Source organism: Cryptomeria japonica, chromosome 3 (assembly GCF_030272615.1).
Source record: "Cryptomeria japonica chromosome 3, Sugi_1.0, whole genome shotgun sequence".
In the NCBI taxonomy this organism is placed as follows: Eukaryota; Viridiplantae; Streptophyta; class Pinopsida; order Cupressales; family Cupressaceae; genus Cryptomeria; species Cryptomeria japonica.
In genome coordinates this window covers 894,262,694-894,551,051 of record NC_081407.1, presented here as the reverse complement: position 1 = coordinate 894,551,051, position 288,358 = coordinate 894,262,694, and the positions used below count along the sequence as shown (strand labels likewise).

The window sequence follows — 288,358 nt, the reverse complement described above, 5'->3', positions numbered from 1 at the left end:
TTGAATTTGTGGGGGTGGCGGTAAGGAGTGGTAATGATAGGTTTTACTCCTTCTAATTCAATGGAGTGTTCAAATCCCCTTTTTGGTGGTAAGCCCGGGGGAATGTCTTCGAAGACTTTTTGTGTCTCCTAAGGATGGGTTGTATATCAACATGAACGATTTGACCTTCGGTCAGAGATTTATCCAATACCATACATTGGGCTACCCACTCTCCTTGATCATGCCTAAGTATTTTCTCCATTTTATTACATGATACTATCTTTGGAGAGCCATCGGGAATTCCTTTTAATGTTATCTCTCTCCCTTCATGTTGGAAGCATATCTCCCGATTTGGGCTATCCATGGTGAACCGTCCCAATGAGTTTATTCATGGCATCCCCAAAACGATGTCATTCTCTAGGTTCACCACAAAGAAGTCCCTCTTAATTGAATGTCCCCCCAAGGTGACTTCCTATTGAGGTATAATTTTAGTGCATCTGTCTATGACTCTGTTTCCCATGATCACTTAAAACCCTCAAAACTCTTGAGTCTTTAACATTCTCTTTGCTGCTAAGTGTTTGCTAATGAAATCATGGGAGGCTCTTGTCTCTACCAAAGCGACTATTTTTTGTCCTTTGATAATCCCTTTGAGTTTGAAGCATCTATTCTCACTTCCCTGAGTGATGACTACCAAGGTGCTTGGTTCATTGTTTTCAAACCTGACCCTTTAATAGGGTCTTTCCTCATCCCATATTTCTTCTATGTTATTCAACTGTTCTCTTTTACATTCATGGTCTTTCCCCCATGGGGCCTTGCATTTGAAACATAACCCTTTCTCCATGAGTTCCTCTCTCTCCTTACATTGGTGATTCAAACTCTAAGGTTTCTTGCAAAAGTGGCAGGGCCTCTCCCAGCGGTCCCTCTGGGGTCCCTCATTCCTATGCGGTGTTTTGGTTGAGGTGTTCTTGGGAGCACTAAATTTGACCATCCTAGTTTTCTTAATGGCCTCTACTAAATTCTATGGTTCCAAGGGTTTTACAAATTTTTTAATAGAGTCTTTCAAGCCTTCTAAAAACATGTAAGTAAGCCTTCTCTGGGACAGGTCGGGGACCATTACTGATAGGTTTTGGAATTGGTCTATATAGTCTTCAATGGTTCCTGATTGCTTAAGGTGTGTTAACTCTTGGAAGTACCATTCAGAGTCTTTTTGGTCAAACCGACTGATGAGATTTTGGGTAAACTCATTATAGGTGGAGATATTTTTGTGTCCTAGGGTAATGAGACCGTTATCCACCAATTATGGGTTGCTCCGGTTAAATGGAGTATGGAAAATTTTATAGCACCTCCTTCGGTCATGGGGCTGTATGAAAGGTATGTATCTAGTTTTTGGACCCAAGCTTGGGCAATATCCTTCCCTGACCCATCAAAGCATGGTAGGGACATTTTGTTGACTTTCGCTTTGAGGTCTTTACCCATAGGCTTTCTCCTTCTACCTTCATTAGTCTTGGACTCACAGAAGTCCTTGGAGGAAACCACCCTCTGAACTTCTGGCTCTAACCTAGCATAAATTTGGGTGATTTCTTCCACCCCAAGTGTGGCTGGTTCCTCTTCATCCCCCACATGTTCCTCTCTAGGAAGAAATTTGGGAATTGTTTGTCTAGAATTTTGAGGAGATTGTTCATTATCGGTGTGATTAGAGTGTGTCTCTCTTCTAGGGTTTGGAATATATCTATTGTTGTTGTTTGTACTTTGGAGGATTAATTGGCTCATTCTTTCAAATTTCTCATTGGTTTGCTCCATGAAAATCTGAAGCTATTTGGCTAATTGATCAGCCATTGCTTTTGTGCCTTTCTTTCTCTGATATGTGATCATAAACTAAGAATCCTTCCCACATGTTGGCAGGATTATGCTCTAATACCAGTGTAATGTCCCTACTAGGTAGAGATCACTATCCTCCAAAACAGATTGTTAGAATACAACAATATATATATATATATATATATATATATATATATATATATATATATATATATATATATATATATATATATATATATATATATATCTGTGTGTGTGTGTGTGTGTGTGTGTGACTAATCTAATTTGCAATTAAACTTCAATTACTTAATTACACTAATCTTAATTCTTATTTAATAAAAAGGATACGAGTGCAGTACTGGGACATGTCCCTAGGCAGATGTGAAGCTCACCTTCTTGGAACCCATCTTGGTTCCAAGCCATACTAGGAAATCAAAGGTTAATTCGATTCCTGTCTTGGATGCAATTTCTTACACCCAAGCCATACCAGGAAACTGAAGGTTAATTCGATCCCTGTCTTGGATGCAATTTCTTACACCCAAGCCATACCAGGAAATCAAAGGTTAATTCGATTCCTGTCTTGGATGTAATTTTTACACCCAAGCCATACCAAGGTAGACCATCATATATGATCAATTCCTTGCCTTGGATGATGCATCTCATCATCCAAGTCTACCAGAGAGGACCGACCAGATCCGTCTCTTCTTGGATAAACTCTGTCAACCAAGCCATAACATATATGCATATAGATATTCAGTATATACTGCCTACCAGGGATTATCATAATCCGTGAATTAGACTACGGGGATTTCCCCCCAATAGCCTCCATCAGATAATCACATTATTGCCATTCATTAATATACCACATTTCATAACAATTCATATTATTGATATCATTTGAATTATAATTCATATTATCATTATTACTTAAATTATAATCTTGTGACATACAACATTATGCTAAGATTCTGTAACATACAACATTGTAATAACGATGATATAATTTTGTAACATACATATTATAATATTCATGACATAATTCTGTAACTACACATTATAATAATAATAATGACATAACCATTAAAAAATACAAGTATATTTATATGTGTGTGTGTGGCAGACACATCCACACACATATACGTACCTATGGCGCCTCTGCTCTTTTCTCCCTATACTCTTCCCTCTACCCACGCAACTCTACTTCTTAACTCTTTGTGTCCTCCTCTGGTCCCGCAGTTTACCTTGGTTATGTACCTGTGGAGGGGAATGGTCGTGTCCCTCCATGGGGACCCTTCCATGGGAATGGGTGTGACAAGTCGCAGCCCAGGCTACGACTACCATCAAGTTCCAACCTAGGCTACGGCCTCCCATCCACCACTTCCCGCGTGGGGGGGGGGGTCCATGTTATGTTTGAATCCCTCCCATAGATAATTACACTCCCTTTCATGTGTTATTCGAATATAATTATTTTAATTCATTTTCCCATTTAATATATTTAAATATATTAATCATTTTATACTAATTTAGTCTTTGTATTAACTTAATTTAATATATTAATATTATTTAATAATTTATTTCCTCTATTAGTATATTAACAATATTTAATATATTACATCATTTAATAATTGACTTTATCATTATTTGTATTTATAAGACTTACATCATGTGGTGTGGTAGGGTTATCACACAATTTACTTGCTCCAGAATGATATAGTTCTTGGTTCAATTGAAAATTTGCTCCTAGAAGAACTGTTTGAACAACTGAATGAGCAATTAGCTCTTAAAGCCTCCAAAAAAGGAAAATCAAATCGTGAGGATGAAGTGCAAAGAGCCATGAGAAAAAGATGTGTTGTTACATAGAAGAAGTTAATTGAGTGCATAAAATATATGAGGAAGTGCATGGGTGTAGTTGCAAGTGTTTACAAGTATTGTATAAGGTGGCCTGCTGCCATAGCAAATCACAAGGCAAAGATTGCCTCCCTTGAATCTACGATGAAAAAATTTAGTTGAGTCTTTCAATATTTTCAAATACAAGGATAGTGCATTAATAATTATCCTCAGTGCAAAGATAAAGACATGACTTTTGTAGGAAGTTATGGATTTTTAAAGAGATTATTGAAACTATAATGGATCATTATAATCGTCAGTTGGAAGATACAAATAAGGCAGAGTTGAACTCGTTTGTCCTATATAACTTGATTAGTGCCACTGACCTTCTCATGCCGTGCAATTGTCAATGCACAATATTGACATCTGCTATCAACTCTCAAAACTCTTTTCTCCCAAAAGTTAAAGAAAAGTGCAAGAAGATTTTTCCGCAAAGAGGTAATTGAGACTTTAATTTTTGTGCATTACTAAAGAAGTGTATAGGTGTCATTTTTATGTCCTTTGTCCTTGATGGAAAATGGGGAGAGAATGTATAAATATGAAGAGAAGAAAAAATATGTAGAAATGTGAAGTTTTAAGAAATTTTTGCAGACAAGAGAAAAATAGTAGAATAGTTAATGTCTTGTATGGTAGTTTATTTTTTAATACATGTTGCCATCAATGACAAAGGGGGATATTGTTGGAGTTTTTTCATTGATGAAGGAGAATTTTGTGTTGGTTATCAGTTGTCATTGATGTCAACATGATTCTATTGACTTGTTCTGTTGCTACTCTGGTATTTTTATGATTTTGTCCATCGTGTTTTGCTTTGTATTGCTCCACGATTGTAGATATAGATTTGTGGTTTGGTTAGTACATTCATGTATATCAAAAGTACCTGTATTCCATATTACACATGTTTTAGATCTCCGAAAGCTGAGATATTTGGTTCAACAATTCAGTTTGTCAATTGCTTTGTTCCTCTGGAATAGAATAGTGTGTTTTGACATCCACATTTCTTTAATTGATTGTTTCTGACCTCTTGGTTTTGGGAAATGATTAATCTTTGTGGATAGCATGTGTATGATAGTTGACATTGATTTTTGTTATATCCTTTGGCCAGCCTGTGTAAGTGAAACATATGAAGCATAGTGTAATAGCGTGTAAGGCATATTTCATTGTAAGGCATGTATGGCTGGCTTGAGATATAAATTGGTCTATATATGAGATGTATTCCTTTGATGATGTATGGAAAAATTAATGTAAGAGAGATGTAGAAGGAAATTTAGATATAGAGACAAAAGTGTGACATAGTGATTAGATGTGATTGAAGTGGATAGCTGAAGAGTAAATGAAGTGTGAGAAGTTTGTCTACTAAGCTTAATTGGAACTGTAATTCATGCATTATTAAGATGCAATCTTAGCAGTTCATTTTTGTTTGTTCTCTTTTGGGCAATAAGTCTTTTATTATTGGCAATGAGCCTCAAGCAGCGAGCCTTGCAATAAGCACTTGTAATATTCTATAACTAGTTGTATTATATTGAGAGCTAACCCTCTTGGTAGATTTTCCCTAATGGGTTTCCACACAAAAATCTGGTGTTCTCTTGTGTATGTGGATATGGATGATATCTTTGTTTTGTTGTTCACTTAATCAATAATTCTTATCTAATTGAAGTAAATGTGCAAAGTTTAATAATAATATCATTTTAAAGATATCTAGGGAATACTAATTCACCCTCTCTCGATATTCCAGTTGTTCAACAAAAAAATGGTGTTGGTTTGATAGGGGTTGGCCTAGGTCAAACCTTGGGTTTATAATTAACCCTATAACATTTCATGAATTGATAGAAAAGAGAGCTTACCCTTGCAAGGCAAAGGCTAAAACCTTAAGGAAAATTTTGAATTCATAATATTATATTGTAAGCTTAATGTTGTTGATGATACAATGTTATTTGGATAGGACCCTTGAATGTTAATGCAATAACATGACATGGAAAGATAAAATTAATCATGACAATCCACTTGCATGAAGATTGTTATAACTTTTTGCATTATAATACTCGGATCTGGAGAAATTTTCTCATAGTACTTGCTCTAGGAATTTATTGCAATGTAGATGGATGAAAATGAATTAAGAAATATGCTCTAGTACTTTCTCTAGGGTCCCAATTTGGGGGACAATGGCACCTAGCACCCTATTCCACCTAGAAAGAGGTGGGATAAAGGCAAGTCCAGTGTACATAGAATCTTAAAAGAGAATCAAATCACTATATCATCATATGACATCAATTTTGTAGTACAATACTTAGAAATATGCTTGGAAAAGAGATGGGAGGAGACACACCAAGGTAAGGGCCAAAAAGGGAGTGTGGAACTGTAAGGGGTTACAACTTATGACACTATATTCAACTTGTACTTTAGCGAGGGTATGAACTTGGTCTCATACTCATGATAAAGTTGATGACAGAGAGAGAGACACTCGAGCAACTAGGAGCAAGATTACCAAGAGAAAGGATGTCACTAAGTTTGAGAGAACAAGTCCCCAAGCTTAGGATCTTAAATCACACAATCACATACAAAGATGACATACAAACAAATCAAAACAAAGAAAATCAAAACAAAAGAGCCAAAAAGACACACAAAAGGTGTTTGTACTAAAAATAAAGCCTCCAAGTCAAATAGTTGAAGAGATAGGCGATAATCAAAATGTCTCAACCATTAATATCATTCTCAAAATGTCATTACAAGAGCACAAGAGGTCCCATAAAAGGATAAATAGCACACATAAATTTATGAGACAATAAACCATGATCCAAAAAATAGCAAGGTATGTTATGTTATGGGTTCATAGTAAAAGAGAGAGAGAGAGGCATTGATTCTACTGGCTAGAAAGTTGTGTTATGTTAGGCGATCCATGGAAAATAGGGTGAGAAGCACAAATTTCATTGGATAACAAGATGCATTATATTAATTGATTCGTGTGAAAGAAAAGGAAAGTGAAATCAGGCTAGCAAGGTGTGTTATTCTAGTTGACTCGCCCTAAGAAGGATTACAAAACCAAACCTCTTGTTTGCTCAATAATTTAAAAACTCGACTACAAAATAGTTGTTGTTGCGTGCACTGACACAAAAATTACCAAACAAAACCCTATGTTTGCAAGACAATCTAAAAAATCAATTTAAAAATGGGTGTTACAGTGTGCACCTACACAAGTATTACCAAACAAAACCCTATGTTTGCAAGACAATACGGAAACTCATCTGCAAAATGGGTGTTGTAATGTGCACCAACATAAGGAACAAGGAGGCACCACATATACCCCCCTGTTAAGATGTCAACATACGTCCATGTTGATATCTTAAGGAAGATATACATCCGTAGTAACAAGGATAAACACTTTCATCACCAAGGAGATATCCTTAACATGTATTCCAAGCTAGAAAGAGGATACAACTCTTCTAACCAAGGAAGAGATAGTTGTAAAAGAGATATCTTGCAACAAGTGTAGAGGGATCCTTTTCAAGTATTTATGACTATCAAAGGGGGAGGAAGAGATATTTGCCCAAATATATTTATCTCCATCAGAAGATCTTTAACAAAGATAACATCTTCGACTCCAAGGAAGGGAACGAAGGATACATGCCTCCCCTATTGCTAGGAAAGAGTAATCTTCATGAACGATTGCACACTTTAATTGTAGAGATCATTTATAAAAACAAACACTTTCAAGAAAGGTAGAGGTCCTAATTGAGGATACACACCTCCAAGCAAGGCCAAATTCCTCATGAAGGAGAAACAATTCTATACAAGAAAGGATACATGTGATGGTGAAAATTTAGGGTTTCACCCAGTGATGTAGTAAAACCACTAATTTTTGCTTAGGGACCACTACATTAAAGAGGGGTGAATATAATAAATATAGCCTCAATCCAATAAAGATAGGGTTGTGAATTCTAATTAGATTCACTAGTTGAATTTGAATACCCTCTTTTTAAGTTGAATTGGGAAAATGTTGAAATTATGGTAATTGTGTCAAAATTGAAGCAATTATGCATAAACAGTGAGCTACAGTAGTCAAATAGAGCCACGAACATGGATTTGAGTAATATGTGAGTGTTCAGATATGTTCCCAAAAGGTCATCCTAAATTGTCAAGACCAGAATGCTCGTCGCTCTAGTCCTCTGAAATTTTCACCGTCCAAAGAAAAACCTGTCCATCTATGCGAATAATGTCGATCCTGAAAATTGCAACACTATACTTATTCATACACACAATAGAGAAGGGAAAATGGTTGGGAATAGGATTTTTCCTCATGTCAAACCTCATTTTTGGAATTAACCATGAAATATAATTGAAATATAAATGAATTGTTGTAATGGAAATGATTTCCTATTGAGGGAAATGTTGAAAATGTTTGAAACACTAATGATATACCTTTTTATGAAGTTTTGTTTGTCTTCACAAGGAATTAGGGTTTCATGTATTCTTCATAAAACATAGAACATGAATGTCATCTCCAATGCTTGAATCTCGACTTTACTCTTCTGCTCCAATGCTTGAAAGAAGACTGATTGGTTAGTCACTTGAATTTGAATGAATTCTTGAGGACTTGAATTTTTAAATTGATGTCAAAATGAGAGGCGTAGACCTCTTTTTATACATGCTTGGTCAAAAAACAAATTAATTTTCCGACATGAATTGACACAAGATCTAGGTTCTTGCCCATTTTATGTTACCATTGAGTGGCCCCAAAATGGGCCTTGATTATGAGGACCAGAGTGAGGGCACTCTGGTCCCTGACGACTAAGGCGTGAGTGCTCTGGTTTTTACCAATCACGGACTCAAAATTTTGGGGGAGAAAGTGTAGATGTTGAAAATATTGAGTTTGATGCATGGTGTGAGCAGAATTAGGGCTCTAATCAGGTCTCAGAGGATGAACGCCAAGGTGAGGGCCCAAATGAGGGCAAAATTTGTAAGGGAGTATAATTTAGGATGCTACAATATCCTTATAAAATATGCAACTCATCAAAATGAAAGTGAATCATTAGAGAGGAGGAAAAAGATTGTGAAACTATTATTGACCCCCAACGTGTACACAAGGATAACTAGGTTATTATGTTGCTAGCCAAGTATGATTGCACATGAAATTGAACCACCATGAATAAAAAAGAGCCCCCTAAAAGGTAAGCTACTAAATATCCCATGGTGAGGAGTAACATAGTAAGGTCATGGAGTGCTAAGGCACTATTTGCATATCCAAGTTTAGAAAAAGAATAAGATCAGTTGTAATAAGAATATGACCCTTGTAAACACCTAAAAATGTCTCATTGATCTCATACTAATCGTTCATCCAATTAATTGAATAATTCTTTAATTATTTAGTTAAGCTAATTATTCTTCTGAACTAACTCAATCATCACCTTCAACATTAATAATCATTCAGATTCTATCCTTTGATTAATTAATAATTTAACCCTCTATCAATTATTAATTATTAAATTAATTATGATTTATTCCTTAGTTAAATAATCTTTATTATTTAATTAATCCTATATCTAGTGATTAAATAATTTTATTTAAATTATTAATTAACTTATTCCTCCATTTCTCCAAATTCGAATTTCAACTAATTCCATCTAATTTCTATTTCCCCCAAATTCACATTTCACCAAATTTGAATTTCAATGAATTTCATTAAATCTCATGCGCATTTCATCATTTGAAAATCCCAATTCAAATTCAAATCAAAATGAAAATAAATTTCAATTCAATCTCCTACATCATATGTTGAAAACCCTAATTAGTTCATCAAATCAATTAACTAATCAGTTAACTCTCCAATCTCCCCTTTTCACTCCAAATCACCTTTTCTGACTAATCAATCAATTTAGTCTTCTTTCCAATCTATTTTAGTCATATCCTAATCAATTGAGTAATCTAGTCAATCAATTGAGTTATCTCTTCAATCAATCCACTTAACAAATCAATAAAAATGTGTTAATCGATCAATCAAATCAATTCAATTATCAATCAACACTTTAGTTCAATATCCCACCCAATGTGTCCCAAAAATCTATAAATTCAACCTCATTTCACATCAATTTTCCTAGAATCAGAGAATCGCTATCTTCAAAATAATTGTCTATCTTATGCAGGAAATTCCAGTGCAACACCTGAGAGCCACCTGCATACACAATTTGAAGAAGAGCAATGGAAGCATTGTTGAATCAATTAAGGGAGTTTAACTAGAATTTTGCTATTCAATTGATTTAAGCACTATTTCATTGTCATTTACGAGTATTTCTAATTAGATTAGAGTTGTGATTTACTCTTATAATCTGATTGATTTTATGATTGAATTTACCCCTCGAAACAATGGTGAACTTGACGTGAATCTAACCTTTTGATGTATTTTTCATGATTTTTATATTTTGTACGGACTCAGAAACAAGTGCTATGCATTTGTCTTCACGGTAATTCACATTTGTTCACATAATGATTCGCATTTGTGTTGACAGTAATTCACATTTGTATAAGATGATTTATATTTGCATGAATGATTCAAAATATCATTTTTAATTGTTGTTTTTGTTTTTGACTCATTTGCACTACTAACCCATAAATCTTTTTCAATTCTAGGAAAAATTCTTTTTTTATACATAAGATGTGTCCAATCCTATGGCAGGAAGAGTGACCTTCAAAATTTGAGGTTCCAGAGAGAGAAAAGAACACAAAATACATTGAAGATCTCATCGACGATTGATAAGAGCACATAAGAGATTCCAAGATCTCGAAGAATTGGCTGCCCTATCCCGATACTATCATATTATGCAGAAATGCCTAGAAAGATTTGACGTATTTAATGACATTGAGATCATGGCCAACATGATAATGGATTGAACTCATGTCATTTGAATTTTTTTTTATTTTTTGTCTTTTCTTTATGTGTTTAATTAATTTGTATTTGTTCAAACGGGAGTTCGCATTTGTACAAATAGAAATTCGCACTTGTTTGCACAAAAATTCGCAATTGTGCAGATGCTAGTTCGCATTTGTCAGAAGTCAACAAAGGATTAATGTTCTGCCTTTTCTCGATTCTCTATCATTATAATGTTTTGTTCCAACAGACAATGAAGTCAATTTTGTAACCGAAAGAGAAGAATTAGGCTTGCAAGTCCACAATATGCTAACATTTTCATGAGTTTTTGCAGGGATAGTTGGACCTAGTTTATCTAACACTTACTTTGGTGCTCTTTAAAAAGAACAAAAATAAACCTTTTTCTTTATCTCATCATGTCTTTGTTGGCTAAAATGAACATCATTCTTTTTTGGAGCAACATCTCCAAATAGTTTAGAAAATTTTGCAATGAAGGGATAAAAAGAACTCTCGTTTTCCATGTTTCCAAGGTGATAGGTATATGCTCTCCCCTTAACTAGGTGACCAAAAAGCCAGACCCACTTTTAATGCTTTCTGTCAATTTTTGGAATAGGATAAAACCCTTAGTAGGCCTGCCTCCCAAGTAACCCATAAGGCCAAGTGAGAGGGAATGACCTAAGTGGCGATGGCTAACACCAAGTAATCCAAGCCAATATAAATAAATGTGTTTTCAATGAAAATTGTAAGCAAAGAGTGTTACATGTTGTCATAATGATGTCATGCCTATATGGTACGAGAAAAATTGTAGAGCATAACCTCTACAAACTAGGAGACCTCCTTAATGGAGCGGAAAATGCTATTGATTATGACCACTTGAATGGATCCCTGACTAATATCTTTAGAAAATTAGAGGCCAATCTGAGTCAGTAACCAACCACTTATAGTATCACAATTCAAGGGTGGGGAAGAATCTACCCCCAAGGCACTCACCATATATCTCCTAGGAAAATGAGCCAATTGAGGAGCAATTCTCTTTGGTTCAACTTCCGAAAAAAGGAAAAAAAATGGGCACACCCTAGCATGTGACATGATTGTTTGAGCTGACAAAGTATCAAGATGTGGGTTGTGGTGTTATTTGTGACCTTTTTGACCCTAGAAGAGCCTGATTGTTGTGTGTTCGCATGACCAAAATTTATCATAAACAAATAGGGTTTGAAAAAGATCCCAACATCCACGAGGGTTTGAAAAGATCCTTTAAATAGTGCTCTCTTTGATTATATCATATTGTTTTCTTGCTTGTTCTTGTGTCTTATTCAACACTTTCAAAAGATTCAACATCCACAACATTGCCAAAACAAAGTAATAAACAATCAGGTCTTGTCACAAATATTTCAACCACCAACACAGTTTGAAACTGCAAGGAAAAACATTACAACATCTAGTATCAACAACCAATCAAGCAAACATCATAGAATGGCATTATGCATTTCATAGAGAAGGTGAAGAATTCATCCCTTCCATTCCTATTCCATCATCATCCATAAAAATTTTGGCTTAAGAAATTAGGACATTGCAACAACAAATGATAGACATGACTAGTCCTAACAACCATAGGGATTGGTTAGAAAAAATAATACCTACAACTACAACACAAACACTTAATAGATCATTACAAGCATGGTTGGAAAATTAAAAGCAAATGAAAGATAAACCATGACAAAGTGACCTATTGCCTCCTAAGAGATGCGAGTGTGGATTTTCTCTCAGATCTGGATAAGCAATCCCAGTGACTTGACTACACCTGGACAGAGGATTTGAAATGATGATGATATGCAAGCTAGATGAGATTTATTATGCTATATTGATCCAAGAGGATAATTAAGCTGATGATATGCATGATTAAGCTATGATGATGATGCAATTAAGCTAGAAAAGAGATTGATTAAGCTACATGGTTCAACAATTATGCTAGAAAATGATCAAATTAAACTAGATCTAAGATGCAATTGCCTATAATAATAATGCTCAAGTGATATGCTAGAATGGATATGCCTATAGTAACAATGCCTAAATTGATATGAGATGGGATCCTTTGTGCTCCAAAATAGGGGATATTTATAGGATTTCCAAGGCCGAGGGTGAGGTGGCAAGAATCAACGATCAAGATTGAGTCTGAAATTATCAAGGGTGAAATTGGAGGAGGTTGGAGAAGAGGTTGGAGGGAGGGACACTTGTCATCTCTGTGGTGAAAAGTGTCAAGGATCCTTTCTCATAAGAGGGCAAGAGTCCAAGAGAGGAGACATGTGACCAAAGTGCCATGTGTCTCAAGGGGAGAATATCCACACCATAGGAGGGTAGGATGGTGTTAGTTAAACCCAAGGTTAGGTGAAATGGGTTAGGTTAGAGGGATGGTTAGGTTAAGCGGTCAGAAATTAGGAGACATGTGGGTAATTTAAATTTAAAAATTCAAATAATAGGAAAAGTCTAATTAACTTTCAACAACTCATAAATTGATTTTATTTTAATTAATTAGGGGATTAGAAGAAATGAATTAAATGGAGGGAGGGATTAATTACTTTGAATTAATTAATCAAAAGGGGACTATTAAAATGAACCTATTAAATAAATCCTAAGATTTATTAATAAGTAGATGAATGGGAGAATTTAATCAAATTGCTAATGAATTTAATTAAGTTAGGAAGGGGGATTAATTAAATAATTGCTTATTCAATTAATTATCTTCAAACCATTTTTAGGTGTATACATTTTGCCCCTCTTTGAAGTGAGGTGTAATGATGCGTTGATTCAAAGAATAATCTCATTTTGATGATGATATTGGTTTGATAAGATGCCCCAAACATTGATTGATAAATTGTGATATGATGATGCCCCCTCGGGAGATCAATTGAGATAATTGACCTTTGGAGTGTTTGGAGCGTTACGAAATTGATTTCCCGATTAGAATTGAGTTGATTTCTGCAACGTTGATTGATGAAAGTGTGAGTTCTATGATCATGGTGATGTTGTTCTCGATGTGTTGATTCATAAAGTTTGATTGATTAGATTGATAAGATCGAGATTTAGTCTGGTTTCAGGAATGACACCTCTTGTATAAGACAAAGATGATCAAAGTGTCTGGTTTCAGGAATGATATATCATGTTTAAGACATGACATAACAGATTATATGAGAGTGATTGATAGAATTGATAAGGTTGATTAGATAAAGAACTGACATTTTGTTGATATCAGGTTGCAGGAAGATTCAGATATGCTGATGTTGGTTCTGTTGAGGGGGTAACATAAAATTTACGCTAGGTCAACAATATCTGGAGAGAGACGAGTCATCAGTCTGATTGTGTATACACTTATGATGATACTTTTATGATTCCTATAATAGATTTAACCTTGGAGAAGATGAGCTTGTGGGATCCCATGCAAGAATGAAATTCAAGCTAAATGCAAATTCCAATGCAAATGAAATGCAAGGCTATGACCGGACCAGTCACTGGGTTATTGCATTTTGTCATCATTGAGCTTTTTAAAATGTGGGAAGTGAGTGCAAGCATCGATGGTATAATTGAACCAAGATGACCTGAGCACTTCTTTCCTGGGTTTTTGATATTGCAAATTAGCACAGGCATCGAGGTATAATTGAGCCAAGATGACCTGAGTGTTGCTTGCATAAAACAAGCAGTATTAACCATTTCTATATGCAAGTCTGAAATGTATTCGATGATACTCCAATGATCATGTCCTGAGACAAATTTGCACGTATTAATGATTAATTTACAGAAAACAGACAAGAAAAATATCATGTTCCTTCCTTGTTCCTCTAGTCAGAGACATCACAGAGTCACTCAGAAATCATGATAGAGAAAATCAAGATAGAAAAGTTGAACCAAAGTGTTCAAAGAATTATCCAAAAGATATCATCCATTGAAAAGTGTGTGATGTGCTTGGATTGACATGTGATAGTTTGATGGTTGGCAATTTTATCTCGTGTTCAATGTTGGATGTGTCTCAGTTTTTTCTTGACAAGAGTCGCCTAACTATTGTTCTTCCTGTTTGATTAAGCCCAAAATGATTGAAAATTTTGCCCCCAACTAGGTGCAGGATTTTGCCCCAAGCCTAGAAACAAAGTCATTATGATATACCCAATGATCCAAACCATGGTGAGAAATCAGCTGCAATGTCTGCGTATGTACAAAGGCTTATTATGGATAAGAACAACACTGATGGAAAAAAAGAATGCAAGCGGAAGGATGCATGAACTAATAGATGGAAGAGCTAGCAGACAGATAACGCCTGTTGGCCAGGTTTTCACCATCTGTTTTTATTGCACTTTTTCTCATATTTGATTTTTTTTGTTTATTTTTCATTGTTTTTGTATTATCTGATTTTTCACTATTTTTGGATTTTCTGCTTTTTAATTGTTTTTGGATTTTCTTATTTTTCACTGTTTTTTGGATTTTCTGCTTTTTCAAACATAAAACTTCTTCAGATGCATGCTATTGATGGGTTCCTCAAGCTGATCCCTATCCTATGTTGATAGCTGATATGCTCTTGACCCAAATAGTATTATGACCACAAATGGACCTAACCAGTTTGGTTCAAACTTCCCTTTCTTTTCTCGATCGGACTGGTTGCATGGATTTTCTTTTAGGACTAGTTCTCCAACTTGAAATGCTCTCGGTTTGACCTTGTGATTGTAACTGCGACACATTCTTTGTTGATATACCTTTAAATGATCAAAGGCATTTTGTCTCCGTTCATGAATCAATTCTAACTCTTGCAATCTAGATACTCGTTGTTCTTCATCTGGGATAAGGCCTTTTAATGATACTCATAGAGAAGGTATCTCTACTTCTATTGCCAGTATTGCTTTTTATCCATAGACAAGAGAGAAAGGTGTGGCACCTGTTGGTGTGCAGGTACTAGTATAGTAGGCCCATAGAGCAGTGTTCAATTGAATATGCAAATCTCTGCCAACATCATTCACTATGTTTTTGAGGATTTTTAAAATAGTTTTGTTTGATGCTTCTGCTTGCCCTTTCCCTTGTGGATAGTAGGGTGTGGAAAATTTGTGTTGGATCTTGAATTTTTCACATAGCTCTTGGACATCTTGATTCTTGAATGGTCTCCCATTATCAATGATAATGGTCATGGGTATTCCATAGCAACAGATGATGCAGTTCAAGATAAATGCAGCAATTTGTTTTCCTGTGATGTTGATGAGAGGTACTGCCTCAATCCATTTTGTGAAATATTCTATAGCTACAAGGATGAATTTGTGACCATTGGATGAAGAAGGATTTATCTTTCCTAGTAGATCAAGACCCTATTTGCAGAAAGGCTAAGATGTTTCCACAGCATGAAGTTCTTGTGTTGGTGCATGAATCAAATTCCCATGGATCTGACATTGTTTGCATGTTTTTAGCTATCTGAAAAGAATCTCATTCCATATTTTGCCAATAATAGCCCAAGCGTATGCGTTTTTTTGAAAGGGTAAGACCACTTGAATGAATGCCATAAATTTCATTATGGACTTCATTTAAGGCCTTCTTAGATTCTTCTTGCTCGAGACATCTTAAAAGAGTATCGTCGATACCTCGTTTAAAAAGGGTATCTGCGACAAGAGTATAATGGGAGGATTGGCGAATAAAGTTTCTCTTTTGGTTCTTTGATAAGTCAGGAGGGAGGATATTATCTTTCAAGTATGTATAATTTTGGCCATAGCGAGAGGAATCATGCCCAACAAGGTGACATATAGTTTTGGAATCAAGACAATTATGTGCAAGGTAAAACAACTCTTCCACCAAGAATTCATAATGCTCTTGATTTTCCTGTCTGAAGTAGAGAAGCAAGTGTTGCCATGGCATCTACTGCTTTGTTGTCATTCCTTGGAATCTACTGAAAAGTTATTTCTACAAAGTATTTCTTGACATCGTCAACCATCTTCTTATAAGGCATTAGCTTTTCATCCTTTGTTTGATAATCATCACTGATTTGATTGATGATGAGCTGAGAGTCTCCAAAGACTTGAAGTTGTGTAATGTTCCATTCTATAGCCATTTTGATACCTGTAACCAAAGCTTCATATTTTGTTGTATTGTTGGTACATGGAAAACTTAATTTGTACACTTTTGGAATTGTATGACCTTGTGGTGTGATGAATAGAATGCCTGCTCCTGATCCATGTTTTATATATGAACCATCAAAATATGATTGCCATGTTTTTGTGGTGACCGTTAGGATATCAGCATTGGGAAACTCAATTTGTAAAGGATGATCATCGTGAAGTGGTGCCTCTGCTAGTTGGTCTGCAATGAATTGCCCCATTATAGCTTTTCTATCAACATACTCAATATCAAACTCACTTAGAATCATGATCCATTTTTCTAATCTTCCTGTTAATGTTGCCTTACTGAGCAAATACTTCAATGGATCGATTTTAGCAATCAACTTGATGGAGTGAGATAGTAGATAGTGTCTTAATTTTTTAGAAGCAAAAACTACCGCCAAGCATGCTTTTTCTGTTGGTGAATAGTTGATCTCGTATCCTACTAATGTTCTGTTGATGTAGTAGATGGCTCGTTCTTTTCCTTCATTGTCCTATTGTGCAAACAAAACTCCTAATGATACTTCGGTGGTTGATACATAGAGTAAAAATGGCTTTCCTAGAATTAGTGACATTAGGACAGGTGGTTGCATGAGATAGGCCTTGATCTTATTGAATGCATCCTCACATTGATGGTCCCACTTGAAAGTAACATTTTTATGCAATAGATGAGTAAATGGTTGGTATTTATCTGCTAGCTGAGCAAAAAATCTTCTGATTGACTGTAGTTTGCCTTGAAGTGATCTTAGTTGACTGATATTCTGGGGAGATTCCATTTCCATGATTGCTTTGACCTTAGCTGGATCTACTTTGATACCTCCAGCTAAAACAATGTACCCCAATAGCTTGCCCGAAGTAACACCAATGGCACATTTCTTGGGATTGAGTTGTAGCTTATACTGTTCTAACCTATCAAAGATTTTTTCTAGTATTCCTATATGGTCTTCTTTGTTGTATGATTTGGCCAATATGTCATCCACATAATCTTCCATGAATGTATGCATCATGTCATGGAATATCATTGTCATAGCTCTCTGATATGTAGCACCTACGTTTTTTAGTCCAAAGGGCATGACGTTCTAGCAAAAAAGTACCCCACGAAATTGTGAAAGTTGTCTTTTCTTGATCTTCAGGTGCTATTTTAATCTGACTGTATCCAAAGAAACCATCCATTAGAGAAAACATTGAGTGTCAAGCAGTTAAATCTACAATGATGTCAATGTTAGGCAAAGGAAAGTCATCCTTTGGACATGCATTATTAAGATCTCTTAAGTTTGTGCATACCCTGATACTTTTGTCTGGTTTGGAAATAGGAACAATGTTTGATACCCATTGAGGATATGCTATAGGTCTGATGAATTCGACATCCAATAATTTCTTTAGTTCTGCTTTGACTGGAAGAGCAATATGAGGATGCATCTTCCTTAATTTTTGTTTAACTGGTTTGGCTCTTGGATTGACTTTTAAGTGATACATAATAAGCTCTGAATCTAACCCTAGCATGTTTGCATATGACTAAGTGAAATTGATTTGTCGTCGTTTGAAGAATTCCATATATTGTTGCATTTCTTGTTCGGACAAAGAAGTCGCTAGATGTAGAATCTTTGGTTGTTTTGTTGTGCCAATGTTAACCGCCTCTATTGGTTCGATCAAAATGGATGACCTTTCTTGATAGTGCACAGGTAAAGTGTCAAATCTCCCATCTTTCGGTGCCTTGAGGAGGTTTTCACCATTAGATGCGTCCTTTTTTTTTACTTGTTCCTAATCTAATGTTGCCAAGAAATGGTTTTCAGCATTAGACCTGATATTGTTTTCTTTATTTTCCTTTTTGCAACTGGGAGATTTGGCACCCACCTGACTAGCAGATGCGTTATCAAAATTCTTGGTGAAAGTTGTTGCAGGTTCGATTGCATTAAGATATATAGATATGGCATGGTCATTACGAAAGGTATCAATGGCAGTAAGTCTTTCATTTTCCCAATCAATAAGTTCATGATGGATTAGAGGTAAGGGTTCATCAGGTTGAGATGTTTCAAGGGTATCAAGGGTCATGATAGATGTGTCAAAGTTTTCGATATGTATGTCAATGTCTATAATGGTACTCTCATCTAAATGACCTTGCACAAGGAGCTCCTGATCGTCCTCAATTAAGTCCAAGTCAGCCGAATGTAATTCTAATTCAAGTGGGCTAGTTCCTAACGTTTGCCCCGCATACATCTGAACTACATCGACTCCTACATCTTCTTCAAAGCAATTTTCTTCAGTTGATTCTTCAGAGTGATAGGAATCCCATTCCCATTCATTAGAATCTATCTCACTTGCAGCTTGCAATCTACAGATTTGTTCATATAATGTTTGATTTGTTTCTTCTGCTTTTCTTTCTATATCTTTTCTTCTTTCATATTCAGCTTCTTCTGGACTAAGATTGAGTTTTGTCAACCTTGCTACGAGTTTTGCTTGTTTTTATTGAGAGATAATGCTGCTTGGGAGGTACCATTAGTTTTTTTTTCCTATTGATTTGAATCTTGCTTCTTTTGTCATTTCATGTTTGCTTGTGCTTGTTGCTTGGCAGATTCTTCTTCCCTTTCAATTGCAAATTGTTCTTGTCTATTTTCATATTCCTCTTATTTTTGGCTAGACGATGTGTCTTCTGGTAGAGTAACTTGTCCATACCCTAAGCCTGCTTTGTCTATAACCTGCTGAGTATGAGGTTGGATAGGTTATGAGATACCTTCTTTTCTTTTTCCTATAGGACTTGTTCCAATGTATACCATTTTTTTAAGAATGTTAAATCCTTTTCCATACTTTTCAGTGGGTATTCTGACATTGTTGATCTTTTGTTAGACTTCTTCATCCTTGTATAGCCATTGTACCACATATTTGTCTTATGTTTCCTCTGATAATGTCCCAGCATTAACAAATGCTCCATCAAATATTGGAAGATATTTCACGACTGGTTGTTGTTTAGAGTTTGATGGTTTTCCATAGGACTTAGGAGAAAGTGGTAGTTGTGATATTGAATATTGTTCATTCCCTCGATCTCTTAGCTGCATTTGTTTTTCCATACTTGACAAAATTGAGGCAAATGATTTTTCTTTGGATTGTGTGTTCGAAGACGATGCCTCCCTATTATGAGGAACAATGACCTCTTGAGCTAGTTTTAGATTACTACACTACTGAAATGGGTTTGAATCTGTTGAGATCATGATTTCCTACCCATTGTAGGGAAATTTTAGGTACTGATGACACGTTGATGGAACAACTTGTATGTCATGTATCTAGGGTCTTCCTGGGAGTATGTTGTATGATAAGTCCAAGTGTAGAACTTGGTATGATGTGTCTTTCTGCAAAGGTCCCACTTTGATGGGTAATATCACAATTCCTTTAGAAGGACGCTCTTCTTCATCATAAGCTTTGATGGTGATATTTTTTCGGGGATCAACTACGTCTTCTGAATAACCTAGAGCACGAACAGGACTCAATGAGCAAATGTTTAAGCCAGCTCCACCATCTATTGGGACATGTTTAACTCGTGTCTTATGAATGAGGACTTCGATATGCAAGGGAGCATTATGGGGATGTTGCAAGGACATGTCGTCTTCTTCGGTGAATGATTAATAGTGAGGGGTTGTGAGATGTCCCACCATGGTTTGGAATTGATCTATATCAAGATCCTTAGACACTGTTGTATCTACTAATGCTCGTTCAAGAATTTCTTTGTGTGCGGGTGAAGGCTTTAAAAGTTCTAAGATGGATATTTGCGCGGGTTCTTTTTGTAACTGATCCACTAGACTGTATTGTTTTGCAGTGGATGACATGTTAGTTGTAGGACCCAACAAAATAAATTTAGCTTTGCTTCTTGTGATAGCATGAGCAGGTTCTTGATGTTTCTTTTCTTTAACTACAATCACATTTACCACATTATCATATATATATGAGCGTAGTTTACCTTTACTTTACACTTATCATTATGTGTTGTTGATGATTCACCCTTCTCATACTTTTGGAAGAAAAGTTTTAAAAGTTGTATGAGATTAGTTTGTCGTGTGTCCATCCACAGTTATTACTCCATTATCAATCAAATCTTGGATGACATGTTTCAATTGCTAACAATTATCTGTGTTATGTCTTTTGTTTCAATGGAAATCGCAATAATGGTTATCGTTCCTCCAAGAGGGTTTCACTTGAGGTTCGTAGTTCCTTCCTTCTGGCAAAGTAATCAATTTTTTTGTGAGAAGTGTATTTAGTGTTGACCCAAGTGGTTCACCAATGTTTGTAAATTTCCTTCGAAAGAAATTGTTGAAAGTTGATTTTTGGTGATTGTTGTTTTGTTGAGTTGTTGCTGAGTGAGTGGATAAATTGAAAACTAGTTGTTTTGGTTTTACATTGTTGTTATCCACTATTCCATCATTGACGATATTTTGATTTCTATACCAAAATTTAGGCTTATCATTGTTATTGTTGCTAATATTGTTGTTAAGAAGATTAACTCCTTCTTTGTATAGCTTCAACTCACCCTTCTTTAGCATATCTTCTTCCATTCTAATACCATTATCAATCATCTTTTCAAAATTTTGATGGCATTACATTTTGAGATGATAGCTCATTTGTCTATTTAGGTTGTCGATGAATATGTTTATTTTCTCGTATTCCGACACCGTTCGAGGATATTGTGAAGCTAACCGTCTCCATCTCTATAGAAACATCATGAAAGGTTCTCCACTCTTTTGTTTAGTATTACATAAATCGAGCATTGTTACCTCATGTTGAATGTTGTAAGAGTATTGTGAAACAAACTTATCCACCAATTATGTGAATGATCTAATTCTAGGTGGAAGTTTGGAGAACCATTCCATAGCTAGTCCACTTAAGCTCTTTGGAAATAATCTCATTAGGTATGTATCCTCATGTGCAAACTCCATACTCATCATGCAAAATTCTCGTATATGATCCTGGGGATCAGTGCTTCCATTATAGTTATCGTATCGAGGAGTTTCACAACCCGTAGGAAATGGCATCATGTTTAGATTTTTGTCGAATGGGTAAGGACAAATTTCTTGAAGCGAATATCTTCTAACAATTCCTCTCTGCATATCTTGAATTTGTGTTTGTATTTCTTGTGTAAGAGTTGTGATAGGATTATCAACATGATTTGTCCTTGTATAACCATGAGTGTGTGTTCTAGTATGATCTTGATCTCTTCTTGTATCATCTCGACTCTTTCCTGTGTCCTCATAGATTTGACATGGTCAAGAATTTCTACGTCATCCTTTTTGGGAATGGAAGTTTCCTTACTAGTTCTTGTGTTATCAGGAATTGATGTGTCATCAATTTTGAAACCAAAAATATCCTCATGTCGTTCGTTATCATGGGAAGAGTCACTTCTCTTTTGTGCTAATTTGCTCACATCAAAATCTTGGGGGAGTGTAGCACAAGATTTAGCTAACAAGTGTAGCACCAGATTTAGCTAACATTAGGAAGTATTTCTCTTTTTCTCCCTCCAATATTTTAACCATAAATTTATCGAATTTAGGATCTTTTTTGATTTCTCTGAGATGTTGTTCTATTATTTCCCCTTCTTCTTGTATTTCATTTTCATGTTCCATGTTTCTATAATCTTCAGTTATTTCAAATGTTTCAATTTTCATTTTTGCGATCTTACGTCTCTGCGCTCTAGTTAAAATAGGCATACACATGTGTTGGATATTGTGCAAGGATTCTATTGTCTAAAAGTTATTTCGACAAGTGATCAATTGTCAATATAAATATGATAGAATGATATGGCATGAAGAGATCATTCAAGTGTTTAAAAGTTTACAAGTTTTTTGATCTTCGGTTTTGGAGTGCAATGATGATGATTTTGATAAAACCAAGTCCAATAGGAACAATATATCCTACGATGTGGGGCAAGGTTATCCTGACCAAACATTGTAGTTTCATGATAGAGGATGATAGATCCTGATGAAAAACTATGTTTTGAGTGATCAGTTTATCAAAGAGGGTGATAATGCACTTTGATATGTTTAGATCTTGAACTTATTGAAGGCGAATACTTGAAAATCTTGAGGTGTCTATTTCTAGAATTCGATTTGACAGATGATAACTTGACCAAGAGAACCAAGAAGACAATCTAAGCACAAAATGACAAATATTAGGTGTTTATGCTCACTGTAAATTGACCAAGCAAACATGACAGGTTTGAAAAAGACATGCAAGAAGACAACTCTGGATTGACAGAGACAGGAATTTGTACGACAGTTTAGACAGCCCCAGACGACAATTTAGGCAGGCCCATACGACAAACTAGAAATATCGCACGACAAAGGCATAAACTCGTACGAGCTTTCTCATAAAACCAAACGACAAAAGATAACACAAAATCCTCTGTTAAACTGACTTGTACGACAATTCTCACTGGACCAGATGATAAACTATATTTCCCATACGACAAACTAGAAAGATCGTACGACTTAGTACAAAACATAGACAAAAAATTTGTTTGGACAGAATTTTGATCAATGAAGTTTGATGTTTTGCTTTTGTTTTCCAATTTTAGATGTCCGATTTTCTATTTTAGAGATGAAGGCACAACAAACAAATGATATGATAAGTGACCTCAAGCACAACATGCTAAATCCTAAGGAAGTTGGCTGAGAGAGAAAACCTTTGCTTGCAAACTTAGGTACACACCCAATAGCTAATCAGAATACGACCGCAAAGTCTCACACAATGAATTCTCAATGTCGTATTAGCCGACTCCAAATGCTAATGGGGGCACGATATGGCAAGTGTCTTGGGAGAGTTACTATCTCTATTGCACAAAGATTATCCCCCTTTTGGAGGTGAATCAGGTAGCTTCTACCTTAGGGTTCGTAGTAAGGGTTTTCGTTTGAAATTACCCTTTGCGGTCGCACAAGCGCGATTGAGGCCTATAGCCCAACAAGGTACCAAAACAAGAAGTAGTCATATAAGCATGATTGAGACCGCAAGGCCCTACTAAATGTACGATATGATAGATCTAAAAAGAGAAAACTCCAATAATCCCATCCTTCGAGACTTTAATCTCGAGAGGCCTATTTTTTAGAGTGAGTCAGAAAGCTTGGATCTAGCTGTACTCACTTGGGTCATTCTCACAGGGTGATTACTTTTTCCCACTGTGATAGGCCCGCTAAAGGTAATCAAATCTCAAACATAGAAGCACTTCAAGGGTCAATATTTCTGATTGTCCAAATGGACAAGAGCATACTCTCTTACCTTTTAGACAACTTCTCAAACATAGAAAACAAGTTCATTTACCATTAGCAAAATAAGTGTGCCTAGTAAACTTAAAGAAGACACAAAGTTTGGTTGAGTTCTCCTTAGGCAACCTACAAAATAGATACGTTAGTAGTCATGTTGTTTTGATGAAATGAAACTTTGTCAAGCGTAATCTTCGATAATCATCCTGCAAAAACCAGTTAGGCTGCTAGAAAATTTCACAAATAGACCAGGTTTAGCATTAGTAATAGCCAAATTGAAGCATGAAAACCCTAAAATGTAATTTGTTTTCAAAACACAGAAGCAGAAATTTGTACGAGTATTCTCACATACCTATACAAGTATACAAAGAAACTCATATGATACTGCAAAGGTACTCGTATGAGATTCTAAGTCAGAGCCGGCCAGAAACCTCCAAGATTGAAATTTTGATGATGCTAAAAGGCCAAAAATAAAATTTTCGGCCCCACGGTGGGCACTAAAAATGTCGTGGTTATGAAGTAGGATACCTGCAGCTACAACACAAACACTCAATAGATCATTACAAGAATGGTTAGCAAATTAAAAGTAAATGAAAGATAAACGATGAGAAAGCAACCTATCGCCTCCTAAGAGATGCGAGTGTGGATTTGCTCTCAGATCTGGATAAGCAATCCCAGTGACTTGACTACACCTAAACGGAGGATTTGAAATGATGATGATATGCAAGCTAGATGAGATTTATTATGCTAGATTGATCCAAGAGGCTAATTAAGCTAATGATATGCATGATTAAGCTATGATGATGATGATGATGCAATTAAGCTAGACAAGAGATTGATTAAGCTACATGATTCAACAATTATGCTAGAAAATGATCAAATTAAACTAGATCTAAGATGCAATTGCCTATAATAACAATGCTCAAATGATATGCTAGAATGGATATGCCTATAGTAAGAATACCTAAATTGATATGAGATGGGATCCTTTGTGCTCCAAAATGGGGGATATTTATAGGATTTCCAAGGCTAGGGGTAAGGTGACAAGAATCAACGATCAAGATTGAGTCTGAAGATATCAAGGGTCAAATTGGAGGAGGTTGGAGGGAGGGACACTTGTCATCTTTGTGTTGACAAGTGTCAAGGAACCTTGCTCATAAGAGGGCAAGTATCCAAGAGAGGAGACATGTGGCCAAAGTGCCATGTGTCTCAAGAGGAGAATATCCACACCATAGGAGGTTACGATAAGGAGGTTAGGATGGGATTATTTAAACCCAAGGTTAGGTGAAATGGGTTAGGTTAGAGAGATGGTTAGGTTAAGCGGTTAGAAGTTAGGAGACATGTGGGTAATTTGAATTTAAAAATTCAAATAATAGGAAAAAGCTAATTAACTTTTAACGACTCATAAATTGATTTGTTTTAATTAATTATGGGATTAGAAGAAATTAATTAAATGGGGGGAGGGATTAATTAATCAAAAGGGGACTATTGAAATGAACCTATTAAATAAATCCTTAGATTTATTAATAAGTAGATGAATGGGAGAATTTAATCAAATTGCTAATGAATTCAATTAAGTTAGGAAGGGGGATTAATTAAATAATTGCTTATTCAATTAATTGTCTTTAGACCATTTTTAGGTGTATACAGGAGATGTTGAACATGTATATGAAATACACCCAGTTGAGTCCTTATATCCTATTGGAAAAGAAAGGTTTATCTGAATCTTCAAACAAATACCAATGAACTACATACACAAAAATCCTCGACCCTATGAACACCATACACCTACAAAGATATTACATCTAAGGGATGGGTTCATTTAAATTTTCAATACTGTATTTGCATATTTCTTTACTGCATTGCATCTCATATCTCCATTTCAGAGTGCATCATAGTTGCTTGCTATCACCATTGCACAACATAGAGCTGCATATCATTATTACTTTCTCATATAGTTGCATCAATAAAATATGGCGATTGTTTAAGACATTCACCTGTGTGCATTGACAAGAGCAAAGGTGGTCTCATTTCCTAGATAATGGTACATAAAGTTTTTAGGAAGCCTTAGGTCATTCATCTTCAATGTCACCTTGTGATTGAGCTTTATCCATGGTTGTGTAGAGGTTTCACTATTGAGCCTTGTTACCCATAATCTATCTATTGCTATATCTCACACATTTATCAATAGCTCTAAGCCATTACAGATACCTAGTTGGTTATGTGGCTAGTGAAAAATCCAAAATTCTACTTCAACGTCGTTGTAATCGTCATACCCAAGTAGGTTTCATTACTTATAAGTCAAGGTGAGAAAATAAAAGAAAAAATGATATACCAAAATCAATATCAAAATATCATGGCAAAAAGAGCAAAGATATATGTTGAACACAATGTATCATTGAGAGGGGGGTGAATCAGTGGTTCCTAAATATTTTCCTTTTAAATCAAGCTTTGAGTACCAGTTAACAACCCAAACACTAAACAATAAAACCAGTAACATAAGAGTGGATATCAGAATAACCAAACATACAAATGCATAACCCACAACACCAGATGTATGAGGAAAATCTAATATGGGAAAAACCTCAGTGAGAAATGTTGTTGGAGTCTACTGCTCCAATCCAGCCTCACAATGAAACAATAGATTACAATGATTTAGGGCACCAACCCTTGCACCAAGCACCAACTCGGTGTAATGTGATGAAATACAATTTTAATACAGTGATAGCATCTAGTTGCAAATGAGTTCTGCAACATCTGATCAATTGATTTCTGTCGATTAACAACCTCCTCTTCTTCACTGGTTTTCACACTATCGGTTATCAGATTACTCTCTCTAATCACTCACCGGTTACTCTCAGCATTTCTTCACTCTCTCTCAGCCTCACACTTCATAATTTCACTCTTGGATGCCTTCCCAACCAATCACTCCTTACCAGTTCGCTTGACTGTTAGATTTGCAACAGTTTGTTGGTTACTCTCTCTCTATCGGTTAGACCCTCTCACCGGTTCAGCCTGCTAACACACACTATAACTCTCTGAGAAATAAATCTAAGTAAGATAGTCTTTCTTCTTGCTCAGGATATCTTCTCTCACACACCTTGCATCTAGCATCCCCCAATTTCAGTCTTGAGCTGACATATTTATCTTTTTGGGTTCCCGCCAAAGGATGCATTCAAACTGTGTCGTGTTAGGTTTTTCCTTCACCAATTCGATCTATATTAGATCTGATCTAATCTATTTTCTAGAATGGTGATTTGCATCACACCAAACATCACTTCCATCTCCTTGCTTTTCGATGTGTATTTTCTATTTTAGGATGTCTATGACATGCTTTTTTGTGTTTCTCTGTCAATCGCCATTAATGGCTCTACTGTTTCCCTTGGAAAGCGGGTACAAAGATCAGATCTTCTTGCAAGGTCATTTCAATCATCTTTCCACCTTTTCCTCCTTGAGTCGCAACATTCTGCCATCCTCCCATGATTTGCGGGTTCTTCATTAAAGTCGACCTGCTTGCTAACTGTTACGTCGATGAATAATTCATTGACCTCTGCGTGATCGCCACCTGGTTTCCACCTGTAATCCTTGTCGACATCTGCCTATGCTCATTTTTCTATGTCGATTTGACATCCTTCACCTACCAAGATTGACTACCGGTTCAACTCACCTTACCGGTATAACCTGACTTCACCGGTGGTCCTTCATACTTGCTAACCTCTTCTCTATCGGCGGATCAACTTGGCCTTCCATCAAACATGCTATTCCTACTACTTAGTCCATTTACCAGCAACATTAAACTTCTATGTGTGTACCAGTTCACATCCTTCAATTCTTCTTTTGCTTGCTTGCTTTGCCTTGTTGGTGGTCCTTCTTTACCAGTCATGTGTACCGGTAACATACCTTTTTGTCTGCTCACACACATGTGGATTGACATCATCATGTCTTACTTCTCCCATACCGATCACCACTACTTACTCACCGATGACAATGTCATACCAATTGACATCAATGACAACCTAATGCAAACAATATATAACTAAACTATCACGCATACAAGTGCGACAAAAAAAGATTGACTATGAGAACATGTGAGTAACTTCATCAGGGCTATGGACGCTTGCTTGCAATGGAGAAATATTTGAGAGATTATAGTGTATAACCTCGTCAGGGCTATAGATGTCTGACTGGCAACGAGGCTCTATCTAGGATGCTTTTGAAGTCAGAATAAATCATGTAGCTAGCCACATAGGATTCTAAGGGTCTCCAATGGTTATAAGAGTCGGAATAAATTCAATTGCACACATATGGGAAAAAGAAGATCAAAGTCTTGAGAATCAGTGGGTAAGTTTTTCGCATCTCCATTTATAAATCTTAGTCACATAATGTGTTAAGTTGGATGTTCCAAGGTATTCTAAGAACATATTGAACTCCTATCTTTGAAACGTTTTGTACCTTCAATTCAATTAGAGCATCTCAGAATGAAAGATACATACAATCAACCTTGTTCGAATTGGAACTTAATCTTCATCTTGCATACTGCATTAGCATAACTCATGTCAAAATTCATTGTCTCCATATACATCACCTAGATCATCATGTCAAAATAGGTCTGCATACTGGGGGCATAGCTATTAAAATCCAACAAAATACAAAAAACATTGAAAAACTCAACAAAATCAAACAAAAACATTCAAATACTATCCTGAAAAAACCTTAACATTAAAAAGCACCAAAACATCAAAAAATAAAAAAATCAACCGAAACCATTCGAAAATGATCCACAAGATCCAAAAACATCAAAAAATCAATCAATCAAGCAACTTGCAATAAAATGTCTCGCAAGAGCAAACACCCTAGTAGATATCAAAAAAACACTTTGCACAAAGTTCGTAAAGGATAAAACTATGCAACCAAGCTTATCAAACTGTCTTATCAATCATATCAATATCCATATCAACGTGATCATTATATTGTCTTAAAAAGAAGAGGATACACTCAAAATCAGATAGATCAGTCTTAAACGGGGTCTGTAACTTTTTGAAACCAGACATTATCAACCATCACATCAATTAATCACACGAAGACACAGATCAGTATGGCTACTAGATTTTGTCCTGGTCGATCTTTATCTTTTTATCAATTGGTGATCAATCATGTTACTATGCTACTCAAGGATATCCAAAAGTGACTAGAGGAGTCGTGATGGGAATGATCTTTTTTTATCTTTGTTTGATGTTAGTGGTGTGAACCAATGAAGTTCTGGGGTAATAATTCCAATGGGTGTGTGTAATTGGTACATTCATTCAACAAGCATCTCATGAAGGATAACTATGCTTGTGACTACCGCACATACCTCGGCCCCTGTTGTTATTCCCAAAATGGAGGGTTCACTCCTTGTCTACTACGCGTTTGTTCTTTGCAATGAGATATCTTTACATCTTGGTTCCTTATACCTTGATGTACAAAGCATTATTGTTACATAATAAGGCTCAGTGATGAATATATATTGCACTAAAAAATAAAGGCACAAAAGTTCATGATTCCATCATCATTCTCATCATGTTGATTGTCTCTTCAAATCATTCTCTCATCAAGTATTTTTTTTCTTTTTGGACCAACCTTTTCAATTCTTTCCAGTCATTCTTTCATCTAACATGGTCTCTCTCATCACTTAATTCCAATATTTTCGTCTATAATTCCATCTCAAATCATTTCCTCACATCAACTATTTTGTCAATCAATCAATTCTATTTCCTAAGATTCTTCACTTCTTACTAATTTCTTCATCATTTATCCAACTTTCATCCATCAAATGTCTTATATAGGATGTATCCATCCTGAAACTAGACATGATCATCTATCTTTGTCTTATACAGGATGTATCCTTCTTGAAATCAGATGTTTTGATCATCTTTGTCTTATACAGGATGTGTCCTTCCTGATACCAAACTTGATATGTATCATATCAATCAAATCAATCCAATCAATCCCATCAATTCCTATCAATCTAATCGATCATTCAATCAATCTACAAATCATTCTAACTATTTCTTCTATCCAATCAAATCCATTCACATTGTCATCAGTTAATCATTCTTCATCTTTCATCTTATACTCCTCTTCTTTGAAGAGATCATTCATGCTTTCAATGCACAAACAATCTCTCGAGGGGGCATTATACCCTAAACATCACTGGGGTGTAAATTTTTCATTTTCTTTGAAACAACGTCGTTTCGACATTGTCTTAAAGAGGGACAAATGTAGACACCTAAAAATGTCTCATTGATCGCATACTAAGCATTCATCTAATTAATTGAATAATTCTTTAATTATTTAATTAAGCTAATTAGTCTTGTAAAGTAACTCAATCATCACCTTCAATATTAATAATCATTCAAATTCTATCCTTTAATTAATTAATCATTTAACCCTCTTTCAAATATTAATTAAATATTAATTATTTGATTAATTATGATTTATTCCTTGGTTAAATAATCTTTATTATTTAATTAATCCTATTTTTAATGATTAAATAATTTCATTTAAATTATTAATTAACTTATTCCTCCAATTCTCCAAATTCAAATTTCAACTAATTCCATATAATTTCAATTTCCCTCAAATTCACATTTCACCAAATCTGAATTTCAATGAATTTCAATAAATCTCATGTGCATTTCATCATTCAAAAATCCAAATTCAAATTCAAATCAAAATGAAAATGAATTTTAATTCAATCTCCTATAGCACATGTTGAAAATCCTAATTGGTTCATCAAATCAGTTAACTCAGTTAACTCTCGATCTCCCATTTTCACTCCAAATCACCTTTTCTGACTAATCAATCAATTTCGTCTTCTTTCCAATCTATTTCAGTCATCTCCTAATCAGTTGAGTCATCTAGTCAATCAAACGAATTATCTATTCAATCAATCCACTTAACAGATCAATCAAAAGGTGTTAACTGATCAATCAAATCAATTCAACTATCAATCAGCACTTTAGTTCAATATTCCACCCAATCTGTCCCAAAAATCTATAAATCCAACCTCATTTCACATCAATTTTCCTAGAATGAGAGAATCACTATCTTCAAAATAATTATCTATCTTATGCAGGAAATCTCAGTGCAACACTTGAGAGCCACCTACATACACAATTCGGAGAAGAGCAATGGAAGCTTTGTTGAATCAATTGAGGGAGTTTAATCAGAATTTTGTTATTCAATTGATTTAAGCATTGTTTCATTGTCATTTAGTAGTATTTCTAATTAGATTAGAGTTGTGATTCGCTCTTATAATCTGATTGATTTTATGATTGAATTTACCCCTACAAACAACCCTGTCATTTAAATCTTGAACAAATTATTTTAAATTCCCTATAGTAGGCAATACAATGAGTGTAAATATGATGAAAGAGACATAATTTATTACCATCATTTTTCTTAAAATTATTTGTGTGTCTTTTGAAAGGAAAAGTAATGTTTTTATCATGTTTAAGTCTCCAAAAGATTCTCTTTGCTAGATTCAAATGAGTGTCCAAATGAATAGCCTTTGGTTCCAATGGGTAGGAGGATTGGGCTTTGGTAAAATCACAAGTAAGGAAGGAGGATTAAGGATGAAATCATGCACCTTCCTTAGTGTAAATTATGATGAAGGTTTCATAGGGAATTGATTCCTTTTTCCATCTTTCCAAGATCTCGTCCACTATATCATTGTTTAGGAATCATGACATAGCCACCCTCATAATTTGTTTGTAAATTTAAAGGAGAAGATGTTGTAGATATGGTGTCAAAACACTGTGTTTCCATTGATGTCAACCCTCAATGAATTGTGATGTCATTGGTGCTTGCACTTATATTTTGATGGCAATGATGATACTGAATTTCATGGTTGGATGTCATGTCTTGTGCGACAATAATGAGGGTCAGTTGTGTGGGTAATTGTCATGTCATATTAAGATGAGGATAAGAATCATTAGAATATATATTTTATCTTAGGGAACAATTCGTATTATCCACCTCACAAATTTTCATATCCATCTTCTTTATTACTTATTCAATATTCATGGTATAGTCCTCGAATATTCTCCTATTCAACTCTTTCCATATATGCCACATTATTAAGGAAGGAGCTATAATCCATAAATTTTCCCAAAGTGCATTCTTATTCTATTTCGACCAACTTGTGAGGAAATTTTTTAAACCATTTTTTCATGCCCCTTGCAAATCTAATTTTCCTTGTAGCCAATCCCAACATTTGTCTACAAAAGAGCAATTCAATAAAAGATGGTCAACGATTTTTGTATCGCTCCAGCAAAGGGGCAATGGCTAGGCCCACATGTGCCAATTGTCTTAAACCTCTCCTTGGTTGGTATTCTCTTATACAAGTCATCCACAAGGATGCCTTGGCTTTAGGGTCTACAACTCGATTCCAACAAAGAATGTGTGGCCATATAGAAAAATGGGTTCGTGTCCTTTGGATTTCACACCCCATTGTCACTAATATTCCCTAAACTTTTATCTACACTAAATAATTTTGTCCTCCCTAGGCATAATGAATAATCTCCTTTGGCTAAGAGCCTCCATCAATTTTAATTTTATTTTTTATGACATCATGAGGGAATGGAAGTCCATCCATTAATAATCACCCCTCGTCTCTTTTTTGACCTTGCGGACATAGTCTTCCATCTTCCACCCATATCAATTCCTCATCACATAAATATTCTCCTCCATCTTTTCAATCTCACTTAATGGCTTGTGACAATTCCACGAGTCTATCCAAAAATCCACCGTCAACCAATTCTTAACTTTCCAAGTTAGATGTTTTGTTTTGAGATTCCTACACTCCCATAGGAATTTTCAAATGACCAAACCATCAACACCATTAGAAATTCTGAGCACTCTACTAACCTCATCAAAATATAAGTACTTCCTTTGAAATATTCTACACCTTAGTCTTTTTGGATTCGGGTACATCTTCCACATTAGCTTTTCTCCTAAAGTTGAATTTTGCATCTTCATTTGTCTCAAGTTTGCACCCCCATTTTCTTTTGTTAGGTAGGTCATCTCTTAATGGATGAGAGGAACCTTCCTTTCTCCCTTGTCCCCTCCTAGAAGAACTTCTTAATAAATATTTCAATCTTTGTTCTAGACTTGCTTGTAATCTTGAAGCAAGTTATGATGAAGGTTGGCATTGCAAACAACACCACTTTAATCATTGTTAAGTGTCCTGCTAGTGGGAGCCACTTACTTCTCTGTGTCATAGCATTCCCCTTGTAATTTATGATGGCATCCTCCTAATGTGTATTTTTGTATGCCCCCATAAATGGTGGTGCTTAGAGGTACTTCATGGGGAGAAAAGCCTTCATAAAACCTAAAATGCCACCAATCAATCACTACAATCTCTTCTTGGCATGAAAATAATATATCTCACACTTGTCCTTATTCATTGTCTATCTTGAAACCTTAGGGTATCAATCCAAAGCATGTTTGATACACTCAACTACTTTGACTAAGTCTTCACCAAACAAAATTATGTTGTCTGCAAATCGAGTGTGTGTTATTGGCTCTAAGTCTGCAACCACAGTAATTTCTTTCCAATTATACTGATACCTCTAATTCCTAAATTATCTTCCCATTTCCTTGGTCGTAATCACAAAGAGAAAAGGGGATAGAGAGTCCCCTTTTCACAATCCATGCTTTATTTTAATGACACCACGTAGAGACCCATTAACTACAATCGATATATGAACCTTAGATCTATGTAATTGAATATCATTTCCTTCCACTTTGTGCAAAATCCAAATCATTCCAGTACCACTATTAGGAATCCCAAATCAACTCTAACATATGCTTTATCGATGTTCAATTTGATTAGAATCCCTCTAATTTGTTCCTTTTTCATTGTATGAATAATTTCATTGTCCGGAATTTCTCTCCCTAGAGGAAACATGTTTTGCTCCTCTAAAATAACCAATCCAAGAATAAGCCTCATTCAATTTACCATTGCTTTTGATATGATTTTGTATATCATGTTACAAAATGATATTGGCTTGAAATCTACAAAAGACGTACATTCCTATTTTTTGGTATTAACACAACCACGATGTTTTTTTTTTTGCTTGGTAAGTGCTTTTGATTGGAGCTTTGAACCAGTGGGGTCATAAAGGGGGACCCTATCCCTGAGTACATCATATCGAGGCATTAACACCTCCACGTTCACCAACTTCCTCCATGTCCACCAACTTCCTGCACGTCCACCAACACACCCACTAACCTCCCGCATGTCCACCAAGGTGGGCCCAAACTGACATTGACACCATTTGGGACAAGCATGGATTTGAGCCTTGGTTGCACCATTAACAGTGCACCCACATGACCACTACACCGCAAGGTGATCCCTTAATGATCACAATGTTATTAACATCCTTGACAAAAAGTAAATTAATATAAAACTCCTCAACTATCTCCCACACCTCCTTACCAATTAAATGATAGCACTTTTGGTTAAAGGAGGTTGGGAACCCATTTAGGCTAGGTGACTTGTTCAGATGGAGTTTCCACATGAATTCCTCCTCCATGAAGAGCACAATGAGCATATGATTGTTAGCCTCTCTCATAGGGTTTGGTATATAAGAAAGGAACTCCAAATAACTATTAAGATGAATGTCATAGTGTAAAGCAAAAAGTTTAGAGAAAAATCATATCGCCTCAATTTCTATACCAGCTTTATCTAGTACAAGTAAGTCATACTATTTTTGACCTCTTTTATTATGCTTCTTGTTCTTCTTGCATTAGTTGTTCAATGAAAAAAATCGTGGTCTGATCATTGATTTTTTACCAAGATTCTCTAACTTTATCATGCTAGTAAATTACTTCTCTTGCCAACATTTCTGAGAGCTCTTCTATTATATGCTTTTCTTTGATGAAATCATCCTAAAATATACCATGTCGTATCACTTTGTTGTTCAATTCTTCTAATTCCTTCTCTATCTTGTCTTTCTAATGAAATATATTTTGAGCTTCTTGTTCTAGAGTTTTTTAGCTTCATCTTAATATGTTTCATTTTTTATACAAATTTGAAGCTAATTAGTCCCTCATTATATGAGTAGTTGGTCCACCAATCTTCAATATACCTATTCATACTTTCATTCATCCACCACATGTTTCCAAATTTGAAGTAACTCCTAGGTGGTGCTCCATCCATCTCGACTTCTATTTCAACTACAAAAGGAGTCTCATTGACTACATAAAAATCCAGACTACAATCCAAAAGGAAGAATGAATTGCAATTATAACATCTACTATGCTTGAATACAGTTTTGGTTAAGCTCAATATCGGAGGACTTAATCCTCTTACATAAACCCAACTCGATCACCAATGATCGACCAAATCCTCTGCATAAATTATTATTACATTATTCACTCGCAGACATCATTTCCTTATTCTTTATATGATCTACAATGAGATCTTACATCATATATATACAAACCCTCGATCATAAACAATAAGGTCGGACACGAGACAATAAAGCAATTACATAATTATAAAATATGTCGGCCCAAGACCAAAAAATTAATATCCAACCCATAAGACATCCCATAAACACATCGAGAAGTCCAAACAACACGTTACATTAAGCCGGTCCAAAACCTAGATAGACCCAGACCCAATTTAGGTCCACACACTCTAAAGCAATGATCCCAATCAGCCAAGTCTCAAACACGATCACCAACAACATCTTGAATCTCTACTAGAAGCCACACCAACACCACTTATGCATATCATCAAAATATATTCATCAAAGCTTTGTCGGTGAAACCCTCACCGGATCAACAAACCAAGATTACCAACATATAAGATAGCATCCGAACACCAAATCAAAACCAACTGACTGAACATGAATATGAGTAGCATGAATAGAATATCTAATCCAATTCCAAAAATCCAAGGCATACTGGAGTATACTAGATCATCATGATCTAATCCAACCAAAAACAAAACAACCTACCGAGACTAGAAGGATACCGGTAAACAGACAAAATAGGTAGTGTTTACATAAATGACAAAATATCAATGCAACATGTAATCAATTCCTCCAAATGGCCAACAATCCCTCCCTTTGGCATTGATGGCAACACTATATGTGAAAAACATCTAAGTGCTAAGAAATACCAAACAAATATCCTACACAAGAATATAGCAATGAAATTGTGATCCATACTCTCCCTGTAGATGATATCTTAGTTAATTTCTGCAAATTTCTCCCCCTAATGTATATATCTCCTTAATTTTTTCACGTGAATATCTCTCCCCCTTTAACATCAATGCCATAAATCAGACAAAAATATCAAAGCAAAATCATAAACCACTGAATCACAAAACTAACTACTCCCCCTGAGTAGTAGCATCACCACATTAATCCAAAATATATAATATCTCTGATAATGCATACCGGACTAATGCCAAATAGCATCAATCAATTTTTTGTCGGAGGGGCAAAAACCCCTAATCTGTCTTTGAGGTACTCAAATAATTCTTTAGGCAAACGTTTAGTGAAGATGTCTGCAATCTGCTCTTTAGTGTTCACATAAACCAATCTAACTTCACTTTCTTCCACCTTCTCCTTCAAAAAGTTATACTTGATAGATATGTGCTTTGTCTTGGAGTGAAATATCAGATTCTTTGATATGTGAATAGCAGCAGAGTTATCACAGTGAATAACTATCGGTCCATTGCAATGCACTTTTATGTCCTTCAACATTTGCTTCATCCATAGAACTTGTGTACAGTTAGTAGCAACAACAACATACTCAACTTTAGCAGTAGATAAAAAAGTACATGGTTGTTTCTTGTTGATCCATGAAATAAGTTTATTTCCAAGAAAGAAAGTTCCACCGGAAGTACTTTTCCGATCATCAACATCACCTGCCCAATCTGCATCCGTATATGCACATAATGTAAAGTCATCATCTTTAGGGTACCACAAACCATATTCAGATGTTCCTTGTAAGTATCTAAAAATCCTTTACACCGCACTCTCATGATTTTCTCTAGGATCACTTTGATATCTTGATGCAATGCAAACAACATTCATTATATCCAGTCTAGTCTGAGTCAAATATAGCAAACCTCCAATCATAGACTTGTATCTCGTAGGATTTACTAGTGCAGATTCATCTTTCCTTGTCAATTTCTCACTAGTAACCATAAGAGTACTAACCGGTTTAGAATCTTCCATACCAAATTTCTTCAACATCTCCCAAGCATACTTAGTTTGACAGATGAAAATACCTTTGTCAGTTTGATTAATTTGCAAACCTAAGAAAAATTTCATTTCCCCAATCATAGACATCTCACATTCATTCTCCATATTGTTAGAAAATTTCATGCACAACTTATCTTCACCTCCAAAAATAATGTCATAAACAAAGACCTCAATAATCAGTATATCATCATCAGTGACTTTATAATATAGATTACTGTCAACATTACCTTTAGTGAAACCAAGCTTCAAAAGATATATGTCCAACCTTCCATACCAAGCTCTAGGTGCCTATTTCAATCCATATAAGACTTTCTTTAACCTGCAGACCATGTTTTTATCATTTGAAAGTGAAAAACCATAAGGTTTCTCAATATAAACTTCCTCATCAAGATCCCCATTCAGAAAAGCACAATTAACATCCATATGATAAAGCTTATAGTTTTTATGCGCCGCATAGGCAAGAAATAATCTTACAACTTCAATCCTAGCTACAGGTGCAAAAGTTTCACCATAATCAATTCCTTCCTTCTGAGAATAATCTTTACAAACCAATCTAGCTTTATTCCTTACAACTTGTCCATCTTCATTTAATTTATTCCTAAAAACCCATTTAGTTCCAATAACATTCTTATTTTTAGGCCAGGGAACTAAAATCCATGTGTTATTCTTTTCTATCTGATCTAATTCTTCTTCCATAGCTTTCATCCAACATTAATCTTTACATTCTTCAATTACTGATACCAGTTCAACTCGAGAAATTAAACATACCTCATTAGCTGTCAATCTTCTTCTTGTCATCACTCCATTGTTTTTATCCCCAATGATCTGATCTTCTGAATGATTCAACCTTACATACCTAGGAGTCTTCTGATTCTCTGTTCCTCTTTCATGTTCTTCAGTTACTGTTGAATTTTTTGATACTGTCGAAGTAACTGGTGTATGCGGGAAAAGCGGGCCGATAAAACTCAATATGTGAAAAACGGAGCTCTATGGAGCCTTGCTCACACACCCACGGGACTTCTTGGTGCAAGCTATGGAGTCATGAAGTATGACTCAGCTTCCCAATGATGGTTCCATGGTTCTCTATCTTGCACGGTCCCTCAAACCAATGTTTTTGCTCTCAGATCACTGAGCAAAATGGTTTAGGGATGACAAATGCAAGAACGAGGGATGCTTTTGTTGATTTTAAGATGAGATACATCCTAAGCTATGCATGATGCTACAAATGCAATAAACTAGCTATAAGATGACAAGGTTAGTAAACTAGACTATCCTAGCATACTATATTAGTTCATGATTTAAGCTAAATGATAAGGAACATACTCTAAATTAGCATATTTAGATTAATTCCTGTTTAAAAGAGAAGCTAAATGATTGAGCATAAAATGAGATATGAAAGCTTGAATGGATATAAGTATAAGTGTGATGCTAAAGACTTGGATCTCTAAAAATGGAGGAATGAGAGCTCTATTTATAGCAAAAATAGGGCAATGGATGGTCAGGATTGAAAGAGTTAATCAAGGGCCAATTTTGAAAGTTGGGAATCCATGTTTGCAATTGGCACTAATGAAATGGTGACAATTGTCAACATAAGGTTGGTGGAGAGGAGATGTAAGAAGCATTAAATGCTTGAGAAGACCTCATGGTTACCCTAGGGGTTAAGGGTTAAGGTTAAGTTAGGGTTATCCATTGGATAAAGCTTTTACCCAAAGGATAAACTCTTGTGCAAAGGTTTAAGGATAACCATGGTCAAAGCAATAAATGCTTGATGAGACCCTTGGGTTACATGGAGGTTGAGTTTATGGAAATTCTTTAACCATGTAAGAGGGTTGAGTTAACCATTAATGGTTATGAAGACTTTGGGGATAAATTTGTAAGAGTCCTTCCAAATTTGGGGGCATTCAACAAGTTAGATAAAGGCTTTAATGCAATTTGAAGATTTTGCTCCAATTTTGAGAAGTGACCTCCTCAAATTTAGGGAAAAGGGATAATGGATGGGTTTGGGTTAATTAATTAAGTTTAAAAGAATCTAGAAGAGGTTAGAAAGAGGGTTAGGATGCAAGTGGGTGGTGTAGGATTTTGCAAGTGGGTGAGGGAAAATAGGTTTTAATTGAATTTAATTCAATTTGGTTGTAATTAAATAAATTAGATTTATTTAATTTAGGATAACTATTTTAATTAAATTTGAATTTAATTAAAAAGTGGACAGGGGCTTTAATTGAATAAAATGAATTTATCCTATTAAATGGTATAGTGAATTTAATTGAGTAATTTACTTAATTAAATAGAGGAATGCAGACTATTTAATTAAATTAGATTTAATAAAATAGAGAAATGAACATAAAATATTCATTTAGGAATATGGTCATTTTTATATGTCTACAACTGGTTCAACATTTTGTTTCGATAAAGGTGTTACCGGTTCAGTTATGATCATTTCCACTGCCGGTTCTTGCTCATAAATTCTAATTTGACTTCTACTTTTCTCATCCACCTTGACATTAGCACTCTCCACAGTTCTCTGTAATCTCTTGTTATAACATCCATATGCTTTGCTTTCTTTATAATAACCAAGAAATATTCCTTCATCACATCTAGGATCAAATTTGCCAATGAAATCATCTCTCCTGATATAACATTTACTACCAAAGATTCTGAAGTACTTAACTGTAGGTGTATTGCCAAACCATAACTCGTAAGGTGTCTTATTGGTTTCTCCTTTGATATGAACTCTGTTGAATGTATAAACTATTGTGCTCACTGATTCTCTCCAGTAGATATGAGGTAGATTAGCTTCCATCATCATGGTTCTAGTAGCATCCAAGATAGTTCTATTCTTTCTTTCCACAACTTCATTCTGCTGAGGTGTCCGGGGAGCAAAAAATTGTCTCCTTATTCCATGCTTCTCACAAAAGTTATTAAACTCATCGGATGTAAATTCTCCATTATGATCTGACCTTAAGCACTTAATCTTCAATCCTATCTCAGATTCAACTTTAGCTTTAAAGATTTTAAAGTTTTCAAAAGCCTCTGATTTCTCCCTTAGAAAAGTAACCCACGTCATTCTAGAATAATCAGCAATGGTTAGCATAAAATATCTATCACCTTGAAATTTTTTAATTATAGCATGGCCACACAAATTAGCATGAATAAGATCAAGAACATCATTGGATTTGTCTTGTATACTCTTAAAAGAGGTTCTGACCTACTTTCCCATTTGACATTCCTTACATACCGGATTATAGGGCTTCACAATATTAGGTATATCTCTAACTACCTTAGTTGAACTGATCTTTACCATGTAATCAAAATTCACATGACATAGCCTTTTATGCCATAGCCAACTCTCATCAATTTGTGCAATCAAACATGTCTTCTCATCAGAATTTAAATGAAATATATTACCTTTTGTTTGAGTATCGGTTGCAATCTCCAAACCAGATCTATTAATGATTTTGCATTTTCCATCCTTGAATTGTAATTGAAATCTCTTATCCACCAATTGTCCCACACTCAAAAGATTATGTCTTAAACCTTCAACATAATAAAAATTATCAGTATTGTGCTTACCATCCAATGATATAGTTCCTTTCCTTTGATTATACATGCTTTGTCATCTCCAAATCTAACCAGACCGCCATCAAATTCTTGCAAAGATGGAAACTTCCTTTTATCTCCAGTCATAAGATGTGAACACCACTGTCAATTACCCATTCGTCCTTATCTTGAATTTTAGTAGCCATGGCCTTCTCTTTAGGTGCATTCTCTTCCAGTGACGGAATATCTTCCTTGATAGCCAAGAACACCCATTCCTTTCCATTGCCAAAACCACTAGCATAGTCTTGTGTCGGTTCATCATCGAAATCAATCACACCTTCCTCATACGCAAAGTAACATGATTTTTCTCTATTTTTCATGTACTTATACTTGTTCTAATATCCAGGGCTAGGCTTAAAAGATCTTCTAGCTCTTTCTTCAAATCTTGAATTCCTTTCAGGACATCTAGATGCAAAATGACCTATCTTATTACATGCAAACCATTTAAAAGGTTATTTTCCTTCATACTTACTTCCTACCGGTCCTTTAGGTACTCTTATAGCAAATAAGGCTTCAAGTTGCTCAAATTCTTCATCTTCTCTCTTCGTATCATTCAATTCCTTTGCATACAAAGCTTTCCAATCTTGCTTGTCGATTGATGATGTAAATTCATGAAAAACAAGTTCAGACTTCACAGCTCCAGAAGGTCCAAATTCTTCAAGCTCAAAAGCAGATAATTTCCCAACCAAGGTATCTTCATTGACATAAGTATTAGCCATTATTCTCAATTCATTAATTATAGTAGCCTTCATCTTATAAGCTGGTGGTAAAGCTCTCAGAACTTTATAAACTATTTCATCTTCACTCGAAATTCCACCACAACATTGAATTTCTATGACAATTTCATTTACTCTTTCCATGAATACAATGATCCTTTCATCTTCTTCCATATTCAAATTTTCATATCTCACCCGGTAACCATCAATTTTAGCAATCTTAACAATAGGGCCGACTTCATTAAGACTCTCCAACTTGGCCCACATAGCTTTTGCTGATGATTTGTCGGTCAATCTCATTATTTGTTGATCAGAAAGTGCACACAAGAGGACTTCTCTAGCTCTACAATCATTCTCAAGCTCCTTATCCAAGTTTGCCAAAGGAGGATTATCAGATGCTGGATTAAAAGGAGTAACTCCATTCTCTGTGATTTCCCAAATTTCCTTACCAAGACATCTCAAATGATTCTCCATTTGAATCTTCCATACTCTGTAATTTGTTCCATCAAGCCTAGGAATTTCTCTCTGAAAGATAGCAATAGATGAACTAGATGAACTTGAACTGTTAGTAGCCATAGGATCTTCCTCAAGCGGTTAAGCTTTTGCAGAGAGGACCGACGCTCTGATACCAATTGTTAGACAATTCAAATAACCAGAAGACAACTAAGAGGGGGCGGGGGGGGTGAATCAGTTGTCACCAAATTACCAGAACCTTAAGCAATTAAAACTTTGATACCAGAACAAATAAGATCAATGCCGGAAAGCATAAACCAATTACTGAAATAGCATATATACCAATTAAGCATAAACAACAATTAGAGAATAAATACCATCCACATGACACCAAGATTTGTATGTGAAAAACTGGTAAAGGGAAAAACCACGGTAGGAAGCCTACCCACAGTCAGATAATAATCCTGCAGTAAGTATGTGATTACAAATTGAGGGGCCTGCACTTGCAAAAAGGCCAACAGCCTAGAGCACACTACTCATTACAAAAGGAGTCTCATTGACTACATACAAATACATACTACAATTCGGAAGGAAGAATGAATTGTAATGATAACATCTCCTATGCTTGAATACAGTTTCGTTTAAGCTCAATACCAGAGAACTTAATCCTCTTACATAAACCCAACTGGATCACCAATGATCGACCAAATCCTCTACATGAATGATTATTACATTATTCGCTTGCATACATCTTTTCCTTATTATTTATATGATCTACAATGAGATCTTACATCATATATATACAAACACTCGACCTAAACAATAAGGTCGGCCACGAGACAATAAAGCAATTACATAATTACAAAACATGTCGGCCTGAGATCGAATAAATAATATCCAACCCATAAGACATCCCAAAAACACATCGAGAAGTTCAAACAACACGTTACATTAAGCATGTCCAAAACCTAGATAGACCCGGACCCAATTTAGGTCCACACACGCTAAAGCAATGATCCCAATCAGCCAAGTCTCAAACACGATCACCATCAATATCCCGAATCTCTACTAGAAGCCACACCAACACCACTTATGCATATCATCAAAAGATCTTCATGAAAGCTCTGTCGGTGAAACCCTCACCGGATCAACAAACCAAGCTTTCCAGAATATACGATAGCATTTGATCAGCAAATCAAAACCAACCGACTGAACATGAATCTGAGTTGCATGAATAGAAAATCTAAGCCAATTCCAAAAAGCCAAAGCATACCAGAGTATACTGGATCATCATGATCTAATCCAACCAGAAACCAAACAACCTACCGAGACTAGAAGGATACCGGTAAACAACCAAAATAGCTAGTGTTGACATCAATGACAAAACATCAATGCAACACATTATCAATTCCTCCAAATGGCCAACATATCCTTTCTAGCCCATTGTTTTTTTGGGTTGAGACTGATTAATTTTCTTCCTAGTGCCATTTGCTACTACATCTCATGCAAAAATCCTTATTTTCCTCAATTTGTATTGATTGCAATAAACATTTCCCTTTGATTTTATTTTAATTTTTTGGGGAATCGGGTGTACCAATATCAATTTGATTCTAAAAAAGAACAATGATGCACCACATCCAATGTCTAGCCCAAGCACCATTCCAAGTTGTGATCCAATCAATCTCAAACACTCGCTAGATCAATATTCCTGTGAAAAATAATAAAAGTGAATCCAATAAAAACAATCACAAGGCGTTTATCTCTAGGATTAAAATTTATTTCCCATTTATATATAAAGATGAGAGAATCATCAAACCACTATGGTGCATTAGCCAATATTTCATCCCTTCCCTATTCAGTAGCAAAATCTACCATGAATTTTTTTTTGGGAGAAAATAGACCTTTGGTTTGTTATGCTAGTTTTTGTTTGCCCATTCCAAGATTTCTTTATTATTGGATCTTGATCCGATTATGGTTCTAATGATTCTAGTCTTTTGAAAAGGCCTTCATCAAAGTATGGGATATCACAAAAACCATCCACTTCACATGCAAATGAATCAGACATTAGAATTGTGGTGCAATCTGCTTTGTTCTCCAGTTTTGTGCTTTCGTTGTTTAATTTTCCCATTTTGCACCTAGGTTCTGCTCCATTTTTCTTATAAACAAAGCCATACATATAAACATGCACATACATACATACATACATGTATATGTCTATTTGTGGATGTGTGTGTGTGTGTGTGTGTGTGCACATACACATATATGTGTGTATGCATATGTACACACATGTATGTATGTATGTATGCATATGCACATACATATTTTTAGGGTTTAGGCAGATCGAGAGTAAACACAAATTCATAGTTATATGCAGATTCGTATACACAAAGATGAAGAAAAAATACTCAACACAAATAACACAAAGACTTAACACGATTCACCCAAGATGGGCTACATCCACAAAACAAAGACGTCCAATCTTTTCTTATTATTTAGTAAAAATAGTACATCATTACAATGCCTTTTCCATTCCAGTCTCTTATAATATGCAATTTTTAGGGCAACCTACAAATTTGGTTAGCAAAATTAACCCTAACCCTTAAAGAATATTATCATAATCTTTTCCTCGTACTCATATTCTTGTACTCGTATTCTCGTACACGTACAATATTTTTTTGGGGGGGGGGAGGGCTACGCTCTCCATTATGGTAGCCCTTCGATCCTTCTCCACCCAACAAGTGTACAATACTTGCATGATCAGTCACCACATACCAACAATCTCCCACTTGGTGACCGATTAGGCTCCACACTAGGTAGGATTGTCACTTGTGTGAATATTTTCAAGTCATAACTGGCCATCGTCCAAAATAGATCGTATGAAGTGGTACCCGAGTTGAATGTGTTTTTTCCTCGAATGAGAAGAGAAATTCTTTACAAGATGAATGGCACTTTGGCTATTAGTGTAAAATGGGCTATCCTCCTATGTCTTGCCCAATTCCTCCAAAAAACATTGTAACCAAATTATCTCCTTGCTATCTTCAATAACAACCACATACTTAGCTTCAGTGGTTGAAAGTGCAACAACCTTTTGTAATCTAGAAATCCAACTCACTATAGTTCCCACTATAGTAAAGACATGCCCTGTAGTACTCCTTGTACCAATATCACCTGTCATATTAGAGTAAACAAATCCTCGTAGAGCAGAGTTTGATCCTCTGAAATATAATGCCTTGGTAGTAGTACCTCTCAAATACCTGAGAATCCATTTGACAACATTCCAATGTTTCATTCCCGGATTGCCCATATACCTGCTCAAAACTCCCATTGCATGTGCAATATCTGGCCGTGTGCATAGCATCACATACATTAGACTACCAACAACTGATGAATATAAAATGTTAGACATTTTATTTACCTCTTCCTATGTCTTTGGACACATCTCCTTAGTCAATTTAAAATGACTAGTCAAAGGTGTACCAACTGCTTTTGCATTTTGCATGTTAAATATTTTCAACACCTTCTTTATATACTCACTTTGGGACAAAGTTAATGTTCTATTTTTCCTGTCCCATGAAATCCTCATACCAATGATTTGCTTAGCTGCACCCAAATCCTTCATAGCAAATGACTTTGCTAAAATAAATTTAAGTTCATTTATATGCTGCATGTTAAACCCAACAACAAACATGTCATCAACATAAAGTAATAAGATAATATAACTATCATTATCCAATCTCTTAAAACAAACACAATGATCAAAATGACATCTGTGGTAACCTTGTTCAGCCACGAAACTATCAAATTTCAAATACCATTGTCGGGGTGCTTGCTTTAGGCCATACAAACTCTTCTTCAACCTGCACACTAATTCTTCCTTACCTTTGACCTCATATCCCTGTGGTTGCTGCATGTATATTTCCTCCTCCAAATCCCTATGGAGAAAGACTTTTTTAACATCTAGCTATTCAAGATGCAGGTCTTTTGTAATCACAAGACTTAGAACAGTTCTAATTGAAGTTATTTTTACAATTGGAGAAAATATTTCATCAAAATCTATACCCTTTTTCTATGCAAATCCTTTTATCGCTAGTCTAGCATTATATCTTTTCTCTCCTTCATCCTCCTATTTTAGCCTATAAACCCATTTATTTGGCAAGGCTCTTTTTTCTGCAGGTAATGGGACTAACTCCCAAGTCTAATTCAAGGAATCCATTTCCTCTTTCATACCTAGCTCCCACTGTTGTTTGGCATCCACCTACATTGCTTCTTCATATCCTTTTGGTTCACCAGAAAAAGTTAATAAAATAGAAAACAAAGAAGGAGAAAATCTTTCAGGAGGTCTACTTAACCTCATAGAACGTCTAACACTTCCAAGAGTCTGTGGGATATTTTGTTGTTGCTGAGAATCAGGTACCAATGGCATTTTATTTGCAGGAATCTCATCCAGCACCACATATTTTTTTTTGACCTATTCCTGCTTCTTTTACTGCAATTATTCTTTATACATGACCTTCTCATTGAATATAACATCTCTACTTCTAAGCATTATCTAATTTTTAAAATTTCATAACTGATAACCAAAGGCATCCATTCCATATCCAATGAAGGTACATTTTTGAGATTTAGCATCAAGCTTGGTTTTGTTTTCTTTATCAACATGGACAAAAGTTTCACAACCAAAAGTTTTCATAGAAGAATAATTTACCTTTTTACCAGTCTATTCCTCCTCTGGAATGCCACCATCCAAAGGATTTGAAGGTCCTCTATTTATCAAATAAACAACAGTATGTATAACATCTACCTAGAAATGTAGGGGTATTCCATCATGCAAACTCATTCTCCTTGCATGCTCCATGATGATCCTATTCATTCTCTCAGACACACCATTTTCTTGTAGGGTTCCTAGAACCATCTTCTACTTTTGGATTCCATTGTAAGAATAGTAATCTTCAAATGCTTTGCTGCAATACTCACCTCCATTATTAGATTTGAGACACTTGAAATTTTTTCCTATCTCATTGTCAACCAAAGCTTTCTATTTCTTAAGAGTTTAAAACATATGATTTATGTTTAAGGAAATACACCCATGTTTTCCTGGTTGCCTCATCTATAAAAATAACACAATAACAAGAGCCACCGAGAGATGATACCCGAGTTGGTCTCCATACATCTGAATGCACGAGCTCTAACTTCTCACTCTTCTTCTCTTTCCCAACCTTGAGAAATCTCACTCTTTTCTATTTACGATGAACACAATTTTCACAGAACTCTAAATCAATCTGCTTTAGTCCTGGCAACAAATTTTTAGAGTGAAGTATTTTCATCCCTTTCTCACTCATGTGCCCAAGTTTATGGCACCACAATTTTGTATATGTTCTTGTAATATCTATTGTAATTGTCCCCGTAGCAACTTTTTTTGTAGCAGCTAAGGTAGAATAAGTATTACTAGTACACAAATACAATGTGCCTACCTTTGCACCTTTAGCTACTACTAATGCACCTTTAGTGATCTTCTAGAAATTGTCTGTAAAGGTAACTATGCAACCTTCACTACCCAGTTGTCCTACAAAAATTAAATTTCTTCTTAAATTAGGGACATGCCTTACCTCCTTTAGCAACCAGTCATTTCCATTCTCCAACTTGATTTTTAGTTTTCCTTTTCCAACAATCTAACAAGGCTCATCATTGCCCAAGTATACCTGTCCAAAATAACCTTGAACATAATCTAGAAAATATTTTCTATGGGGTGTGGCATCAAATGAAGCCCCTAAATCTATTAACCAATAATCATTAACACTATTTAAACATGGAATTAAGGCATCTTGTAAAGTATTACTTGCAACATTGGGTTCCTTACTGTCATCTTCGTTTATGTCTGCATATTTTTTGTTTGTTTTCTAAGACCAACAATGTTTCTTTAAATGTCCTAGCTTTTTGCAGTACCAACAATCCTTTCTTCCTCTGGATTGAGATCGTCCTTTCTTTGACTTCTCTCGTGACTTCTCACGATTTCCTGGGCTTTTTCCTCTTTCCTTTGATCTTCCCCTATTCTCTACATTGAAAATAGTACCCAATGATGTTGAAGTCTCGCCTATGCTTTTCCACCGCATTTCCTTTCTTAGGATAACACCAACAACATAATTAAATTTCAAAGTGTTTGTACCAGAGATAGAGTTACTTACAACCATGACCAAGCTATTCCAACTTTTTGGCAAAGAACATATAATTAAGAGAGCCCTAACCTCTTCATCAAAGTTAACTTTTACAAAAGTCAATTGGTTGGTAACTGTATTAAATTCATTTAAATGATCTGCTACAGATCCTCCTTCAATCATTTTCATATTAAATAAATCCTTCATAAGAAATACCTTATTTGAAGTCAAGGGTTTCTCATACAATTTAGCTAGTGCTTGCATCAGTGCTTCAATCATTGTTGCTTTTGATATATTGAATGCCACAGATAGTGCAAGGCACAATTGAATGGTCCCCAGTGCCTTTCTGTCTAGAATATCCCAATATTCATCTGACATTGTGGTTGGTTTCTTTATCTTTCCTTCCAATGGCCGCCATAGATCCTTTTGGTACAGTTAATCCTCCATCTGCATTTTCCATAATTGATAATTCTGGTTGTTGAACTTCTTGACCTTGAATTTGGTTTCTTCCGTTGCTCCCACTCAAATATGAAAGTCCTTGCTAATTTATAGAAATACACGGCTCTGATACCAATTGTTAGGGTTTAGGCAGATCCTGAGCAAACACAAATTAACAATTATATGTAGATTTGTATACATAAAGATGAAGAAAAAATACGATTTAACATGGTTCACCCAAGATGGGCTACATCCACAGAACAGAGTCGTCCAATATTTTTTTATTATCTAGTAAAAACAATACAACTCCATTACAATACCTTTTTCATTCCAACCGCTTATAACATGCAATTTTTAGGGCAACCTACAAATTTGGTTAACAAAATTAACCCTAAACCTAAAAGAAAATTCTTGTAATATTTCCTTGTGCTTGTATTCTCGTACACTTACAATAAAATTTTGGGGGGGACCCCATTACGGTGGCCCTTTAGGCCGACTCCTCCGCCCAACAAGTGTATAGTACTTGCATGATCAGTCGCCACATACCAACATATATATGTGTGTGTCAAGGGGATTTGGGTATTTTAATATTGTAAATCTAAACTTGATTCAACCACAAAACCCTATACCTAAATAAATCCAACATAACGCCAATGAAGAAACAAAGAACATGTAAAAAAACAAACTAAATCAGATTATACCATTCACACATTCCATGGGCTTTTCTTCATTGTCCTCCTATCTCCATTGATTTTGCTTAATATGATTGCTCTCAAATTTGTGGCTTGTACAAGAGCTCAATGGTGAATGAATGGTGGTTGTAGTAGACAACTCAACATAGTTTAGGTATACTTGCACTTGGATCTTTTGAAATGAGATAGGAAGGAGCCTCTTTTATAAAGAACACCCTAAAAATGGAGGGCTAGGATTAAGAGGTGGAAGGATAAATGGTCGGCTAGGATTGAAGAGTAGGTAGAAAAAATAATAAAATATTGGAGTAGTGGTTAGAGGTGAAATAAGAGATGAATGACACTTGACATTAAAAGAAAAGGCTAATGAATTAATTATTTAATTAATAAAAGGGAGGGGTCAAATTAAAAAATAAAAAAATAATTTAATTTGAGAAAAAAGGAAGGCTTAAAAGAGGATCGATGAAATAATTAATTAAATAAAGATCTATTTAATTAATAGAAGGTTTAGGATAAAATAATTAAATAAATAAAAATATTTATTAAATGAAGCTAGGACAATTTTAGGCGTCCACAATATATAGTTGGTCAATCAAAATACAAGTTATAAATATACACGTGTGTGTATAAATACACATACACACACATATATCATATTAATACATGTCTTATACAAGCACATATTCGTATGTATTCATTAGTGTCTTGAACACACACACACACACACACACACACACACACAATATTGTAGCGTCCTAAAATTGCGACACTTGCAATTTCGACTGCATTTGGGTCTTCACGATGGCAATGCAACACGGAACCTGAATGGAGACCCCGAAACTTGTTCATAACATCAAAAATTGCATTTTTCAGCACCCTGGCCTGATCCTCCTTGCACCCTGCTGTCCCTGGAGGTGGGACTATGACGCCCAGCGCCCTGGTCCTTCTGGACTAGGGCGCCCAGCGTCCTGGTCCCCCAGGACCATGGCGCCCAGTGCCCTGGTCCCCCAGGACCATGGCGCTGGGCGCCCTGGTCCCTGGCCCTATTTTTGGGCCCGATCTCTTTTGGGTCTCGGGTCTTTATGTTTGCAAATTGGAAAATAACATTTCCTGGTCGGCCTAAGGTCGGGAAAATCAGTCTTTTAACCCTAATTGACAAGTATATAAACTACATTTCCTCTCCCATTTTGGAGGAGGAAAAAAAAAGGCGGAAACGATATTCAAACATTCAAGCATTCAAGCATTCCTTCAAGCAATTGATCCTTCTAAGTCTCCATTCAAGGCTAAGTGTTGCATTCAAGACAAGGATTCAACCATTGAAGAGGAGATCACAACATACAACATACAACATACAACATACAACAACATCTATACCTTCGCATATAAGGATACAAACATCCTTACAACAAGGTATTAGTACTTGTTTTACATTACATTTACAACATTTCTCATTTCTTGGTTAATTCCAAAACCGGGGTTTGACCTAAAGGCAAACCCCTCATCCCTAACCCCCCAATCGTCCTCTCTTTTCTGTGTGTAGGTTGCAGGTACGCGACTGTAATTGAAGATTTGGAATCCTTGTGCAGAGACGAACAGATCCCCCTTCGTTTCGCGGATTTTTCGGAGGACCGTGTGCACGCCGGGCGCCATCGTCCCATCAACTTTCGCTCAAATTTGCAGAACAGCACCGTCTCGACATTTTACTGCTAATTCCAGGTCCACAGCTTCATCCCATATCCCTATCTCTGTTTATAAGCGAATCTTTCCTACTTTACATGCATTCCTAGTTCAATCTTTCTATCTACATATTCTTTACAAAAGAGGGTATCCTTGATGTCTTAACCCTTGAAACTCATATAGAATCCAATCTTGCATTGCGTGGGATTGGATCTTGTGGGTTTCGACCCCCCTTTTGAGTGTAAAGTCTCCCCTAAGTGAAAACCATCAACCCTAGTGACTCCCCCTTCTCTCTCTTTGGAGTTGGGGAGGGGAGAACGACTAGGGTTCGATTTTTCCGCTTTACATTTTGGTGAACCCGACGTGAACATCCTCATTCTGATTATTCATGGTTAGATCTGAAAATTTTGCTTCCTTAATTACATTTTCATGTTTGATCTTTTGCAAATTTTAGAGGTTGATTGCATAAAAACCCTAAAATTTTCTTTTTAGTAATTAAACTTGTGAAATGTTTAATTGTTAATGCTTGTTTCAGATCTACCCTTCTATTGCAAATTATCAATTCATATTTGTGCTTTAATTCTGAAAATTAAGTGGTTAAGTGTCAAAACCCTAATTTTTAGAACCTCCTTGATTCAACCTTTGACTGATAATTTCACTGATCAAAACACCTCCAAATCGGATGTAACTTTGGATTCCGCAATAAAATCACAATATCTTTCATCCCTGAAAATTTGGAAAAAAGTTGCGAGGACCGTGTGCACCCCGAGCGCCATCGTCCCTGACATTTTTTTCGAAATTTCGAGAGCTAGATCTTACTGTATTTTTCTACTAAAATCTAGAATTTTGGCTGATTTTATCAAATTTAACACTATCAAAATTAAAGTCAAAGTTGGTCTAGCGATTGCTTGGATTGAGGCTTCTAATCATTCAAAAATTGTTGAAATTAAAATTCATATCAAAATTGTGTTTCTTGCAATCCTAAATCTGAAAAGTGTGTTGGCATTCATTCAAAATTTCAGTGTTCTATTCAAATTTTTGCAGTTTGTGACTTTTGAAATTAAGTGTTTAATTGCAACAACCTTGATTTCCACTTTCAAATTCGAATTTTGCATGAAATCGAGTCAACTTTTAAATTTCAAAGCCTGCATTGCTTTCAGTATTCCCTCTAAAATCATAAAATTCAAAATTTCAGTTTCCCTCTCTTTTTCAAAATTCAAATTTTGCATTTTTCAACAATCTTGGTAGGGTTCAATTTTGAGATTGCAACTTTAATTTGGCCTATCTACAGATCGTAAAATCACTCAATTTTTTCAGATTAGCTTTAAAATCATCATTACTTTCATCCCTGAAAATTTTGAAAAAAGTTGCGAGGACCGTGTGGACTCCGAGCGCCACGATCCCGGACATTTTTTCCGAAATTTCGGGAGATTGTCCTGATTGCATTTTACAGCTTAAATCTAGGAGATTGGCTGATTTTATTGAAATTTGCTACCTCTAAAATTCAAAATCTTCTCTCTTTCTTTAGTGCATGAGTTTTACAACAATAAGCCCTACTTACACTATTCCTGTTGGACGAAGCCTTAGAATTAAGTCTTTCCAAGGTGTAATTACCGCGGAGATGGAACCTAATTTGAATGGCCTTTTTAACGAGGACATGGGTAATTCCTCCAATCCTCTTAATGATGAAGAAGCTCTCCATGAGGTTTTTGTAGAACAACTTTCAAAATTGGATAACCAATTTGATGATTTTCGACAATGGATGTCTCAAGAATACCCCGATAGCGAAGCTCTTTCATTAATTGAGGGTCTAAAACGTATGGTTCAAAGTGATAAGAATGGAATTGATATTTTGCGTGGTATTGCACACATTGTGGATTCAAATGTGATGCCTATGAAGAGTTGTGCTAAAACTTTGGGTTATACACAACCTCCTACTCAAGTTAATCATTCTATTCCTTTGACAACTTCTATTGCTAGTATACCTACATTTACATCAAACATAATGACTACTTCTATACAAGACATTCCTCTTATGATCACCAGTCATGGGGGCAATCCCTCTTCTTCAATCAACCCTCTTCCTTCATTCAATCCGACTTCTTCATTCATTCCTTCAATGAGTGTCCCTATTATATCTCCACAAATAAACATGACGCAAGGGGGCAATTCATTTAACCATTCCATTCCTCCTTGTAGTGTTCTTCCTTTCCAATCATCTCCTATGACTAACTATCATAGTGTCCCACCACCTTACTCTCTACCTTCTTTCAATAACATAACACCTCCATCACAATCTAACACGTCTAATATGAACTCTTCGACTGAAGCGACCATTAACAATCTTGCACAAACTGTCTCTTCCTTACAGCAACAAATTGCCTCTATGAATCAATCTAAGTTTAGTGTGCCCACATTTGATGTTGCGAGCCCACTTTCTCTTGACATTGTTCGAGCTATCCCTCCTAAACATGTTGAAATCCCACATTTGGAGCTTTATAATGGTAAAGGTGATCCTCTAACACATGTTAAGACATTTCAAACAATATGTACCGATTTTGCTTATGACCAAAGGTTGCTTGCAAAACTGTTTACTAGAACACTAAGAGATAAAGCCCTACAATGGTATTGCTCGTTGCCTTCTTATTCTATTACTTCTTTCGAACAACTTGCAAATGTTTTTATTCAACAATTTCAAAACAATATAAGTCCTAAAGTTACTTTGATTGATTTAATGCATTGCAAACAAGGTGTTAAAGAAAAAGTGACTGATTTCATTGGTAGATATAAGCATTTGTATGCTCAAATTTCCTTTCCAGTGCCTGACAATGATATTCAAAGAATCTTTATTTCTAATTTACAAAAAGATATTAGAGAAAAACTCTTGTTTTTTGAGTTTACTTCTTTCCAACAATTGTGCGCAACTCTTCACAATTATCAACTGACTGTGAGTCAAATGGAACAAGCAAATCCTATGGCTCCGAGTGATAAGGGTGATAGTAGTCAACAACCATTTGGGAAGTTTAAATCGAACAGAGAGTCCATTAAATTCAATGAACACATCATCAACAACAATGTGAATGCAGCATCAGGTGTGCCTCCTATTTCTAAGTTTTTTAGGAAAGAAAGAAAGTTTACTCCTTTGAATGAATCATTGCATAGTATTATGAACAAGTTATTGGAACAAAATGTGCTTACTCTTCCTCCTATAACGCAAATAGATCCTGCAAAGATTAATTCGCCCTATTTTGATAACAAATCTTTTTGTCAATTTCATCGTCATCCTGGGCATGATACTGAAAAATGTTTTGCTTTAAAGGGTAAAATTCAAGATTTGATTGATAATAATACTATCTCTGTTTCTGGTATGAATGATAAAGGCAACACATCTGTAGCTCCTCCTAACCAAAATCTTCAAATTTTTACTGATCCATTGCCTTCTCATACCTCTAATGCGTTTGATACTACTGATTCCTCTGTGTCACCTGATGATCTCGTGTCTATGACTCCGAATGTGATTAACTTTGTGGAACAACAGAAAATGCCTAAAGAACCTTCCATCACATTTGATTCCAGTGAAACTATCAGGGCACCTGATGGTCCTTTATATATAGTTGCAAAAGTCAAAAATACACCTTGCCGTGGAGTGCTTATTGATCCTTCTTGTATGGTTAATATCATTACTGAAGAATTTCTTTTTGCTTTGCAATTGAATCAAGTAATCTATGACGAAACAAATGTGGTTGTGAAATTATTTGATGCATTTTCTTCTCCTGCAATTGGTTCTATTACATTACCTATTGAGGTCCATAACAAATCCCTTGATGTGGACTTTGCTATTATTCCATCATCTGAACAATTTCGTGTGAAGCTAGGCTATCCTTGGCTATCTTCCATGAAAGCTATTGCTTCTCCTATCCACAAGTGTTTGAAATTTCCCCATAATGGTGAAGTTGTTACTGTCAATCATAGTCTCTTTAAACCAGCTGAAAGAACTTCTAGTGTTCCTATTGATTACTTTTGGCCTAAACAATTCCAATCTCTTCCTCTGCGAAGGGATCATCTTTTTAAATCTTATCAAAGGTGGAAAAAAGATATGATTCTATCTCTAAGTGAACCTAGAACACCCAAACTTGACATTCCTATCATTCTTGAGAAGGAAGTTCTTCCTTTGAAAGATAAAACTAATGTCTTTCCTCGAGAAGATTCCCAACCCATCCCTATGGATGTGACTATGCCTATATCTAATAAACTTCCTAAAAGTAGACCTATACCTCCTCGTCATGATGGGCTTGGTCTCCTTCCTAAACCAAATATTCCTCCCTTATATGGAGCAGTTCCTCCTCCTTTCTCTTACGGAGAGAAGAGAGCTTCCTCTTCTCCTATTATTCAACCTAAGAGACCACAACCTAAACACCCAAGTGATAAGGATGAGAACATCCCTCCTCCTCAATCTTCGCAACTTCCTACTAAGACTAGACAGAATCGTTCTGCACGTGAACGCCAACGAAAGCGTCGTCTTAGAGCTCAGGCAGCTGCTTCTCAAACTCTACAATCTCCAAAAACACCTTCAACAAGCATTATTCCATTTTCTCCAAAATCTCCTAAACATAAGATGCATGATGGTCTTGATCCTGTGCGAGTTAAAGATCCTATTTTTATAAATCTCGATGATGATATGGATGAAAATGTTATTCATGATGAAAATGTTACTCCTGTTCATTCTGATAGTGAATATGAATATGTTGATGTTGATAACCATTTATCTAACGCATTTTCTAAAGCACTTATCCTAGCTCCTAGACAAGAACAACGTGGCTCGGAACATGAACATAGCCCTTGTCTGGATCTTGTGATAGCTCCATCTGCTGTGTTGGATGTTCCTCCTCTAGCGTGTTTCCTACCTTCCCGAAATACTGATCAGCAAGATCGGGGGGTAGATGACGTGCTAGACTAGTTTCATTAGCATAGCAGATTCTCTCCTCCTCTCTTTCGTTACTTCTTCTATGTGTTATTCTCATTCTTCTATTTGTTGTCCTTAGTGTTGTCTACTTGAGGACGATGCAAAACATTGAGATCTCTTTTGGTCTCTCTCATGTTGACTCAAAAGACACATGTGTTCCCTTCTTCTAGGTGACCTTCCTTGATTGGGCAATGAAGAACAATTATGCATACATACATATGATATACATGAATTATCATACAGCATACTGACCCTGAGGAAAGCAAAGTCACCTTGTGCTTTGTGTTTTGTGTCTATTATCCTTGGGCTTATCTCACACTTGGGGGCTAAATCCTTGTGATAACGTGCTCCTTTCCCTTCTCAGTTCTTATATGTATCACTACCTTAAAGCAATCACCCCCGGTGAGGCGTGTGCGATCGCTTTAACGTAGGGGGGCATACATCCCGTTCATATCTTTTCAAGATACTTAAAAATTTCTTGACAAATTTAGCTTTGCCTTGAAAATTTTTGATATCTTTCTTGCATGACTCATAGTGAGGGAACCTTACTACTGACAGTCATGGTTCTCCCTCGTGATCTTCCCTTTTACTTTGTCAATTGAAGTCGTAAGATCCTTAGTCCACTGGGGGCTTGGTGTATCTTGCCTCCTTGACGTGGTGAAAGTTTTTCAATGTTGTTTCCTTGTACTTTACCGGAAGTATTGGCATACGCTTATACTCCCGCTAAAGTGGGGGCTAAATGTAGCGTCCTAAAATTGCGACACTTGCAATTTCGACTGCATTTGGGTCTTCACGATGGTGATGCAACACAGAACCTGAATGGAGACCCCGAAACTTGTTCATAACATCAAAAACTGCATTTTTCAGCACCCTGGCCTGATCCTCCTTGCACCCTACTGTCCCTGGAGGTGGGACCATGGCGCCCAACGCCCTGGTCCTTCTGGACTAGGGCGCCCAGCGCCCTGGTCCCCCAAGACCATGGCGCCCAGCGCCCTGGTCCCCCAGGACCATGGCGCCCAGCGCCCTGGTCCCTGGCCCTATTTTTGGGCCCGATCTCTTTTGGGTCTCGGGTCTTTATGTTTGCAAATTGGAAAATAACATTTCCTGGTTGGCCTAAGGTCGGGAAAGTCAGTCTTTTAACCCTAATTGACAAGTATATAAACTACATCTCCTCTCCCATTTTGGAGGAGGAAAAAAAAAGGCGGAAACGATATTCAAACATTCAAGCATTCAAGCATTCCTTCAAGCAATTGATCCTTCTAAGTCTCCATTCAAGGCTAAGTGCTGCATTCAAGACAAGGATTCAACCATTGAAGAGGAGATCACATACTACAACATACAACATACAACATACAACAACATCTATACCTTCGCATATAAGGATACAAACATCCTTACAACAAGGTATTAGTACTTGTTTTACATTACATTTACAGCATTTCTCATTTCTTGGTTAATTCCAAAACCGGGGTTTGACCTAAAGGCAAACCCCTCATCCCTAACCCCCCAATCGTCCTCTCTTTTCTGTGTGTAGGTTGCAGGTACGCGGCTGTAATTGAAGATTTGGAATCCTTGTGTAGAGACGAACAGATCCCCCTTCGTTTCGCGGATTTTTCGGAGGACCGTGTGCACGCCGGGCGCCATTGTCCCGTCAACTTTCGCTCAAATTTGCAGAACAGCACCGTCTCGACATTTTACTGCTAATTCCAGGTCCGCAGCTTCATCCCATATCCCTATCTCTGTTTATAAGCGAATCTTTCCTACTTTACATGCATTCCTAGTTCAATCTTTCTATCTACATATTCTTTACAAAAGAGGGTATACTTGATGTCCTAACCCTTGAAACTCATATAGAATCCAATCTTGCATTGCGTGGGATTGGATCTTGTGGGTTTCGACCCCTTTTTTGAATGTAAAGTCTCCCCTAAGTGAAAACCATCAACCCTAGTGACTCCCCCTTCTCTCTCTTTGGAGTTGGGGAGGGGAGAACGACTAGGGTTCGATTTTTCCGCTTTACATATATATATATATATATATATATATATATATATATATATATATATATATATATATATATATTGTGTGTGTGTGTGTGTGTGTGTCCATATATATATATATGTACATGAGCAAAAGTTGCAGTTAAATTTTCATTAATAAAATAAAAATAATAAATAATTCGCTTGGAATACCGATTCCAAGATTAGAATAGTAAACCCTAAACATCTACACAAACCAAAATGGGATTACTTGGCACCACAGGTTGACGGAAACAAAGTTTAACATGAAACAACTCGACTCAACTTATGGTTAGGGTTACAGATGGCATCGAGTTCCTCTTTCGTTATCACCCGATCTGATGATACCTCCCCTCCCTTCTCGTAGGACGATGATCTCCTGCACACACTTGGCCAAATTCAAGTAGTTAGTATGAAATCCTGACACATCCTTGCCATTGCATTATTTAATAACAAAAGTAAAACATCTCATATTCCATCATGATTAATAATAAATCATCAACACATATATAGTGAAACACCATTCCATTATACTAAGCACAAGTATCATTGCATAAAAATAACATAAAAACATCTAGGGTACAAATGTGACGTAACACATCTTCGTAACCAGTAGAGAAGGGTTTCAACTGGATTCCTTTGTTAGAAAGCCAAATATTAGTACTCGCAACAATAATTTGGAATCTATACTTGATGGAAGTCGCTTCTTTTTGTGACCACTGAATGTGTGGTAAGGGTATTCTCGAAACTTTTTTTTCTCCATAGACAAGATCTGTAATATTACCATCATCTTCAAGATCATTTAGAATATATGCAAGATCAATCTCTCAAATTTAGTCCACTGTAAGTTGGCAATAATCCAATTTCCTGATATCATGCTCTATCCTACAATCAACCCAGATGTCTTCAATGCGATGTTCATGAACATATGCTTTCTTCAATTTATTTCTCATTCCTCTGTAATCAAAGTCCTTTCTTGACTTGAAGAATCTCACAGTTACCCTCCTCATTTCATCTTCCATTGCTCTTGCTTTGAAAATTGAATTGATAGAGTACTTACTAATAGTCAATGGGAACTTGAAACTTGCCTTATGCGAACCAGACTGTACCTCATGCACTGCCGCCATTTGACAAGCCAATTCCATCGAGACAATTTTATTCGATGGATGCATTGGGAGCATGAAAGGTTCACAAATAAAACATCCCACCATTAGGTAGGTGAAAGTAGGGAATTGGAGGAACATACACCAATATTGGTTCACCACTTCCCATGCATGATCAAACACTCTTTTTTTGTATAAATCTTTGTTTAACATGCACATATGGTAGCCAAAGAATGCATCATTCCTCCTTTGAAAATGGTGAAAACTATTCTTCAATACCGATTGGGAATTTAGTATTCATGCACAACAGCTTGTATTATGTCTCCTGATGCAGACAAACCTGGGAAATGTCTCGTAGAAGCCATCACATATACTAGATAGGATGTCATATAGAATTTGAGGGTGGTTGGTACCTTAGTGAGTTGCTCGCACAAAGAATCACTTACTTGATTGCCCCTGTTTATTCTCTCTTTATTTTGCCTAATGACATGGATGTATTGATACATCCATTCATAATAGGTATCTAAAGTAGGAAGTCCCTTCACCCTGCTCAAAAGAGTAACTAAGTCATTAACCTCCTCAATAAGATTTCTCTTGTGAAAGGTTTTTGGCCACTCGACAATTGTAGGTCTTGAGGTCTTCAACCAGTTATCATTCATATTTCTTTTGCACTTATCAAAATTCCTATCATAATAACTCTACTGATTGCACGGTGATATCAAAATACTTCTCAATGTTTGGACACTTGAAGATAGTGTCAAAAAAGTCCTCATCGAGCTTGATTAGCTTTTTTCCATTAGTATCTTTCACACTTCTACTAACAGTACCAAAATGATTTACAGTTGCAAGAACAAATTCAGGATCTTGAGTTGACATTGGAAATGTTGAGACCAAATGAATACTGCTATTGATAATAGGCTCCATTTTATAATATGAGGGTGGCTGCTTAATCGTTTTGAGAAATTCTGCCATGTCCACATGACCTATTTCAGTATCCCTTATATTATCAATATTAGAAGATACTGATGTTTAGGTGGAAAGATTAGATGTAGATCTTGCTTTTTTAACTTCATTGTCTTCTTGCTTGGAGATGGTTCTGTTATATGTACAAGAATGGCACTGTAGCATAAAGAAATCATCAATACTTGAGAAGATCAATCACCAACCAACTTGATCATTAGAACTGAAAAACGATCATGTATGTGTTGCATTTGGTGCCATTAGGGTTTAAAAAACCCTCATTGTATCATAATAGATCAAGTGTAGATCAAGTCTATGAACCCTATTTACATGTGTGTGCATTTGGTGTAATTCGGGTTCATAGACCCGATTTACACCTAAGGTTAAGTATAGATTAAAGTTGTAGTTTGGGTCTATAGATCCAAAATACATATTGAAAATGGGAAGGACAAAACTAGGTGTAGTTCAGACCTACAGACCCGAACTACACTTGGGTAAAACAAAGCATCAATTTAGATCAGATCCATAGGTCCTATCTACACTTAAACAGTGCATTTGATGAAACAGGTGTAGGTCGAGTCGATAGGTCTGAACTACACCAAAAGGAAAGAACATGTTGTAGGTCGTACCTATAGGTTTGACCAACACCAAGAAAGGTGTGAAGTGGTGAGGTTTGGGTTTGTAAACCCAAACAACACCATTGCTATGGTGTGGTTCGGGTTCGGGTTTACAAACCCGAACACCACCACACACACAAGCATTGGCAAGGATAAGGCATGGTGTTGTTCGAGTTTATAGGCCCGAACTACACCATGTAAATGGTGTTATTTGGGTCGATAAACTTGAACATCACCACTTCAAGAGCACAACAAAACAAGACAAAACTTAATGTAGTATTTGGGTTGATGAACCCAAATACCACCAAGTATCAACACAATTCAAATTCACCAACCTGAATACCACCAGGGGTAGGGTAAACAAGAACAAAAAGAAAGAATGGCGATGATAAGAACTCACAAACCCGTAACACACCATACGAACAAAATAATGTGGCTTGGGTTTGTAAACTTGACCACATCATGGAAGATAAAGATTCAAATAAAAAACAAGGCATCCCAACTAGGGCACGAGAAGAAAACCAATGGCAAACAAAACTAACAAGAAAATCCATGAAAAATAAACTGACTAGGGAAAAATACTGGGAAACTCTGTGATTTCAGAGGAGAAATGAGTCTAACGAATCCGTCTCTAAGCATACGAAATATCAATCAAGAGAAAATGCAAAAAAGAAGGAGCTAAAAATGAAATTAAGACTCTTAGATCAAATCGATATAGGAGACATTTAATTCAGGAGTGCAATTAATAGGTGCAAATCGGGTTCATGAACCTGATTTGCACTTATGGTTAGGTCAAGGTGCATTTCGAGTCCATCAACCTGATTTGCAACTAAGTGTGCAAAGGGATGAGCATAAAGGTAAAGGTGTAAATCAGGCCTATGAACCTGATTTGCACTTAAAAACCAAAATGACGCAAATCAGGTTCATAGGCCCGATTGACACCTAAAACTAAAAAGGGAAAGAATTCTAAGAATACCAAAACAACAATCACGCACGAGGTTACATAATCATCTTGAAAAGCATGCATAGAGCATTTGAACTACAAATGAGCCAAAAATTTGTAGGGCTACCCCAATTTTTGATAAGTCCAAATTGAGGATAACGATATATAAGTGTGTATATATATGTATATGTATATACATACATGTATATTATATGTATATGTATACATATACATATACATATGTATGTATATGTACAATACATGTACATGTACATATACATATACATGTGTATATGTATATGTGCGTGTATATATACATATACATACACATACACACACACACACATATACATATACATATACATATACATATACATATACATATACATATACATATACATATACATATACATATACATATATATACACACGTGTATATACATATACATATATAAAGTATACGTATACACGTATACGCATATACATATACGTGTATACGTATGTGTGTGTGTTATGTATAGATGTAAATTTTCTCGCTACCCTATAAAAATAAAGACATAGATGTTGTTTTCTTCTTCTTTTTTATCATAAAAATAATGGCATTTTCTGTTAATCTGATTGTTAAATTAGCTTGGCATATAGATATGTCTATATGCATATATGTGTGTATGTGTGTGTGTGTGTGTGTGTGAGTGTGTGTGTGTGTGTGTGTGAGAGAGAGAGAGAGAGAGAGAGAGAGAGAGAGAGAGAGAGAGAGAGAGAGAGAGAGAGAGAGAGAGAGAGAGAGAGAGAGAGAGGCATTATATGACTAAATAACATTAATAATCTTCTCCAATTTCTTTCTCATATCTTTTTATGACTATAGTATGAAATTGAATTTTTTTATAAAATTGAATATGTTTAGAGAATTAGATTTTCTTATGAGATCAAATTAGTCTATCAATCACAACTATTCGTGAAATCAGTTTAGTATATGAAATTAGATTTGTTATGAGCATAAAAAGCATTAAAATAGTAATCTCTTGAAATGAAAGCACATGCCCATATGCACACACACACACACACACACACACACACACACACACACACATGCATGTTATTACATATACACATACTCTCATGTAATCCTCTCCTTCGGCTTCCATTGAATCTCAACCTAACCTTAACACTGAGAGGTGACCTTCTTTTCCGAATACCCTTGACCCCTCTTCGCCTCTGCTCAGTGTTGAGAAAGAGTTTGTATCTGATGTCCTTTCCTTAGCCAGAGATGGGGTGGTAGATACTTTCAAATTTTTCAAATGGATATTCCATGAGATAAAAAAATATCCAACTTAAATAGAGAGTAGATAGCAATAACTTGGAGGTAATGAAAGAAAAAGTTAAGGATATGGGTAATGTGCATGTTTCCAATGAGAACACTCCCTGGTCTAAGAAAGAGAAGGCCTCTGTTATCAATTGCCTAAAGATAATTATGGAGGCCTTTGATAATTTCAAAAAACACTATGAAGATATGATGGTGACCCAAGAAGAACAGATTGGGAAAATAAAGGATTCCATCAAAGTTGTTAAAACTAGTCATGGTGTGATTGGTGCCACAGTCGAGAGCTTTAAGAATATGATTAGCAGTCTCATGGTGTGATTGGTGCCATAGTCGAGAGCTTTAAGAATATGATTAGCAGTCTTGAAGAACAGTTTCAACTGAAAGACATTGTGGATGTGGACACCAATAATGATTAGGTATCTCCTCAGGCCCCTAAAAAAGAACGAGAGGCACTTTGAAGAGAAAGATAGTGGGACCTCCTCCTGATTTTCAGAAGCTAAAGAAGATCACCAACACAATGATTGAGTTTGAAAAGAAAATGACACACTCAATGAAGTTGTTGGACTAGTACTGGTGTTTTGTTGCCTCTTCGTTGTGTTTGTTGCTGCTGGAGTTTTTAATCTTTGGTTTTCTCTGTTGTGTCAGGCTTCTGTTATTTTTGTTTGTTTTTTTGGTTTGCCCTCTATCTGTTATGAAGCTTTATGTATATCTTATGTGGCAATTTGGTCTTTTGTGGTCTCTTTTTGGCTTAATGCCTTGTTAAGTTTGGACTTCTCTATGCTATGTTGTTAAAGGGTTTTAGGTCCCTTCAAAACTTGTTTTTACCTTAATCAAAAACATGATTATGGTTAGAAAACTACAGAATTTAGATCTACATATTCATTTGAAAAGATAATGCATGAAATTTCATATCAAAGATAATTATGCACAGGGAGTCATACAAAATTCAATTTGCATTGAAAGATAACATGCAATCACATAGATATGCATGATTCATGAGTAGGAAACGAATGGATGTAGTATCATGATATTGTCGTTTGCATGAAAAGAAAATAGTTAGTTTTTAAAGCATATGCATGTTTGCTATTTATGTAATTTATCAAGGAAAGTAGTTTATTTTCTTGTGTGACGGGTTTACCTCTTAGGATAGGTGTTGAATATTGATTAATAGAGAAGGTTGATCTTCTTTTTGGGAAAAAAACTAGGCATTTTCAAGTGCTTTGGCCATAGTCATGTTTTCATTTACATAGATGAATTTAGCCTAGCATGTCGATATGTTTCTCTACCATATCTAGATAGTGGGTCATTGCAAGTTAATGTTAGAAATGCACGTAGATACGTTAGGTTGCATCGAGTCCGTCCTACCTATTGTTTACAAGTAACTATGCATTTCATGTAGGGTTAGGTACATTGTTCATGCCATGAAGAATTTGTAGGAAGCATAAGCTTCATGGTTGGACAGAAAAATGCTTAAGTCATTTTCTCATCTCCAGGACTTGCAGATGACTATTGGGGTCGATGGCATTCAGAGACTCACTGATTATATTTCATATATCATTTCTTGAATATTATTTGTATTTATACATCATTTCTTGTATTGAGTTGACTTCATGATATGCGAGCTTAAGTTGTACTATTTGTACTTCTTATTCATGTGCTAATACTTGGAGTAGGCACTCTCACATTGAGATGTAGTATGACAATTATATTTCTCGGAGCTATATAATTTGATTTCCATATTTTTGTGAATTCAAGATCATGGCTAGACATTTCATGTAGGGTCAGGTACATTGTTCGTGTTATGAAGAATATAGAGGAAGCATTAGCTTCATGATTGGACAAAAAAATGCCTAAGCCATTTTCTCATCTCTTGTTTTGCAAATGACTATTGGGGTTGATGGCGTTCAGACACTCATCGATTATATTTCATATATCATTTCTTGAATATTATTTGTATTTATACATCATTTTTTCTATTGAGTTGACTTCATGATATGAGAGCCTAATTTGTACTATTTATATTTCTAATTCATGTGCTAACACTTGGATCAGGGACTCTTACATTGAGATGTAATATGACAATTATATATATTGGAGTTATATCATTTGATTTCCATATTTATGTGAATTCAAGATCATTTATTTTATTTCATGATATAGTTTAAGGGTTGAGAACCTTACAATTTTTAATCAATTTATAATTATTACAATAAAAAATACCTAAAAGCCTGTAATAAATTAAAAAGAATATATATATATATATTGTGTTAGTACATGCTTTTAGATATTTTTCATTAGATATAGTTATAGATTGATAAAAAAATATTGGTGTTGGATAGTTTATTATAATCGTAATCATTTGTTATTTGAGTGTAATTGTTTGAAGAGTAATTAATGAAAATTATTTTGTGTCATTACTTCACTTCGTCTCACATGCTTCCTTTCCCTCCCCCCCTCATTTTCACACTTTTTAGTGGATTTGGATTTTCAACTAATCAATTTTCTTCTCCTTATGTTCTTTGAGATCTTGATAATGGATCATAGAGTGTGATTGAAAATGTTGATGCAAAAAATTCACACACAATCAAATTCAAAAGCAACCACAATCAACATTATGCATTGAGGAAATTTAATATCAAGATATTAACATGCAAGAGTGTCCAAAAACCAATGCCAACCATATAAGATAAGTGAGAGAGAAAATCAATGCAATCATATGGACAAATTAACTTAGATGAAAAAGAGAATATATATTGACAATTCAATCCTACATACACGAGAACAAATATTATATATGAACAAAATTAAAATATAAGGCAAAAGTGCTAATAACTTTACTATGGACTAGTTCACATCATCTTATGCATGAGACTTGAAGGTGGACAATGCTCAAAGAAGAGTGAGCAAAATGCATATGCTCTTTTTGCACTTTGCAGTTAGCAGAAATGGAATGATACTAAATCACAAAATGTATAATATAGAAGGATGTCTCGATCTATTACTCCAATATTTTAAACATTAACTTCTTTATTGTTTTGTAGAGAAACAACTAATAAAAAGACCAATTGAATGATCTAAGATTAAAAAAATAGATACCAACTAAACATAATATGAATAACCCATTAAATAAGATTGAACAAGGAAATGGAGACAAATAGAGAGATTACAAAAGCATTTAATTACAACTAGTCTCAAGATTAAATCATATATCCCATATGAGATTGTCCTAGCGGAGACGGGGGCTTTCCCTATCGAGGCATCGACTATGTTCCGATTGCTAAGCTACTTAAGGAGGTTAGAAAACATGGAGATACATCGCTGGCCAAAAATGGCAGCAGGGGAGAAGTTAGACGGAAGGAAGAGCACGTGGATGAAACAAAACATTAAATGGATGAATAAACGGAGTATTAACCTACAAGACTGCCTGAATAACAACAGAGAAATAAAAAAATATGTACAAGAAAAATTCAAAGAAAAAATGTGGGCAGGTCAGTTGGGGAGGAAAAAAGAATACTATATCAAACACTTCAATCCTACACATGACCATACACAAAAGAACTACATAGGAATGGACATAAAGTGGAAGGCAAAAATGCTAATTGCTCAAATAAGGACCAACTCACATCAACTTAGATGCGAAACTGGGAGATGGATGATACCCAAAGAGGAATGGGAAGATAGAAGGTGTAGATATTGCACACAAGGGGTGGTGGAGACCGAATGACATTACATCATGGAGTGCCTAGCCTACAGCGACATCCAGAGTAAGTATATTGAGACACTAAATGTGAACACCTTAAGTAGTCTATTTGATGAAGAAAAGATACCAAGAGTTGTAAATTTCCTAATCAAGTTACACAACATAAGATCCAAGATGCAAAAGGAGAAGGAGAAAGAGGTTTAACAGTTTGGATTTGTTCGGCTTTGCATGCCTTCTTTGCTAGCTATTTGTGGGTCCCATAGACTGTTTGGCCTCGTGAACGTTATTAAAAGCATTGATTCATTAATTATGTAAATAGGGGAAGAGCACCAGTAGTTGAGCACCCTAACTTCACGCTTCTCAAAATCCTACGTGGAAATTTCAAATCACTCCCAATTTTTTACAGTAGCTTACTTGGCAAGTCCCCTACTTATAACTAAGCTTTCAACACCACATCATCAAGTATGGTGCCACATCAGCATGCTTTTTGCCAAGGTGTCCAAAACAACCCAAAAAAAAAGTGAGACCAATAGACGTGTAAAAGAGGCCCCAATAGTTGTGCAACTGACATGGCATCCCCTGATTGGTTACTTTTTACAATATTAGTACATTTCCTAACAACTATTGGTACATTTCTTAACAAAAATTAATATTTTATGTTTCAAACAATAGATTTTATTTGTTCAATTTTTAAAACAAAAGTATCAACAACCCTCACAACAATTAATACATGCTCAATTACCAGTGCTCTTCCCCTAGGGGAAGAGCACCAATAGATAACATAGTTCCAATAACCGTCACCTTATTGTCATGTTGACCCCCGAATAGCCGTCATAGTGAAAACACCATTAATAAATTTGTTTTGTACCAATAGCCGATCATTTTTTGTAATTAATTGGCCCATTTGTGCACAACTATTGGAACATTTGTTTCATTTGTGTACCACTATTGGAACATTTATGCACCACTATTGGGACATTTGTCAACAAGTACTAGCGATTTTGAGTTGACGGTTACTGGAACATCTTTAGTTAGGTATTAGGCGACACTTTGAAATGTGTACTTTTTGACCTTTGTGTGCATAATTGATTCCATAGTGTGCATCGTTACTACCCAAAAGCCAGATCAATAGCTATAAGCAGTTAAGTCGCATACGAAGACAACTAAAAAATTAAATTTAAAATCTGATGTACCGTTTAAGATCTGTGGGTGCACAAAGTTAGCTATGACGGCTACTGGTGCTTTTCCCCTATATTATAAACTGTGAATGTTTGTAGCATCGTAGAAAATACAAAAAAGACAAATGGACCTCAGGGACCTCGTGAGGAAAGAGGCTTGTCCTCATAACCAAGGCTTTATTCATTCCAAAACAAAAGGAAAATAGAAACAAATAAATGCAAGCGGAAACATCATTAGAATTGGAGTACAAGCGAAGGTAGAAAACAGCAAATAGAACAAATACTCTTCACCAACCCACTCTTCCCAATGCTTCCTAATTAGGCGATCTGGTACAATACGGCCAAATAAAATGGAAAACAACATTTTATTAAAAAAAAATTGGAAAATAAAAAATTCAAAAGAGTGAACTCCCCAAATGAAATTTCCATGAAATGAAAGGTTAATGCCAAATAAATTCAGGAGTCCTTGCTGATAGTCGCTGTGATTGTATGAAGACGCAGGCTAATTAGAACGAAAATTGAAGTGAAGAAAAGAGCAGATCTGACCAGGATCTGGATCAGCTTCCGAGCTCCAATCTGACTTCATGGACGCGACGTCGCGCCCTGCAGTTGTTATCGACAATGGCACCGGGTATTGCACCAGTTTTTTTTTTAATATCTGTTTTGACAGCACATTTTTTTTTTCCTCCGAGTTTCTCTACTCTGTATATTTCTTTATCCAAACAACTGCCTTAGCTTTGTTGGTGGTGTGTGGAAATGACCTTATTTGCCCTCCCTTTAAGAAGACGGACCTAATCCATGTCGTGATTTTGAATTTTGGGCGTGTGAAATTAAGAGCTGGAAACGGGACCAGGGTCACTTCTTGTGAATGTTAGTAAGATTGTGAATTGAAAATGAATGGAGTGAGAACAAATACTACGTAAGACGAAGAGTTGATCGGAATTTATTCGTTCATCCAACATGTCTCTTGAATTATAGAGGCTAATATATTTAATCTTTAAGTCAGTAAATACTTTATGGTCCAGGGAATGAGCCACATCCTAACTCTATCAATTAGCCTATAAAAAATCCCAGTCACATAGAGGCTGGTAGGTCAGTGGCAGAGTGCCCCAGCATGTAGGTAGGGGGTCCTGGGTTTAAGTCTTAACTGTCCATGCAAACGAGGGAGTACCAAATTGTGGCTTAGCGAGGCGTCAAAAGATATTAGACCACTGAACGGAAAAGGAGCTGGTAACAACAAAGGGCTAGTATCAGTAGAGCGTTTCAACATTTACATGAGAGGTCCTCGATTTGAGTCCTAGCTACCTGAGCTAGGGTATGAGGCCCTTTATGGCCAGGCTTTTTGGTAGGCTTTTTAACATGGTTTAGATGTGAGTCATTTTCTCCAGCAGTTCTAAGGTTGAAGGTGAGGATATCTTGGTTTTGCATCTTATTAGAGGTAGAGCTCTGCAATGCTAACTTATATGGCATAGAAGGAGAGTAAGTTGGGCTTTGAATTTTACTAGAAACCGAGCTATGCAATGCAGCTTTCGAGTATTTAGGATATAGAGAGAATGAAAAAAAGGTTAAGTAAAGCAACATCTGCATGATCCACATGGCATTGAATGTGTAAACGAGATTACCCCGTGCTTCTTTTGTGTCCACCATGTGTTGGCAACAGGGCTTCGAAATGTTCTACTGTCATATTGGGTGTACACACCCTATCATGCTCCATGTTTGAACCCGTGCCTCCTAAACGCCTTCTCGGGCATTAGGCAAGTGATCTAACTCGGTCAAAGGCATTTGAAAGAACATTCAGTTACTTCAGGAAAGTGTTAGTGTAAAAGAACCCCAGGTTTAGAAAAGGCTAATGAATTATGTTACAAAGTTTCCTCTAGATGAAATTTATTAGTAATGCTAATTTTGAAATACCAGTAAGGATGGCACATAAAATTTCTTATCCGGATGCAGTGATGTGCATTACCAAAAGGAAGTCAACAGAAGAGGGAAGATACAGGGCAGAGGTTTAAAAAATTAAATACTATTGTTGTTATACACAAGCAAGGCTTGAGGAGACTTATAAAATGCTTCAAAACTTTTTGTCCTGGGAACATTTTCTCGTAGGCTGCAAGGTCATTTCTGCAATTTTAAAATGTTTCCACATCCCAAATTTTTTCAGACACTCTTGCACAGATGATAGAAACTTTTAGAAGTGTTTCTATTAGGTTCCAATGGTTCTCCAGGAGTTTGTAATATAGATACTATTGAGAAGTTTCCTGAAGCTTCCTGTATCCTTTACAGGCGTTTCAAAAAGTTTCAGATACTATTAAGAGTTTCCAGAAATCTTAGAATAGCCTCAAACTAATATAATGTGAATGCAAAGTGGTAGGACGATGATTAATAAATAATGTAACCATACAAAATTGCCCTAAGCATGACAGCTATGCTTCTTAATTCCTCTTAATTCCCTTCTCGTCTGGGTAATATGTTTATAGGGGAGCAGGTTAGGAAGAAGGTTTGTCTGCATGGCCGTACACCATACTTGTGCCAAGGAAGAGGGTTTTGCATTAGTACTTAGATTGCCTTTGAATATTTTCCTATCGTTGATGCATCTTGCATTTGAGATCCTTTATATCAGTATCAGTTTCATTCTTTACTTGATTAGCATCAGCCTTAAATCCAGTGAGCTTGCTCAAGAGTCATGAGGAACCACTAGAGTGCTGACTTTCTGTGTGCATCGACTATGTATGCCTGCAAGGCTTTGATCGAACTAAATCATCCTGGAAGAACAGGGAGAAGTTATTGGGGATATCTGATATGTAGAAGAATGCACATGATGATAATTAATTTAACGAATATAGAAGGGAGGTGAAATGGGATAGTCTGCATGAAGAAATGGAAGCAACAAGATGACAATAGATAGTAGCTTAATACGTGAGGGAACCAGCAATGGAAGGTTATAGTGTGATTTTTTTTTTGGATTTATACTATGATTAAGTCACATACAGAGATTGACACAGACATAGTGATGTAATGTTCCCAATTAGTTTTTTTTGTAATATTCTGATTTTTGTGCATTTTTTGGGATTTTAATGTGAAAAATTGACCAGACAACGAATTGTATATTAATTGCAAGGTTGATCATGCAATAGGTTATTGCGATTTCTATTACAGAAAGTAATAGCATAGAGAATGATTACCAAGATATTTGATATTAACAAAGGAGCGAAAGTCTCTTTAATTAGAGTTACAAATGATTAATTTGATAAGTATAAGATTGACAACTAAGAAAAGCAGATGACAACTAAAAGAATAAAGAGTAAAAATGTTTATAGTTTGGTCCTCAGTTGGAATGTACTGCAACATCACTGATTTGTCTTCTACAAATTGGTGTATGAAATGACAATAAAGCTCAACAGGTTTTGTACACTTGTGGAAGATTGGATTCTTGGCAAGTTTTAGCACCTCTTGATTGTCACAATATAAGGGTGAAGACCTTGCTTGAGACATTTGCATGTCTGAAAGCATCCTCCAAAGTCATACTGCCTCACATGCTGCTTTGACTGTTCCTCGATACTCTGCTTCTGTTGAGGAAAGAGCTATTACATGCTGCTTCTTACTAGTCTATGTGACTGCACCTCTACCAAGATTGAAAACATACCCAAAAGTTGACTTCCTGTCATCAACAAAACCTTCCTAATCTGAATTCGTGAATCCAACCAGCCTAGGATGTTTGCTTCTGCTATACAAAATGCCAAAGTTGAGTGTCCCTTTCACATATCTTAACACCCTCTTCGTTGCAACCCAATTTTCTTGCCTTAGGTGCTGTTGTGAATTTGGAAATGTGGCTCACAACATTTCTCAAGTTAGGTCTAGTGGCTATAAGATAGATAAGGCTGCCCTCTAGTTGGCTGAATGTTGACTCACCGATCACCTTTGAGTTTGTTTTGGTCGAAAGCTTTAACCCTCTATAGGTGTAGATGAGATTTTGCAATCTGTCATTTTGAACTTGTCTAGCAAACTCTTGGCATATTTAGACTGAGAAATGAAAATATCACCACTTGTTTGCCAAACCTCTACACCTAGGCAATAATGTAGGAGGCCGAAGTCTGTCATGTCAAAAGCCTTGCTCAAATTCCATTTGATTTGGTCAATCAAACGTGCCTCACTACTTGTTATGATGATATCATGCACATAAATGACTAGAAGAATGATATCATTGCCTAGACTTTTGACATACAAGTCAGGATCTGAAGGACTTCTTTGAAACTCATGTTCATTTAAATATCTATCAATCTTTATGTACCATGCCTTTGGAGCTTGCTTCAGGTCATAAAGAGCCTTCGTCTGTTTGCACACTTGATACTCTTTTCTTGCAATTTGAAATTCCTGAGGTTGAGTCATGTACACTTCTTCCTCCAAGTCTCCATTGAGGAAGGCACTCTTCACATCCATTTGATGGAATTTCTAGCCAAACTATGTAGCCATGGCCAAAACTGATTAGATGGTGGTCATCTTCGCTGCAAGAGCAAAGTTGTCCTCATAATCAATACCTTCTCATTGTGAAAATCCTTCAGCAACCAATTGTGCTTTGTACTTGTCAAGTGGACCATTATATTTGTACCGCTTTGTACACTCATTTGTAACCAATAGGTTTCTTTCCTGGTGGATAATCTTAATGTACCCAAGTCTTATTCTTCATAAGACTTTGATGTTCGACTCCCATGGCATTTTCCCATTTTGGTTTACCTTTTGCCTCTGCAAAATCTTGTGGCTCATAAACACTTTGAATATTAGCGATAAAAGTAAAGTTAACTATGTCTTGCTTGCTCTTGCCGCTGGATGATCTGCCTTCAATCATTTCATCTTTCCAAACATCACTAACAAGTTTTTCCCACCACGTAGGTCTCCTTGTAGAAATCCCTACTTCCAAATCAGTGTGGTCATCATGACTTGGGCTGCTTGGTACTATTTCATCTGGATGCTGATCTAGGTTCTTCTGAAGAAAATCTTCTGCCAGAGGTCTGGTAAATACCTGAGTTATTCCACTTCTTTAGAATCATTAGAGTCCCCCCTTCAAGTGTAGCTAATGGAAGCTCAACACCTAAATCTTTAGCCTTTAAAGGTTGATTTTTAGTACTCATGATGTTAGAAGAGAGTTAAAAAGGCTCAATAACCTCATCAATCACCACATCCTTGTTGAATGTGAAATAGTCAATTTCCACATCAATCGACGTGTAGGATTTATGATTGTCATTGTATCCTATGAGCATTAACTTTTGAGTCGAGTTTGGTTCTCTTGGCATCTAGAATCTAGATTTATGCAGTAGAACCGAAAACCTTAAGATGGATTACTCTTGTTTTCCTCCCAAACCATGCTTCCTCCAGGGTCTTCTCCTTCATTACATGTGTCAGAGACCTGTTGAGAAGGTACACTGCAGTGTAAATTGCCTCTGCCTAAAACGTCTTGGGGACACTCCGATTTTCCACATGCATTGGGCCATCTCTGTAATTGTATAGTTCCTTCTCTCAACTATGCCATTTTGATGAGGGGTATAGGGTGTTGTGAATTTGGCTTTCAATATCATATTTAGCATAAAATTTTGTGAATTTGTTTGAACAAAATTTACCCCCCATTATTAGACCTAAGAGTGATTATGAACAACCACACTTTTTTTCTACTAATGATTTGAACTTTCAAAATTCTTTAAACACGTCTGATTTTTCTTATAGGAAAAATACCGACACTTTCCTATTGAATTCATCTACAAACAAGAGAAAATACTTGGTACTAGTGATTGATGCTGCATTCATTGGTCCACATACATCTGCATGAATTAATTGAAGAACCCTTTGTTCTCTCCAAGGTTGTCCTTTTCAAAACGGAGATCTATGTTGCTTCCCTATCTGGCAAGCTCTACAAACACCCTATATTTGCTGCTGGATTTCATGAAAACCTTCAACTATATTCTCTCGAGTCAACTGAGAGAGATAAGAAAGGTTGAGATGCCCATAATGTTGATGCCAAAGAGTATTGATTTCAGATGAACTCTTTGCAACTGATGCATGCTCCTAAACCACTCTAGTGTTAACAAGATCCTTCTATGCCAAGTGCGATGGTTTTCTTGGACTCCTTGCATTAATATGGCATTGGTGTGTGCTATAAATGATGTCCAACTTGGGATGGTGGTGCATAATCTGACTAACTAAGAGTAGATTGAACTCCATAAATGGAACAAAGTATGCATTGAAGAAATAAGAGATTTCCCTCCAAAGGTTATCTAAACCATAGATGAAAAACTCTGCGGGTTTTTCAAAAACTTGTGAGTACTCGCGGGTCAAAACCCTAGTCGAGTCACTCTCCATTAAACTTGGCTCCGAGTTTCTATAAAAACACACAGCGTTTTTGAGGAAATACTCGCGAAATCTCGTGGGTTAAACCCTATTTCTTGAGAAAAACTCGTCACGAATTACAAATTTGATTGGCAACTTCTATTTTTTGGCCATGAGACAGGATGCACCAAGGTTTTCATCTGGTTTTTGAGCGTGAATAAAAATGTAATATGATTATATGACTGAATAACTAGTTAAAATGTAATATGATTATATGACTATAGTTTCAATTGTTCGATAAAGTTACCGAGTTATTGCCGAGTTTTTTCCCGAGTTTGGCCATAAAAGCGTAGAAAGATGACTCCTACTCATAATGCTCTACAACGTAAGCCTTTGGTGGAGACTCTCCCTGGTTGGTTTTCTGATCACCTAACCTCTTTCTACAATGCTTCTTAATGTGACCAAGTTTACCACAATAATGACATGTGATACTCTTCAAATTCTTTGAAGCATCCTCATTTTGTCATTGACCTTTCTTTTGAGGTCACTTGCCTTTGCCTTTGTCCTTGGCTGCAAAGCCGTGTTTCATACTTAGTGAATCAGTGTTGCTACCAAACTGCTTCTTCCATCTATCTTGTTGCAAGATTTTGTTGCACAAATCAGTTGAACTATAGGTCAACACTGGTAGACATGATGTTGAGTGTTTCTATGAAGTGCTCATAGGACCATGGTTAGCTTTTAAGCGTTATAACCACCATGTCTTCTTCCATCATGCAACTAATAGCAGCTAATTGATCGCGAATGTCTTTGATCTTCATCAATGATCTTGCAAAGACATCTTCTCGTCCATCATGATTGAGAACATATTTTTAAGGAAGAAGGCCCTGCCTTTAACTGGTGTCTCATGCAGATCTTGTAGGTGTTTCCAGATCTGCGTAGAAGATTTTACTGAAGGAATCTTTGGAAGCATTTCATCTCTGATTGATAATTTTATGAGCATAATGGCTTAATGATTACGCTCATTAAAGTTGACTCGATCTTTAACCACAACTTTTCTTGATGCATAATCACTTTTAAGTTTTGGGTATTCTAATGATAGCAAAAATTGTGGTGTCTCAGCTTTGCTAGTAGCTTAAGAAGAATTTTTAGCTTCAGTAATAAATGAGAGAATAACTTTTATCATTCCAAAGGTCTCACTTGATTTTATTTCACCATGAGTACACCCAAAAAATATGCACTGGAATTGCGTTGAATATTCTGCCATACAAAAAGGATAGCCTGAGGTCATTTACAATAAGTGAATGTACGCACTGACTTCATCTCTTCAGGTATTTCATCTTTCATAGTGGGTTTAATTAGATTGGCTATAACTTTCATATGCCCTTTCTTTATAAAAGGATACCTTCAGTTGTTAGTGGCATTGTCATTATGCATAGATTTTGCGCTCTTTTAACATTCTAGTGACCAAACTTGGAGCATTTATGTATTTTTTCAATTACAACTTAATATGTATTTAATGTAGTTCCATATATGGAGATGTATGTATTTTTTTAATTAACAGAGATGAAATGACTCTGAGCAAAGTTCCACCAGTGCCACTTGTAGGGTGGGTGTCCCTATGATGGTCCCCTTTGCAAGGGATATATGGGGATGTCCCGTGGTCCAACCCTTTTAAAAAGGTGAAACTGAAAACCTTTTATAAATTAAAAAATAAAAACAAAAAATGCCATTGTTAAATTGCAGATAAGAGTCTGTAAATTTTCATGAATGTTATGTTCAACTTCCCACTACAAAATGGCCAAGTTTTATTCTGCTTATTCCTTTTTTCAAAAGCAATTCTTGGGATAGAAGTAGTTGGACTTATCTTCTCTGCCCACCCCGGATTAACTGCCTCATTATATTCTGCATTCGAATAAACACAAATGATGAGATTCAGGCTGCAAGGACCAAGACTTCCTGTGCTAGCCATCATCTTCAGCTCATGCTGTGAATACACAACTGGCTATTTTAGTTTTAAATTTCAATTTTAAGAAAATAAAAACACTTCTAATTTGTGTCTTTAACAGTTAACTTAAGATGAATGCTAGTGAGTTGGAGAAGGTTAAAGCTAAGGTCTCTGAACTCGAGAGGAAACTGGGGAGTGTTTCCCGGTTTAGCCTGAGGGTTATGCATAGCTCGGCCACCTCCTTGTGTTTGATGCAGAAGAAGATCTTGGGAGCTAATGAAGAAGAGAAGGCAAACTACAAGGAACTGTTCAAGTTCCTTACTGAGGACTGGTCCAACGTTCTTCACCAGGCGGGTTGCAAGTTCAGGGATGGTAGCTAGGGTTTTTTTTATTTTAATTTTTGCTGTTGATACTATTAATGCTGTTTGTGGCTGCAGAAGGCCCTCTATTAAGACTGGTACTTATATTATTACTGCTTCTGTTTATGGCTGTAGGTGGTCTGGTATTAAGACTTTAAGTAGGATTGATAGATCGTTGGACAAGTATTCCATAGATATTAGCTCTTTTATATGCTGTGGATGGGTAGTTTTTGATATTAGCTGGCTGGTAATGTGCTGCTATGGCCCGTTTTGTTAACTTTATGCCCGCTGGGCTGTTGTTTATAGGGACAGCACCCTTGTTTTGCTGCTTTTAATATAAAAAACAGTTAACTTAATAGTTAATTATAATATTTTTTATTAATTTTATTTAATAAACAATTTTTTTATATATTGATAATATTAAATAAAATTTATTTTATATATTGTATATTAGTTATTGCCTATATGTATAATTTATAAAATTATAAATAATACTAAACATGCACCATTGAACATCCCCTTCTTGATTGCATTCTCTAGCCTCTAACGATCTTAAATTGATCTCTGCAATTTTTCCTCATTTTCTTCCATTAAATTTCAAATGAGAGAAGACCCCAGGGCAGTTTATGACTAGGAAAGCAGAGACATTTTAGATTGAGAACAACTCTTGCCTCCCACATCCTTTTTGGTTTGACCTTCCACAGATCTATGGTGGTGGCTTTGGGGTGGCAAGGAGCTTTGGCTAGAAGTGAGGGCCTTGAATATTTTAATGCTCCCATGGTCTCCATGGATCCCAAATTGGCTGCGCCTAAGCAGAATCTTGATGCAATGACTGATAATGTGACTGCTGAGGAGAATATGCCAACTGCAGATTTTGGGGGTTCCATGGAAGATAGGGTAGATTGGCTCTAGAAAGTTGCTTTAATATGCAAATTTTAGAACTTCTGGCCTACCCCAGTAAAATTCTATCGGAGACCTTTGGTGAAGGGTGGTTTTGTCATATGTCCACGTGTGAAAGGCTGATTCTTGGTCATCTACAAATCCAATTTTGATAGGGAAGTTGTGCTGAAGGGGTCCCTGGGTTCTAGGACAGCTTATATGGGATTAAAACCTTGGACTCTTGGGTTTAATCCTATTTTTGAATTTTTTCCGGATTCTCTGGTGTGGGTGAGGCTGTCGAACCTACATCTTCAGTTTTGATCTGTGCAGTGTCTCTCCTCCATTGGAAATATTCTAGGAAAGCTAATTGATGTCCTTTTCTTGAGGAGCTGTTTACATACAGAAGAAAGCTAATCGATGTCCCTATGTTAGAATTCCTGTTGGTCTCAATTTATCCTAGAAATTGCTAGAAGAAATTTGTTTAAGAGCAAAAGGCAAGATTTGGAAACAAAAGATTGATTATGAACGAAAAGCCTTAAGGTGCATATCATGCTTTGCTACAGGCCTTTTAGTTGCAAAGTGCCCCAAGTCTTCGCTCCATGGCAAAGGCAAGCTACATGGTGGGCTGGGTCTGAACATTGTCCCCAGGTGATTGCCTGCAATTAGGATATGCTCTCTGAAATTTATGAGGATAGTTCCGTAGAATCTATTGATCTTCTTAAGTCTCATGTCAAATGTTTCATCTTGCAAATCTACTGACTGCTCTACGACTCCATCTCCTCCAGCAGAGATTGGTGCTTATTCTCCACAAACAGTGTGATGCATTGCCCTTTAGTAGCCTCAGCTCATGAAATCCCTTTCAAAAATTCTGATGAGTGGATTATAGTAGTAAGAAAAAAGAGGAAGTCTTCTCTGGGAAAAAAATGGGCATTGGGGAAAACAGGATGATCCTGCACTCCCATGTTAAAAATCGAATGCATGGCTTAGAAAGAGTACAAGAGCAGGTGTAGAAATCAAACTTGAGAAGCATATATTCCTTTAGGCAAACTGTTAATGGCATGATGGACAAAATAGTTTATATTTTGGATCTGGTGAACCTCAGGTTACTAGAATCCCATGCTTTGATGCTATTTTTTGCAGTGCTGGGAGTGTCTAACCCAGATTAACTAGCCAAAAAGTTTATAATATATAATACATATTTAATATTTGTTTTCCTTAACTTATAATCTTTAACATAATAGCTAATTTAAATTATAATATCTCTTATATATATATATATATACACAAAAAATAAATAAATCTAAAATGCTTATATAATACAAATTATAAAATAATAATAAATATTGAATATATATTTGATTGTAATATATATATATGTGTGTGTGTGTGTGTGATGGAGGATCAATTGTGGTTTCTTATATACTTTTTTTTGTAATTATTTTTTCAAGTACTATATTATATTTTCTCCTTCATCACCAAGTCTTGGTCTGTAGTTCCCTCTCCTCCAAAATCTGTCCTTGAGTGGGAGATGCACACCCCTGCCCCCCTTATTTTTGAGTGGGAGATGCACACCTGGCTCAAATGCTTGCACCAGCTTCTTAACATTGCCTTTGTTGAATCCTTGGCACCATGAAAATTCACTAAGCTCATACCATAGCTCGCCACCCCAGCATGTTGTACTGCCATGTTTGCATTCAGAATGAATGCATTCTCACTGACCTGGGGAATTCTCTAACTACAGAGAAAAGCGGGCTTTTCAGTAAAGCAAATGCACCTTTCTTGCCTACAAACAGTAAAAGCCCAATTTTGTTATCTCTTTGTAATTGGCAAAAGGGTTTGTCCACATGATGGTGATAGATTAGGTTGCCAACATGGACATTAGAAGGATCCGATGTGTCCTTTACACAACTAATGTCTTTTACTAAATTATTTACAGCTGTTAGTGTTCCCATCAACTGAGCAAGGCCTAATCACCAATCAATTGTGTCTTTGTTGTACTTAATTCCATACAGGGCTTAGTAACATAATTGTAAATCAAGCTAATAATTTTTGGGCATTTCAAATTATATGGACAGCTTATCTTAGGTTTGGTTTATGCACTCAACCTTTGAGACTTGTTAAATGAACTTTTGAAGGTGCAACTTTCACAACAGAAGGATGCATAACCATTTAGAGGAATATGAATTTGACTGTAGTTTGCGGAATGGTACATTTGTACATTTGTTTGATTGTGACTGATTGCAGATTGGTGTGAGAGCGATAACAATCTTGAGAATGCATAATTTTCCAGTTTGTTAAATGAAGGCAACTGTAATACAAAATTCACGGAAGTCATTGGTAAGGGCCTTTGTCAGCTGCATCAATATCATGCATTTTCTATGGTGAAAATGAAAAACAGTTTTGAACTTTAAGCATGCAATTCTGATTGCTTTCAGTATTTGACATAGATATTTTTATCTCATATAAAAAAAATCCCCTTTCCTTCTATCCATAGCTGGCAAAATTTCAGGCTAATTGAATTTCAATTTAAAGGAGAGATATTTCAGGTGAACAAGGAATTCGATCTTGAATCAATTAACTGGGATTTGTATGACTGATATGCGAATACATTGGAGCAGCCTCAGACTTAGTGGTCAATATGTTGGATATGTAAAGTATCCTGTGTGTGGAGAACAATGAATGATGCTGGTTTGCAGAAAATTTGAGTAGTTAGACTAGGTGGTAGCATGTTTGATGATACCTGATTCTTTGATTCCATTGTTAAATATTATCCAACAGGCATGTAACAATTTGGAAGGTCCTACAATTACAATCAACCTTTGCTTAACAACTTGACGAGCCTGAGGGATTTCGGTCTTACAAGGATTCTTAGCACTGTAATCAATATGTGCATGTGTTTAAATGATCTTAAAGGACAAGCATTTCTTGGCCAGTCAAGTCTGCAATGAAAGCTTTTTTTGTAATTCATTTTCTTGCTTGCTAAAGGATACATTAAAGAATCAACCTCACTTCTCATGCCTAAATACAAATGCTTAAGTGATATGAAGCACAATATTTTGAAGGCATGTGATGCATGACAGGAATTAGGGTTTCGATATATGGTTGCAGGTATTTCTATCAAAAAATGATCTGAGCAGTTTTCCCATAGAATCCATTTTAGTAAGTTTTCCTGCTTATATTTCATTTTTTGTTGTAAAAGAATAGGTTTTGGTAACGTTGGTATTTGTTCATGAACTTGGACTTCATTAATACCTGCAGATTATACAATTTGATGTTTTTGATCTTAAATTCTTAATCATAAATGCTACAGAATTCAGGGAATAGTGGAGCAATGCTAGCATTGCAATGTCTGATGGTCATGTGATATTAGAGACCAAACTAGACAAATAATTGACAATGTTATTACTTTGATAAAAATGAGAATTTTCACTCATGGTCAAGATAAGATGAGAATTTTTTAATCACCATGATTATCATTTTGTTTCAGTTACACAAAGATGGGTTTTGCTGGCAATGTGGAACCATGCTTCATCATCCCTACGGTTGTGGCAGTGAATGAATCGTTTTTAAGTCAATCTAGAGGCTCTGGAAAGGGAAGCTGGTTAGCACAACACAATGCAGGTGTCATGGCAGATCTTGATTTCTTTATTGGTGATGAAGCATTGTCCCGATCTCATTCTAGTAATACATACAATCTCAGTTATCCTATACGCCATGGTCAGGTATAATCTATTTGGAATGCTTTATGTTTCTTTATTTTTGGGTTAGTGTATCAGTTTATGATGATTGCACTTATCCTCTAATTTAGTTGGCTTGATCCTTACCAATATAGGTAGAAAACTGGGATTCTATGGAGAGATTCTGGCAGCAATGTATATTCAATTATTTGCGATGTGATCCTGAGGACCACTATTTCCTCTTGACTGAGAGTCCTCTGACTGCTCCAGAAAATCGTGAATATACAGGAGAAATAATGTTTGAAACATTTAATGTTCCAGGTCTTTATATAGCTGTGCAGGCTGTACTTGCTCTGGCTGCTGGGTATACAACTTCTAAGGTAAACATTTCCATTCAATTTTTGTTTCTTTTGCTTAGTGAAAACAGAAAATCATATTTGATGAATATAAAGCTTCCATATATCAGAAACCACCCATTTCCCACTGGATCTGATGTCAACAAAATTAAAGCCATTGATTATGATACTTAGATAGTGGCTCCAGAAGGCAGAGGAGAAAACGACTACCAAAATCATACATGGTCCAGGGAGGATCTGATGCCCTATCAAAATTAGAGAATTGTACAGATGTAACACATATCATATGTGAAGAAAGAAGATAAAATGTCAAGAAGGATCAATTACAAGTGTTTATTTTTCTTGCTGGCTTGCCTTATGGTTACTGTTAACATTTTCATGTGGAAATGTATGCTTGGAGGCTGCCATGGTATGAATTTTTTTTATATTAAATATATTTAAAATCAGGGTTCATTACTGATAGTTTTGTAAGTGTATCATGAGGGTTCATTGGGACTATTTTTATGTGCCCATTTGGGAAAAACTTTGTCGGTCCATTATAAATTATCCCACATGCTAGAAACAAAAAAGCTAAAATGAGAAAAATAATGTAAATAGACTCTTAGATAGTGGAGTAAAGTGTGTTTTGATGAAAGGAGTTCTTGTGCACAAGTCTGAAGGCAGCACCCATGATGTCTTATGTTTTGTCCATTTTTTCAGTTTTCCGAGGGGAAAGAAAGAAGAAGTTGAATTCTTGTTTCTTCCAGAAATTTCCAGTTTTTGTTATTTGAGCTCAGGTGTGCTATTCTGCTGAGGTTGCTTGGGTATTGTACCCTGCTTTATCTTGTTTTGTACTCATTCCACTTGGGTGACTGCAGCTGGAGTGGAACTGTGGTGGATGGCTTTAGACTTGGTGTTCTTGCTTATAATCTAAGGCCCCATTGTCTTAAGAGAATGAATTGTTGTCATTTGATTTACCACATGTCTTCCCATCAACCATTATGCATACTAGAAAGAGGAACTTGTAATGAACATGGAATCCTGAAAACAAAAAAGTAAAGTTATTCAGCTTGATTTGTATTCAATATTGCGAGCTAACCATTCTAGAGGAGTCTCATCCCAACCTCAATTTGGAGCCTGAGCCTTGACAACAGGTTTGCAGTGTTCTACATAGTAAAATTGCTCTTGAATCTCCTTACTTATTCTAAACATTGTTCTTGAATTTTTTCACATCTAAATATTGTTCTCAAATCTTTTGGAATTCAGTGAATAAAGAAAATTTGTTGGCAAATTTTATATCCTTAATGTTCTTTCTGGAACTTTTTAATTTTTTTTATATTGTTTATAAATAGGGCTAGAGTCAAATTATATCCCTTTTTAATTGAAAGAGAACCATAGTCATTGTTATAAATCTCAGACCAAAGCCCAAAGTAGTAGCATTCATGATTATTTCAATGAAACCGCTTTCTATCCCGGAATGGGCATTTGCAAATTAATGAAAGTCATTAATACTGTATAGAAGCTTTGGTTCAAGCTCTTCCTGCCAAATCTAAAATAGTATTTATAGAAACATATTTTTTGCAAAACCATACTGTCACATCAATATGGGAAATTTTCTTTTAATTTTTTGCAGAATCCTTAACCTATATTTGGTGAAAGCCCACATTATCATCAATTCTAAGTCCAAAGTCTGTGGATAAACCTGGTATGGATTCCATTCAATCCTTGAGACTTGTCTTTTCATGCTGTATGATTGCTTCTTTAATCTTATCTCTTGAAATTTCTACTGCATCACTGATCTCCTGATTCATCAAACAAGCTTTTAAGAACAACATCAACGTGTCATAGTTTATCCTTACTGTTAAAGTGTTACTGTTCTGTCGAGAGATAAAGGAGTCCTTTGAAGAGCAAGTAAATGCTTGCTTTGTCTCTATTAAATTTTCTGTTTTCTGTTCTCATTTTTAATAGCCTGGATAAGTTCTATTTCATTTTCAGCTCTTGAAAATACAATGATAACAAGAAAAATACTAAATACCTGTGGTTGGGGTGATGGATGGGGGACGTGGTCCCTGTTTCTGGAATATCACAAAAAAAAAGAGAAATTCTGCTAAAAATGACAGTTTCCCGCTGATGGTGTTTCCAGCCTACATGAAATCCTTATACAATCTGTGAATATTTGTAGCAGGCTGAAATGCTTGCTAGCTGTTTCTGGTTGGCCCAAATGTTTCCAGGGAATTGCCAGACGATTTAAATGTTTCTAGTTAGTGAGAAACATTTTTGGAAACTAGAAACATTTTCCCATCATCTGGAAATACTTTCATAAAAAACAAAAAACAGATAGCATTGATACTTAAGCCCTACAAATGTTATAAAATCTTTAGTTGGAGTTTCATTTTTCACGTACTTCTACTTGCAGGGAGTGAGGATTTATTAAGGAGTCTATCTTTGCAGCAGAGAAACCTTACCAGCAGAGGACTGATGTTTGCAGCAGTAAAGGTGTAGTGCTTGTTTGATATTTCTAGCAGTGAGAAAACCTGAAGATCTGATAAAGTTGTCTCCTTCAAAGGTTGACAGCAAGATCTGTAGTTCAATGATGAGATTGCCATTGACACTCCATTCTCGAAATATGTTGTGGGGATGAGTGAGAAGGAAAAAGGAGCAACAAGGTCTTGCATATCAGGGTGCAACAATTGCAAGGTAAACAATTGAGAGATCCAAAATGGATGATCCATTAACTCCATGGGTATTCCATTAAGTGAATAATCAATATGTTATTCATATGAATGTTGATCTCTAGTTTTATCATTTATGCATTAATTGAACATGGAAGGCAAACACAATAGAGAAAAAGAATATTCACACTATCCACAAACACTTGTGTCTTAGCCTAAGTCACAGGGTTTGAATTCGAGTTCGAGTTGGGCAACGATAAAATTCGGATGAAGTTTGACAAGGGTAAAAAATTCGAAAAAATTTCGGCATTAAATTCGCCTTACGTAAATTTAATTTTTGTAAATATAAATAATATATTCACAAAATGATAAAAATAGTTAAAAATTGATAAATAGATTTAGATTTGTTCATACAAAAACATATAAAATTACTGTAAAATAAAAAATTAATTTAATATCACATACGTAATATATATTATATATTTAATAGACAAATTCACCATAAAAAATAAATTCATAATTTATAAATGAAATAATATTAATTTTAAATATATATAATTTATATTTGTTAATTACAAATATTAAAATTTACATATAATATTTTGAACATATATAATATTATATTAATAAATTAGAAATATTTAACTATAAATATAATTATATTAAATTTTGAAATATTAAAATTCAATTTTAATAAATTCATAATCTAATAATAATAAAACTATTGCTTAACTTATAGTTGGAAGCTACATGGAAAGTAAAACTTTCAAATCACTCGATCAATCCGGATTGTTGTAGAATCCTTTGCTGCTACATCCCGAATCGTTGAAGGATCCCCAGGCAAGTCTGCTGCATAATATTGAAATGCTATTCGATGTGAAATTGAAGACATAATAATTGCAAACTTAGGCGGAACCCTAAAATGGCAAAATATTATTGCAAACTCAGGTGGAACCCTAAAACGGGGAAAAAACAACTGCAGGAAACATTTTCTAGGAATATATTTTATTAAAAATGCTATGCCATTTAATCCATACGAATTCAAAGCGAATTTCAACGATTTTTAAGCAGTTTTTTGAAGTTCGCCGAATTTCGAATTTCATGGGCGAAATTTGGCGAATCTTGTGACTTAGGTCTTAGCTGTTAAGAAGATAGTCTGAAGCAAGATAAATGACACAACACAAGGAAAAGATGATGCAAAAGATTTACTTTGAAGAAACCTAATGTAAAAAAACTCTTGTAAAGAATCCACTATCAACACTAGTCGGATAAGTTTACTCCCTTTCAATGACATGCAAGAATATCTCTCACCAGCACTTTTACTCGCACCCAAATTAGTGAACTCTGATGTGGCTATATATGATCACACGATCCTCATGAAACATGGAAATATACTTTAACTCAAATTTTGATAATCTTAAGCCTAGCATGATTCAAATGCATTTCTTTCAATTTTTTTTTATCTCTCAAATCCTTTGTTGCCTCTAAGTGGGCAGAATTACTTTTATGCTAAGGAGTGGGTACATGGATTGATCAAGAGAAAATGGAAGGTCTTCTATGTGAAGAGACGGAAGGAGAAACACTTCAACTCTCTAGACTAGTCTTCAATTCTGCCATTTTATCTTATATGGGACAGATTTGACTGTGACTGGAACCACTAGTGGCATACTGCTTCCGTTATGATGATTTCGTCAGGATTGGAAATTGTAGGATTAGTTTGTTTGTGGATGAAACAATCATCTTAAGACTTCTTCCACTTGTTCACTTCTTTTCGATTGTCTCTGCCTTAGGAATCTCTCATAGCATAATTGATAATTTTTAGATCAATCATCATGCATCTATCTCTGCCTCTTGCCTTACAAATCCTATAAAATTATCTGATAGTTTTAGATCATACATTTCCATCTAGAAAGATATTGGTCCCACAAAAGCTTACTAAACCATCAAATCCCAAATATAAGGATTTGAAACTCATTTTTGTGAAAATGGGCCAATTTTCTGTCTTTGGAGTTTTCAAATTCTGTCAGTTGCAATCATGATTTTAAGTATACATCAATGCAATGCGTTGTAGTCTAAAATACATCCCAAACAAAATACAAGTTTGTTCCGTACACAAGTGCCATTAGGAATACCAACAAGATCTGCTCACTGGAACTCTGCAAGCCCCTCAAGATTCTCATGATGCTGGAAATCAGAATAACCGTGCCATATTGTAGTGCCCAAAATGCATTTACACTAGATGTTAGTCCAAAACAACTGAAATACACATGCAAAAAATGAGAATTAACCAATATAAGCTCTCTGGCACATTCTGATCTCTATGATGTGCTAAAACAGACTTCTGAGCTGATAAACTGCAACTGCAAACTGTTATCATCAGTGTTCCATGAGCGTTGGGGACAGGTTTTCGGGACGTGGGGACAAAGGGACTAAGTTTGGGGATGGCGGGGGGATGACGGCGGGGGAGTGGCGGGCTGATATAGTTATACATATACTTATAGTACTTGAAAAACTAGTTTTTAAAAGATGTATAATAGTATAAGGATTACATTTCAAATCAAACTATAGGAAATTAGTAAAATTATAACATAGCAAAATATGAAATACAGAATACTAAATCTAAATATGAAGATTTCTTGAATGCTAATTGCTAAATAAAATTTGACAAATGAAATTGACAAATTGGAGATTTCTATTATATCGAAAATATGAATATTTGATGTCATATGAGATATCACAAAGTCTATAAAGATGATTACATGATTCATCATTACAATGAGTATCAAATGCAGATACTAATAGCAATAGTATTACAAAAGACAAAATGCCAAAATGTCAAAACTCAAAATGTAGTGAAGGGAGGCCTCTAATCATCTACAAACTCGTCATCATTGGAACTGTTGGACTCCACAAGATCAAGATCCCTCAAGCTCACACCAACTAGCCCTACATCTAAAGTGATAGGATCATCCTCATCAATCTGTGAAGGCTCCTTCAGCTCTACATCCCATCGTGCCCCTGGACTCTCCTTGTACACGAGTGTCTTGTGGTCCATGAGACGCAAAGCACTGTGTACAGCCACAAGCTTCTTTGCTCTCTTAGAGGTAAGTCTGTTCCTAATAAGAGAGCGGATGAAGCTATATGTATACCAGTTCCTCTCAGCAGTTGAAGAACTGGAAACCTGGGATAGCAGAGGAATAGCTAGAGTGGTGGTCAAAGATTTCAGACCATGACAATTCCACCACAAAAGTTGGTCCTCCTGTGCCATAGTTTCTATATCCATCTTTGCCGCATCTGAATAGCCTCTAAGAGTGGCAAATCTTCCCCACTCAGTGCGAATTATGCCGGCATCTCTAGAATCATACATCTCTATGCACCTAAAGAAACCCGCCTTCACCTCATCATCCTAAATCGATGTCACTCTACCCGATCTAGCCTTGTACCACTTAGGATTCAAGGCAAAGGCAACCATATGCAAAGGAGTGTTCAACTTGTCCCATTTGCGTTGAATGATTGGCCGAATGTGCTCATTGTAGAGTGCTAGAGAGGGGTCCTTCATTCGCACGACAACCCTCATCTGGTCAAGCATAGAGTCAATGCACTCATACACGTCTCCAAGGTTAGGTGCATCCCCATCCCCATATTTGATGACTTGTGATACTGGAGAAATGATGGAGACAATGTATTTCGCATCAATCCAAAACACATCACTCTTCACTATCTCCTTCACCCTTCTCCCTTGCTTTGTCTTGGTCTCGACCCACCTATTCCACTCATTAGTCATAACCATGAGTTTCAATGCCTCTTGCAACTCAATCATTCTCTCCAAGAGAATGAAATAGGATGCATATCTGGTCTCAACTGGTTTCAAGAACTCCTCCACGAAGGTCTTGAAGAGTGTATGTGAAGTGTGGTGGTTGCAGATAAACATCTGCACATCTCTCGCATCGGTGACCACTCCTCTAATCGAGTCAATCTTCCCCATGCCCTTGAGTGCATTGTTCATGGCATGCACACAACATGGGGTCCACAAAATATGTCTATAGACTCCCTCAATGAGTCTCCTTGCTGCTCTACACACGTGGGCTGCATCTGTCACTACTTGGACCACATTTTGTGGCTCAACCTCCTCAATAGCCTTCCCGAGGACCTGAATCTGAAAATCAGCATCTTTGTGATGCCCTGTACAATCAACTGCTCTAAGGAAGTATGGGCCCTTTGCACATGTGACCATGATGTTGATGAGTGGACGATGGCTAAGGTCCGTCCACCCATCCATAACTATGCTGCACCCAGATGCCACCCAACATGCGTTCATCTTCTCCATCAAAATATTGATCTTGGAATAGCACTTATCCAAGATCGAGGTCCTCATTTTTCGTCTCACCTGGTGGCACATATGATGTTCCTCCCTTTGCCACCATAGCCATCATCTCCCTATAATAAGGAGAACGTGTAACATGAAATGGGATGCCATTGGCAAAGAAGAACTTGCCAATGGATTCATCTATCTAATCTCTAAGCTGCACATTAAACATATCAACTATGGGGTTACTCTGTGATGTCTGCAACTTGTGTTTCCCTGTCCCCCTAGCCTCTCGTGATTGGGGTATGGCACTAGAAGTGGAAGTGGATGGAGATCCAAACATCATTCCTCTCATTTGCGAAGCATGAGGAGAAGTATGTGGCGCATGCTGGGTGTGCTGAAGGGCTGCCCTAGCAGACAAAGTAGTAGGCACTGAAATATTTGTGTCATCTGGAACGCCCCAAAGCTTGTTAAACTTAATTCTGTATTATATATTTTTAGCTGCCTTCAAAAACTTACAATGATCCACACCTTTTCTTGTCCAAAAAAGAAAGTGTGCATTCACTCCAGTGATGCTACCAAACCATTCAACCCCACAAATGTTGCACTTCCACTTCCTTGTTCTCCCACCTGAACATGACGTACCTTGTACTCTTGAAGCAAACTGTTTGAGAGGAGACTTAGATCATAAGCACCTCTAGCATATTGTGCCAACAACTCTGAAGGGCAACCTATACTAGCTGGTGCACTCGCCATGGAACTAGATTGGGCTCCAGGATCAGCCCCATGGTCACCCCCCTCATCCTCAGGTTCAAATTCTGAATCATGTTTACTATGAGAATGGATTTCAATCTCATCTTCACTCATGTCTTGGGAGCTCATTGTGAAAGTGACATTGCATTTCACAAAATAAAAATAAAAATAAAAATAAAATCAGCCTAGTTTAACAAATTGAAATATACAAATTTGAAATTTCAATTTTGAAAACAAAATTTACAATTTATAATTTTATTTTATTTGAAAATTAGAATTAAAATAATAAAATTTGATGTTGAATCTTGAGGGATTTATCATTTTGTCCTCAAGATTCAACATCAAATCTGATTTTGAGATGAATAAGAAAAAAAAAAAAGTTTAAAGTTAATTTTTAAACAAACAAAGAATTGAAAAATGAAAATCAGAAAAAAAACAAAAAAAACAAGAAAAACCTTACCTTGTGCTTGAAAAATCTCTCCAAAATGCAATAGAATCCTCTTCTTCTTGCTCCTCACTCCTATCACACTTGCAATCACTTTTTTCACTCCTTCAATCAGACTTCTACAAGTTTTTCCTCCTCTTGAGCTTGTTGGAAAAAAAATCAGTCTTTCAAAATGTGAGTGAAATCATCAAATATGATGGTTTTGTGTTGTTTTGGGGGAAAGGGTGGGGCCCACATCAAATTAAGGTTACCCCCCAACCCCCAAAAATCGAACTCTTTTATAAATTTTAATTTTTTATATTGCATTTGACATGGGGCGATGGGAGACGTGTAGATGTCTCACCCCTCAAGAAACGCCTAGGCGTCTCCCAAGGAGGTGTGGAGACATTTCCCAAGGAGACTTGGGGATGTCTCCACATCTCCTTGGGAGATGTGGAGACGTTTCCCTATCTCCGGCGGAGCACCGGTGCCGGTGGTGGGACGGCAGGAGATGGCACGTCCCCGTTTCCCCGTCCCGGAAATGTCCCCGTCTCCGAAATGCGGCCCAAAAGGGGGAGAAATGCGTTTCCGTGGAACGCTGGTTATCATTTGGATGAATTTGGCCTTGGTAAATTGCAACTGCAAACTGTTATCATTTGGACAAGTTTAGCCTTGGTCAAATTTGTATGATGAATCTGGGTTGAGTTGAAGCAGTATAAACATGTCAACTGTGGTTGAAACTGTAATCTGTGACCTTTTTCTCTGATGCTTCTTTCCACAGCATTCTACAGCTTGCTTCTTGCATCTCCCTTCTGCAAATTCTATGCAATGGGTACTACTTCTCTGAATGATACTCTTCTACCTTGCCAAATCTGTAATATTCTGCTCCTGTTGTTATTTTTAGATTAAAGATACTAGGTTTTTTTTGTTTTGGGTGTGATCTTTCAGACTAGAAAGAAGGTGCAGAAGGGTTTTTTTTTGTTTTTTGTTTTTTGATGGATCAGCTGGAAACAATAAACAATAATAAATAGCAGCAAATACTAATTCTGAATATAACACTAACACGTGCAATTTAGGAGCTGAATATTCCAGATTAGATGCTAATCAAAATATTGAATTTTTCTACAATATAACTGCAACTCAGTTCATTAAAATCCCTTACATATCAAAGCCAAACATACCCAGAAAAAGTTGTTGACTTGGAACCACTGCTGTAATAAAATCAGACTCGCAAATCCTGAGATCTGGGCGCCACACCTTCAATTCTGAGAGCCAAATGCTAGTAGAATGGTGGAATGATGCTTGCAGCCCTAGCCATCCAATTTGGTCTGATCAAACCCTTTAAAACTTGTGAACTCAGCTTCTACAAATCTGTAACAACCTTGTTAACGAATAAATTATTTATTCTGTTGAATCCACCTGTTGCCCGTAGGAAAATAAACTCAGATTTTCCAGACTGTATCTCTCAACAGTGTAGAAGATGTCATCATAGAGGGGTTTTTGAAATGGTATTTCAATATATACAATAGAGACAAAATGCTCTATTTATAATAGATTACAAGACGATGTTTTAAAAAAGAAACTAATGTAAACAATAGAAAAGGAAACTTACTAAACTAACTAAGATGACCATTATAGAAACATTACAACATTATTTTAATACCCTTTCTTAATGGTCATCATTTTAAGAAACCTATAGAAGACATAATTTGCAGATCTTTTGGTCACTAATGCATAAAAGGCCACCCCCTTCTCTTCAGAACGCTCTATGACACGAGCCTACTTCTGAGAACCTCCCTGGTTCTGCAAAACTTCTGGATATGACCAAGATAACAACAAACCTTCCAACTTGATGTTGGGTAACAAAGCTATCCCTCCCTGTAGCTAGAGACATGGAGATCAGCTTCTCAAATTGAAACCACGATTTTGAGGAAAAATCGTCAAGCCCTCGATTGCTTCAAAAAAATAACCACGGTTTTGTCAAAAAATTGTCAAAAACTTTTGTAGATGAACATTTTTCGCCCCAACAACTCTAGGTGTGACTCGGAACAACTGCAAGAAACCACGATTTTTGTGGAAAAAATCATCAAATCCTTGATGTGATGTTGAGATCACCCACAATTTCGTGACAAAATTGACAAACCCTTCTTTTAGTGAAGAAAATGGTAAACTGAGGATCATGATTTTTAGGAAAATCATGCAAAACCCAAAAAACCCTCCATAAGAGAAAATCATGCAAAACCCAAAAAACCCTTCCATAAAAGAAAGAACCCGTGATTTTTGCATGAAAAAATTGCATAAAAATTGAAAATCAACCAAACCCGCCAAACTTAGCACGATAGAATAGTAAAGACATTGTGTGGCAAAACAACGCCATGAAATTGCACAAACTCGTCTAGGAATATGCAGAAAATCCACCATAATTATTGTATGGGAAAAAATTAGAAAACCCACATCACCAATTTGCTTCAAACACCCACGATTTTTGAGAAGAAAATCGAGCAAAACCCATTGCCAAAAAAAATGTGCAAGGAAATCCGAAAATCCTGATCACGATTTTTAACAAAAATATCGCAAAAAACATTTTGCGGAAGAATACACCAGCTGCGGAAAATAAACCGATCACGTTTTTTAACAAAAATATTGCAAAAAACATTCTGCGGAAGAATACACCAGCTGCAGAAAATAAAAACTAGGCAATGGGCCCATGATTTTTCTCAAACCCGTCTAGAACTCAGATTTGTCGCATAGAAGCTAGGGAACTTTTCTTTTTAGACCCGTCGCCGTGAAGATTCCTCATGGAAATAAACTCTCAATGTGGAAGGAAAAGATAGAAAATCGTGAGATTTTGAGTGCCAAATCTGCAAGCCACCACATAGAAAATACTGAGTCGTTGTGTGTAGAAGAATGAAACAAAACTGTTAAAAAAAGTCATTGCACGAAATACGGAGGTCGCATGTCAAAAAAAAAACTTTCCTGTTGCGTGAAGAACAGATGTTGCAGAATGTCTCGGGAGAGAAAGAAAGATGCCCATGCGATTTTACAGAAACCTTCATCACATTTGCAGAAGCCTGTGACCCAAAAAAACTCATCTGCTTGTTAGCGGCATTATTGTACACAAACATAAGACTAGTTAATTATGTGTAATTGTTTTGGTTAGTTGGCAATCGAGGGGTGGTCGTTGCGGTGTGACGGTTGGCGCTCGCACCCCCTCGGTATCTTTATATACTTCCGAATGTAACTTGTAACAAAAAGACAACTATGAATGGAATAACATCTCTTATACTTGTCTGATATCTATGGCGTTATTATTCTGCATCACGTGCTTTATCTGTGTACTTTAAGCTATTCACCCGAGAGGGTAAACATTTGGCGCCGTTGCCTAGACGTACTCGGGAACGGAAAACGCGGATGGCGCACAGACACGATGGACCTACCCGTCGGTGAGATTAACCCAGAGGCCAACGACGCGCAAACGGAACAATCGTCGTGGGACGCAGAGCGTGATGGCAAGAGGCGAAGGGGAAATTGAACCCTGTAATAATCCCGACACAATGTTGAGATAAATTGTGGCCGAAAGGAAAAATAATAAAAGTTTTTTTTTTTTGTGTACATGGTGTGTGCTTGCTATGTATGGAAGTGATTTATGCCCAATGTATTAAATAAAGATAGAAATAAAAAAGCAGAAACGGACGAGTGGGAGGCCACGCAGAGGGCCTTGATTCTGGAGCAGCAAGTAGAATGTAGACGGAGGTTGAGGCAACTTGCCGAAGGACGACCTGCCGAAGGGTGGCCCAAAGGGTGGCCCGAAGGGAACCACAGAGGTGTCACAGAGGGTGCAGAAGCTGAGGGAAATTTCTACGCGTCGCCAGAACACCGTAGGGTGCGGAGCCATGAAGAGTTTCTGGAGGAAACAAGGTTAAGGAGAGATCTAGTCGAAGAGACTCGGGATCGGTTCATAAACTTATCCTTTACACCACAAAGTGAGGATCACCAAAGGGAGCCACGAGTGGGCGCGGGTGACAACGAAGGGGAGGATAACCGTACGGTAGGTGCCACACTCGGCAGGCAAAACACCGTACCTCCAGTCACCCACGCAGGACACACCACTGGCACCGGAGGGAGCGGCGCAGGGGCCCAGACACAGCCACAACCACCTCCAGCAAGACGACCCCCATCGATGGGGAGTAAATAGAAACTGCCGAAGTTCAATGGTGACGGGAAGGAAGATCCCGTCCGCCATTGTCGAACGTGCGAAACCATATGGTCAGCGAACGGTGTTATCGACCAAAACGAATGGGTAACACAGTTCCCAACAACTTTAAGGGGAGTGGCCATAGACTGGTACTCAGACATGGATAAGGCCAAAGTCGGCACATGGCCCGACCTAAAGGAGTTTGGGATAGAGTTCCGCCTCCTGAGAGATGACAACGAAATAGTCGCCGAGATCTATGGAACGAAGCAGAACAAGAACGAGACTGTCCGAGCCTATAGTCGGTGGCTGAAGGAACTATTGGGAAAAATGGAGAGTCAACTAGTAGATGGGTTGAAAAAGCGATGGTTCGTGGAGGGACTGAAGCATTCCCTCTGAAAGAAGATGAAAATCGTTCCACCTACATCGTACGAAGATGCATACAATAGAGCGATGGATCTCGAGAGCGAGACCAAGACATCGAAGAAAAAGGAGGAGGATAGCTCGTCCGAGGAGGATGACTCGTCATAGGAAAGCAGCAGCGACAGCGAGGCTGGCAAACGGGTGCAAGCGCTCCAGAAAGACATGGAGCGAATGAGGAGGGAATTCAAAACAATGAGAAGCACCGGTCGGACCGAAGGGGACATATGGTGCACTGAGTGCAAAGAGGAGGGGCACACAAAGGGTACTTGCCCGAAGAAGGCATTCTGTGAGATTTGCCAAGTGATGGGACACTCCACCAAGGAGTGCCCATACAACATGAAAACCCGGAATATGCAAATGAACCAGGTGCTGTTCACGGAGCAGGCCACAATGTCCGCACCAGCAGGTACGGGCCAACAAGCGAGCAACAATGCAACCTTGGGAGGTTACCGAGATAACCGTTGGGGAGGACGAAACAACAATAACAACAATAACAACACAAGGAGCTGGATCCAATATGACTCCAAAGGTCGACCGATGGTACAATGCAGAGCGTGCAGCCAATGGGGGCACTTCGCCCGAGACTGCTCGAAGGGAGAGGCCACACAATATTTGTGCAAATGGTGCGGACCGGGAGACCACGAAGATGCCACCTGCCTGAAGTCTGGCGTCAACTTGCTCAATGTCGAGGAAACCAAAGAAGAGGAAGTGCTGGCCGTAACCCCCGCCCAAGCCAGACATGCAATGTGCCCAGACCTGGAGATGGAGAAGCGAAGGGCACAGGAAGCAGGGGAAGAAATTGAGAAAGAAATACGAGAAAGGGTGAAGGCGAAGGGTACGGCGAGTACTTCTAGCCGATCGAAGGCGAAGGATGCTATACTAAATCAAATTTTAAAATTAAAACTGGAGGTGCCTGTGAAGGTACACGACCTCCTCCAAATGATGCCTCAATTATGAACGGCGTTCCTGAATAATCTCTCCCAACCACGCACCAATGCCAACCACCGCACAGATGTTCCTGGGGGGTCTGCAATAGACCCCATGCTGCTGGCAGTTAACACTGGAAGGAACCCGGCCATTGTGGAGATGGGTATCCTTGGCACCATTCTAACCGATACCATCGTCGATGGTGGATCAGGAGTGAATGTTCTTCCAAAAGAAACCTGGCGGAAGCTGGGGAAGCCGACGCTATGGCCATCTACATTCAATTTGCTCGCAGTAGATCAGCATGGAATCAAACCCATCGGGACACTGATGGGCCAACAAGTTACCATCGGGACGCAACCCTTCATACTGGACTTCGTGGTAATCCCACTAAAGAAAAAAGGGTATGATGCGATCTTAGGGAGAGGGTGGCTGGTGGCAGCCAAGGCCACCCACAACTGGAAGAAGAACACTCTGTCTATGGAGAGTGGAGGAAGGAAGTTTATCATAGACCTCGGGACACAGTTGGTTAGTGAGGAATTGGCATCATCTTCGGAATCAGAGGGTGAAGGAGAAGGCAACCTGAGGAACGAAGGACGAGGCTGCAGGAAGCCCAACGACGAAGGGATTCTCAAACTAGGAGAGTGCTCTGAGGATGAGACGGGGTCATTGAACGGGCTCTTCCACTGGCAGATGGAGGATTACGAAATGTTCCAGAGCTACAGGCTCGAAGTAGAGGAACCAGAGCAAGTAACAGAGGAGGTGTACCTGCCAGAATACATAGAATATTGGAAGCGAGATGCCCCAAACCTCGGTGACATAGATAATCTGAAGATCAATTGTGTCGGCAACGATTGGAACCCTGTGTGGAAGGTCGCAGCTTTCAAAATCTTTATTATTCTTCTTCTTCTTATGTACGGGAAGGAGACTGTGGTCCCTGTAGAATTTGTGGTTCCAGGTCTTCGGATGGCCATTGAAAATAGACTTGCCACCAACGGATCCAAATTGAAACCCTACCACGTGAAGCGCCCAGGGGACCCGAGAGGCCAGAAGAACACCCGAGAGGCCGAAGGGGGACCCGAGAGGATGGAAGGGGTCTCGAGAGACTGGAAGGATACCCGAGAGGTTGGAGGGGGACCCGAGAGGATGGAAGGGGACTCGAGAGGCCGGGTAGGTGACTTGAGAGGCACGGGAGACTCTTGGGCGAGGAAAACCGAGAAGGATGAAGGGCGATCCCAGAGACAGGGGACCCGAGCCTAAGACTCTCTAGACAACTAAATTAGGAAATTGAAAAAAAAAAAAAAATATTTTTTTTTACGGTCGTACAGATCTGTATGGCATTTGACCGTATGGCTTGAAAAAAAAAAAAAAAAGAAAAAAAGAAAAAAAAGAAAGGAAAAATAAAAGAGAAGAAAGCCACGGTGGAACCACCGTACGGTAGCACCACCGTGCGGTGGCAACACTGGCGGTGGGACCACCGGCGGTGGAACCATCGTACGGTGGCAACACCGGCGGTGGGTCCACCGTACGGTAGCACCACCGTGCAGTGGCAACACCGTACGGTGGACCACCGTGCGGAGGAAAGCACCGCTGGCGCAAGGAATGAAGGCGCGGAGCGCGGAGACATAAACGCAGCCCCCACACAAACAAACATAGCCGTACGGTGGAGGGGTGTTGACCGCACGGGAAGGTGGCCGTACGATTGGAGGTGCCAGTGCTGTTGTTGACCGTATGGGGAGGTTGTATGGCCGGGGTGCCATCGGGGACATTACAGTGGAAAAAAAACGACGACGACCAGATTGAAAAATTATTCGATGACATCTGGAGCCAAAACGCTGAAAATATTAGTGGAGAAGAAGGGTTTTGACATCTTAAAATATCACAGAAATGATGCGTGCCATGGACTTTCGTGTGGTTCTGAGGGTTGTAAGGTGGTGGGAGCGCACCTGGGGCGTTGCCCCCAGACCCTGCGAGGTGCACTGCCCCTCGACCCTGCTGGGGTGCTGCCCCACACCCCGCTGGGGGCACTGCCCCCAGACCCTAGTTTATTTTTGAGCTATAGTACACTTGTTGGAGTTGGGCGAAGGGCATTTTGAGATGTCATGGTAAGTGTTGTGGTTGTCCGTACTGTGAGAAAGAAGCCTGCAGCTAAGCATTGGCGGGGAAGCCATAAGCCGTAGAGGGAGACGGATTTGGAGGTTGGAAACAAACAGAGTTTGAGGGAAGGCATTGCAGGTCCGCGCAGTTGTATAACACCAGGGAGTTATTCAGTTCAGTTATTAGCCTTTGGGGAGTGTGATGGAGGATTTGAGGGGTCTCCTAGCCTTTGTGCCAGCGGGTTGTGGCCACCTCCAAGCAGGAATGGTACGCTTTGAGGAACTTGGAGTATGTTTCGGTTGGACGTGAGGTTGCCTTGGTGGATGCAGAGAGGGCTCGAGAGGAGCTGACCACCAGGTTGGAGGCAATACTAGCGCGAGACTTAGCTCAGCGTACCCAGGAGTTGGATCCTGAGAGGGCAACATCGGTGGCTATCGAGGACAAATTGGCTAGGGAGACAGTGTCATTTGAGTAGCAGTTGGTGGAGGCTGAGACCGAAAAGCATGTTTTGCAGACAAGTTTGGTTTAGGCACAGGAGCATTGTGATGTCAAAGGAAGCACTAATGGTGAAATCCGCACTTGAGCATCGGATGGTAGCAGAAAAGGGTTTTCAGGCGAGGACGCAGCAGGTGTATAAGTTCCGAGCTCGACTGGCGTCAACAGTTCTGTTTAATGTCATCTCTATTTTGTATTAAGTCGTCTGGAGATGACTTCTTTTCTTTTGGGGGGGATGATGTTAGCGGCATTATTGTACACAAACATAAGACTAGTTAATTATGTGTAATTGTTTTGGTTAGTTGGCAACTGAGGGGTGGTCGTTGCGGTGCGACGGTTGGCGCTCGCACCCCCTCAGTATCTTTATATACTTCCGAATGTAACTTGTAACAAAAAGACAACTATGAATGGAATAACATCTCTTATACTTGTCTGATATCTATGGCGTTATTATTTTGCATTACGTGCTTTATTTGTGTACTTTAAGTTATTCACCCGAGAGGGTAAACACCGCCACCCTTCGCGATTTGTAGGTATAGAAGCCTGTGAAAACAACCCTTATGATTTTAAGAAGGCGTCTCACCCGAAACTAGTCCACAATAGAAAACCCTTGACCTTCAAAAATCTGACCAACAAAATCACCACGATTTTCTAAACCCTTGATTTTTCTTTTAAAAAACTTCTGAAAAAAATTCAAGTAAAAGGCCCATGATTTTTTTCAGGTAAAAAATTCTAGAAACTTCCAAGTAATCTAGCCACAAATTTATAAAAAAAAAAAAAAAATTGTAAAAAAAACTTAACCCGCTCTGATAAAATGAAATGGTAAATTGATATTAAACTAATGAAGCGAAGCAAATACATATAGGCAATTTACAATATGATGTTTCTAAATGAAACAATCGTCAACTGAGAACTCAGTTACCGGTTCTTGCCAAAAATGGTTGGGTCCTGGTCCGTGCCTGGTCTTGGTCCGAGCCTGGTTCGACCTGGGTCCCACCCGGGTCTTGCCCAGGCGGCTGGGTTCTTGTTGACGTGTATTTTGTACACTATCAAACACAGAATAAAATACCTGAGGGAACCTTATCCTCTCTTGAGTAAAGTCTCCAAATGCTGAAGATATCGTGAAAAGGATCAATCAGGGTGACTTCAAGGTTCTTTGTTGTAGGATCTCTACGTGTGGATAAGCTCTCTGTGGTATGATGTGATTTGCTGGAATCACAAGGGGACTTACACTTGATGACTAAACTTTTGATTTGCTTTGAATATTGCTGGAACACAGGCTCTTACTGCCTTAGATTTGAAAAAAGGAAAAAAGATGAGGGCGAGGAAAAGATCTAATCCTAACACTAAGAATGTAAGAGCAATGAATGATCTTTGATGGAATTCTAACTAAGTCTTGTTTTGACATCGCAGGACCATCTCCACAAGGTTAGTGCGATCTTCGAAGGAAAGCTTTATGATGTTCAAATCATCACTGCAGGCATAGACACCATCAGGTTGATGCATATCAATGAAGAAGCGACAATTGAAGTTAAGCTTAAGCTGAATGATTCCAGTTGACTACGCAAGGCAAGTCTGCAATCAACAGATTGCTAGTAATATGGATATACGAATTCCACCATCAATCGAGCACATTTCTTCCACTCATCTAATAACACGAAATCAAATATGAGAAGTATAGAGACCATGCAAATTGTCGAATCGACCCATAAATTTCACCATTTCTTCAATGAAGTTACAAGTCTTTTACAACAACATCTTGGCAACAATCTTTGCCTTCTCTCTCTACTCTACTCTAATTGCTATTCTAATCACCTTCTAACTACTCTCTATTCACTAACTCCTTTCTAACTGCTTTCTATTTACTATCTATTACCTTTACAAAATGAAGAGTCGGGGCTTATATAGTGCCCTCAATACAATTCGATGGCTAAGATCAATTTGAGATCAATGGCCAAGATTCAACAATGAAAACCCTAATTAGGGTTTGTTACAACCATTACATAACATTTAATGCTCGACCAATGAAAAAAATTGTATTGCTTGGACACATGTCCTCTCTGGAAAATTCCACCAATGGATAGCTGGGGTAGGTACACCGAAATTTGTGCCACCTCCCATGAGTTAGGTACATTGAATCCGGACATGCTGAGGTGGACCACACCGACTGGAGAAGTGATGACTAGGATGCCACCTCGTCTGACACTTGTAACTTGGTAGATATTCAGCTTGATGTTGTTGAGAAGCTAGCTTTAATTAATTCATCTGGAACTATCTGCTTCTTCAACGAACCCTTGCTCTAACTTCTTTCGTCTTTGGTGTGCAGGATGATTGATGCACCTTGCCTTGGAATGCTAGATTGGAAGAGGTCGCCCTTGTTGATGTTTGATCGAAGAAAGCCATCCTTGTCGATGCTAGACTGGAGGAGGTCGCCCTTGTCCTTGCTTGATCTTCTTGGAGGAGACCATCCTTGATCTGGCTTGAGTTTACAACTCCGGGATCTCCATTTGATGCCTACACAAAATATTAAAGTTAGTCTTTTGAGCATCAAACCTCAAAGCATGAAATTTAAGACCTTTCAAAGGTAAAACTTAAGATATTAATTTGAAAAAAGTCATGATAAATCAAGAACTATACATTTTCAAATTAATCATGAATGGAAATTGGATTTTCAAGACTTAGATTTTACAGAATTGTAATGGGATCACAATAAGTCTTGAATGAGATCTTAAAAAAAGTAATTCTTCATACCTTCCCTTGAGTACTTAAGTACAAAACTTTGAAAAAAATGATGAGAGAAGACCGGATTTTGATGGACAAGCTTAGATTATAGTCCTCCCTTGGATGAATTACGCCTCCTCTAGCTTGAAAAAGAATAAACTCCACTAGCCTCTTAAAAAATCTGGAAATTCGCCTTCAAATACCTTCAAAACATCTGGAAATTATCCTCCAATTTAGCAAGAAATTCGCCTCTCCAATGGCCTTCAAGATGAATTTCGCACTTAAAGGAATGATTGAATGATTTGAAATGTGAAGCAACACTCCTTAATATATAGAGCGCTCACCTTCCACTTACCCATGAGGCCGACCTAGCAAATAAAAGGTGAAATAATAAATAAAACCTCAAAAGGAGTAGGCCGACTTGTCAAATAAAGGCAAAATAATGCCTTGTGTGCTCAACTTTTAATTTTTAATTTCACAAAAATTAATTTTAAATGCCTTTATAATAGAAATTCGATTTTTTGAGGCCCAAAATTAATTTATTAAATGCCAATTTAATTAATTTTTTCAAATATTCCAAAGTTAGCAATTTGGCATCTAATGCGATTTGGAGGATATTAACGCCCAAATATGGTAAAAAATAATGAATGCCATTAACTTCGCTCTGGTCCCTTGGAGAGGGACAGGAGCGAACTCTCAATCTATGCCTTGCATTCCTCATTTTTTTGTCCAAGACTTCATCTAGGCATCTAAAATGGCATTTTTAATTGGAGCTTTGAGTTTAATTTCACTTGATTTCTAAGAGGAAAGTGCATTAGGATTTTTTTTCGCCCTGGACCCTTGGAGAGGGACAGGAGCGATTTTTCACTTTTGGTCTTGATCCTTCACCTTTTATTTGTCGATTCTCGTTGTGGGGTAAGCAATGATCCCCTTCGTCCATTCTATGCATGCTTAACTTGTTTTTGCAAGGCAAAATTGGTGTTCTAAAGATTTTCGCCCTGGTCCTCCAGTGAAGGACAGGAGCGCTTTTTGCATTTTAGGCTAGGATTATCAAGTTTTGAAGGCAAATCTTTGTTCACCACGCTTTAGAAGACCTTTTCCATCTTGCACAACCTTGCCTTAGCGTAATTTTGGAGGGAAGTTATTGGTTTTGTAAAAATCGCACTGGTCCTTCAGTGAGGGACAGGAGCGCTTTTGGGTTTTTTGCACAAATTCTTAATCCCTTCAACTTCAAATGATCCTCAAGGCGTAGAACATCATTCTCCACTCTTTTTGGAGTTTTGAAAACAAAAAAAATATTATCTCAAAATGTAAGGTAAATGGGCACATTTGGAAATTTCGCCCTGGTCCATTGGAGAGGGACAGGAGCGCTTTTGCCAATTGTCATCAAAATTTGCAACTCTTGCATCTCAATTCCTACTCGAAGCTTTTTAAACATCCTTTCAAACTTGTGCCTTGGCCTAGATTTGTCCAAAATTGGCGAGAAAGGCTAGATAACATGTTTTTCGCCCTGGTCCCTTGGAGAGGGACAGGAGCACCTTTTTACATCTTGGCATACTTCTTTGTTCTTTAAAACCCTCAATTGCGTCTAAGGCATAAAACATCATTTCTCCCTCCTATTCAAGTCAGGCTTTGCCTCAAAATCTCAAACAAAGAGGAGAATCCTGTAAAAACGCCATGGTCCTTCAGTGGGGGACAGGAGCGCTTTTTGTCTTCTAGGCCAAAGTGCTTCATCCTTCATCTCGAAATTCTTGGCTAAGGAAGATATCATCTTGTTATACGCCATGAATAAGAGTTCAAGCCCAAGAAAGGTTTAAAAATGTGTATATAAAGAAAATCGCTCTGGTCCTTCAGAGAGGGACAGGAGCGCTTTTACCTTTCTAGACAAAAAATCCATCATTTCATCGTCTTTGATCAAGTCTGGATGCTCTATCATGTTCATTGCGTCCTCCACCATGCCTTTGATGTCTCAATTTGACCAAACAAGGTCAGGAATGACTCAAATAAGCTTTTTCGCCCTGGACCCTTGGTGAGGGATAGGACCGATTCGCCTTGGACCTCCTGAGAGGGTCAGGAGCGAAATTCGCTCTGGATCCTTAGGGAAGGACAGAGTGAAATTTGACTTTTTGAACTCTCTATTAGGATAATTTTTATGGAATATAACATTTACCATATATACTTTCAGGATGTTTGAGAGTGGTTTCAGACCTCCAGGAGCTATATTGCAAAATCTAATTTTTGGAGGTTTTTCAGTTTCCAGACTTAGTCAAATTTCAGGATTAGGACATTCCAGACTTAGCTAAATTTCAGGATCAGGACATCACTCAAGCCAGACTTGCTATCCATGTGATCCCCTTGGCGACACTCAAAATGCAAAGGCTAACGGACAAAACCCTAAAAAACGTAGAAAACAAACCCTAAAAGCAAAAAGCAGGGGTCCCCATTTGCAATGGGGCGATGTGTGAAAATGTCACAACAGTTCCCTGTGGGTCCTGCGTGGCAGGATCCACAGGGAACCCAGCCGCCTAGGCAGGACTCGGGTGGGACCCAGGGTGAATCCAGGAGGACTCGGGTGAACCCAAGCCTGTGGGTTTCCAAAAACGGGGCCCACGGGTTAGAAAACAAATAAAAACAATTAAAAAACAAATTTTTTAATCTTAATATTTGTATGTTTGAACTGTGAACATATATAATTTTGATGTTTGAAGTTTGAACATATATATATATATAAAAAAATTAAAAAATATCTATATATGTATGGACGAACTCGTACCCGTACCCCCAAATTTTTTTTTTTTGCCGAATCCGCGAATCTGTACTCGAATCCGAACCTGAATCCGAACCGGAACCGGTAACTTAGACTGAGAACTAACTTAGAAACTGTCTAAAAAAACTAAAGACGACTAAATAAACTAAATGACCATAAAATAATTAATTAATTACTCTAATAGTAACAAGTACTCAGATTTTGGCTATACACCATTCTTGTATGCTAACCTGGGTCTATGCTCTATTTTTGTTGATTGTTCTGACATTTGGGCTAATTCATCCTTATATGCTAAAAGAAATCTTCTGAGTGATTATTAGTGGGTATTTTCAGGCATAGATTTATCATTTATTATTACTATTAGAACATAAAAATCTGATTCTGAGGGAACTGGGTTTATATCACGTGAATACTTTTAACTATGGATTTAAATTCCTGTACCATTTGTATCATTGCATAGTTCCTCATTTGTTGATGCTAATGTAACATGTCTTTGTTAATACTTATTTACTATAATATAGCATTTCTTTGTTAATACTTATTTACAAAGTCTTACGAACTTAACATTTTTTCTGGAATAATGTTTTTGTGATTGGAAATGAAAATATTTTGTAATTGTTTGTAAACTATGCCCTGATTAACCTGCTACAATTCCGAGGCTGTGAAGTTTTGCCATTTATTATGCAAAAGTTGCCTTACAGATCTACTTCTCTGATATTATTCGTTTTCCAACAATGTTATTCAATAGACTTTAACATTCTACTCATATTTGCTTTCTGTCTTGGCAGTGTGAAATGACTGGAGTGGTTGTTGATGCTGGAGATGGGGCCACACATGTTGTACCTGTAGCAGAGGGGTATGTGATTGGAAGCAGCATCAAGTCAATTCCTATTGCTGGAAGAGACCTAACTTCATTTGTTCAACAACTCATGCGGGTACTGAGAATCTTGAAAGTGTTGTTTTATTGTATTGTATGATCTCTAGGTAGAAGATATATGTTGAAATTCAAAAGGTACGAACTCTTAGAAATGAAATAAAAGTCCTGATTATAGCATCTTCACAGCAGATTTCCTTTTATCCCTGTGTATGCTGGCAAATTCATGCATATGCGTGGTCATATGAAAGGGGACGGCTGTATACATGCATTCCTTAGAACAACACACAGATCAGACCAAGAACTATAGATGTTGACTTCTGTTTTGAGAGCTTGTGTTTTATTCCTTTAAAACTTCACATATTTGTTCTTCATAGCCAATTTCTTTTTCTACTTGTGCATGCTGTCAAATTCATGCATAGGCATGGTCACATGAAAAGGTGAGGATTATATCTGTGTATTCCTTAGAACAACACATGCATCAAACCAATTTTTTTGACAGTATTCACTTTCCTGCTAGAGCACATTCCCATAGGAGCTGGTTATCATATCCCGAGGAAGGAAATGATTTCCACTCTTTTGGAAGTGGAAACTAGAAATCACCTCATTTCTCATTCTTGATGTTTTAAGTTTTAACAGTTATGAGATCCTGGGATGGTATTAATGTTACAAAGAAATTCTGATTAAGTATCCTTATCTTCTTCCAATCTCCTTACCAGAGATGCCTAGCTCATTTTATTTGAGAGTAAGTGATTCCCAGATGTGAGAGACTCTACGATGGTCAGCTAGACTTACCAGACTGATCATATATTTCTTTCGCAGTACCTCACCTGGTTGGCTTATCGAAATCTTATACATTCTCAACCAACATCATTGCTGATAGTGGGAGACTAGTCAGGCAGTGTACTTATATTCTTTCTGCTAAAGCCTATAGCATTCTGTCAAGATCTTGTAGGCAGTTTCTTCAATGTCAATACTAGTTGGATTTTTACATATTCCAAGGAATGAAAACCTGCTTGATAAATTTTGATTATTGGGGTTTTTGAGGCCCTGCGATGATAGTAATAATCTAAATCACCTTCACTAGAATGTTTGCTCTCTCTCTCTCTCTCTGATAACTATTTTCTGTGTAGCTAACATAATTGTATCCTCTACTTGAGTCTTAATTTTACAATCCTATACAAACCATTATGTACTGAGTATTAGATGTAAATTGAAATATGGTAGTTGATGTCTCTTTGTGAATGGTCGCTTTTGCCTTGTCTAGTCAATTGTATGGGTCATCTAGTCTAAAAAGAGGCCCCCTAGCCCTTTTTTGTCTTTATGGTCAGAGTCTCATAGAGTGTATTATACCTGGGCCTTCTAGGAGGCTATAAGTGGGACTTATCTTCATTGAGTGGTTGCTTGTCATGACTTCTAGTGCTTATCATAGTACAATAATAAGTGTTCCATGGAGTTTAAGAATGAGGGACCATGGACACAAATTTGGGGATGGTGGTGCAAATACAATATAGTACTTTAAGATTAATTATAAGAAATATACAATACATTGAAATTGCTGAATTCCAATATGATATCATATTCAAAATTTCAATGTGATGATTACATTGCAGTAGTATAGGCTAATGCTTCTATAGCCTAGTCATACTCACCAAAATGTCATGGCAAATGCCTCATCATTGGAATTGCTAGAAGTGAACCCATCTAGTTGAAACCTACATGTGTCCCCTGCCCAACATGACCTTGTGCCCTATAGGGGATGTTTCGGGGACATAGGGATTGGTAGGAAAAACTCCCATCTTGTCCCCTTTTCTTCCAAAATTGTGGAAATGTCCTTGGGACATAAAAAAATTTGTAGGGTGCACCAGAGTACATCAGGGGATGACTAGCTGCCCTTGGGATGACAAGTGGATGTCTAGATGGCCCTTGTTTGTCCTAGGGTTGGCTAGCCATTCTCTAATGTACCCAAGCAGGTTTTAGTTACTTCTAAAAAAAATTATGCCTTTTTGGTTTATGACATGCCCATCAAAGATGTACAAAAAATATAAAAATGGATGAAGATCCATATGGTTTTGAAGGTCTTCATTTAGGCTTGTTGGTGGGGACTTTGCCCCTCAAACCTGCCTTGTATGTTGTCCTTGAACCTTCTGAGGGGCATTGCCCTTAACCCCCACAAGGGGTGTTGCCCACAAACCCCGTTGTGGGAATCACCCCTAAGCCCCCCCATGAGGGGCATTACCCCTCAACTCTGTTGAGGGTGTTGCTCCCAAACCCCCAACAAACTACAATTCTGACCGTGTAATAGACCAATGGTTAATCATGATCACAAAATCTACAAAATATCTATTCCTTGTTGTAGATCTCTACATCTTCATGGTCAAAGTCATAGTCAAGGATTATCTTGTTTGATACATTGGACAACCTGTTTAGATACAATGACTGCTATAGAAAGACTTGGCATGTTACAATCATTATATTAGTGAATATGAGTTGGTAGGAAAAGCCACTTGCATAATGCAAAAATGTATCAATAATGCTCTGCATAAATAAATCATAGAACAATCCTGTCTATTAGTATCCTAGCTGAAGTCAAATCGGAACATAATCAGTTATCATATTTCTTAACCGTTCCTCTTTGTTAATGAGTTTTATAATAGAACATGAGGTCTTGAAGGCTTTAGGATAAATTCAATAATAAATCTCTCACCTCAATATACACACCAGTTAGGCACGCCTTTATTAATTTGTGCTCATACATATAGATAAAAAACATTGTAATTCCTAATCAATTACCCACTCTCACAAAGGTTATATAATGTCTTATGAATGCCTAATCAATGTTATCATATGGATATTTGAAATTTCATTATACTTTGAAAGTTTCCCTATTTATAATTGTATCCCTTGTCCTCCCTTAAAACATGGCCTTAAAAAGACATGTCCAGGAAACACATCCCCCAATCCCCTATCATCCTTGTCTCAGGAACTTGGGGGAGCATAGGTTGAAATTCCTCCAAATGGACACTAACCAACCCTACCTGCCCCTGAGACCAATCAATCTGCACTAGCTCCTCTAGATCTACATCGCATTGTGTTGCTACATAAGTGTGTTGTAGTCCAAGAGGTGCAGTGCACTATGTATAGCTATAAGCTTCTTGTTAGTGAATCGGGTACATCCATAGTTCACCATAGATTGGGTTACCCTATGCTATAGTATGCAAATTCAATGTTGCCTCTTTTGGGTAGCCCTTTAGTATGGCGAATTTCGATCCCTGATAATGAATTTTGGTGGCATCTTATGCATTATACATCTTTGTAATTGCATCCACAAAGCCTTTCTTCACCTTAGCATCTTCCACATGGACGACTTTGCTAGGCCTTTGCACATATCAGTCAAGGTTCAATGCATAGGTGGTGAAGCTCAAAGGAGTGTTGAACTTGTCCCACTTTTGTTGAATGATAGGCTGAACGTGTTTATTATAGACATGCATAGTGGGGTCTTTTGTACGATGGTCTTCATTTTGCTATCAATCATTTCATACACCTCCCCAAGGTTTGGAGCATTGGAGTCCTCATATTTGATCATTATGAAAAGTAGAACTATGATGGAGATAATTTATTTGGCATCAACCTAGAACAAGTTGCTCTAAAACAGTGCGAGACACGCAATGGATTTCAAAGAATTGATTAATAACAAAATGAGCAAGACGCTCATAAATAATACAAGAGTATTTACAAGAATAGCAAGTTTCGAATAAGAAATTGCCGAGAAGATCGTAGAAGATCTTACTAAAATAGAATATACACTATTGAGCATTAATACTAAAATTAACATTATTTTAATATTCTAATACCCTCCCTCAATGCTCAATCTATTAACTACACGTATAGACCCCCTGAATTTTACAAATTTATCAGGACCAAGGGGCTTGGTGAAGATGTCTGCTGGCTGCTCCGAGGTAGGAACATACAGCAATTGGATAGATCCGTCTTCAATCAGCTGTCGAATATAGTGACAATGAGTTTCCACATGCTTGGTTCTTTCATGGAAGATTGGATTCTTGGCGAGTTTGAGCACTCCTTGATTATCACAGAACAAGGGAGTTGGACCTGCCTGGGAGACATGCATATCCGCAAGCATTCGTCGAAGCCAAACCGCCTCACAAGATGCCTTAACTGCTCCTCGATACTCTGCTTCTGTCGAGGAGAGAGCCACTGCCTCCTGCTTCTTACTAGTCCATGTGACAACACCAGATCCCAAACTAAACACATACCCTACTGTAGATTTACGGTCATCAATAGAACCTGCCCAGTCAGAATCTGTGTAACCACTGAGTGTAGGATCAGAACTCCGAGTGTATAGAAGTCCATAATCAGGAGTGCCACTCACATAACGCAGCACACGCTTCGCTGCTATCCAATGATCAGCCTTGGGAGCTGTCATGAAGGGTGAAATGTAGCTCACTGCAAAACTGATGTTAGGTCTAGTGGCAGTAAGATAGATGAGGCTGCCCACTAGTTGCCTGAACAAAGATTCATCCACAACTGGTGAAGATGACTGAGCTGAAAGTTTGAGCCCACATCTTTCTACTAAAATCATTTACAATAAGCAAAAAGTATTTGCAACCAGTAACAGAAGATGTATTCATAGGACCACAAATATCAGCATGAAGTAATTGAAGTACCTTAGATGCGCGCCAAGACTTTCCATGTGTGAATGAAGTCTGATGCTGTTTGCCAGCTTGACAGGCGCCACATACTCCAAGATGCTGAGTCTGAATATCAGGTAACCTTGAAACAAGTCCCTCCCGAGATAGCTGAGAGAGATACTGAATGTTGAGATGTCCATATCTCTGATGCCACAAAATGTTGAGAGGAGAAACACGAGCTGCCAGAGCCACTTCAGGAGAATCACCAGTGTCAAGAAGCCTGTATAGGCCATGATCCTCTAGACCAACAGCAACAGTAAGACGAGTCTCCCGATCAATGATGGAACACTTGTGAGCACTGAACACCACATCTAGCTGAGGAGAATTCCTCATAATCTGACTGACAGAGAGCAGATTAAGTTCCATACCAGGAACATAGTACACATTCAGGAAGATGAGATTCCTGTCACCAGACTGTATCTGAACAGTGCCTCTGCCAACAACTGTATACTCCTCACCTTCGCCAAATACAACGGAATCACTGAAAGATGAGAAGTCTGTAAACCAGTCACGCCGATGAGAAAAGTGACGTGACGCACCAGAGTCTATGTACCAAGCAGAAGACCTGGCATGATCTGAAGACCTCTTAGCCATAAAGGCATAAAAGGCAAACTCCTTCTGCTCGGAATGTTCAGCAACTTGCGCCTTCTGGTGTGACCCTCCCTGCTTCTTTTGTTCAGAAGCGAGCCTCTGACGGCAATCTTTCTTCATATGGCCGTACTTGTGACAGTAATTGCACTGCACATTCTTCTTCTTGGCACCATCCTGTGTTTGAGAAGAGCCTTTCTGCTGAAAAGACTGAGAGGATTGAAATTTGCCTTTATCCTTGTGAAAGGATTGTGCTGTGAAGGCATTTTCCGAGGAGGCTGACGTAGTACCACTACCAAACTGTTGTTTTCAGCGATCCTGCTGTAGAAGTTTGGTGCACAATTCTGAAAACTTCAGGTCAACATTAGTTGTAGTAATATTGAGGGTCTCAATGAAGTGTTCATATGATTTCGGAAGACTTTTCAGAGTGATTACTACCATGTCTTCTTCCTCCATAGTCCGACCAATAGCTTCGAGCTGATCTCGAATGTCCTTAATCCTCGTGAGGTGTTCCTGTAAGGACATGCGTTCGTCCATCATAATGGAGAACAGCTGATTCTTCAGAAAGAATGCTCGGCTCTTGTCGGATGTCTCATGCAATTCCTTCAGATGCTTCCAGATGTCGAAAGCTGTCTTGCTGGAAGGAATCTGTGGTAACTGATCATCAGTCACAGAGAGTTTGAGAAGCATAACTGCCTCTCGATTGCGTTCATCAAACTTATCTTGATCTGCACCAGGTGTACCAGGATTGAGCTCTTTTCCCAAAACAAGCTGGTCAAGATGCCTATATTAAAAAATGGTCAACATATGCTGTTTCCAGATGTTGTAATTGTTGCCATTAAAGCGTTGACTGCCTTCTAACATCAGGTTGGTTAGAGAAACCATTTGCACGTTTCGCAATGCACGAAAAATGAAAAAAACTGAGAAGAGGCGCTGGCACGGAATTCAAATTTTTTGAATCCCATTGTAGAAACAAAGGCAGATTCAGGTACAAACTTCAAAAAATGAAGTACGACTGGCACAAATTTCAAGAAAAAATTTCCGGCTGACCCAGAAAAATCTGAAGACAACTCAAAAATCCTTGCGAAAAACCCAAAAGGAATCTACTGTCGGAATCTGGATCCGCTGGCTCGAAAATTGAGGCACAAAAATCGAGGCACCCAAAAAATTCTGATGACGACCCAGATGAGATCTCGAAAAACCCACCAAGAATCTGCAATTAGAAAAAAATTTCGACTGAATCTGGAGGGTCAAAACCCTAGCTGAAAATGCAGATTTCCGTCCAAAAAAGGCAGAAAAAATCTGTAGGCGGGAAAAAACCCGATCACAAATAAACCCGCACGCACAGGCACAGGAAACGAAGTCGCGCGGCCAAGGATGAAAATCGCGATTTTTTTTTTTTACACAGCAAATGCTTGCGCTTGGAAAACGCGCGAACCGAAAATCTGCGGTTTCAAAAAAAATCCGAACAGGCTGAAACAAATCCGTGATTTTGTGGAAGAAAATTCCCCAAAAAAATTCGAACAGAAAATCCTTCGATTTTGTTTTTCAAAACAATAGAACAAAAAAAAATTCACACTAAATTTTTTTTGCTTTGAAAAAATTTCAAATTTTTAAGGAACCAGGCTCTGATACCATAAAACAGTGCGAGATACGCAATGGATTTCAAATAATTGATTAATAACAGAATGAGCAAGACGCTCATAAATAATACAAGAGTATTTACAAGAATAGCAAGTTTCTAATAAGAAACTGCTGAGAAGATCGTAGAAGATCTTACTAAAATAGAATATACACTATTGAGCATTAATACTAAAATTAACATTATTTTAATATTCTAATATGCTCTTCACCACTTCCTTCTCCCTCTTTATTTGTCTTGACTTGGACTTAGCCCATTGATTCCATTCCCATGTCATCACCATTAGTTGCAAGGCTTCTTGAAACTCAATAATCCTCTCTAAGGGAATGGAGAATGAGGTATATCTTATCTCGATCGGCCTGAGCAATTCCTTTTAGAAGAAGGTTCAAAATAATGCACGTGATGAATGGTGGTTTTAGGTAAACATTTGCATCACACGATTACTACTTGTTTTGTTGGTGTGAATAAGGTTTTGGACCTAGTAAAGGTCTTGTAGTTTTCGGCCACCTGCGCAGGGGTCCGAATGTACTTTTGCAGACTTGGTACCTGTTGTGACCTTTTCACACATCGCCCCATTGCTAACGGGGAGCCCTTCTTTTCCATCTTCCTGCGTTGTTAGGTTAGGGTTTTGGCTGGTTAGTGGGCAATTTTGTGTTTCCCGTGCCCGAGTCTCGGAGTTTTGATCATGCCTAGTGCCATCTAGGGTTTTTGAAGTGTTATGATCAAGTTGCAAAAGATGATATTTTTAATGATCCTAAGTTTTGCTAAGTGTTAGACCTATTGAACGTTAACGTGTTTTTAAACACGCGCATCAATGATTTTAAAGTGCCAAGGTATTCACATACCTTTTGGAGTTGTTTTCTCACTCCTAAGGTAATATTTAAGTTGGTTTCGCACTTTATTCCAATATTTTCCTAGCATTTCGCTCATATTTTTGGAAAATTAGTATAAGTCCAGTCAAATTTAAAGTCGCTGAGTGATTTTGAGTGGTTAAAATCTAAGTCACAAGGTTCGAATTCGAATTCGAATTCGACAGCCATGAAATTCGGATGAAATTCGACAAGGGAAAAATTCGAAAAAAAATTCGGATAAAATTCGCCTTCTATAATTTTGTTTATTTTTAAATATATGTATACTTCTAATAAATTATCAGAATAGCGACCCTTGTTGGAGAAAATCCGAGGGCGACCCAGCAGTTGCAGACACCCATGACCCAATAGATACAAAGCATATACAAAGAATACCCACGACCAGCTGAGTTGTGTTTAGAGGCGGATAGCAGTGCTTTATAGAGGAAATTCGATTAAATTCGATTTTTTTTATAGAAGTTTGAAATTCGATTAAATTCGAACCTCATCCATGAAAATCGCCGTATCCTGTGACTTAGGTTAAAATGATAAAATCCTAAGGGAAATCCTTATTCCAAGGGTTAAAGGGTCAAAATCCATGCTAGAGGTGTTTTTCCCCTCACATTCCAGACTACCCAACCCATTCCCCCACTCAAAATCCATACTACACATGGGTTTCCCCTGGAATCCATACTGGCCACTAATTTCCCCCACTGTTTATCCACACCTGGAGCGATTTTCCATTGGAAATGCTAATTTTATCCTAGGACTAACTTCCAGCTTCGTACAGGTGCGATGTCAAAATCAGGATTCAAGGAAAGGAAAGATCTGTTGAAGACTGGATTTTATCTAGAGTTTAAGATTTCATCCAGATGGAAGGAGATCATTGATACCAACATGCATTTCTTGGACTTTGACCAGATGCAACGTCGGATGTTCGGATCCAGAGATCAGGTTCCTTCTCCAGCATATGTGAATATTATGAAGAGTGGCATTTTCCATGCCGCTGGGTTTCCACAATCCATACAGTGCAGTGAGTTGATCCTGGAGTGTGCACGATGTTACGATCCGCTCACAAGAATGATCAAGAGTCCTAAGGGCGTTGTCATCGCCTACCTTGCTGAGGATGCCATTGCTGAGGTGTTCGGAATTCCACGCGGAACAGACATGAAGGATGTGACCAAGGAGGATTATGCAGACAAATACACGAAGAAGATGGGTGTATGCAAGAATTTAATTAATAAAGAGTGGATGATTGAACCTAGGAATCATCATTCCAAGACTCCCAAGACACTTTTGTGCGTAGATTTTAAGGAGGAATATAGTGATTTGATATTCCTACTCAACAGAGTGATGGGAATGCCGCAGGGAGCAATATTTCATGGATGGATGTTCTACTTCATCCAGGATTGTCTTAGAGGAACACTAGTGAATTGGTCCAGGATCATAAGCGACAATCTGGATTTCCAGCTGAGGAATGTAGAGCGGTCCAAGTCATTTGTCATGACTTCCTACCTGGCGTACCTGCTTGCACGATTCGTTTCATACAGAGGATTAATATGCAAAGGTGAAGTCGGGAATGGGCAAGGACAATTTAACAGTTATGAATGCTACCCCTAGCTGAGTATGCACAGAATTGAAGACTACAAGAGAGCGAATGATGCATTCACTATGTACATCACACGAATGCTGCAGGGCGGAATCCACAGAAGATTGTCCAAGGAGGCAACAGAGTTAATAGAAAAATATGGATCGTGGTATATACAGTTTCCCACTTTCACATACCTTAGGATTCATGGGTTTCAATCTGAACCTTACAGACTTCCTAGGTATCCTATTGATAGAATGATATTGTTGGAAGTGGTAAGACAACTTCTGGAGTTCGATGTTATCCAGAGAGAGAAGCACAGGACAGGAATGACATTCCCTATTTCAGTTGGGAAGACGTCAGAGGTCTGCCAATCCGCCATAGCTGCCAGCACTGCAGGTGAGGAGATTGCATTCTACAGATTTGCTACCTACAAGAAAAGAGAAAGATTCGATCCAGACAAGAAGGTCGGAAGGATCAAAGGAGAGAAGTTCACTCATAAGGTTGACATAGAGGATTATTGGGCTAACTTGATGGACAAACAAGCAGTGAAGAGAAGAATGTGGTCCAGAATGTCAGTGGATTTCACGAGGAAGTGTGGACTTTTCCTCATCCCTGATCAGGTATTAGATGATAGAGATCATACACACCCACATTATGAGAATGAAATGAAGAAGGCAATCCTATTGCCAAATTGGTCAGAGTCAGAAGAGACTGACCTGAATGTATTGATGAGAGAAGTCTTGAATTTCTCCCGCACATGGGTAGATATGTAGATGAACAGATTAGTTGACACTGGTGTTCCCTTCACTTATGAAAGGATGAAGCCGGAAGAGTCTACTTCCGAGGATGATCAGAGGACTGTCAGTGATGTCAGAATTCATGCAGACGAAGAGAGTCAAGCTCCCAAGAGAAGGAAGAACATGCCTGGAGAAGTCAAGGCTAGAGGGAAGAAGATTGAGGATGTGAAGAAAAAACAAAAGAGAATCATTCCTCCACTTATCATTCCTTCACCCCCTCCCAGTGTCTCATCAATCGAAGTGATTGAAGTAACAGAACAGAATAAGGAGACTCAGCAGTGTTCCAACACAGTGATACTACCAGAGAATATTCATTTCTTCCTTGCCACAGCAACATCTGCACCTCCTGATGAGAATAATGATTAGCCGGAATCCCCTATTGTCCTTTTGGAAGTTAGCTTGGGAAATGAAGTATATGATTGGACTAAGGATAATCCTGATGATAATGAGGATGTTATCTCGGCATTGAAAGAACTGGATCGAGAAGTATGTCTTGATGATGGTACGGAAATGGCCGCTATTCCTGAATGGTTGAGGAGAAGCATGGAGAAAAGTAAACAAATGATAGAGGTACACCCTATTGATGATTTTGATGACTACCTAGCTAGGAGTGCTAAGAAGAAGGAGCCCAAGAGAGCGGAGATTTTGTCGCACATAGCTAGAGATGAGACAGGAATGCGGATTGCGCAGATTGCTGTTCCTAGAGCCAGCGTGATAGCGGACACTGCTACTCCCATGGATTTCCAGATCACTTCAGTCGCCCTTGGTCATCCATCCGCAAGGCAAGAATTCCAGGAGATTGGTGACAACCTCCAAGCAATCAATGCAAAGTTAGACACAACGATTGTGGAGAATGAAAGCTACAGAGAAGAAAATATTAGACTCAGAGAGTATATTGCAGGGACAAGGCGTGGAGATCCCACCCTTATTTCTCCTATTGCAGTTGACCATGGAATACATTCACATTGCGAGGTAGCGAGAGGTACACACTCTGAGGTGGAAAAGTGGATTGAGAGCACAAGAAAGCAGGCAGATGATTTCCTTACTCAGTTTGTCCAAGCATATGATAAGACAACAACGCTTGCATTTAAAATCCAGTATTTGGAGGGAGTTTGGGAAGAATTCCGGCCTATCCAAGAGAAGACTATTCCACGCCTCCTGGCATTGAAGAAGGTTCCTAATTCCACCTTGGTCAGCGAGAACATTGTGCACAGTGGAGACAGATACGATTTCCATGGCTGGTATTGTGCACTAGCCTTGAAGAAATCAGCTTATGAGAACGCCCAATCGAGTTGTATGGAGATGGAAGGATTAATTCAGGACATTCAGATGAAGATCCTTGCCTCGATTGAGGAATTATTGGGTGTTGATGTTAGTGATGCTAGTGGTTTACACTTAGATGAATTAAGAGACAAGATGAAATTTATGTATTTTTGCCAGTTAGACTCTTTGAAGAAGAGTCAGATTGATGACTTGGTCTCTTTGTTGATTCATGTTCATAATTCGCAGAAGCTCATGCCTGAATGGGAGAACACTTTGAATGCTTGCTCGGATTCATTGGATGTGATTGGTTTACAGTAGGTTATCTTGCCTAGCATTTCCATGGAGGAGTTAGATTCAGTATTGGCTAGATTCTTGGAGTATGCTAGGAGAGAGAGAGATGCAGGAAGGAATCTTCTAGAAGATTCCCTATATGATGACTAGGTATCTTTTCATTGGGCCATATGTTGGTGGCGCCATTTTTGATGTAACCCTAATTAGGGCAATTCTAGGGTTTTGTTGGCATGATCACGGTCGTTGATCTTAGATCAATCTGGGCCATCCATTTTTGTAAGAGACTCTATATATGCCCCTTTGTCTCTCATTTGTAAGAGAGTTTTTGTAGAATTGTTGGTATATGCTACAGCTATTTGAATCCTAATCATTGTTCAATTGTTGGTGATTTTGCTCTTCAAGTGTTGTATTTGCATTCATGGTTCTCAATTCCTCCAAGTTAGATTAGAATTTATTTTCATGTATGTTAGATTGAGTGGAAGATTTGTTGAATTCATTTGTGTGGAATCCTTAATCCATACCACTAGCCTCTTTCTGCTGGTAAGTGCGCCTTCTGTGGTCAACTAGAGTTTGAGTAAGCATAACTTCAACTATTATGCGTCCGTTGACAAGCATCAACTTGGAGGGTGTCTTCGTTTGATGGTGATAGTCTGAAAATCATTAAGTATACCTTAGATGATTGCACTAAGCTTGTATCAATACCTGATTGTGAGACCTTGCCTGGTTTGATTCCACTAAATCCATTCACCATTTCCCTACATTCCTAGTCTTAGAATAGATTTCCTGAACACTATCCTTTTTCCCCCTTTTTTAGTAAGAAGTAAATCCAGAGCCTTATTGATAAATCTTAAGTTGTCAGCACACCTATTCCGCATCATTCATGATAATCCAAACATTTGCGTAAGTCCCCAAGTGAAACACAGCAATTCACATCAACCACTGAACTTACCCACTCATCAAGACCTGACATGTAGAAACCTTGGAATCATTTTAGTTGATCTCATTCTTAGCATCTGAGGTGATTTTGTTCAAGAGAGGGTAAATTACTTTGGTAATTTATTCTGTATTGTTATGTGCATAAAAAACACATCAACAATACCCTCTTCCATCCATGCATCCACAGTCTTTGTTGGCCCATTTGGTTGGTGCATTAATCTCCTTGGCAGGGCCTGCACCATAGGTTAACGCATGTATTTGTTGGTTGGTCAGGCATTTTTTAGGGTGGTTTAATTGCATGTGTGCTCCATATATTTTGTTGGCAGGGTTCTAATATTGTGTTGACTTTGTTGCTTAGCGCATTGGGCATTAGTGCCTAAGCACTCCACTTTCCCTACGATCAAGTGCCAAGTGTTAATCTTCACCGCCAAGCTCCGCCCAAGTGGTTTGCCAAGTTTTTCACTCAGGATGCTGGCCTTCGCCAAGCGCTCTACTTGGCCTCCACCTTCCCTTTGCTCCGTCGTCGCCACTTGCGGCGGTGCTCTTTTTTGTACCTAAAACTGGCCTGGTCACATTTGTGGCCACATTTAAGTCCTCAAAGCCCCCAAATAGCCTTTTTTTTTTCCAAAAGACCATAACTTTTGCAAATAGAGGCAAAATTTTTTAAACAAAATTACTTTCGAAAAGTTGGCTCTCAATTTTTCGTCGGTACAAGTATTTTTCCGAAATTTTTCTGTTTTGTTGCATTTTTTTCAGGTTGAAGCTAGATCTTCCTTATTCACCTCTGAGCTCATAAATTTTTGTTTTAAACTTCAATATCTGTGATTCTTTTGTCATTAGGAAGGTATTCAGGAGCACTACAGTTCTGTACATGCACTTTTTGGTGTTTGTTTTCTAGAATTTCAGAATTTTAATTTGAAGTTGATTTGATATTTTGGGATATATTTTTGTAAATTTGCAAAATAAGTGTCAATTTTTCCTGAACAAAGGGGTTAATTGCTTGTATTGTGAGGGGTAATATGCTGTTCTTCTATTGTACTCTTTGATTTTATCATGGATTTGCCAAAAGTTGTACTTCTAACTCCATATAGCAATCACGAGTGGAAATCACAAATGGAGGTTTTGTTGTTGAAATTGAAGTTGCATAGAATCACATTTGGCATAGATCTACAACCCCAAGGTGCTACAGAAAAGAGGAAATGGTTTGATAGAACGAAGGAAGCTGTTGGTACTCTTATTTTGTCCATTTCTCTTGATCTTAGATACAATGTTGTATCTTGTAAAACTCCTAATCAAATTTGGACTACCTTATAGAGTCTCTTTGGTAAGCCAGATAGGATAAGGAAATTTAATTTGGAGAATGAACTACTGAGTCTTAATCCTTTTAATTTTGATAATATTTAGGACTTATTCACAAAGCTCAATTCTTTTAGATTGCAATTGACTGATTGTGGGGTTGCTAAAGAGGATGGGCATTTGATTCTTTCTATTCTTGCTAAGTTAGCTCCTGATTATAAAATGTTCATTTCTGCATTTTATGCTACTATGGATGCCCTAGGCAATGCACACAAAATGCCGTCGCTTGATGGATTTGCAACTCAGGTCACAAGGGAACAAGCCAAGTTGGCACACATGGGCACATTGAAGTCTATAAAGGCTCAAGCTCTTCTTGCAAAAGATCCAAATCCAAAGGCTTCAATGGGCAAAGGTAAAAAGCAGAATAAGGATCCTAAGTCTAATGAGCAAGCTAAGGATCATCCTTCACAATACACCCTTGAGTCCACATCCTCTTCTAAGGAGGAATCATCTAAAAAGAAGTTGAAATGTGCTTATTCTAAAAGGCTAGGACATGATGAACATAGGTGTTATGATAAGAAGATTGATTAGCTCACACACCTTCAAAAGAACAATATCATGTTTCCCTCATCAATGTTTTCTTCTAAAGCATCACAACCCATAGCAACTTCAACAACACAGTCAGGTTCCACAAGAGCTTCACATGGGTTTGATAAAATGAAAGGTAAAACACTCTTGGCCTCTACAATTCTTGAACATGGGAGATGGCTTCTTGATTCAGGTTCATCTCATCATATGGCATGTTGTAAGGAAATATTTTCTTTTTTGAGCGTTGCAATTCACCTAATATATGGATGGGTAACATATACTTGAAGGTTTGTGGGAAAGGTTCTACTGACATGGGAGAGAGAACTTTTAATGATGTACTTTGTGTTCCTTGTTTATCAAATCGCTCATAGTGGACAAGGTAAATCAGTTGAGTTCACTCCTGATTATGTTTACGTGAGGCACTTAGAGACTAGGGAGATCATTGCTACAAGGATAGTTGATCATTCATCCCAATTGTATTTGTTTTCTCATTTTGCTTTTGATGATGATAGTGTTCCTTTGACTGATGCACACACCCTTTCAACAAGGGTTAGTCATGTTTGTGAGGAGAAGTTTGGTCACTTGAATCTTGGTATTCTAGAGATGAACATTGAGCTTCCTACTCCACCTCCTACCTCTTCAGCTTTCAATGCTTCTCTTTAATAGGTTGATCATAGTGTTTCAGATTTTGCTTTGTGGGATGAATATTTGACAGGGATTTCAGACTTATTTGTGGAGTCTCATATTGTAGATTTGGGAGACACACTTGAGGGGCTTTCTCTCTTTGATGATAGTTTTAGTGTTAATGTTAGAACCAAAAACATAAGACACAGAAATCTGAAACTTAGAAAATCTCACAAGAACAAGATACACAAAATTTATCCTGGGAAAACCCTCCACCTGAGGGTGAAAAACCCAGCCACACAAAAACTATTTTATTGAATGCACAAATTGTGTACAGAACTTTAAGAGATCAAATCCTCACACACAGATGATCTCAGCTGAACATAATAATTATATCAGAGGACTGAAGATGATGCAAGGTCACAATAGCAAAGTCTTGAGCTTTTCATCAATAATCATCAAATACATCAGAATATCGATCACATTAAACTTCACATCCCTCGACATATATATAATGCAGAACACGACCCAATATAGCTCACGAAGAAGAAAGACAGAAGGCCAAACACCAAAAGAAGACGTCAGTTACACAACCGACATACACAAAGAGCCAAAGAACTTCAATGGATGAAATTGACGATGGAATAAACACTGCCAGCACATACACAATACGTTGACAAAATACTTCCAGCTAATCAGCGAACAAGAAATAAGGAACAACAAAACGGTAAGACAACCATCAGAGAAATAAATAAAATATCCTGAAGCGTATGCAAACATTAACACTCCCTCTTAGCAAAGGAGATATTATTATCTGATTTTCAAGTCATGGAGTCTCTCAACATGACAAACACAATGGCTACACCCATATGTGTAAAAAACAACATTTTATCACGGATTCTCTCAACGTGATAGCATCATGGATTCGCTCAACATGATGTTCACCATGCTACTCCCATGAGTGAAATAAACACAAGCTCTCATCACGGAGTCACTCAATATGATGTTGTCATGGAGTCTCTCAACATGACATCCACCATGGCTACCCCCAAAGGGTGGAACAAGGGCTTTCACCTCAAACTTCTCTAGCAGAGAAGAATGCATTAACAAGGGCTTGCACCTCAAATTTCTCCATCACAAAGAAAAATGCATTACAAGGGCTTTCACCTCAAATTTCTCCATCACAGAGAAAAATGCATTAACAAAATCTTCATGATGATGTGGCTCCTTGATATCAACCTTCTGACCTCCTCGTCCAAGGTTCCCTCTAATGAAATGACAGGCTCCTTTTGAAGCTAGATGTCAGGCTCCCTCTGAAGCTGAAATGTGAGGCTCCCTTTGAAGCTGAAAAGACCACGATCCTGGGACCTAGAACATTTGTAGCCTTCACCTCTTTATTGCTGGTTCCCATTGAGTTAGTCTTGTAGTTGAGTCTTATCTTCTCATAAGACTCCTCTAGCACTGTTCTTTATATCACAAATCTTTTGGTATGCATTAAGGTCTGCTCAAATACACCACGTACTGAGTGTTCTCTCCTTTGAACAAGACAGAGATTGTAGACAATAGCAATGACAACAATGTATTAAGTGATCACAGCAAATTCAAGCTGATAGGATGCAAATGCCAGATAAGAGCAACGACATAGAGAAGCCATGATCTTGTCCTTCCAAAACAATAAAGTGGACCTCACACGATGCGATACCCTTAGATTAGTCGCATTACATAGATCCCGTCGTGTTTTGCAGGGCTGCTCAAGAAATCCAAAATAGGCAGAAATGAAGTCGCAGCTTAGAGAATAACACCAAACAATAAACAAGCAACCATCCCAGAATCCTAAGGCCTCCTGTGAGGGAGAGGGCCTCAGACTCGCTCTGATACCATGTTAATGTTAGAACCAGAAACATAAGACACAAAAATCGGAAACTTAGAAAATCTCACAAGAACAAGATACACAAAATTTATCCTGGGAAAACCCTCCACCTGAGGGTGAAAAACCCAGCCACACAAAAAATATTTTATTAAATGCACAAATTGTGTACAGAACTTAAGAGATCAAATCTCCACACACAGATGATCTCAGCTGAACATAATAATTATATCAAAAGACTGAAGATGATGCAAGGTCACAGCAGAAAAGTCCAGAGCTTTTCATCAATAATCATCAAATACATCAGAATATCGATCACATTAAACTTCACATCCCTCGGCATAGATAACACATAACACGACCCGATATAGCTCACAAAGAAGAAAGATGGAAGGCCAAACACGAAAAGAAGATGTCAGTTACACAACCGACATACACAAAGAGCCAAAGAACTTCAACGGATGAAATCCACGATGGAATAAACGTTGCCAACGCATACACAATACAGAGACAAAATACTCCAGCTAATCACCGAACAAGAAATAAGGAACAACAAAACGGAAAGACAACCATCAGAGAAATAAATAAAATCTCCTGAAGCGTACGCAAACATTAACATTCAGCATAACTGTGCTCCCATCTTCATTGCCTTTGGAGATTGACATTCATGAGTTTCCTCCTCTTGATTTGTCATGTTTCTTGGTTGATTTTGATCATGATTATGTTGTGGCTTATTCAAGCTCGGAGACTCCTACCCAGCTTTCAAAGACACATTTGGAGACTTCTCCTTTCAGTTGGACATGGAGTGGCTTTTTTATCATCTTATGGATTTGTTTCTTCCTAAGGGAAGGTGTGGTGCTTGTAGGCATTGGACTATGTTTTGTCTTCAAGTGCTCACCATTTTTGTGAGACATTGTACATTTTGGGGGGGCTATGTAGTCTCTCTATTTCCTTCCTATGTGGGATCATTGATTGTAATTTCATAATGGACGTAGTCCTTGTGGGGTACCATCGAGTGCTCCACGCATAATCATTTTTTTGTATCTTTTCTCTTTTGGAGAGGAGTTTTGTCCCAACGGGTTTGCTCCTTTCTTTGTTTGTGAGAGAAACATAGAACTCAAGGCCACTGGCATACAAGAATTTGCTAATGCCATGATCAACTTCTTCTTTTTGTACGTTGTTGCCATTAGTTTGGGAGATGACTTGTCACCTTATGTTTTGCAATATATCCTAATGCTTTGGATGTAAAAAGAGGAACTTGTGTGTGTGCCTATTAGGAAGTGCCACTATTGGGAGGTGGTGTCATGCTCCTCCCTGCCACCAAACAATTTTGTATCTCCCTCCTTTGTTTCAATGTCAATTTTTTACACATCTCAACACCTTTTCCTAAGAGTTGAAGGATATATGCATTTAATCTAGTAATACCACCATGGAATTCCAAGCCACAAAATTTGCATTTCCATAGCTGCATTCCCCCTAAACTGATAGGTTTGTTAATTTGTATCTTGCTAGCAAATTGTGTTTTGGGAGCCTTTGATTTAAGTGAACCTTTGCAAAATCTTCTAATACTTGCAAGAGCAATCGAAATGAGAAGCATTCTTCCATTGAACTAGCTTCCTTGTTCCCCCCTCATGCAAGTTCTTAGTTGATGTTGCATTTCAATATTAGGGTTTTGAACCTCCTCATTGTCTTATGTGCTATTAAAACTTGTAGTGACACAAGGATTCTCCTTTTAATTTTCTTAAGGTCACACACAACATAGAAGTAGAAGATACACAAAAATTGGAATCCTTGTTCTTTCAACCTTTGCCAATTGAAGATTTTACTTTTTTCCCCCTTAGTTAGTTGAAGTGCAGAAACAAATGATACACAAAAGACGGAATCCTGATATGGCTATTAGTCTATTTGAGTAGTAGATCTAAAAGTCTAAACTAAAATATTTAACTAAATATTAATTACTTACAATTAAACATTTGAACTTTGAAATGAAAGAGAACTCTTGATCTTCAATGTTTCATTGACCTTTAGTTTTCTTACATTAGATTGCACAAGATGCAGAAGCAAATGATATACAATTGTCAAATGAAAATCAGAAAATCAACTATGCCTTTTATTAAGTTAATGATTATACAAACAAACATCTAAAATATAAATTTCAGAACTAAAAACTCTAAACAAAGCTTAAATCCTCTAAAACAACAATTATACAACCCTAAGAACAACATTTAATAATTTGTAAAACGTATGAATAATTTTCATATATGAACATTGAATATTAAATTTGAAAACGAGAAAACCAGCATTTTATGATTTTAATTCTTTAAAATTTGATTTAAAATAAAAAATTCGGCAGTGCGATTTATTATTTGACATAAATATTTTTCTTTTTAATATTTGAACGTTGAAATATTTTAATAATCCCATTTTAATGTTAAAAGAAAATAAAAAAAAAACCAAAGAACGTTGAATAACACTCAAACAAAGATTTGAGTTTTAATTTGTGAAGTCTTACTTTGCAGGCTTGATGTATGCTTCGAGTTCAAATGATTGATGGATAAGATGATTAAGTCTGTAATGTCCCCACTTTGGAATAGAATTTAATAATAAATAATAATAATAGTATTAAAATAGAAAAGAATAAAACAAAATTTAAATTAAAATATAAAATAATATAATTTTTTTTTTTTTAATATATAAGTGCTATCAAGTAGGGGGGTAGCGCCCTATATTAATATGAAACAGATTACATCGAGATAACCAAACAAGCCTCTAAACCAAAACACCCAGGAGGCCACATAGGACATATTGTAAACTTTACATGACACATAACAATATTACAACAGTGACAAAATAGTGGCGACATGAGAACCAAGCATCACCACCCTCTTCACACTTCCCTCTGACAGCCACCCCAAATCGTGATTCATCAATCTAGCAAAGGGGCTGAAATTATTATTCACCACCCGACCCTATAAACCTCCCATGCTTCATTCATAAACTCCTCCCACCTAGCCCGCAATTCTGCTTCATCCGGATCTTCCTCTTCATCAACATCAGACAGGAACTTCGCAGGGTTGAAAAACAGACCCAAGACACTTGCCCATTCCTCCTCGACATCCATCAAAGCATTCGCCACAAAATCTGCATCCACCGCTCTAACAAAGCCATCCACCTTCTCAATACATGCCTCTTTCGACGGCAGAATGTCCACCAATAGACACAGTATCATCTCGTAAAAACCATCGCACCAGTGTCACTCAGTGTTAAGAGTATTTTCAACAATGGAAATTCCACTTCGATGTCAAATAGCCTATCACGCTGCTGCTCCAGCGATTCTTCCCAGCACATACAACTTAAACCAAAATGATGCACCATTTTTAGCACCCGAGCAAGCCAAAACACAAGCGTTGCATCGCACACTCGCCTCAGCATCTATATAATCACACAGTCGGCCGACCCCCGAAGAAAGTTTCCCAATCAATGGCGAATCTGGAAGTTGACAGACCTCAAACACTATGTGCAATCGTGGCAAAACTAATACCATATTGCCTATCCTCGATGCACACTGCCTATCTCAGACAAGATCTCTGTTATCCGATTCCATTCCAGATCTTATAAAATAATATAATTAAATATAATTAAAATTTAATTAAGTTAATGAATGGTCAAAAGACATGGAAGGAAAAGTTGTGACTCCCTCAAACAGGGGATATAAAAGGGAGAAGAGAACCTCATTTTGAGAAGAGGGATAATTTGGGAATCAGAAGTGCAAATCTGATTTAAATAAGTGCAGATCTGATGCAGAAGTAATGAAGAGTTGTACTCTTTCAAAGGGTGCTAATGGTGAAATGGTGTCTCTTGCCAAAGGGCATCCATAGTGAAGAGGTGTGACCTCTCCCTCACATTGAGAGATATAAAGGAAAGGAGTCAAAAGCGTCTAGTGACAGGATCATCGATCCGATCAGATCAGAACTATTATTAAGTTATAGGAATAGGCAGCCTCTTAGTAGGGGACATTACAAAGTCTTCCTCTTGGTCTTTCTCAATACAAATGACAAATTGTTGTTGATGATTTCGTAGATAGTGGGCTAGCCTATTTTTAGTTTTTTTAAGGGTGTGGAGTGTGGGTGAGGCCCATTAGCACTTTAAGTTCAGGGCTAGGTCTTTAGATTTTTATTTTATTTAAATGACCTTATGCATTAGCAGAATGTGGGGATTTCCTGGCATCTCCAAGACAGTTGAGGGATACCTATGCATCCCTTGGTTGTCCCTGGGATTTTGGGCGTCCATCTAACATCTCCAGCAGAGGGAGATGTCTTAGGGTTGTCCCTTGCTTCTGCATGGATGTCTTGGGGATGGCCTTATCTGTTGTTGGCTGTTAAGGGATGGATGTTACATTTCTATCCCCTAGTTGCATAGATGTACCTGTCACCGAAACTTTTTTTTTGGGGGGGAGTTGGGAGATGACGCGTTCCCATGGCATCTGATAATAATTCTACTCATTGACATGATTTTTTCTTGATGTAAATGTGCTTATTGTTGTGAATACTTTGTTCTCTCATCGTTAACAACACCATTGAGCTTGGAATTTGGAACTAGGAAAGTGTTGAACAATAACTCATTATAATAAATATATTCTCAAACTGGCTGTACAAGCTTTTTTGCATCTCAACAAGTGAAACATTTTTGCGTCTTATATTCATGCTTGCACATTTGTTTTGTTTCATCTGTTGCTGCAATATTGTTGCTTGTGCATATTTTATCAATTAGTCATGTTTGCTAACATCAGCATTTTGGCAGGAAAGGGGTGAAAATATACCTCCAGAAGATTCCTTGGAAGTGGCACGTAAAGTGAAAGAAGCATATTGCTACACCTGTGCTGATATTGTAAAGGTACTTGATGGCTTTTCATTGTTCAGTAACTCAGGTTAGTTAGATATCAATATATATAAAGGTTTAAGCATTCCCAAGACAAGTAGAGGAAAGTCTTTTGATGCTTAAGCAAACTCAATTATTTTGTCTTTCACTTTGTATAGTTGTAGCATAGGCCATGGATATTGGACATTTGTAGTAGGTTTTGGGCCTTGAAAGTATTCTTTGTCTGACACTAGGTTATACAAAAGTGAAGATTCATTAATAATGAAATCAAAATGCAAAGTTAAGCACGTGAAATGTTTATGTACTTGGCATTTCTTTTTTGTTTGTCAAGCTTTTGATGGATTTGCTTCGAAGTTTGGACATGATCTTGTAGATTTGTTGTATGTTCAATGCTTTTCGGATTCTGTATGTTTGTCGCTTAGCACTTATTCACAGCATTTGCCATGGGCACTGTTGGCTTGTAGAAATTTCTGATTTTGTAAAGAATATTTTATCAACCAATGAAACAATGAAGCAAGAGAGAATTATTAAGGGTGCTAGACTTAACTGAAATTCATAGCATTTATAAATGCTGATGGTGGCCTTAATCATGGCCGAGTTTTCAATCAAATAGATTTGCCCATTTGCCCTTGCTTGATAAGAGCATTGGGGGACAGGATGCTTTCGGAGTAGTGCCCACCAACAAGTTTATATTTACTTTTTATATTTGTGAGAGTCAATTGTGTGACTGTGATGTCCCCATCTAAACAATAAAAAACATGATAATGCCCGCTCTAAAATAAAATTTAATAATACAATTAAAAAATATATATATATATATATATATATATATATATAACTAAATACATGAATAGAATGAACTAAATAAAATTTTAATAATAATAATAAACAAGATTTAATATATAATTTATATTTATTAAATATTAATATAAATTTCATATTTATCAAATATAAATTATCAAATATCAGTGGCTATCTGCATAAAGAATTGGATAGCAATGAAAGAGAGTAATAAAGGCAAAATACATATGGAACCTAAACGAAGACATATGGCCAGCCACGTAAGCAATATCCAAAAGTAAATTAGGCCAGAGAGAAGATTATAATCCCTTCACTCATAGTAAAATTCCGCACAAAGAAACAAATGCAGATCTGTGGAGTATCGAAAAGTATTGGGAAGTAAAAGTCTACTGAATAATAAAGGTAAGATGTAACGTATCCATATACGATGATCATACAAGAATATCATCGACCAAGGCAAGAATAATAGATGATGCTGGGTATAAGAAACACGATAATACCCAGCCAAACATCAGAAATAAATATATCCACTGCTATATCGATTGGAAAGAGAAGACCATCCATCTTTGAGGAATACATGATATTGTCGAAACATAAATTATATTCATTGATAAGTGGACCAGTTATATTAATCACTGGAAGATTAATTATACATGAGTGATTAACATAAGATGGATGCAGCGGATAGCATTAATCATGAAAGGTTACAATTAGTATGTGTTAGGAAGGAAGGTAATCACAAAGAGAGATGAGACATGCCTTATCCACGTGACTTCTCATCCTAAGTGCATGGTATAAGAGGGTATTCACAATCTCTTTATTCATCATCAATTTACTTTCTGATTCTTTTACAACCTTATTGGGTCAAGGGAAGAAAAACGAGAAGAAGATTAATTCAGAACTGTCATAAAGTTTACAGACATCAACTTCCTTGTTATTGGTGGTATGCATGGGATGTGTTTAATAAGTATGTTTAATTAATGAAGTCTGATAATATCTTTATGCAGAATTTGAATAATAATATTAACATAGACTGAAATAGGCACTATGGTAATACATAATTTCATGAGTGGCAGACCAGATCTGACATGTGTCAGTTCTGTTTACCATTACCAGCCATTAAATATATTAATAACTAATAATGTTTTAGCAGTGGTAGTATTAATAATTGATATAATAGGTTATCAGCAAATACATAAACCATAGGTAATATTATTTAATTCATTTATTTGTTTATGTATATTTATATACTCAAATCAGAATAAGGAATAATATAAAGGTTAGAAGTGTAGATATTGATATAATAATAGATATTAGTACTATAATTATAATTAATATAATATCTTTTAGAAACTACTCTGGAGAATAACATACAGTAAAATACTTTCTGAAAATAAATATAATGTTATCACTGATTTTTATTCATGTTAAGATAGATTTGTCTCCTACTCAAGTTAGTTTTAAGTCAAAATGTATAGAAATAGATTAATTATGGTTAAACAGGCCTAAACTTAGTAGGGGACATTCAGTGACATAAAAAACTGCCATTTTATCATGATCATTCAAATTCTGATGCCAAATTAATTGTTTTGAAGTGCAGATGTGCGAATTTGCCCAGTTAAGCGACCTATCAACCAGCAGATTTCATCATTAAGATACCCCAGATTCGGCCTAGCATATTAAGTTCACCTTCCACACAGCGAATTCACTGATTATTGTCAGTCCTTTGATCAGATTTAGTGAAAAATCACATGAGATCAGAATGAGAGATCAGGTCAAAATAGAAGTATCAAAAGGTTATAAATCATATGTGTTGATGCTTATTTGATTATTTTGCAGAAAATGAAGAAAGAAATGGAGAGAATCACGTTGGAGGAAGATCAAAATAAGTGTCCTAAAGAGAAAATGTCAACATCAAGATCAAGTTGCAAAGGAAGATACACTCGAGGGAACTTCATACGACAAGCATAAGAAGGTGATTATACAAGGAGCACTCACTTAGACAAAGACATGAACCACAACATCAACTCTCACAGCACCCTGAAGGCATGAACGGATCAAAGGAGTATTAAGGAGAAGACTTACAATCATTCCAAGGCAAGCAAGCAAAGATAGAAGGACTTAGCTATATCAATACTTCCATCACCACTACTTTGAGCGAGCTAGAGAATGTTGAAGAGATCAATCAAATCAAGCCTACTAAGGTGCAAATTGAAGTGGCATCCCAGATGGCGTCCCAGTCATCTTCACCAATCAGGGAAGGTCTACATCAGCATGTCTAGATACAATGTATTTGATTCCTCCATGATGGCACAAACTCCGATGTACCTACCCCTGACATGTATTGGTCCACATTCATGGAATGTAATTTTCTCATTGGCTAAGGAAAAGTTTGTTGTAACAAACCCTAATTAGGGTTTTCATTGTAGAATCTTGGCCATTGATGACAATCAATCCTGGTCATTCATTGTAAATGAGCTCTCTATAAAAGCTCAATCTCTTCATTTGTAAAGGTTAATAGTTAATAGTTAATAATTGGAGAATAGCTGATAGTTAGGAAAGAATAGAATAGCAATTAGAATAGAAGTTAGAGTAGGAGAAGGCAAAGATTGTTGCCAAACATGGTTGTAAAGAAAATTGATTTCATTGAAGTTATGGTGAATTTGATTTGTTACTTCAACAACTCGCATGGTCTTTGCTTCTCAATTTGGTTTCATGTAATTAGATTGAGTGGAGGAATTTGTTGAATGTATTTATGTGGAATCCGCCTAATCCATACCACTAGCCTCTTGTTGCTTGTAAGAGCGCCTTGTGTGGTCAACTTGAATGTTATGAGCTTAACTTCGAATCGTTCTACACTCATTGCTTATGCATTAACTTGAATGGTGATCAATGTTTGATGGTATTGATTCGAACATCTTAGAAACATTCTTAGAAGATTGCACTGAGCTTGTGTCAAATTGTTCATTTTGATGGTGAGACCTCGCTCAGTAGGATTCCATCTAATCATTCACTCATCTTCCTACATTCTTAGGATTAGAATAGATTTTCTCAACCCTTTACCTTTTGCCATTTTTTCAAAATCAAGCTAGGTTGGGACAAATAGCATCACCATATAGCATTATCAGATGATCGAGTTCCAACAAATCAAGCATTCGAATGTAAGCCCCCTTGTGATTCTAGTATAATCACATCAAACCATAGAGCTTATCCACACATAGAGACCCTACATTCATGAACCTTGGAGTCTTTCTTGGACGAACCTTAAGCAAATCTTCAGCATCCAAAAGATTTTGTTCAAGAGAGGATAAGATACTTATGGTATTTTATTCTGTGTTCACATGTGCATAAAAAACACATCAACAGACCCTACAAGGGGATGGTGGGCTCCATCACGGAGAGCTTTGCTCATCCCTTTTGCATTGTTAGGGTTCCCATCTTTCCTTCCCAACATCTGGTCACAATACTGTTTGGATATGCTAGTTTATCGACTGCCGCATGTGCTGTCCATCCATAAGATGGCATGCAAGGTGTCAATCAAGGAGATTATAAATTGTTTTAAATATAAAAGTTTCAGATTTGGTTTATCCTCCTATATCTACCAATCTTTTTTCTGTATTCCTCTTAAATGGTTGGTGCCATCAAGCTTTGCCCAAAGCTGGTTTGCTCATTCTTGTTCAAGCTAAGAAATTGGACAAGAGGGTTCTGTTGTGAGGTATTCACACATCGCCCCATTGCACATGGGGAATCCCACTTTTTTTTGCTTTCTAGGATAGTGTTAGAGTCCTTTGCTATTAGCCTTTGCCTTGAAGAGGTATAGTTGGTCAAGAAGCCAGGAGTCAAGTGATTGGCCCTTGTTATGAGGAGTGAAATGAAGCGGTGAATGAATGAAGGGACCCTTTATATCAGGCATAGTCAACAAATCCAGTATCTCCTTTGTCATCCGAGCGACTCAAATGTATTTCAATGAAAGGTGACTTTCGGGAGCAAAATTTTGACCATGTATATAAAATTTTCAATTGCTCCCTAGTAGGAGCGAATTTTGCTTCTATTGCTCCTCATTAGGAGCGAGATCCTTACCAAGCTCTCCAAGTCCCTTAAGATACCTCTCATCATTGTGTAATATCTTAATTTGATCAAGGAATGCAAGGAAACATCAATTAGGTCAAGTACGTAGGCAACTTCAAGTGCTCCCTAGTTGGAGCGAAATCTACTTCTATTGCTCATAATTAGGAGCGAAATGGACTTCTCGAGCAGCGTTTGAGGGAAATGGGTGAGTTTATAAACCTTTAACCACATTTTCATGATAGAGGAAGTGAAGTTTATCTTGAATTCAACCAAGGAGTGAAGAGGGATTGCTAGTAAGGGATGCTTCAAGTGCTCCTCTTCTGGAGCAAAATTCACTTCAAGTGCCCCTCTCTCAAAGCGAATTTCACTCCTACTGCCTCAAGTTGAAGGTGAAATCATATTCAAGGTGAGTTTTGAAGACTTTTGGTGTATAGAGGCATAAACTAAGGCATAAAGTAATAAGATTCATCTCAAAAGTGCATTTTCAAGCTACTTCAAGTGCTCCCTAGTGAGAGCGAAATTCACTTCAAGTGCCCTTAGTTGAGAGCAAAATTGTTCCCAGAATGCACATTAAGCCTAGTTTCAACAAACTCGAATGGATGGAATGAAGGAGAGCAGCAAGAAATCACTAAGTGTCAAGTTTCAATCCACTTCAAGTGCACCACTTTTTGAGCGAACTTCAGGTGCACCCCTTGTGGAGCGAACTTCATGTGCTCAAGTCTCAGAGCGAAATTCCTCCTAAGACCTCATGTTGAGCGTGGTATGACGTATTGGAGTTGAGAAAGTGAGTGTAAGTGAGCGAAGGAGAGTTAAAGTGTTTACCTGAAAGTAACTTCAAGTGCTCCTCTTTTGGAGCGAATTTCACTTCAAGTGTGCTTTGATAGGAGCGAAATTTCCTTTTAGGCCTTCCATGAGGTGAGTTTGACATGTTTTCATGAATGAATGTTTGAAAGACCTAAGGTTTGAGTTGATGAAGCAAAGAAAAGTGATTGAGAGTGAGTTTAGTTTTGATTTGAAATTCACTTCAAGTGCATGAACTTTGGAGTGAATTCCACTTCGGGTGCTCCTAATTGAGAGCGAATTTGCCTCATTTGCCCAAGATAAGATGCGAAACTGCTTGTAGATCATTGCCTTGAGCCGATTTGATATTTTCTTATGCTTAGAAAAAGAACAATTTTGAGTTAAGATGATGAAAGGCGAGATTTGAAATCCACTTCAAGTGCTCCTCTTTAGGAGTGAATTTCACTTCAAGTGCTCCCCTTTGAAAGCAAACTTCTATTGCCTCTTATTGGGAGCGAAATCCTCTTCTCTTGCCTCTATCCTGGAGCGAAGTCATCCTCAATGCATTCAATGAAGCTGATATGATCAATTCTGCACATGAAAACTAAATCTTTAGAGATTGATTGGTAGAGAAGTGATGAAATGATGCTAAGCCTCCTTTGCTTCTCATCATGAGCGAATTTGCTCCAACTTCCATTGCCCACCCTTAGGAGTGACTTCCTCTTATCAAACCCGCAAATCATATAAAATCAGAAATCATATCAAATTAAGAGATTATAAAGGCTATATGTCATGTATGTTTGATGCTCATTTATTTGTTTTGCAGGAGATGAAGAAAGTTATTAGGGGGATCACATTGGAGGAGGATCAAAACAAGTGTCGCAAGGAGAAAATTTCAATGTCAAGGTCAAGAAGATGTCCTCAAGAAGAAAACTTCATCAACAAATACGAAAACATCAAGGATGGTGATTGCAAAGCAAAAGGAGGAAAATTGTAAGATATAGACCACCATACAAAGGGGAAAACTTCATTTACAAGCATGAGAATGCCCAAGAGGAATCATAACTCTCACCGCACCATGGAGACATGAAGAGATCAAAGGAGTGCAAAGGATAAATCATACATTCACCCTAAGGCAAGCAAGCGAGGATGGAGGAATGAATCAACTACATCAATGCTTCCCATCACCACTACTTTGAGAAAACTTGAATGTTGAGTATCAAGAGATATCTCTCAACATCCCTTCATGATGATGAATCAAGTCTACAAATCCAAGTTGAGGTGTCATCCCAATCACTACTCCACCAATAAGAGAAGTTCCACATCAACACGTTTGGATTCAATGAACCGAGTTCATCATATGGAGGCACAAACTTCAAAGCACCTACCCTCATTATCCGTTGGTCGAATATTCCAGAAAAAACATGTGTCCAAATATTGCAATTATTTCATTGGCTGGAATATAGAGTTTGTTGTAACAAACCCTAATTAGGGTTTTCATTGTAAAATCTTGGCCATTGATCTCAAATTGACTTGAACCGTTGAATTGTATTGAGAGCATTATAAAAGGCTCAAGCTCTTCATTTGTAAAGGTTAATAGATAGTTAGAAGGATAGAATAGAGAATAGTTCAATAGCAGATAGCAATTAAAGTAGAAGTTAGATTAGGAGAAGGCAAAGATTGTTGCCCAAAACCTTGTTGTAAAGAACATATGATTTCATTGAAGTTATGGTGAATTAATGTGTTATTTCAACAAGTTGCATGGTCTCTACTTCTCAATTCATTTACTTTCATGTTGACTAGAATGGATGGAGGAAATTGTTGAATGCATTTGTGTGGAATCCGTTCAGTCCATACCACTAGCCTCTTGTTGGTTGTAAGTGTGCCTTGCGTGGTCAATTGGAATGATATGAGCTTAACTTCGAATTGTTATACATCCATTGAATAGTAATCAATGTTTAATGGTAATGACTTGAACATCTTTGAATTATCCCTTAGAAGATTGCAGTGAGCTTGTGTCAAGTTGTTCAAGTTGATGGTGAGACCTCGCCCAACAGGATTCCATTGAATCTTTCATCCATTTTCTTACTTTCTTAGGATTAGAATAGGCTTCTTAAACCTTTTCCTTTTGTCCTTTTTTCAACTCAAGATAGTTTAGGACAAAAAGCATTCACAAGATTGCAATGTTAGATGAAAAAGTTCGAGCGATTCAAGCATTCAACAATTCAACGTAATTCCCCTTGTGATTCCAGCATAATCACATCAAACCAACGAGCTTATCCACACGTCGTGACCCGACATACTAGAACCTTGGAGTTATCTCAAGTGACCCTTAAGCTAATCTTCAACATTTGAGTAACTTTGTTCAATAGAGGATAAGATACTTTTGGATATTTTATTCTGTATTTGCATGTGCATGAAAAACACATCAACAGGTTCTAGTTGAGGTTGTTAATTTTGACAAGCTCAACATCTTCTCCCTCTGTATAGTTTTCTCATTCCCTTCTCTGATGCAAAAAGGATGAAGTCACTAAGGAATGATAAGCAACCCAACATTCCTGATATCATTCACAATCTGCTTGGTTTACGAGGATCACATCTCGATTCTAATTTCTGCATTGAATGTGGCAAGGTTAGAAGGAACTCTAGATTTGACATTGGTTGGTGGAAAATATTATAATATTAGTTTAAAAAATAACTGCACACGTCTCCAGCACACTTGAATGAAAATCACAATTATATTGGATGAAGAGTTGAAGGTGATATTCGTATCTCCAAGTCCATTATCGTTGCTGCTGATGCTGCTTATATCTAGAAACAGAATGCTGGGAAGAAATTGATCTTTCGCCATTCTTCTTTTGTTCCTATTTCTGTCCATTCGGTCTCTGCAAACAATTAGCCCCCAAAAGTTTATGATGTTGCAGGTCTTTTACCTGACTATCCTAGTTTCCTTCTTTGTCTTGCATCACTAAGAACTTATTTACATAGCCCCACCCCTCCACAAAATTTATCCCCATTCCACTCTTTTCCACCCTCAACCTTTTAAATCAGAAAGTGGTATGAGTAAGGAGACATCAACCTTCTTTGAGAAACATTCAGACCATCGCAATAGCAAGCAACTAAATATACTTCGCTCTCCTTCTGAAACAACAATCCACCTACCTTGGCAAACATAAATGATACTCTAAATGGCCTGACAAATATTGCATCTAATCTTGCTGTGATTCCTCTTAACATCTCTACAATCACCATATCACCAGGCTGTGGTGCTGCTCCTCTTCAAGCATGTCCTCTGTGTGCCATGTCTCACAAGTTCTCTGTAGTTGCAGGCTTTATTTGTTCCACTCCCCACAACAATTCCTCTTATAGCTTCCTCTCTTGACATGATCACAACAACTTGTTGATGTGTTTTTCATGCACATAAGAACACATAATAAAATACCCAAAAGTATCTTATCCTCTCTTGAACAAAGTTACTCAAATGTTGAAGATTGGCTTAAGGATCACTTGAGATAACTCCAAGGTTTATAAATGTTAGGTCACGACGTGTGGATAAGCTTGGTGGTTTGATGTGATTATGTTGGAATCACGAGGGGACTTACGTTGAATTGTTGAATGTTTGAATCGCTGGAACTTAGATCATCTGATGTTGCAATCTTGTGATGCTTTTTGTCCTAAACTAGCTTGAGTTGAAAAAAGGACAAAAGGAAAGGGTTTAGGAAGCTTATTCTAACCCTAAGAATGCAAAAAAATGAGTGAATGATTCAATGCAATCCTACTGGGCGAGGTCTCACCATCAACTGGAACAATTTGACACAAGCTTAGTGCAATCTTCTAAGGGATAATTCAAAGATGTTCAAACCATTACCATCAAACATCGATCACTATTCAAGTTAATGCATAAACAATGGACACATAACAATTTGAAGTTAAGCTCATATCATTCCAGTTGACCACACAAGGCACACTTACAATCAGCAAGAGGCTAGTGGTATGGACTAAACAGATTCCACACAATTGCATTCAACAAATTCCTCCATTGAATCTAATCAACGCGAAAACAAATGAGAAGTAGAAACCATGAGACTTGTTGAAATAATACATTTCACCATAACTTCATTGAAAAGAGTATCTCATTTACAAGTCTTTAACAACAATTTCTTCTTCTCCTAATCTATTCTAACTTCTAACTTCCACTAAACGATTCTTGAGCTACTAACTCTTCTATTACTATTACTATTCTTCGAAAACTATCTATTAACTATTTCTCTATTAACCTTTGCAAATGAAGAGCTTTAGCCTTTTATAATGCTCTCAATACAATTCAATGGCTCAAATCAATTTGAGATCAATGGCCGAGATTTTACAATGAAAACCCTAATTAGGGTTTGTTACAACAAACTCTATTCTGGCCAATGAAATAATTACAACATTTTGACACGACCAATAGATAATTGGGGTAGGTGTCTCGGAGTTTGTGCCATCATGGATGAGTCAGGTACATTGCATCTAGACATGCTGATGTGGAACTTCTCTGATTGGCGGAGTAGTGACTGAGATGATGATTAGGATGCCACTTCAACTTGGTCTTGTAGACTTGATTCATCACCATGAAGGGATGTTGAGAGATATCTCTTGATACTCAACCTTTCAAGCTTGCTCAAAGTAGTGGTGATGGGAAGCATTGACACAGCTGAGTCCTTCCTCTATCCTCGCTTGCTTGCCTTGGGGTGATTGTATGATTTCTCCCTCGTACTCCTTTGATCTCTTCATGTCTCCATGGTGTGGTGAGAGTTGAGATTCCTCTTGGGCATTTTGTGCTTGTAAATGAAGTTTTCTCCTTTGCATGGTGGCGTAGATCTGACAATCTTCCTCCTTTTGCCTTGCAATCACCATCATTGATGTTTTTTTGTATTTACCGTTGAAGTTTTCCTCTTTAGAACACTTGTTTTGATCTTCGTCCAACCTGATCCCCTTGATTTCTTTCATCATTTCTTGCAAAACAAACAAATGAGCATCAAACACACATGACATATAGCCTCTATAATCTCTTAATTTGATCTGATTTTATGTGATTTGCAGGTTTGATAAGACCATTTAGAGAAAATTCGCTCTCATGAAGGAGCAATTGAAGTGTTTTTTCGCTCCTAGAGAGGAGTGCTTGAAGTAGATTTCGCTCCAAGGAAGGAGCACTTGAAGTTCGCTCCAGGAATGATGCACATGAAGTTCGCTCCAAAGATGGTGCACATGAAGTTCGATCCAACCTTGATACACTTGAAGTTCGCTCCAACATCCATGCACTTGAAGTTCGCTCCAACATCCATGCACCTGAAGTTCGCTCCAACATCCATGCACTTGAAGTTCGCTCCAAATTGCATGCACTTGAAGTTCGCTCCAACATCCATGCACTTGAAGTTCGCTCCAATCTTGATGCACATGAAGTTCGCTCCAAATTGGATGCACATGAACTTGATTTCACTCATTTCCCTTTGTTCTATGGCTTCTAACATTGAGTCCTTCAACCATTTATTGATGAAAACATGACAAACTAACCTTAGCAAAGGCCTCTAGAGGAATTTCACTTTGAGAGTGGAGCACTTGAGGTTCGCTCCAACATCCATGTACTTGAAGTGGATTGAAACTTGATTCTTATTGCTCATTCACCTTCCTTCATCCCATTCATTCAATTTTGATGAAACTAGGCTCATGGGGCATTCTAGAAACAATTTCGCTCTCAACTAAGGGCTCTTGAAGTGAATTTTGCTCCTTAAGAGGAACACTTGAAGTAACTTGAAAAAGCACCTTTTAGTTGAATCTTATCACCTTATGCCTTAGTTCATGTTCCCATATATTATAAGACCTCAAAACTCACCTTGAATATGATTTCTCCTTCGACTTGAGGCAATAGGAGTGAAATTTGCTCTGAGAGAGGAGCACTTGAAGTAGCCTACATACCTGACCCAATTGATATTTCCTTGCACTGCTTGATCAAATTGAGATATTACACAATGATAAGAGGTATTTTAAGTGACTTGGAGAGCTTGGTAAGGATCTCGCTCCTAATGGGGAGCAGTAGAAGCAAAATTCGCGGAGCAATTGAAAATTTTATATACTTAGTCACATTTTGCTCCCGAAGATCATCTCTTGTTGGGATGCATATAAGTCACTCAGATGATCAAGGAAACACCTACGTTGTTGATTAGACTTGATTAAGGGTTTCTCTATCAATACCTCTTCTATGCAAAGGCTAATAGCTAAGGACTATAACACTACCCTAGAAAGCAGAAAAAAGTGGGGGTCCCCATTCGCAATGGGGCGATGTGTGAATACCTCACAACACAACCTAGCTCTAATACTACTTGGTGTAGTCGAGATTGAGGTTCTTTACTAGGCAGCCCGATCATGCAGCCACAACAACTTTCAACTACACACAATGTTCAATTAACAGAAAATGATTTTCAGTCTTATTACTATTAGTAGTATTGAGGAATACAAACAAAAATGTTTTGGTTGTAAGCTTTTGACCCTCTCTTTGTTATGGTCTCCTTCTCAAAGCTGGCTAGCACCAAAACCATCGCTTTTCCTGAAGAGCACAAGCTTATATTGAGGGGTGGGTGGGGGAGTTGAATCAATATAAGACAATCTTTTACTTTTTCTATACTTAACTAACAAAAAATATCAATCATGCAAGATCAAACAAATTAACAAAAAAATATCAATCATGCAAGATCAAACAAATTAACAAAAAAGTATCAATCATGTAAGATCAAACAAATATGCAACACAAGAGGAACACGATTTACGTGGAAACCCTTATGGGAGAAAACCACGGCAAAATATTGTTTATATAACTTTGTAAGCACCAACCTAAAGGAGACACCAATCCCCTCATATAGAATTTGTTGGCCCCAACCCACTAGAGACACCAATCCCCATAGCTAAGCGTCAACTCAAAATGGTTCAAAGAGATTCTAGTAATTCTATAAATGAAATTGTTCAAAAATAAATTAAAGATGCTTCCCAAGAGATGCTAGCAATTCTATAAATGAAATTGATTAAAATTAAAGTAAAGAACTTATCATTGGCAATGATTCCTAAAATGAAACGGATTTGATCAAATAAGAGTTTCATGGCAGCTATTGGATGAAGGGTTGTAACCCTTCCAACAGTAGTGCTAGCAAATTAATTTTTCCCCAATTGCAACAATGAAGGTGTTCTGGTAATTGATTGGTTAACTATGAACTTGAAATTTACATATAAAGAGATTACAAAACAATGTTTCTAAAAGAAACAATTGTAAATAGAACTGAAATTAGAAACTAAGAGAACTAAAGATTCCTAAATGCAATGCCCCCTTTCTCCAAGTGATCACCTAGAAGAGATTATTAGCCTATTTTATTCCCATGGGCTAATTATATTGATGCAAAGGAATAAATTAATTAAATGTTAAATAGTCCTAAGTCCTGGGGGATTATTTATATTTAATTAATTAGTAGTTGGTCATACTTTATTTTATAAAGTGACTATGATAGTGTTAATTACAAATTATAAAGTTACTTTTGGAGGGAAAAGTTAAAAAAAATGAAAGAAATAAAAGTATTACTTTCGAAAAGGAAAAGTATTATAAAAGGAGAAAAGTGAAGTGAGGATTCATTCTTGAGTCGTTATTTTCAAGGAAAATTTTCCTTGAGAGCTTTAGCTTGTAGGTTCAATAAACCCTAGGATGGAAACCCTAGAGGTTTTGGCTATTTGGACGGAAACCCAGATCAGCCCACTTGGTGAATTTATCCCAGGATTTACAGTTGCACATCATTGATCAGTTTTCATGGAGATTCTATGATCTATCTTGCAGATTTTCAGAGGGTTTGTTATTTTATGCATGGAGGCATTCCAGGGTATGTCTTACCTAACTGCATTAGGCATTTTCTGGTTTGTAACAACATGTGTTTGTAAACAACAATACATTTCTATATCAAAAGAATTCCATTGGCTTATTTAGATTCTCTATATTTCATTGATTGATTTCCTTGAAAATCTATATTGTTCATCTTGCATGTTTGCGTGTCGCAATATTACATTATGATGAAACAAAACAAGAGTAAAAACGAAAACCCAAATCAGATTTGAAACATTATCCGAGTTCGGATATTTCACTAAATGACCATTAAATAACTAAATATTAGATTAATACCCTCCCTTAATGTTCATCCTATCAACTACACGAAGCTACCCCCTAAATTTTACAAACTTGTCTGGGCTCAGAGACATGGTGAGGATGTCTATATTCTGATACTCAGTTGGAACATACTACAACTGAACAAATCAAACTTCTACGAGCCTGCGGATGAAATGACAATGAAGCTCAACATGCTTGGTCCGCTCATGGAAGACTGGATTTTTGGCAAGTTTCAACACCCCTTGATTATCATGGAACAAGAGAGAAGGACCTACTCGAAACATTTGCATGTCAGAAAGCATCCTTTGAAGCCAAATTGTGTCACAAGTTGCCTTAATAGCTCCCTAATATTCTGCTCCAGTCAAGGAAAGAGCTATTTCTTGTTGCTTCTTGCTGGTCCATGTGACTACACATGTGCCCAAATTGAAGACATAACCAAAAGCAGACTTTTTGTCATCAACAAAACCTGTCCAATCCAAGTCTGTAAAACCAGTGAGCTGGGATCTTTGCTTTTGCTATACAAAATGCCAAAGTCAGGAGTGCCCTTCACATATCTTAGCACACACTTCGTTGCTACCCAATGTTCAGCTTTAGGGGTTGTCATGAATTGAGATATGTAGCTCACAACATGACTGAGGTTAGGTCTAGCGGCGGTGAGATAGATGAGGCTGCCAACTAGTTGCTTGAACACTGATTCATTCACCATAGGTGAATCTGATTTGGCCAATAGTTTCAGCCCTTTCTCCATAGGTGTAGATGCAGGTTTGCAATTGTGCATCCAAAACTTATCCAACAGACTCTTGGCATACTTTGATTGAGAAATAAAAATGTGGCCATTTGTCTGCAAACATCTACATCGAGAGAATAATTTAGAAGTCCGAAGTCTATCATATCAAAGGACTGACACAAATTCTGTTTGATTTGCTCGATCAAATGTGTTGCACTACTGGTGATGATTAGGTTATCAACATAGATGACAAGAAGAAGCATATCACTACCAGTATTCTTGACATACAGATTGGGATCAAAAGGACTCCTTTGAAAGCCTTGATCAACTAAGTACTTATCAATTTTTATGTACCATGCTCGAGGAGCTTGTTTGAGGCCATAGAGTGCTTTCACTAGTTTGCATACTTGGTGTTCTTTATCAACAACCTTGAAACCAGGAGGCTGCGTCATGCATACCTCTTCCCGCAACTCACCATTGAGGAATGCACTCTTGACATCCATTTGATGGACTTTCTATCCAAAATAGGCTGAAATAGCGAGGGCAAGCCAAATGGTGCTCATTTTGGCTGTGGGAGCAAAGTTCTCATAGTTGATGCCCTCTTTCTACAAGAACCATTTGGCTACTAACCTAGCGTGGTACTTATCAAGAGTTCCATCAGCCTTATACTTAACTTTATACACCCATTTGTAGCCAATGGGTTTCTTCCCACGTGTAAGATTGGACAGGATCCAAGTGTATTATTCTTCAAAAGACTATGGTGTTCAGTTTCAATGGCTTGTTCCCACTTAGGATTCCTTTAGCCTATGTCTAAGGCTCATACACATTGTGGATGTTGGCCATGAGAGCAAAGTTAACTGTGTTATTTTGCTTGCTCTTGCTTCTAGTTGATCTACCCTCAATAAGTTCATCATCATGAAGATCACCAATGGTCTTGGCCCACCACTTAGGTCGGAGAGTAGAAGCACTGACATCCAATTTTGGAGTATCAACATCACTAGGGGTGCGTTGAACAAAGTCATTTGGATGTGTATCAAAATTTTCTTGAGGAATGTCGGGTTTTGCAATGTCATGCCTGGGAGACTCCACAATTTCAGTGTTCGAGTCATTTGAATCCCTCCCATCAAGTGGACATAAGGGAAGACGAACACCCAAATCCTTAGCCTTTAGAGGCTAATCCTCAGGGATTAAAACAAGAGAAAAGCGTTGAAAGGGCCCCCGTTCTTCATCAAATACAACATCATGACTGAATATGAGAGATCAGTGTCTACATCAATCAATTGACAAGCTTTGTGGTTATCATTGTATCCCGTGAACATGATTTTCTAGCTCTTGGAATTCAGTTTTGTCCGGGAGGCATCTAGAATCCAAACATAAGCAGTAGAGCCAAAGACCTTCAAATGTCTGATTTTGAGCTTCCTTCCAGATCGGGCTTCCTTTGGTTTCATCTTCTTAACGGCCTGTGTGGGAGACCGATTCAGAAGATAGACTACAGTGTAAATTGCTTCAGGCCAAATTGTTTTGGAACATTTCTGTGCTTCAACATAGATCGGGCCATCTCGGTGATTGTGTGGTTTCTTCGCTCAACAACACCGTTCTGCTGAGGGGTGTAAGGTGTGGTAAGATGATGCTTAATTCCATGTGTTGCACATAATTTGGAGAAATTAGATGAACAAAATACACACCCATCGTTTGACCTAAGAGTGACTATGTAACAGTCTGACTCTTTTTCCACTAAGGCCTTAAACTTTTGAAACATGCTAAACACCTCTGATTTTTTTTTAATAAAATACATCGACATTATTCTACTAAAATCACCGACAAATAATAGAAAATACCTGGATCCAGTGATTGATGGAGTTTTCATTAGTCCACAGACATTTGCATGAACCGACTGCAAGACTTTGGAGGCTCTCAAAGAATCACCATTTGGAAACGAAGTGCGATGTTTCTTTCCAACCTGACAAGCTCCACAAACGCCATGATTTTGAGTCTGAATCTCAGGTAACCCAACAACCAAACCCTTTCGAACTAACCAAGAGAGATAGTATACATTTAGGTGGCCTGACCGCTGATGCCAGAAATTGTTGATGGAAGAACTTTTGGCTGCCATGGCGTGCTCCTGAGAATCACCAGTATCAGTAAGTCTATAAAGACCATGATCCTCAAGGCCAACAACAACTATAGCGTGAGCCTCCCTGTCAAGAGTGCTGCACTCATACAAACTAAAGATGACATCCAGCTGTGGAGATGGCGCATGATCTGACTGACTATCAGCAAATTGAGTTCCATCCCTAAGACAAACTTTACATTGAGAAATATCAAATTTCTCCCTTTAAACGTGATCTGAACATTGCCCTTTTTGACAACAGTATACTCCTCGCCTCCTCCAAAGATTACTGAATCAGTGAAAGGCGTGTATTCTGTAAACCAATCTCGACAATGTGTGAAGTGCTGAGAGGCGCTAGAGTCAATGTACCAGGCAGATGATTTCACATGATTGGATGGGCATTTGGCCATGAACACATAGAAGGCATACTCCTTTTGGTTAGAATGCATGGCAACATGGGTCTTCTGTTGAGGCTCTCCTTGTCTAGATTGCTTAGACGCCAGTTATTTCTTGCATTTTTTCTTCATATGGCCATACTTATGACAATAGTTGCACTGAATGTTCTTCTTTGGACTCAACGGAGGTTTGCCTTGGCCTTTTTGCTGGAAGGACTTGCCTTTGCCCTTGTCCTTATCCAAGGGTTTGGCAGTGAATGCCTATTCAATGGAGGATGTGTTGGTGCTGCTACCAAATTGTTGTTTCCATCTATCCTTCTGTAGAAGCTTGTTGCAGAGATTAGGAAACTTGAGGTCAACATTCGTTGATGTAATGTTGAGTGTCTCAATAATATGTTCATAAGATTTTGGTAGGCTTTTCAGAGTTAGACTATTCGATATATTGATTGCACTTGTATTATCATAAAATATGGATATGGGGTGATCATATTCTACCATGATGTCCTTCAAAGTTTGCTTCATCCAAAGAACCTGAGTGCAATAAGATGCTATTGCAGTATACTCTGCCTCTATTGTAGATAAGGAAATTGAAGGCCGTTTCTTACTTAACCATGAAACCAAACAATTTCCTAGAAAGAATGCACCTCCACTTGTACTCATTTTCTCATCCACACTACTAGACCAGTCTGCATCAATGTATGCTGCTAATGTGATGTCCTAAGTCACAGAGTTCGTCGAATTTCAACCATGAAGTTTGAAATTCGGCGAACTTCAAAACATTACTTAAAACTCGTTAAAATTCGTTAAAATTCGTCTCATATTCGAAAAGTTACAGGGAATAATTTTTTTTTCAATAAAATATATTGGGAAAAGGTTTTCTCCCACTCCGATTCAGTGTTTTCCCCGTCTGGGCAGTTCCAGGCATGGAGTTAGAAATCCCTCTGGTGGGGATGTGGTGGGTCAAGATTAATAAATTATTGCCGGTTGTCATACTCAGCTCGTAGTTCTTTATTGGCTTCCTTATAATGATCCCTCACGACAAATAGCAATCGACTCACTATTTACTCGACCGATTTCCCTCTATATATACAAATTGGACCAAAAAAAAAATATTATTGGCTTTTGAGCTATGCAACTATGAAGGTGTTTCTTTTTATCTTAATTGTTTCCTCCCTTTCCATCCGCCCCTCATGGGCGGCAAATCCAGGGCTAGTGTTTGCCCATTACATGCTCTATGCAGACGACGACGACATTAATGTCTTCAAGCAGGAGATTCAACTTGCTCAGAGCAAAGGCATCTCTCAACAACAATGTATGGCGCGAGACGCTTGCAGACAAAATATACCAGGCTGTTGAAGAAGTGGGTTCCTCTTTCAAGGTCTTCTTCTCCGTCGACATTCACAAGGATGACAACGACAATCTCGCAGCCAGGTTTGCACATAGGTGGAGTCGTGGAGCATAAGCGAATGGAATTTTTGTGCATTGAAGCGTATTTTGTAGGATTGCGATTCAACATTTTTAATATATATGTTAAATGTCTAATGAAAATTAAAGTTGTATTAGAGTTTTCTTATGTTAAGAAAGTCGTATGTAGATTAATATATATGTAAAAAATGTCTAAGATATGTTAAGATATGTCTTCCTACTAGGCATATCTAATATAGTTATTCAAATATATATATTAGAGTTGTATATCTATATATTTATGATTTATATAGTAATAATATTTAAATTAAAATTTGAAATTTATTAATATTATAATATTGTAAAATTTACTATAATATATAATATATTCAAATTTAATATAATATTATTTTATTATTTATATTTAAAAAATTAAATTTATATAAGACGAATTTAATTCGAATTTTTTTTCGAATTTTTTTCCTTGTCGAATTTCATTCGAATTTTATTGTTGCTGAATTCGAATTCGAACTCGAACCTTGTGACATAGGTGACGTCTTCACCTCTTTGATACCACAATCCAAACTCCAAAGTGCCTTTTAAATATTTATAGATCCTTTTAATTGTTGGCACATGAGTTTCTTTTGGTGCAGCTTGAAATCTTGCCACCATACTTATTGCTTGCATAATGCCAAGTCTTGAAGCTGTTACATAGAACAAGCTCCCAATCATTGATCTATAAAGTGTTTGATTAGCATCAGGAGATTCATCATCTTTGCCCAACTTGCATCTTGTGACCATGGGTGTATTCACAAGATTACAATCCTCTATCCTGAATTTCTTTAACATTTCCTCAATGTATTTGGTTTTTGAAACAAATATTCTTTTATTTGATTGAGATATTTGTAGCCTGTTGGTGTACATTTTATCATATACCGAACATTTAGAATAAAATATCCAAGGATACTCTATCCTCTCGTGAACAAAATCACTACTTGTGCCAAGATTGTGAGAAAGACCACAAGGCGACTCCAAGGTCTATATGTGCGAACAGGCGACTTTATGTGAATAGCTTCTTGGGTAGTGTGTGCTGAAATACAAGGGCGACTTATGCTTAACAACTGGTATCATTCATAAGCTAGACTTAGGCGAATTTATCAATAAACGCTTTTTGTTTTTGGATTTTCTGATTTGGGAATAAAAAAGATAAAAAAGGATAAGGGTTTAGGAATTCTATGCTACTTCTAAGCTATTCCTATGAACTCAAGAGATGGTAAAGACTGAGTGCAACTGGTAATGACACTTTGTTTCGCCACATTGGACAGCTATGCAAAGTGGGTGCAATCTTCTAGGGTTGTGCTTAAGATTTTCACACTTATTGTTGAGACATGGACCAGCTAGGACTCGAACCTAGGACCTTCCATACGCTGCTGGAGTGCTCTAGCATTGAGCTACTGGTCCCTCTTGGACCAGTCCATCGTCGGTCCGGGTGTGGCTTATTTCCAATACCAACACCCCCCCTTAAGCCACACCTCTCGTGTGCTTGGGGCTCCTAGCCTGGACCTGGCTTTGATACCATGTTGAGACATGGACTAGCTAGGACTCGAACCTAGGACCTTCCATACGTTGCTGGAGTGCTCTACCACTGAGCTATTGGCCCCTCTTGGACCAGTCCATCGTCGGTCTGGGTGTGGCTTATTTACAACACCAACTCTTATGAATAATACCAACAATTGAACAATATTACTCAAAGTAGAAGCTAAGCATCCACATCAAAAGCTCAGGCTAACTTTACACATTGAATGAAAATCATCCATCCAACAAAAGTATGAGCAAAATTTCACCAATTTAAACTATCAATCCTTCATTCATCTAACAACTTCAAAGCAAATTACTAACAACTTCAAAGCAAATTACTTAAAGCAAATCTATTCAAGTGTTGAAGAAAATATGCAACCATGCAACCACTTGATAACAATAAGACTTCAAAACAATACTGATAATGAACTTTTTATTATCCAAGTAGCTCTACGCAACAATTTCATAAATCTCTCCACACTGAAATGAAATGAGAGAATGAGTTTATATAGAGCTTGAAAACAAATGAATGGCCGAGATCAATCTAAGATCAATGGTCAAGATTAAGACAACCTAACCCTAATTAGGGTTTCCCAAAATAAAATTAATATCCAGTGCATGCAAGACAAATGGGACGAGGTGCTATTTTTTTAGGATTGCACCCCCTTCTCCTGTTGAGAGGTAGAATGTTCAATGAACCTGGACACAATTTGATCAACCTCTTCCATCGTGACATGTGGCAACACATTTACTCTGAATTCTAATCCTTCCAAATCATCTGTACATACAACAAAAGTGATTTCCCAATCTAATTCGTGTTTTTGGAAAGCATCTCTAACGGACAGGAGGTTCGATGCCTTAGCTAGATTCTGCTTCAGGACTGGTCCAGTGGAAAAGATTTCCTGTGTCTTGTCCTTCAGGTTTTCTAACTTCATATCCTTCTCTTGGATAGTTTCCTTTTGAAGTATCTCTGCAGCTACAAGGTAAACCTTGTCTTGAATCTCTTTTAAATGTCCTGAACATCAGCCCATGCTTTTGCCATGCTTGCAATCCTGGAGAGTAGAGAGGAAGTTTGTCCATATGTCAATGCTAACCTTTCCGCAAATGTGGCTGCCTCTTTAGCTTCGCTTTCCATCCATGCCTTGGTCTCTCTGGCTGTCACTGCTTCTTCCTCAGAACTTTTGACTGTCTCCTGTGAATTCAAAAGTGGAGGAGAATCTGGGTTGGCTTGGTTAAGTGGCTTAGTCAAGTGTTGAATGTATTCTCTCATGCACTCAACTTCTTTCTTATATTCTTCCTTCTTTTCTACTTCCTTGTCCACTCTTGCCTTGATGGAAGCAATTGAATTATCCAAGTCTTCAGCTTCTTGCTTCTTGGTAGTTGGTCCTAAACTTATTACAATGACTTCATATTCACGGGGACCAATATCTCCCTTTGCCTTGTCCACTTTTGGCACAACAATTTGCACTGTCCTACAGTCGGCTTCATCCCTCTGGATGGTAGAAAACCTTCTGGCTAGCTTCTTTGGGGCAACCTGTTCTAATCTGGCCAAGAAATCTGCCATATCATCCTCTTCTTGAACTTCTTTTTTTTGTGTTTTTACTTTCAATCTTTCTTTCAACCAATCTAGAACAGTGGGTTGCTCAATGCCTTCCACTTCCTGATTGCCTTTTTTACACATGATATCCCGAAGGGCGGAAATCATTCCTTCTTGAAATTCACCTTCCTCAACATCCATTTTGTTGATATTAATTAGGGAAAGGGTGGATTCAAATTGCCTTAGGCAACATTGGAATCCGCCTGGCCCCTCTACCCCCTAACGTGGCCCTATCCCCCACGCTATAACAAACAAACACTCAGCGCACTATTCAATAGAGCCGACCCTATTAACAAGGCAGATAAAGGAAATAATTAAAAGTTTAATTATTTAAAAGGCCCACCTAGTTGAGGAGTTCGCTCCATATAAATAAGAGATCAAGATTCATTTGTAAATCAATAAATTTCATCTGCTTTTTCATACGAAACCTATATGCCTAAAGCGAACTCCAAGAAGTCATAAGAGATCTGCACTTAAAGCAATCTGCATAGTGAAGGTGGTGCGAAATACATGATAGGTACAACAACATACATAGAAGAAGGTGCGGAATCATGACAGCAACAACAACATACATCTGCCATTAGAAGGAGGTGCGAAATCCATCACAAGGAATCAGTGAACTTCGTAAAGGTCTGCAATTTAGGTTAAGACAACATCAGCATCCATCAAGTAAATGTTGAAGGCAGCCACCGTGATCTACCATACCTCCAGTGACAGCAAAATCTGAACCTACAAAAGCACATGAGATAAGTGTTGTATTGTTTGCATAACTATAATCCATAATCAGATCTGAGGATCTTTTCTGGCTGGGTTTTTCCTCCTAGGAGGTTTTCCCAGGGTAATTGTGTCTCGTCTCTATTTCTTTATTTTTCTTATTGTGTTAAATCTGAAACTTTAAATCTCTAAATCTAATGAATCTAATTAGTAAATAAATTCTAATTTTCTGAGTCTTAGTTAATCTGAAAGTGTTAAAACTAACACATTTCATTGTCTGATTCCAACACTTCTGTGCCAGTAGGAGATGGAGACTGTTCATCTTCTTGATGAATTGATTTATGTTTTCTTCATGAATTGGGGAAGGAATTTCCGTCTCTGCCAATGACTTTGTAATGGCCAATATATCATTTATGTTTGTTGATGCGACATAACGAGATGGTTCTAGCCTTTGTTTCTTTTGAGCAGGTCCTTCATTCACAACTGCCTTCCCTTTCTTTATAGCACTCTCAATTGTTCTAGCACTTTGATTTGCTTCCTCATTTGAAGAATATCCTTTTGCTTCACCCATCAGGTCATAAGTCAAAATTATATTTCTCCGTCTTAATCTATGACACTACTGATCAACCCAACACCTAGAATATTTCATAACTAGCCGCATCAAGGTGGTCAAGTCTGCATGCTCTACTTCTGACCATTTGATAGGAGAAAGAGGTGCATGCTCATCAAAGTTAGGCTGAGTATACTCTGCATTATCTTCTAGCTGATCCGGTACAAGGAAAGGTTCAATCGTTCTGATCAAGCTTACTGGCAGTCTGGACCATAGTCTTTTCCTGATGTCAAATTTAATTGTCAGCATTTGCCCAATAATCCTCAATGTCCACTCTATGTCTGAATCTTTCTCCATTCACCAATCCAATATTGTTGAGAGGATCATAATTAGCTTTGGATCGGTAGAATGTAAAGGGATACCACTGCATTTCTAGCCTGGCACTTTCAGCTGCCTGTGTTGTCGGACAAGACACCTCCATATTTCCAATAAAGAATGGAAAGGTAATTGCTGTCTTCTGTCTTATTCTTTTGAAGCTCTTATATGTTTCTAGTTGCTGAGAACTTCAAGTAGGACCATCCTGTTGATTGGATAGATCAGAAGTCGGTAGGGACGACCGTCAAAACCTTGAATTCTTATGTAGGTAAATTTCGGAAACTGGATAAACCAGGATCCATACTTGCTGATTATACTTTTGTCTTCATGAGATAGCCTTTGGTGAGTTCCTCCTTGTAGAGTCCTTGTGATGTATATTAGGAATGCATCATTGACTTGCTTGAAATGGCTTTTCTCCTTGAGTTGTAGCTGAGGATAACAGTCATAAGATTTAAATTCATTTTCTCCATTGCCAACTAGGCCTTTGTAGATCAGTCCGGAATATCAAAAATTTCTAGCCGATGAGTAGATAATGTAGGAGCTCATGTAGAATGACTTTGTCTTCCCCAAATTTATCAACTGTTCATGAAGATTGTTGCTGATTATGCGGGACCAATTGAACATCTTGACTCCTGAGGTAATTTCATCAATGAAATAGTACATCAATGTCTCAAATGGCGCACCTTGAGGGCTGCCCATTACTCTATTCAACAATAGGATGATATCACCATATTCTTCTTTGAAGTATGGACGCAATAGATACTTTGGCACTTTTCCTTGGGGTCTTTTCTTTTCCAACCATGACTTGTTAATATTTGCCGCACAAAGTTTACACTGGTTATCATAGATCCTCTGGGTATCTTCTTTGGTCTTGTAGGAGGTTTTATTGTAGTTTGGAATTCCAAACGTCTCTTGAATGGCTAACTCTGAAAGATTAGCTAAAACCCTTCCATTAGGCACAATGATCTCTCTTGATTGTGCATTGTAATGAGTAGCACACTCGACTATCAACTCAGCACACTCCTTAGCTGGAGGAAATCCAGCTGCCTTGGACGATGTCATTTCTCATCATGCGGCAAGCAATGGATGTCGAGAGGTGTCCATCATGCCCGCACATTCTCTTTTTGAATTCTTCCATATCTACATGTCCAAGGTCAGTGTCTGTAACGTTCTTCCATTTAGATTTGATCTTGGATTTTGGCCGCGCTCCGTTACTGGTGAACTTCATTGGTACTTTTTTGGAAGGTGTTTCTTTGGTGGTCATCAACATGCATAACACACAAAAATTCAATATTATTTTCAATACAACTTGCTGATTTTAATTATAATTTTCAGACCCTCTTTCTTGAAAATTTCACTTTCAGTTTGTCAAAAAGCTAAATTTCTGCGAAAAAGCGGACTGAAAGTGAAGAATTTGGCCAAGAAATTGATAAATTTGATGAGAAATAAGACAGAAAGGTAGAAGAATTCAGTCAAATTCAGATTTTTGATCATTGAAATTGCTCCTTTTGATTGAAGGTTCACCTTTAATTCTGAAAATTCTGTCTTAAAATAAAAAAAAAAGCACTTTATTTCTCACTTTCAACACTTAGAAAAGTTTACTCCTTCACAATTCCTCTTCAAAAATCAATTTTCACCAAAATTTGAGAGCGAAAGCTTCTTCTCAATTGCTCTCCAAATTTCCAACCTGAATAGTGAATTTTGAAAGTGATTGGTTGAAAATATATAGAGTTTAGGGATTTTAAACTTAGAAGTTTCATCCTTGTGTTTTTCTAATTTTTAATTATTTTATTGTGTTTTAATGTTTTTAATCTTTCCAAAATGGAAAGTTTTATTTCTCTCACAAAATTCCATCCTTAGCTAAGGAATCTTCTAGAACTTTCTTTAAAATTGAATTTTCTTTAATTTTTGAAAATATTTCCATGTGTTGAAATTATTTTCCCTCTGAAAATAATTCTAAGTGTTGGAAAATAATGAAAAAATAAATTCATGTGTCAAAATTATTCTCCAACCCGTTCGTTGATTGACCCTTGATTTCATGTGCAATCTCTCTGTCAAAATTATTTTTCCTCTAGCCAATTTTGTCTTTCACCATGGCGAGTTGATCTTCATGTTTGATCTTCAAATCTTGGGCGAATTTTCATGTCTGGCTCAGGCATTTTCACATTTTCCATTTATGCCTAGGCAAATTTGGAATGTCTAAGTCTTGCTAAGTTGTGTGTTTGTCTTGGTAAATTTTAATTTCCTCTTCGAAGTGTACTTAGCCAATGTCATGCTTCTTGTTATGTCGTCCCAGTTGTTTGGACAATGGACTTTGATGGTTTCTTTGGTCTTTGCCATGTCTTGGTGTTGTGACGTTTTCACACATCGCCCCATTGCAAATGGGGACCCCTGCTTTTTTGCTTTTTAGGGTTTGTTTTCTAGGTCTTTTAGGGTTTTGTCCGTTAGCCTTTGCATTTTGAGGGTCGCCTAGGGGATCACCTGATAGCAGGTTCTGCTTGAGTTAGGTCAAGTTGGTGAGTGATGAAGTCTGAAAGTCTTGATCCTGAAAATTGGCTAAGTCTGGAATCTGAAAAACCTCCAAAAACTAGATTTTGCAATATAACTCCTGGAGGTCTGAAACCACTCTCAAACATCCTGAAAGTATATATGGAATATAACTTAAAGTATAAGTCTTCTTTCTTATACTTAAATGTTATATTCCATAAAATTATCCTGTCGGAGAGTTCAAAAAGTCAAATTTCGCTCCTGACCCTCTCAGGAGGTCCAAAGTGAATTTCGCTCCTGTCCCTTGCTGAAGGTCCAGGGTGAAAATGTTGTTCAAGTTTATTTCTCACTAATTTTGGCTAACTTGTTTTGTGCAGGGTTTCCCGGAGAGAAGATTAGACGTTACTGGATGCGTTTGAAAGTTTGAAAGTTTGAAAATTGTTGAATTTTGGGCAACAAAGATAATATCGCTCCTGTCCCTCACTGAAGGACCAGGGCGAAAAACCTAATATCCAACACTTCTCGCCAAGTTTGGACAAATCTAAGCCAAGGCGCACGTTTGAAATGATGTTTAAAATGCCTTGAAGTGGAATTGAGATGCAAGGATTACAAATTTTGATGACAATTTGCAAATTCGCTCCTGTCCCTCTCCAAGGGTCCAAAGCAAAATTTCCAAGTATGCCCATTTACCTTACATTTCGAGATGACTTTTTTGTTTTCAAGACTCAAGAGGAAGTGGGGAATGATGTTCTACGCCTTAGAGTAATTTGAAGATCGAAGCAATCAAGAATTTGCACAAAGGACTCAAAAGCGCTCCTGTCCTTTACTGAAGGACCAGGGCGATTTTTACAAAATCAACAATTTCCCTCCAAGATTACGCTAAGGCAAGGTTGTGCAGGATGGAAAAGGTCTTCTAAGGCATGGTGAACAAAGACTGGACTTTTAAATTTGATAATCCTAGCCTAAAATGCAAAGGTCGCTCCTGTCCTTCACTGGAGGACCAGAGCGAAAATCTTTGGAGAATCAATTTTGCCTTGCAAAAACGAGTTAAACATGCATAGAATAGAGGAAAGAGATCATTACTTACTCCGCATTGAGAGTTGGCAATTAAAAGATGAAGGATTGAGGACAAAAGTGAAAGTTCGCTCCTGTCCCTCTCCAAGGGACCAGGGCGAAAATGTCCTAATACACTTTCCTCCTAGAGATCAAATGAATTAAACTCGAGACTCCAATTAAAATGCCATTTTAGATGCCTAGATGAAGTTTTGGCAATTAAAAATGAAGAATGCAAGGCTTAAATTAAAAGTTCGCTCCTGTCCCTCTCCAAGGGACCAGGGCGAAGTTAGTGGCATTCAGTATTTTTTTTTACCATAATTGGGCATTAACATCCTCCAAATTGCTTTAGATGCCAAAATTACCAACTTCGAAATATTTGAAAGAATTAATTAAATTGGCATTTAATAAAGAACATATTGGCATTTAATAAATTAATTTTGAGCCTCAAAAAATCGAACTTTTATTGTGGAGGCATCTAAAATTAATTTTGGATTTAAATAATTAAAAGATTAAAGGTTGAGCGCACAAGGCATTATTTTGTCTTTATTTATCAAGTTGGCCTTCTTCTTCTTGGTGGTTTTTTTATTTTATTTTAAGGCTTAATTGCTAGGTCGGCCTCAACAAGGATCAAGGTAAGCGCTCTATATAATGGGAGAGGTTCTTTAGCAAATTCAAATCATTCTTGCATTATCTCTCATGCGAACTTGAAGAGCATATTTTGAGGAGCGAAATCCAAAAGATTGAAGGTGAAGCTCTTTTGAAGGCCAAAGGAGGCGTACTTCATCCAAGGGATGGCTATAAATCTTGCCCAACAAAATCCGGTCCTCTTCCTTCATTTTTCAAGGTTTTGTACTTAAATACTCAAAGGAAGGTATGAAGAATTACTTTTTTGAAGTTCTTAGTCAAGACTTATTGTGATCCCATTGCAATTTTGTAAAGTCTAAGTCTTGAAGATCCAAATTCCATTCATTATTAATTTGAAAAATGTGTAATTCTTGATTTAGCAGGACTTTTTTCAAATTAATATCTTAAGTTTTGCCTTTGAAAGGTCTTAAATTTCATGCTTTAAGGTTTGATGCTCAAAAGACTAACTTTAATATTTTGTGTAGGCATCAAATGGAGATCCCGGAGTTGGAAAATCAGGCCAGATCAAGCAAGGACAAGGGCGACCTCATCCAGTCTAGCATCAACAAGGACGGACTTCTTTGGACTAACGTCATCAGGAATAACTTCTTCCAATCCAATATTCCAGGGCGAGGTACATCATCATCCTGCACATCAAAGACAAAAGAAGTCAGAGCAAAGGGTTCATTGAAGAAGCAGATAGTTCCAGAAGAGTTAATTAAAGCTAGCTTCTCAGCAACATCAAATTGGCATCAACTAAGTGTCAGACGAGGTGGCGTCCTAGTCATCACTTCTCCGATTAGATTGGTCCACCTCAGCATGTCCAGATTCAATGTACCTAACTCATGGGAGGTGGCACAAACTTCGATGTACCTACCCCAACTATCTATTGGTCGAATTTTCCAGAGAAGACATGTGTCCTAAAGATATAATTTTATCATTGGTCAAGCATTAAATGTTATGTAATGGTTGTAACAAACCCTAATTAGGGTTTTCATTATTGAATCTTGGCCATTGATCTCAAATTGATCTCAGCCATCGAATTGTATTAAGGGCACTATATAAACCCCGACTCTTCATTTTGTAAAGGGAGTAAGTTAGAGAGTTAGAATAGAAGAAAGAAGTTAGTGAATAGAGAATAGTTAGAAGGTGATTAGAATAGCAATTAGAGTAGAGTAGAGAGAGAAGGCAAAGATTGTTGCCAAGATGTTGTTGTAAGAGACTTGTAAAACTTCATTGAAGAAATGGTGAAATTTATGGGTCGATTCGACAATTTGCATGGTCTTTATACTTCTCATATTTGATTTCATGTTATTAAAAGAGTGGAAGAAATGTGCTTGATTGATGGTGAAATTCGTGTATCCATACTACTAGCAGTTTGTTGATTGCAGACTTGCATTGTGTAGTCAACTGGAATCATTCAGCTTAAGCTTAACTTCAATTGTCGCTTCTTCATTGATATGCATCAACCTGATGGTGTCTATGCCTGTAGTGATGATTTGAACATCATAAAGCTTTCCTTCGAAGATCGTACTAACCTTGTGGAGATGGTCCTGGGATGTCAAAACAAGACTTAGTTAGAATTTCATCAAAGATCATTCATTGCTCTTACATTCTTAGTGTTAGGATTAGATCCTTTCCTCGCCCTCATCTTTTTTCCTTTTTTTCAAATCTAAGGCAGTAAAATCCTGTGTTCCAGCAATATTCAAAGCAAATCAGAAGTTCAGTCATCAAGTGTAAGTCCCCTTGTGATTCCAGCAAATCACATCATACCACAGAGAGCTTATCCACACGTAGAGATCCTACAACAAAGAACCTTGAAGTCACCCTGATTGATCCTTTTCGCGATATCTTCAGCATTCAGAGGCTTTACTCAAGAGAGGATAAGGTACCCTTGGGTATTTTATTCTGTGTTTGATAGTGTACAAAATACACGTCAACACTTGGCAAACCTCTTTTATCTTCTCCTTAGCCTAGGCGGACTTCAAGGTTTGTTTGCCATGTTAACTTTGTCATGCTTCAATACTTTCATCTTTTCCATGCTTTCTCCTTCAGCTGGGCGGACTTTGTGTGCTCTTGGACATGTTTTTCTATCCTTGTTAACTTTGTTTTGTCTTCACCATGGCGGACTTGAAGTGCTTTATTTGCCAAGGTGGACTTAGACAATCTTTTGCCATCTTCTCTTTGGCATGGCGGTGTTTGTGCTGCTTGTGCCACACACTTGATAGGGCGGAGTTCAACATCTTTTGGCATATCTTCTTCCCTTCCTAGGCGGACTTGGAGGCTCGTTGGACAAGGGCGGACTTTGAGCTTCATCAACCAAGGTAGACTTGAGGAGTTTTATTCCAACTTTAATGTGCTTTTCCAAGCTTGGGTGGACTTGGGAGGGTCTTAGACATGTTATTCTATGCCTTGGGCGGACTTTGAAGTATGTTAGACATGGGCAGACTTTGAGGGAGTTTTGCCACGCTTTTATTACCCAACTGAGGCGGACTTTGAGTGTTCTTGGCCATGGGCGGACTTTAGAGATGCTTTGCTTGAGGCGAACATGGAAGGTCTTGTGACATTCTATCTCTTGGGCGGGGTTTGAAGGTGCTTGGACATGTTGTCTTGGCTTGGGCGGACTTTGAAGAAGTCATGCCATGTTACCTTGTGTGCTATCCTTCATAGGGCGGACTTCATCCTTCCTTTGCCATCTTCATTTGCTTGACCTTAACCATAGGTAGGAGTTCGACTAACCTCTACCATAGGTTTCTTAACTGATGGTAGGAGTTTAGCATTTTTCTGCCAACTTGTGTTTGCACATGGGCGGAGTTGAAGAGAACTTGGACATCCAAGTTGGTGTGCCATCTTCCATGCTTCTAGACAAGGCGGATTTCAACCTTTGTCTGCCTTTCCTCTCCTTGGGCGAATTTTTCCTTTATACCATGAATTTTGATCCTCCATGTTGCTGCTATAACCTGCCATGTCCATACCTGGACTATCTGGAACAAAACCCTAATTAGGGTTACCACCTTGCTTTTTGCACTTAAAGACCTAATTTTTCAAATCTGAGGACATGGGCACTGATCATATGGCTAATCTTTTGGAACAAAACCCTAATTAGGGTTTCAATCTTGCTTTCTACCCTTAGAGACCAATTTTTTCAATTTTGACAACATGGGCAGTAATGATATGGTCGAAAAATCAAAACCCTAATCTTAAAAAAAAGGAGAAAAAACATAACCCTGCCTTTTGTACTTGAAGGCAAATTTTTTCGAATCTGAAGACATGGGCACTGACCAAATGACATGAGCAACAAAACCCAGGTTCTGCTTTAAAAAAAGCAGAAAAAAGCAAAAAACGAAAAGAAAGCAAAAAGCAAGCCAAAAAAGCTGCTTCCCGGAACGTGCCCAAAGTGCCAAAAACAAAACTTTCTATTTTTAGAAAAAAAGCAAAAAAGCAGAAATTCCTAAAAATAGAAAGTTGTTAGAAATGACCCAAAGCAATTGCGATCCTTGTCCTTCAGACCTTCTAAGCACTTTGACAACGTTCAAATGCAATTATGAGCAAGATTTCACTACTTGGCTCAAGATGACTTCAAAACTCTAACTCAAAACTCGGAGAAAATGGATTTATGAAACTGCAGAGCTAGGACAAAACCCTAAAAAGCAAAAAAACAGGGGGTCCCCATCTGCGATGGGGCAATGTGTGAAATAGGTCACAACATAGCCTAAGGAAGAAGGACAACTCTCCAAACATAGACATTTCAAATTCTTTTTGCATATTCATTGCAAAGTCTTGACACATCTCATCATTGCTACCCCAAAAATGATGTCATCAACATAAACTACAACAATCTATTAATGATCGCCTTTAGTTTTGATATATAGATTGCTATCAACAATACCTCTCTTAAAAGCTTGTTATTGTAGATGCTTATCTAGTTTTGAGTACCAAGCCCTAGGGGCTTGTTTCAATCCATAAAGTGCTTTCTCTAATCTACATAGTTGTCTTTGTTCTCCGGTAGAATGAATCCTTCAGGCTGCTCAATATACACCTCTTCTTCTAAGTTTCCATTAAATAACGTTGCTTTGATGTCCATAAGATAGACTTTGAATTTCTTAAAACTATCCAATGCTAGGAACATCCTTACATCTTCACGACTTGACCATCCTCGTTTAGTTTGTTCTTGAATACCCATTTTGTGCCAATTACTTTTTTATCCCTAGTTCTTGGGACAAGCTCCCAAGTCTCATTCTTTGCAATTTGATTTATTTCCTTTTCCATAACACTCACCCAATGTTTGCCTTCACTTGCCTCAATAAAGTCTTTGGGTTCAATTTTAGAAAGAAAAGACATATTTGTATGTTTTGATGTAATGACCAATCTTCTTCTTGTTCAATCTCTATATCTTTTTCGCCAATAATTAAGTCGCATGGATGATTCTATTGAACAAATCTAGATGGTGTCTTGAGTACCTTTGTTGGTGTTTTTGAATTTCTTTGATCACCTTCGTCATGTTCATTTTTTTCCATTTGTTCTTCATTTGACTGAATGGGTGCTTTGCTCCTTGACACCATGAGGGCGCTACCCCTCCACTTTATTAGGGGATCCACCCCAAAACCCCATCAAACAACCGCTGTCCACCTTCTGTCCCTAAATCAAAGGCCCTTGCCCCCTTGTGCCCAAAATTCGTTCCCTTGTTCCCTTGTTTTGAAACTCCATGGAACTATTCTTACACAACAATAAATGTTTCCATAGCAATGCTAGTACCCCAATCTTGGTAATTAAGGATTTCCATAGCAATACTAGTACCCCAATCTTGGTAATTAAGGATTTCCATAGCAATACGAGTACCCCAATCTTGGTAAACACACACACACACGCGCATGCGCACACACACACGGGCACACGTAAAAATATAAAGAAATATGTTTGCAAATTGCCTCGCCTTGTTGAATGATACTGACATCTGGCCACCTAATTGTTCTATAGAGCTCATGTGTTGCTTATTTATAACTGATTTGTCACAGAAGCTGGTATCAGTGTCTCCTAGTTTAATCCACTGTTCTTTGTAATGTTGTTGGGCCTTGACAATAGCATTCCTCTTTGTTTTGTAGAGCAGGTAACTCTTGAATAAGATGTTCAGCATACATTTGTCCATTGAAAGCCTAATCTCTAATTTGTTCTTGCAGGCTGCTTAACTGCTTCCTTGTACTTTTTGATTGTCAGAAAAATATTTCAAAAAATATACCTATTCTATTCTTTTGATTCTGCATGTAAAGTGGCTGAGTTTAATCATGAATCTGAGCATGGCATGTACCCAAGTGTTGGTAGCTTCACTCTGATATTTTCCTATTCAATCCAAGAAGTGATGATCTTACATCGACATATTTGTAAATATAAATATTTTTGAATGGATTGGACTTGACTTTGCCATTTCTAGTGGCCCGGGTTCACAACTGTGTTTGCTTGGATGCGGCCTGGGTGCACTGCAGGGGCCCCGGGTTCTCTGGTACACGGACCCACAGAGAACCCGGGGCCCTTGGGGTGCACCCGGGCCGCACCTGTACGTACCCAGGTGTGGACCCGAACCTGCATGGACCCGGTCTGGGCACGGGGCTTGAAACAGCTGAACCCAGTAGCGTAGGTTTTTCTAGTTGTGTTTGTCTTGGTATTTTTTTGTTACTTCGAGGCATTTGTTTTTGACCTTTTTTTTACTGGACACATTTTTAATGGTGATTTTATTGCATTTTCTACATTTTCATTAACATATACTAATACATGTGCTAAATGATTATTGTTGTTGTTAAGGCTTGGAGAGTGTTTTTTAAAACAGGGGTTGGCAGGTTAGATTATTGTTCATTTTTTCTCTCTTGCATGTGAATATAATATTCTTATTGTAGGCCTTGATTGCTTGGGAGATTGTGTTGGCTAAGGTGTAGAGGTTAATTGTAATGACTGGTTCTTGGATCTGGAATTTTATATTATGATCCAGGCAGTTCTGTGTGCATTATTTCCCTTGTGGGTGTTTAACACCACGTTGGGTTTGGGGTGGTGCCTTGAAAGGCCAAAAATTTAGAGTCAAGATAGACATTGAATTTCAACACTATTGACAACATTTCTGAAAGGTCTGCCAACCCAGCAACTAACCTCTAGTGCCAAGTCAGCGCGGTGCCAATGCCCCAATTTCTTTGCACTCTATTCTTAGTAATTTAAGGAAGAAAAACTATTTCATCTTCCCCAACATCAATTAAATTTATTTTCTGCACTTGTGTATTAAGTATGCACCATGTGCCAAAGAGTGAGTTTGGTTCTGTTCTTTGAAAGAAATTGTATATATGTTTCAATCACTTAGAAATTTTCCATGTTCAGAAGTTTCATGTTAATGGAATTTTAATTTTAGTTAGTATTGTCAACATTGTTCTCTATGTGTATGTTCTCTTTGTTCATTGTGATTATTGTTCAAAGATAACATCGTTTTGCTTCTGCCACAGTAGACCAAATTCAAAGATTTAGCATGTTGCTCCCCAATTTAATTATTTAAACCTTTGATTGCAATCAACCTGTCTATAAAGTTTAATATTTGGTACCTCGTTGGTTTATTGGGTATTTTAGCTACTAAGTTTTTAGTTTTGGCAATAAGATTACTTTTCATTTTATAGTTGTTTTGAATGTTTGCCACTTAAAGTTTTGTAGTCAGTCATTTTAGGGTGCCAATATACTTATTTTGTCTTTTTTCTATCTCAACTATCTACTGCCTCTTCCTTCTACTTCTATTTGGACTTGTTGTACCATTAGAAGGAATCATTTTCCAACTTGAATAGTATGACTATGGGTGGGAGCTCATCCTGTAGGGGGCTCAGGACATCTCTCTCAAGGAGGCACTGGGGACTTGACTTCCATTAAAGCTACTATGCTATGGAAGTTTCTAGGACACCCAATGAATTTCTCAAATATTTTCAGTTTCTTATTCATGGGTCAACGCCCAAGTAGCAGATGAAGATGGACAGTAAATCTGTTGACAATAGGGCTATGCTGTAAAAATTCAGCTCAACCCAGTATCAACAATTCATTGGTAAATTTCATGTAGGTCTCTGATATCAATGAAAAGTTTACTGGTTATTCACCTTCCTATTGATCTATCTATTCCTATAGATATAGCCCACAAACACCCATTTTAGAAATAGATATAATAGATCAAACGGATACTTTAGAAAAGATGAATATGGAAAGTCAATGTTGTATCCATCTGGGACTGGCACTAATTAGTGGCAACTTTTTATTCTCTTTTTCTGTATTTGAGGAGGTTTCAATATGCATTCTTTTTTTCTTGTTCAAGATGAGTTCACACTTCCATTCTGTACCTTTTTCTTTTTTTCAAATACAATATATGCTCTAGGCTCAGCAGTTGTTATATTTCTGAACATGCCAATGCTAGCAGTGATTCCACCAGTTGTGGGAGATCAACTTTTGTATTCTATATATACGAAAGATCAACTTTTCTTCCAATGGATTAGCATATAATGTGGAAGCTAGTTAACTCATTTGCTTAAATGAAAACTTCCTCTCGCAGAATTCTCTGCCAGAAGCCCAAACCATAATTAATGGAAGATATTTTTTGGTGGCATACTGAATCAGATTGCTCATTTCCTCACATGCCATTAAACCCATTCTACCTTTAATGAATATGAATATTACCTAAAGGAATTGTGCCTGTTTGAATTGTGAGTTAAATTCTGTGGTAAACTGGATAAAATTGACAGGCAAAAACTCCTAAGCTTGAACAAGAATTCTGAAATGATTGGTTAGCTAATTCTTACCATTTAAGACTTATTTTCAGTTAACAATTAATACAATATTCCGCATGCATGGGTGACATTTTAACACGTGTACAGCATATTATACGAGTTCATTGACAGAATTTATCATGTTTTATGTGATTACAGGAATATGGTAAGCATGATCGAGAACCTTCAAAATACATAAAACAGTGGACTGGTAAGAAACCTAAGACAGGAGCACCGTATTCATGCGATGTTGGTTATGAGCGTTTTTTGGCTCCCGAGGTTTGTTACAAAGAACACACAGCAACTGCTACTTTTTGGTCTTTCATTATAGCAGAACATAATGATGATGAAATGATTTCCTGGTTACTTTGGCTTTTTATCATGTTTGTAATGAATAAAATTTTCAGGGAGGTAAATAAAACGCATAATATTGGATATTTTGGTATAATTATTTCCATTTTGAAGTACGTATGGACAAGAAACAGAGATAACCTCCTTTTGTCTCTTTAATTATCTCCATTACCTCTTGTTAACTCGTTCTCTTTTAACATGCTTTCCAGAAAAGAGGAATTTTAAATTTAAAGGCAGGCACTGAGTTGCTGGGATTCCACAATAAACTCAAAAGAATTAAACTATGGTTTTCTCTATGACGTAGATTACTCAAGCCCTGGATTTGACTCTATTAACAAAGGCATTGATTCCCTTGTTAAAAGTCTGAGAAGATATTATATTTAGCTCATTTAGCATTGAAGAAATATTCCATATATTCAATTTTACGAAGTCATTATAAATTTATAACCATGGTTTTCACACAGACTAATCTTTACAGATTTCTGATTATTTGTTCGCACTAGGCGTAGAATAATAGCATACGTCTGTAAATGCCTAAGACTCAAACTATAAATTATACTCCAAACTCCGAATGCCAATAATGAGGCAGCTTGGTGGCTTTATAGCAAACCTTGCTGATCTGTTGCCTCATTGTTTTTAAATAATGTTGGAATCTGACCACAGGGAATTGACACTTGTCCTCTTTTATTAACATACTAAGGATGTAGATAGCTGTGAAAACATGTTATCGTGAATGAATCTCTTAGCGAGAGACAAAAGACACTTTTGAGGGACTTGAAAAGTGAGAACGGTCAAGTTAATACCTATAAGTGGCTATAGTGATCTTTCTTTTTAGATAGGTGCACATTCTACTGTCAAGTCTTAACATGGTTGATGTCATGACAGAGATAAGTGCATGTGCTCACTTTATTTAGCAACTTTATTAAAAAGGTGTTGGAGACAATAGTGTCTCAGGTAATAGGGTCCAGTCATCCTAGTTAGATGGCATTTTTCTATAGCAAAATACAAGTCATTGAAGTTCTCCAGGCATGGCCATGTGCCGTTCTATTCTCTGAGCTAGCCTTGCTGGTAATAAAGTTGGATCTCCATTTTCAATATCATAGTAACGAGACCCGGACTCGGTGCGGACTCGGCAAGGCTGACCTGACTCGGGACTCGGCCAAAAATCGACAGGACTTGGCAAAAACTCAGCAGGACTCGGGCAAAAATACCAATTTCTAGTGACTTTTGCCTAGAGTGAGTCCTGGAGAGTCACAAGTCCCTAAGACTCGGCTAGGGTCACTAGAAATAATAATATCCTTTTTGGGTTTCTTTTTTGTAAGATTCTGCATGGCTTGATTATCAATTCAGACAATGAAATGTTCAGGCTTGAGAAATTTTAAAAATTTTTGTATTCCCCCCTTTGCAGCTAGAATCTCCTTTTCATACATATAGTATCTAGATTCTGTGTCAATAAATGTCCTTGATATATAGCCACAGACTTCTTTTCTTCTGTTGGGAAATTCCTATACGAGGAGAGCAGACCAAGTTTTGTCAAAAGCATCAGCATAAAGAATTAGGGGTATCCCTGCCTTTGGTATCTGTAGGGTTGGAAGATCTTGATATCTTTTCTTGATATGCTGAACTGCCTATGTGTCTTGTTGTCCCATCCTGAATTACTATGTTTTAATTTATCCTAAATTCTGTGCCTGTCCTTTGCCAAATCATGGTAGAAGAGTGAAACATAGTTTAAGTAGCCCCAAATTCTCTGAATCTATTTTTTATCAGATAAAACATCTGGGAATTCTTCAATTCTTTGATGAACATGAGGTTGCAATTTGGTTCTACCTTTATGCAGATGGAGACCTGGGAAATCAATTCAGATTTTCCTATCTACATTTTCTTTGCTGAAAGGCAAATTCCATTTTGGTGATTGCTGCATACAATTGTTCAAGATGAAACGAATATTTAATTTATCATCAAAAAATACAATAATACTATCTATATACACTGCACAAAATTCCCTGAGATGCCTTAGTGCTTGGTCTATCCATCTTTGGAAATAAACTGGGGCTGTGCACAGACCAAAGGGCATAACATTCCATTCATATAATCCTTGAGGGACTGAAATGCAGTTTTGTATTTATGTGATTTTTTCACCTTAATCTACCAAAACCCTGATTTGCAATCAAACTTAGAAAATACCTTTTTTATTGGTAGATCTTTTGATAAGATCTGCACTAAAAGGAGTAGGATAATTAAATGGCTGTATAATATCATTAAGAGGTTTGTAAGTTTTTAATTTATACAAAATCTCTTTTTCCTTATTTTCTCGTTTGCTCTCTTGTCGACCACAAAAGTTGTGTTGGATATTTTGTCATTGATGTCAAATGTTGATGATCAAGGTTGTACAAATGCTTGTCAAGTTGCTGATTATTCATTAGATTTTCATCAATTGTTTAGTTGAGCTACCTGGTTGAGTGCTTGAGCTACTTGCCTACTTTTTTTGAGCTGCTTGGGTGTCTACTTGAGCTACTTGGGTATCTACTTGAGCTGCTTGTCTGTGTGTTTCAGCTACCTGCCGCTACCTGCCTATCTGGTTGAGCAGCTTGTGTGTGTGGCTAAGTTGGTTGGGTGTCAGCTTGTGTAGTCTCTTGCAAAGTGTCCCCATTCGCTACATTGTTGACATTGTATGATAGGACATCCTTTGGAGTTGTATTGTATTTGGTTTCACCCTCATTCATTTTGATAACTACATGGAGATGCATTTTATGGCTTCGATGGAGTGGATTGCTCTCCTTGCGTAAAGAGTACTTGTGCACTCCTCTTCAAATTGTATGGGCACTCTTTATTGAATAACCAATAACTTGGCAAATTTCACAAAACCTCTTTATAGGACAATTATCTTTTGTGTGCCCCTCAATTTTGCACTCAATACACCATAGTTCTTTATTTTCTTTGTTGGTTTCTTTCTCCACCTTCAATTCTTTCATCATTCGGAGCATGTCCCTTTGAAGTTCTTGTACTGTCACTAATTCATTATCACTCTTCTCATCCGAACTTCCATCTTTCACTTTTCTTTTATCGTGCAAGGACATTTTATCTTCACTTTCTATGTCCATTGCCCAATTGTAGGCTTCAAAATAGGAAGAGGGTGGTACTACCTTCATTTTTTTCTTCATGATGGAAGTAAACCTTCGATGAACCACTACTTTTTTAGATTGTTGGCCGTTTTTGTTTCCAATTTTACTAGCAATTCTTTAAGTCTACAATTATAAGCTTGAATGTTGTGGTGTTTACCTTGTTTTGTATTGTAATTTTTTGCTACTATTTCATTATCATTAGTAAGCCATTTAAACTCATTTTCAAAGGCCTTTAATCTACCCCATGTATTATGGAGGCTTGATCAATTTCTATATTACAATCAATCGCTACACCTCGCAAGGTGGATAGAAAATATGGTGGTCCAATTGCTTTATCATCTTGCCAATTTGCTGTCCATGTTGTTTGACAAGTCTTATAGTGCCTAACAAGACCTTTTGATCCATTGCCTATAAAATTGGGCAACTTTTGCTTTCCTCCGCTAGGGCTTGAGATGGTTTTATTTTGATGCAAACCTAGCACCTAGAATCTACTTGCTTGTGAGTTTTGACTCAAATGTTTTGATACTTCTTTCCAATTCTTGGTCATATAGCAATCCTCAACTCTTCCCTTGGCTTCAACCTTCCACGCACTTGTTTCACCTTCAAATTTGCTTTTGTACACCCTTGGCTCAACTTCTTCTCCTTCGATTGATAACCATTCAATGCCTCAAAGGCTACTCATACAATTCTGTGAAGAAACTTGACTTAGTCTACTAACTTCCCTCGTCTAGAGAAGGTTGTCTTGACTTTTCAACTTGACTATGTTGATGGGGAGGGCTCCGACTTGGGAATCATTTGGTTGTATTTTCCTCAAATGTTTCTCGTAATCTTCTCCTTCATTCCCTTTGCTCGATGATCCTTAAAGGTCGCTTGATCTCATGGTCTTGAACACCTTGTGGTCTCTTCTCGCCTTTATTGGGATCTAAGAGCGTGAATTGCTGAAATCTTAACCAATTTCTTTTAAGGCATTCACACCAAATGTTTACTGCTCTATCTTACAAAATGAATACTTGAAGTAATAATAGAGATGACAATGCATACTAGATACAAGAGTAAATTTTTTATCCGCTCATGGAATTATTTTAGAAGAAGACTGAGACAGCCAGTCAAGGATCAGCTTTGATCTGACTAGATCATACTACTTTCCTTGATGATACACAATCTATTTAAAGGACCTGACAATTACCAAGAGGAACACAACCATCAACCAATTGATGCTTATAACTACCTGAAGCTGACAAACACTTAATGCATAGTTGAATAACCAATACTATCAAAACGTAATAATAGACATTATATGCTGACTACAAACCTAAGGGCACGACCTCCAGCTTTTTACATATATGCAATTTAACTCTTGGGTTTTTGAACATACATTCGAAAGAAACTAAGAAATTGGCTATATTTTGGCTCTTGGGCAAGGCCATAAGGCTTAACAACACTTTTGCTGAAGATGAGTGAATTTTATGTCATTATTTTGAAAACAAACAACCTATAACAGCCATTTTTCACTCTTTCTGGCTAAAAATAGAGACTAAAAGTAAAGAGTGAGCAGAACAAAAGGATTGAATTTGTTAAGGGTGCACACAAGATTAAGTAAATCATATGAAGGAAACTGCTTACAAAGCTAAAACCACCATACTACACTGAAATTAGCTATACAAAGCCCGCAATTTTGAAGGAAAGAAATTTGATTTACCTAAACAACACGTACACAAGATCATAAGAAGCTTGAATAGTAATTACAGCAGCAAGATTGGCATACCAAGTTTTATTCATTCTCTCTTTTTTCCCTTCTCAATCTAAGTGCAAAGGACACTTATTTATAAGCATTTACAAAGTTATGCATGAAATATAATTAAAAAGCTAATCAATATTTTTGTGCTATGAATAGTTTGCTTGCCAACAAAGCAAGCTTATAATACAACTTTGTCCACAAGTACCAAACCATAAATCAGGAAATCTTCAAATAGACTTTTGATAAAGATAATTATCAACCAAAAATAGATCTCATAGAAGATCATCTAAAAATAGTTGATTTATAAATAGCCATTTTAAAAATAGATTTTTTAGAATGTGATTATCTCCTCAAACACGATGATGGCTGAAAATAGCACAGGTTATAAATAGCAAGGGCTAAAAATAGCCAATCTGACAGCTGGCTCCTGGCAATGATTCTGTCATAGTTTTTCCAATCTAACCATGGCAGATCCCCTGAAGAAGTCCTGAAATCTTGGAGATCAATCATGGTGCCTTGAATTTGAAAACTGTAGAGCAAAGTTGCATGAACACGGATACAGATACAAATACGGATACAGTATCGGATATGGATACGGCCATTTTTTAAGACCCCCAATATGGATACGGCTGGATATGACATTCATAAAAAACACATACACATATTTAACACAAATTTCTAAATTATTAGAGGAGATTTTCCATTACTTCAAAAGCAATATCGACACACAATTGCTACATAAATAGTTATAAGTTGATTTAACAATTTGCAATATGCAAAAATAGTAGAGCTGCATTGGAAGATAATCTAAAAAAATGGGTTGCTGAAATACAAAAACATTTCATTTGTCTTTCTCATTTGGTGTAGGTTTTGTTTATACCAATTTTATTTAAAAAATTGCATGAATGAAGTTTATTTAAATTAAATCTAGGAAGATTTATGTCAAATTTTGAAAAAATCAAATAACATAGTATTTGGCTCAGTTGGAAGTCAAGGTTTTTTGGGCATGTGTGGGTACAGTAGCTAACGTGTATCCGGGCTGTATCGGATACGGAGATACGTGTGCCCAGGGAGGGACACAGGAGTTTCCGGCTACTCTGCTGTAGAGCACATGAAAATATTAAACTTTGCTGCTCTGTCAGAAGACTGTACCTTTATGCTGAAAATCTGCTCACCGTGACTGCTCCAATCTTGCTGATATATGTTTGAAATTAGAGATGTCATGAGGTCATTCAAACTGCTGTCATATATTTTATATACTTGAAAGTTGTGGCCATTTTTTAAAAGAAAAATCATGAATTTTAGGGTTTCAGAAATTGTGTGTGTGTGTGCGCTTTTTAAATCATGCAACAACCAAGGAAAATCACAACATCTTTTTTAATGACACTGAGCAGATTCTCATAAAGAATCACGAGCACCAACAGAAATTGAGGGTTTTCAGAACCGCGACTGGTTTTCTGCACCAGTTTGTATCAGACTAGCACCTGTTTTTTATCATGAAAAATATGGTTTTTCAGCATTTTTTATTGCCACCAGGGCACATAATTTGACGGCTAGGGTTTTGGCCTATTTTGCAGGCATTGTTTTCAAAGTTAATTGTGCAAGGGGTTGCTAGGGTTTGAATTTTTGAATCAATTTTTTTGAGTGTGTAATTTCTGAAAACAGAAACTCCATTGGATAAATATTTCAGCTTCAACTTCCACACCTGGAAAGTAAAAATCCAGATGCAATTGAAGCACAAGAACTTGTGGAGAATAATAAATGGAAATGAAAAACTGTCTATAGATGCAAGTAAAGTACTAGAATGGGAAAGCAGAGATGATAAAGCCAAAGCCATTCTTGGTTTTGCTCTCTCAAATTTTGAGTTACATCATATAGATTTGGCAAAACCATCTAAGGAAATTTGGGAGAATTTGAATAAACTATCTGGAGCAGCAGCAATATTGCAAAATTTTCTTTAAAGCTTTAGCTTTTTAAGTTCAAGATGACTGATGAAGTCACCGTGTCAGACCATGTGAACAGTCTCAGATTCTCTTCTTCAACAATTAGCAGAAGTCAATGTTGTAGTGGATGATGAAGTTGCTAAAGCTATTTTTTTTTAACAATTTACCTTCAAAATTCAACAATGTCATCTTTACTCTTAGTCATTTTCCTACTAAAAGTCTGAAAGATATGATTTCAGCTCTCCTAGGTGAAAAAAAGAGAACTACCGCAGGAGATATAGAAACCCTCTAATTGATGTAGCATTATACTCAATCGTAGAAGATCTGATAAGGGCAAAAGGGGTACAAAATACTATTATTGCAAGAAAACTGGTCACATAGCTTGAAATTGTAGAAATTGGGCAAATGATGTTCTCAAGGGAAAGATTAGGGAAGCTAATCTAGCCATTGTTAAATGCTAACAATGGTGAAGAAATTGCGTTTTATTCATTTTAAAGAAGTCTAATTTTTTGAAGATTGGAAGGAATCCACTATAGATAAAGCCCAATATGGATGGTTGCCTAGTTAGCTTGGGTGTTTGTGGGTCTTGGGAGTCATACCCTTACGAGGGTCATGAGACAACTTGATGGAGCTCTATGAGTGTACCTCAACATGGATTGTTGTCCAATGGTTCAGAAGGTCCGTTATTTGGGAGTTTGGGGATATGGTAAACTGGGAATTCAGGAATTTAGCTTGGGAGCTATGTCTTTACAAGGGCTATAAGGCAACTTGATGGAGGTGCACTTGGTTGAAGAATTGTTTTCAAAGAAAATTTTCTATAGGATTCATGGTTTTGAGTTTTCTTTCTTTGGTTATGTTAGTTTGGTTTGTTTTAGTGTAGTAAGTTTTAAGAGGGGCTATTAGAGATTATTAAGACAGACTTTTGTTATAAAGTCACTTTATTATAAGTTTAGTAATTTTTAGATTATTAATCATGCATTTGTCATGCATTATTTTTATTCACTCTGAACTTTGTATAAGGAGGTGTTCATCAATGTAATTGTAGCTCAAATCTAATAGATTGATTTAGTGTTCTATTTGTTTCATAACATGTTATATATACTTGAAAAACTGTTGATATCAGAGGCTGAAAACCCTCTATGACCCTCCTGTTGTCAAAGGCTGAAAGCTCTCTACGACTCTGCTGTTATCAATGGAGTTCACTGAAGCAATGACGATCTTGAACTGAAAACCTACCACCAATCGAACAATTTGCAATTCCTTTTGAAACAATGGAGAGTGGAGATTGATGATTTATTTATGAACAAAAACTAGCTATTTCTAACTTTCTTTTCCTTTGAATTGTCTATGTATAGAGCTGCTTTTTAACTTTTGATATTTGATCAAAATCTGTGTTTCTTCTCTACAAAGTATGCCCCTAAACATATATATGCATGAACTCTAAATCTTGAAAAATCTGTCGGCCTTTATGCTAGTGTGTGCTGGTCTACAGGAGAACATTTCTATTTTAGCAAAATGATGTCCTTCAATGTGGCACACTACTCAATGCTGTTTTGCATTTTTGAGAATCTTTTTTTTTTTATATTCAAAATCGAGGGAGAACTGTACATAAAAAAGATAGCTGTCATCGCCACATGACAGCAGAAACAGAAGCTATACTAGGATGAGAGTCTGAGATTGCTCCATAGTGTATGACCCAAAAAGAGATAAAAGGTCCAAAAGTATACAACAGGGTGAATATAAGAGAGAAAGGCTGCCATCTAGGACAGAATGCCATCAATGGCCTCCACCCACGCCGTCCACCCCTGCGGTCCTTCCATCCAGACAATGTTCTTATGGCTCAGGGTGTGAGATAGCATTGCCACCTGGTCGTAGGAGGGCTTCTTGTTGTTTCTAACTTCATTGTTCAGCCTCTTGAGCGCCTCTTCGAAAGATGAGAGGTTGTCCATGTTGCATCTCCATTCGTACCCATCTTTCATTTCATACACGAACATGGTAGCGTGGCCGTCTTTCAGGAATGTCAGCAGCTTATTCCTTTCAATGTTCATGGTAAGAGTAACCTGCGTAGCAATTTTAAAAAAAGTCAGTCTTCGGAAAGATTCAGTAAGGGCCCTGGTTTGAGCTTCAAACCTGTCAGCATTCCTAACCTTCCATATATACCAGAGGATATTAGCAGATAAAATAAACCAAAAGAGATTAGCATCTTTTTTTAAGCCATGAATATAACCAGAGATAACTTCCATTGTGTTTGTAAGGTCAGGGATAGAAAAACCAAACATTAACCAGATCTCCCTAGCAATGGAACAGTCAAAGAAGATATGCCTTCTAGTATCAGAGAGTTTACAAATAGAACAAAGCTCAAAATCATCACAGCTCCTTTTTAAAGGGAGCCTATTCAGCAGCAACAACCATTTAAAGCACTTGAGTTTGGGCTCAATCGGACTTTTCCAAAGCCTGCTAAAGATTTTCTGCCACTGTAGATCAGAGAGGTCAGAGTACCATAACATATTAGCATGAATGATAATAGAGGAATCAGAGTTCAGCTTAGCATATACATTTTGTGCCTTAATTTTAGATAAAGGAATATCATCAATACATTTAAATGAAAGGAAACTATGCGAGTCCACACAACACTCCTTAGGTAATCCAAGATCCGCACAGGCCCGCTCAATCAAGTGATAGGTTCTTTTTTGAGAGGGAGGGAGGTTGAATTTCAAGCTGAGTTCTTCCCACGACGGAATATTCCCATGCTCCAGCAGATCAATGAAAAACTTAATGCCTTTGCTGGCCCAGGCCCTAGCCGAACACCCCTGTGTGAGAGCCAGAGGCTTGCCCGCATGATAAAGGTTCCACCAAATAGACCTCTCACCATGGATAAGGTCACCACTACTGGCACTAGTGTTTCCTAAGAATCCTCTAACATGTTCCCAGGCCTTCCAAATAGACCTAAACACACAGGAGCCTTGGACAGAGATAGGGAACTTACTGGCCACGAGATCGGCAAAAGGTAACCCTTTCCAGGTGTTGGCCTTCTTCGGAACGGCCCTCTCAATGTTGCTTCTGATTAGAACTTTCTAGGGCTCCTGCCCTTCCAAGGCATGAAAGATCCATTTAGCCGCGAGAGCAATACCTTGGGTCCTAAGATCTTTTAACCCAAGGCCACCAAGAGTTTTCTTCGTGTGACACCACTTCCAATTAACAGCATGTAATTTCTTATTGCCTTTACTGTCCGACCAGAGAAACCGTCTAATAGCCTTCTGAATATCGAGGATCTGGTAATTGCTAAACATCCAGGTAGAGGAATAGTAAATATTGTAAGATGAGAGGATTTTTTGGCAAACTTGAACTCTACCAGCTAGGGAGAGGAATCTATTGTTCCATTTGTTCAGTTTCTTTTCATTTTTCTCTTTAACCTAGAGCCACATATCCTTCAGGGAGGGGGATACAGAGAAAGGAGCACCAAGGTATTTAACAAGCTTGGATGGGCCACCCCATTGGTATTCAAAGTTCTCAAACCAGTCCGGGGGACGCTCCTTCCAACTAAGGAATGTTGACTTGGCCTTAGAGACCCGGGCTCCCGAAATAGAGCCAAATAGGTGAAGTTTGTGATTAAGGTGCTCTATATTTGCTTTGGTAAGTTCCACAAAGAGGGCTGTGTCATCAGCAAATTGGATGTTGATAAGTTCATTGTTATCAGGGAGCCTAACTCCGTTTACTTTGGGGGAGAGCGAGGTATCTCTAAGGAGATAGTATATCGCATCAGAGGCAATGACAAATAGGGCAGGGGCCAGAGGGCACCCCTGGTGAATGGAGCGGGAGAGCAAAATAGGAGGTGAGAGGGAGCCATTAACATCAATCTGCGCAGAAGCATCCTGCAGAAGGACTCTAACATAGGAGCAAAATTCCCTAGGAAAGCCAAAGGATTCAAGCATTAGGAGGATAAACCCCCATTCCACCCTATCATAGGCTTTTTCGAAGTCTAGGAGAAACATAGCAGCATCTTGCCCAGAGACCTTAGCCCAGTCCATAGTTTTCCAACTGGTGATAAGGTTTTTCAGAATATAACGACCTTTAATGAAACCGGTCTGTGTAGTGCATATGAACCTAGGAAGGATTTTTTCCAGCCTCATAGCAAGCATTTTGGCCAAGATTTTATAGGAGACATTGAGAAGAGTGATGGGCCTCCAATTTTTAATGAGGGCCTTATCCCCATCCTTGGGTATGAGCTTGATAGTGCCCTTATTGATAGAACCTCCAAGAGAGCCTTTTAGGACAGCCTCATTGTACACGTCCAATAGGTCAGAGCAGATCCATTCACTATTAGCTTTGTAGAATTCATTAGGGAGCCCGTTAGGCCCTGGAGCTTTATCGTTATGGAGGGAGTTAATGGCACATTGGATTTCATTAAGGGAGAAATGTCGCTTCAGGAGGCAGGCATCTTCCTCAGAGATCCTTCTGGGGATGATGGCTTGAAATTTGATTCTAAGAGTCTTATCCGCCTCAGACTCCTCAGAGGTGAATAGCTTTTGATAGAAGAGAGCAAAGGCCTCTTTAATCTTATCCAGGTCAGAGATCTCATCATTATCAATGATGATTCTATCAATTGTTTCCCGTCTATGTTTTTGCCTAAGGAGGTTAAAGAAAAACTTGGAGCCTTTGTCACCAAACTGTAGCCAGTGGGTGCGGGCCTTGATCATGGCCCCCTTGATCTTGGTTTGTTGGTGTCGTCTTAGTGCATCCCTAGCACTAGCCACATTAGCAGTCAGTTTAGGGTTGGAGGGGTCTGACTGGGCATCATTCTCCACCCGGGAGAGGTTGTTGCTGAGGATGCTTTCCTCATATCTGTAGTCTTTGGCCCTTTTCTGACCAATCGTTTGCAGGATTTTTTGCCAGGAGTTAATATTACAGTTCCATCTGTCAATGTGTGAAGTGAGATCCTTGTTATTTTTATTGATCAGTCTAATAATGTTGATGGTAGAGAGCACATCCGTATCTTGGAGGAGGCGAGTATTGAGTATGAACTTCTTAGGCCCTAACCTATTGGCGGGGGGGGGGGGCAGCTAATCTGATATGGGTAGAGATGGGGTGATGATCAGAAAGAGTGAAGGGGCAGACCATGATAGGGTTATTATAAGCGTTAGGGGCAAATGAGAGGTGGTTGAGCCTGCAGTAGATTCTGTTGGGACCTAGTTGGGAATTGCACCATGTGTTCCATAGTCCCTCGGAATCACCCTTCTTTCCAAGCAGTGGGTCAAATAGGTTTCTGACCTGTTTCATTCTATCGCAATGGGCTTTCTCAGAACCCTTCCAATAGAAGGTTGTGCCTCCCATTTTATCCTCACCATGTTCTACCATGTTGAAGTCACCCCCTATGATCAAGGGTATGTCGGGGAGGGAGGCAATCCAATCCAAGAGGGCAATTCTTTCGTTATAGTTATTAGACGCATAGATGTTATAGATCCCAAGGAGGGTATTGTTAATACTAACCGAGGCCCAAACAGCCCTGTTACAAGGGGAGCAGCCATTAGCAGTGATGAAATTCGCCCATCTGGGGCTAACAAGCAAACCAACTCCTCCCCTACCCTTGAGATGGCTGGAGCAAAACTTAATAGAGTCTTTCCAAATGACATTTAGATTGGTTTCCAATGTAAAATTAACAGATTTTAGTTCCTGGAGCATCAGGAAGTCTAGATCTTTATGGGAATCCAGAAAACATTTAACAATCCTCTTTCTGTCTGGAGCCTCCAGACCTCTCACATTCCATGAGATGAATTTCATGGTAAACAGATGGGGTAATTATGGACCTTCAGCAGCTAGGAGGCTGCTATCACAGGCAGGGGAGCCCTTGTCCTTTTTTTTAGCAGACCTAACTTTATTTTTAGACCCCATGGGCCTTCCCCTTCTAGTAGGCTTCGAGGTGCCATCTGTTTGTATTTCAAGGTCATCTCCATGCGTATCCTCCTCCAGATAGGTATTTTCTGGGAGAGGCTCTTCTAGTTCTGTAGGTGAGGGAATTGCCTTTGAACAAGGCTCTTGTGGGGGGAGCATGCTAGAGGAGCAAAAAACCGAGTTCCTAGCAACACTAGTGCCAGCACTGATGGCCTGAGCCATGGTAGAACATGCAGACAAGTCCTTATTGGAGCCACTGCCACCATCGTTACCGAGGGTGGCTTCGATTTTCTTAGAGACGTTAGCAGAGCCAACCCCAATAACGATACCGCCAGAGCATCCTCGGGGGGATTCAAAACTATTGATGATGCTTTTAACCTTAGAGGGGGTGTGCAACAAGTTGAGCTGGGGAGGCTTAGAGGAAGCTCCCCCCTTATTCAGGACTAATTGTTGCACATTCTTCCTTCTACACTTTTTAGAATTCATCACGACCTGGTAGCCATCATCCGATAAGGCAGGGGAGGCGGCATCCGAAGGTTGGAGAGGTGGAACTGCGACGGAGGGAGGGGGCAGGGGGTTCAAGGCGGGAGTGGGAGGCTCAGGGTGGGAGGAAGGGGTGGACTCCATTGCGGGCTGAGCGGACGGGATGGAGTGGTTGTTGGAGGTGGAATTCGGTTTAGTAGCATCCACGGCTAAGGCATTTTTCCTCAAAATGGGGCAATTTTTCCTCACATGACCCTCACATTTACAAAGGAAACATGCGTTCAAACCTCCCAAGAATTCCAGCGGGCAAGAGAACGCATCCTCTGCAATTTTAAGCTGAAGGGAATTGGGCAAATTAATCCCAGGAAGAATGGAGATGAGCACTCTGGCATCCAGATGGGGAACAAGGCGTGGGCTTTCATCCATGCGGATGAATTTACCGAGGGGTTCGACGATTTGGGGGATATATTACCATAAAAAGGGTGGGATATTCTTCAGAACTACCCATCAAGGGCTCGAAAGAGCCAAGATTTCTTCAGGATTAGCTTCAGGGGACCAACTTAGGGCACAAAAAGCCGTTCTCCCCACATTCTAGTATAATTTATTTAGAACCTTTGATTGCATTTCATGAGAATTAAAAAATATGATGAATAGTCCCTTTTGAATTTGTCTACAGAAAGAAAAATGAAGCCCTAATTTTAGGTTCCAATAATTATAAAACCAATCATCCATGAATTTTTGCGGAGGGCATCTATCTATATCCACACAAGCAAAGAAAATGGCAGAATCCTTTAACCTATTTTTCTCCAAGGTAATTTCATTTGCCATGGCTTCATTCGGGGAAATGGTGAAGGGATTGAGGCTGAAGCCAGGGTCCTTACCTTGTGGATCCGCTCCATTGCCATTTGCAGCAGCCACGAACCTAGCGTCTTTCGCGACAGAGCTCGAGCCTCCACTTACGGCCTCACAGAACGACTTCGGCTGCAGAGGAGGTTGGGAAGAGGGCGGCGAGGGTTGGGATTGAGGACCTCCATCAGTCTCTGCCTCCATTAAATGCGGAGCTGACGTACGCCCAAGAGGGGGCGGCAAGGGCAAAGGCAATTACGCGCTTACGGAAGCAAAAAAAAACCATAAATGCAGAGTAAAGAAGGGAGAGATAACGCAAACCAGATGGAGGAGGGAGGCCTCCTCCAGTTCCACGCCAACACCTCAAGAAGGGTCCGCAGTTGAGGTCGCTAGCACACATGCACCACCAGTCAGCCCAGTTGCATCCAGTCAGCATACTCGCATCACTAGACCGCCGAAAAGTAGCAGACCGCCATCCTCAATCTTTGTTAATTATATTTTATTTATATATTATTCTGAATAGAATCTTTTTGAGAATCTTAAACGTTACCACCTCTCAATATGGCATTCACTTGACATATTTATGTTTGCCTTCTATAAGGTGCCCACCTATATATAGAATCGCATTTTTACTTTGACAATCTTATGTTACCCTTCACATAAGTGGGTGCCTAATCATTGAGACACAATATCTGATTTGAACTTTATGCATTCCTTCATACAGGTATATGCCATCCAACAAAGCTACAAATTTTCATACCTTATTGTTTTTGTCCTTTAAATGTAATTTGAGTTATGATCTTTGCCTCATTGGATCCATAGGAAAGCTCATTTCCTAGGCTCTGCAAATCAATTGATTAGAGATGGCAAAAACAACACTGATGATCGTGACAAGGGTTCAGGTATGGCTCACAAAACAAGAAATTATAAGAACTTGACTCAAAGGATGGGGCAATCTGATATTTATTATTTTTTGATATGGGTACAACAACTAGATCATTTACTGCGTGGATGCAGAACGTTTAGAGGAATGTTTAGGTTTCTTAGACTCATTTTTCTTGGAGCTACAAGGAAGGGGGTAGAATCCTTACTTGCCATGTCCAAGTGCAAAGAACACCACTTTGAGAGACATGTAGTGATCAGAATTATGCACCCAATTTGTAATGCTGACTTTTTAGTAACAAAAGTATTGAGGATGTAGCTAGAATGGGAAACTTATAAATTAGAGCTCAAACAGTGTAGATTGGCTGAACAAGATTGAAGCAGAGAGAATCACCTTTCCCATGCTGAAGCTAGGAGCCTTTGAGAGCCCTAGGGTGCAACAACCCCTCTCCAAGTTTTCTAAACCTAGAATGAGGGAGTGACAAGGATTTGTGGAGAGCCAAAGGAGTGGAAGGAGATGAAAGTTAAAATGACCAAACGGATGGAAGACACCAATGAAAGAAAAACCAAATAATCCACTTTTGTTTCTGATGGATCCTGTGAAGGAACCTCAACTAAGTGGTTCTACCATTTTCATTAAAGTGATAGGAGAAATCTAAAGGGAAACCTCGAGAATGATGGTGGAGATTGAATAAATGCTTGCTGCTGCAAAAGAAAAAATCACACTACAATCTAGGGTGAATGGATATTTAGATTTTTTTCACCCCAACTAATAATTCCTTGTGTGGGTGAGGAGGTGAGGATAAAGGGAGTGGTCCATAATTTGATCCATGAAATTAGCTTAAAATGTATTTGTAATGTTTTTGTTAGCTGTGGAGCTGGTTATTTTGTTATAAGCAAACTGTATTTGAATAAGGTTTCTATTGTGTTATAACTTATATTTTGTTACACCATTTAATATGCACATTGATATTTTAGACAGATAATAGTAAACAAGTAACAACCCATCGCTTTAAATATCATCCACTTTTTCACTATCAATAATTGCCTAGAGGCTAGTTCCAACCCTGCTCGGGGAAGATATTTCAATTTTGCATTTCACTCTTGTCAAGGTGCAACAAACAAAGCTTGTTTAGCCAAAGCTGAGTACCACTTTTACAGGCTTTTCTATGTGAGGCATATATGAAAGCTGTGGACCCTCATGAGGAGGTTTTGGACACCTTTATTAATCTTCTGTAGCCTTCAATTTCAGACATTTGTCTTTGAAGAAAGGGCTAAAACTATAATTTGAGAGGTAGACTTTTTTATAACCTTAGGAAGCTTGTAATTAATGGCTAAAGTTATCCCTCTCTATATCACAAGAACTTTTTGCAAGATCATTTGAGGCCTTTCCTAAGCACCAGCAAAAACTAGAAAATTGGCATTTTTTTGTCTTGGAAGATTCCTCCAGCAACCTGTTCTCCTGGTTTTCCAGATGCTCCTTCCATGCCTAATTCACCAACAGATTGGCTAGTGCTTCCCACTTTATCTCCAAAGCTTTCACTGTAGCAACCCTTTTATTGGGGAATATATCCATACACGTTACGGTAAAAGACATAAAGGATACAAGAAGGCTACAAATACATGATTGATATACACAGAAGGTGCATCAAATCCTCTGACAAGTTTTTACAAATCATATTGTTATGGTGATCTTCATTGCCCAAGAAACAGACATTCTATTATATTGATGTTGCTTATTTTATAGATTTTTTTTTGGTAAAATAAAATGCCATTGCTGCACCTTGTAGCAACACTGGAAGTTTGTATCAAAGAAACAATCTGTAGAGTAAAAATCTCTATCAGGGGGCACACCATTTCACTAATGATTATTCATTTTATTCTAGTTATCAAGATAGATATGCTCCTTAAATTTACCAAGGCTGGATGGTTCATTTATGTACGTGATCTCATCCTGTTCAATTATTAGTACAATCGATATGGCCATTGGATTATTACTAACATGGATTTTGTGCTATAACTTGATAAAAGTGCTGGAGGTGTTGATATAAACAAAAAGCATGTGATGTGGAAAATGTTATCTTGAGGATGGCTAAACTTAATTTTGTCTTCCAATGAAAATCTGGGGAAAGTTGCAGCAAGTCTTTTGAGAGAGAGATCAGGAGCTTCCTTGTAGCCTTACTGTAAGTAATAAGTATTAATTATGGCACCAATAATGAGGTAGCAGCAGTTGGTTTAGTGCAATGTCTTAGTTGGGCCATGTCTCTACATGGTATAGTAAGAATTAAGAACAGAACTGTCAAAGAGAATCCTGAAATCATCATTGAGACTATTAAGCAGGTCATGCTCCTAAGCGGAGATTTGTGAAGCCTGATCTATAATCTCCTTGGACAACATTTATTTTGTTCATTTGTAGAAAGGCAAACAAGATGTGTACTGCCTAGCTATGAAGGTGTTAAAAAAGTATCCAAGGTCTCATCTTTAGCATTCCTATAGATACATGGGAAGGCTTGAATGTGTAGTGAAAAATGAAGAGGCTCATCCTATGGGTCCTCCTATAGGCAGCATTGAAATATGCATCCTAGATATAATAGATGATATTTGTGAACTGAATGTGATCACTAGGAAGTTTAAAAGGTATTTTCACTGGTTTGGGAATACGTTTCATAGGCTCTTCACTTCATGCAATCATATTTTACATGTGACCACTTGTTTTGATTACAGTTCAGTGGTGCTGTCAAGTCAGAGCTATCTACCAAATCATTGCTTAACCTGGGGGCATAATCTCATCATGGCAGGGTCACAAATTGTGCATGGCTGTACTCTCTTTGTGTTTTCTCATTTCAGTTCAGTATGTTTGTGTTTTTATTATTGCAGTAATGCAAAGTAGAAACAAGAGGAAAATGATTGTGCCAATACCTGGTAGAGGCGGTATTGCAACAGTCTCGCTTTTTAGTGTGCTAGACAAAGTAACTCTTGGCTATGTGAAATACATCCTTGGTTCCGATGACTAAGAAGATCATGATTTAATGAAGAGGAATGAAGTGGAAAGGAGGTGCAAATTGGCAAAGAAGATTAAGCATAAAATGATCCCAAGCTTGGAAGCTCAAAGTTATGATGAATTGTCAACCTTGAATCTGAAATTGGAGATTTGGATTAATGATGTATTGTTGTTTAAGAAGCTGCAGAACACAAGCAAAAACATGTGGGTAATTTGTAGTTATTGAATGAAGGCAGGGACATCAAATTAGTTAATTATGAACACTTTTTAGTTTTTTGTGCCCGTCAGTTGATTTGGCCTTAATGAGCCTTATTGATCCCGTGACAGCCAATTAGTGCCAATTTTTCTGAGAGGTGTCCATGGAAGAATGTTGTACCTACAAATTAAAGCCCACATTGGCTGACAGGAACATGCATCTTAACCTGGGTTAGCTCAGAGAGTTGTTTGTCAGAATTTTTTGTTCAAGTTATGTTTCTAGCAGCTTTTGGGATGGTGGGAGTGGGGAATGAATTTCCAGATTAGCAAAATTTGTCCTAGATTTATGGGAAGCGAAATTATATACGCACATGTATTAAAAATACAAGGAAATCATAAAAACATTTTTTTATAGATTCTCATTCATATAATTAACTATTAAATATCATATCTAAAAACCTGAAAATTCAAATACTGTTAACATCTATAACAATGACCATTGAATATTGAACTTGAAAGTTGAGCAAGAAACTGAAATATGAGTATGGGATTATGTGTGTGTATTTGTTGGTTGATTGATTGATAAGTGTGATCGAGGGGGGAATCGTGCCCTTTGTATTAGCAATTATATTTATTATCACCAGTGATCATGAAAATAATGCTTAAATATGCCTCCTTCCTATTGTAAAATTACCTTACAAGTATTTTTTATTTTTTCATGTTTTTCCAAATGTTGACCATGGTACATAGGGATGTCCCTGTGACATTTTCAGTAGATTGAAGATGCCTGTTAATGTCATGGGAACACTAGGTCAGCCCCCAGAGACCTACGCCACTTGTCCTAATCCACTTACACAAAGAAGTTAAAAAAGCGGTTAAGTCCTCAAGAAGCCAAATTCTTTTTGAAACGTCTCCAGGACACAAGGAATAATGGAGATGCATATAGGATGTCTCTGAAATGAACAGGACAGCCAATGAGGGTAGGGGACATGTTTCCGTGGAATACTGGTTTTAGCAAAGTTATTCTATTTGGTAAGGGTCTTGATGCATTTTGATATGTTTTGGCCCAGGCTGTTGGATAGTAAAAATAAGCTTGCTTTCTTGCTTTCTGATTATGATTGATAATTTTATCATTTCTTGTTTTAAGGATTAGGCATTAATTTTGATTATTTTAATGTTTGGAGACCCTGTTGAATGTTTCCATTAATGTACCATAAAAATGTGTTAGGTTTTATGTAACTTATCTAGAATACTTACTTTTATCGGTTCACATATTCTTCACTTTTTAGTTCATATTCCTTGATTTGCATTGGGGATTACAAGGTATGCTTATAATTAAAATATTTTATTGATATTCCAGCTTCATGTACTCTAAGGAGTTTCTCAACCCTAATTCAGAACGTAAGTATGCAAATGTATCTAAAAATGATTGTTTTTTCTTATCTAAATCTACAGGTATTCTTTCATCCAGAGATCTACAGTAGTGATTTTGCTACCCCTTTACCTGTTGTAGTGGATAGGTGCATCCAATCATCGCCAATTGACACAAGACGTGCTTTGTACAAGGTTAATTTTCATTAGGCAGAAAAATGCACTAAGTTTAAGATTTAACTACATACTTTTTTTGGCTATATAATCTACTTGTTAAAAGCCCAAGCTATCTTTTTCTTGCAGAAATTGTAGATATGAAAGGCTAATGTGTATTGAATTCATTTTCCATCTTTCTTGACTTTATTTCCCATTGCATGGAAGCAGAATATAGTACTATCAGGAGGGTCCACTATGTTCAAAGACTTCCAAAGACGATTGCAGCGTGATATCAAAAAAATTGTGGATTCTCGAATTGCTGCATCAGATGCTCAACTAGGTGGTGAATCCAAAGTAAGTCATTATTTTCTCTATCAAGCTACTATCATGCAATCTGTTTTCTTATTTAGTGTGCTAATTTCATCTTAATATACTCTGTTGCAGTCGCAAGCAGTGGAAGTGAATGTTGTCAGCCATCCGATCCAGCGGTTTGCAGTTTGGTTTGGAGGTTCTGTTCTTGCTTCTACCCCAGAATTTTATACGGTATTTCCTTGATCATTATATAATTCTCCATGTATGTTATGCTAAGGAGGATATGGATAATATTTTTTTGTAGTTCTACCTAGAGTCTTGAATATTTCCTAAGATCTATGTTAATGAAATTTCATCAATTTTGATTTGTGTCTTACAGGCTTGCCATTCAAAGGCAGAATATGAGGAATATGGGCCAAGTATCTGTCGCATGAATCCTGTGTTTAAGGGAATGTATTAAATGTGAAGAGTGTAATCTGCATCGGCAAATTTTTATCAACATCTAGAGAAAAAAATTCAGATTACTTTGGTGTCATGTACATAATATTTGTTTTCTTTTATTCACATAGGTTTGTCTCACCATTTTTTTGGCTGTATTTGCTGCACATTCTGCTCAAATCAGTAGCAAGAAATCAACAACAATTGGAAGGTGTTAAAGATTAGATATAATCTACAAATTTTCTCATCAATCCTGAGGAGGTGAATCCATTTATCTCCTCCCAGTGGAGTGATGAGTAAAACATTTTTGTCATTGGCTAATGTGGACGTGTCTCATGTAACAGCTTTTGCCTTCTTATCCACAGGTGATATTTGTAACATAACGGATGATCTATAAATCTTCCATATTGTTTAATAAAAAGAGCAAATCTACACAGGTTAATGTTTTTTTACAATTAAATTCTTCTTGGAAGCACAAAGGACATTCTAGAATTTGACTGTCTTGTAACTGAATAGTTAGTCTTTCTCTGGGACAGTGGTTACAAGGAGTGATCATTCTGTCTGTTTAACTATTAAATTTATCCCCTATACAATTAAGTACATCATATAATGCTCTGTTTGGACTTGGGGTCTTGTCACGTTGAGAAAAACTTAATCATGTTCTCTTACCAGATTTTTGTTATTTACTAATTTTACAATTGATTTCAACATGGCATTGGAAATGCATGGTTCAATAGCATGTCAAGGGATGCTTAAAATTGCACTAAAAAATATTACGAATTATTTATTATGTGAAGTTTGAATATTTAACTAATGCTCTAATCAAATAATGGAATTGTTTACAGGACCCTCTTAACAGGATGAGAGTTTAAACTTTAAAAAGATACAATTCATGCCTCTTTATCATGTAAAGTCCTTCCAGGGGTATCTAACTTAAGTAAATGACCATCTTGGGGATGGCTCAAGATGTGCAAGGCAGGAACTTTAATGTGATTCGATGCTGAAGAACCTTATGGTTGTTGATTTATATAGGGATTTTTTTGTTTGTTTGTGTGATTGATTCTCATTTCTTAGGTTTGTTTAATTAGGCTGGCATTAATCTCACATGTTATTCTACTTGACATTAAAATTGTTATATATACTTCATTCAGGATAAAATATTCGAACACAATCAATCAGGGACAACTTGAAAATGTTATTAGTAGTTGTGGTTAATGCTGCTCAGACACAAAATACAGATCACTTTAATTAATTACAAATGTAACAACGTTAGGAAGACTTATCTAAATGTTAAAAGTGGTTTTGATTAAATATATAAAAAATGTTACAGTTAATATTGCCCATAAAAGAAGAGGTCAACATCTTAGCAGTATTGAGGATTTCTTCTATTTTATCTTGTGTATTATTTGTTTATGCTCCAAAGGAATCGTAAATTTTTATCGGGTGCTCAATCTTGACTAGGTAGAAGTTGCGTTCTACCACATGTACCTGCTGAGACAACTTAAGAAAATGTGCAATTATTGTAATTGTTCTTGTTAATATGTTAATCTTGTGGGATAACATATTTATAATACATCACTATTTGAAATGGCTCCCATCTACTGCTTACTTGCATGCTCAGATTTGGAAGCCTTGCTCTTGGGACTGCTCCAACTGCGGCCATGGCCTTTGCGCGGGGTGGATCGGGGCCCACTCCCCCTCATGTGGATGCCACTGTGGTCGCTAATGTTGCTCTAGTTGCGGGTGGTCCCCCCCCTGGATGCCCTTGGGGTCGTTGCCGTTGAAGCTTTGGCTAATGGTGCTGCTCCTCTGTTTGGTGATGTTGCTATTGATAGTGACCTTGTTACAAGTGCTAAGGTCCTACCCATACCACCTCCTTTCGTTGGTAAGCGCAGCTTTGCTCGTGTGGCCAAATCTTTTGCCCAGCCCCCCAAGGGGGTTTGTCCTCTTCCCTATGCCAAGTCCTCCCTTGTTGTGGTTTGTGGACAGGATGTCGTGGATAACATTGGGTTCTATCAACGCTGTGCATTGTTGTAAAGATTCTTTGGGCTTTGGCCTTCGTTATTGGACCTTCATCACCAGGTGAGTGATTCTTGGAAGCCCCTTGTTGCTCATAGTATTGAGCTTTTTCCTTGTGCTAAAGGCTTTCATATTGCTTCCTTTGCTTCTTCGTCTGATCGTGACTTGATATTGGGCAAGTTGTGGGCTTGGGGAGTTCACTTTCTTTGTTAAGCCCTGGATAACTTCTTTTAACCCTCTTACTGAACCACTTAATGTGTTCGGTTTGGATTTGCGTTTCGAATCTTCCCCTTCATTTCTTGGAGCATTCTTGCTACGAGGCCATAGGTTACTCTATTGGCCATTTTTTTAAGGTTGATGATGCCACGACTTCCATGGGCCACTCCACCTTTGCCCACATTTTAATGGATATTGACATCTCTTCGCCCTTCCCTTGGGATGTGGTTCTTATGGTTGGGGATAGGCTTTGGACTCAACCATTGGATTTTGAGGGTCTCCCTTTTTGCTATCGAAAATGCTTCTCTACGGGTCATTCAGCTTCAGATTGGTCTCTTCCGCATCACAAAGGCGTTGCTACTTGGTGGAAGGCTACAGTTGATAACTTGATTGTTTTTGTTTTCGATTCTTATTCTGTTGACTCCTCTTTGGAGGATGAGACCACCTCTTAGGATGTGTCTCATATTGCCACTGATGCTGATGTCGATGTTGTTGTTGCTGTTCTTGAGGATTCAACTCCTATTGCTCTTGTTTTGTAGCTCTGTCCTACTCCTATCGAATCTGCTCTCGATGTTCTTCTTTTGCAGTAGCACTCTGTTGGCGTCTTTGTTTTTAACCTTGCAGGGTCCTTCGCGCTTGATCTCTCTTTTGATGGTCCTAATGACATTATTGCCTAGACTGTGGTTTGTCGCATGCAGAAGGGGAAGTCTTCTCCCCTCCCCCATACACCTTGTCAAGACTTGGGTGTCTCTCCCCTTCCTTGAGTTGGGTTATGGGTTGTTGGTTTGATAGGTTTTCCTTTGGCTTATCTGACCCTCTTTTTCCGGGGTTTGCTCTCTTGTTTTGTTGCCACTCTTACTGTCTTCGGGCTGTTGTATGAAAGGGTCAACACCCATGTTTTTGCTGCTTTCTTAATCAAAACTATATTTGTAATACATTTTTTCAGTTTAGATAGTTGACAGTTAAACTGTTTTGCTTCCTATAAAATAAAGATCTAAAAATTTCTTCAAATATAACTTTTTGAAATGCAATACTATATTTTCCTATTCCCCTTCTGGGCCTAACAATGGTGTCACAACACTAGGAAGGTTGGGCGTGAGACGTGGATAAATCTGTGATTGTGAGCACATGAGAAGCCACTGTATGTCTGTTGATTGCTGATTTGTGGTTGTTGATCTACTGAAAAATTGCATTTTTACCATACACTGGATTTTTTTGTTTCCTATTTGACTCCACATGGGCATCCATAATTTAAGTGCATTTAAATAAGTATTTATGCCATTCAAGATTCGTATAAGAGGTCATGTGTGGGAAGAGAAGCGTCTATCATGGGAATTTTTTTTAATGCTGCTATTAGCAGTGATGGAATATAGATGATAATCAGTTAGCTGCACATTTGTTGTTTGTTACAAATGATACCTTAAAGTCAAAGAAATCCAAATTTTATGAGCCGATGAATGGAAGTTGGGATTGGCAAGAGATAAATTGTTTTGCTTCATTTTTGAGTTGTGTATGTTTGTTGTTGCTATTGTATCTGTTGATATGAATTGTTTGCCTCTATTATGTAAGATTTAACATAAGTTCAAATGAAGAGGACTGGAAATTATTTTTTAAAATCTTTTTTGGTCAACAAGAAGGTATTAATACATTTTGATTGCAATTTGAAAGTTTTTATTTGCAAGGTGAAATAGGGAAAGGAGTTTTGCATGATATAATTCAAGAGAAGTGTTGGGCAATCTTTTTTGGCCAATAAGAAGGGATTGATACATATTGATTGCATGTTGGAAGTTTTTATTTGCAAAGTGAAATACACAAAAGATTGTTTACATGATATATTTCAAGAGCAATGTTTTTGATTACAGGAAAACCATGTTTTGAAGGGACCCCGAAACCCTTTACATAAGAACCTTAAAATATAATAGCGTTAAGAAACAAGACATGGCAGACTGCAAAAAAACCAGCAAAGTACTGGGCAAAAGCCAACACAAAAGCCCAACACAACCAACAACAACCAGCCAAAACAAAAAACAAACAAATTACTTAATGTTTATAAGGGCATTAGCCAATTTCCCACTAATCCCTTCCATTTCATTGATATTATCCCTGAGAATTGGGATTTCCTTGGAAGAGGCCAAGGTAGCTTTTTTCATACTCGCCCTAGTCCTTTTGGCCGCACCTCCAGGAGCACTATCCACATTCCCAACTTCAATAACATCATCATCAACATCAAGGTCCACAATAGGTTTGGAAGTGCTGGAGCCATCAAGGTATTTGGCAATTTCCTCCATATTTCTGGTCACAAAGTTGAGGATATCCGAAATCATAATCAGGAAGTTCGTCATGGCTGTCTTTCCTTCCTCCAGCTTGCTGGTCGGAACTTCCAACTTCTCCACTTTTTCGTCCATAACCTTTTTCCACTGCTCCTGGTTACTTTCACCTTTCTGTCCCTTCTCTTCCTGCTGATTAGCTATTTTTTCCATTTTATTAATTCTTTCATATACCCACCTATCAAAACCCAGACGCACATCAGACTGGTTCTTGAGCTTATCCAGAATAATCTCATCTCCAACTCTATCCTTTTCCCTGCTCGTATCCTCCTTATCCTTGTTTTGCTCAGTTTCCATTTCCCTTTCCTCTTGGTTAATCTGGTTGTCCTGCTCCTCCATAGGTTGGTTGTTAAAATTACCAGTACTTGTGCTGTGGGTAGGGTTGTTCTGATCAGAATCATCCTCGTCTCCTCTTTCCTCTTCCCCCACTTCCTCATCTTTCCAGCTCTCCACCCCGTCAGAATCATCAATCTCCATCTCACTTCCTTCTTTTCCCATATCCTCAGGATCAACCTCTGTATCCTTTTGTTTATCCATGTCCTCAACCTTTTTCTCCACAGAGGCTTTTTTAACCTTTTTACTCTGTTTCAGCTCATCCTTACTGGGCCCAGGGTCCTCACTTTTCCTCTTGCCTTTCCCTAGCGACATCGACAACCTTTTATTTTCCTGAATTGCCAAAATCTTACAATGCTCATAAATGAGCAATATAAGGCCATAATGTAGCACATGAGAAGAGGGGTTCTTACTGTGCTTGTTCAATGAGCGCGATAAGGGCCTGAAAAGGTAATAGGGAAGAGAAACCCTCTTCTCATGCCTAAAGTGATTCAGAAGCACAAAAAGTGATAGGTATGGACCCTAGTGAAACGACCCTCCACAGTGATATACTCCATAATGGCATTAAGCACACAACCCCAATTTTTTTTAATATTAGACACATCATAATACCCCCTAGACGCTTTGCCTAATTTTGCTCTCTCCTTATTTTTGCGCGGAAAGAGCTTCACAGCATTATTGGACACTTTCAGGTCCCTAAAGAAATTAAGGCCGGTATGGGGCATACCCGTGACCATAGAGATGAGGTCCGCGTCCAACTTGAATTTTACACCATGAATTTTGAACGAACCATTTTTCCAGTTTTCAGTCACTCTGGTAACCACCAAGTTAACTTTGCTTTTGTCATAATCCACCAGTTTTTCCATGAAATGCGTCATGAAACCCTTCTCCACTTTGTCCATACCTTAGGCATCTCCCGCCATCTAGAAATATTATCAGGTGCCTCTCTTCTAAGATCACCTCCCATTTTTGAATTCGTTCTGCAATTTCTCCGCTTCTGCAACTTCAGAGCAATCTTCGAAATGACACTCGGCTTCTTGAAAATGCACACCCACAAAGCGTGCAAAATTTTTATATTCTTATTTAGCACTCTGTGCTTCTGACGAGCTATCATTACCTTTCTAAAGATTTGATGATTAATCATTAATACTACCATGATTAAATTACCTTTCAAGAGTAATGTTGGGCAAATTTTAAATTACTTTTTAAGTAAAGCAATATTTGTTTGATGGGTGGTTAGTTTAAAAAAGTTGTTAAGTGCTAGTAATTGTTTCATTGGAGAATCATTATTTCGAGTTATATCCATAATCATGTGTACATTTATTGATGGCATATTGTTTCTACAAATTAATGCGCGAGCACAAAAGATTAGGCATAATTAATATATGAATGCCAAAGATGAAATATACCTCTTTTCATGCAATTCTGTAATATATATATAATTGAGAAATACATAGGTTACAAGATCAGTTACACACAAGTGCTAGGTGTTAAGCATGATGTACCTTCTTCAAGCATTTCAACAAAGCAAGAATGTAAAACGAAAATTTCCTTGAAGAAAGGTGTTGTGTTTTATAGGAAAAATGTCTAAATTTGTGGTTCAAAATTACCATAAACCAAAGTCACAAAAACCAAAACCCATTGAGTCAAAATTTGTTACTTAACCCAAACCCATTGTAAGAGTTTGGGAACCTCATAAATCAAATAGGAGCAAACATGGTCTTTGTTACCAAAGTTTTGTTGGCTTTACGTATTTGAATAAAGGTAACATGAATAAATGTCACGTTGAGCCTATATCTGTTGGTGATTCTTGTGAAATTAAAAAATCCAAGCAACAAAAGAATAAGTACTAAGTTCAATAATGTCCAAATTTGTTCCCATTGTGGACATGAGAGTTATCTTTCAAGTAATTGCTTTGATCTACAACCTTGTACATCATGTGGTTTGCATTCTCATTTTGTCAAACGATGTTATCTACTAGACCCATCTTCAATGTCTGAGGCGTATGGATTTTGGTTGGATTGATCATTCCAAGTTGAGATCTAAGGTTGAATTGTTAACCAAATCTTTTGGTATATTTGATAAGCCACTAATTGTTGAGAAGATTGAAGAAGTGAATCTACTTCCCATGAAGAATAATTTTGCTAATATTTGAGATGCAATTTATGATGATTATGACGATGTTGGTCCTTACTAACATATTTCAATTATGTGAAGCTATGGAGATAAAGATGTTGCCTCTTGTTCCCTAACTCCATTAGGGAGATCATGTTGTCGACATCTTCCTTTCTCATTTGTCAAATGGAGGAATCTTGTATGCATGTTAGATTTGAGTGGAGATTATAGATTGTTGACACCTAGTGATTCCACAAAGTTGCACCCAATGTGTGTTGTTTCAAATATTGTTTAGGTGTTGATATTATTGGTGCACAATTGATGTTTATGTTCCTCCATAATGTGTTAATTGCATCGATGTGTGCTATTTTAGATATTAATATATTGATAATGCAAATATTGGCCACTAAAGTTTGGTCATTTTTTGACTTGCAATATGGACAAAACAAGTTCCAATTTGCGACTTATCAAAGTATTACACCTATTAAAAGTTGAGGCCTATGGAAGCAACATGTTCATTATCACAAGCCTCAACTTTTAATAGATGTAATACTTTGATAAGTCACAAATTGGAACTTGTTGAGGCATGTGGAAGCAACATGTTCATTATCAAGGATAATGGTGTATGAAACCTACAAGTAACATTTTCAAAAAAAGGGCTCTCCCGCTTGCTGCAACTCGACCATTTTCGCTCCTTCTCCCGACTGCTTCTCCCTCTTTGGCTGGCGTTCTGGCTGGCTGCATGCCTGTGGTCTCTGGGGTGGAGGTGTGATTGGTGGTGGTCACGTTCCCTCCATGACCTCTTTGTCGTTTTCCTTTGTGGCGGCTTATGGTGTTGCTGCAGCTGCTAATGGCACTGCTCAGTCCTCTGTCTTCCTTGGCATGCCCTCGTCATCCGATTTCCTCCTCTTCTTTCTTGTGTGGGGGTTGTTGACAACCTGGTTGGTGTTTGTTCTTCTGTGCCCTTGATGCTTGCCGATGGTTCTGCTCTCCCTTGTGTGGACTCGACTATTGTGGGGGTTGTGACTGGGTGCCCTCCCCAACCTGTGGATTCCCTATCGGAGGGTGTTGCTGCTATTGACTCTTTGCGTAATGCTTCTCAGCCGGTTGCTACGGGTGCTATGGTTCCGCCTAGACCTTCTGTTACTGGCAAGCACAACTTTGCTCGTGTTGCCAGATCTGCTGCCCAACCCTCTAGGGGGGTTCATCCATTTCCTTGTGCCAAATCCTCCCCTATGGTGGTTTGTGGGCAGGATGTGGTGGACAACATTGGGTTCTACTAGAGTTGTGCTTTAGTGTGCAGATTCTCAGGGCTCTGGCCTATACTACCGAACCTCCATAGCTGGGTGAGTAACTTTTGGAAGCCCTTGGTGACTCACAATATTGAGCTTTTTCCTTGTGCAAAAGACTTTTTCATTGCTTCATTTACTACTCCGGCTAATCGTGATTTGGTTTTGGGTAAGTTGTGGGCTTGTGGAGTGCATTCTCTCTCTTGCAAACCTTGGTCAACTTCCTTCAATCCTCTCACTGAACCGCTCAATGTGCGTCCAGTGTGGGTTCGCCTTCCTAATCTCCCTCTTGATTTTTGGGAGCATTCTTGCTACGAGGCTATCGACAACTCTATTGGTTGTTTCTTAAAGGTTGATGATGTGACGTCTGCAATGGACCACACTACCTTTGCCCACATCTTAGTCGATATTGACATCTCCTCGCCTCTTCCGGGAGATGTGGTTCTCATGGTTGGGGATCGGCCTTGGACTCAACTGCTGGACTTTGAGGGTCTCCCCTTTCTCTGTTGGAAATGTTTTTTTATGGGTCACCTTGCTTCGGATTGCTCCATTTCTCGCCATAAAGGTGTTGCTACTTGGTGGAAGGACACTACTGTCAATCACTTGACCATCCATGTTGTTGATCCGAATCCGGATGAATTCTCTCGTGAGGTTGAGGTGCCTCCTACTATTGATGATGTTGCAATTGATTCCACCGTGGCCCCTCTTGCCCCCGTGGGCTCACCTATTGTCACTGTTGACTCGTAGCTCTGCTCTCCACCTACTGGTTCTACTCCTGATGCCACTCCTCTGTAGTAGCTTGCTATTGATCCCCTGCAGCCCCTGTTGCATCACATTAGCTAGCTTTTCCCTGCAGTAGCATAACATTGGCTCTAGTGACGGTTCCCAAGCTGGATCCTCACTACTTGAGTATTCTTTTGATGGTCCCAATGATAGTATCGCCTGGATGGTTGTTTGTCGTAGGCGGAAGGGGAAGTCCTCCTCACCCCCCCAAACTCCCCCTGGTCAAGGCTTGGGTTCCGCCCCCGCCCCCTTGCGTTGGGTTTGGGTTGTTGAAGGTCTGATAGTTGTTTGTTTGGGGTTTGCTCCCATATGCTTTTGTGTTGTATTGCTTGTGGGCTTTTAGTTTTTGATAGTCTATGACTATGTTTAAGGGTCGACGCCCTAGTTAACGTTGCTTTTTTTTAATCAAAAACATGTTCATTATCAAAATTTGAGACTCTTTAAAGCAACATGTTCATTATTAAAAATTGAGACCTATCAAAGCAATAGGATCAATTATCAAAGTTTAATCCCTATCAAGGTAATAGAGTTAGTTAAAACAAATTTTAAGACCTATCATACTAACATGATTCTCAAAGAAGCTTTTGATCAACCGACAAATATTCTTACCAAAGTGCTTGGCTTAGAGAAGTTTGAGTAGTTTAAAATACTCCCTGTCCTTCAAATTAAGGGAGTATGTTAACATCTTAATATTTTGGGTAACATATTTGTAATACCTTTTTTTTAGATAGTTATGATCATTAAACTGTTCTATTGACTATAAAATAAGGATGTAAACATTTATTTTGAAAGTACCTTTCTAATATACAATGAAATATATTTTCTTATTCTACCCCTCTTGGGCCTAACAATTTCGATATTTGATGGGATTAAGATTGGAACCTAAAGTACTACATTACCTAGTTTCTCTATTATTGGTCTTGAGAGCAACATTTTGAGATGATCATGATCCATAAATCACATGGAAGGACATTAAAGTGTACAAATTTTTCTTATCAATAATGCTCTTAATAACATTTGATGACAATAAACAACTTAAATTGTGGCTCGATTTATGCTACCACAACCTACCTTTCTCATAACTATCGTGTATTTGACCATATGCCTTGAAGCCTTTTAAATCAACTACAATAAAGGTTCATAGTGATTTTGATTTCTCTTTCTTTTAATTGAAATTTTGAGTTTTCGAATATAACTAAACATACATGAATTTTTTTTTATTATTAAAAAGCAACGTTGACTAGGATGTCGAGCCTTAACATAGTCAGAGACTACCAACAACACAATAACAACAAAAACCTGTTAGACAGGCAAACAAGGGAGCCTGGAAGACCAAAAACATAATAGACCCGAATTAAGGAGGAATAGAAACATCCGCGCCTTGATTGGGGGAATAAATGAGCATTGTTATATTACCAATATTATAATGGTTAAAATTGTATACCTTGCACTTTTCCTCTTCATTTTCTAACGATGTAATTTTTGTGAAAAGTTGGCATATAGCCTAAAGCACACTTGTTCCCATTTCTATGTGGTCTCAAAGTCAAGTCCAATCCTTAGTTCTATGCATTTCTCACCTAGGCTTGATCCATAATTTGCGTGAATAATCTAGCTCAAATGTGTGATTTTTGAAAATGGTCCATGAACCTTAGATTTCAAATTTGAATTGTCCATTCTAACCCTTTCCACTAGTGTTGTGTTGACTCAAAGCATGAAACATTTAATTTGTAGCATTTGGAATTGTATTTAAGAACTAATCATATTTCATTTTTACACACTACCTAAACATTTAGTACACATTAGAGATATCCAACCATGATTAGGGCATCCATTATTGCATTATTTGTTTTTACCTACATTTAGGACATCTCTTGCATTCTTGCTTCTTAGTTTCAATCATTTAAAAAAATTGTTAACTTGATATTCCTCGGAGTTTGACCAAAAGAAAACATATTCCCTAACCATTTGAGTACTCTTGACCATCACCAAAATTTATAAAAACCAATACATACATTCAAGTCATATTTAAGGTGAAAAATGAAAGATCACATATGCACATCATAAGACCCACAATAGTGTAAGTCAAATCTACAATGTGCTATTTCCGCTCTGTCTGCATTGGCTGCTTTATCGAATGTCAGGGAGGGTCAGAACCTTCCTCGATAAGCTTGTGTCGTGTTCTCTTCCTCGCCATGCAGTGGGTTTGCTAGAATGTTGTGATGGATTTAGCGTTGATGCTCACTAGATCCAAATCTCAGATGTTTTACATCTTGTTTCATCTTCCCCCGTGCTGGTTTTGGATCTTTCACCCCTTTCTCTTGGCGTTGTTGCTCAGTGTTCTGCGACAATGGCTGGCTACTTTTTTGGGTTTCCTTCCCCATCCATGTGTCTACTCGAGTTAAAAGGGATGGAATTAGCAGGTTACCAAGTTGATTTAAATCTTCTCCCCCTCTGGGTGTGTTGCAAGGTAACGATGCTGGGGTGGCCTCCTCTCTTGAGGCATCACATGTTCCATTTAAGTTATTTTAGATAGAGCTTTTGTTAGTTTGTAGAGAGTCTTTTTTTTTAACTTCTAAATATTGATATTTTTATACTCAAAGCAGTAAAATTAGGGTGCTGGTTTTTTACACTTTTTACACTAACTGTTCAAAGGCAGATTTAACAAAATATTGATGCTATTCTTTGTTGGGCTTCTAAATTCATGTAGAAGGTCAACTTCATGCCACGATCTTGTTAAACAAAATATTAGAATGTAGATGGTCAACTTCATGCCACGACCTTGTTAAACAACTTCCTTTTATTCTCCTTCCAATCCATGGAGGACTTTTCAAGGGTTCTACATGGAGTTTCTTGGTTTCTTGGTAGAGCTTTTCTCCATATATCTAGTTGGACTACTAGCTTTGATGTTACTGAGGTTGACTTGATTTCTTGACGGCTAGGCTCCCTAAGCTCTAATTGGTATTTTGGGATAATTGTATCATTTAAGGTATTTCTAATGCTATTGGTCAATTTGTTGTCATTAATAATGTTACAAAATCTTGAAAAAATTTCTTCTTTGCTAGATTTTGTGTTTGTGTCAAAACTGATAAGGCTTTTCCAAGTAGTATAAAATTATGCTCCAAGCTAGGGTTTTTGGAGCAAAAATCTCTTTATGAGTCCTCTTCACTAGTTGTGTACTCTATGAAGAGGCATGAAGGAATGGTTTTGGATTCCCTTGGGCAATCCTTTGAGGACAAGGGGCCTATTAGATTGTGCCCTTAGTCTTCGTACTATGGGAAGGTGCTAGATTTTGTGATGGGGGTCCACTCCAACATGGGTTGTAGTTTCCCTGGCAAGGAGAAAAGAAATTCCATTGCTATGATTGAGAGCACTTTGGCTATGACTCAAACCCCTTTGGTGAGTTTATTTCAACCCACCTTGATGGTTTGAAGTTCCTCTTTTTTGTTTTGTTGTTTGTTTGGGTTTTTTTTAGGTTTGTTATGATGTGGTTGGTTGTTCCTTTTTCTTTTGCATTTTCTATTCTTGTAAAAGGTTTTGGGGTTCGTTTAAACCCAATTTTCGATTTATAACTCTGGTCAAAAGCATTTTGCCTTAGTTTCAATCCCACTTCTCGTGAGACTCATTTTCTTCACCTCCTTAGCTACTTTGTAAATGGGTCTAGGCCATTCCTGTGTTTTTGCTTTAATCAAAACCTAGGGTAATTTGTTTATGTTTGTTTAATTATTTTACCCTATGACCATATAAATATATAAACACATGTAGCAAAGGAAGATTTCATCCCTATTTGCCTAGGAAGTGGTATGATGAAAGAATAAGGATCCGGTCAACTATTGAGAGCGGGGGGGGGGGGGATCAGTAGATGGAAAACTATATAAACTTTCACCAATCTCAAAATCAACCTCTCAATGCAAACTCTAAACTGACAAGTTAAACTAGTTGACTGTTATAGCAGACTAACAATAAAACATCTCTGAAACTCTCAAACCATTAACCGAATCATTCAAATACTTTACTAACAGTAGTTAAACCTCATTTCAGATTGCTGTCAGTTAACATAACATGTCAAAGTGGATTTAGCAGTTAAGAAATTCAACCATAGTAAACATAACCAAAAAAACATTCACCACTTGACACAATATTTTTGACGTGAAAACCCAAATGGAAAAAATCACGGTGGGGATGAATACCCACAAGTATTTTGAACCCTTCTGAAGTTCGCCCTATTAGGAGCCAAGCTTGTTACCTTCTGAAGTTCGCCCTATTAGGAGCCAAGCTTGTTAAAGCTTTACAATAAGTCTTGTTAAGAACGGATTCTGTTAGGGACCACCCAGTTAAGGGATTGACTATAATGCCCTATTAGAAGCAATACCCTGTTAGGAGTAACCTCGATAGAGGATTTGAAATCCAAGCTAAAGGATCACCTGGTTAGAGGATTTGAATAACACTAAGCTTGTTAGAGCTTACCCGGTTAGGGGATTTAATTGTTGTAATTGTTAGAAAACAACAGGGGTTTGCTGATCTGATTGAATAGCACTACACTTGCTTGTTCAGATCCTTTTCATGCTCCTATCTACCTTTACACAAACTACAGATACATCATCTGGTTCGGCAACCACACTCTCACTCTCTACTACAAATTGCCAACACTTCAACAAAACAACTCATCGACCTTATAAACAAAACAATAGGTCGGTAACACATCACAAACCTAATTCTCTCATAGAGATTACAAACAAATCAGTTCAAGTATGATTGTTGGATTACATAACAATCACTGCACATCATTCAAGATAATCTCAACTGCTCCTTGATCACTGCTTCATCGAACTTGGTAACTCATCACGTGGTTTACATTACATGCAATGAACTTGCTCATTCCCAAGATAAAAATCGTTATCTCTATGTGCCAAAAACCATTTGAAACTCTTCTCATACAACATGCATACGTGTCATAATCATTACCGCTCATCATCAAATCATAAACCAATACAACCCATTCACCAAACTTCATCGGTTATGGTTTATCATATCAATGGGTAGGGTTTACCGGTTCACCTGTCCATTACATAGTAATACTGGTTTTCTCCATAAATTCACCTACTGGTTGCAGTTCCCTTCACTAGCTCTTCTTACCAGTTAGAAAACAACATTACAATAACATCATTATTACCAGTTAATTGACATTAATGACAACATAAAATTTCATTAATGCAATCTTCATGCAAATACCAACATTAAACAAATGTAGCGAAGGAAGATTTCATCCCTATTTGCGTAGGAAGAATAGAAAAGTAAATTTGGCAATCCTATTGCCACTTCTTCTAAAACCATATTATTCCACATGGGTGTGAGAAATTTTTTAATATTTTGAAGGCACAAACAAATTCTACCCCAAAAGTACAATGACAAGAGATAGAAAAGGGCGCCACATCCATTCCTTGCATCTCAAGTAGATTCATCAATAGTGGCATATCTTATCCTAATTAAATTCAATTACTTGAAGATGGTTTCAAACTACACAATTTGGATGAAGATGATCCTTCAATATTGTTGGTGGAGATTGGTAGCATTCAAGTGCTACATAATTATCTATGCACGCTACATTTTTTAAGTAGTGCTACTTGGGCGGAATACCCTTACAACTTTGGCTACTATTCTACTATGATGATATAATTCCATTCTTCTTCATATAATTTAAATGATTATTTTTACTAGATTTGATCATGTATTTTATTGAGATGATCTTTTTCTACCATGATTACAAGATCCTTCACAATTATCATGCTCATGCCTTATGATTCTATGCTTGCCCATTTTATATTACCCATGATTATATCTTATGTTCACATGTTTTATGACGGCTATACTTTTACTGGCAAGTTTATCATGGTCAAATATCTCACACTTGTCTATGCTTACAAGATTTTTATCTAGCATATATGACTAATTTCATAAGCCCTATTCAGGGTATCTTTGGGGGCCTCTTGCTACCAATTAGTATATCTACTTTCATGAGTATACCTATACTATCTTCTTATGGTGTCATATGATATGTTATGATATTTCTTGGAAATAAACACAAAAATAAAAAAAATCGCATACCACTTTGAGAGGTGATTTCCAATAAAAATAAAACAATGTATGAATTTGATTTTTCAAAGTTATGATCTATTGGGAGAGTCTTTATCTTCCTTATTTATATGCATAACTATGTAGCGACACACCCTTCATCCTAATTATGTCATCTTAACGAATAATTAAAATTAATAAATGAAATTATTAAGGTTAAGCATGCCTCAAGTGCTTGTCTTTATTATATTTAGAAATATAAAATATTAGTATCAAACATGATACTATCTTTATATTCTTGTATGATTACTGAGCTTTCCAAATTTATGCCATTTAACATATTTTTTCTATTCTCGAACTTAATTGCATTAATTATATACAATAATTGGAGGTGACCTATAAGGGACCGCTTAAGATTTATTTTTGAAATATAGTTGTAATGACTACCACATAATCGATGCCAATTGAGATGGCACCACATTACTTTTGCTACCCTAAGAAATATGTATTGTTGATACCCTATGTGATATCTTGTTTCCCCATAAATGGAACATCTCCTAATCCTATCCTTTCTTTCTTTTTCCTTTTAATAATAAACAACATATTCTTATTTTATATTTCTATATGATGTTACTTATTGATTCTTTTTGTTTTGGTTTGAGTTTCTAAGGCAAACCACTCATTCCAAGGTAGTGTGTTCCGAGAAGTAACATTAATATCCTTTTTTGCATCCATTATGAGTGAATAAATTTACTTTCATGTTGGCTACTTATTTTACTTTCTAATGACGAAAATTGCATAAAATATGAAAATTCTAATAGAGGGTGAATTCTAATGATGAAAATTGCATAAAATATGCATTTTCCCTTTATTTTGGTCTTGCTTTGATGTACTCTTCTTTGTAATGAAAAGTGTGCACATGACATGGTTTTGGTGGAAAGTTAGCTCATAGCTTATACCGTAAGTGTTCCAATTTTTTATCACTCCTAGGGACTAGTCTTGATTCTTAATTTTATCCTTTCCTTATGTAGGGTTAGATCCATGATTTCCAAATACAACTAATGTTAGATGCATGATTTGTGGAAATGAACTTAAAAATTTTAGATTTCAAATTTGAATTTTGGGTTGACATTTGTTAGCTTGAAGTGTAAAATATTTCTTTGTGTCTTTCATAGTTGTGTTTAAAAGACTAATCCTAGTCTGTTTTAAACATATAGTAAGTAGACATTTAATGCACATTAGAAGCATCCATTAGCATAATAAGAGCATTCATTATTGCATTATCTACTTACATCAACAACTAGAGAATGCTTGCCTACTATTTTATATCATTATGAAAAAATGACTTAGTATCCTTGAGAGTTTTGACCAAAGGAGGACTCAATTGTTGGCAAATTCCCAAAAATAATTGTGGCAACAAATACAATTATTCAAGGTAGACTGAAGGCAAACATCTAGAGATTCTAGAGATCAGATTTACGCATCTAATTAGATTGACACTTGCATAGATCAAATTTATTCCATAATTGTGCTTGTGACCCTCAATGATAAAAATAACTTTTCATAATCCCGAATGTTCATTTGAACATTGTTAAATTTTCTAGACATTGAATCACTTTCAATCATGTGCAACAACATATCTACAATGAATATTTTAGAAAGTGCCTTCATTTCATTTATTTAATTTTTCATATTTATCTACCTCTTTATTCAAGATGCATAAGATACTTTGCTATTTATGTTTGTTTAATTATATTTAAATAGGACCATTTAAATAAAAAAGGGTTTCATTCCTCCTTTTCAAATACTTTGAAATATAATAAAATAATGTACTCATCCAAAAAGGATGAATTTAGGATTTCCTAAATTGATTTGGCGGTAGGGGCACATGCTTAGCATGTGTTTCTCTTTGCCTTCTAACCAATCTACTAAGATAACGACTCATTGAAATATCTATAATTTGATCTTTGAGATTTTTCAAGAAATCATATCTTTTATCAAAAAAAACTTGACAATTGATAACACTTCTTCAAAAATTCAAGAATCATAACTTCACTTTATTTCTAATTAAAAAATACTTACTGCTTTACACCAATTTGTGATCAACTCTTTAAAGAATCTTGGTGACAAATATTTTTTCAATTATATGATGACTTAAAAAGAAAGCTTTCATTAAAAAAAAAAGAGAAGTCTAAAAGCAAAATGTGCTTTGAAGTCCTATGATAAGAAGGTTAAATGCTCTTTGTTAAAGTTTTACTAGGATCTAAGCGTTAAAGCCTTGCATGTCTTGTTTTTATTTGATCTATTTTATATCTCTAATTTTGAAATATTTTTATTATAGTTAAAAAGGTTGGACACTACCCCACATTATTTATATATAAATATGAAGTGACATCTTTTTCAATGGATTCCCAAGAATCCTAAGACAACTAACATGAAAGAAATTGATGATGGGGATTTGACATGCAAATATTTATGCTACTAAACCATGAGATTGGCCCTAAAAATTGGGAAGGCCTAGGGTTAGCCCCTATAAAGTTAACTCAATACTACATTTTATTTCAATTCTTTTTCAATAAAAATTCCTTTTTATAGGATTCTTAGGCATTTTTATGGGTATATATATGTGTGTTTATTTAAAAGAATTTTGTAATAGTTATATTAATTAAATTAATTTAAAATATGTTAAAAGTTATTGTTTTAAATAAATTGTAATGATAAAATTTGTATATTTATGTTTTTTTTTTATTGTTGAGTTTTGCGATTTTTAGTCTGATTTAAGTTTACGGGAGGTCACAAGATGGAACTCTTTTCTTAATCAACAAATTCAAGTAGGAAATGACTTATTTAACTTAGAATCTACTTACTCAACTCAAATCTACATAGAAGCCACAATAGAAGTTCAAGAGTCACCACTTGAAATCCCAACACTAGGTGTCACTTTGAGGATTTGAACATGGATTTCCATCTTGAGAACCTTATGGCCTTGCCACTAAAGCACAAGCCCATTGACAAAATTTGTATATTTATGTTAATTGTTATTTATTTTTATGTTTATTTTGACAGAATGACACATAGTAATTATATATTGATAAATGATGAGATCTTATATAAAATTGGGTTCATTTTCTTATGTCATTACTTATCTATTACATACATTTCCATATCCTTTGTTTAAATCCTATGCATATTTATGCATATTTCTATACAATATGATTTTATGTATATTATTTCACCCATATCCATACGTTCATTATTCACCTTGCCCTTACGAGTTTCATATGTTAAGTTAATCCCATTGAAGTGATCATTCTCCATACAAAATACGTCTATGTCCCATCAAATACATATGTTTGAACATCTCATCACTTAGGAAATAATTAAAATGTTATTGAAGTGTGTTGAAAATATAATCATCAAAATAAGTTATGATTCAAACCAATGACTTACATTTGTTAGTGCATGCATTAACCAACTTTTACTCAATGCATTGGCTTACGTTTATTGAAAATAAAATGATATTTTGACTAACCATGCATGGTATGGATGAATGGATGATGGAAAAACATGCATACTTAATGGCCATAGGTGCATTCTATACATAAAATATTTAGATTCTAGCCAATCCCACAAAATCAATATTATTCCTGGACGCCTATGGATTAGAACCGTATATATTGAAAATTTAAATTCAATTTCCAGTTAACTCTTAGCTATTCCTCCCACTTAGTGTTAACTAAGCATGCACTTATGTGATTTATTGATATCTCCTTGTATCTAAAGGCATTCAATTATTTTCATTTATCATGCTTTTTTTATCTCATCCTCTCACATCCAATCATTCACATACAAGAAGCATGTTGAAAACACTTAAATTTGAGTGTTAAACCTAATATATAAACTTGTACATAATCATTCTAGGTCTTCTAAATGATTGAAACTTGTTTGCAATCATTTGTATGACTATACAACCAATCATTTTGGGGGGTTGAACTAAGAGAACATTACCCTAGTGATTTGGTATCCCTTTAATGTATTTTTAATATTATTAGTTTTTATAGTAGAGTATATGTCAATATATCAGGTCAACCAAGAAGTAAAAGCCTACATTATACCATATCAAATCCTTGGCTAGAGATCAAATAATTTCTTAGGAAAATATTTCAAACTTGTAGACTTGATGCATTAGAATACAAAAAATATTCCAAATTTGAGGGAACATGTATACAAAAACATGTGATCCCCAATCTTTGTATTGTCCATATTCTAATACTATGGATGATGAAAATGTGAATCAAACAAGGATTCTTAGCATATCTCCCTCAAACATGTCTCTGTCTCTAGCTCTCGCAACTCTTTCTCTCATAATGTTTTCTCTTTCTCCCATCAAGGATCCTCTTCTAGCCTGAGTTGCTCCTTTGACTCTTGATTTTGTTATTTTGCCTCCTTTGATTCCTACATCCACTATGTTCGAGATAGGTATAACTAGGCATGGCATGGTTCTAACCAAGGGTTTCATTGTGATTTATAATTCAACCCCTTCCTTTAAGCCACCCAAATTTTGGCATGGGTCTGCTCAAGGGGGTAGGTATTTTTATTCTTCTACTAATTCTCAATGAGATATAGGTTCAAATGGGCTTATGATAGGGAGACTCTCTCAAAAGAGTTGCAATTTGGTTTATACACTAGGAAAAGGTGTTATTGTGGGCTTCCTTGTTTGTTTTATGCCCCACTCTCCTTGTGTGAGTCAATCACAACACCCAAAATCCTTTGGAGAACTCTCTACCAATTAAGTTGCTCCAATTGCTCAAATCCAAGGTTAGAACTCACATGAGTAAGTTCAACCTCCAACATGCCTATTCGATGCTCTTCACTTGTAGGGGATTAGGAAGGTTTTGAGATGGTTTATCAACTCCCTCCATACGGTTTTGATGTTTTCTCCCTTTCATTTCCCTATCGTTTTCATAGTTCCTATTATTAAGGCCTTGTAGCCCTATGAGCCCCTTTTAGCCCTCCTTTTACGGTTCTTGCTCTTTGGCTCTAAAATATTCCAAAGGACCCCTCGAAGCTTTGCTGATATGGATACCTATTTGGACACCCTTCAATATTTCAAGGTTAGATGGTCTGTTATGTCCGTACAGGTATGGTCCCCAAAATGGCTCTTTTCAAGGGTTTTAGTCTTGTATGCTTTCATCAATGGGGTTTGTAGATCTCCACACCCTATAAAGCCTCCATACTCACTCTGAGGATCTTCCTAACATCCAAATTCAATACCAAACACTTGGCACTAATAGATTTAGTCACCCTTGCAAGAAATAAGGAAAAGAGCAGTCATGTTCCCTAGCCGGGCTATAGCAGAGCTCGCTTAGGGCATGATTTTACAATGATCAAAAGCAACTTCCAGGACACAAAATTGAGTATTTAAACTATACACAGACTCCATTACTTGAATCCCAAGGGTCATTGAGAAACTACAATGGGAATTCAAGATGGAGCCATTTTTAGGGCCTTAACCCCTTTGCTCAGACCGAGAGTAGTGCAAACAAGAAAGAATTTTAATACACCAATTAAACCTGCACAATGAAAGGACACAAATAATTTTTAAGCACCACAACAACACGTGCTAAGCATCCATGAAGGTACAATACGTCCATCTGGTACAGACTGCAATAAACAAATTATAAATTTTAGTGAAAAACCAAGAAATTACTTCAAGTTGCTAATGAAAAATTCAATCTTAGAGCTTCCAACTCCTCTACAATGTTTTGAGTGGCCTTATATATGCATAATAAATCAAATCCAACCGCCAATCAGACCTCTAACTACCGATTTGAGCATTTTTCCAAAATTGCTCACATTTTGACAAAATGTTGTCAAGTCGCCATGACACTTTCTCTACAATGCATTTTGTCAAATATTGCAAATCTTCACACTCTTGACCCCATAGAATGATTTCCTAACATAAAAAAAAAACATCTTCAAAAGCCTTATGAGGCCTTACAAGGAGTTTTACAAAATTTGCTATGTGGTGCCATTTAAGGCTTACAAAGGCACATAGGCCCAAAACAGAGTAAATAAGATAAGTTTAATGAAAAAGCAAACTAAAAAAAAAACTCAAAGAATAATTTTGGACTCTTCAATATTCCTTTATTCAACCATTGATCCAATGAGGATCAGTGACACCAAAAATTGAAAGTTCACTAAGAAACCTCAGGTGTTTCTGCACTAGCTTCTCACCTATTTGTCTTCCCTTGGTGATGTTTCTATCAAGCATCTCCTTGTCCCTGATGCTTCTGTGTTGGGTTCACCTAAGGTCTCTTCATAGGTGGAAACCCTAGTTACTTTCTCTCCTTCTCAAGCACCTTCTCTGCTTGGTCCACTCTTAGCCAACCTCAATGTCCAATTGTGGAATTTTTTTTATGTTGGTTCATGAATGTTGAGGAATCCACTTTTCATATGGGGCATTCTACGGTAACACATATATTGGTGGATATTGAAATCTTTAATCCTCTTCAGTGGGATGTGGTTATGATGATTGAGGATAGGCCTTGGTCTCAACCATTAGATTACAAGGCCTCCCCTTCAGATGTCAGTGTTGCTTCCCTACTAGTCACTTTACTTTAAATTGATCTCTCTCATTAAAATGCTACTACTACCTAGTGGAAGAATGCTAATGATGATCTTGGTTTGGAGGATGGCTCCTCTTAGTATTCTAATTAGTGCCTTGCTTTTTGGTGTGGCTATGGCATGCTCTTAGGTCCCTATTGAGGTTCCTCTTTCTACCTGTTCCGCTCTTGTTGTGTTGGTTGTTTCCTCTCAACCTCAATCTTCTAAGTGGTTGATGGTTTCCCTCCTCTTGTTTCCCTGTCACTTGTTGTTGAGCCCCTAGTGTGTGGTTCACCTCTTGTTTACCCTTGTAGTGGGATCAAGGATGATAATATTGATTGGACTATAGTTCGTAGAAGGAGGAAAGGTCCTTCTACATCATCCCATAATCTTCCTTGTATTGAGGAAGAAAACTCTTTAGTATAGGTTGCGACCCTTGTTTCCTGACAGTTCTTTTCTTCTATCAAAAGCATACATGTAGTTAGTTTTCCTAGTTTTACTTCTAGTGAGACTAGCCTTACTTGTCTTTAAGGTTGTCTTTATTGTAATTGGTTTGGATCCTTTCCTATGCTTATCTAATCAAAACAATGCAATACGAGGTCCAAATTCACACTCAACAATTATTGAATAAAGCTTAAGATCAATGCATAAAATCAAATGATAAACAATAATACCATAGGAAAGACCTTATATTGCTCTATTGTTTGCTTGATGCATTTTTTAACACTTTATGTAAATTCTCTTTTGGATTTTGTAGCATAACTTTGATATCATCATGATAGGATGGATTCTTGATGCTTGATGATGGGTGCTTGACAAATGTTTGATTGGTCGATAATGATAATGCTCATGAAAATGCTAGTGATTTGATAATAATAGCATTTGCTAGGGAAAATGAATGAGTAAAGGTGTTATTTGCATGTCTCACTTAACATTTGATCAATAATGGAGATTAATTAGAAGGATCAATGGATGAGAAAAATTTAGAGGGGAGGACATATAATTGCACGTGGATTGATGAGGTGAAAGGATAAAGAGGGTGTAATGTATAGAGGAAATAAATAAAATATAATTTTATTTATGTGAGGTGGGAGAGAGGAAGTTTTAGCTAATTAAATATTTTTGAAAATTATTCCATTATAGTGGACCAAAAGATGAATTAATTAAATAATAAAATTATTTAACTATTAGTGAAGGGAAATGATGAATTAATTAAATAATTTAAATTTACTTAATTAATGATCAAAGAAAAAGGATAATGAATTAATTAAAAAAAATATTATTATTTTTAGAATATCGATTACAAATATCTTGCTCATTCAAGAATTAACATTAGATCAATACAAGCTCCTTAGGAGAAATAGATCTAGACGTAACCAATGGAAGACCAGGAGTCACTACTTTGACGTCCACTTTTATTTAGAAACCACCTCCTATGAATGACTAAGAGTCACAACTTATAATTCCACTTTAAATGTCCCTATGGGAAATTGATGTTGGGTCTCCACAATGAGAACCCAATATTTTAATCAATTAAGCTCACCCCCCTGGACATTAAAAATTATTTAATTAATATGGATAGATGAATTAATGAGAAGGTGATGACATGACAAGATGAAAATGCATTAATCATTTTAGATTTCCACATTTCCCCCTCTTTGAGACAATGCTTTGTATGGTTGTAGCATAGTAAATTGTATCCATTTATAATTTCACACTCTATTTTGGGCCCCTACTTTAGTGCACCTTTTTTTGGGTGATTGGAGCTTTATACTACCCTACTGTTGTTATATGCTAATGTTAAGACCATATCCTATGTCTTGAACTTTGGCACCACCTTCTCTAATCTCCAATTGCGCCAACGACCTAGTCTAAGTTGACTAAGGTGCCTAGTGCCACAATCCTTCTAAAAGGAGCCCAAATTGAAATGTGTGTGAGTGTCAGTTCTTGCCATTTTTTATTTGATCCTAATATTTTCATTTGACCATTGGAAGTTGGCCTAAATTCATAAATACCTTGAGAAACCCATATAAATAAATCATTTATCATTCATAAAGCCTAGCTAATTCATTAAATCATCAAAATTCAAGAGTGCTAATTCAATTCATTCAAGATAAGATTTGAGTACAAGGAGGAACAAGAAACATCAACCTATCTTCAAGTATGATTTCATGATGAACTATGTTATGTTTTGTCATGTTATTGCATCAACACTTGGAGGACTTCTCTAAAGAGAATTGCATCACCACTATTATCATTCCTAAGGTATAATCTTATCAATTTAGCATTTCAAATATGATTTAGCCTCTTCCATGCTAGGTAAGATCTCTTTTTTCATCATCGTTGTTGTTGTGGAGGTGGGAACACCAACACAGGGTTTGATTTAGGCAAGCTCCTATAAAACACAACCTTTTTTCTAATCTTTTCATGCGTGCAATTTCAATTCCAAAAATGGAGGAGGCTACAAGAGTGCAAAGAAGGTTGAGACAAATAGTTATAGATTTCAAACAAGTAAAAAACCCTAGACCATGCCAAATTGCACACCTATCCGACACTTTTTGGCCAATATTATGGTAAATAAGCTTACATGACCTCCTGATTATATTTTTAAACTTTTTTTTAATTAGTTTAGACACCCACATAACTAGGGTACCTAGCACACTATTCTAACATTTCCAACTCCATGTTTGGGCTACAGGTTCCTCCCTATATCTCATTTCCAGATTTGAGCTTATGTGTTGATTTCTAGTTATGTATCTTACTATTTATGTTGAGAGTTATCTATTTCCTATCATTCAACCTAGTTTATTTGCATACACTTCACAATCTCAAATCCATTACAACAAAGGAATCATAAACGCCCAGTGTCCAAATCTCCTATTAGGACTATAGTTGGACCTAGATTATGATTCCAATGATATGCCATGGATAGGGAGGGTGTAAATATACTAAGGAAATAAATTAAATATTAATTTTATTTATTTGAGGTGGGAAAATGAAATAAAATATTTAAAATCTATTTGATGTTAAGGGGGAGGTGTTGGCTAATTTAATAATTTTTTAAAAATTAGTTAATTATAGGAGATAAATTAATTAAATAATAAAACCATTTAATTAATATTAGAAGAAATTTGTGAAATTAATTAAATAAAAATATTTAATTAATAATGAATAGAAAATGTGGGTGGGGCCTGGCTCGATTGGCGAGAGCCTCCTGTGGTAAAGCAAGAGGTCACGAGGTCTAGTCTCCCCCAACCCTCGTGGTACTAAGGGAAATGTCGCACAAGTGTCATATGTTGCATTAAAAAGTTTATAAGGCCCACCACCTATTATAGGAGGCTACCTGACTCCTGCATGTTAAAAAAATAATAAATAAAAAATGATAATGAATTAATTAAATAATTATTATTTTTAATTAAATATGGATACAAGAATCAACAAAAGTTGATGACAACCCACAACGCGAGTACTGGTAATTTTAACAACCAGCCTATGGAGGAGCAGGACAACTGGATTAATCAGGAGGAAAGGGAAATGGAAATTGAGCAGAACAAGGATAAGGAGGATATGAGGAGGGAAAATGATAGAGTTGGAGATGAGATTATTCTGGATAAGCTCAAGAACCAGTTTGATGCTCGTCTGGGTTTTGATAGGTGGGTATATGAAAGAATTAATAAAATGGAAAAAATTGCTAAACAACAGGAAGAGCAGGGACAGAAAGGTGAAAGTAACCAGGAGCAGTGGAAAAAGGTTATAGACAAAAAAGTGGAGAAGCTGGAAGTTCAGATCAGCAAGCTGGAGGAAAGACAACCATGAAGAACCTCCTGATTCTAATTCCAGATATCCTCAACTCTGTGACCAAGAATATGGAGGAAATTGCCAAATACCTTGATGGCTCCAACACTTCCAGACCTGTTGTGGACCTAGATGTTGATGATGATGCTACTGAGGTTGGGAATGTGGATAGTGCCCCTAGAGGTGCAGCCAAAAGGACCAGGGCGAGTATGAAAAAAGTTGCCTTGGCCTCCTCCAAGGAAATCCCAATTCTCAGGGATAATATCAAAGAAATGCAAGGGATTAGTGAGAAATTGGCTAATGCCCTTAAAAGCATTAAGTAATTTGTTTGTTTTCTATTTTGGTTGGTTGTTGCTGGTTGTGTTGGGCTTTTGTACTGGCTTTTTCCTAGTACTTTGCTGGTTTTTTTGCAGTATGCCTCGTCTTGTTTCTTAATGCTCTTATCTTTTAAGGTTCTTTTGTAAAGGTTTTTGGGGTCCCTTCAAAACTTGTTTTTCCTGTAATCAAAAACAAAAGTTGATGACATGACAAGATGAAAATGCATTAGTTATTTTCAAATGTCTATACTTTCAACTTCCAATTCAATCCAAGTTCAAACAACTCCCCAATCTAGTTATTTCATATTTTTTTTAAAAAATGTGAGGGGTGGTTTTAAGAAACCAAATTTAAAAAATATAAGAATAATGAAATGCTAACTCCTTTTCCTCTTAACTCATTTTTTTGCTTTTCCATTTTTTCACTTTATTTATATTTTGTTGTTTATTAATTTTACCTTTTTATTTATGTTTTTCCAACTAACATTGATTGAAATTAACTTAGTGCTCAAACCATTTTCTTCATTTTAGAAATAGATATAATTGAATTTATTCACTTAAGCAAATGAAATATTTTAGCTCAATAAAATAATTTATATATAATTGTTTGATGCAGCTTATAGAAATTTTTATTTTCCTCATTTATTTATTATTGAAATGCATCAGACACAATTAACACGTAATGATTTAGCCATCAAAATATAATCGCATGTAATGAAAGAATAAATCAAACACATTAGTAACACATGGTTAAGGTTAAACCACAACACAATTGGATTCTAGAATCAACACCAATTCAAATCCAATTTATAGAAGGTCTTACAAGATATGTCTCCCATTTGATTCAAGTACAATAGGGTTTTGTAAACACTTTAGACCTAATATGACATCTCTAATACAACTATAATTGACGAAATAACCCAAACGTACATATTCAAGTGAGCCATGTATCTACATAATCAAGTCACACTTCAAACTTATATATACCATATGTATATAATAGCTAAAGAAATGATGAATCCTCTAGTAGGCTATATCATATACACCATATAATTATCAATATTATTAATTGTAGACACCTAAAATTGTCCTAGCCTAATTAAATAATATTTTATTTATTTAATTATTTTATCCTAAGCCTTTGATTAATTAAATAGATTTTTATTTATTTAATTAATTCATTTATCCTCTTCTAGCCTTTCCCTATTTAAATAAATATTTTTATTTATTTAAATTCTTTCTCTAAATTAAATAATTATTTTATTTATTTAATTGGTCCTAGTTCCTCTATTAATTAAATAGATCTTCATTTATTTAATTAATTCATTAGCTTTTTCCCTCTATGACATTTGTCATTTATCTCTTAATTATCCTCCAACTACCCTCTTATTGTTTTATCCTTTTCCCTACCTACCCTTTAATCCTAGCCACCATTTATCCTTACACGTCTTAATCCTATCCCTCAATTTCTAAGGTGTTCTCTATATAAGGGGATTCCTTCATCCTTTCATAACCCTAATGCATCTATCAATCTTCACGCCATCAATCAAACTTCAAGCAATCAAGCATCTACACAAACACAATCCGTTCTTTGTTGAGCTCTTGTGCACATACACAAATTGAGATCAAATATATCAAACAAGATCAATGGAGATATGAAACAATGGAGATCAAACCCTAAGCATGTGAATGGTATAATCTTTCATGTTTTTGATATTTTGCATGTTTTAGGTTCTTCATTGGTGTATGGTGGATTCTTAATTGTAAAACTAGGGTTTTATGTGGTTGGATCTTTGTTGGTTTTACAATAGTTTTCTCATTCCATTTTTACCGTATACATTAAAAATTAAATTTGTCTATGTAATGTGTACATACATACATGCATGCATACACACATACATAAAATATAAGTTGTTAAGATTGTTTAATAATCACAAATCTATAATTCCAAATCATGTAAAGATAGCAATGCCATAAAAAACTATAATAATATAATCATAGGAAGCATAACATACGCATTTCAAAATATGCAACATGATCTTGATTCCAAACACGACATCTATGCTTAAGGGATCTCACACCTTCAATGCATACACCAACCAATAATAGAATACATAAATTCCTCATTCAGAACTTGTCACAACACCATACATGCATGAAAATGTGACAATACCAATAATCGACATGGAAAGAAATTTCATCACTAAACATGTGGGTGATATAAACACGTAACATAAAAGCATGCAATAACTCATTTGGAAAACATGCCTATTAATGCATAAATTATCACAACATGCCAATTAATGCATAAATTATCACAACATGCTAATAAATAATCTTGAAATAGGACATCAAATACCTAATCAACCATTTAATCATATCAATTAATGAAACTAGTGAAATTGAAACAACAATAAGCACTCAAAGAAATATACACAAGCATGATCTATGGATCACGAGATTCTTAGCAAAAAAAGTAATTGATAACAATTAATTCAAGGCACAAACATGTGAGCATTATGTAACTTTCCTTCCCCCACCCCCTTGTTAACTATTGTCTAGACTTCTTTATAAGATTGGTTTAGTTGTAGAATGGGGTCATTGTAGTTTTTCCCTCCGGGGTCGATTCATATTTTAATGACTAGTCACTTTAATGATACTATCTTATGCCTGGCTAGTTTCAAGGGCTTTGGGCTCTAGATTTGATTCGCCCATGACTTGTCAAAGCCATTTTAGGTCCTATCCTAGTTTAGTTTTTTTAGAAGTTACTGTGAGGTATCTAGACAACTATTAATACAAGTAGTAGTTAAGTGTTTTTGGTTTGTGGAATTCATTTGTGGCAATCAATTACTTTTGGGCTACAATGCGTATACCTTCTTGGTCATATATGGAATGATGGTTTTTGGGAAAATGGTTTGATGTTCATGTCTAGATGGATAGTCTCTCATTAAATTGATCTAATGAACATATTGTTACCAGTAAGTTGGGCTTAACACTCATTTTTTGCAATCCCAAGGTGTGTAACCTAGGTTTACTAGCTAAAAAAATTATATACTTGAATTTTAATAAGTCATCACATAATTTGATACAATATAAAATCACTAAATATATGAAATTTAATTAGCTAAGGATCTCTACAATGAATAGGTAATAAAGCACAACATTTGTTTAAAGATTTATAAATGAAACAACAAGTTAAGTGAGAAATTTTATAGTTAAGCACACTTCAGTAAGACTAATACTATGATAGATAAACCTTGAAAAGTTAGAATGATTTATTCCAACAAACAAATACATATCTATTGCTAATCCTTTTAATCGATACAAACACAATGTCATTATTAGAACAACCAATCAATACAAGAAAACCATTTTTTTTTCCATAATGCTACAAACTATTAGATAGTGTATCAAATATTTTTTATTAAAAAAAAAAAAAAACCACATCATTTCACCCTAAAAAAAAAATAGAAGAAAAAAAACCCTTCAACTTAAAAGAAAAAGGGAGGCAGAATCATATAGACAATCAAATATTTGTTGATAATCTCTCCACATTCATTAAAGATTGTCATGTTTATGTCGTTGGTTGTATAAAGAAGTCGCAACAAAGTTTTTACATTTATTGCTGTTTTTTGTGTCAGCCTTAAAAAAAAAATTTAATATTTGACATTAAGTTTCACATTGGAATTCAAAAGGAAAGGCCATTTTGACTAGGTAATGTTTACTATCATTTGGTTTTCACATCCTCCTATGAAAAGTAGTCAAATGCTTTAATGGCAAGTACACAAATATTTTTTAAAAAGTAGTAAAGGAATTGACAAATGGTTATAATTTATTGATTTAGTACAATAATTCAATTTTTTTTTGGTTGTATTAGGGGAAGTGCAAAAAAATTATGTTCATTGAAGATGGGTTTCTTATGAGATATGATGGATGGAGATTTATGTAATTGTATTCAAATAAAATATAGAAAATTTAATATAAAAGAATGTTAATTAGGTTTGATTTTAAATGAAATTATATGGTTAAGTATGTTTGAGTCAAATTAATTATATTTTTTAACATCTAGATACAATAAGTATTAAGTGGAGTAATCATACTTATGACATATAGCTGAGCATCATCTATATGCAATGAATGTTAAAGAGGATCATGCATAATTATAAAAGATGAGATCTTGCAAATCATTGTTTATGAAATATGGATCGATAAGATCAATGTAATAAATACATAGTTAATTCCTAATATAATATCATACAGTTTGATAAAATGTGAAAACACCACATTAATATAAATTAAGAGAAAAATCTAACAAAAACTTTGCTCCTCCCATCCGTGGTAGTCTAAGGCTAATGTATAGTCTCTACTCATTGCCTAAAAGTATATCCATCTCAATCTATCAAATCGTCAACAACTTTGCTTCCTCTTGTCTTTTCCCTTTCCTAGTCCATTATGTCACAAAAGGGAAATTTCATACTTTTCTAATTATGCCACTCTCTTGCCTCTTTTAGTTCACCATCTCCACTTCCCTCCTCGTTGTCTTCCTCCATTAATAGACTTGTAAGTTCACCATACTCAATTTATTAGTGTTTTATGATCTTGTTTGTGAACCCTTCCACCACCTAAGCCTCAAATTTTCTAAAAGTATTTTTTTGGTCTCCAAATATAGCTCAAATGAACATATGAGCCAATTGATACAAATATTTAGCTCCTTACAATAATTCAATTATCAAATCCTTAAGAATAACAACTTAGAAATTGTTACTAAAAGTAAATAGTGGAAGATCAAAAGACATCGTTTAAAATTCCACCTTACATGTTACTTTATGGATATAAACTTGGGTCTCCATATTGAGAACCCAACAATTTAACCACTTGCTCTCAACTCCTTAAATAGCCTAATTTTTTTTGTGGAAATGATGATGTAGTACTTCTTGCTCTCCTATGTTTTACCCATTCAAAGTTGAAATTCAAATACCCTCTGGTATATTTTTGTACAAATAGCAAGTGCCTTCGAGCTCTTCAAAGAGAACGTTGTATTCTTATATGAACTCTTCTATATATTGCTAACATTTGATCTTAGTCAACTATAATAGATGTGAAACAAAATGTGTATGATACCTAACTCCACAACAACACTCTAGCACTCTCCACTTTTGGTAATACTCTTCATAACAAAAGCTTTATCAACTATGCCAACCATAATTACTCTTTCGCTACACATGAGGACCTTACCAAGACTATTTGTCATTTAGATAACAACTCTAAAAATTATTATTGAAAGAAAAATAATAAAAAAATAAAAATCACCACTTAAAACTCCACCTTAAAATATAACAATACTGACATGAATACCTACAATAAAAATTCAATGCTCCAACTACTTAATTGCACCCCTTATACACTAAGTTGTTGTAACCAACAATTATTAATAACAAAATAAAATCTCACAATTGTTTTTTTGTTTTTTAAAATATTGAAAAGAACTTTGGAATTAAGAACATTTGAAACGAATATATTGTGGTTAGCTTTCCCTTTACAAGGAAGTATCTTGATTTCTTTACATTGAAGCCATTAAAGAAATGCAAGTAAAATTTGACCACTTGGAGACAAAAAGTTGTTGCTTTCAATGAACAAAAATATTGGGTTGTGTGGGAGTTTGACACCTTTACCACCTTGGTTGATGTTTGGTATGGTGATTGAGTAGCAGACATTATTTTATTTGAATTAGTGCTTCTTGAGCTTAAGACCTACTCAATCATGATGTGCCCTACAGTATATAATCTATAACTACTTAAGTTAGCCCATCTTATCAATCCATCCAGTGCCCTCTAGCTAGCTAAACAATCTATCTTAGCTGGCCTATGGTGGGAACACCCTCACACTCACATGTATTTAATGTATTCTAGTGTATTCTACCACCTAGGAAGTTAGATTGTGCTCTTCACTTTGGACCTACGACAAACTATATACTCCAACCTTTGTTGTCAAAAAGTATTTAAAAATTCATCTAAAGTGAGGGAATCAAGAAAAAAAAAACAAATCTATCAAAAAGAGGGAATTTCTTAATAAATAAATAAATTAAAAAGAGACACCATTATTCCGATTTGTTGAAAAGCATTGATGCGCTTTCACGTGCGGACTTTCCGGGTCCACCTTAACTAGATTTAAATCAAATCTTACGAATCCGAAAACGATTTTTTAAATGGTTAAAGCAAACGTATGAATGAGCAGAGCACGTGCAATCATTACAAGCTTTCCGACAATCCAACGGATTAATTTTGTTACCGTTGCCGCCAACGGCTACTTTTGCTAATTTCCCGTTCAGTTTGGCATTTCGGGTTTCGGCCCGCCGCGTGCCACGTCAGCATCACTTAAACATCGTGTTTTTTGTCGGGAACATTTGACAGCTCATCCACCGGTAGGTCCGTGGAACTTGTCTTCACCTAACCAAATTCAACCTAACCCAACGGACCTGTGGTTACCACAGTAGTTATGTTCTCTGTCCCGCACGCTTATGGTGGGCTGTACCTTTGTGTGTGCCAGCTGGCGGCAATCGGCTTAAACAGTGCGCTTCTTGTGATCCTGCTGGTATTTTATTGAAAATAAGGTTTTTTTTGAAGAAAATAATGTTTTTTCTTATCTTTTACGGCGTTGATTGTGGGAATGAGTTTACTAGGAGTTTCTAGAAACATATGGAAGAACAAGGTGTGGTCCCCTAAAGAAGGTTGGAGTTTGTGTCTTGAGAAATTGGTTTAATCATGTGATGCAATTCATGCTTGCTTTAGAATGAAGGGTTTGGAAAGGATAAAAATATTTAGGAGATATAAGTGTTTAATTTTTTTTAATATTATAATTTGTAATGTCTTTTTCAAGAGTGCAGATTTTCCTAGCTCTTTATTTTATTTTAATTCGCAACCTTTCATTCAAGAGCACACGTTCTCCATCATAAGATCAACTTAGGTATACACTTTATTGGAACAAAAATTATTGATCCAAGCTTACATAAGCGTGTGGTGAAAAATAAAGTCAGTCATTTCAAGTGGAAAAACATTATTTATTTAAATTATCTTAAAAAATAAACTAAACCACAATGATGGACAAGCTTGACTTAGAATAATGAGGTAAGACATGAAATAATAAATATCGAAATGTGGAATTTAAATAAATTTGAATGTTGCACAAGGTTCACTTTTGAAAATGGAAAAATGATATTGAAGATATTAGGAACTAATTTAACCTAGAATTTTTTAATTAGTTGATAGACTTTAGTTGGGGCTTTTTAGCCCGAAAAATAGATTTTTTAGGCCTTATTAGATAGGTGTTGTAGAATCTCCAAAATGATTATGTATTAATTTAGTCCTAAGTTTGATTTAGTCATAATTTGGACAAAGGCGATCAAGGATTTTTTGTGCTTGGGTCTAAGTTATGTTTATGATTATCTTTGAATGTTTTTCCTCTACACAATTTTGTCCATAACATATTTACATCCACACAAAATGATATAAAATAAAAAAGATAAAAACATATGATATGTATTTTTTCATCTACAATAAAATAAATAAATTAAAACCTTCTTAAATACTTTAAAATTTTAATATTTTTATAAAATTTATAAATCTATTCTAAATATAAGGCAAAACTAAAAGTAGTAATGATGGACCATTCATGTTTATACTAGAGTATAAACATAGTAAAGATATTAGTCAATTCACTTTCAACGATGAGAAACTGATACTGAAGATATTAGGAACTAATTTAAAGAAGAATTTGCATGCCTTATTAGACAAGTGTCATAGAATCTACAAATTGAATATGTATTGATTTAGTCCAAAATTGCACTTGTGAACCTAATCTTTATGCCTACAAAACTGAATAGGCACACAAACTCGAACTTTTACCTAAAAAATTGATCAAGTTTAAAGTGGACTATTAAAATTTACACACATCAATCTCCTGGTATCTAAACCTATGTAAGGAATGGTATTTAGGAATAGCTTATGAATCTACTAAATTATGAGGGTTGTGTTGTCCTCAGTTAGACCCCTAGTTGAATTGGTGTTATGGTTTTGGCTAAAAGATTTGAAGACTAAAAGCAATCATGTAATACATATGTTGTTATATTCCTTTTTCCCTTTGCAAATTGTATTTTGGATGCACTAAATAGATTCCTATGTGATTTCAAAAGAAATGAGCAAATGTCCTTAAATACAATAATCAAACATAGATTAACACAAACTTGTGTTATATTGGCTTACAATGGCTAATAAGAGGAAGTTAATGGGAATTATTTTGAACTTTCATTTTAAAAGTTCAAGGCTTAGATCCATAACTATAGAAGTGACTTGTGTTAAAACTACACCCACAAATATAATCTAAGGTGATAAATAGGGGATCTTATGATTGAGATTAAATCTTTGTCGATAAGTAATGATGAGATTGATATACGAGAAGATTATGCAAGAATATGTCACTTGTGTGATTATTATTGCAATCAAGATGCACTAATAAAAATGAGCTCAAAACATAAGGGAGAAGGGCATATATATGCAATTTTGAACATTACACCTACAAATGAGATGTAGGATATAACTTTAACTAGATTAAACTCTATATTATGAGTTGAGAATGAAAATAACAAAGATATCGAGTAGTTTGATACAAATAGATTGAAATGTTTGGACAAAGTTATGACTTATCTTGAATTCAACATGATATCAATGTTGATTGTTTGATGACCAAAGATGCTATAACAAAAAATAGAAAGTTGTTTTGATTCATTAATTAGGGATATGAGACAAAGGTGTTCAATGATTTCCTATGCTTGGGTCTAAGTTGTGTTTATGATTATGTCTTTTAATGATTTTCCTCTTTGTAATTTTGTTTGTTAACATATTTACAACATCTACACAAAATGATATAAAATAAAAAGATAAAAACATATGATATGCACTTTTCTCCTTTGCAATATATATAATTTTAAAACCTTCATAAATATTTTGAAATTTAATATTTTTATCAAATAAATATTTTGAGATGCATCCTGCTAGAAAAAATACCAATTGTTTCAAACTTTACCTCAACTTGAATGATGTTACATAAAATTCAAGATCAAATCTAAAATACAAATGGTATAGTTAAGAATGAGCATGTAACATCATGTAACAACAATAAATACTCCACCCAAGTTTTAATATTGAATCTATAAATAATGGTTCATTTTGATGGAAATATGTGCACTCTCTGAATCCATCCACTAGCAATTACTGATCACAAACAAAATTTCCACTATGATCTAGTTGAATTTACATATATAATATTTTTTCATATTAGTAAATTTATTGATATGCTTGATTACTCCCCTTTTAAATTATTTCAACTTTCTTCTCTCACATGCCATGGAACACCTCCTCAACATTGTAACCAAACCAACTCCTTTTCTTATAGCAATTGATTGTGAGAAATCTAAAATAAGAAATATAAGACATGATTTGATTATCTTCTCATGATTGGAAAGTTATTTTTGTATTCCATCCATCCATGTAATAGCTCCTTTCTTTTTCATGTTAGTTATTGGTGCTGCCATATAAGAAAATCCCTTATGAGATATTTCCTCTTAGCTACAAAGACTAAAGAATCTACTTCACAAAGTTAATGGCCTAGTAAGTGTCGCTAACAATGGAGACCTTCTCCTATCATTATCATGTAAATAAAACTCCTCATAACATACCAAACTATACTTGTTCATAACCTTCAAACCTTTTGGTGTTGCATCCTCTTGTATGCCTTGAGCACTAGTGACTTGGCTCAAGTATGTGACATCATTATCCCATGAATATTCCTAATTTGAAAATCAATTTCTAACTATATGGCATATTAGAATCCTCTATTTGGCGGTGATCTTATGAATAAATTATTGAAGAATGTTCTATACCACTTTGGAAGCATCCAAATATAAAAAAGAAGGTTGTATTGCCTACCACACATGAAATGGTATTCATGTTCTCCAAAAATAAGTAACTTGTTGCCCCAACCACTTGTCTTATGCATGAATACTTCTTATCCTCACCATTATGTATCACTAAACACCTTGAAGTGAATATCTCCTTTGGCCATCATCCATAGTTTTTTTTAATGTGGTTCTTGGTTCCCATGAATTATGTGTGTAGTGTCCTAAAATTGCACCCTTTGCAGTTTTGACCGCATTTGGGTCTTCACCTTAGAGTTTGTGCCCCTTGGCTTGATTGAAGACCTAATTATGCTCGCACCCTTCATAAATACCACAAACTTTTATTTTCCACTCATTATGCACCTTGATCCTAACCCAAAATGGGGTAGGACCAGGACGTGGCGCCTTGGTCCTCACTAGGACCATGGTGCCACGCCATGGTCCTCCCTAAATTGAGCCCTCTTTAAACCCATTTTTACAATTCAAATTTGAGCGGGATTATTCATTCTATGTTGGCTCATGTTGGGAAATTAGCCAATTTTTTGATGGGAAAGTATATAAAGAGGATTTCCCCTCTCATTTTGACAAACATTCACAACAAGGAGATTTTGACATCAAGCAATCCAACATTCAAGAGCAATTGAGCATTTTTAGTCTTCCTTCAAGCCTAGGAGCAACAATAAAGTCAAGATTCAAGCATTGAAGAAGACATTATTCATCCTACTTTGTTGAAGACTTCATAAACCCTAATTCCATGTCACAATTCAGTCATAATTCAATTTTCAGTCATAATTCAACATTTGCCTCAAAAGGAGAATCTTTCATTACATTCATTTCAATTTCATGGTTAATTCCAAAACAGGGGTTTGACCTAAGGCAAGCCCCTATTCCCAACCTTTTTCCCTTCTTTTTGTCTGTAGGAAAAAGGTATGGAGCTACAATATTTAGAATAAGCATTATTTGTAGCAACAAATCAACCGTTTTTGACATGTGAAAAGTAGGAGGACCAGGGTGCCCACCACCACGTTCCCGACATTTTTGAAGATTTTTTGATGATTAGATCCGAATCTGCATATACTGCTCAGATCTAGGTGTATGCAAAAATCCTGCGTTTGTAGCTCACTGTTTTCTTAGTTTTACCTTCATTTTTCAACACTTTATCTTATTTCAACATTTCAACTTACAAAAGAGGAAACCAAATCAAACCAAAACTTAACCCAAATCCATTCAGTATTCAGTCCTTAATTGAATCTAGTGGATTCCCTTTCCTCTTTTGAATGTAATGGTCCCTAAGTGATGAATTTAGTGGTTTTCTTCCTCTAATGGTAGAAACCCTAAATTTTTCCACATTACAAAATGTAAGTTGTGAACATTGATCTTGATTCATCGTGGATGAAATAGTGGCAAAGCATGAAATAGTTTGTTTGTCTAGCATCACCAACAAAATTTCTATCCAACCATCTTGTCCCTTGTAAGAAGTTTTCTCATCTAACCCTATATAATTTCATCCTCACGTAGGCCTCACCTTGACATTTCAGCCTTCAATGCTCCGTTCCTACTTTGATACTGCTCACACCATCCTAGAATTTGCATTTAACTCCTTCCTCAACCTTTGTTCAATTTTGAGTCATGATTGACAGGACCAGAACGTCGTAGCACTTTGGTCCTTCCAATTAGGACCTAAAATAAGACCTCACAACAGTCATCTCATGTGGGTGGGAAATTTGGCTCTATTTCAGCCTATTCTCAAGATTAAAACACAATGCATGGTTATGGTTAGGTATAAAAGGAAGCCTAACCCGCTCATTTGAGGAAGTCAATCTATATTTACATGAGCTCTCAATTACAAAATTCAAGTATAACTGGGCAAGCAATCAAGCATTGAAGGAGAGGACAAGTCAAGTCAAATTCAAGCATGGCATTCATGATCAACATTCTATGAAGACATTCTACATGAAATCCCAAACCCCTGTGTTAGGATTCAAACAAACTTCATAAAGCTATCAAGTTCAATTTCAAGCATTTTCAGATCAGATCTAGTTTTTCCCTCAAAAGGAAAGCATTCTACTTCAATTCAATTTTATTTCAATATTTTCAATTTCAAGGTTAATTTCTAAACTGAGGTTTGACCTAAGGCAAACTCCCATCAAAAAACCTATTTTCATCTTTCTGTGTGTAGGAAATCAACTCAAGAGTTGTGAGCAAAGAATATAACAAAGCAGACAACGATAATCAAACCCAACTTTTGAAGGCATGAAAAGTGGAGGAGTAGGTGAGTCCGCACCTTCTGGTCCTAGGAATTTTTCATGATGTTCTAATAGTAGATTATGTGCATCATCCTAATCCAAAATACATTTAGTTTGTCTACATTAGACATTCGCAAGGCTAGATCGGTCCGGACGTCCTAGTCTCGACAATTCTGCTCCAAATTTTTGTCATAGGTTCTTATCTGCTTCACATCCTTACATCCAAGTTTACAACTTTGCATGATATATGGAACTTACTATTACTGTTATTTTATGTCAAATTCTCATTGTTTGTCCTAGATCTAGCATTACCATTCAAACCTAATTCAAATACAATTTCAACTCAAACAAAAGGGAACTAAATCCAATCTGTATTCAACCCTCTTCCTAAAACAATTGATATTGGATCTATTGGCTCTATTTTCTTTTTAAATGTATGGTATGTGAAATAGGCGTTTTCCTAGTTTACATCTAGCTGAGCTTGAGTAACCCTATTTCCAGCACCATACGGAATGAAATCATCCTACGTCTATAACCATGTTAATTTCTCCACACGAATCAACATAGAAATCAAATTTTACTCCAACCTTTATCACTTTATGAATCATGTCCATAATCAAGTTTGATTTATTGGCTAACTTAAAATGAAAACTTTTGTAACTCTTCATTTGAATTAAAAGTTTAATACCTGAAACCTCAGAATAGATGAAAGTAAAATAATTAACATTTCTCATGACCAAAACCATTTCTACCTTGAATTCATGATCCTGGGAAGTTCCAATAACTTTTTATTTTCTTTCATCATGACTTAGTACTCCATAGTAGGTTGATTCTCAAACACCGATCTTCCATAACCTTGTTAGTTGTCATAAAAAAGGATTCAAAACATACCTTAATTTGAATCAACGTTGCATTCAATTTTCTATTTATCCATATGCATGAAATGGGATATCTTTCTATAATGTTAGACTCATTAAGAATTTTAGCCTTCATGTATACTTCAACATCTTCTTTTTGTTGTTCTTTGGATGAAGCACATAGATCCCACACCGTTTGGCATATATATATATATATATATATATATATATATATATATATATATATATATATATATATATATATATATATATATATATATATATATAGAGAGAGAGAGAGAGAGAGAGAGAGAGAGAGAGAGAGAGAGAGAGAGAGAGAGAGAGAGAGAGAGAGAGAGAGAGAGAGAGAGAGAGAGAGAGAGAGAGAGAGAGAGAGAGAGAGTCCCCTTTTCATTTACCCTTCATCTTTTCATTATTTTTATCATAGTTCTCATTATGACAAATTTTTTATAATAGTATCAATATCAAAATAATGTAATAAATCCTTGCTTCTATTATCCTCCTTATTTCTTAATCTATAACCAAAGAAACAATCAAAATGTTTATCTCATAGTGTAGCATCCTAAATTGCACCCCCTTACAATTTAGACCATATTTGGGGTCCTCGCCTTAGTGTTCGCATCCCCATGCTTGACTAGGACCTATTTATGCTTGCATCATGCAAACATGACATTAATATCACATTTTACCTTACAGTGCCCCTTTATCCTAGCCCCATATTAGGGTAGGACCAGGGCATGGCGCCTTGGTCCTCATTGGGACCATGGCACCACACCATGGTCCTCCCTAATTGGGACCCAATTTAAACCCTTTGCCCCATCTCAAATTTGAGCAGGAAACCTTTCTCTGTGTCGGCCTATGTTGGAAAATTAACATGATATCCCGACGAGCAAGTATATAAGGAGGTCTTCCCCTCTTATTTGTAGGGAGAGAGGAGATATACATTCATACATTCACGATAGGTGAATTTGGGAGAAATCAAGCATTCAAGCATTCATCATCTAAAATTTCTAGAGGTCTCCAAGGTTGCATATTCTTCATCTATCTATTGTGGAGCAACTTTGCTTTATTCTTATGCAAGCATTGGTGTGTGATTAGGATTTTGTCATGTTCATGCCATTTCATACAACATATGTGATTACATTTAAGAAGCAAAGCATCATTATCAGTCATTGCAGATCTGAGGTATATCTTTCCATTATTTTATTTTAATATTTGTAATATTTCATTCAAGGTTGATTCCTCAACCAGGGTTTGACTTAGGCAAACACCTATTCCCAACTTATTTTCCCTTCTTTCTATGTGTAGGAAACATGTACGGAGCTGCGATCTTCAGGATAACCTTTATTTACAGTGACAAATCAATCCCCTTTGGTGTGCAAAAAGTTTGAAGGACCATGGCGATGGGCACCACGGTCCCGATATTTTAGGTTCTCTTTTGGGGATCAGATCCGAGTTTGTGTGCATTTCTCAATTCTAGGTGTACAACTCAATTCCCCATCTGTAACTCATTGTTTTCATGTTTTTACCTTCATTTCCAACACTTTATCTAAATTCAACAATTCAACTTACAAAAGAGGACCCCAAATCAATCAATCCAATTAGTATTCAGTCTAAATATTTTTTGATTTGCGATTGAATCTATTGGATTGCCCCTCTTATAAATGTGATGGTCATCCCAAGCAAAAATTAGTGGTTTTCTCCCTCTAATGGTGGAAACCCTAAGTTTTCACCATCACACATAGATTTTGAAATTTTTGAGATATTTGTAGCAATACTAACACACTTAGAATAATTTTCAATTAGATCATCCCTTGTGGAATCATATGCATCAATATAGTTATCTTGCGAATCATTCTCATATGGTATTGGCTCTTTTTCAATGCACAGAATCTCAATATGTATTTCTTAGACACCAATAGAAATCCTTTGAACATTTTTTTCAATTATTAATTATTTATCTTCCTTGTATAAATATAATTCCTCAATAACTTTCTTACAACAAAATATTTCTTCAAGTGATGACTCATTAGAAACTGAAATATTATTTTCAATTAATTTTCTTTACCTTCAACCTTTGGTTTTATGCTCTTCTTCACTGACTCTTCTAGTTCATCTTTTTTCTTTTATTTCTTCATCACCTTGTCCTATTAAATTGATATTCTCTTTCTTAATTATGCCCTATGACTCCTGTTACTACTTATCAAATTGCCATTAGTTTTATATACAAAGTCATTCTATATATTCTAGTCGGTTAGCATTACTAAATCATGCAGTCAGTACACACAGAGAAGTCGGTATGAACAGTCTAGTCGGTTACAGAAGAAAGCAGTCACAGAACGCAGTATACACCGAGCTGTCTACCGAGCAGTAAAGATAATACACTGAGTTGATATGCACCAAGTGAAACGTGTTACCAGATTCATTGAACCTGGACACACATATGAAAACATGTTACAAGATTGAGGCACATAGAACCGTTATCACATTGGAAATTGCACATATAGATTTTGTATAATATTGAGGTCATCTAACCAATGAAATATTTTGCATGGTTATTTGTTTGAGAAATCATGTTTGTAAGATCGAAGCAATGAATCAGATCACCAACATAAGAAATCTATTTATACAACATGAATTTAAGGTTAGAGATACATGTGAATGAGAAAAATGTGTGTGCATATGTGTATGAAGCAAGACTTATGTGATACATGAGAAATCACAGAGTATTATGACTGTTACAGAGACACAGAGGTCACCGAGAAGGTTATCAGAGAACAGTCAAAGAACAGAGTAAACATAAGGGTTTACTGAGTTACTTTATGAGTTACCGAGGTATGCTATAGGCAAGGTAATCTTATTTTGAGCACATAGAATCTGCTATATCATTTCAGATGTAAAGTTGCAGATATTTGTAAAGTCTTATTGTAATATTTTGAAGTTGTAAGAGAAACCTTTAACAGGGTAAAAGACTCTAATCAAGTCTATAAATTGTAAAGCTTCTAACCAGGTGCAACATTTATATAAAGTGTTGTAAAATCCTTTAGCAAGGTAGATCTAACAGATCTTGTTACTCCTAACAGGGTAAGCTATCAGAAATAGCTAAATATGTAGCTCTAACCGAGCACTCTTTATTATTGCAGTAGTGAAGTTGTGGGTGCCATCCCCACTGCAGTTTTTCTCTCTAACCAAGAGTTTCTGCATAACCAAAATATATGTGTTATGGAGTGAATCATGTATGATTGTTACTCATTTGTTTTAGCTTTATATTATGTTACAACAATTTTTGGTTTATGCATAACAGTAAAGATATTGTTGATAAAAGGATTTGAAGTACTGATTCACCCCTCCCCTCTCAGTACATTAGCTTTCCATATTGGGCCTAACAATTGGTATCAGAGCTTGAATCTTGGAAAAGGGTTTAACTGCCTAAAGAGAAAGATCTTATCAATGGAAGGCTACAAACAATCTCAGAGGATTGCGTATCTACAAGAAGAATTGGATCATGCTAATCAAGTGATTGCAGACATGCAAAGGCAAATGCAAAAATCTCTGAAAGTGAGAAGAAGATTATCTGATGATTTGCAGGACTCTCAAGAGTTAGTGGAACAAATTGAGACATCATCTGAGAACAGTATGTCTGAAGAGACTGAAGAAATGATTGGACAATTGAAAGAAAAGAATAAAGCACTGGCTGATCAACTAAGAGCAATGAAAAGAGAACATGAACATTTCAATACACAGATGACTGAAAATATTGATGCATTGAGGACAACCAAGGACAAAGTAAGAGATCTAGAAAGAGAGAAACAACAACTTGAAGCTTTAGTATCTGATAAGGATGATGAAATCATAAGCTTGACTGGGATTCAACAAAATATGACAGATCAACTAGGTTATGCACATCATGAAGCAAATCTGAAAGATGATGAGAATCAATCATTGAAACTTGAAGTATCAAGGTTGAGCAATGAACTTGAAACAGAGAAGAAATCCAAGGAAACACTAAAGAAGAGTTATGAAGCATCAAAGATGTTGGATGAGCAACTAAACACAAGATGACCCTACAAAGAAGGAGGACTCGGTTACAAAGGAAAAGACTCTATCGAGAAGGGAATCTGCACTACCGAGAAAGGAGAATCATCAAAACAAGCTGGAAAAAGGAATAACATCAAAAGGAAGAAGCCTATTTGCAACTACTATGGAAATCAAGGTCATACTACAAACATATGTCAAATCGGAAAAGGTAAGCAACTGAATGCCACTAAGACCAATGGTTATTGTTACAATTGCAATAAATATGGTCACACATCTAATCAATGTAGGACAAAGTCTGTTAACAATTATCAGAAGGCAAAATTCAAAGGGTTTTGTAAAAACTGCATTAGATATGGACATAGTACCGAGAAGTGTTGGTTTAAGCAAAAGAACCACATGTGGTCTGCACACTGAGCAAATACTAGAGGTTACCGAACTCACACAGATCCTTACCGACAATATTCTGCAGTACCATGGGATTATAATACAAGGATATGGTGTGAATGTTGTGGAAGATATGGACATATAAGTGCCAATTGCTTTATAAGGTTTGGTATGAATAACCGAAGATCATGGAGAAATCCTGGTATGGCATGTTTTCATTGTCATAAAGTTGGACACTTGGCTGGAGATTGCAGAGATCAACCTAGAAAAAACACTGAGGAAATAAAAGAGAAATTAAAGATGATTTGGAGAAAGAAGGAAATTGTGTCAAATAAAGAAAGCACCTTACCTACCGAGTTAGGTGCTCCCACTCCAAATTAATCGGTAAAGGTATGAAGGGACTGTATTCTCACAAGGTTAAATATTAAATAGTTCCTATTTTAGTATGTACTGAATTCAAAATCTGCATAGTAAGATGTAGTAGTAAGTTTGAAATTCTATCAAAGTCTTTTGGAGCACTTTACAGGAAATCTGTCAAGTCGGTGATTTCAGGAAGCCTGTCAAGTCGGTATATGAAGGAAATTTGGTTACTCGGTTAAAGCGCAAAAAAAAAGGGAAAGAAAGTTAAGTAGAACCGAGTGCATTTAATGTTTTGACCTAACTTGCACGGAGCCCGATAAGGTATTTTTGAGTACTTAAAGGTGTTTTCGCGGTCATTTTCATTCACCAAGTTTTTGAGAAGCAGAGTAGAGCGAATCAAGGCGATCAAACCATCTTCAAAGCAAAATCTAAGGTATTTACATCGAATCTCATCGCATTGCTAAGCTAGTTTACCGAACTCATTAATTTGTTATTATCTATTGAGTGTGAAGCATCTGCCGTTTGTTAAGTTCTCAAACCCTAAGGTTCCTGTGTCAATTTTTATCTGAAATCAAAATGGCACCTAAGATCCAAGACCCCATTGTTGTCAAGAATGTAGAGAAGCCCTCACTAAAATACTCTTTGACACCCAAAATTGCATCTGAACCGGATGACAAAACTACCTTTTCACTCATCCCGGATCGAGTCTTGTTAGTCGAGGATGTGAGATTCTTCACAAAATGTCGTGTTGAAGAACTCAGTCATGTTGAGATCAAAGATGCATATGATGAATTGTACACAGATGGTAAAATGGATTGCAAGTATGAGCATATCAAAATCAAGGGATTGACTGAAGCCCTAACCTATCCCCGTGTGTTCAAACCCCAGTGGGTCAAGTTTGTACTAAGCCGAGTGCATGATGATTTCATGTGGCTACAAGAGAAACCGTTTCAGATCACTAAAGAAATCATTCATCTGATCACCGGTTATCCTATCTATGATCATGCCCGAGCACAGAAAATGATATCACAGAAGGAATTGATCAGTTCGACTGGAGTAGAATCTGATTGCAGAGGTCTGAAGTTGAACAATGTCACTGATCCTGAACTCAAATTTTCCATTAGGGTAATTGGTTACTGTTTCTTCCAATCGGCAAGGGAAAACAATGTACCCTGTGTAGCAGTGGACTTAGCATACAAAATTGTTAAGAAAGGCATGAAAATTGACTTGTGTGAAGTATTGTTGAAGAACTTGTTTGAAAATCTGAACACAATCAGGAAGCCGAAGAAGAACAACTCGGCAAATACTCTAAAATTTGGATCACTACTTGTATGTATGTTTTTCTATTTTGAGAAGTTTTTTCCAATAGTCGGTAAAGTTGTTTGGGAACTACACCGACCAATCACCCATCAGATCAATGACTTCATCAAGAAGTTAGGTGATAACTTTAATGATATAATGGATGATTACTTCAGTAAGTTCCAAGAGAAAATGCATAACAGGTACCGGATTCCACCACAGCTGGTAGAAAAATACAAAGATGAAATATGTTTTGAAGTCGACACCGATTACTGTTATGTGAATGTTGTGGAACCAAGGACTCAATCTTTGTCACCTATGGGTTACGGGATTGATTTTGATATCACACAACAGGAAATTGATGCCTATCTATCATTGCCAAGGCATACTACCGAGTTGAGGTATGGAACCTATGAAGAGGTGAAGGAAAAAGTAAAAATGAGCATTGTAGTACCTAAGGCTACAAGAAAAGCTACACAGATGATTAAGGCATTAACTGAGAAATTCGGAGAAGAGTCTTCCTCCACACCTGTCAAAGGCGTTCTAGCCATCACCGAAGAGGAGACAAAAGACCAAGAAGAAGCCATAACACTTAGCACTGAATTACCTAAGGGAAAAGTGTTGAAGAGAAAGAAACAGGACACTTCAATGGCCCTACCGACCCCTCCAACAAAGAGACCTAACACAAGGGCATCTGTTGCATCACTGAGTAAGAAACAAAAGACTGTTGCCATTCCTAAGGTAACTAGAACTTACAAGAAATCTACTCGGAGACTCATTTTGCCAAAAGAGTCGAGTGATACCGAATCTGAAGATGCAAATAAATTTCAGATTGTGAAAAGCAAGAAGGTAGATGTACATAGTGTAGAAATTTTTTGTAAAAATCTGAAGGAATATGGTGGATTTGGTGGATTTAGATTTGTCAAATATGAATCCAAATCTGCTAATGAAAAGAGGCAAATTGAAGAAGCTGTCATTTGCACACTTCTAAAATTCTGAGTGGTCCCATTAGAAGTATGTAATTCTATTCCTAAGGAATTATATGCACATATTGAAACCAGATGGCAATATGCCCTAGACTCAGAGAAACAAATTAGAGAAAGAAGTTTGGTGCATCTCTTTCCTAATATGTCAGTTGATGAAATAAAAGAACATCTGACAAACAGCCAAACACAATTTATAGTAAAACAGAAGGCCTTGAAATTGATGAATGGCCTATATATAGAAGTGGAGAAGGAAACAAAAGAACAATGGAAGGACATCTTTTGAAGAAAGAATGCTGGTGAACAATCTACAGTGGAAATAGTAGATGTCACCGACCAAGAGCCTGATGTCACTGAGCAAGACCTTACTGACACCATTCAAATAGATGAAGATATCATGGATGCAGAGGCACCTGAACAAGAAATGATAGAAGGCAATGCTTATGCAAAACTTGTCTCCAGTGAATCTGTTTTGGAACAAGTTCAGCCTTACCCACCGATAAATCAACATGCTACAACCGAAGCTCCTCAGGATACAGGTGAAGGCACCAAAGGTCAAAAGTCTACAACAGAAGGTATTTCACAAGAACAAACCTCTTAAGCACCTTCTAGCACGAAAAATGTTACAGCTGAGACACCAAGCACCGAGATGCCAAAGGACACTACCGAGACTAAAGAAATCGACAAAAGTGTTGTGTCTACCGAGCAACCTACTGAGGGTCCTCAAGCCTCTCAAGCTATTGTAATGGTTCACCCGGTGAAAGGTAAAGAAAAGAAGTTGAAAAATCATAGTTTCAAAATTGATTTATCAATACCGATAGTGTTGCCCAATGTAGACATCTCCAAATTGAAAGGGCAAGCACTCACTGAATTTGGTGAACTGTGCAAAGCAAAGGCCGAACAGGAGAAGCAACTGGCCATACAAAAGAAGAATAAAGTACTTCAGAAGGTAAAGACCTTACTATCAGCTATGCTACCTTCAGCTACAGTATCAATCGATCCAGCCATCCATATTCAATTGGATGAACTCCTAAATCAGATTGAGACATCTGGAGTAGATGCATCCGAATACTTGAGCAAACTAAAAGACAAGGAGCTAACTACTAAAATGATAGAGGAAGTATAGAAATCCATTGTTGTTGGCAAGGTAAAACCTGTCAAATTTATTGTTGAGTTGTCCCCTCAACTCAAGCACATTCTTTCATTATTTCAGAAACTCTGCACATTTTCTTTATTCCTTAAGGACATTAAGAATAAAACAGAAGCAATTGAGAAAGAGATCATCGATCTCTCAAATAAGTTGACCCCCGAGCCCAATTCAGTTCAAAATTTTTATACTAAGCTACAACAGCTCATGGCTCAACAATTGGAACTGAGGAATGAAGAACACAAGATCAAGATGGACATAATGACACTTCAAACATTATTCCTTCCTCATCTTTCATCCGTTCAAGAATAGCTAAACCAAGCCACTTACCTCTCTACTACACAAGAGGGAAGCACTTTAGATGGCTTAATTTCATTATTGGTTGATATTAATGCACAAAATTCTTTAATGGACAGTGTAAAGGATGCACTTTCTGTCGCTCTCACCGAAGCCAAGACAAAGTACAAATCCATTTTTGATCAGTTGCCACCTCCAAATGGTAACTAAATTTTGATATTTGTCAAAAAGGGGGAGTATATCATCAAGAGTATATATAGCATCAAAGTACACAGGGGGGCTGTATAGTATTCAAAGTATCAAACAATCGGAGTGTACTATACAGGGGGAGTATACCGAGTAGAGAATAAGCAGAATAAGCAGAGTATCCAAGAGCAGCGAACCAAGAAGTGAACAAAGGAAAGAATAGTGATTACAGAGTATTGATCACCGAGCACACATAATCAGAGTTTTGAACAACATATTGATAAGGGGAGTATATTTGATTATACTATTTCATTGACTAATGTATATACAGTATGTTTAGTCAAATTTTGTAAAGTATACAAATTTTTGAGTAATGACTTTGAAAGTAGTTTTGTCAAACATCTCAACTAATGTCAAAAGGGGAGATTGTTACTACTTATCAAATTGCCATTAGTTTTATATACAAAGTCATTCTATATATTCTAGCCGGTTAGCATTACTGAATCATGCAGTCAGTTCACACAGAGAAGTCAGTATGAACAGTCTAGTCGGTTACAGAAGAAAGCAGTCACATAACGCAGTATACACTGAGTTGTCTACTGAGTGTTATTTCATGTCTACCGAGCAGTAAAGATAATACACCGAGTGAAACATGTTACCAGATTCATTGAACCTGGACACACATATGAAAACATGTTACAAGATTGAGGCACATAGAACCGTTATCACATTGGAAATTGCACATATAGATTTTGTATAATTTTGAGGTCATCTAACCAATGAAATATTTTGCATGGTTATTTATTCGAGAAATCATGTTTGTAAGATCGAAGAAATGAATCAGATCACCGACATAAGAAATCTATTTATACAACATGAATTTAGGGTTAGAGATACATTTGAATGAGAAAAATGTGTGTGCATATGTGTATGAAGCAAGACTTATGTGATACATGAAAATCACAGAGTATTACGACTGTTACAGAGACATAGAGGTCACCGAGAAGGTTATCAGAGAACAGTCAAAGAACAGAGTAAACATAAGGGTTTACCGAGTTACTTTATGAGTTACCGAGGTATGCTATAGGCAAGGTAATCTTATTTTGAGCACATAGAATCTGCTACAACATTTCAGATGTAAAGTTGCAGATATTTGTAAAGTCTTATTGTAATATTTTGAAGTTGTAAGAGAAACCTTTAACAGGGTAAAAGACTCTAATCAGGTCTATAAATTGTAAAGCCTCTAACCAGGTGTAGCATTTATATAAAGTGTTGTAAAATCCTTTAGCAAGGTAGATCTAACAGATCTTGTTACTCCTAACAGGGTAAGCTATCAGAAATAGCTAAATATGTAGCTCTAACCGAGCACTCTTTATTATTGCAGTAGTGAAGTTGTGGGTGCCATCCCCACCGCAGTTTTTCTCTCTAACCAAGAGTTTCTGCATAACCAAAATATATGTGTTATGGAGTGAATCATGTATGATTGTTACTCATTTGTTTTAGCTTTATGTTATGTTACAGCAATTTTTGGTTTATGCATAACAGTAAAGATATTGTTGATAAAAGGATTTGAAGTAATGATTCACCCCTCCCCTCTCAATACATTAGCTTTCCATATTGGGCCTAACAATTCCACCCATAATTGGTCTTCTTGTTTCTTTCTTTCTTTGGCCTTCTTTAATTGTTCTCTTCTCTTTTGATGCTTCTCATGTATTTTTATGAATTTTTTAAATAGAATGGTTGATTTGAAAACCTTGGATCGCTTTGTGTAATCTTTATACTAATTTGTAGCTACCTCAATTGAATATTTTTTAATTGAAGCAATAGGTACAACTTCCTCTTTTTGAAATATTTTCATTGAAACTAGATTTTGCATGTTATCTTGCAACCTTTGAAGTGTATTATCATGTCATTTACATTAATCCCATTGACTAGATATTCAAAGAATCCACCCATGATTCACATCAAAAACTTAATTTAGCTTGTAAGCTGGTAAGATTATTCTCTTGTACCATTGTAATGTATTCAACCAAAATTTAATATTACTCTTAGATCTAGAAAATATATTCACAAATATTATACCAAAAACACCCAAACTAGTTAGCTATTTTTACACAAACCGAGCTAATTTAAAATGGAACTTTAAAAAAATGGTCGGGGGTGGGGGGGGGGGAGGGAATTTATTAATCAACAAAGAGAACTACAAGAAACCAAGGCCAACAGGCACAACAGAAGGCCAAACAACAAAGAAACCAACAAATCAGAGCTCTCTCAAACCACCCAAATAGTTACACATGTCTTCCATAACTAAATCCTCAAGAACCAAAGAATATTTTGAGGACAACTGCCCCCAATCCTCAACACTCCACCTTCCCTTCTGCTCAAAAGCCCATCTCTCCAATCAATGCACCACCTAATTCCATCCTAAAGAATGTGACAAAAGGTAATAGAATCTAAAGATCTACAATTCTTACAATATGACTTACCACCAAGGCTAATTGCTAGCTCACTCCCTCCAACTGTTGTCTATTTAGAATATCAACAAAATTTTGTGAATCAGACTCACAGATGATTCTTCTCCATCCTAGAGAACATCTCTCCAAAGCATAAAGGATATCAATATCTTCCATATAGTTATTATTATGGTGACCTTTATGTAAAGAGAAGAAGAACCAAACCACTCCAAAACTAACTCTACTAGCTATGTCAATCCCAACATGCCCAAGATTACCTCTAGATGAACCATCATTATTAATATTCAACACATCTAAAGGAGGGGGCAACTAGGAACTGACTCGTCAAACTTTTCTCTTGATCCGGAAACTCTACCTAGAAGAGGGGGGCTTCCCTCAACATCCTCCAACCCAACCTCTAAATAACAACCAAATCACCTAGATCCACATGGGTATATAAATCACATTTTTATAATAAGGTTTCCTATAGGCCACTAATTATGCACATCCAAATTTCACGACTCAACATTATTTTATCTTGGAAAATTCTTCTATTCCTCTCCAACTAGATCTCCCAAAGAATAAAGGAGGGGCCTATGACCCAAGCAATATGAAAAAAAGGAGTCCTATTGGGGGAATTCCCCTCAATCCCAGAATTCAACCAAGGAGGAGACATGGAAGCATACCTTATTCCAAACCCTCCACCAATAGTGTCAAATTTCCTTATAAAAGGGGTGGAAGAAAAATATATGAGAAGATCTCTCTTCACATTGTCTACACAAGAAGCACATAGGACCCTGAAATTATCTCTTTCTCAAATTATCTCATGTGAGACACCAATTCTGGATAACCAACCACATGAAAAATTGCATTTGGGATAATAGAAATTATTCCAAAATTATTTACACCAAGAAACCTCAAATTTCCCATGAATTTGTTGTTGGCATTAGATTGTCATTGATGTCAACAAGAGAATAGTTTTAGATAGGTGAAGCACATAACACGTAGGTTATGCAGTCATGCATAACAATTTGTAGCTTGCAGAGGAAGTGATAGTCACAAATAAGTGATTTCATGTGTTGGCATTAGATTGTCATTGATGTCAACAAGGGAATAGTTGCAGACAGGTGAAGCGCATAACACACAGGTTATGCAGTCGTGCATAAAATGTTGCAGGTTGCAGAGGAACTGGTAGCCACAAAAGGATTTCATGTGTTGCAGAGGTGTACACAAGGTGACTTCAAGTTTTACAAGGGTCCCCATTGTCAAAATGACTTTCATCGAAGTATCGCTTCAAACTTGAAAAGTGGAAGTTGTTTGCTAAGTTCGCAAGTTAGCATTCTGTCGGATCCTCCGACCTTCGATATGGACCCTGCCTTTTCACACTGTGTATTGTTGGGTGATCGCCTCCGAATTGAAATGTTAAAGTCTTTTTGTTCTCACTTATAACTTCTGGCCGATATTCGACCCCCGATAGTGAGCCCACCTTGTCCTAGTCAAGTCTCTTATTGACCTATCGTGTCCTATTGGAAAAGTTGAAGTGCATCACTTTTGTTCTTACTTCTTATTTCTGGTCGATCTTTGACCTCTGATAGTCTGGCCCACTTTGTCCGAAGTGTCTACAAATGTCCAGTTGGCTTGCATTTATTGGTTCGTGTAGATGAAGTGTTTGAACGGGGCCCACAATTAAAGGTTAAATGTTTGGATGTGACACGTAATCTGTCACATCAACATATGATTGACCATGTGAAGAGGTAAAGGATTTTCAGTTAGCGGTCGTTGACTGGTCCTGGTGTGCGAATGATGTGGTTGTGTGGGTCCCTTGTATTGTGTGGCGACAAAAAGGATTTTTCACCAAGACCTTGCTTTTTGGCAAGAACTCTCTTCCCTTTGGCCACTCTTTGTTGCTACACTGAAATACCTCTATTTTGGTATGATAACAAAACTGTCTTGGCAACAAGGATTCCCTTCGGTGTAACTTTGTCTTTTGGTACGAGTATAATTGCCTCTTGTCTGTCAGTCCTAGCTATAGCAATAAGAAGGATCTTTGCTGGAATGGAAGATGAGTTTGGGCAAAATTCTACAAACAACAGAAATTAACAAATCAACATGTCTTCCTCATCAACTGAAGAGGGGAAAAATATGGAAGAAGAATGAAGGGACAAAAGGAGGTTAGAGTGCAAAGAAATCAAATGACATAATATAAATGCAAACAACCAACTTTATACCTTGTCTTTCATCTCTCCCTTGGATTGAGCTTGATGAAGTGGAAGATGCGCCCTTGTGATGCTCCACTTGATTTGCTCCTTGGTTGATGTGGATTGCTCTCCTTTGCTGAATAAGAGGGATTGGATTTGATAGGATTTGGATTGGAAGATTGAAAGAAGAAGATAGAAGAGAAATGGGCAGCATGAGAATGCTATAGAGGAAGTGGATCCTTTTGTGAGTAAATGATCCTCCCATTTATAGATTGGAGGAGGCCAATGAACGGCCAAGATTGATTTGATCATGAAGGGCTGAGATTGATTTGAAATGGTGGGCATGGATCAAGGATGCCTTGGGAAATAAATAGGAATATAAAATTCCTTGAGAAGAGGGGGGAAAGGAAATTTGAATTTCAAAAAGAGGAATCAAAAATTCTAAAATAAGGGATGCATGGAGGGATTCAAAGAAATTTGAATTTCTTTGAGATGCTCAATGTTGATGTGACATGAGTGGGAATATAAAATTGAAGGATAATGATAAGCATGATTATGAGAGATTCTAGAAGGATTAATTAGGTTAAGTGGGATTAGGAAAACTGATTTGTAGGAGTCACATGAATAGGTTAATTAATTAAGATTAATTAACTGAGTGGGTATAGAGGAAATAATTATTAAAGGGACTTTAGAAGAATAGGGGATGATGCTCTGCAAAAAGGGGTTAATGTTTAGACTAAAACCCATGGTCGTATAACACATAAGAAACACAAGAAACAAAGAAGAGTCAGTGTTAATCAACCAAAAATTAGTCTAAGTAGGCATACCAAGAGAGACACTAAAAACAAAGTAAATCATTTAACTATGAATATAAATGCAAGAAGACATCTCCAAATGTCTTCTACCATGCTCGTAGCTCCTCCTCCCTTGTTCCCCTCCTCTCCAAGTTCCAAATTAGTGTAGCTCTCAGCAGCTTTTTGCACTATGGATGCCTTATGGAGATTCAAGATGAAAGATGATTGTTCTCAAAATGATATGCAAATGTGAACAAAAGCTAATATTAGATACTATGAAATGAGAATGATTTATTTTAGACCAAAATAACAATGTATGTGATTTATGCTAAATGTTTTTCTCTAAAATTCACTATAATGTAAATGCATACAAGTTTTCAGGATTATGGATAAGAATGCTAAATGATTGAGGATTTGAAAATGAGGAATGTGAGCTCTATTAATAGGAAAAATGGAGAAATGGAGGGTTGAGATTGAGTAATCTCAACAAGGGTCAGGATTGAATGATATTCAATCCATGAGAGGGCTTTCAACCCAATCCTAGGATGACAAGTGTCAACATGAGATGGGTTTAGAGGAGAGGGAAGAAGCATCAAATGCTTGACATGACCTGAGGGTTAACTTGGAGTTAAGGTTAAGGTTGGGTTGAGTGAATAAATTCATTATTCAAAGAATAATGCTTTTATCCAATGGATAAACTCTTGTGCAAGAGTTAGTGAGGATAACCATGGTCAAAGCAATAAATGCTTGAGAAGACACATGGGTCACATGAGGGTTGAGTTAGGGGTCAAAGTCCCTAACCATGGGTGCAAGTGGATTTAACCATAAATGGTCATGTAAGAGCCATTAGTGGTTTGGAAGACTTTAGAGGTTAGCTTGTTGAACACACAAAGCAATAAATGTTTTTCAAAGACTTTGGAGTCTTTGAGAAGTGACTCCAAGTTGCTTAGGAATGTGACAATATTTAGGGGATGGATTAGGCTAATTAGGAAGGGTTTAGAAGAATCTAGAAGGGGGTTAGGATTGCAGGTGGGTTTGGTGGGTGAGAGAAAATAGGATTTTTATTAAAATAAAATTCATTTATTTCAATAAATAGGTGCAAGTTGCATTTTTAGGAGAATGCAAGTGGGGGGGGGGGGGATTTAATGATTTAAATAAATGTTTTATTTAATTTATTTAAAAGAGGAAGAGGGGTTTAAATGAAATAAATAGAATTTATTCATTTAATTGATTGTGAATTTAGTTTAATGAATTAATTAAATAAATTGAATAATTTATTTAGTTAATAGGGGAATGTTTGAAGATGAATTAATTAAACGTTAATTTAATTAACTGATGGCTAGTGGATTTTTAATCAAATAAATAGAAAATATTCATTTAATTAAAATGGACAGATTTATGTGACTACAGGGGAATAATTTATTTATTTGATAAATTAATTATTGGACAATAGTGACAAGATTAATTAAATTAGATTTAATTAACACTGAGAGGAATAAGGATAACACAATTAAATCAATTCATTATGTTGACAAACTTAGATTAATTAAATATTAATTTTAGGTGTCTACATTTTGCCCCTCTTTGATATAGCATCGTGAAATGATGTTATATCAAAGAAGAATAAAATATAGTGGATGAAAATGATAAGGACTAGTAGCATGATGTCCCAGTCATGAGATGAGGAAGAATGATAGGAAGGATGTTGAGGAAGTATTTTTATACCCCCTCGAGAGGACATGTGGGTTCAAGGAACACGAGTGTGCTCTTGAAATGGATTAGAAGACTAGGTGATGGAAGGATGAAGATGATGAAAGAGGGAATGAATGAATGGATTGGAGTCTTGTAAATAGAATGAGATAAAGAAATGATAAATGGATTGGATTTCTTGTTGAGCAAGTATAAAGAGAAAACCCATGTTTGATATTGCCATGGATAGTCTACACCACTGATTATAAGAATCAGGATGATATGAAGATTCGATGCGTGGACTGACGCTCAGTCAAATAGGAGTGCCTTGCACACAATCATGCAAGTGTTGATAAACACTAATGCAAGGTTGTCGGATCGTACAAGGAAAACCTTCAAACACACCATGCCATAAAAAACTATGCCCCATTATACACCAGCCAAGACATATGAAGATATAGGATGATCAAGGCTGTCTTGAACAAGTATAGTCTTGGGACACAAGATGAAAAAAAAGTGAAAAGCTCAAGCATGCAAACAACATGCACATGACCAACTAACATCTCTTGCCAAGAGTAGGACATGGATTTGGATAAACTGCTGGACTAGGGAAGGATGCATCCCGATGGGTAGGTGATGGATTTGGATGAACTGCCATATATGGGAAGGATTCATCCTAATGGGCAGGTGATGGATTTGGATGAACTGCCAGACATGGGAAGGATTCATCCCAATGGGTAGGGCGTGGATAGATTGACAGATGACAAAAGACAAGTTGGATGTGCAAGGTTTGCAGATGAGAGGGTTGCCCCTTAGATTTGATTATCAAAGTATGGATGGGTGCTTGGATTAGGCACAAGTCAGTGTAAGCTCGGGTAGATGGGAAAAGCTCAGCTTGATGGATTGGATAGAAATGGAAGAAGGATAAATGATTAGATGGGATGAAAAAAGGGGATGGATGATTGAGTATGATTGGATTAGGGATGGGATTAATGATTGAATTAGAAGTGATGGAGAATATGATTGGATTATAAATTGGATAGGATGGGGTGGATTGGTGGATGGGATTTGATTGACTGGAACCAATGACAATGGAGAACCAATTATTAGTAAGAGAATGGATGGATGAATGGACAAAGATATTGTTTGGATAGATGGATCAAGTGGATGGATATGGATAGGAAATGGAGGAATGAAGGATGGAGGGTAAGATGATGGAGACCCAAGGACTATGCTGCAAAGGAGTGCAATGCCCCACAATAGAGGTAGTGGGATTAAGAATGTAAGGATGGTGGATAAATATGTATGAGTTTTAAGGATAATATGTAATGGATATGGATGGTAGAGGATTAAGGCTTGTGTTTTCCAAATCATGCATGCATATACATTATTTTGCCTCTATATGATCAAGACAAAAGATAAGAATGGAGGATTCATTTTGATAGGGTGAGAGATATGAGATGGAGGATATGAATAGGATAGTCAAGATCAAAGATAGGAAAGGAGAATGGACTTAGATAGGATGTAGATGGATGGGCCGATTGCATGGATGAAGCTTTCCACCAAGTGTAGAGTGAAAGAGGATGAGGGGATTACACATGATGCTTGTTTGCCAATTTCTCATCATGGTACTTACCCAATGCGCCACAAGAAGTGGTTTTCACCATTGGATGAAAATGATTTTTCTTTACTTTTTTTTTCTGATTTTTTTTTGTATTTTTCTTGATTTTTTAATTTTTTGGAATAGTTTGGATGGATAAGGATGATGATGAGTGGATAGTGGATGCGTGAAGGAGGAAGGGAGGACTCAAGTATCTAGATAAATGGATGGTATCCCTTAGTATTTCTTTGAACTGGAGGCATGCTCATAGATGTTGGTAAAAAATAATTGGGGAGATGAAATGGATAAGATTTGGTAGATAGAATTTGTAAAGGATTGGACTAACAAAATGGGATTGTGAAAAATGGATGGGGTTTTGAAAAATTTGTGGAAGATGAATATTGGCACACACCTTGAAGCTTGGTGGAGTAGTAGAGGAGAGGATTTTAGATTAGCTAGAGGATAAAGTGTGGATTTTAGAAAATGAGGACCTAAAATAGAAGGAGGAGATGATGGGGTTGGGATGATGGATTTTGGGACATAAGAAACCAAAATGGATTTTGAAGATGGAGGAGTGTTTGATTTATGAATGGATGGAGCTTTTGGATTAGCAATTTTAGATGCCAATTTTGATTTTACTTTGAGATGCATTGCTTCTTTGAGTAGTGTGGGGATCCACATAGTTTTTTTATTTTTCTTTTGGGGCCTTTGTGGCGTTTTTTATTTTTCCTTCTTTTGGATCATATTTTTCTTTTGAGCATGTCGTTTTGAAGGGACATGTTGATCCTTTGATTTTTGTTTATTTTGAGCTTTATTCTTTTTAGATTGGGCATCCAAATTGCTTCCAATGGCAATGGGATGGGTGACAGAGGATGGATGACTTAAGGATTTTATGGATGGCGGGATGATGGAAGGAGAGTGTTGGGAGGCATTCAATGATGTGTGCCTTTGTTGATCTTGCTTAGGGATTATTTGAGGTGATAGGGTGGTGGATGGAGGCATGTAAGGACCCAAAATGGATGGAAGGAATGGAGGATTTAGCTTTGGAATATAGGGTCCCAAAATGGATGTGGATGATGGGGGATGATGGATTTTGATTTTCACGACGGACTTGTGGATTTAGGAGGAATAGAGGATGTACCAACATCTTGAGCATTAGCTTGAGGACCATTATTATTTTGGAAATAAGATGCGAGTCCATTTTGAGGGGGATGAGATGTGGAAGGAAGATTAGGATCTTTAGATGGATTGGGATTATGACATGGAGATGAAGGGATTCTTTGATCTTGATTGGGGAGGGTATCATGAGATGGAAGAGGATCATGCGATGGAGGGGGAGGGTTGGATAGAGGAATCATATGATCATGAGAGGAAGTGGATGGAATGATTATCATTAGATGGAGTGGAGGGAGATTCATCATGAGATGGAGAGGATTCTATGTTAGCATGCTTTGGAACAAGCTTTTGGCATGTTTGGAGTTGTGGGGATTGTGTGATGGAGGAGGATACAAAAGCTTCGATGTGAGTAGATGGAGGAATGGGGGTATCATGAAGTGTGGGGGATTGGGATTTTTTTTGAGGTGGAGGTCATTGGGGTGGATGGAGGACTTGAGGAGACTTGGTAACTTTTTTTCGAGGTGGGGATTTTGTCTTCTTTGCTAGAATGTCTTGGATAAGATTATGGATGATGGACTTGGAGGACATGGATACTACAGATTTTGGAGGATTGGGATTGGATGAAGGATTAGGATAATGGATTGGGGAATTAGAATTAATGCTTGGAGAACTATGGAGTAAAGGATTTGGATGTGGAGTAGAGGTAATGAATGTGCTATAAAAGGATGGGGATTGTGATATGGATGGGAGGGGAGATGGAGGTATATATGTGGATGAGGGATAATATGGAGATACAAATAGGGAATAAGATGGATTTCCCTTGTCAAAGGTAGAGGAAGGGTAAGAGACATGATATAGATTGGGATTGGATGTAGTGTGTTGAGATGAAATGGATGGGGATATGATAGATGGATGGGATGTTATAGGATTGACTTGGTAGGGAGGTTGAGGTGGTTCGTGAGCTTCCATGAGCATCTTCTCATACCAAGCTTTGAAATTCTAGGTAGCCATGTTGAGAATGAAGGATTAGATTGGAATTGGATGAATATGAGGAATAGGACTTGGATTCGAATGATGATGGGTTGAATTTGATTGGATTTTTATTAGATTTGATTTGGATTGGACTTGATTTGATTGGATTTTGTCCTTGGATTAGTACTTGATTGATTGAATTGGATTGGATTAGATTGGGTTAAATTGGATTGGATTAGATTGGATTGAATTGAATTGGATGATTGATTGATGAGGGGTTGGATAACCAAATTAGGAAGATGGATGCATTAGATTGATTGGGATTTTTGGAGATTTGATTGGATTAGAGGAAGAATGATTATGGAGGAATGGATAGATAATAGGAAGAATAAAGGGGGAGGCTACCCAAAGTCGGATGAATGATTTGGACAAGAATGTTGGTTGAAGAAGGATGATTGTTTGAATGGATGAAAGTGGATTGGGGATTTGAGAATTGTTTGGATAGATTGATTGGGGGTTTTTTTGATGATTGAAAGAGGAAGGATGGACTTGGCAAGAGATATCAAGCAATGAATACACATTGGCCACTGACGCACATAGAGAATCCAAACACAACATGCTATCATAGGAAGCTAGATGAGGAGGAAAACCTTTGGTTGCTGACTCAGGTACACACCCAATAGCTAATCAGAATACGGTCGTTGAGTCTCACGTGATGGATTCTCAACGCCGTATTAGTCGACCCCAAACGCTAATGGGGGCAGGATATGGCAAGTCTCTTGGGGGAGTTACTATCTCCCTTGCACAAAGATTATCCCCCTTTCGGAAGTGGACCATGCAGTCTCTAATCCTAGGGTTTTTAGTATAGATTTTTGTTTGAAGACTACTCCTTGTAGTCATGCAAGCGCGATTGAGGCCTATAGCCCTACAAAGTACTAAGAAAGATGTAGTCACACAAGTGTGATTGATACCTTAAGGGGCCCTAAAAAGTGCTCAATATGAGAGTGAACTCTCAAATAGCTCCATCCTACGAAACTTTCGTCTCAAGAGGCCTATTTATTATAGTGAGTCAGAATGCCCAGGTTCGGTCGTACTCACTTAGGTCGTTCCCCTCTCACCAATGCCTAAGCAAATCGGGAGGATAGGCTCGCCAAGGGAAAGCACACAACAAGCTAGAAAAGTGCCAAAGGTCTAGATTTTTGATTGTCTAGATATACAAGAGCATACTCTCCTACTTTCACACTTTTCTCAAACACTTCAAGAAGATGTTCTTTTACCCCTAATTAGATCTAGGTGCCTAGAATAAAAATATTAAGAAAAATACAATGTTTGGCTGGATTTCCTTAGGAAACCTGCAAAAAATTAGATTAATAGTTTTTTTTTATGCCTTTGACTGCTCGAGCAGGACCTGTAAAACTCAAAAATCTGATTAATAGACAAAATTCTGCAGAAAAAGCGCTCGTGCTATTGTGCAGACACTCGTGTTGAAATGTCTGTGTATGCACTAAAGGGGGCCGAAAAGAGAAGTAGAAAATGCAGAGAAGGACAAAATTTGAGAAAAGCAGAATATACCTGAGGCAGATGCACTGAAGCATGTGCGCTCGCACTAAAGCAGGTTAGCACAACCAAAAATTTGAAATTTTAAAAATTTAAAAATGGGCGGGATTCTACTAGAGCGCCTGTGCTATTTGCAGAGCACTCGTGCTGAAGTGACACTTCCGAAATAAAAAAGATAGCTAGAAACATAATTAACTATTTTTTAAAAAAAGTTTTTCCGATTTTTAGTCTGTTTTAAGTAGTACTAATCTTGGAATAGAAACAAAAGATGGAATGATAGAGGAGAGGATAAGGAATAGGATGACGTTGTAGGCAGACGCGTTGTTCTCATGGCGCTCGCGCTGTTTTGTAGACTTGCAAAAAGGGTGGGTAAAAAATTTTCAAACTCTAATCCCACGCGCTAAAGTGTGTACACACGCGCCAAAGTAGGCAACACTCGCGTTGATCCTGTGGCAGTTGTGCTATTTTGCAGTCGCGCGCACTATTCCAACACTTGTGAGAAAAAAATCACAAAAACTCCAAAAAAAGATTAAATACTAGGGACGTGGGTCCCACCGGGCGTGCCAGAATGAAGGGACAAAAAAAGGTTAGAATGCAAAGAAATCAAACAAGACACAATATAAATTCAAACAACCAACTTTATACCTTGCCTTTCACCTCTCCCTCAGATTGAGCTTGATGAAGTGGAAGATGTGCCTTTGTGATGCTCCACTTGATTTGCTCCTTGCTTGATGTGGATGTGGATTGCTCTCCTTTGCTCAATAAGAGGGATTGGATTTGATAGGATTTGGATGGATTTGGATTGGAAGATTGAAGGAAGAATATAGAAGAGAAATGGGCAGTATGAGAATGCTATAGAGGAAGTGGATCCTTTTGTGAGGAAATGATCCTCCCATTTATAGATTGGAGGAGGCCAATGAAGGGCCAATATTGATTTGATCATGAAGGGCTGAGATTGATTTGAAATGGTGGGCATGGATCAAGGATGCCTTGGAAAAATAAATAGAAATATTAAATTCCTTGAGAAGAGGGGGGAAAGGAAATTTGAATTTCAAAAAGAGGAATTAAAAATTCCAAAATAAGGGATGCATGGAGGGATTCAAAGAAATTTGAATTTCTTTAAGAGGCTCAATGTTGATGTGACATGAGTGGGAATATAAAATTGAAGGATAATGATAAGCATGATTATGAGAGATTCTAGAAGGATTAATTAGGTTAAGTGAGATTAGGAAAAGTGATTTGTAGGAGTCACGTGAATAGGTTAATTAATTAAGATTAATCAACTAAGTGGGTTTAGAGGAAATAATTATTGGAGGGACTTTAGAAGAATAGGGGAATAACTAATCTATTTGATAAATTAATTATTGGACAATAGTGATAGGATTAATTAAATTAGATTTAATTAACACCGAGAGGAATAAGGATAACACAATTAAATCAATTAATTATGTTGAGAAGCTTAGATCAATTAAATATTAATTTTAGTTGTCTACATCACCAATGGGTGTCGATTGTTGAATGGTCCATGTGGGCTGCTGACCAAGGTTGACCTGATGACATAGAAGGATGTTGAGGATGTGGAACACATGGGCAAAATGAATTCCACTTGGATGAAACAAAAATAGAGCTCGAATGCAGAGAGGAAGGATACCAGATCTTTTCGGTCAAGTCGAAGATCATTAAAATTAGAAATTTGTATGCAAAGAATAAATCAGATGACATAGGGAAAAATCTAGTGCATACAAATTATGTCAAGATTTGTTGAGAAAAGATGGAAAGATGATGCAGGAGCATCCCCGGTTCACATCAATCTTGCATCAACCAAAAACATTTTCTTTCTGTTTTGCTTTTTGTTTGCAGTTTCAGCTTTTCTTTCTGTGTGTCCTAGTTTTGGCTCACCGGATCCTGTGGAGTTGGATTCTACTTGAAGACTTGATCATCTTTCTTTTTTCTAGACTACATCACATCTGGATCATTTTTCGGCAAGATATCGCTATCGGTTTCCTTGATAGTTTCCTATTACCGGTTGACAGTGCTTGTTACCGGTTGCTTGGACCTATTTTTGTGATCTACCAGAACCCCTTCTGAAGCTTGCGGAGCCTTGGATGTTGATTCTGATGTTCCTTGGCATGTGGTCAACCTTTTCTCGTGATCTACGTTTCATCCTTTGGATTTTCTAGTGGAATCTCTTGGCGGAGGTAGACCTTGTTAATTTACACGTTAGGTCTTGTTATTCGGGTTTTGATCCCTTTTTATATAATTGTAATTGTGCATTAGAATGTAATCAATCGAAGAATCAAGTAGCAAGATTGTGCATATAAGATAGATCTTACGATTCAAGGTCCTGGTTGTGACCTATTCTGTATGTTCTACTAGACTTGTGAGTCGATTATGGTGTAATCTGGTTGTTACCAGTTGGTTGTAATCAATTTTCATGCAATAAATCAATTTGTTCTGCATTGCCTCCATCATATATTTGTGTTTCCATTGTCTTTACTCTTGTTGACCGGTCCGTATTGATCTCTTTGAGGTCCCTCCTCATCGGTGACTACTTCAAGTGGTATCAGAGTGAAGTTCATTCCAAAGGTTGCATGTCTTGAAATTTTTGTTGTAGGGTGGTGGATTGCGGATCTGACCTATAGTTGCAGAGGACTGACGTGAACTATGGCACAAAGAGGAGCTAGGAATGGTGGAGCGCATGGGAATGTAGACCCTGTTGTGATGGAGTTTTTGCGAGGTATAGCAGCCTGGTTGGAAGCTGTGGATATAGCCCAGAGAAGAGGCCAACATATTGAAGATGTAAGTGAAGATGAAGGAGAAGAAGCCCCGGTAGAACAAGAAAACCCATCGACGGTTGATCCGGATGAGGAAAGGTTTTTGAGGGTTTTGAGTAGGGCGAATACTAAACCTTATTTTACCCATCGAAATATGATGGGAAGTTAGATTTGGATGAATTAATGGATTGGATCTTGAAGATGGAGAAGTACTTTGATTTTGAAAACACTACAGAAGAGAGGAAGGTGAAATATGCCTGTATTTGGTTGAAAGGTCATTCATCTTTTTGGTGGGAGCATTTGCAAGTTGATAGATAGAGAAGAGGTAAAGAGAATTTTTAAGACATGGGATAGGATAATTGCTAAGTTGAAGTCAAAGTTTATGCCAGTTGATTATCAAGTGAATCTATTCCAAAAGTTGCAAAATTTGAGACAGAAGGAATCTAGTGTGAAGGAATATACCGAAGCATTTTACAAGTTGAACATCAGATCCAGACATGTTGATGATAAAGTTGAACAAGTTGTCAGATATTTGAATGGATTGTGGATGTCTATACAAGATGAACTAGGTTTGATCAAATTGGAGAGTGTTGAAGAGGCTTACCAGTATGCCCTAAAGGCATAAGAGAAGCTAAACAAAAGACACGAGAAGAGGCAAAGAGGCAAGGGTGGAAGGTTTACCGAAGAAAGATTTCAAGGAGGAAGAGGATATACTAAAGGTAGAGGAACCAGTACAAATCATAACAAGGACAAGGAAGTGAACAAAGAAGGTAATTTGTATCAAAAATATAATAGAAATTTCTACCGGAGGAGAGAACTGGATGGCTACTGGAATAAGAATTTTGGAAGACAAGAAAAGAGAGCATTTAGAGGAACTTTCTATAAGTGTGGAGGAGAAGGACATCGTGCATTCGAGTGTAAGAAGACAGAAAATACCGAAAGAGTAGTAGTGGTGGAAGAAAACCCCACTAGATCAGACAATAAATTGGAAGATGGAGAACTGTTGGTGACGAGGAGAGCTTTGTGTCATACCAAAGGAGATGAAGAGCCCTTGCAGAGGAATAATTTGTTCAAGACCAAATGTAAGGTATTTGCTAAGTGTTGTAAATTTGTTATTGATAGTGGTAGTTCAAATAATCTTGTTTCTCAAGAGATGGTGAATAAGTTGAAATTGGAGAGATTGAAACACCCTAAGCCTTATCAGATAGCATGGATTTAGGATGAACATAATTTGTTAGTAAGTGAGCAATTTTTGGTGAAATTGAAAATTGGGAATTATCATGATGAAGTCTTATGTGATATTATGCCTATGGATATTTGTCATATTTTGTTGGGTAGAACTTGGGATTTTGATGGACAGGCAGTACATGATGGGAGGAAGAATACATACACTGTTGTGGCCAATGGGATGAAGCAAACCTTGTTGCCTTTGGAGGAACCTTTGAAGAACAAAGTTTGTACGAATGCTAGAATCTGTTTGGTAGATGGAAGGAAATTCCTGGATGGATTGAGACATGAGAATGTATGTTTTGCCTTAATTCCTAAGAAGGCTGAGAATCCAGAGCATGAAGAGGAACAATTAGAAGAGATAAAATATTTGGTGACAGAATATGAAGATATCATTTTAGATAATGTACCTGATGGATTGCCACCTATGAGAAGTATTAGTCATTGAATGGACTTGGTTCCCAGAGCTAGTTTTCCTAACAAAGTTGCACACCGGTTGACACTGGTAGAGAATGAAGAATTGGATAGACAAGTGCAGGAGTTTTTAAAGAAATGTTTGATCAGGGAAAGTCTGAGCCCTTGTGCAGTACCAATAGTATTAGAACCTAATAAGAATGGAGAGTGGAGAATGTGTACTAATTGCAGAGCAATAAACAAGATCATAGTGAAATACTGGTTTCCTTTGCCTAGGATGGATGACATAATGGACTGTTTGAGTGGACCAAAAAACTTTACAAAGATAGATTTAAAGAGTGGATATCATCAGATTAGGATCAGAGAAGGAGATGAATGGAAGATGACATTTAAGACAAATGAAGGATTGTATGAATGGTTGGTGATGCCTTTTAGGTTAACTAATGCACCAAGTACTTTCATGAGGCTGATGAATGAGGTATTGAAGAAATTCTTGGGTAAGTTTGTTATTGTGTATTTGGATGACATTTTGATTTTTAGTAAGACAAAAGAGGAGCATTTGTTATAGTTAAGACAAGTTTTGTAGAGGTTAAGAGAAGATAAGTTGTTGATAAATATTAAGAAGTGTACTTTCATGAAGGATGAGTTAGTCTATTCGGGATCTGTGATATCTGAGGATGGTTTGAAGATGGAAGCAATTATTGAGTGGCCTACATCAGAAAGCATTGGAGAGGTAAGATCATTTCATGGATTGGCTAGTTCTTACCAGAAGTTTATCAGAAATTTTAGTTCAGTTTGTAACCCTATGAATGAGACCATGAGAGGAGATCAGAAGGAATTCAAGTGGACCACTAGAGAAAACACAAGTTTTGAACTATTGAAGTAGAAAGTGACTAAGTAGCCTATGTTGGCTTTACCAAATTTCAATAAAGTATTTCAAGTGGATTGTGATGCAAGTGGAACATCAATAGGAGCAGTCTTGAGTCAGGTAGGGAGAGCAATAGCTTATTTTAGTGAGAAATTGAATGATGCTCGAAGGAGATATTCAGTGTATGATTAGGATTTTTATGCCATAGTTCAAGCCTTAGTGGAGACATTACTTGTTGCCTAAGGAGTTTGTGTTGTATACATATAATCAAGATTTGTAGTATTTGAATAGTCAAAGTAAGTTGAATCAAAGACATATGAGATGGCTAGAATTCTTGTAGAGTTACACCTTTGTGTTGAAGCATAGAAGTGGGAAATCTAACAAAGTTGTTGATGTATTGAGTAGGAGAAGGAATTTGCTGACATAGATGAGAGTGATAGTATTAGGATTTGAAGATTTGAAGAGCTTGTATGATGATGACTCGGATTTTGTATAACCTTGGAAATTATATAGAGAACCGATTATGGTAGGTAGAAGCAAGTGGTTGGATTGCTTCATTCAGGATGGGATGTTATTCAGAGGAGTTCAATTGTGCATACCTAAGAGTTCTATGAGGGAGAATCTGATAAAGGATAAACACAGTGGAGGTTTAGCTGGACATTTTGGCATTGACAAAACAATAGCATTGGTGAGTGAGCAGTACTTTTGGCCCCAGATTCATAAGGATGTTAAGAAATATGTGCAACGTTGTAGAGTTTGTGAAGTTGTAAAGGGTAGTAGTCATAATGTGGGATTGTATAAACCTTTGACAATACTAGTAAGACCTTGGGAAGATATAAGCATGTATTTTGTACTTGGATTGCCTAAAACACCGAGAGGGAATGATTCTATATTTGTGGTAGTGGATAGATTCTCGAAGATGGCTCATTTCATACTTTGTAAGAAGACATCTGATGCATTACATGTAGCAAACCTATTTTTCAAGGAAGTGGTGAGATTGCATGGATTGCCTAAGAGCATAGTTTTAGACAGAGACACTAAGTTTGTTGGCTATTTTTGGAGAACACTTTGGAAAAAGATGAAGATAGATTTGAAGTTCATTTCTACTTTTCATCCACAAACCGGTGGACAAACAGAAGTAGTTAACCAGAGCTTGGGAAATTTGTTGAGATGTTTAGTGGGAAATAAAACCGGAAGTTGGGATTTGATCCTTGCACAAGAAGAGTTTGCCTACAACAATTCAGTGAATAGGAGTACCGGAAGAACACCTTTTGAGATTGTTACTGGAGTGCATAATTGAGAGATATTAGTAGTGAAGACCGGAGAAGTTCAGAAGCAAAATATTTTGCAGATCACATGCCAGCCTTACATATTTAGGTTAAGCAACATTTGGAAGACATGAAAACCAAGTACAAAGAGAAGGCAAAAGAGAAGAGGAGACATAAGGAATTTGAAGTTGGCGATGAAGTGATGGTATATATGAGAAAAGAGAGATTCTCGGTTGGAACTTATAACAAATTACAGATGAAGAAGTTTGGACCTTGCAGGATTTTGAGGAAGTTCAGTTATGGAAATGCATATGAAGTGGAGTTACTGGATAGTCGGAGTATTTCACCTGTGTTTAACATTGCAGATCTTCATGAGTACCATGAACCAAAATTCAGTAAGGACAATATTGCAAACTTGGAGAAACAATTGCTTTGGAAGGAACCATATTAGATTGAATAAATTTTGGATAGAAGGATTGGGCGTAGTACCTGAAGCAGTCAGTATAAGGAGTATCTTGTGAAGTGTAAGGATAGACCAGTTGAAGATTCATCTTCTATTTCTTAGGCAGAGGTAGAACACCTTGGTTTTTATCAGACTCCAGCAAAGTGAGAGGCTCACTTTTTTCAATAACCCTGGATGTCTGATGGAGGAGCATCCCCAGTTCATAGCAATCTTGCATCAACCAAAAATATTTTCTTTTTGTTTTGCTTTTTGTTTGCAGTTTCAACTTTTCTTTTTGTGTGTCTCAGTTTTGGCTCATCGGATCTTATGGAGTTGGATTCTACTTGAAGACTTGATCATCTTTCTTATTTTCAGACCGCATCGCATTTGGATCATTTTCCAGCAAGATATCGCTATCGGTTTCCTTGACAATTTCCTGTTACCAGTTGACAACGCTCGTTACCGGTTGCTTGAACCTATTTTGGTGATCTATCAGAACCCCTTCCGAAGCTTGTGGAGCCTTGGATGTTGATTCTGATGTTCCTTGGCGTGTGGCTGACCTTTTCCCGCTATCTACATTTCATCCTTTGGACTTTTCGAAGGAATCTCTTGGCGGAGGCTGACCTTGTTAATTTACACGTTAGGTCTTGTTCTTTGGGTTTTGATCCCTTTTTGGGCTGACTAGATCCTTTGGATCGATATATATATATATATATATATATATATATATATAAAATTGTAATTGCACATTAGAATGTAATCAATCAAAGAATCAAGTAGTGATAATGTGCATAGAAGATAGATCTTACGATTCAAGGTCCCGGTTGTGACCTATTATGTATATTCTACCAGGCCTGTGAGCCAGTTATGTTCTAACCCGGTTGTTACCGGTTGGTTGTAATCAAATTTCATGCAATAAATCAATCCATTCTGCATTGCCTCCATCATATCTTTGTGTTTATATTGTGTTTACTCTTGTTGGCTGGTCCAGATTGATCTCTATGAGGTCCCTCCTCATCGGTGACTGCTTCAAAAGAGCTATTCAGTATGGATGACTACAAATCTATAACAATGAGACAAGATTTGTAATTGTTGGAACTAACTGTTTTTGAATTTTCTCTTTTGGAGGGAAAGCTTGTGGATTCAAAGATTTAAAAAAGAAAAAAAAAAGTGATGGGTCTAGTACAGTTGAATGTGAGTAAAATAGTTGTTGGCGAAGAATGGAAGTAGTTCTGAAAAATAGAGAAAGTGAGAAAGAATAGAAAATAGAACATTTAACAGAGACGAGGTTTTCAGCAGAGGAAGGACAATAGTATGAAGGTGGAAATAATTTGTAAGTGTTACAAAACACATTTCTAACAAGGGTGTTCATTGTATTGTTTTAATCTGATATTATTGTAATTCTCTGAGTGGGTGCTCAGAGCAGGGGTTGATGCTCCTTGAGTTGGTGCTCAAAATCATCAAGGATTGGTGCTCCTTGGGTTGGTGCCCTAAACATATTGTAATCAGAGACTTTATTGTGAGGTTGGATTGGAGCAGTAGACTCCAACAACTATTCTCACTGAGGTTTTTCCCACTTTGGTTTTTCCTCATATATCTTGTGTCTTGTGGTTTGACTTGTGTGTGTGTGCTTCTATCTTATCAGTATTTTTAGCATTTACACACTTTTGAATTAAAAAGTTTTTGAATATCATTGATTAACCCCCCCTCCCCTCTCATTGATCACTTGTGTTCATCATTTGTCTATCTAACTCCTGATAACATAAGGCAACAAAGAATTTACCTCTCAGGCCAGGGCCTTAAGCAAGAGTGTTTCTCCCCTCCAAGGAACTACAAGCTCTTCCAGACAAAATATTGCAACTAAGCTCCTAATGATCCTTATCAGATCCCCTTGGAGGGCACTCCTGAGATTCCTTCAATCTAAACACTTCAAGCTAATCAATCAGTCCAAAAAAATATTACACAAAGATTGCAAGTGTGGATATAAAGAAATGATCAGAGAGAACCCATCCTATGAGTCAAACCAAAATAAAGATTTTGAGTCTCTATTGCATATCCAAAATAGTCCATGCTTAATTAATATAGCCCCTCTTTTAAGGGTGTTCCAAATCATACATCCATTGCCCTCAATGCTACATCAAGGAACACAATCACTCTCTACCCCATTCAAATACTTTAAAGTAAGTAACCTAGCCCAATCCTAATCGTGATGGAAACACCACCTCCAATAGATTTTAGACACCAAAGAGTGACCATTAAGACTTGTCTAACGAAGACCAAGGACTCCTTCTTGCTTTGTTCTACAAACCAAATCCCACTTAACCAAACTCCATTTCTTTGACAACAAATTATCAGCCCATAAGAATTGACAAGAAAGAGCATCAAACTCATGAATGAAGCTTGATGGGGTAGCTTGCACAAAACATCTACACAAAGGGAATCCTAAATCATAGACTTAAGAAAAGTAACCCTACTAGTAGAAGAAAGCCACCTGTTTGTCCAAAGAGTAACTCTCCTATGAAGCTTATCTAAAATATCCTATCAAGACATGTTCGGCAAAGAACCTATGACAATGGGCATAACAAGATACACAAAAGGAAGAGCCCCAACCTAGAATCTAATAATTATAGCTATTCTAACCTGGATAGGATTAGGAGTATTAAAAAATAACATTGAGGAATTGTCCTCATTAATCCTTTTCCCCAAGGCTGCCAAATAAATATTCAAAGACTTTCAAAAATTAATTGCTTCATTAACTTTGGCTAGACCCATTAAGGCAATGTCATTGACAAATTGTAAGTTTGAATGAGGAGGTACTTTCTTTGCCTATTTCCATCCTTGAATCAAACCTTGCCTCACACAAGATTTTATAAATCTCCCCAACCCTTCAACCATCAAAATAAAGAGATAAGGAGAAGGATGATCACCTTGACAAAAACCACGAGAATCTCAAAAGGATCACTATTGATAAGAACCAAGAATCAGGAGGATGTAACACATCACATGACCCATTTGATCCACTCTTTTCCAAACCCAAAGGCTTCCATAACTTTAGACAAAAAGGTCCATTTGACCTGATCATAAGCTTTGGCCATGTCAAGCTTGATAAACATAACTTTCTCTTTGGAGGTTGTCATGGTATGAATGACCTCTATTACAACAACAATCTCATCCATAATTTATCTTCTAGCAACAAAACCCCTTTTTCCTTTGAAATAAGAAGATTAAGCTACTCTCTAGTTCATCCAATGTGACAAGCTTCATTAATGATTCATTCATCTTATTAGAGACCAATGTAGGAATGCTATCTAAAATATAAGCCTCCTACTCCTTAGCTAAAAGGGTATCTTCAGTAAATAAAGTAGAATAATAGTGAGTGATTTATCTCAAAATCAATTGGAAAAAAGATAGTTGATTTCCTTGAGAGGGCCTAAGACAAGTAATGAGATTCTACTGCCTCCTAACCTTACTTGAGTAATGAAAGAAGGTATCATTTATGTCTCCTTCCTGTAACTAGTCAACTCGAGACTTTTGTTTCAAAATATTTCCTCCCTTAATTCCCATTCCTCTAGTTCTTTCATAGCTTTAGCTTCAAGACAAAAAAAAATCCTCTATAATACCATAGTCCCAAATCTGACAAGTGATATCATTCAAGCGAGACTGAGCTGCCACCTTAGCCAAAAAAACATTGCCAAAGCTCTAGCTATTCCATCTTTTCAACATATACTTAGCAAACTAAAGTCTCTTGGAGAAAGAAAACATTGTCGTTCCAAATGTCGACTTCCCCTTGGTCCACCATTTTGCCATCAACTCTTGTAAAAAAAAGTCTCACAACCACATTAATTAAAACTTGAAAGAATAATTTTGGTAGGTTCTGAGGAAAACGACTGAGAGTTTGATTGGCCAATGATCCAAACCTTTACATTCAATAATCTATGAGCTAGTAATCCAAGTATCTCCAACCCAATAGCTAGATACAAGGAACCTATAAAGTCTCTCAGAGATAGTATCAGTACCCATCTTTCTATTGTTCTAAGTGAACATACCATTAGATGGCCTTATATCCACCAACTTTGAATGATCCACAATATCCCTCAAGAGCCTTGAAGACTACTCAAGCCTACCAACACTGCCCCTTTTTACATCCATACTTAACACAACATTAAAATCCCCAGCAATAATCCAAGGGAGATAAGGAGCAAAGGATCTTACCACCTTGATATGTAACTAGAGCACATGCTTTCTTAGGATGTCCATCGGGGCATACGCATTGGTGAGAAAATTAACCTCCCTGGATTCCAAACTTGAAGCAGTCAAAGACAACTTGAAGATCTTTTATAAATCCACCATATCAAAACAAATTCATGCGGGTCCTAGAGACAAGCCACACCACCTAAACTATCATAATCCCTAATGCACTAACATTAACCTCTAGCCCAGATCTTAGGAGCCAAGCTAAGAGTACCTTCCATTACCATCTTAGTTTCCTAGATGAAAACAATGTCTGCAAAATGAAAATAGATCAAATCTCAAATATCTTTTTGTCTAGGGATGTTATTCAACCCCCTTACATTCCAAGAAATCACAATCATTTTTGAGATGGAGAGAAGTGGGCATCAATGGCTTTTACAGAATCAAGATCCACTAGTGTCTCACCAAATAGCTTTACTTTTTCTTGATCCTTTTTCCTTCTCACCCTAGATGTCTTGTTTGTGACACTCTTTTTGAGTAATTTATGTCAAACCCCTAATGCGGGCAAGCCTCCTTTACCTTTACCAACATCTTGAGGCTCCTCAAGATTAATCACTGAACTATATATCCATGTAGCATCTAACACCTCTTTTAACCCACTTGTCTCCATTTCACCTGAGGTCAACATGGGAATATTTGTGTCCATCTGAATGTCATGTTTTCCATCCAAAGAGGCATCAAGAAGATAGATATCATTTTCACCAGCTAAAGGTTCTATACTTAATGAATCCTACACTATAGACATCTTAGAAAGGGCCTCTTCAAAACTGTCTAACTCCTATAAGACATCAATTTTTTTGAACATCTCATCCTTTTACCTATCCTTCAAAGTCCTCCTATATCCTCTTCCATTATTTTTGGACTTAACCTAGATAAAACCCTCATTATCTTCCACCATGGGGGATTTCTCTTTGTCTTGCTTGGGTGGTTGTCGTGTTAGAGCTTGACTAGAAGACCCCATAGGATTAGATTTGGGACACATTCACTACAAATGGCCATACTCATGACATATTAGATAACAAAAGGGGAGGGTTTCATAATCAATTTGTTGAATCCAAGAGGTGGATTCCAACCAAATTTCCATAGAGTTAGGTAAAGGGCCGCTTAAATCACTTTCAATATAAATAAGAGCATAAGTGATTACCTTTTTCTCCATGGTTTGTTGCGATGGACCCACTAGTTTACAAAGAAGAAAAGTGATTGGATAAAAAATATCTCATCTCTATAATTATAGCGGAAACCATGGGAGTCATACCCACATCAAAATTCTTGAGGACAACTCCTCTATAGGATTGAAACCCACATGCAATGGTTTAATAAAGATGCCCACTTGATTATAGAAATAAGGCCCACCTTTAAATGCCTTATTTCTATCTGAAATACTCAAATAAACCATTGAGAAATAGTTGTTTGCAGTTAACATCAACTCCATATCATCCTTTGAGTTCCATGTGCAGTGATTCCATGATTCTAAAAAGGGAAATGAGATTTGAATCCCCATAAAATTACAAATCAAAGTGTGATTATAGAGATAGTTGACATCCTCCTCTATACTATCTGGTTGAATCACAAGCATGGGCTTGTGTTCACTCTTTGGTAAATAATCATTCACTTTTGAAGGCCAAAAACCCCAATTTTGAGAATAAATCTCCTCAAAACTTGGTTTGTTCATCCCACAATCTGAAATTTAATTCACATTTGGGGACGAGATACCACCCAACACATCATCTTTGAACGAGAGCATCTACCTAGTTGGAGAGCCTGCATGCAGAGCCATGCAAGGCCTCCTGGAAGAAAAAAAAACATAAAAAATTATTTGTACAAACCCAACTAGAAAAAGCACCTCCACTCTTATGCACAAGCAAAATGCTCTCCCAACAAAGAAGGCTTCACATCGAGCCAATAACCAAGGAGATAATAGCCACACACCCAATCTCAAGCCTCCAAGATGACAATATGCACTCAAATGCCACAACCACAACCCAAAAAAGATTCACCAAACACTCCACACACAATGCACCCCCTACACAACAATAATAGCCCAAACATGCCAAATACAAAGACATAACCAAAGAACAGACCGCAACTAGAGCCTCTCGGCCCTAGCCTATCCAATAATCCACATTATCATCTTTTTCATTTAAAATGGAAATTTCTATAACATCATTGAAAATGATTTTTCTAATATGTGCATCCTATAATCAAAATTGAAACTAGTTTATTACAACAACAATATAAATTTCTTCAAACTCTAATGTTTAAGAAAAGCCCATAAAAACTATTACAAATGAATACCACCAATGTCAATGTAAACACCACAATTTGATATTTTTTTATTTTCAATTGTAAAATGGATAGCATATGGTCTAATACAATATTAATAACAACAAACCGCTGCAACAACATACAACACCAAACTACAAATAAAATTTCACAACTATGTTGAGAAAGTCAATATGCAATACAACCCACAATGCCAAGACTACATACACAACATTGACCAACAATACCCAAAAATGATCTCTAATGTTTGGGAATGATGACGTACAACAAAACTTAGAAAATACAATTAAATCACAAAAACAACACAACATAAAAATTTTAGAATCACTATAACACCAATGGCCCCTAAATATAAACAATGGAAAACTTTTGAAAATGATAAAATCTTGAAGCTGCAATACAACCTTTGAATGAAGTTTCTCTATGTGAATAAGGGGGTTTCATCCATCATCCACCTAAACCTTATGGGTTTCCATCCACAAGGTTCCAATCTCCAATGGGTTTATGAAGGTCATACAATGAAAATTCGAGAACTAGTAATGGTATAAAGATAAATCCCCCCATATATGCCTTGTATTTATCTTGTCCTAGTCTAATTTGGTGGGAAAGTCATTAAATATTACAAATTCCTACTCCACTCTTGCTTGAATTTTTTTCTCTTGGTGGTAAAACCATTATTAGAAATATTACAAATTATCATTCCACTCTTGCTTGCCAACTTTTCTCTTGGTGGAAAAATCATAAATTAAAAATATTTCAATTTCACACTCCACTCTTGGTGGTAAAGTCATTAATTAGAAATATTTCAAAATCCCCTTATGGCACAAACTCCAATGCCCAAAATGATCCTCAAAATAATTAATTTAATATTCCTCTTGAAATTGGAAATAGCTAGACAATATTAAATATTAAATCCATTAATCTTCCTATACTTGCCCAATTAACCCATGAGAGAACAAAATGGGTTAATGTTTGCCAAAAACTACTTTTAAACAAAATGGGACATGACATTCTCAATATTACTGTAGACACCTAAAATTGTCGTAGCTTAATTAAATAAATATTTTTATTTATTAATTATCCCTTTTTTCTTGTATCAAATAAATGAATTTTTATTTATTCAATTAATTTATTCATTTAGATTTTTCTTTCCATGAGAAGTGGCACTCATATCTTAATTTACCTCTAACCACCCTCCCAATATTTTATTATTTCCTATAACTACTCTCTAATCTTATCCAACCATTTATCCTTACACCTCTTAATCCTATCCCTTCATTTTTAGGATCTTCTCTATAAAAGAGGCTTCCTCTCTCTCTTTCCATATCAATAAGGTTTAAGCAAATCTACATTCTACCGAATTGCATACTCCAACCACATTCATTCATCATTGAGATCCTGTGCAAGCAACAAATCTAAGAGCAACCATACTAAACAAGATCAACTAAGATAGGAGGACAATGAAGATCGAACCCATGGAATGTGTGAATGGTATAATCTGATTTAGTTTATGGTTTTACATGTTCTTTGGTTCTTCAATGATGTTATGCTAGATTTAATTGTAAGTCTAGGGTTTTATGGTTGAATCTTGTTTAAATTTACAATATTAGAAGTATCCAAATTTGACATGAACATTTTGGCAAAACGTGTACCCTCAGTCATCATCATCTTGTTGGATATTGTTGCTGCTAGGATATGTTGTTGTCATTGATGTCAACATATTAATGTATTCTGGTGTTGCAGAAAGTTGTTTGGTATTTTGGTGATTGCATTGAGTTGATATGGTTGGTTTATCTGTTTGGGATGCTGGAATTCTTCATTCCTTATTGGTTTCAGTGATCTGGAAATTTACTTGATCGTATTATTTGATCTGGTTTGAAGTTTACTCTTTCTGTTAAGTGGTTGGCAGAGTTTGGTATTTGATCCATTGTGCTCCAGTATGATCATATCTTTGGTTGAGGATTTGGGATAATGTTTTGGATGTTCATGTGTATCTACATTTTAGATGGTTCATGATTTGGTGCTCTGCAGGTCATCTTTGTAGTCCGAATTGTTGTTGTTTTGGTGTTCTTGAGGGTTAGCATGTTGATCGATGAAGATTTTATTAAGTGGTGTTGGTGTTGCTATTGCAGATAGTTATAATGTGCTTGTTGGTGTTTCTTGATCATTTCCTAATTTTTTTGGTGGTCTGCATTGATCCATGTGTGTGGTATTGGTGATTTTGCTGAGCCGGTGATATTCTTCGTGTTATGCGGTATTTCTGGTGGTGTAGCATGTTGCGGTTAATCTTGGCAAGATTTTTCGTGGTGATGCATGTTTGGAGATTTAGTTTAGGTCCATGCCATGTCATCTATGACCTTATATTGATCCAGTGGTTTATTTATGTATCATGTGATGTAATTTTGTAATTAAGGTTTGAGGGTTTAGCCGACCTTGTAGTCAAGATTGATGAATTGTATAAATAGGTGTTAGATTCATGTAATTTGGGTATTAGTGTGGTGTCTGCATTATCAGAGAGTTGTGTATGTTTTCATAAGAGAATTTTTCTTTCGGTATGATGTATTGAGTAGAGATTGTTGCAGGACAGACAAATGAGCTTAACTGGAACTATCATCAAGCATTAGCAGATGTTATTTTTACAGTTCATGTAATCCAGATTGTAGTCCAATCATTATTGTAAGGTAGTGAACCTTCCCTAAGGGTTGGAGCCTTTTGGGTCATTATATTTTAAGCAGTGAGCTCTAGGAAGTGTGCCTGAATGCATGTGTGTTCCCCATTGTAATATTTACACATACTACTACAGAGTATCATCTTATTGTGGGTAGGTTCCCACCGTGGTTTTCCCTTAACCAGGTTTTCCACGTCAAAATATTGGTGTTATGTGTGTTGTTTTTATTGTCTTTATCTTTATTCTTGCTACAGTTGGTTGGGATCTGAGATTGTGCTTAACTAGTTCAATCTGGTGAAAACTGATTCACCCCCCCCTCTCAATTTTCCTTCATTGTTGCTGCCAAGAATTGGTATCAGAGCTAGATCCTTCGGAAGCTTAACTGCTTGAGGAGATCTAGGATGGAAGCTTATGTGTTCAATAAGGAGAGTCTGAGATTTGATGGTAGCAATTATACTATTTGGAAGGACCGGATGGAAGTTCGTTTGAAATGTCTTGGAGATGAGTATTGGAATATTACAAAGAATGTCTACAATGTTCCTTTGAATGGACCGGTTACTAGTGTTGAGATCAAGGATGCTGAACATAACATAAGAGCTAAGGAATATTTTCTAAGTGCCTTGATCGATTTAGAGATGACTAATGTGATGGGTTTAAAGACTACACATGAGATCTAGAAGAAGCTAGAGACCTTGTATGAAGGAGATGCACAAGTTAAAGTTGCAGATTTTGAAAGGGAAATATGAAGCATTAAATATGGGAGAAGATGAAAACATAACATCCTTTATGGCTAAGGTGAATGATCTTGTCATGAACATTAGATGTGCCGGTGGAATCCTTGAAGAAGATGAGATTGTTTCTAAGGTGCTGAGATCATAGCCTCCTTCTTACAAACATAAAGTAACTGCTATTGATGAAATCCGAAGTGTGACTACAATGACTAGAGACATGTTGGTTGGAAAACTTGTTGCATTTGAGTTGAGAGAATTTGGAGAATCACATGGTAATTCTGAGACTTCATTGAGAGCCTCTATATCCGGGAAGCAGAAGTATGATTTGAGAGAAAGTTCATGTTGGGTATCCATATTTGAAAGAGAAAAGAGATAGATGGAAGAGCAAGAAAGAGAATTAGATGAGCTTGAAGCCCTTATTTCTTGGAGATTTCCTAAAGGAGCTTTTAAGTATGATGGAAAGTTACATTTGAAAAGTTTCTCTTGTAATAAGATAGGACATTTTTCTTCTAGGTGCCCTGAGAGAATGTCTAGATATGATAAGCATGATAGATTTGAAAGCCATGATATATCTGATAAGTATGATAGATATGAGAAGCATGATAACATGATAAGACCTATAAGCCCTACTAGAAGTTCAAAAATCAGAAGAGATTCTATTATATCATTGATGAAGGTGTAACAGATGAAGAATCAGAGAATGGGAATTCAGAAGACAAATTTGTGTTCATTGCTATCAAGGAAGATGATCCGGTGCCAGTGAATCCTAAGCCACATTGTTGAGGACAAAGCTTGGGCTGTTAAGATTGAAGAGAAAGATGAATGGGTTATTGACATCAGTTGTTCACATCATATGATAGGTGATAAAAGCAAATTTGTGAGTATGGAAAGGTATGATGGTGGCATAGTGAGATTTGGAGATGATAAAGCTTGTGTGATTCGTGGTAGAGGTTCTATATCTTTCAATGGTAAGCATAATACTGATGATGTCTTATATGTTGAAGGATTGAAGCATAATATTTTGAGTGTTGGGTAGATGGTTGACAAGGGATATACTTTGCAATTCAAGAATGGTAAATGCAAGATCCTAAATGCCTGCAATGTAGAGATTGCTTTAGGTACTAAGACTAAAGTTAATATCTTTCACTTGAATATTGGTGAGAAAATTTTCTTGATTGCTCAGATTGTTGGAAGTTGGTTGTGGCATAGGAAAATGTGTCATATTAATTTTGACTGCATGATAAGGATAAGTTTTACTTAACTTGTTAGTGATTTGCCTAAGATTGTGAAGCCTGCTAATCTGGTATGTAAGGAATGTCAGATGGGAAAACAAACAAGAACTTCATTTAAGAGTAAGTTGTATTCATCTAATGGATTGTTAGATCTAGTGCATATTGACTTATGTGGTCCTACTAGAGTGAGAAGTATGCAGGGTGATAGATATTTCATGTTGTTGATTGATGACTATTCTAGGATGATGTGGGTTACTTTTCTAAGGGAGACATCAAAAGTGTTGGAGAAATTCAAGATATTCAAAGTTAAAGTGGAAACTAAGACATGGTTGAAGCTGAAGTGCTTGAGATCTGACAGAGGAGGAGAATTTGCATCAGAAGAGTTTGATACATGCCGTGAGAGGAATGGCATTAGAAGATAGTTATCTGCTCCTAGAACCCCTCAGTAGAATGAAGTTATGGAAAGGAAGAACAAAACTATCTTGGATGTTGCCAGGACTATGTTGATTGAATAAAATATTGCATAGACCTTTTGGAGAGAAGCCGTAAGCACTATTGTTTTCACATTCAACCGGGTGCATATTAAAGGTGATTCCGGTAAGACTCCTTATGAGTTATGGTTTGGTCATGTTCCTACAGTTAGATATTTCAAAGTTTTTGGAAGTAAGTGTTATATCAAGAGAGATGAGGATATAGGAAAGTTTGATGCAAGATGTGATTAAGGAATCTTCTTGGGATATTCTACTAAGAGAAAGGCCTACTGATGTTACAATAAGAGACCGAGAATGATAGTGGAGAGTGCAAATGTGAAGGTGGATGAATGTCTTGGAAAGTAGATCAGAGCATGCGGTTATGATTTTGATGATGAAGATGTTGTTCCTAAGCCTGTGCAAACTGAGATCATAAAGTAGACTGATCTGGTGGAGATAGTTAATCTGGATATTAATGCTGCCGGTGAAGAAGTGCAAGAGCATGAGAATTAGAACAATCATAAGACTCTGATGTATCTAAGATTGAATCATTCTGAAAATTAGATTATTGGTGATAAGAATAAAGGTGTGATGACTAGAAGAAGGATTATTGCTGAAGAGATATGTTTGATTTCAAAGATTGAGCCTAAAGATGTTGCAGAAGCATGTAAAGATAAGAATTGGATAAAATCAATGGAAGAAGAGTTGAATCAGATTGAGAAAAATAACACTTGGGAGCTTGTTCTAAGACCTAAAGCCAAGAATGTAATTGGCACTAAATGGGTGTTCCAAAATAAACTGAATCAAGCTGGTGAAGTTGTCAGAAACAAAGCAAGATTGGTATGCAAGGGTTGTTCTCAGATAGAAGGTATTGATTATGAGGAGACTTTTTCTCTTGTAGCTAGAATTGAAGCTGTTAGATTTCTGCTTGCATATGTTGCTTATAAGAATTTCAAGGTATATTAGATGGATGTCAAGTCAACCTTTTTGAATGGTAATTTGGAAGAGGAAGTCTACATTGAGAAACCGGGTGGATTTTCATTATCAGATGAAGGAGACATGGTATGCAAATTGAAGAAAGCTTTGTATGGACGTAAGCAAGCCCCAAGAGCCTGGTATGCTAGATTAGACAAATACTTGACAAAGCTGGGATTTTGAAAAGGTACTGCTGATAGTAATTTATACTTTAAGGTTGAAAATGATAACATTTTGATTGTTGAAGTCTTTGTTGATGATATCATTTTTGGAGGAGATGATGATTTGAGTATGAAGTTTGTTGATGATATGCAAAAAGAATTTGAGATGACTATGATAGGTGAAATTAAATTCTTCTTAGGATTGCAGATTACTCAAACCGGTAAAGGTATTTTCATTTCTCAATCTTAGTATGTGAAGGAATTGTTCAAGAAGTTTGGGTTAGCTGATTTCAAACCTGTTGGAACTCCTATGGTGACTAGATGCAAATTGTCTAAGAATGATGAATCTCATAAAGTTAATCACTTTATATAGATCTATGGTTGGTGGATTGTTGTACTTAACTTAGACTAGACCATATATTATGCATGCTATTTGTCTTTGTGCTATATTTCAAGAAAATCCTAAAGAGACTCATGTTATTGTTGTGAAGAGGACTGATGACTATGGTTTGTGGTATCCAAAGAATGATGATTTCCTATTATGTGCCTACACTGATGCTGATTGGGTAGGTGATGTTGATGATCGAAAGAGTACTACCGTTGGAGCATTCTTTTTGGGAAAGAAGATGATTTCATGGTCCAGTAAGAAGCAAGATGTTGTATCTCTATCTATTGCTAAAACTGAATACATTGTTGTTGCTAGCAACTGTACTCAGGTAGTTTGGATGAAGCAGATGTTGAAGGATATCAGAGTAATTTATGATGAGCCTATTGTTATTTATTGTGATAATTAAAGTGATATCATTATTTCAAACAATCTGGCATTGCATTCTAAAACAAAGCATGTATCAATTAAGTATCATTTCTTGAGGGAGAAAGTCGGTGATGAGGAATTTAGATTGGAACATGTATCTACAAAGGATCATATTGTAGATATTTTCACTAAGCCTTTGCCTGTAGATACATTTGTCTATTTGAGAGACAAGTTAGGGGTCTCTGCCCCTCCTGATTGGTGCAGGAGCACTGAGTGAACCAAGTGAACCTCTCGATTCCAATGACCTATATGGGGTCAAATATGAACATTTTGAGTTATAGATGGTTTCTTGTGTCAAAAAAGGTCTAATGAGACCAATAGAATTATAATAAGTTCATTTGACCTTTCATGTAATCAAGTTGTCTAGATGGTCCTAGGAAGGTCCTGATTTGGCCAATATTGTGCAAATGATTCAAAATGGATCAAATTGATGTAATAGTATAAAAGTTGGTTCCAACGGTCCTTTCATGTCTATTTGGACCTATTTCAATGTGTTTAAGGTCATGGTTTAGCAAAATGTTGAAAGTAACCCAATCATTTTGGGGGACTATGATAGTCTGGAGTCTAAGTTGGTTGAGTAATGCAAAAATTGTCATATTGTCAATTTGTTATCATGACAATTTCGCACTTTTTGTAAGTCGTGATTCTCTAATGGTCAATTCAATTTGAAAAATGGTTGGAGGAGGTTGTGTTCATTTGGGGTGACACCTTTAAGGACCCCAAACCTTGAAAGATGTAAGTGTGTGTTGATTTGATTGTTTTGAGAAGGAAATTCAAGTATCAAAACTGTTGGAAATGTAGGAAACCATCTAATTTTTGTTGATTGCATACTGAAGGCAGATTGGCAAGAATGATCATCACATAGATCTTGAAAAGAGATTGTTTACCTTTGTTTTGCATTTTGTGTGAAGCCTTGAAGTTGTCGCTTCCCTATTCTACAAGCAAATCTCTACCGGGTAGCTTAAAACCCTCAAACCCCTAGGGTTTGATTGTAATAATGGGTTTTGGCCTATCAATCCTTAACTGAACACTCTATTGTTATAGGAGATGATAGGCCACTATATCATATGTCAATTTCAAGAGCTATTAAGAGGACACAACAGGGCGAAGAGGATGGAGAACTAACCCTAGGTAAGGCATCTCTATGTGACAGACCAATTTGATGAGTGCAATGCGAGAGAATTGAGTGTTAGAGAACTGGAAAGGGGTTTGAATGTGATAGAGGAGTATTTTAGAGGTTGACACAAAATTTCATGGTTAGGGATAGTCATCTTTTAGGATAACCAAGCAAGTTTGTGACAGGTGTTCAGTCAAATAGGCCTAATAACCCTATTAGGTCTTTTAGTGAAGTATTGGTTGGGATATCTACAAGTTGGTCTCGTATTGGAAACTAAGATATTGTTGAGAACTCCCAAAAGGGTATCTGAAAATATAATTTTTTTGCCTATATCCTCAGGGTGTCAAAAATTATCACTCGATTCCTTCAAATGGAGACCTAATTGCAACTGATTATGTTTGTGGGCAAGTGAGTCAAAATTGATGTTCTAGTGGGTCTAAACCCTGAAATCATGTTTCATTTGTGTTAAGGTGTTATGAGAACACCCCTCCAAGGGTTGTTGTATTGACTTGGTCAAGTGGGCCATTCAAACCCCTAAAGCCTAGTAGTAGCTCACTCATGTATGCAAGGGTGTGTGTAGTCACACATGACTTGAGAGTGTTAGTTGTTTGTAAGTGGACATATTGGAGCCCTTGAGTCTCCCAAGGCATTGTTTAGTGTCATTGAACCATTGTTTGACTTGGTGTTATGTAAGGACCCTTTGGTAGTAGGGTTTTGGTTGAGTTTGCGAGCCTTAGAGGTTGGTTGGTTCAAGGTTATCCTTCTAGTTTGTTGCTTCCTCATCACTGATGAGAACTAGATGCATGGAGTTGCATCAATTTAGTGGATTTCAGAGCTTTATCTTTTTATTTGGGTTGATGAGTTGGTGTTGCTACTCAGTCAAAGTAGTCAGTGTTTCATTTTGATGATCAATTGTGAGTTTATCCTAAGGGGGATATTGTCCTTCTTAGAGGATGATTTTTGGGGAGAGATTATAATCTGTATTCTGTCTTTGGCAATGTTGTCAAAGGGGGAGAGAGGCATGTGAAAAATTGATTTATATTTGAAGCTTTGTGTGCATGATCTTAGGGGGAGTTTGTTGGTGATTGTTGGTGTTTTTTATTACGAGAAAATCAGGTTTTGAAGGGACCCCGAAACCGTTTACAAAGGAACCAAAAAAATAAAAGCATTAAGAAACAAAACGGGACAGATAGCGAAAAAAATAGCAAAGTGTTGGACAAAAGCCAACACAGAAGTCCAACACTACCAGCAACAACCAGCAAAACAGAAAAAAGACAAATTACATTATGTTTTTAAGGGCATTAGCCAATTTCTCGCCAATCCCTTGCATTTCTTTGATATTCTCCCTAAGAATTGGGATATCCTTTGAAGAAGCCAAGGCAACCTTTTTCAAGCTCACCCTGGTCCTTTTAGTCGCACCTTTAGGAGCACTATCCACATTCCCAGCCTCAGTAGCAACCTCTTCAGCATCAAGGTCCATAATAGACTTGGTAACTTTGCCATTCTGACAAGCTATCATCTCCTTTTTAAAGTTTTGATGTTTAATCATTAATACAACCATGATTAAAATGCAATCTTTCTTTCCCCATAATTTTATCCTTTCTAATGAGATCTTTAATATTGAAATCAATATTATCTTCACCATTCCATATGCTTTGTTTTTCGGATATAATGCCAAGGTTAGCAATACCGTCCATGATGACATTCTTTTCCCTAAAGGCATGCTCAATAATAACAGATTTAAAACTAGTAATAATTTCTCTGGCCTTAAAAATGGTATTTTTGATAAACCACGAAGGCTCAGATTCACCCTTTAGGCATTTAATAATATTAAGAGAATCTCCCTCCAACCATAATTTGTCATGATTGAGATTTTTAGCAATAATCAGAGTATTAAGGGCAGTTGAAGCTTCAACATAATGGCTCGTTTGGTTACCCAAAGGACCAGCAATAGCCACAAGAAAACCTCCAGCAAAATTCCTGACAATACCCCCATATCTAGCATTGCCAGGATATCCCTTAGATGCCCCATCGAAATTGGCCTTGATCCATCCCTAGGGAGGAAAGCTCCAGAAAATACCATATCTACCTTTATCCTTGCTATTTCTGCTATTGGAAAGGTTCCATCTTTCATTAAAATCTTCCTTAGTAGATAATCTTGTATCAATGCCATATAAGCAATCATGGATCCCTCTATAAATTTTATCCACCACCACTTCAGGGTTTCCATTTTTTTCCCTAAAAATCTTCTTGTTATGCTCCTTCCAGATGTTCCAGGTGACAATGGGGAGAATAAATTTCCAAAGCTCAACATTCTTAGAATTAGAGCTAGGGCAAAACCATTGCTGCCAGAACTCTTCCAGTGAGTTCAGGAAAACCTAGCTCAACTTCCACTTATTAAGAATTGTATTCCAAATATCCTGACTGAAAGTGCACTGGTAGAGGATATGGCAGGAAAACTCCTCCACCCTGCAACAAAGAGAGAACCTGTTAGGAAAAACAAATCCACGCTTATGAAGATTATCAAGGGTTAGCACCTTATTTTGGATAAAGATCCAAAAGAATATATTAATTTTGGGACTCAAATTCTTCATCCACACTTTCGCCCACAGAGGAATCTCATCCAAAACTTTGTAATGTATAGAGACAGCTGAAGAAACAGAATATTGCCCATCATGGTGATTGTTGGTGTTGATTCATTCCTTTTCATTGATTTTTTTTCACATTCATATGTTTCCATCAATGCTAAAAGGGGATATTGTTGGATAGTGGTGTTGCTAGGATATGTTGTTGTCAATGATGTCAACATATTCTTGTATTCTGGTGTTACAAAAATTTGTTTGGTGTTCTGGTGATTGCATTGAGTTGATATGGTTGGTTTATCTATTTGGGATGCTGGAATACTTCATTCCTTATTGGTTTCAGTGATCTGGAAGTTTACTTGATTGTATTATTTGATCCAGTTTGAAGTTTAGTATTTATGTTCAGTGGTTGGTAGAGTTTGGTATTTGATCCATTGTGCTCTGGCATTATCATATCTTTGGTTGTGGATTTGGGAGAATATTTTGGATGTTTATGTGTATCTACATTTCAGATGGTTCGTGATTTGGTGCTCTGCAAGTCATCTTTCTAGTCTAAATTGTTGTTGTTTTGGTATTCTTGAGGGTTAGTGTGTTGATCGATGAAGATTTGATTAAGTGGTGTTGGTGCAACTATTGCGGATGGTTCTAATATAATTTTTTGTGTTTCTTGATCGTGTCCTATTTGTTTTGGTGGTCCACATTGATCCTTGTGCACGTTATTGGTGATTTTGTTGATCCGGTGATATTATTCGCATTATGCAGTATTTTTGGTGGTGTAGCGTGTTGTAGTTAATCTTGGCAAGATTTCTGGTGGTGATGCATGTTTGGAGATTTTGTTTAGGTTCATGCTATGTCATAGATGACCTTATATTGGTATGTTGGTTTATTTATGTATTGTGTGATGTAATTTTGTAATTAAGGTTTGAGGGTTTAGCCGCCCTTGTAGTCAAGGTTGGTGAATTGTATAAATAGGTGTTAGATTTGTTGGTTAACAGATTTATCATTTTTCAAAATCTCTATTCTTCACTTAACCTTTGTTACCCTTTAAAAACAAATTTGCAATCACACAGTTGGATAAACGAAAATAATTCGTTCTCGTCTGAATTTAGGTACAACTCCCTTCAAATATCTTCAATGAATTAATTTAATCTATGGGTTCATGTACACTTTTAACCCGAAAGAATTAAAGGCATTCATCTCCATACATCAACATGTTATGAAGATGCAGAATACTCATATATCAATTTAAGAAAATAGCTCACTAACTATCTTAATTGATCCAACTTAATGCATAGAAAAGAAAGAAGAATTTTTAATTCCTAACTTTGTAACTATTTTCAATATGAGGAATGAGGTCAATTTGAACTAGAATTCATTCACACATAAATAAATTCCTCAGATTCAAACACAGATTCAAACTGTCAAAATCAATTTCATATATTCAATTCATAGATGAATATCTTTCCTCATATCTTCAAAAATAGATAAAGTATCAAGAGTTTACTTTAGCACACTAACAAAAAATTTTGGACCCTTTCAGAGTATCAGGAAAATAGTTTTTATATCCACAACGTGGCTAATGGTTTAAAGAGGGAAACATAAAAACTCAAGATTTCTGTCCTGAAGTTTTTGAGAAGTTTACTCAAAACTTAAAACTAAATCTGCCAAAACTAATGATAAGAAAATAGTTATGGATCATCCTGATTGGGCTCAGCAGTTTTGGCAGCTGCTGCATTCTTCCATCCAGCGTAAGCAACAAAGAAATCATGAATTAAGGCACCATGAGGGAGTCCCACATGTATCATCCTCTGCTTCTAGACCTCTTTTTCCCTACAAACCTGTGAATCTTTGTTGGAATGATTGTCCAGGTGTCTGATGCATAAAAACAAAAGAGATTCAATCTTTGCAATGGTGGATAAATCACCCGGAACTATGTCCTTTGCTTCTTTGACATAATTAATTTTGCTTTCAAATGATTGTGTTATAACCTCCGCAACTTCGAGGGTCTTACCATCATCTTTCAGACACTTGATTTTGATGCACACAAGTTCATTTTGCATGGATGCAACTAATTCTGTGATCTGATCCACTAGTTTTGCAAATTCCTCATAAGCTTGCTTTATTAAGGAATTCCTCCATTCAATGTTCATCTGGAAAACATACAAAGTACTATCATCTAAGCCAGCTTCAGGTTTCTCAGTAAGGAACTTCATTACCCCATAGATTTGCACTTCTCGCATCTGTGCTGCTTTGTTGCCCATTTAGCTTCTTCTTTTTATCCAATTCATGATTTCAACTTCCAACTCCTTCATCACCATTAACGCCCCATCATAAACTCTGCTCAAATTGATAAAATACTCTACGCCTGATTTTTGAATTCCTTCTAACCACTCCATCACAGTTTCTGTAACGAGCCTGCATTTTTGTATTTGTTCCGGAGTCTTTTGATTAGCAGGTGATTTAGGGTGACGTTGGAAGCTGTGATAGGGGTTGAGGGTTTGGATTATTAATTGCTTTCAATATACTATGCCATTCTCCTTAGAATTTCCTTCATCTCATGCTTATCCCTTCCATCCTTCCATGTTCTATTGAGTATTTTATTGGTCAATGTTTCAAGATGATAGGCATTAGCTGCTCGAGTTTCAACACCAAGATTTAGTTTTTCAACTATGAAATCCTTTGTAGTAGGGATGGCCGCGACTTCATCAGTATTTGGGCGAGAAATTTCTATTGTCCAATTACCTGTGCTGTCATCAAAATGAATTTTGGAGATTGTCTTTAGTTTCTTGGCCTTGGGAGTCTTTCCTAGGCATTTGCTTACCATATCTTCCAATGGAACTGAAGCAGGGACTATGTCCATTTTCTTACTACTCAGAGTGTTCTCTAACCACAAAAGTCTAGTGTGCACAGGAGATTTATCAAAACTAGATTCGGCTTCCTTTCCCTTCTTTACCACCAATGTGGTAGTAGTGATTGTCACATCACCCACCTGTTGATTATCACTTATATTATCAATGTTCTGGATGGGCTGGAGTGTTGTCCATGTCAAGAGGGGCATCCAAATCAACTACTATTAAATCCATAGATGATTTCTTTACTTTGTTTCTAGTTTTGGACCGAGTGATCCTGGTAGGAGTTGATTCCTTCTTGACCTTCACTGGCATTGTTGCTTGTTCAGTCTTAACCTGTGTTTTGGAGTAACCTTTCATGCAGAGTTTTGAATTCAAAGGGTCATGAACAGAAAATATCGTCTACGCAAATCCTTTACTTACCAAATTGGACAAATGAAGAAGGCAAGTAATTATTTAAAAAAATAAAAAATAAAAAATCTTGAGGGCAGGCTTAAAAATCGGTCACACAATTTGCAATGATTTGTAACTGCATACTTATCTATGCCAAATTACTCCGAAAAGACTTAATTCTGATAATCCATTAATTACAAGTCTTTTCCCTCCATGACTTTCTTTTAAATGATTATTCTCAAGTACGGCTCCTCATCGCAACTCATTCCCTTGAGGTTCACCTTTTAAATCTGGAATATTATTTATATGACTGCTGCTAATGCAGTGCTTCTTCATCTCCAAAGCCATTGATCCATCGAAACTTTAACTTTTAACTTTGAGCTCTCTGAAAAGTGGTTCAAAAGTTCAAGTTCAAAAGAACAGAAAAGCACAAACCAAGACAAAGACACCAAAATGCCACGGCTCACATATTACAAGAACATGATTTAAACAGGACTCGAGTTTCAAAACTTTGAACCTTGAACTTTGAACTTTGAAAAGGTTCAATAGTTTAAGTTCAAAGACAATTATTACAAAGACCTTTAACTCTTTAAAAGATAAGTCGCGATACTACATACTCCACTTGAACTTGAACCTTGAACTTAGAAGAGGTTCAACCGATAGGTTTGAGTTCAAGAAAAACTTCAACAAGACAAAAACTGAGACTTACACAAGCCCATACTAAATAAACACTCCTTATTTTGATGATGTGAGAACAAAATGCTCACGAAAATGAGGAGGGTAACAAGATTCATGTAATTTGGGTATCGGTGTGGTGTCTGCATTATCAAAGAGTTTTGTATGTGTGCATAAGTGAATTTGTCTTTCGGTACGATGTATTGAGCAAAGATTGTTGCAGGGTAGATAAATAAGCTTAACCAAAACTGTCATCAAACATTAGCGGATGCTATTTTTGCAGTTCATGTAATTCGTATTGTAGTTTGATCATTATTGTAAGGTAGTGAACCTTCCCTAAGGGTTGGAGCCTTCTAGGTCATTATATTTTGAGCAATGAGCTCTAGGCAGTGTGCTTGAATGCATGTGCATTCCCCATTGTAATATTTACACATACTACTACAGAGTATCATCTTATTATGGGTAGGTTCCCACTGTGGTTTTTCCCTTAATCGGGTTTTCCACATCAAAATCTTGGTGTTATGTGTGTTGCTATTATTGTCTTTATCTTTACTCTTGTTGTAGTTGGTTGGAATCTGATATTGTGCTTAATTGGTTCAATCCAGTGAAAAATGATTCACCCCCCCCTCTGAGTTTTCCTTCATTGTTGCTGCCAACACATCTCTAGAGCTCTCCCCCATTTGATGGATAGCCCATGTGTCATCCTATCATGGCAGATGTTCTCTCTAATCACACCCCCTACCACTATAGGTAGCACTACACCTGTTTCTCTAGCCTCTGCCATCTCATCCCAACTGACATGGCTCACCTGGATCTCCAAGTCATCGTCATCAAATATGCATCATAGAGCTCCCACATTTGGATGGTTTTGATCATATACCACCAGCTCTCCTACTATAGGAATCCGCATAATCTTGTACACATCCTCTAGCATCATGGACATCTCCCCAATCAGTAAGTGAAAGGTGCAATGCTCATTGTACCATCTTTTAGCAAGTGCAAACAATAATCCAAGGTTCACCCTAATCTAGGGCATGAAGGTAGCATGCCATAATCCAAATTGACCAAGATCGCGTGCTCATCCTTTGTCAATTGGGTCCAAGTCACTGTGTTTGAGGGAATCTCTCTTGAGATTCTAGTGGTGCAAGGTCAACCTGCAACCACAACGTGCACATTACATCAAGATCAACTTTATCAATTCTATCACGTCAAGCTTTATTAGCTCTTTTGCCTACTAATATATGTTATGTCTATCAGCTTCATTAGCTACATCTGTCTATCACATTTTCCTCTCTAGCTTTATCAATTGTAACTCAACCTATCCTACTAGGGTAATGGCCAGATTTTATCAATTCGACTGACCTTCCTATCTGTCGCATCTGTTTATCACATTTGCAACTATCTCGCTCCTACTCTTGCATTGCACACACATATGCACTAATACTTGACACATACATGCTAAGAAACTACATACACAATTTCAGGCTACATACCGTGTTGAAATACATAAATGTGCCACTACTAACCATATACGCGTTGCAAAACCATATATGTGTCCATATGACATAAATGGAGTTTTGGATAACAAAAACACACCTTTTCTATATACGCAATTTTACAAAGCATATATGCACCATCCCACCATATACGCGCCATCACCTAACCTGTACACGTTTTTGGACCTAACCTATATTATCGCATTTTTTGCTACCTAACCTTTGGATCCTATTTATGACACAATAAATGAACAACAATAGGAAAGTAAAGATGCACTTACCGGATCTTTTTAATCTTCTGGCTTATCATGTTGTCGCACTCACTCGAATCTATGGAATCATTCTGCCATCGTTTCACTTTATGCAATACTCCTTTGATCTACTTTACGCTATTCTCTCTAAAGGTAATGAATGCAAATGAGGAGATCATTAACCCATGCTCCAATTTATAGGCAGTATAACCCTAATTTGGTCATGGTGACCTCTCATGGTCTCCGTGATCCCAAGCTACGCTTCCCCTTAGCCCATATTTTGTCATTCTCACTCGAATGCCTTCCTGCCTAGTCTGTCCTATCCTTTCTTCTTATTAAGAGATTATTCAATTTTTAACAAATTTTTCACCCAAACTCTCGAGGGGGCATATCACCATCCTTACCAGGGGAAACCTTATGTATCAATAAATTAATTTTCTTTGAAATATTGCATTGTCTCAAAGAGTGACAAAATGTAGAGACCTAAAATTGTCCTAGCCTAATTAAATAAATATTCAAGAATCGATCTTCCTTACACAAAAATTGTTTGTTCTTCAACTATGATTGTTGGGAAGATATTTTTTAGTCTATTGGCCAAGGCCTTAGCCAAAATTTTATGTAGGTTATTGCATTAGGAAATTGATCTATAGTCATCTAGACTCATAGAATTTTATTTCTTTGAAAACTAACACTACAAAGATGTTGTTTATCTCTCTTATAAACCTTCCTGCTACTCTAGCATCTTTTAGAGATTTGACCAACTCTTCCTTGAAAATATACCAACATTTAAAAAAAAAACCTACTAGGAAGCTATCTAGGCCAGGGGCTTTATTTGGATGCAACTGCCTAAGTGCCATTTCAATCTCTACCACTGAGAATTTTCCTATTAGCATCTTATTTTGGTCCTTTGAGACCAATATGGGAATATCACCTAATAATGTTGACTAAGTTATCAAATTTGAACCTTCCCAATTATTCAAAATATTGTTGAAGAAGTAAACCGCCTCTCTTGCAATACTACTTAGATCTTCAATGTGATTACCATCATCTCCTCTCAATCTAAAAATCCTATTAAGGCTCCTCCTCATCTTAGTGCTATTATGAAACAACTTAGAATTTTTATCTCCTTCTGCTAGCCATATCTCCCTAATTTTTTGCCTCCAATAAATCTCCTCCTTTGCCAATACCTCCTCCTAATATCTCAAAAGCTCCTGAAATTTAAGGAATCTCTCTTCATTCATGCCTACACTAGTAATTTCTAAATTCAATGTTTGCAAAGCTTCCTCAATGCTAATCTTCATTTCAAAGATATTTTTGAAGTGTTCCCTATTCTATTTTAGGAGCTTTTTCTTAACTGATTTTAATTTAGAATCAATGGAAAAGAGATTTGAACCCTCGAATTGTACCTCATTCCACCAAGACTCAATTAATTCCAAAAATTGACCGTCCTTCATCTACATCTTTTCAAATTTGAAAGGACAACTCAAGGGTCTTTTATCCCCTACCAAAGTTAAAACCACTGGATGATGATTCGATCCTAAATAGGCTAAAATCAAAGACTTCATCTCCCAGGGGAAGGATGTCATATCACCTTTAAAGAAAAATCTATCTACCCTCACATTCCACTACATTGAGTATCCAAAGGAGGATGGGAAATTAATTGTACAACTACAAGTAGTGACTAAGAAAACTACACAAAATGTTGAACCAAAGGTCCAATCAGACCAAATGATGAGGACTATATAGAAAGCTTAGAGAGTTTAGAAGAAGAAGTAAAACCTCCTCCTCAACATCTAATGAGCTCCACTTGACAAAGAAGGAAACTAGAAAATGTTATAGCCAAAACACTATATTGAGAAGGGTATATAAAACTTGTTTTGTTGGTTGAATAAATCCCTACATGATTTAAAATAGACTTCTAGAATGTAGTATTTTATTCATATATTTTTGGGATGATATTTATTAGGTCAAAACTAATTTTTTTCTATAAATAGAATGTAAATCATTTTATCTTTATTAGTTTGCATATCAATAATATGTTGTTATTTGATAATAGTAAGGAAATTATCAAGGACTTGAAATATTAAGTTTCATTATGGTTTGAAATGAATGACTGGGGGGATACTAAGTACATCCTTGGTATGAAAGTTAGATGGGATAGGGATAATATAAAAGTTTGGATTAGTAGGAGGAAGTATGTTGAGTCTATCTTGTAGCTTTTTAAAGTATCCCATAATAAACTATTAATTGTTCATATCTATATGTGAACTAAGATTTCAATTGAGTAGTATCATATGATATTTGTAAAGATAAAAGAGATGAATCCAAAGGCATATGCTAGTGTAGTTGGGATCCTTATGTCAGTTAATTGTTTTGTACCATATAGGGCTTTGCCAAGAAATTGGAGTCTTGAGTGTTACATAACTAATCCTATATGAGAACATTGGGTTACTATGAATAGTTTCTTTAGTAATAAATGAGGTACCTTTGAGTATTCCATTTTTTATCAGGATGATGTTATAGATGACATGCATTTACAAGGTTACGTGGATTCAAATTGCGCAAGGGATGTCCATGGAAAAACATCTACTAATGGCTACATTTTTACCTTCTTCAATGATTTAATTACTTTGAATGAATAAATGAAAAATTATGTTTACTTTATCCATAATAGAGGTAGACTACATGATAGTTAATCATGCTTGTAAGGAGGTCATTTGTCTTTTAAGGATACTTTTAATGTGGGATAGAGTTAGATATCTATTAGAGTTTATTGTGATAGCCAGAGTATAATATGCTTGGCAAAGAACCTAACCTTTCATGCACAGATTAAGCATATTGATTTATAGTACCATTTTTTAAGACATGGTAGAGGATGAAAGGGTGATGCTAGATAAAGTTGGCACTTCGAAAAATATTGCAAATGCATTGACAAAGCTAGTGATCAAGAGAAAATCAATCAATGTTTCAAGGCTATGTGACTCTTGGACCCTATCAATTAGTTGATAGTGTTGTTGTTTTTAACCCTTACAAGGTGTTTGACAAAAGGGAGAATGTTAAGAAATGTGTCCCAACCTTACAAATTAATGTTGAGGACTCAAAAACATAATTTTTAGGCTACAAAGATCATCTTTTACTACAACATTATCAAAGTGAGATTTATTTGACTAGAGTGGGTTATGATAATGTGGAACTCTCTAAAATATTAAATTTATAAAATAAGACTCAATCAACTTCCTAGACCAAAAGTTATATCCTTTGGAACTTACGCCTATCACATCAAAAGAGCATTTATGACATATAAGAGATCAACAAGAGAGTGTTACACATGTTGAACAAGAACAATCACTAACATATGACATGTCAATATGACTATCAAAAAAAATCTTAGGAATATTTAAATAAGATAAATTGGAGTACCCAAGTTGGGAGGATAACTATTATATGTTATTATTTTGACAGGAGTAAGGAATATGTATATTTAGATGTGCAAACTCTTCTTGGGATTTAGGAACCACTTTCTTATCATATTATCTCATGGTTTTGTGGTTTATCTTTGGTAGTTTCATGTGTTGTCTTATCTATTTATTGAGTTCTTGGGGTCAAATTTATATAGTGTATTTTGTGGGTATTATTATGGTGTTGGAATTACTATAGACTTTAGTGTTAATGTTGTCTCTTATGAAGGCTCTTTGCCTAGATAGTGATGTAGCATACATTGCATTGCTAATTAATGCAGTTAGGGTTTTTAAGACCAGGTTTTTTCTAGAAGGGCTTTCCTAAGATACATCATTATGGTATGGTAAATGATTTTATTGCATTTTTTTAATTCTTGTAAACTATTTTAGATTATTATTTTTTGCTTATCTCTCCTCTTAGATTAGTGTAGGAAGTGTTTCTACACCTTAGCTTCCTTTCACTATTAATAATCACATTATTTGTTTGGGTTTCGTTGTCAATTTTTTTATCCCATTAATACAAGAAAATATATCTATGATCAAATAAATTAGTACTTGTAAGGAAAATTAAATATTTTACTACACTATGCTAATATAGGCCTAATTTCAATTATTAATAAACCAAATTATTGGAGCTTGAAAACAAGATCCAAGAGATATGTATTAAACAATTGAAAAGGAATAACTTGATTATTTGATTTGACATGATTTTGAATATCAACTTGTCGGTGACCAAAGTTGATATATTATAATAGAATATTATAATCTAGGATCTTAACACAAATGAGGGATCATGGAGATGTGATTAAGTTACTTCAAGGTTTGTATTCTTGATGAAAATAACACCTATGCAAACTAGTCTCATCCTACTGGACATATCCTATGACTAGTTTAACGTATATGGATTTCTTTTGGACTAGGTTATATCATGACCTAGTATAACTCATGTTTTTTATTTATTATGGGCATGTCATCGTATGTCCATTTGTGTCTTATGAACCTATTACAAAGAAAAGGATCATGTTGAAAATCATATTGGGTTATATTTTAAGACCTCAACTTCCTTAATAGTTCTTAATCCCCAACGAGTTGTGCAATTTTAGAAAACAAACCATGTAATAATGCAATGTCAATACAATTGAGATTGTGATTGATGTGACTAAGATTAAATTTTAGTGCAAAAAAATAGATATTAATGCTTAATTATCTTAATGACATAGGATATATACTAAAATACATGTTCCAAAATACTCAAATTGAGGCCTTTGATGCATGATCTAACAAGAATACAACTCTAACTTCTATAAAATTTGATTTAACAATGGGAAAATCATATTTTAAAATAGACAAATTCAATCAAGTTGTGCAATCCATTCTAAGGATTAGGTAATACCACACAAAACAATACTAAGTGTAGAAAACATGGGGAAAGATGATTTGTATGAACTTAAGGGGTAACACATCAAAGATTGGCTAGTGGATTGAGAGGTGATTGTTAGTTTGTGAACCAAACATGTCAAATTGAGTTTTATGACCATGTACTTGATGCATCTATGTATGGAAAGATAAAATAAAGTTAAAAAAGTGTAGGACATTTAGTGTTCAACTCCATTGTTTACTCTTTTTTTTGTCATTGTTGAATCAATCACAAGCCCTAACCACTAAGAAGAAAGTTCCCACTATTATAACAAGCCTTAATGGTGCTTCCTACCACCATCCAATTTTTCCTTGTACACATATACTTCTCTTCTTTTGACAATACCACACCAATCATACCAACTAAACCAAATTATGGTTGTGGGATTGCTTCTTAATACTTCAAGCATTTTTAGTTATTAGTAATATTGCGCCTTTAACATCAAACCCAATTCCAAATTTCAATTTTTATCTTTCAATCATGATGCCCTAACATCTAATGTCAATAATTCACATCAATTTAGAGTGAAGCCACAATCTCTCTCATTTCTCTTTCAACATTTAAATATTTACAATCTCTACTAATCATATCCAACTACTTTAATTATCTAAAGTTTTATATACACCTTTTCCCCACAACTTTTACAAACCATATTAAAATTAAAATACAATTCAATTTATAATCCTTTTGACTTAATAATAAAGTTATAATCGATTCAATTTATCGTTATTATAGTACCATGACATTTTATATATTAATAGATGTCTCATTCTTATCCAATACACTATTTTTTCCAACCTTAATGACTAATTTTTTGTTTTATAATTCAATATGATTGAAATAAAAAATAATTACAACACCATTATCTCAAATTAAAATGTTTAACAAACTTTAACATGGTATAATTATGAATGCACTTTTACCTTTTTGACAAGATTGGATTTCTGATCAGCAAAGTTGTATTCAATTCAAGGTATTGTCATTATATCAAATGAGTGTGTTATTGAAATGTCAATGTCTAGATAATACTCTTAAAAAGAATTTGAAAGATATATTTCCATCATCAAACCAAATGATGAAGAAGAAAGCACATGACATATAACCACTTTATTCAATTCTAACTATATATAACAACGTTTGAATATTAAGATTTATTTGTTTTTCCCTTTGTTCACATCTCCTAAAAAATATCTGAATTTAGCCCCAGTACATCCATGACCCTCCACGAAAGTTTTAACCGATTAAAATTATTTTTTCTTTTTAATTAATAAACTTGTAAAGAATTTGCAAAGCAATAAAATGATGGGTTTTTTTTCTAAATGTTTTAAGGCAAAGCAATATTACACATAAATAATCAATTAAATTTGAAATAATGAATTGAGATCAAAATAATATTAAATAGATTTTTTTAAATGATAAAAGAGAAATAGGGAATTAGTTTTAATGTGTAATGTTGAATATTGTGTTTTATGGTTGAATTTGAAAGTATTACTTCTTAATGAATTGCAAGATTACGTGTTCTCTACTTTGTGTCAAATATATGTCTATGAAAATGGCATTTCCATCTATAATAATAAACTTGATCCATATATTGACCTTTGTTTAGAGAAATGAGCTACACTTTTGGATTTTTATAATTTGCTCATGTTAGTATCTAGGACTTTTATATGAAGAATTGGTAGCATCGATGAACATTTTTAGGAGCTTTTTTAGCAATGATCTTCTCCTCATGTAGAGGCCCTAGTTTTGAACCAATAGTTCGAACAATGATCTAAGACACAATAAAGAACCATATAATATGTCTTGTATGTCATTGTCACAATGATGTAATGTTGTTCCCATGCTCAAATAATGATGGTGATACATTGTGCTCTCAAATGGACTGGATCTTGAGTTCCTGATCTTAGATATAGGATGCCTAAAATAGAATTAAGGTTTGTCTTTTTATACAATAGCCTAACACGTAGATTTAAATATTTTGTACTCAAGAATGACTTGTTAGGAAGGGGTTAGATGTTTGGGGTTCAAATATGCTATGAACATATAAACCAAGTTCATTTTCATAGGTGCATATTCAACCTAGGTATAGGAAGGACTCTAATTTGAATCCTTGGAATGCGATAAATTAAGTTTAAATAATGATTTAGTTATTTTGTCATCTTTTACTTAAAACTTGTTACTTGTACACTAATCATTGTATTAGGGACAACTTGGTTAAAATAAGTTCAAAATAAATTGAAAAAGTGCAAGAATTTGTCACCTTTGTATGTTGCTCTCACTTTAACGTGCATGTGAACTACTATGAAGATGTATGTCAAAATAAATAAGAAATTAAATAGAAAGCACAAATAAAAAAGAATATAAATATGGATAATGATTTTGAGCATGCTTTTATAGGGGAGAGGGGACGATAGTGGCACACCCTATGTTCAAGGGTCCAGTGGGTCCAGATCGACATCCACGAGCACTACCACATAGGAAAAATAGCTCTATAAATAAGTTGTATTCTTTGTGAAGGTGATCTACCACATGTCAAATGGTGATTCATCCAAGGTGTCCAAAACTTGGCTATTTGGGTGGATGATTGTTCATGGGGCAAGTCTGCCATGACAAGTGGCATGTCATGTCGGTGGTAGAGGCTATTTTTCTTGTGTGGTAGTTGAACACTCTGCCACTCTCTGCACATGTCACCTCCTCACTCCATTCTAACCAACCACATTAACTATGTGTCCCTTCCCAATTAATCAACCTATTTACCATACAATATCCAATATAGGGTCCATTGGATGCTTCATTTCATCGAACGTCACACCCACTTTCTCTCCCTTCTTTCACGCATATTCTAGAGTGTTCATGACCTTTCCTCTAGAATATGTTCGCCTCAAGTTGCTAAAACTCCTATTCCTGCATCAAAAGATGTTTGGCTTCATGCCATCTTCAAAAAAAATCTAGATGCTTGTTTGGCATTATCCTTTCCTCGCTTTGCAAATGTTCTCTCTAACAATTAAGCTAAGCATCCAACAAGTTTTTTTTGCACTTTGTTTTACCTACAATTTTTTTGGATTTACTATTAATTGCCCTTTTTACTATTTTTGCCACTAAAATTCATGCAAGTTTTCCCAAGATGCAGTTATAGTGGACCATTGTAGGCAACATGAGTAGCTTGTCATTCACCTTTTGGCCCAAGTGAGTATTTTGGTCCTCTCTAAGGCTACCATTTGACGTTTTTTGTCTCATTCTTTCATTTATAGTTATTGCATTTCATTTTCATTAGTTCTGAACTCTAATCATGTTCTTGAAGGTTTTGTTATTTTGTGCATGCTTCTACAATGAAAGTTTTGTTAGGATTTAGGTGTCATCAACCATTTAAATCCTTTAATTATTTATTCCCCTAATGTTGTTTGTAACTTACCCATAGCAACTTAAATTATTTAACCAGGTGGTGAAAGAGCTCATGTAAAAATGAAGTTATTGTTACCATTTGGAATTTAGGAAAAAGATAGAACAACTAGGTGTTCTCTTTGGAATCTTCTATTTCAAGTTGTTGGACACATGTAAGAGGTTGTAAGTACATGAATGATAGTTATGACAAATTTCATAGGTTATCATGGGTCATTATGAGTGCATTTATGACATAAGACTCCTATATAGTGGTGAGATGCCTTATGATAGCTATAAGAGCATCTGCAAGTGGCTATTTTAGGCTACATGTATGATTCCAAGAAGGTAGAAATGGGATTTTTCTTCTTATTGTATTATGATACTACAGTGGTATCCACTCCCATGAGTTTCTATAAATTAGGGCCCCGAGCTAGTGAAAGTATCAAGTTTTGTTTAGTTGTGTAGGTAACAGGGTGCTATCGAATTCTACAAATTTCTTTAGAGAACTGTATTGCTATTGTAATCCCTCTTTGGATTAGTAATATACTTGCCTCTCTTTCTATTGTAGATTTTTTTTTTCCCTTGGGGTTTTCTTCATGTATATTTGGTGTTAATTGTATTATGCTTCTCTATTTCTTTCTTTGATTCTACAATCACATTCTCTAAAGGTTAATCTTTAGATTCAAATTAACAAACACCTAGTTTAAGTTTTGATCGCAAGCTTTCTTTGCCTTTTTAATTAAAATTTTGTATTAGAGCTAATGGTAATGTTGAGAGAGGGATATCTTTCTCTTAAGTGCTGTAGGTTTTCAACTATAGTGAGATATTTTTCTTCGGGGGTTTTTTGTAGAATTATGAAAGCTTGTATTCCATGGACTCTACCTCCTGTAAATATATTGAGAAGTTCAATGGAACTAGTTATAAGATGTTGAAATAGAAAGTGGAAGGTCTCCTTAAAGAGAGAGATCAGTGGTTGGCAGTTTCAGAATAAAAGAAACCAGCTACCTCTACCATGTCAGATGAAGAATGGAAGAAAATGGACAAGAAGGCATGGGGAACCATTCGGTTATGTCTTACAGACTCTAACCTCTTGCATGTATCTATTGAAGATGTTGCATACAACTTGTGGAGGAAGATAGGAGAAATCTACCAAACTAAGAGTTTGTCCAATAAGGTATATTTGAAAAGATGTTTATATTATTTAAAAATGAAGGATGGTGATGATATTTTTGAAAATTTGAATTTTTTTAATTTTATTATAAGTCATCTTGCACCAATAGATGTCAATATTGAAGATCATGATAAGTGTAATTTATTGCTTTTCTCTTTTCCTGATTCTTGGGAAAATCTAATTGTTGTTATAAGTAGTGGTGGTATAGAACTTAAGATGGTCATCATAATTCCTATACTTCTTTCAAATGAAATGAGGAGAAAGACCATGAATGTTGGCTCCCAAGATGCCTTTCATGTTTGAACCCCTAGAAAGAGAAAAGTGAAGTGTTGGAACTATGGCAAAAGAGGGTATGAGAAGGAGAATAGGAACAAGAAAAAGAGCAATGAAACCTCCATGCATTAGTCCCCCAATGATATTGATTTTTTGGTTTTGTTTATTTTAGTTAACTTTATTAGAAATGATGCTTGGCTTATCAATTTAGGTTCCTCCTTTCATATGGCTCCCCATAAGGAGTGGTTTTCTACATACTCGTCACATGATGGAGGATATGTTTTCCTTGGTGATAATAGCACAAATAAGATTGTCAATAAGGGAAAGGTATTGTTGTGTTTCAGTGATGGGAGAACTTAAATCATTGATAATGTTTTACATATTCTAGCACTTGCGATAAATTTACTTTCAGTATCCAAGTTGAATGATTCTAAAATGCATGTGACATTTGAGAAGTTTGGTTATAGGTTGGTAAGGGGGGAGTTTGGTGATTGCTAAGAGATCTCAGACATGGATATTGTTTAGGCTACATGCCTTTTCTCTGTGTAATTCCACTTTTGTAACTGTAATGTGCTAAATGGGGCTCATTAGTCTAATCACGCAAACTAGGAATCAAACCCATTCACATTAACAGGCATTAGAGAATAACCAATAGGCCCAACTAAAAATCCTTGAGAGAGATGGGAGCAATGATTGATTATTCATTTGCTTGTGATTTGATTGATTGGATAGGATAGATGCTAAGAACTAGGCTAAATAGTGTAAAAGTGACAATAAACAACATAAATAGACAAATTCAAATATGGAAATGAATTGATATGTACAGAATCTGAAAGGGGATGTAGAGGGGAACTTGCGATAAAATCTAAGCTCAAACTGACTAGGCATTGTGGCTAGGCACCCTAGTCTAGGTGTCTAGATGCAAAACAAGGGGTCAAACTGGTCTCAGGAGCTCTCAAGTTACCTTCTAATCAAATTTCACGTCAAGACACATGGACTATGGCACTTTTGATCGGTGTCTAGGTGTATATTAGGGGGTTAAACTAGTCTTAAGAGCTCCCAAAATACCTTTTGATCAAGTTTTAGGTCAAAACACGTGGACTATAGTGCTAGGCCCCTAGTCCTAGTGGACTATGACGCTTTTTGTTAGTGTCCTACCCTTTTCTGATAAAATTTATGTAGTTGCCTTTGTCTTTGTCTACACTATGCTCCTGTATCCTCAATTTGAACTTGAAACTTGTTTATGAACCTATAAATGCACAAAATGAGAGGAAAATGGTATTGGGTTGTATAGGGGTTTTCCTAAGTAAAATCTAGAGTTGGAATTAACCCTATAGAAATGATGATTAGAAATAAATCTTAACCTTGTAGGGCAGAGGCTAAATATGAAATGAAATGCTTGAATGGAAATGCTTAATTGAGATGATTATATCTTCAATTGATGATGTAGTCATCTTAGGATAAGACCTCCGTGTGTTGATATAATTATATGATAAATCATCACAAAATCCATCATGAGAACATACTTGAAGATGCCTTGATGTAGCTTGATGCTCCTTATACTTAGAGATTCTCTTGAAGAATAATAATTGCTCTTGAAAAAGAAACTTGTGGATGATAAAACAAATTAGGGATGATGTCTTATTTAGTGTTCTCAAGGTATTTTCACTTTTAGGATAGCTTACAATAGTCACATCCCAACTTCGAGGATAAATCTGGAGATGTCAAGGTCGACACATAACTCTCTCAAAATTTCAACCAAAAAGCATTGAACAGTGGCAATAGTTGTCACTATCTCGACAAAATAGGCCTAAATTTTAAGGGAAGTGAAATAACATGATCTTAATATTGGTTCTATAATTTATATTAGGATTGATGACATTTAAGTGGGGTGAAAAGTGCTTTGGACTTTAAAATGAGATAGGACCCATATAATCTTAGAATGATATAGGAGAAAGAGCACACTAAAAATAAGGCCCCAAATAGAAATCTATTGAAGCTTTAAACTAAGATAAGATTCATATTCTTGAATTGAGGTTCAATTCAAGGAAAGAAAAGGTCAAAAAATACTTGAGAGGAATGGGAAAATTAAAATGAATTCTAAGAGAGTGTGAAATATGGACTCATAATTAAAGGCATACAATTTACAACACTACATTTAGCTCCCACATTAGTGCTAGTGTATGCACTTGAAAAATAAGAGAAACACATAAGTGTAACAGATTAACGCTAGGTCACCACTAAACCTAACTCTATCATGAACTTCCAAGTTGCAAACCAATAAGAATATGCTAATAAAATCAACAATTAATTTTTTTTAAATTAAACTAATTAACCAAACTCCATTGTTGATCCTGAGCATTGAGACTCCTATTGTTCTTCTTCTCCTTGTGGGAAATCAACTCTCAAAGTTGCACTATGAAAACCTGCAATATGTTGACACAACAATTCAAAGATAGTGGTTAGCAAAATAGGAAGATTGGTGTTCAATTTATAGATTTCAAAAAGTTTGGTTGAATGGATGAGATCGATTTGGGAACATAATTAATGGACGATTGAGATTCAATGTGACAAGTTGGTTGGAGAGAATTGCTCATCATGACTGGATTTGATTGAGAGATCGACTAGGTTGATTGAGGAGTTAAGAGAATTAATTGAATAGTTAAGTGATTTAATTGGGAGTTGAATAGGATTGATTGATTAGTTAAGAAATTTGATTGAATAGTTGACTGATTTAATTGATTAGTCAGAATAGGTTGATTGGGTAGTTAACTAGAAGTTAACGACAGTTAGGAATTTTGCCATGTGATGTAGGAAATTAGATTGAAATATCATTTGATTTGAATTTAAGTTTTCGAAAATGTCAAATGAAATGGAAATTAGTGGGAAATGAAATGAACTTGAATTTGGGGGAAATTTGGTTAATTTGAAATTAGATTAAATAAATTTATGAAATTTATTTAATTTGGAGGACATAATTAGATAATTAAATAATTTAAATAATTTTTTTACTATGGGAAAATATAAATTAAACTTAATAAACAATAAAGATGATTTAATTAAGGTGAGAAATCAAAATTAATTAAATAATAATAATATTTAATTAATTTAAAGCTTAGAGGGTTGATTGATTAAATGATTTGGACAAAAATTGAATTAGTTTGCAATGAAAAAGATGAATATCAACTTGGAAGATTGCGATTAGATTAATTAAATAAGTAAAATCATTCAATTAACATAGAGAAATAATTAGAAATATTAGTAACAAGACAATTTTGAGTGTCTACATGTAGTATGAATTTATGCTCATACTCATGATAAAGTAGAAATGAAGAGACACAATAGCTAAGAGGAAGACAAACTAGCGATAGGATGACACTAAGTTTGAGGGATGTGCAAGCCACCAAGCATAGATCCTATCTATCCATGCAAATAACCTTTAAGTAAACATAAAGAAAAAAATATATTCTAAGTCAACTAGTTGAAGAGACCTTGATATCAAAATGTGTCAATTGCTACTATCATTCTTGGCATGTTATTTCAAGAGCACAAGTGGACTTGATGTCGTGGAAATGGGGATAAGGCAAAAACATAGTTCAATGTTAATTAGTTAGTTCCAACAAAAAACAAACCCAAACAAAGAACTAAAAACCATTCCAAACATATCAAAAGAGATTTCAAAAAGCATGAAAGAAGTTTAACAAAACAAAAGAAAGGAGAAGAGTCTCCCTAAGATGCTTCCATGATGCCTTTTGATGCTTCTCCCTTGTTTCTCCCCTCTCCAAGTCCCAAATGAGTGTAGCTCTTATCTTTTAGCACTATCCATGGATACCATATGGAGATTCAAGATGGTTGTAGATGATAAAAAAATGCTTATGCAAGTGTAAAAGGGTTGCTATGAGAAAGCTCCTAATGTCTACGTAAATTTCACTATAATAACAATGCTTTAATGCTCTCTAATGCCTTTTTCTGCTTGGGGAATGAGGTCCTTTTATAGGGAAAAATGTTGATTGAATGGCTAAGATTGAGTGGGATTGTGAAGGGTCAAGATTGATGGGTTTAGGATCCATGTGATGGATTTCAACCCAATCCCATGATGACAAGTGTCAACATGAGATGGCTTGAGAGGAGAGAGAAGGAGCATTCAATGTCTGAGGAGACATGAGGATAACCTCATGTGGGTTAGGTTATTGGATAAATCTATTATCCAAGGGATACACTCTTGTGCAAGAGTAAAAGGGATAACCATGGTCAAAGAAATGAATGATTGAAGAGGCCCATGAGTTAAAGGATTGTTGAGTTAGAGAGAAAGTCTCTAACAAAAGGTTAAGTTTGAGTTAACCCTTTATGGTCATGTAAGAGCCTTTAATGGTTTTAGAAGACTTCTGATGTTAGATTGTTGGAGACACAAAGCCTTTAATGATAATTGAAGACTTTTGGGTTGTTTTGAGAAGTGACCTTTCTTAAGGGATGTGCAAATTATTAGAGAGGGGGATTAGGCTAATTATAAGGGGTTAGAAGAGTCTAGAAGGGGGTTAGAAGAATCTAGAATGAAGTTAGTGAGCAAGTGGGAGAGGATAAAAGGGGATTTTAATTAAAATATAATTCATTTATTTCAACTAAAATTATGCAACTTGCATTTGTAGGAGAATGCAAGTGGGAGGGTTTTAGGGATTTTAAATAAATATTTATTTATTTAAATGTGTGAGAGAGGATTTTAGGGATTTAAATAAATGTTGGTTTATTTAAATGTGGAGAGGGGTTAATTAAACAAATATGTTTTATTTATTTAATTAATTGTCAGAATATACTTTAATGAATTAAATTAAATAAATTGAATAATTTATTTAATTAATAGGAGAAGAGGGTTAAGATGAATTAATTGTTGATCGATGGTTAAATAATCAAATAAGTACTAAGTATTCATTTAATTAAGTAGACAGATTTGGGTGTCTACGGGACTTATAGAAAGAACAAGGATGTACACCAATTGAGGTGAGAAGAAGGCATATGGATTTTAGGTCTAGTAAAGAGTTTCTTACTATGAGCCATATGAGAAGAAAGAAAGAGAAGAAACATGAATTCCATTGGCCAAGAAGTTGCATTGTGTTGGGTGATTTGTGTAGAGAAACAAAATAATCACACTAGCAAGCCACATTGTACTAGGTAATCGACATTTATGGAGATTTAAACAACAACAATAAACAACACCTACACTATCAAGCCATGCTATACTAGATGAACAAAAAAAATTCTTGATAACCACACCTCAAGGAGCACTATGTAACACAACAACACCACTTTGGGGCCACACCAATGAATTACCACAAGCAAAAAGGAGGCCACATATGCCCCCCTCTCCCATATAATATCAACATACCTCCATACACCGATATTGCAAGAAAGATAATAATCAAGGATAAACACCTCAAACACTAGGAGATACCCTTAACAAACATACATGTGTTCGAAGCTAGGAAGAGAGATCCTTTTAAAGTGTACATTTCTTTAAGCAAGGGGTAACGTTGTAAATTGTATCCACATACAATTTCAGCTTCACCTAGACCTCACCTTGGTGCCTCATCTTTCGATTCTTGATGCCTATTTTTATTCTTCTCAAACCTGCAATTTCATCACCTTCCTTAGCTTTTCCCCAAATCTAAGTCCTCATTCTCAAGACGCCTTGGTCCTAGCCCAAAACCAAGGCATCCAACGTCCTAGTCCTCTCGATCAGAACCTAAATTTTGTCCTCACAATGGTCACGTCAAGTGAGTGGGAAATTGTATCCCATGTCGATGTACTCCAGTGATTCAAATAATTTTTGGGTAGTCAAGTATAAAATCCTGAGGTCTACCCCTCTTTTTTGAAACCGAAGTTGTCTAGTGATCTCAATTACACTCTAGCAAATTCAATTCAAGTGAGAAAGAAATCAAGAATTGGAGAAGAAGTGAAGTCAAGTTCAAGAATTCAAGATGGCATCCATGATAAACTTTATATGAAGACATTTTTCAAGACATCCTAAAACCCTTGCATGAGGATTCAAGCAAGCTTCATCAAAGTAAACATTTCAATTACAATCATTTCATTTTAGATCCAGATTTTCCATCAAAAGGAATGTATATTGCTACAATTTTCCATTACATTTCTCATTTAAATTTCAAGGTTAAATCCTAAATTGGGGTTTGACCCAAGGAAAACCCCTATCCACAACCTTTTTCCTCTCTTTTTGTATGCAGGGAATTGACTCAAGAGCTATACTCAAAGATCTCAACAAAGTTGATGATGATGAATAGGTTTAGCTTTTGATGGAGTGAAAGTCAGAGGACTAGGGTGAATCTCTACTACTCATCCTTGAAAAATTAGCTTGAAGTTTTAGGAACATATTCTGATTCTCTTCTTTTGCCCAGATCCCTTCCTATGGTTCACCCCTTTCCCATTTGGATTGTGGCTAGATCTATTGGATTCACCCCTCTTTTAATATATTTGTCTTGTATGCAAGATTAGTGGTCGTATCATCCTAATTGGTAAAACCCTAATTTTTCCTCACTAATACATTTGGTGAACCCAACTTATTCCATGCTTATTTTTTATTTATTGTCTCGGATCTTATTTATATGCATTTTAACATTAATTCTTGCACTCGTAAATCATATTTTCAATTGAATTACATAAATTTAGAGGTTAAATTCACAAAAAAACCTAATTTGTTATTCTAAAATTAACTTGTGAGTTTCATAATTTTTCAATTGTGTTTTCAGATTTGATTGTCATGACATGTTATTTTCAGATTTAGATACATGTAATATCCAATATCATAATTCACATTGTTTAATTTATTGGTTAATCAATCATTTTTACAAAAAATTGTATTGTTTAATCATAGTTTTCAATCTTTTCCTTTAATTTCCCTTCTTTGTGCATGAGTTTTGTTACCCTTAGTCCTACATACAATATTATAGTGAGAAGAAGATATAGACTTAGGGATTCCCAAGGTTTAAACTCTA

General features: G+C 36.7%; 2 protein-coding genes across 3 annotated transcripts; one reads left to right on the top strand and one right to left on the bottom strand.

Annotated features, from left to right (window-relative positions):
- Window positions 1-67,929: 67,929 nt before the first annotated feature.
- Window positions 67,930-182,161, top strand: LOC131059725 (actin-related protein 3). Of its 2 annotated transcripts, XM_057992751.2 has the most exons (11): window positions 67,930-68,318; window positions 80,291-80,341; window positions 80,670-80,904; window positions 81,015-81,239; window positions 103,757-103,903; window positions 125,683-125,775; window positions 161,134-161,253; window positions 180,880-180,990; window positions 181,180-181,305; window positions 181,396-181,494; window positions 181,643-182,161. In XM_057992751.2, exons 3-11 carry the CDS (start codon window positions 80,680-80,682, stop codon window positions 181,721-181,723), a joined length of 1,227 nt encoding a protein of 408 aa, XP_057848734.2. In that variant the 5' UTR covers window positions 67,930-68,318; window positions 80,291-80,341; window positions 80,670-80,679; the 3' UTR covers window positions 181,724-182,161. The 2 variants fall into 2 exon arrangements, with proteins under 2 accessions (XP_057848734.2, XP_057848733.2); XM_057992750.2 differs by lacking the exon at window positions 80,291-80,341 and having other exon boundaries at window positions 67,931-68,318.
- A 2,580-nt stretch (window positions 182,162-184,741) lies between these two features.
- LOC131059779 (uncharacterized) lies at window positions 184,742-187,710 on the bottom strand. Its single transcript, XM_057992818.2, has 3 exons — window positions 187,501-187,710; window positions 186,623-186,929; window positions 184,742-184,857 (listed from the first exon to the last, which is right to left on the bottom strand). Exons 1-3 carry the CDS (start codon window positions 187,708-187,710, stop codon window positions 184,742-184,744), a joined length of 633 nt encoding a protein of 210 aa, XP_057848801.2.
- Window positions 187,711-288,358: the final 100,648 nt, after the last annotated feature.

What these genes read in the sequence shown, in the direction of transcription:
- LOC131059779 (XM_057992818.2), bottom strand. Translation starts at nt 187,710, where the DNA reads ATGATAGCTCGTCAGAAGCACAGAGTGCTAAATAAGAATATAAAAATT. An exon ending in GATGGCGGGAGATGCCTAAG is followed by an intron (nt 186,930 to 187,500) that starts GTATGGACAAAG and finishes TTGGCAATTCAG; the next exon opens with GAAAATAAAAGGTTGTCGAT. An exon ending in TACCCACAGCACAAGTACTG is followed by an intron (nt 184,858 to 186,622) that starts GTAATTTTAACA and finishes TTACAAATATAG; the next exon opens with TTTTGATTAAGAAAGCAGCA.
- LOC131059725 (XM_057992750.2), top strand. Translation starts at nt 68,272, where the DNA reads ATGGACGCGACGTCGCGCCCTGCAGTTGTTATCGACAATGGCACCGG. An exon ending in GTTATCGACAATGGCACCGG is followed by an intron (nt 68,319 to 80,669) that starts GTATTGCACCAG and finishes ATTTTGTTTCAG; the next exon opens with TTACACAAAGATGGGTTTTG. An exon ending in ATCCTATACGCCATGGTCAG is followed by an intron (nt 80,905 to 81,014) that starts GTATAATCTATT and finishes TTACCAATATAG; the next exon opens with GTAGAAAACTGGGATTCTAT.